We start from the raw sequence: 258,686 nt of genomic DNA on the forward strand, positions 1-258,686 counted from the left end.
GTGCCCGCCCCCACCCCCCCTTCCCACTCCCTCCTCGTCAGCTTCAGCGCTTGCTTGTTCCAATAGGCCACGGGAAACAAAGTGAAAGCAGGTTTCTTCAAATGCCCTCTGTATAAACGAGATGCACATATTCTGCCACTTATACACTGCATCTTTTTCTGCACTGTGCCACATAGGAAGGAGTTCCTCTTCCTGTCTACCGCATCCCTGAGTTCATTCTATTCTGCCACACATCAATTCTTGTGTCCTGATCTTCCACACCTGGATGGTTTACTCTAATTGTATCACGTCACAGTTTCAGCACGTGCCACATATTATTGAGTTTCTGCTCTTGCTAGCGCGCGCCATGTTTGTCTTATTATTCTCCATATAAATAAAGTCCATACTTTAGGCCAAATGTCAGTGAGTTAGCCTATTGTGCCATGCGTCATTTGTGGCACAATGACGCAGAACATAGTAATGCACTACGCATTACCGAAAACCTCTGGTCACATACTTTTTCCTTTCTGTTACTGTTGAACAATACGATCGAGTTTCTTTTTAATTAGACACGCCTCGAATCATTAAGTTTCTATTCTTCCGCTGTACGTTGCAAAGCCCCCTCTGCTTCACAATGAGTTTGCTGCGGTTCGACATGTCTATGAGACGCAAGGTCCGCGTGTCAATAATTAACTTACGGCTCCACGTGCCAATGATTTTCTTTCATTGTGCTTCCTGTAAATAGGTTTCTCTCGTTGTTCCACATACCAATTAGTTTTCCTCATTATTCTAGGCCTCAATATGTTCCTCGTATTGTTTTACGCATTAATTAGTCCGTCTTATTATCCTGTACATCAATGAGTTCTGCTTCGAAGTTTTCCACTGATTGAGCATACGTACGCAGCTGAATTTCTATTATTTGCCCACACAGGTCGATGGGATGTTGTGCGGAGAAGGGGGGCCTCTGTTGCAAAAATTCGCCTTTTTTCCATCTCTCGCTCATCAGCAAACAAAACAAAGAAACAAGTAAAAAAGGAATTAAATTAGAAAGCTGCTCCCTATTGCAACAAGCCACATGCCAGTGGGTCTTTTGAGAGCTATTGGCTTTGCCAGAATGTATAGTATTGGCAAGATGCTGTGCAGCATGGCTAAAAGTTAATAAAAGAAAAAAAAAAGGAGCAATGCCACAGATGTGGCGTTTTGTAGGCCTGTACATGCTCTATTACGCATGCGCGCCTGCAAAATGATGTGGGTTACGTTCTGAGATAGATCGGTGGATAAATAAAAAAGAAATAGAAGTAGCACACATGTTTTTTTAAGGTGGACGGGCCAGCACTAATTGATGCCTGGTTCTTCAGGAAAAAATACATTCATTTAACAACAATAACAAGCATTGGCATAGACAATAGGTCTCGCTTTTGGGACTCTATAAGTATTTAGTTATGGACCACAATATCCTTGGTGCAACATTATCAACAGTTGCATGGCTAAACACTTAGAAGGTCCCAAAGGCGAGACCTATTGGCTATGCCAATGCTTTTTATATCCTTGGCCCTGAATGCTGTGAGGCCATACCCAGGAACAACACCATTACTACCAGAAAAACTGGTCAAGACCAGAAGTAGGGGTTAGGGCCTGGTGAACAAGGGACTTTCAAAAGAAGATTGAAGCTTGGACTTCTATCTTGTAATCAGTGAGCCCAGTCTTCCAAAAGAGATACATCATGGCCCCTTTAGCCGGTAGGCGGAGATAATTATTGGCAGTTGAAGCAGGGCCTCTGGAGTCTGTGACATTGTAGTAGCTAGGTCCGTCAGAGCCCTGTGTGGGGAGGTTGGGCTGACCTTCAGTGGAAGCGGGGGAATTTAATTTAACAGGGGTAAGCGTTGGTTCTAACCTCGCTGTACGGGCATGTGTGTAACTAGGACTCTGCATGGCTTGTAAAGGTATCAGTCATTTACATCTATGCTGTGTCTGAATCTGTTGCAGAATATTCAGGAGTATATTTACAAACCTCTATTTACATTTACATATTTACAAGGATGGTGTAAATATGGGGCAGCGCCAAAATTAAGACCTGGTTTTAACATCGAAACGAGGAGAAATGCTTTATTTCTCCTCATTTTTGCTGTTTCTATGTGTGATGCATTGTGCAGCACAGATAGAAATAGCAAATCGCCATCAATGATTATTTACAGGAAAGTGTCTATTCCTGCACATGAACAATCATTAAAAGTATGACAATTTGCAACCTCTATGTGTGCTGCACAAAGCAGCACACATAGGAGTTACAAATCGCCATTTGTGATTGTTTATGTGCAGAAGGGGACACCTTCTTGCACATGAACAATCTTCCCCCCAACGAAGACACCCTTGCACTATGGTGCCACCGCTAGGCGAAACACAGGGTGCGCCGATCTGCTTGAGGACCTCTGGGAGCGCTGCTGTTAAAGGGACACTGTGTGCAGTAGAGTATAAGGCAGAACATGTGGTCCTTTCTCCTTTCTTTCATTAGGGTCCTGGGTACTCATGTATTCTATGGAGACAGATTCTTCCACTCCTACCCTAGAGCAAAACTCATGTTAATATTGGGAATGTTATCAATATGACAGGCCTATCAGATTGCTACCAGGTTACAATAGAGGAGCATTGCCTTGGGCTTCCCTGGACAGCACACACACTTCTGTATTATTGAATAATTAGTGTTTATTCTGTGCTATTCTAATGTGAATCATATGTATTAGAATTATCATCATAATAAAAGGAAACTCAGCAATAAAACACATGGAGAGAATGAACTGAATAAAAACTCCAAATATCCCAGATGTATTTGGCTCATCTCCCACTTTATCCGTGAATATTTGGTTATTATGTTACCTATCTGCAGAGGAATGTCAGGCTTCCTGTCAGACCCTTTTCAGAGAGCAACAGGGGAAGCAGGAGCTCCTGTGCCCAACCGTGTGGGTTGAGGCCTTTTACTCCTGATGTCCCGGGGTCCAACCTCCCATGGATCCTGAGCAACGGGGGCAAGTACCCCTTCCGCGCTTGACTCTCAGTGGTGGAACAGGGTCAAGCAGTCCAAGGCTTTCCTGGGAGGAGTTAGATATAGGGCAGTAAACACAGGCTCACAATTCAAAATTCATGCAATAGCAGCATTAAATGATTGTCCAGGGAAAAAATTATTTTATGACAAAAGGAGTATTTATATACGAACACAAAGTGAAATACGGCATACACCAACAATACAAACAGCTCCCTGAGGTAAGGGATCTAGTGGCCAATAGGCAGGCCCCTGAACCCCACTTTCTTCTCACTAGTGGTAGTGGTTATTCCTCATTCACCATAAGCAACATTCAAATTAGGCCCCACTAGCAGTCCAAGTCTTAGGAGTCCTATTCCGACTGTTTTAAAAGAGTCAAAAGTGTCCCAGCACTGAAGAGCTACCTGGCAGACAGCTTCCCCCAGGACCTTCCAGCCCTTTGAGCAGTCTTACCCGCACCAGCAGGGATTGCACGACCGGAGTTTCAGACAGCGTGCCACTTGCGGGTACGGAATCTGCCTTTAGCAACACTCGCAGCTCTTCAGAGGCAGTGGATGGGTGCCTTGGGCGCTCCTCCAGTACGACAATAAGCTTCCTTTGATCCTTCTCACAGGATGGGGGTGGGGGATTCAACGGCTTCTGGTCCTGATCCTCAGCTTGCATGGTTCACCACAGTGGCGCTCCTATCGATGGCATCATTAACCAGGCTATGAGCCTTGTCCATTCTGGTGACTCCTCTGGCATTCAGGGTCACCACTCTTACTCTTCCCTCGGGCAACAGTCCGATTGGCACTGCACCAAGTTCCTCTTCATGGCAGCCTCCTCTGGCATACTGGGTCATCGACTCTCCAACCGCACACCGGCAAGGGCCCTATTGTCCAGGCTAACTTCATGGCGGCCCCCTCTGGCATATGGGGTTTCCGACTTTCACACCGCACATGGGCAAGCGCAATGAGCATGGTTACCTTCATAGCGGCGCTCTCTGGCATACAGGGTCACCAGCGTTTACACTGCACATAGGCAACATCCAAGTCAGTACAGTTAACTTCACAGTTGACATTTGGGGTTGCTGATTTTCTCAATGTACACGGGCAGTGGCCTGATTGGCAAGAAGATCTTCTGCTTACGCCTAGCTACAGGGATCCACCCAGCAGGATCCCTCACCGGACCTTGATCCGTCCAGAGATCTCCTCTTCTTCATGGGGCATGAGATCTCCTCTTCTTCATGGGGCACACTATTCTCAGCAAGCAGGCAGACACTGTGCTCCTGGATACAGGGGATGGTGGTCTTGGGTTTTCCCTGGGTGATGTCCTTTCACCAAGTTGAAAGACTGGCAGGCCTTAACCCCTAGTCTTGGTCACAGGCAGACGTCTTTCAGAGCTTCTCCTCCCTGCACAGCCTGACTGGCTGCTTGGCATTTGACAATTGTGGGGTCCTCAAGGTCCCTTTCTTCTAGTCCATTTCCAGACACCAAATGTGATTTAGGGTAATACTGTCTTTGAGATGTGTGTAGGAGTCTGCTTCCTTTTAAAGTGCCCAGTCCTCTGCCCTGCCCTTCCCCCACAAAACAGTCACAGCACGAGTGACTCAAAATCTGCACGCCATGGGAGTGACTATAGGTTCACACCTGGATTTCACTCACGGTGATATGTGCATCAAAAGGTTAACCCAGGTCCTAACACTACTATTTATGATTCTCCTATGAGCCCCATTTCCTTCCTGAGATCAGTGGCGGCTCCTCCGCTATGGCGAAGAAGCATCGCCCCACTGCTTTCAAGCAGGGCGAGAAGTAGAAATATAACATTTGAATTTTCAGTTATTATAATTTTATGCTTGTGCTGCTTTGCGGACGGTGTGGCTGCTCTTCTCTCGGAGCAGGGCAGGGGAGGAGTGGTTTACCCACTCCTAAGTGCACAATGACTGTATGGGCAGCCCTCTTGGGCCGCCCAAACCAGTCATGTGCACATTCCCGTTCTCCATGCAGGCTGCATTACAGCCTGCGTGGATAACGTGCCTAGGCCCCCATTCCCTGGTTGAGCAGGGAACCAGGACGCTTAAAACCAATCACAACGCTGCATTGCAACATTGTGATTGGTCAGAGAAGCATCACAACGTTGCATTGCAGCGTTGTAATTGGTGAGTGGAGCCTGCTGGGCTTCCTGTTCCTCGAGTTCCACGAGGAGAGCAGGAGTAGAGACGCGTGACCCGGCGGCAATGTAAGTTCATTTTTCAAATGTTTTTTTTATATTCGCCACCCCCGCTCAACCCCCGTTATCCCCCACGCCCACTCTGCAACCCGTGAGCCATGCCAGCTGCCACTACCCGAGATGTGCCCAGGCCCCTTTCCACTGACCTCTCTCTGAATCAAAGAGCCCTCTTTAAAGTATACTGAAGAGCCTGGCTCTTCTTCCAGTGTGTGCCTCACCCAGCTCACCGGAATGCACCAATCCACAAATCTACCTGGGGGATAACTCTACCTCCTCATGCTCCTCCAGTCAGCCCTGGGTATCCCAAAATGGAACCTAGAATCATCCATGTATTGTACCATTCGCAGACACATACACCCAGCGCATGCATAAAACACACATGCACTGCACAGCACTACATACTAACTTGATGTATACAAAGGGTGAGTTAAGCACACAGCAGCTGAACTTTACATGAGTGAGCCTGTAGGCCTCACTCCTTTCACACAGACAGTTAGGCCTGTTCACTTCTACTGATCACTACCCGGTATGCTGCCACCACCGCGCCCATGGTACTTAACTCTTGGTGAAGGCAGAAGCAATGTACCACTGAGGGTAGCGCTGTGGGCACTCTCCCGGTCTGACAAGACTGCAATCCATGAGACAGGCCTATGTCATGGCGCCCACGACAACAAAAATCAGCACCATGTACCTGACATTATTGTAGCTGGGGTACTCAGGACAGGGGTACACGTCTGTTACCATACAATCAATCAATCAATCAGAGTACTTGTAAAGCGCGCTACTTACCCGTGAGGGTCTCAAGGCGCTGAGGGAGGGAGGGGGGTGCCGCTACTGCTCGAAGAGCCAGGTCTTGAGGAGTCCTCTGAAGGCGAGTAGGTCTTGGGTCTGCCGTAGGTGGGTAGGGAGGGTGTTCCAGGTCTTGGCGGCGATGTAGGAAAAGGATCTGCCGCTGGAGGTCGTTCGTTGGATACGGGGGACATAGGCGAGAGCGAGGCTGGCGGAGCGGAGCCGGCGGGGGGGGGGGGGTGTAGAAGCTGAGTCCGCTGTTCAGGTAGGCTGGCCCGGTGTTGTGGAGTGCTTTGTGTGCGTGGGTGAGGAACTTGAAGGTGATCCTCTTGTCGACGGGGAGCCAGTGTAGGTCTCTCAGGTGGGGGTGATGTGGCTGCGGCGGGGGACGTTGACGATCAGTCGGGTGGAGGCGTTTTGGATGCGCTGTAGTCGTCGTAGGTGTTTGGCTGGGATTCCTGCATAGAGTGCGTTGCCGTAGTTCAGTCTGCTGCTGACGAGGGCCGGTGTCACCGTTCTTCTAGTTTTGGTCGTACAAGGGACTTTTCCATCCCAACACTCCCTCCCCCAAACCTGTTGCAGACATGATGGTCTTCAGTGTAGTGTCCCTTCAGACTGCGTTTACCCTTCGGCAACACAACTTGCTCCTCCTCAATAATTAAGGATAACTCATACACCCCACACAACAGAGCATCCCTATGCAGGGCGGCGGTGGCCGTGGCGAGCACCGGGCGTTTCCCCGGTGGATCACCATAGTGGGGGCCAGGGTTGGACCCCTGGGAGTCCATTTTGCCACCGGGGGTGGTTTTGCAGCATAGCTGCAATATCGGCCCACTGTAACAAAAGCTGCAGCGGTGAGACGGGAGTGGTGCATCCAACTAACGCCTCCAGCCCCCGGACCAGCCGAGCTGTTTGCTAGGGCCGGTTTCGGTTCCCAGTCCGGTTGTGTCCCTATGCTGCTGGGAAGACAATGTCTACTCTGAAACCCCTGCAGTCAATAAGTAGCAACATGCAGAACACAGTGCTTTCATTTCAGGCATTGGATATGTTATGAGGCAAGGACATTTGCAAGAAGGGGAGGTTTACCTTCTTTCAGTAACAACTAGTGCAGAAGTGCAAAGTTCTCCTTTTGAGCTACTTTTAATAAATGTAATGTTAAACCTGCAGGCATGAGCATACAAACACAAAATAAAAGAATATTTAGCAGTATGCTGGTTTTGCAGAGCAAACTTGAGAAGTAAAATTGCATTAAGTGACATTTTGAGATAGTGGATATTGAGGGCAAATCACAGCGCTGTGGGCCATCATCCCGCTCCATGGGTAGAAGCTGTGGCTCCCCTGTGATCCTGGGCAGGCTTGGGCTGAATGAGCCTCCAGTGGAGCTCCAGTATGAACAGTAGAGGTGGCCAATCCACTGAGAGCTTGATTCAGATGCCTTGCTCTGTCTCAGCTAACTACATGCCAAAACAAGTCTTTTCACGCGAGGCGATGTTACCTAGTGGTTACAACTGCAGACCGTGCAGCATGGGAAGCCAGGTTTGATTCCAGACCTGTGATCCTGTGAGCCCAGGGAAATGTACCTGGAGAAAAAAATGTATAACATAGTCTGTGTTTGCGGTGAGCTGCTCTTATGCCCTTAGATAAAGTTTGTGAAACTATCAAAAATAGAATGTGAGTTCTGCCTAACCCCATCCTCTAATCTCATCCTCCAAGAATTAAGGAAAAGCATTAACCTTGCAGGTGCATAGCAAGGAGGGGAGGGGGGGAGGTGGGGGTCCGCCCCAGGCGGCATGAGTTTTCGGGGCAATGGCCTCACCCCCCTCCCGCTCTTACCTGTGGCCGCGCAGGCGGTGAAAGCAGGAATTGATCGACACCCCCCACCCCTACTCTTACGGCCGCCGCGGGACGGCAACGGCTCAGAGCACCACGGATGGCAAAAGACCTACCGACGCAACTGTAACTTTGATGTCAGAAAGTGATACCTATACACTGGCCCCAATCCCAGGTTCTCGGTATGACCAAATTGCGTAATCCTACGCAAATACTTTATTTCACTGAGCATCCTTTTTAGGTCTCACCTGACCCAGCGCATGCGCAGGTCTAGTGAGACATTTAGTAGGTGGGTTTTGAAAGTGCTACCCACATTTTTGTGCTGGCTACAAGCTACAGTGCACGATGGCGTGCACGCGCACAGCTGCTGCCTGCATTCCCCCCTCCCTTCTCGCCCAGCCATCTGCCTTTCCTGCGCCAGTCTTCAGCACCATGCCCCTCCCCCCGCTGCTTTAGCGCGTCATCGCAATCACTTTCGCTTTCAGAGTGATCACGATCGCGATGACTTACGCTTTTACGGGACCCTGCTCTGCCTGTTTTTCCCTTGTCCGCTGTCCCTGCTTACACGCTCTGTCCCAGATTTCTTACCCTTTCTCTGAGCTTCCTTTTTGCTTGCTTCTCCAGTTGATGCTTTCTTTCCCTGCCTGCTTGCTTTCTCTGATGATCCTCTGTCCCTGCTTGCTTTCTGTGCTTTCCCCCGATTCCTTGACCTGTTCCCGATTCCTTGCTATGTCTGTGCTTGCTTTCGACGACCCTTCTCTGTCCCTTCTTGATTTCTCTGCCACCTCTGTCCTGCTTGCTTCACTGTCGCCGCGTGCATGTCCCTGCTTTCTACCCCGCTGCTGTCCTTTTTTGCTCTCCCTCTCCTTACTTGAAAAACCTGCCCTTACAGTTCCCTGGTTTGTCTTCTTCGACTTACTCTCCCGCCTCCGCACGTCCTCCCGTCTTTGCTTGCTCTTTCTTGTCCTTACTTGCTCTCTTGGCCTCCGGACGCCCCCTATCCCTTTCTAATCCCCTTTTCTAGCTCTCCCCTGTCCCTGCTTGCTCATCCCTGCTCTGCCTGTCCTCCCATGTGCAGCGCTCCTGCTCTTTCCTTCTCAGTCCCTCTGTTCCTTCTCTCACTCTCCCTGCTGCCCCTGTTGCTATACCTCCTCCTGCCTGCGGCTGACTGCTTTCCGTAATCCGGCCTCTGTCTCCAACCCAACTCGTCTCCCCCTGGAGAGATCTGATGCCAGCCAATCGTTCTAATGGTACTCCTTTCATCCCCTTCCCTCTGTGCCTGGCCAGTAACAGGCATACGCTGATTAACAAGGAGGGCTGGGTGTAGTTGTGCCTACTTTGCTGACCTACCTGTGACCTTGCATGCCTGCGACAGCCCCACATGGACTGGCATACACAGATGCCTAGTCTTGATTCCACCTTATCCCGCTTTCTTCCACCAACCTTCACTTCCTGTCTTTCAGTCTAATTTTTTAGGTCTCGCAAGAGTGATGAAACATCCACTTTGACTTGCGTATTCACAGAACACCCAAGGGGGTCTATGAGAAGTCACTAGAAGAGCTTGCTGAGAAATTATACCCCTGATACACCAACCACGTAGCCTAAAAAGTCTTATAAATACTTATATGGTCCCAAAAGCGAGACCTATTGTATATGCCAATGCTTGTTGTTCATTATCACGAGTGCACTTTCAAACATGTGAATTCAGGATGTGCGCTGTTCAAAACCTCTAGTGTTTGATTTAATAGCCTTGTTGCTCCACGTATAATAGAATGTACGCCGCATGTAGGGAGCACATGACCAGGGCCGGCCTTAGGGCAGTGCGACCGGTGCGGCAGCACTGGGCGCTGTCCTGGAGGGGGTGGGGCACTGACCTCAGGGTCAGCTCAGCTGGGTTTAGCAATAACTTAAGATTTAAGAGTACCTGCGGCAGAGTTCCTTGCGCTGTCCAGCTTTTAGGCAGCAATAAAAATGTCAAGATAACTCTTGAGATTAATGTTCCTGCTAGAGAGAGAGATTCCAGCTTCATCTAGTGGCAATTTTGACTCGCCATAAAGTAGCGCAGAGGGTTAATGTGCCTGCTGCAAAGAACAGATCTGCATTTAAAGTGGATAGCTGAGTGGATTAGTAAAGCCAGCCTTTAGCAGCACTTTGAAACAGATTTAAATCGTTTCAAGGCTCGGCTTGAACACAGGCTTTTAGAGCCAGAGGCGACCCTTGGCTCGGCTCGCCCTGTTCATTTGGAGGCTCGCCCACCTCTAAATGGACGGGTGTATTTATATCTCCACAACTTCCTTGGGTTTCTTGGAGCACTAAGACCCCGCAGAATCCCCAGCTCATCCTCCCTCCCACCTTTTACCAAATTTGGGAACTGGAAAAAAAAGTTCCAGATGTGCTCTAAAACCTTTTTTTCCCCAACTTTCAATGAACGGAATTTTCGAGCCGGGTGCTACGTGCAGGGTAGCGTGTGCTGGAGACAGGACGCAAGAGAAAGAAGACAGGGGCATGAGAGGGCGGCAGAAGGGGGTCGGGAGCAGCACGAGAAGTGACAGCAGGGCCAGGGCAGTTCAGCTGCACCGAGGCAGAAGCAGCAGAGAGGGGGGCAAGGGCACCCAGGGAATAATGAGTGACACCAAGCTGGTGCCTCAAAAGTGACAGAAGGCACCAGGGCCGGAGCATAGGAAGTGCCTGGTGGCAAGAGGTGCCCCAGGGGGCAGCCAGCAGTGGGTGGACCCTACGGGTGGGCTGCAGGGGCACCCTAGCTTCAATAAGGTGTTACCCCACAGCCAGCTGCCATGCACCCCCAGACTCTCCTACATTCCTACCGAAGCGCCCGTCTAGCCCTACTCTGGGCTCTGCTGCTCTCACTGGCGCCCCTCTGCCCCCGGGCTCAGTACGAGAAGTACAGCTTTCGGGGCTTCTCCCGGGCGGACCTGGCGCCCCTGACGGCCACCTACAGCCTGGCGCTGGAGCACTACGAGGGCGAGAGCTGGAGGGAGGCGGTGCGGCTCCTGGAGCACAGCCTGCGTCTGCACCGCCTCCTTCGGGACAGCGAGGCCGCCTGTGGCCGGGTGTGCGGCCCGCGGGGGGCGACCCGCACCTCCGAGCCCCTGGAGAGCTGGCACCGGGAGCTGCTGGCCACCGCCGTCTGCTGGAGGGAGTGCAAGCAGGGCCTGCCCGCCTTCCAGGTGCCCTACCCCGGCCGGGACACGCTGCGGGACTTCCAGCGGAGGGAGCCCTACCAGTACCTGCACTATGCGCTCTTCAAGGTGAGTGCAAGGATTCTAGGCGCTATTGGAGGAGCACACAATGGATGCAGCTCTAAGTCACAATGGACTTTCGAAGTTCTGTATAGACACCTTGACGTCTGTGTATTATTTACTGGTGCTGTGTAGAGTTTCCAAGAGTTGGGAGCTTTGTGTGTTCTTTTATGTGCTGCATAAGCTCGAAGTGAACTTCCCTTAAATACTTTAGAATCGAATATTCGCTATTTGGAGTGGCACACATTTCTGTATACTTTAGTGGGCACTCCTTCTGCCATGTAAATGTATTAAAGTCCCAGTATATGAGTCTTAAGGTAACATGTGATTTGTAAGCATTATAAAGCTATCTGATTAATATATGACAAGCGCTTCATAGGTGCTTTGCTTTTAAGGCCTTGCTAAAGACAGCTTTAGTTGTCTACAACAGCTGTTGTTCAGAATCCATCAATGTATACATAGAATGGCTTTGGCTACGCCCTAAATTAGTAAAGCTCTAACGCCTCATACTATTCTGGGCGGAGCCTCCTTTACATTGTTGTGCATGAGGAACTACTTCACATCTTCAAGGTACACAAAGTCGTCATACATGCATCTCTTTATCCAGTATGTACAAGTTATGCAGAATTGTATTTCTTATTTCTACTGCAACACATTATTAATTGCCTTTGTCAGTGCCTCAGTGTTAGCCTGACCCGAAGATGGCACCATTGTTCTCTTACTTTAGGGTGCCTGACACCAAGATGGCAGCACATAATGCCAGACTTCTATCTGCTAAAACGCATCCTAGCGGCTCCCTCTCGCCATGCTACTGGGATGATGTCTGGCTGCGCCTTTTCATCCTGCTGCGAGGCTGCTGATTTATCTCTTCTCTCCAAGATGCTTCCAGCTCTGGATCTCTCAGACCTGAGATGCCCATCTATCTTTAGATGTACCTGTTGCATTGTTAGAAAGGATAGACGGACCGGGAGGGTCGGCCGGGGTCAGGAGGAGAGGTCTCCGGGGAGAGCCGTCTCCAGCGATCGTACAGATAAGTAACTTCCCCCCCACAGACAGATACCACACAAGGATAAGGTTCAGTGTTCTTTATAAGCACTTCTTAAGGTACGGTTGAATGGTACAAGGAGGTCTGGACTCAGGGGTCCCCTCGATTCAAGTCTCTCAAAGCAGGGTAAGGGGTAGCGGGACAGTCTGTCTACCAGTCAGGTAGTTTGGATGAGAAGATGATTAGCTCACAATCCTCGAGCTTAGTTGGTGCGGGCCGCGGCAGCGCCAGCAGGTCCCGGAACGATGGTCGATGTACGGTCCGCGGCAGCGCCAGCAGGTCCCGGTGAGGGTGGTTGTTACAACGGGCCGCGGCAGCGCCAGCAGGTCCCGACGAGGATGGTCGTTACAACGGGCCGCGGCAGCGCCAGCAGGTCCCGACGAGGATGGATGTTGTAGAAGGCCGCGGCAGCGCCAGCAGGCAGGACGATGGTTCACAAGAGCGGGCTACGGCAGCGCCAGTAGTCCGTCAAGGCTGAGTTCTCTCGGTGTCTCTCGACTCCAGGATACAACTGCCTTCCTGCTCCGGAGTTGCCCCAGTTATAGGGCAGGCGCTCTTTGATGTCCGGACCCTCGCACTTGGAGGTCGGAGGGCCCGGGATGAAGGTGTCCAGACACCCAGCAGGGGGTGGAGCCAGCGCCTGGGGGAGCTGGGGGCGATCGGCACCTGGCGGGGGAAGAGCTCTTGACACTTCGTCCTCCCATTGACCTGCCAAGTGGTCCGCTCACCTCCTGGGTGGATGGTGGTGCCGGGATGTCGGGGCCGGTCAGGCCCGGGGTTAGGGTCGGGGCGAGGCCACGCGGCCTCGTGGTGCAGGGCCCAAGATGGCGGCTTGAACCGGCCGGGGAAGCCGGTGGGGCTGGGCCCCGTGATGAGTAGAGGTCCGAGGGTAGAAGATCCGTCGGGAGACGGGGTACGGGTGCTTTTCGTGGGTTATACCTGGTGGGCCGGAGCTCGGGCCCTGTCGTGCGGGGAGGGAGCAAGCCCTTCGTGTGGCCTGTCCAACATGCATCCCCCCCAGCTGAAGACGGGGAGAGTCACCCATCTCCTTGGGGACTCTCTTCGTCGAGGCGGAAAAAGCGGGACAGGCCATCCGCGTTGGCGTGGTCTTGGCCTGGTCGGTGCTCCACAGTGAAGTCCATTCCCTGCAGGGAAATGGACCAGCGCAAGAGTTTTGGGTTCTCCCCCCGCATCTGCATCAGCCACTGCAGGGGTCGATGGTCGGTTTGTACCCGGAAGTGGGTACCGAAGAGATAGGGCCGGAGCTTTTTGAGGGCCCACACCACTGCGAAGGCCTCCCTCTCGATGGTGCTCCAGCGCTGTTCTCGGGCCAGGAGACGTCGACTGATGAAGGCCACCGGCTGGTCATGACCTTCGGGGTTTAACTGAGAAAGGACGGCTCCGATGCCGTGGTCGGAGGCGTCGGTCTGTACCATGAATTCCCGACTGTAATCGGGGGCCTGGAGCACAGGGGCGGTGCATAGAGCGGCCTTCAGCTTCTCGAAGGCCGCTTGACAATCGGGGGTCCAGTTAATCCGCTTCGGCTGGTTCTTGGACGTGAGACCCGTGAGGGGCCCCACGATGCTGCCGTAGTCTTTCACGAACCGCCGGTAGTAGCCGGTGATCCCCAAGAAGGCTCGGACCTCGGTCTGGGTGACGGGGGGCTGCCAGGACTGGATGGCAGCAATCTTAAGTTGTAGCGGGGCCACCAGCCCGCTTCCCACTTGGTGCCCAAGGTAGGTCACAGACCCTTGGCCAATTTGGCACTTGCCGGCCTTAATTGTGAGGCCGGCCCGCTGGAGGGCCTGTAGGACCTCTTGGAGGTGACGGAGGTGGTCGGGCCAGTGGTGGCTGTACACAGCGATATCGTCCAGGTAGGCAGCGCTGAACTCTTCAAGCCCCGCCAAGACCTGGTTCACGAGGCGTTGAAACGTGGCGGGGGCATTCTTCATGCCGAAGGGCATGACCTTGAATTGGTAGTGGCCATCGGGGGTAGAGAAGGCTGACCGTTCCTGAGCCCTGGGTGTGAGGCCGATCTGCCAGTAGCCCGCTGTTAGGTCGAAGATACTGAGGTAGCGGGCGGCCCCCAGCCGGTCGATCAGCTCGTCTGCTCGGGGGATCGGATGAGCGTCGGTCCGGGTGACAGCGTTCAAGCCCCGGTAGTCGACGCAGAATCTCAGTTCAGGTGCGGTGCCGGGGGCAGCGGCTTTGGGGACCAATACAACCGGACTGGCCCAGGGACTGTCCGAGGGCTCGATGACCCCGATTGTGAGCATCTTGGCCACCTCCTCCTGTATGCAGGCCCGTACCCGATCTGGTACGCGGTAGGCCCGGTGTCGGACAGGGGGACTGTCCCCGGTGTCCACGTCGTGCAAACACCAAGGGGTGACCCCGGGGGTGAGGGAGAACAGGGTAGCGAACTGCAGCAGGAGGTTCCGGCAGCCCTGGCGTTGCTCCGAAGTGAGGGTGTCAGAGAGCCGGACCCCGTCCACGGAGCCGTCATTCTCCTGAGTCTTCAGAAGATCCGGGAGGGGTTCGGAGTCTTCCTCTGCCCCACTGTCCGTAGCCATCAGGAGGCTGAGTTCTGAGCGCACAAAGTGTGGTTTGAGTCGGTTGGTGTGGAGGACCCGAAGGGGGTTCCGGGAGGTCCCCAGGTCGATGAGGTAAGTGACGGGGCTTTTGCGCTCGACCACTTTGAAGGGCCCCGTCCACTTATCTTGCAAGGCACATGGTTCGGTGGGGGACATCACCCATACTTGTTGTCCAGGCTCGAACTCAACGGAGGAGGCATTGTGATCATACCACCTCTTCATGTCCTCCTGGCTGGCCTCGAGGTTCGCCTTGGCCATCTCTCTGAAGCGCCGGGTCTGATTGCGTAGGGCCAGGAGGTATTTGAAGACGTCTGGAGGGGTCTTTAGGGGGGCCATCTCCCAACCTTCTTTTACTAGGCTGAGGGGCCCTCGCACAGGGTGCCCGTACAGGAGTTCGAAAGGGCTAAAACCGAGGGACTTCTGGGGAACTTCGCGGTAGGCGAAGAGGAGGCACGGGAGTAGTACATCCCACTGGCGACGGAGGGGCTCTTCCAATCCCCCAATCATCCCCTTGAGGGTGCGGTTAAAACGCTCCACTAGTCCGTTCCCTTGGGGGTGATAGGGGGTCGTGAATCTGTAGGTGACCCCGCATTGTTGCCAGAGGGACTTCATGTATTTGGATATAAAGTTCGTGCCTCGGTCGCTGACGACTTCTCGGGGGAAGCCTACCCGGGAGAAGATCCCCATTAGGGCCCGGCCAACCACCGGAGCGGTCACGGTCCGTAGGGGCACCGCCTCGGGGTAGCGGGTGGCATGGTCCACCAGTACTAAGATGAACCTGTGTCCTTGTGCCGTGCGGGGGTCCAGAGGCCCCACGATGTCTATCCCCACCCTCTCGAACGGGGTGGTGACCACAGGGAAGGGTTGCAGAGGGGCTTTCAGCTTCCGACCACTCTTCCCGCTGGCTTGGCATGTGGGGCAAGATCGGCAGTGGTTCAGGACGTCATTCCTCATCTTCGGCCAGAAAAAGTGGGTCACTAGGCGGCTGTACGTTTTATCTTGGCCCAGGTGTCCAGCCAGGGGGACATCGTGGGCCAGGTTGAGCAGAAAGTCTCTGAAGCGGAGAGGTACCACCAGTACTCGACCGGCCCCCAGCTCGGCGATTCTTTGCTCGCTGTATAGCAGGTCGTTATCCCAGTAGACCCAGTGAGTTCCGGTGGAGTCCCCTGCGTTCTGGGCGCTGGCTTGTTGGCGGAGTCCCTCAAGGGAGGGACAGGTCTGTTGTTCCTGGCGGAACTGTGCTTGGGTGGGCCCCCCCTCTTGTCGTCACTGAGCCAGGTCAGGAAGGTCCTGGGGTTGCGCGTCCCCTTCGGCCGTCGGGTCTGGGAGGCTGGCCTCGTCGGTGTCTTCTACTGGGGCGACTGGGGGCGGAGGTGCTGGCCATTCTGGTTCTTCTAATCGAGGGACGGCACGGGCGGCCATGGACCGGGTGGTTATGCAGGCCCAGTCCGGGAGGCCCAGCATCCCCAGGTGCTCTCTTCTCTCAACGGTGGCCCACGGGGAACTCTCGAGGTCATTTCCCAGGAGGCAGTCCACGGGGGCATCGTCCCGGACCGTCACCTTCAACAGGCCGGAGACCCCTCCCCATTCGAATGGGACGCAGGCCATTTGACACAGACTTTCAGAGTTGTCTGCCGAGCGGACGGGGCAGAGAATGTTCGGCAGGATCTGCTCGGGCTTCACCAGGTGACAGCGGACGGCCGTCACACTGGCGCCTGTGTCACGCAAGGCCTCGGCTCGCTGTCCATTAATGGTCACCCACTGACCATATTTCCTGGTGTTAGCGGGTAGGGGAGCCCGCGGGACCATGTCTCTTCCCCCTAAGCACGCCAGGACCATGGCGGCCGGTTCCCACTCTTGCTGGGCCGGCTCATACTCCTCTGGTTCCTCCAATGATCGCTCTTTCCCCAGGGCGGTGGCAGCTACCTGGCGGGGCTTGGGTGTTTGGTTCTGCGGGCAGCTCGGGTCATTGGCGTAGTGGCCGACTCGCTGGCATCGGTGGCACGTGACGTTGGCTCGGACCCCAGGACGCCACGGGGGGTTGCCCCGACCGGCCGGAGCCGGGGTGCTGGCCACGGGTGTTGCGGGCAAGGCGTCTCTCCCTCGCCCCTGGCCCCCTCCTCCTCCCCGAGGACGGTGCTGGCCTTGGTTGTTTCTGTTCTGTTCGTGTGGCCCCCTCCGGCCCACTCGGGTGCTTTCCCATCGGTCTGCTTCGGCGGCGAGCTGCCGGGGGTCAGTCAGCTTACTGTCGAGGAGGTGCTGCCTGAGCTCGACGAAGCAGTTGTTTGACAGGTGCTCCCATACCATCAGGTTAAAGAGTTGTTCGTAGGTGGTGACCTGGCTCCCCTTTATCCAGCCCTCGAAGGCACGGCTGAAATAGTTCACGTATTCTACCCAAGTTGTACCTGGGATCCGGGTGCAATCTCTGAACCTCTGGCAGTACATCTCGGGTGTGAGGCCGTAGCGGGTGAGGAGGGCAGCCTTCATGTGGTCGTAGGACGACATTTGGTGATCTGGGAGCTGCAGTAGGGCATCGCGCCCCTCGTTGATAAACCTCCCCCAGAGTCCGGCTCCCCAATCGCTCCGGTCGATCCGGTGGGAGGTCATGGCGATCTCGTAGGCTTTAAACCACTGTTGTATGTCGTCTTCTCGGACATACTCGCGGACAACATCCTTGGGGATGTGGACTTTTTTCTCGATTGGCCCCGGGGTGTGTGGTCGCTCAGGCACCCCCAGTTCTTTATTCTGTTTCCGAAGTTCTATTTCCGCCAGTTTGCGCTCGTGCTCGAGCGTTATTTTTTTCTCCTCCAGCTCTCTCTGTCTCTGCTTCTCTTCTCGTTCATCTCGGAGCCGCATGTGCTCGAGGTTGAGTTTCTGTTCAGCTAACTTGAGTTCCCCATCCATCTTGAGTCGTGCCATTTCCAACTCGTGCAATCTGGTTCTTTCTCTTTCTCGGATCTCCTCCTGCGAGAGGCCCGTTCCCCGCTCCTCGGGAGCCGTGGCGTTCCCCTCTGGTGTGATGCTGCTTTGGTCGGAGGGTCCGGCGACCCCAGTTTCTGCCCACGACTCTAGGGCGTGCTTTAGATCCTCTTTGGTACTCAGGCCGGTGGTAGCAATGCCAAGTTCTATGCAGAATTATCTCAGTTCGCGGTGGTTGTATTCTTCTAATTTCTCCATTTGGAATTTCTCGGTGGAGTTGCTATCTTTGGCTGACATCGTGCTGTTGTCGTGGGGTGAGCTACTCTCTGTACGATTACGCGTTGATTCGGATCGCGCCGCTGGCCACCAATGTTAAAAAGGATAGACGGACCGGGAGGGTCGGCCGGGGTCAGGAGGAGAGGTCTCCGGGGAGAGCCGTCTCCAGCGATCGTACAGATAAGTAACTTCCCCCCCACAGACAGATACCACACAAGGATAAGGTTCAGTGTTCTTTATAAGCACTTCTTAAGGTACGGTTGAATGGTACAAGGAGGTCTGGACTCAGGGGTCCCCTCGATTCAAGTCTCTCAAAGCAGGGTAAGGGGTAGCGGGACAGTCTGTCTACCAGTCAGGTAGTTTGGATGAGAAGATGATTAGCTCACAATCCTCGAGCTTAGTTGGTGCGGGCCGCGGCAGCGCCAGCAGGTCCCGGAACGATGGTCGATGTACGGTCCGCGGCAGCGCCAGCAGGTCCCGGTGAGGGTGGTTGTTACAACGGGCCGCGGCAGCGCCAGCAGGTCCCGACGAGGATGGTCGTTACAACGGGCCGCGGCAGCGCCAGCAGGTCCCGACGAGGATGGATGTTGTAGAAGGCCGCGGCAGCGCCAGCAGGCAGGACGATGGTTCACAAGAGCGGGCTACGGCAGCGCCAGTAGTCCGTCAAGGCTGAGTTCTCTCGGTGTCTCTCGACTCCAGGATACAACTGCCTTCCTGCTCCGGAGTTGCCCCAGTTATAGGGCAGGCGCTCTTTGATGTCCGGACCCTCGCACTTGGAGGTCGGAGGGCCCGGGATGAAGGTGTCCAGACACCCAGCAGGGGGTGGAGCCAGCGCCTGGGGGAGCTGGGGGCGATCGGCACCTGGCGGGGGAAGAGCTCTTGACACTTCGTCCTCCCATTGACCTGCCAAGTGGTCCGCTCACCTCCTGGGTGGATGGTGGTGCCGGGATGTCGGGGCCGGTCAGGCCCGGGGTTAGGGTCGGGGCGAGGCCACGCGGCCTCGTGGTGCAGGGCCCAAGATGGCGGCTTGAACCGGCCGGGGAAGCCGGTGGGGCTGGGCCCCGTGATGAGTAGAGGTCCGAGGGCAGAAGATCCGTCGGGAGACGGGGTACGGGTGCTTTTCGTGGGTTATACCTGGTGGGCCGGAGCTCGGGCCCTGTCGTGCGGGGAGGGAGCAAGCCCTTCGTGTGGCCTGTCCAACATGCATCCATGCCATCTCGCTGCCAGGGCCGTGCTGCTTTTCAGTGCAACCAGTGCCTATGAAGCTCTCCGCCGTGCTACTTCTCATATTAAGAGCATCCCTAGGCCCTTGTCATACTGATGCTGGGCCTCTCACATCTCACAGTGACAAAGCCAACTGGGCTGGCTTGTGACGCAAGTTTGCCAGCCAGATCTATTGGCTTTGATAATGCTTGCCATTTTGTAAGGCGTTTTAGCACTGAAACTGCAGTTTACTTTTAATCATTTGAAGGAACAACACATGGGGCCTTATTTAGAGTTTGGATGACTGGATACACTGGCACAATTGTGGAGGATGTCCCATCCGCCCATTGCTTAATTTGTGAATAATGAAGTGCCGGGGCCCTCGTCAGGAGGCCACTGCAGCCTACACCACCCATTGCCCCTGCGAGCCCTACCAATGACAGTACCAAACCAGCTACTAACCAGCACACTCCTACAAGTGTGACACCTCAGACTATTCAAGGCCCCAAAGCTGTAAGATTAGTATGGGTGGAAGGTGATTGTCATTTTCAACATATACTGAATTAGTAAACAATGTTGTTGTGCTCACTCTAAATCGGGCAAACAGCCCACCATGTGGCAGACTGTCATAAGTGCTGGCGCTGCATATTAAGTGCCAGTGCCAAGCACAGTGCCCACCGTGTTACAAGTACATTATAGCCTAGAATCTTATAGTAAATGAAGATGGGATAGCTGCCTCTTATGAAGGCCCATAGTCTCTGTGAGCATCTGGAAACATCTCTGCTGTGAGCAACTGAAAACCAAAGATACCCTGATTCTATATGCGTATCTTATATTTGTACAGCGCAAGTCCAGCTGGCAGGAAGCAGAACTTTCTGTAGGGTCAAAGGTAAAGTGAGCAGGTGATTTGGAGTGGTTGGCTTCCTCTTCTGAGGTAGTGTTTCAAAGCCTGGAGCAGCGGTGGGGCTGTCTTGGTTGATATGTAGACGTCGATTCAGATTTTGGGCACAAGGATGGTGAAATCCTGTCACTTTATCATTATTATATGTTTACTTTTTTGCACTCTGTGTCCTGGCCACACTGGCGTTGGTGAGCTCGTCCATCAGGAGGTGCGGTGCCTGTTTGATGACTGCTTGGTCAAGATGGTGCTTGGTGGGGGCGAGGTGTACATATGTGTCCAAGTCTGACATATCCTCGACGCCCTGTTCAGACGGATTCAAGCACTTTCTCTTCTGGATTGTTTACGTGAACAGGCGTCAACGCACGAGAACAGATGCACATTGGGAACAAAGGAAGCACATATAACCGATATGCAAACTATTTAACTCTCATCTTGGGTTCTGGAGGAGTACGGTATTTGCTGCAAAGTGCTTCATCACCTCCTCAATTGTAGTAAGCGCTATACAATTACAATTTCCGGGTCCAATACTTTAAAAAAAAAAGTTAAAATAGCGTCTCTTCAACAATTAATGTCTATTAGTGACACCCATGCACTTTATTTTATTTCACCTTTGTACCAAAAGAGAACACATTGCGTTATTACTTCCTGAGTTATGATTATTATTTGACACAAATACCACATTTTTTTACATTCCTACAATGTCCAGTTGAGTTTAATTGATTGCGTTTTGTATCCCCCAAAGGCTGTCTTCCGACAGCAAATAAGCCCTGCGGCTCGCACCTGCGGTAAGTGTGTGGGCTGAGCTCAGAGTATAGGGTTTCACAGGGAGAATACAAGGGGGCTTTTGTAAGCCTCAGCTGCGTGTCTCGGTGCCACGCCCACTGTGTCCACGTGTACTTTCTTTCACACACTTCACATTCTGTGGGACACCAGATTCATTCAGGCGCCTCGATGCCCTCATTGAGAGCGGTGCTAGGCGCGTGAGGGGAAGGAGGTGACAGAATCATAAAGGCGCATTCATTTTGTAACACAAGTTGTTAAAATATGTTGATTCTTTCATGATACTGGAGCCGATGTGTGAGACTTTAGGTGAGCTAAAAAACACTTAAAGCTGTGAAATAAATTTCCTATAACAAACCCCCCTGCGAATTTTGACCTTAACTGGCGCTTATCACACTAAGCTCTACCAGCCCATTTAGTCACACTTATAACCGCACCGCACCCCCACCCCCTCCAACTCTCTTGTCTTTTAACACTTAGGTGGCTGTACAGTGAGCAGTGTTCTTGTAGCGTCTGTTTCTCCCCCCCCCCCCACCCCACACACACACACACTTTCTGCAATGCCCCCTTCTCTGGAATCCGGAGGTCAAAGGGCAGCAGCACAGACCTAAGGGGCGCATGGCAGTGTCTGGGGATGTGCGGTGCACACCTACCCCCCCCCCCCTCCCTCCCCTGCAGACAGGAGCCGACGAGCAGAGCTGGCCTCTTCTCTGCTGTTCACCCCCTCCCCCGCCAGGCCAGAGCTGTAGAGGGGGAGAGGGGGGGGGGGGCTGGGGGGGATGCCACGTCCCACATCGAAGGACCTCACGGCTTTAAACTAGGGGTGGGCGGAATTTGCGGAATTAACCTTCGCAAATTATCGCGAGAATGTTTAAAATTATCGCAAACAAGCAGAAATATCGCGAAGATGCGGAAGTTTTTTTCCGGCATGTTCGCGCGATTTTCTGCATGGTTGCGGGTCGCCAACTTACCCATGTGGCTGCTTGCGGGCGCGGCCATCTTGTTTTGAGTTGTTCTCGCGGTGCATGATCGCGAGAAGAAAGACGTGATCGCGCGACGCATGACGTCACTGCGGGCGCGAACTGTCGCGAGACAGCGCAAATGGCTAAAAACAATACAACATCTCATGGAGAACGCGACCGGATCAAGAAAACTTGTCGGCGAACGCAGGGATTCAGGTAAGGCGATCGCGCGCGCGCGAGAATGTATCATTTTACAGCGCGAGCAAGAAACAAATTATCGCCAAGCTGCGGAAACCGGAATTTTTGACATTTTCGCGCTCTCCGCGGAACGCAAAAATGTCAAATTATCGCAATTTCCGCGAACGGAACGAAATTTTTGCCCAGGCCTACTTTAAACACCGAGAGAACAGAAAGAGACGGCAACCTACCTGCCCATGTTTGTCAGTCAAACCTGTACAGACGGAGAAAAGTAATCCGATGTCTCTGCCACATGCGCCTCGCTCCACTGAAGCCTCCATTTTGGCCCTTAACGGGCCAAGCTTTCATGCGGCTTGTGTCTATCTGCCTCCCCCTATCTAGGATTTATTTATTTATTTTTATTTATTTAAGCTTGTACCGCGCACAGCTACCCACAATGGGTTTCCCGGCGCCAGGGATAGACTGTAGAAGAAAAGAGAATGTCACCTTGACTTAAGGCCTCTGCCGACTATTGGTCACGCTTAGTAAAGAGCAGGGTCTTCAAAGCCTTACGGAAGCGGAGTAAGTTGGTCTCAGATTTTAATGCCAATGGGAGGGAGTTCCAGTATTTAGGACCAAGAGTGGAAAAGGAGCGGCCTCCCATTTTTGCCAGCTTCCATCTTGGTACTGTGAAATTGCCAATGTCCGATGACCTTAATGAGCGCAGGGGTCTATAGGGTTTTACCAGCCCCTGAACATATACTGGGGCGCTACCCTGCTTAGCCTTGAACATATAGCAGAGTGCCTTGAATTTAACGCGTTCTGGGATGCTCAACCAATGGAGGTCACGCAAAGCGGCAGTGGCTGAGGTGCGTCTGGGGACATTCTTTAGCAGGCGCGCGGCCGCATTTTGCACCACCTGCAGCACATGTATAGTAGCTTTATCTGCGCCCAAATAGAGAATGTTGCCATAGTCCAGGCGTGATGTTACAAGTGCCTGGACTACAGTTCTGCGAGAGGAGAGGGGGAGCATCCACAAAATCTTGTGAAGCCATCGCAAGGTTGAAAAGCAGATGGCTGAGACCTTAGTAGCCTGTTGTCTCATAGTTAGCCTGTCGTCAGTAATGACGCCCAGGTTGCGAACTGCCGTAGATGGTGTAGGCGCATTTCCCAGTTCGATGGGCCAATGGCGAGGACCCCAAAGATGTTTGTTCTGTCCCAGAATGACCACCTCGGTCTTCTCCCCATTCAGCTTGAGACAATTTCTCCGCATCCAGTCGGCCACAAGAGTGAGGCCCGACTTGAGTGCGGAGATGTTGTTTACGTCTCTCCCTGACAAGGAGAAGACAATCTGGGTGTCATCTGCGTAGGAAAACAGGGTTAGCCCAGCTTGTTCGACTATGGTTGCCAAGGGTTTAACATAAATATTAAATAATAAAGGGCTAAGAATTGAGCCCTGAGGGACGCCACGGGTGGAAGGACAAATGGCGGAGGCAGCTTTAGAAGAAAACACTTGGAAGCTTCGGTCACTAAGGAAAGACGCCAGCCAGGCCAAGGCCTGGCCTGCCACACCTAGAGATTTCAGAGAGTCAATGAGGATGGAATGTGACACGGTGTCGAAAGCTGCGCTCAAATCCAGCAGGATGAGCGCCATGGTGTTTCCCTGATCGACACCGTGCCTAAGACTCTCTGTCACCCCCAGGAGGGCTGTCTCGGTTGAGTGCCTAGGCCGAAAGCCCGACTGAGAAGGATGGAGAAATCCAGTGTTTTCAACCAGTTTGGAGAGCTGAGAATTTATATGTCTCTCCAATATCTTTGAGAAAATTGGCAACAAAGATATAGGGCGAAAGTTAGCAGGATTTGAAGGATCTGCACCCTGTTTTTTTAATAACGGTACAACCATGGCGTGTTTCCAAGGTTGTGGGACATGGGCCTCGCTCAGAGAAGCGTTGAGTAATTTAATGATGGGGGGATGAGTGAGAGGGTCTAATTGTTTTAATATTTTGGCCGGGAGAGCGTCCTGTGGGGAGCCCGATCTCACACTATTTAAACAGGAGAGGAAAGAAATGGCGTCTAAGGGCTGCCAAGTAGTGACTACTGCATCAGTGTCATTGTTTTCCAATTTTTGGACTATGTCAAGGGCAGTGTACATAGTACCTGGAGGTGTAGTGAAATTTTCATAGATAAGATCAACTTTATCTATGAAGTAATCCGCTAAGGACTGACACTGAATGCCATCAAGTGCCGGGGGAGGAGGGATCGAGTTAGCACCAGTCAATTTTTTGACAACAGAGAATAGCACCTTTGGGCAGTTTTGTGCATCAGTCACAGTTTTCCTTGTGTAGTCTGCTTTAGCAGTTTTACAACTGTAGTGGTATTTTTTTAAGGCTTCTTTATATGTGGCTTTACGTGAAGGAGAATAGCCTTGTCTCCATTTACGCTCCAAGGTCTTACAATGTGAGCGGAGGCTTTTAAGTTGTTCCGAATACCATGGAGCAGGAGGGTGGTGTGAAAATGCGGGCTTTGATGTCATTGGAAGCGCTGTATTGACTGCAGTGGTTAGCCAGAGTTCAGTGGCGCAATTGAGAGCGGCAGTTGGTAGTTCAACACATGGAAGTGTTTTGATCAGTAGTTTATTGAGTTCTGGCAAGTTAATCTTCCCCCAATTCCGAACTGGCCGCGTAGTTTCCACCTCAGGTCTTATTACTGTATCAGCCATGTCATAAGAGAAGGGGACAGCTAAGTGGTCGGACCAGGTGATTTGTAGGGCTTCACAAGAACAATCTAGGGACAGGTTAGATAGGATCGGGTCCAGTAAGTGACCGGCACAATGAGTGGGACCTGTGTTTAGAAGTTGAAGGTTAAAAGCTTCCAGAATAGGGAGAAGCTGATTCCTATTAGGGCACTCATGGTCGTCAAAATGTATGTTTAGGTCCCCTAAGATTGTGAAATTAGGCGCTTTAAGCAGTACTGGGGCTAGGAAGTCCGGTAACGATGTTATCCAAGGGCTCGCTGTCCCAGGGGGACGGTATACCAGTAGCCCTGACAGCGTAAATTGGGGGGTAATGGATAATTTAAAAAGGGCTGATTCACAATCTTTTTGAGTGGTGTCTACCAATTTACAAGTGTATACATTTTTGTAAATAATTGCAATTCCTCCGCCCCTACCGGAGACTCTATCCTGACGAAGAATGGCGTAGTTAGAGGGAATGGCGTCTGCCACATCCGGGCCCGAGCAGTCTCTGAGCCACGTCTCGGTCAGGAAGATAGCATCAGGTTGATTTTGATCTAGAAAATCGTGGATATTGTATCTATGTTGTGGTAAGGATCGGCAATTTATGCTCCAAAATCTTAAGAGGGGGCGAGTGGAAGTTGTCCTAGAGCATACCTGTCTCTTTCGTCTGCCTTGATGTTGGAGGGATCTGCATGTGGTAGGGGTTTTTAGTGAAAAGTTGCAGCGAGGACAGCTGAACTTGTGAGGCGGGAAAGGGTAGGTGGAGCAGTTATTATTGGGAGCACCACGTAGCGCAAATAACTCTTCGGAGGAGTATGTAAGAGTCATGATGGATATAGTGGCTTTACTCACCAATAAAGGGTATGCCAGAGCCCAGAGCCCAGCCTAGCGCGGACGAGCGCAGACGGGCAGGACTCTGGCTGGACTCCGGCGCGACTATGGCGCGCCCGCTGTGCGCGTTCGCTGCGCGAAGCAATGGACGTCTGTTTTTATACTGTCCCTATCCAAAATGGCCGCCGCCGTCTGCTCGAGCGTGGCCCTCCTGAGTCAGCCCTGAATCGGCTGTACACCCAGGGAAGGAGGCAGGTGAGCGAAAGTGCAGCGCTCCCTCCAGAGAGTAGCTCAGTATTTTAAATCGCCTGAGCGGTAAATAGATCGAGCAGCGCGAAATTCCGTGACTGCTTGCAGGGGGGGGTAGGACACAAAGGATAATCACAGTAACAAGTTAAAATCTGAATCAGAGCGTTTTTAAAAGCTAGCAGCCCGGCTCAAGCCTCAGGCAATAGTGAAGGTAATCTCCTCGCGAAGCAAGTCCTTCTACTGTTTTTATACTGTCCCTATCCAAAATGGCCGCCGCCGTCTGCTCGAGCGTGGCCCTCCTGAGTCAGCCCTGAATCGGCTGTACACCCAGGGAAGGAGGCAGGTGAGCGAAAGTGCAGCGCTCCCTCCAGAGAGTAGCTCAGTATTTTAAATCGCCTGAGCGGTAAATAGATCGAGCAGCGCGAAATTCCGTGACTGCTTGCAGGGGGGGGTAGGACACAAAGGATAATCACAGTAACAAGTTAAAATCTGAATCAGAGCGTTTTTAAAAGCTAGCAGCCCGGCTCAAGCCTCAGGCAATAGTGAAGGTAATCTCCTCGCGAAGCAAGTCCTTCTACTGTTTTTATACTGTCCCTATCCAAAATGGCCGCCGCCGTCTGCTCGAGCGTGGCCCTCCTGAGTCAGCCCTGAATCGGCTGTACACCCAGGGAAGGAGGCAGGTGAGCGAAAGTGCAGCGCTCCCTCCAGAGAGTAGCTCAGTATTTTAAATCGCCTGAGCGGTAAATAGATCGAGCAGCGCGAAATTCCGTGACTGCTTGCAGGGGGGGGTAGGACACAAAGGATAATCACAGTAACAAGTTAAAATCTGAATCAGAGCGTTTTTAAAAGCTAGCAGCCCGGCTCAAGCCTCAGGCAATAGTGAAGGATGTGGCGTTTCTGCCAGAACTGCCGAGCAGGTCCGAGTCTCTGCTTCGGCTCAACATCCTGTGTTTCTGGACAAAACACTTCATCTCCCCTGCCTATTAACAATTTAGTGACTAAGTGTATTTTAATTAACGTTCATGTAAAGCGCCCCAATACCTTCAGATTAAGTTCACACTACATACAAATTGCAGAAAATGCTCAAAGGTAAAAAAACAAAAAAAAGCCTTGACACATGGAAACAGAAAGGCCTGGTCGATTTAATTAAGGGTGTGGCTTAAAACATTTAAGTGAAAAAAATCTGTGCTTAGCATAGTGTGCTTCCCGACTTGTATTTTGTCTCTTTTTTTAATTGTATCTAAATATATAATACAACATGTAACTTACACCTACAACAAGCCATGACTATTGGCTTTGTCAATGGTTGTTAGTTGCATAAGATAAATAAGGAACAACTATGGCTTCGTTGTATATAATGTTGAAAATGCTTCAGTTCTGAAAGCATGAGGCTGTGGAAGAACTATAACAAGTCTCTTTGATGTTACATCACAGACAGTGAAGGATGTTCCTGCTGCAGAGTTATGATTTTGTTTCACCCTGATGGCGAGGGCAAACATGGAGAGCCCGATAGCCTCGCCTCAGCATCTACTTTTTAAAACTACTGGTGCCGACCACCGGCAGGACCTGGCCCACTTAAAGCCCTGCGCTTAGTACAGTTATTGGCAGCAGAACACATAGGCCAATCTGTATACTTAAAGCTGAAGAGGTGACCTGCTCAGGGTGTGATCTTTGCGGTGCAGGCTCAATGTAATTGTTAAAAGAGTGTAGCAGGCTGCATTTACTGAAACGCACCATTTGAGAGAGATTAAGCTATTGACCTTGTAAATAACAATGCCGTTGCTTTAAATGTTTTAAAAACAACAACATAAACAAAAATAATGTCATGAGCAATGCCAATAGCTCTAACTTTAACAATGCCGAGACCATTGCATTGTAAATGCTTGTTCATCTGGAATAGATTATAATCGGAGGTTCCTTTGCTGCTCTTCTTCTTGGGGGCTGAGGCCCACAGATCCGTGTAATGGCACTTTATCTCTTCTGTCCTTTCCTGTGGTGTTCACCGGTGGCATTTTTCCTCCATGCTGTTCACTTTGAGTTGGAATAAATTAGTGTCATATCCGTATTTATGGCCCCGGGTGATGGGGGCCGCAGTGCATGCACACTTCAGGGTTTAAGGGGACAGAAGCTTCTGCTGCAGAGAAACTGAGGTGTGCTGAAGTAGAGACACTCTCGAAGAGAGGGGGTGCAGGTGCATGGATGGGCCACAAACAGGGACCCTCTCCCAAACCAGGGGGCCACAAACAGGGACCCTCTCCCAAACCAGGGGGCCGCAAACAGGGACCCTCTCCCAAACCAGGGGGCCACAAACAGGGACTCTCTCCCCTCTCTCCCAAACCAGGGGGCGACAAACAGGGACTCTCTCCCAAACCAGGGGGCCACAAACAGAGACTCTCTTCCAAACCAGGGGGCCACAAACAGGGCCTCTCTCCCAAACCAGGGGGCCACAAACAGGGACCCTCTCCCAAACCAGGGGGCCACAAACAGGGACCCTCTCCCAAACCAGGGGGCCACAAACAGGGACTCTCTCCCCTCTCTCCCAAACCAGGGGGCGACAAACAGGGACTCTCTCCCAAACCAGGGGGCCACAAACAGAGACTCTCTTCCAAACCAGGGGGCCACAAACAGGGACCCTCTCCCAAACCAGGGGGCCACAAACAGGGACTCTCTCCCAAACCAGGGGGCCACAAACAGGGACTCTCTCCCAAACCAGGGGGCCACAAACAGAGACTCTCTTCCAAACCAGGGGGCCACAAACAGGGCCTCTCTCCCAAACCAGGGGGCCACAACAGGGACCCTCTCCCAAACCAGGGGGCCACAAACAGGGACTCTCTCCCCTCTCTCCCAAACCAGGGGGCGACAAACAGGGACTCTCTCCCAAACCAGGGGGCCACAAACAGAGACTCTCTTCCAAACCAGGGGGGCACAAACAGGGCCTCTCTCCCAAACCAGGGGGCCACAAACAGGGACCCTCTCCCAAACCAGGGGGCCACAAACAGGGACCCTCTCCCAAACCAGGGGGCCACAAACAGGGCCTCTCTCCCAAACCAGGGGGTCGCAAACAGGGACTCTCTCCCAAACCAGGGGGCCACAAACAGGGACTCTCTCCCAAACCAGGGGGCCACAAACAGGGACTCTCTCCCAAACCAGGGGGCCACAAACAGAGACTCTCTCCCAAACCAGGGGGCCACAAACAGGGCCTCTCTCCCAAACCAGGGGGCCACAAACAGGGACTATCTCCCAAACCAGGGGGCCACAAACAGAGACTATCTCCCAAACCAGGGGGCCGCAAACAGGGCCTCTCTCCAAAACCAGGGGCCCGCAAACAGGGACCCTCTCCCAAACCAGGTGTTTATAGTGCGAAGGGGCTCCCCTCACAGCTGGAGATCTACTCCCACAAGATGACCCCACATTTCTTGATATACAGTTCTTTAGGCATTCACAACAAATCAATTGGAAATGTGTCTTTTTAATTTCAACTTCCCAAACCCTACTCTTCTCGAAATAGCGGATGCTGGTTGTTAGAAAAGGTAGACGGACCGGGAGGGTCGGCCGGGGTCAGGAGGAGAGGTCTCCGGGGAGAGCCGTCTCCAGCGATCGTACAGACAAGTAACTTCCCCCCCACAGACAGATATCACACACGGATAAGGTTCAGCGTTCTTTATAAGCACTTATTTAAGGTACGGTTGAATGGTACAAGGAGGTCTGGACTCAGGGGTCCCCTCGATTAGAGTCTCGCAAGGTAGGGAAGGGGGTAGCGGGGCAGTCTATTTACCAATCAGGTAGTTCTGATGAGATGATGATGAGCTCACAATCCTCGAGCTTGGTGGTTAGGTGGTACGGGCCGCGGCAGCGCCAGCAGGTCCCGGTGTGGATGGTCGATACAACGGGCCGCGGCAGCGCCAGCAGGTCCCCGGAAGATATACGGTCCGCGGCAGCGCCAGCAGGTCCCGGTGAGGATGGTCGTTACAACGGGCCGCGGCAGCGCCAGCAGGTCCCGGTGAGGATGGTCGTTACAACGGGCCGCGGCAGCGCCAGCAGGTCCCAGGAAGATGACTGTTGCAGAAGGCCGCGGCAGCGCCAGCAGGCAGGACGATGGTTCACAAGAGCGGGCTACGGCAGCGCCAGTAGACCGTCAAGGTTGAGTTCACTCGGTGTCTCTCGACTCCAGGATACAACTGCCTTCCTGCTCCGGAGCTGCCTCAGTTATAGGGCTGGTGCCCTTTGATGTCCGGACCCTCGCACTTGGAGGTCGGAGGGTCCGGGGTGAAGGTGTCCAGACACCCAGCAGGGGGTGGAGCCAGTGCCTGGGGGAGCTGGGGGCGATCGGCACCTGGCGGGGGAGAGCCCTTGACAGTTCGTTCTCCCATTGACTTGCCAAGTGGTCCGCTCACCTCCTGGGTGGATGGTGGTGCCGGGATGTCGGGGCCGGCCAGGCCCGGGGTTAGGGTCGAGGGGAGGCCATGCGGCCGCGTGGTGCAGGGCCCCAGATGGCGGCTTGACCCGGCCGGGGAAGCCGGTGGGGCTGGACCCCGTGATGAGTAGGGGTCCGAGGGCAGAGGGTCCGTCGGGAGACGGAGTACAGGTGCTTGTCGTGGGGATATGCCAGGTGGGCCGGAGTTCGGGCCCTGTCGAGCGGGGAGGGAGCAAGCCGTCTGTGAGGCCTGTCCAACATGCGTCCCCCCCAGCTGAAGGCGGGGAGAGTCACCCATCTCCTTGGGGACGCTCTTCGTCGAGGCGGAAAAAGCGGGACAGGCCATCCGCGTTGGCGTGGTCTTGGCTTGTCGGTGCTCCACGGTGAAGTCCATTCCCTGCAGGGAAATGGACCAGCGCAAGAGTTTTGGGTTTTCCCCCCGCATCTGCATCAGCCATTGCAGGGGTCGATGGTCGGTTTGTACCCGGAAGTGGGTACCGAAGAGATAGGGTCGGAGCTTTTTGAGGGCCCACACTACTGCAAATGCCTCCCTCTCGATGGTGCTCCAACGCTGTTCTCGGGCCAGGAGACGTCGACTGATGAAGGCCACCGGCTGGTCATGACCTTCGGGGTTCAACTGAGAGAGGACGGCTCCGATGCCGTGGTCGGAGGCGTCGGTCTGCACCACAAATTCCCGACTGTAATCGGGGGCCTGGAGCACCGGGGCGGTGCACAGGGCGGCCTTCAGCTCCTCGAAGGCCGCTTGACAATCAGGAGTCCAGTTGACCCGCTTCGGTTGGTTCTTGGATGTGAGACCCGTGAGGGGCCCCACGATGCTGCCGTAGTCCTTCACGAACCGCCGGTAGTAGCCGGTGAGCCCCAGGAAGGCTCGGACTTCGGTCTGGGTGACGGGGGGCTGCCAGGACTGGATGGCAGCAATCTTAAGTTGTAGTGGGGCCACCAGCCCGCTCCCCACTTGGTGCCCAAGGTAGGTCACAGACCCTTGGCCAATCTGGCACTTGCCGGCCTTAATGGTGAGGCCGGCCCGCTGGAGGGCGTGTAGGACCTCCTGGAGGTGACGGAGGTGGTCGGACCAGTGGCGGCTGTATACAGCGATATCGTCCAGGTAGGCAGCGCTGAATTCTTCAAGTCCCGCCAAGACCTGGTTCACAAGGCGTTGGAACGTGGCGGGGGCATTCTTCATGCCAAAGGGCATGACCTTAAATTGATAGTGGCCATCGGGGGTAGAGAAGGCTGACCGTTCCTGAGCCCTGGGTGTGAGGCCGATCTGCCAGTAGCCCGCCGTTAGGTCGAAGATACTAAGGTAGCGGGCGGCACCCAGCCGGTCGATCAGCTCGTCTGCTCGGGGGATGGGATGAGCGTCGGTCCGGGTGACAGCGTTCAAGCCCCGGTAGTCGACGCAGAATCTCAGTTCAGGGGCGGAGCCGGGGGCAGCGGCCTTGGGAACTAATACGACCGGACTGGCCCAGGGACTGTCCGAGGGCTCGATGACCCCGATCGTGAGCATCTTGGCCACTTCCTCCTGTATGCAGGCCCGTACCCGATCTGGTACGCGGTAGGCCCGGTGCCGGACAGGGGGACTGTCCCCGGTGTCTACGTCGTGCAGACACCAGGGGGTGACCCCGGGGGTGAGGGAGAACAGGGCAGCGAACTGCAGCAGGAGGTCCCGGCAGTCCTGGCGTTGCTCCGAAGTGAGGGCGTCAGAGAGCCGGACCCCGTCCACGGAGCCGTCCTTCTCCTGAGTCTTCAGGAGATCCGGGAGGGGCTCGGAGTCTTCTTCCGTGCCACTGTCTGTAGCCATCAAGAGGCTTAGTTCGGATCGCACAAAGTGTGGTTTGAGCCGGTTGGTGTGGAGGACCCGAAGGGGGTTCCGGGAAGACCCCATGTCGATGAGGTAAGTGACGGGGCTTTTGCGCTCGACCACTTTGAAGGGCCCCGTCCACTTATCCTGCAAGGCACATGGTTCGGTGGGGGACGTCACCCATACTTGCTGCCCAGGCTCGAATTCCACGGAGGAGGCATTGTGATCATACCACCTCTTCATGTCCTCCTGGCTGGCCTCGAGGTTCGCCTTGGCCATCTCCCTGAAGCGCCGGGTCTGGTTTCGTAAGGCCAGGATGTATTTGAAGACGTCTGGAGGGGTCGTGAGGGGGGCCATCTCCCAACCTTCCTTGACTAGGCTGAGGGGCCCTCGCACAGGGTGCCCGTAGAGGAGTTCAAAGGGGCTAAAACCGAGGGACTTCTGGGGAACTTCTCGGTAGGCGAAGAGGAGGCACGGGAGCAGTACATCCCACTGGCGACGGAGAGGCTCTTCCAATCCCCCAATCATCCCTTTGAGAGTGCGGTTAAAACGCTCCACTAGTCCGTTCCCTTGGGGGTGATAGGGGGTCGTGAATCTGTAGGTGACCCCGCATTGTTGCCAGAGGGACTTCATGTATTTGGATATGAAATTCGTACCTCGGTCGCTGACGACTTCTCGGGGGAAGCCTACCCGGGAGAAGATCCCCATCAGGGCCCGGCCAACCACCGGAGCGGTCACTGTCCGTAGGGGCACCGCCTCGGGGTAGCGGGTGGCATGGTCCACTAGTACCAAGATGAACCTGTGTCCTTGCGCCGTGCGGGGGTCCAGAGGTCCCACAATGTCTATCCCCACCCTCTCGAACGGGGTGGTGACCACAGGGAAGGGTTGCAGAGGGGCTTTCAGCTTCCGACCACTCTTCCCGCTGGCTTGGCACGTGGGGCAAGATCGGCAGTGGTTCAGGACGTCATTCCTCATTTTCGGCCAGAAAAAGTGGGTCACCAGGCGACTGTACGTTTTGTCCTGGCCCAGGTGTCCAGCCAGGGGGACGTCGTGGGCCAGGTTGAGCAGAAAGTCTCGGAAGCGGAGCGGTACCACCAGAACTCGACCGGCCCCCAGCTCGGCGATTATTTGCTCGCTGTAGAGCAGGTCGTTATCCCAGTAGACCCAGTGGGTTCCGGTGGTGTCCCCGGCGTTTTGGGTGCTGGCTTGTTGGCGGAGTCCCTCGAGGGAGGGACAGGTCTTTTGTTCCTGGCGGAACTGTTCTTGGGTGGGCCCCCCTTCTTGCCGCCACTGAGCCAGATCCGGAAGGTCCTGGTGTTGCGCGTCTTCTTCGGTAGTCGGGTCCGGGAGGTCGGACTCGCCGTTGTCCTCTACGGGGGCAACCGGGGGCGGAGGTGCTGGCCATTCGGTTTCTTCTGATCGGGGGGCGGCACGGGCGGCCATGGATCGGGTGGTTACGCAGGCCCAGTCCGGGAGGCCCAGCATCCCCAAGTGCTCTCTTCTCTCGACGGTGGCCCACGGGGAACTCTCGAGGTCATTCCCCAGGAGGCAGTCCACGGGGGCATCGTCCCGGACCGTCACCTTCAGTAGGCCGGAGACCCCTCCCCATTCAAACGGGACGCAGGCCATCTTACACATGCTCTCAGAGTTATCCGCCGAGCGGACGGGGCAGAGAATGTTCGGCAGGATCTGCTCGGGCTTTACCAGGTGACAGCGGACGGCCGTCACGCTGGCGCCGGTGTCACGCAAGGCCTCGGCTCTCTGTCCATTAATGGTCACCCACTGACCGTATTTTCTGGTGTTGGCGGGTAGGGGAGCCCGCGGAACCATGTCTCTTCCCCCTAAGCATGCCAGGACCATGGCGGCCGGTTCCCACCCTTGCTGGGCCGGCTCATACTCTTCGGGTCCCTCCGATGATTGCTCTTCCCCGAGGGCAGCGGCAGCTACCTGGCGGGGCTTGGGTGTTTGGTTCTGCGGGCAGCTCGGGTCATTGGCGTAGTGGCCGACTCGCTGGCATCGGTGGCACGTGACGTTGGCCCGGAACCCAGGACGCAACGGGGGGTTGCTCCGGCCGGCCGGAGGCGGGGTGCTGGCCACGGGGGTTGCCGGCAAGGCGTCTCTCCCTCGCCCCTGGCCTCCTCCTCCATCCCGAGGACGGTGCTGGCTTTGGTTGCTTCGATTCTGCTCGTGTGGCCCTCTCCGGCCCACTCGGGTGCTTTCCCATCGGTCAGCTTCGGCGGCGAGCTGCCGGGGGTCAGTCAGCTTACTGTCGAGTAGGTGCTGCCTGAGCTCGACGAAACAGTTGTTTGACAGGTGCTCCCATACCATAAGGTTGAAGAGTTGTTCGTAGGTGGTGACCTGACTTCCCTTGATCCAACCCTCGAAGGCCCGGCTGAAATAGTTCACGTATTCTACCCAAGTTGTACCTGGGATCCGGGTGCAGTCTCGGAACCTCTGGCGGTACATCTCGGGCGTGAGGCCGTAGCGGGCGAGGAGGGCAGCCTTCATGTGGTCGTAGGACGACATTTGGTGATCGGGGAGCTGTAGTAGGGCATCGCGACCCTCGTTGATAAATCTCCCCCAAAGTCCGGCTCCCCAATCACTCCGGTCGATCCGGTGGGAGGTCATTGCGATCTCATAGGCTTTAAACCACTGTTGTATGTCGTCTTCTCGGACATACTCGCGGACCACATCCTTGGGGATGTGAACTTTTTTCTCAATTGGCCCCGGGGTGTGTGGTCGCTCAGGCACCCCCAGTTCCTTATTCTGTTTGCGCAGTTCTATTTCCGCCAGTCGGCGCTCGTGCTCGAGCGTTATTTTTTTCTCTTCCAGCTCTCTCTGTCTCTGCTTTTCTTCTCGTTCCTCTCGAAGCCGCATATGCTCGAGGTTGAGTTTCTGTTCAGCTAACTTGAGTTCCCCATCCATCTTGAGTCGTGCCATCTCTAATTCGTGTAATCTGACTCTGTCTCTTTCTCGTATCTCCTCCTGCGAGAGGCCCGTTCCCCGTTCCTCGGGAGCCGTGGCGTTCCCCTCTGGTGTGATGCTGTTTTGGTCTGGTGTGACGTTGCTTTGGTCGGAGGGTCCTGCGACCCCAGTTTCTGTCCATGACTCAAGAGCGCGCTTTAGATCATCCTTGGTACTCAGGCCGGTGGTAGCAATGCCAAGTTCTATGCAAAATTGTCTCAGTTCGCGGTGGTTGTATTCTTCTAATTTCTCCATTTGGAACTTCTCGGTGGAGCTGCTATCTTTGGTCGACATCGTGTTTTGTCGTGGGGTGAGCTACTCTCTGTACGATTACGCGTTGATTCGGATCGCGCCGCTGGCCACCAATGTTAGAAAAGGTAGACGGACCGGGAGGGTCGGCCGGGGTTAGGAGGAGAGGTCTCCGGGGAGAGCCGTCTCCAGCGATCGTACAGACAAGTAACTTCCCCCCCACAGACAGATATCACACACGGATAAGGTTCAGCGTTCTTTATAAGCACTTATTTAAGGTACGGTTGAATGGTACAAGGAGGTCTGGACTCAGGGGTCCCCTCGATTAGAGTCTCGCAAGGTAGGGAAGGGGGTAGCGGGGCAGTCTATTTACCAATCAGGTAGTTCTGATGAGATGATGATGAGCTCACAATCCTCGAGCTTGGTGGTTAGGTGGTACGGGCCGCGGCAGCGCCAGCAGGTCCCGGTGTGGATGGTCGATACAACGGGCCGCGGCAGCGCCAGCAGGTCCCCGGAAGATATACGGTCCGCGGCAGCGCCAGCAGGTCCCGGTGAGGATGGTCGTTACAACGGGCCGCGGCAGCGCCAGCAGGTCCCGGTGAGGATGGTCGTTACAACGGGCCGCGGCAGCGCCAGCAGGTCCCAGGAAGATGACTGTTGCAGAAGGCCGCGGCAGCGCCAGCAGGCAGGACGATGGTTCACAAGAGCGGGCTACGGCAGCGCCAGTAGACCGTCAAGGTTGAGTTCACTCGGTGTCTCTCGACTCCAGGATACAACTGCCTTCCTGCTCCGGAGCTGCCTCAGTTATACGGCTGGTGCCCTTTGATGTCCGGACCCTCGCACTTGGAGGTCGGAGGGTCCGGGGTGAAGGTGTCCAGACACCCAGCAGGGGGTGGAGCCAGTGCCTGGGGGAGCTGGGGGCGATCGGCACCTGGCGGGGGAGAGCCCTTGACAGTTCGTTCTCCCATTGACTTGCCAAGTGGTCCGCTCACCTCCTGGGTGGATGGTGGTGCCGGGATGTCGGGGCCGGCCAGGCCCGGGGTTAGGGTCGAGGGGAGGCCATGCGGCCGCGTGGTGCAGGGCCCCAGATGGCGGCTTGACCCGGCCGGGGAAGCCGGTGGGGCTGGACCCCGTGATGAGTAGGGGTCCGAGGGCAGAGGGTCCGTCGGGAGACGGAGTACAGGTGCTTGTCGTGGGGATATGCCAGGTGGGCCGGAGTTCGGGCCCTGTCGAGCGGGGAGGGAGCAAGCCGTCTGTGAGGCCTGTCCAACACTGGTAAAAGAACAGAACAGGACACTCCTGCCTTTAGGAAGAACAGTTCTGCGTACCTTTCCAGGGCAATACATACCACAAGCGTTCGTGACTGCCACAGGCGTACCCGTTTGAGGGGGCTGTTGCGTTTTCAGGGTCACCCTCCATTACCTACCAAGACCATTGGAGAGACAAACATGATACCAATAGACTTGTCATTGTCGTAAATGCTCTCCATGCTCCAAAAATGCATTAATGTTGAATGCATTGAACCACATGGCACATGTTCTTTCTCTGTGCGTCTTAGGTAAGCGTAGCTGCCCCCAAACCTCACTTTTATCTGGCAGAGACTTCTTTTCAGGAGCAAGCGGGGTGTCCGAATTGGACAACACAATGCAAGCCACTGACCAGTCCAATAAATCCAGGACATTAAAATGCAATGAGGACAAATCACGAAACATGTAAAAGCCGGGTAAATAATAAAAATACTTGTTCCTACAATAAACAAAGCCGGACCTTGAGTTATGAAATGAAAAAGATGTTCAGGGTCTCCACACTTGGAGCACCTGGAAATATTGACTCTCAATGGAAATCATTTGCGTAGTTGGGGGTTAGCCCCAAGCAGTGTCTTATAAAGCACGACTACTCACCCGGGAGGGTGGCAAGGTGCTGGGGTGGAGGACGGGTCCTTCCTGAGTGCAGCAGTGATGGTGATCGCTTGAGGTGCAGAGGCAGGGTGTGCCAGGTCTTGAGGTCCTTCCTGAGTGCGGCAGTGATGGTGATCGCCTGAGGTGCAGAGGCAGGGTGTGCCAGGGCTTGAGGTCCGTCCTGAAGTGCGACAGTGATGGTGATCGCCTGAGGTGCGGAGGCAGGGTGTGCCAGGGCTTGAGGTCCGTCCTGAAGTGCGACAGTGATGGTGATCGCCTGAGGTGCGGAGGCAGGGTGTGCCAGGGCTTGAGGTCTGTCCTGAAGTGCGACAGTGATGGTGATTGCCTGAGGTGCAGAGGCAGGGTGTGCCAGGTCTTGAGGTCCTTCCTGAGTGCAGCAGTGATGGTCATTGCCTGAGGTGCAGAGGCAGGGTGTGCCAGGTCTTGAGGTCCTTCCTGAGTGCGGCAGTGATGGTGATCGCCTGAGGTGCAGAGGCAGGGTGTGCCAGGTCTTGAGGTCCGTCCTGCATTGCAGCAGTGATGGTGATTGCCTGAGGTGCAGGGGCAGGGTGTGCCAGGTCTTGAGGTCCTTCCTGAGTGCGGCAGTGATGGTGATCGCCTGAGGTGCAGAGGCAGGGTGTGCCAGATCTTGAGGTCCTTCCTGAGTGCGGCAGTGATGGTGATCGCTTGAGGTGCAGAGGCAGGGGGTGCCAGGTCTTAAGGTCCTTCCTGAGTGCAGCAGTGATGGTGATTGCCTGAGGTGCAGGGGCAGGGTGTGCCAGGTCTTGAGGTCCTTCCTGAGTGCGGCAGTGATGGTGATCGCCGGAGGTGCAGAGGCAGGGTGTGCCAGATCTTGAGGTCCTTCCTGAGTGCGGCAGTGATGGTGATCGCTTGAGGTGCAGAGGCAGGGTGTGCCAGGTCTTGAGGTCCTTCCTGAGTGCGGCAGTGATGGTGATCGCTTGAAGTGCAGAGGCAGGGTGTGCCAGGTCTTGAGGTCCTTCCTGAGTGCGGCAGTGATGGTGATCGCCTGAGGTGCAGAGGCAGGGTGTGCCAGATCTTGAGGTCCTTCCTGAGTGCGGCAGTGATGGTGATCGCTTGAGGTGCAGAGGCAGGGTGTGCCAGGTCTTGAGGTCCTTCCTGAGTGCAGCAGTGATGGTGATTGCCTGAGGTGCAGGGGCAGGGTGTGCCAGGTATCGAGGTCCTTCCTGAATGCGGCAGCGATGGTGATCGCCTGAGGTGCGGAGGCAGGGTGTGCCAGGTCTCGAGGTCCTTCCTGAGTGCAGCAGTGATGGTGATCGCCTGAGGTGCAGAGGCAGCGTGTGCCAGGGCTTGAGGTCCGTCCTGAAGTGCGGAAGTGATGGTGATCGCCTGAGGTGCAGAGGCAGGGTGTGCCAGGTCTCGAGGTCCTTCCTGAATTGTGGCAGCGATGGTGATTGCCAGAGGTGCAGAGGCAGGGTGTGCCAGGTCTTGAGGTCCTTCCTGAGTGCGGCAGTGATGGTGATCGCCTGAGGTGCAGAGGCAGGGTGTGCCAGGTCTTGAGGTCCTTCCTGCTTTGCAGCAGTGATGGTGATTGCCTGAGGTGCAGAGGCAGGGTGTGCCAGGTCTTGAGGTCCTTCCTGAGTGCGGCAGTGATGGTGATCGCCTGAGGTGCAGAGGCAGGGTGTGCCAGGTCTTGAGGTCCTTCCTGAGTGCGGCAGTGATGATGATTGCCTGAGGTGCGGAGGCAGGGTGTGCCAGGTCTTGAGGTCCGTCCTGCATTGCAGCAGTGATGGTGATCGCCTGAGGTGCAGAGGCAGGGTGTGCCAGGTCTTGAGGTCCTTCCTGAGTGCAGCAGTGATGGTGATCGCCTGAGGTGCGGAGGCAGGGTGTGCCAGGTCTTGAGGTCCTTCCTGAGTGCGGCAGTGATGGTGATCGCCTGAGGTGCAGAGGCAGGGTGTGCCAGGTCTTGAGGTCCTTCCTGAGTGCAGCAGTGATGGTGATCGCCTGAGGTGCAGAGGCAGGGTGTGCCACGTTTTGATGTCCTTCCTGAGTGCGGCAGTGATGGTGATCGCCTGAGGTGCGGAGGCAGGGTGTGCCAGGGCTTGAGGTCCGTCCTGAAGTGCGGCAGTGATGGTGATCGCCTGAGGTGCAGAGGCAGGGTGTGCCAGGTCTTGAGGTCCGTCCTGCATTGCAGCAGTGATGGTGATCGCCTGAGGTGCAGAGGCAGGGTGTGCCAGGTCTCGAGGTCCGTCCTGCATTGCAGCAGTGATGGTGATTGCCTGAGGTGCAGAGGCAGGGTGTGCCAGGGCTTGAGGTCCGTCCTGAAGTGCGGCAGTGATGGTGATCGCCTGAGGTGCAGAGGCAGGGTGTGCCAGGTCTTGAGGTCCGTCCTGCATTGCAGCAGTGATGGTGATTGCCTGAGGTGCAGAGGCCGGGTGTGCCAGGTCTTGAGGTCCATCCTGAAGTGTGGCAGTGATGGTGATCGCCTGAGGTGCAGAGGCAGGGTGTGCCAGGTCTTGAGGTCCTTCCTGAGTGCAGCAGTGATGGTGATCGCCCGAGGTGCAGAGGCAGGGTGTGCCAGGTCTTGAGGTCCTTCCTGAGTGTGGCAGTGATGGTGATCGCCTGAGGTGCAGAGGCAGGGTGTGCCAGGTCTAGAGGTCCGTCCTGCATTGCAGCAGTGATGGTGATTGCCTGAGGTGCAGAAGCAGGGTGTGCCAGGGCTTGAGGTCCTTCCTGAAGTGCGGCAGTGATGGTGATCGCCTGAGGTGCAGAGGCAGGGTGTGCCAGATCTTGAGGTCCTTCCTGAGTGCAGCAGCAATGGTGATTGCCTGAGGTTCGGAGGCAGGGTGTGCCAGGTCTTGAGGTCCGTCCTGCATTGCAGCAGTGATGGTGATTGCCTGAGGTGCAGAGGCAGGGTGTGCCAGGTCTTGAGGTCCTTCCTGAGTGCAGCAGCGATGGTGATTGCCTGAGGTGCGGAGGCAGGGTGTGCCAGGTCTTGAGGTCCTTCCTGAGTGCGGCAGTGATGGTGATTGCCTGAGGTGCAGAGGCAGGGTGTGCCAGGGCTTGAGGTCCGTCCTGAAGTGCGACAGTGATGGTGATCGCCTGAGGTGCAGAGGTAGGGTGTGCCAGGTCTTGAGGTCCTTCCTGAGTGCAGCAGTGATGGTGATCGCCTGAGGTGCAGAGGCAGGGTGTGCCAGGTCTTGAGGTCCTTCCTGAGTGCGGCAGCGATGGTGATTGCCTGAGGTGCGGAGGCAGGGTGTGCCAGGTCTCGAAGTCCGTCCTGCATTGCAGCAGTGATGGTGATTGCCTGAGGTGCAGAGGCAGGGTGTGCCAGGTCTTGAGGTCCTTCCTGAGTGCAGCAGCGATGGTGATCGCCTGAGGTGCGGAGGCAGGGTGTGCCAGGTCTTGAGGTCCTTCCTGCATTGCAGCAGTGATGGTGATTGCCTGAGGAGCAGAGGCAGGGTGTGCCAGGTCTTGAGGTCCTTCCTGAGTGCGGCAGTGATGGTGATCGCCTGAGGTGCAGAGGCAGGGTGTGCCAGGTCTTGAGGTCCTTCCTGAGTGCGGAAGTGATGGTGATTGCCTGAGGTGCGGAGGCAGGGTGTGCCTGGTCTCAAGGTCCGTCCTGCATTGCAGGAGTGATGGTGATTGCCTGAGGTGCAGAGGCAGGGTGTGCCAGGGCTTGAGGTCTGTCCTGAAGTGCGGCAGTGATGGTGATCGCCTGAGGTGCAGAGGCAGGGTGTGCCAGGTCTTGAGGTCCTTCCTGAGTGCAGCAGTGATGGTGATCGCCTGAGGTGCAGAGGCAGGGTGTGCCAGGTCTTGAGGTCCTTCCTGAGTGCGGCAGTGATGGTGATCGCCTGAGGTGCAGAGGCAGGGTGTGCCAGGTCTCGAAGTCCGTTGTTAGACGGACCGGGAGGGTCGGCCGAGGACAAGGGGAGAGGTCTCCGGGGAGAGCCGTCTCCAGCGATCGTACAGACGAGTAACTTCCCCCCCACAGATGTACACCACACGAAGATAAGGTTTAACGTTCTTTATAAGCACTCTTTAGGTACGATAGAATGGTACAAGGAGGTCAGGACTCAGGGGTCCCCTCGATTCTAGTCTCTTGGTTGGGAAAGGGGGTAGCGGGACAGTCTTGTTACCAATCTGGTGGATGCGATGATATGATGGATAGCTCACAATCCTCGAGCTCGGCGTTCTAGATGGACGGGCCGCGGCGGCGCCAGCAGGTCCCGGTGAAGGTGGTAGTTACAAAGGTCCGCGGCAGCGCCAGCAGGTCCCGGTGAAGGTGGTAGTTACAACGGTCCGCAGCAGCGCCAGCAGGTCCCGACGAGGATGAAGGATGCAGAAGGTTGCGGCAGCGCCAGCAGGCAGGACGATAGTTCGCAAGGCAGGGCTACGGCAGCGCCAGTAGTCCGTCAAGGATGAGTTCTTCACGGTGTCTCTCGACTCCAAGATACAACTGACTTCCTGCTCTGGAGCTGCCCCAGTTATAGGTCTGGCGCCCTTTGATGTCCGGACCCTCGCACTTGGAGGTTGGGAGGTCCGGGATGAGGGAGTCCAGACACCCAGCAGGGGGTGGAGCCAGCGCCCGGGGGAGCTGGGGGGCGATCGGCACCTGGCGGGGGAGAGCCATCGACACTTCTTTCTCCGATTGACCTGCCAAGTGGTCCGTTCACCTCCTGGGTGGATGGTGGTGCCGGGATGTCGGGGCCTGGCCGGGCCCAGGGTTAGGGTTGAGCTGAGGCCACGCGGCCTCGTGGTGCAGTGTCCAAGATGGCGGCCGGGTCGGGCGAGGGAGCCGGTAGTGGTTCGGCCCCATGATACCGAGATGTCCGGGGGCAGGAGTCCCGTATGAGACGGGGTGCGGGTGGCTTCTGTGGGTAACACCTGGAGAGCCGGGGCTCGGGCCCTGTCATGCGGGGAGGGAGCAAGCCCTTTAGGTGGCCTGTCCAACATGCGTCCCCCCCAGCTGAAGGCGGGGAGAGTCACCCATCCTCTTGGGGACTCTCCTCGTCGAGGCGGAAAAAGCGTGACAGGCCATCCGCGTTGGCGTGGTCTTGGCCAGGTCGATGTTCCACAGTGAAGTCCATCCCCTGCAGGGAGATGGACCAACGCAATAGTTTGGGGTTTTCCCCCCGCATCTGCATTAGCCACTGCAGGGGCCGATGATCTGTTTGCACCCTGAAGTGGGTACCGAAGAGATAGGGCCGGAGCTTTTTGAGGGCCCACACCACTGAGAAGGCCTCCCTCTCGATGGTGCTCCAGCGCTGTTCTCGGGCCAGGAGGCGTCTGCTGATGAAGGCCACGGGTTGGTCAAGTCCCTCGGAGTTCAACTGGGAGAGGACCGCCCCGATGCCATGGTCGGAGGCATCTGTTTGTACGATGAATTCCCGACTGTAGTCAGGGGCCTGGAGCACAGGAGCAGTGCACATGGCGGCCTTCAGCTTCTCGAAGGCCGCTTGACAGTCTGGGGTCCAGTTGACCTTCTTCGGGTGGTTTTTGGATGTGAGTTCCGTGAGGGGCCCCACAATGCTGCCATAGTCCCTCACGAACCGCCGGTAGTAGCCGGTGAGCCCCAAGAAGGCTCGGACCTCGGTCTGCGTGACTGGAGGCTGCCAGGACTGGATGGCAGCGATCTTGAGTTGTAGAGGGGCCACCAGACCGCTTCCCACCTGGTGCCCGAGATAAGTCACGGACCCCTGACCAATTTGGCACTTGCCGGCCTTGATTGTGAGGCCTGCCCGTTGGAGGGCCTGCAGGACCTCTCGGAGGTGGTGGAGGTGGTCGGACCAGTGGCGGCTGTACACAGCGATATCGTCCAGGTAGGCGGCGCTGAACTCCTCGAGTCTCGCCAAGACCTGGTTCACCAGTCGCTGAAAAGTAGCGGGGGCATTCTTCATGCCGAATGGCATGACTGTGAAGTGGTAGTGGCCATCGGGGGTGGAAAAGGCGGATCGTTCTTGAGCCCGGGGTGTGAGACCGATCTGCCAGTAGCCCGCTGTCAGGTCGAAGATGCTGAGGTAGCGGGCAGCCCCCATGCGGTCGATCAGTTCATCCGCTCGGGGGATGGGATGAGCGTCGGTTCTGGTGACAGCATTCAAGCCCCGATAGTCGACGCAGAATCGGAGCTCAGGAGTGGTACCGGGGGCAGCAGCTTTGGGGACCAGCACAACCGGGCTGGCCCAGGGGCTGTCCGAGGGCTCGATGACCCCGAGGGTGAGCATCTTTGACACCTCCTCTTGGATGCAGGCCCGTACCCGATCTGGTACGCGGTACGCCCGATGTCTGATAGGGGGACTGTCCCCAGTGTCCACGTCGTGCAAGCACCAGGGGGTGACCCCTGGGGTGAGGGAAAACAGGGTCGCAAACTGCAGCAGGAGGTCCCGGCAGCCTTGGCGCTGTTCCGGGGTGAGGGCATCTGAGAGTCGGACCCCGTCCACGGAACCATCTTTCTCACGAGTCTTTAGGAGATCAGGGAGAGGCTCGGAGTCTTCTTCCGCTCCACTGTCTGTAGCCATCAGGAGGCTGAGCTCCGAGCGCACAAAGTGGGGTTTCAGTCTGTTGGCGTGGAGGACCCGGAGGGGGTTCCGTGGAGATTCCATATCGATGAGATAGGTGACGGGGCTGTTGCGCTCGACCATTTTGAAGGGCCCCGTCCACTTGTCCTGCAAGGCACATGGTTCGGTGGGGGACATCACCCACACTTGTTGGCCAGGTTCGAATTCAATGGAGGAGGCATTTTGATCGTACCATCTTTTCATGTCCTCCTGACTGGCCTCGAGGTTCGCTTTCGCCATTTCTCTGAATCGCCTGGTCTGATTGCGTAGGGTCAGGAGGTACTTGAAGACGTCTGGAGGGGTCTTTAGCGGGCCATCTCCCAACCTTCTTTGACTAGGCTGAGGGGCCCTCGCACCGGGTGCCCGTACAAGAGTTCGAAAGGGCTGAAGTCGAGGGACTTCTGGGGGACTTCTCGATATGCGAAGAGGAGGCACGGAAGTAGTACATCCCACTGGCGACGGAGGGGCTCTTCCAACCCCCCAATCATTCCCTTGAGTGTGCGGTTGAACCGCTCGACTAGCCCGTTTCCTTGAGGGTGATAGGGGGTCGTGAATCGGTAGGTGACCCCGCACTGTTGCCAGAGGGACTTCATATATTTTGAAATAAAGTTTGTGCCTCTGTCGCTGACGACTTCTCGGGGGAAGCCCACCCGGGAGAAGATCCCCATTAAGGCCCGGCCGACCACCGGGGCTGTTACAGTTCGCAGGGGAACAGCCTCGGGGTAGCGGGTGGCGTGGTCCACCAGTACCAGGATGAACCGATGTCCTTGTGCTGTACGGGGGTCCAGGGGCCCCACAATGTCTATTCCCACCCTCTCGAACGGGGTGGTGACAACTGGGAAGGGTTGCAGAGGTGCTTTAAGTTTGCGGCCGCTCTTCCCGCTGGCCTGGCACGTGGGGCAGGACCGGCAGTGGTTGAGGACGTCGTTTCTCATCTTTGGCCAGAAAAAGTGGGTCACCAGGCGACTGTAGGTTTTGTCCTGGCCCAGGTGTCCAGCCAGAGGGACATCGTGGGCCAAATTTAACAAGAAGTCTCTAAAACGGAGGGGCACCACCAGCACTCGACTGGCCCCTAACTCCGCGATTCTCTGTTCACTGTACAACAGGTCGTTGTCCCAATAGATCCAATGGGCTCCGGTGGTGTCCCCTGCGCTCTGGGCGAGGGCTTGCTGGCGGAGTCCCTCGAGGGAGGGACAGGTCTTCTGCTCTTGACGGAACTGTTCCTGGGTGGGCCCCCCTTCTTGACGCCACTGAGCCAGGTCGGGAAGGTCCTGGGGCTGAGCGAGCCCGTCGGAGGTTTGCTCTGGGGGGTCGGTATGGTCGGTGTCCTCTACTGGAGCGATCGGGGGAGGAGGTGCTGGCCATTCTGGTTCTTCGCGTCGGGGGATGGCACGGGCGGCCATGGACCGGGTGGTTACGCACGCCCAGTCCGGGAGGCCCAACATCCCCAGGTGCTCTCTTCTTTCTACGGCGGCCCACGGGGAACTCTGAAGATCATTCCCCAGGAGACAGTCCACGGGGGCATCATCTCGGACCGTCACCTTCAACATGCCGGAGACTCCTCCCCATTCGAAGGGGACGCAGGCCATCCGACATAGACTCTCCGAATTGTCGGCTGAACGGACGGGGCAGAGAATGTTCGGCAGGAGCTGTTCTGGGGTCACCAGGTGACAGCGGACGGCCGTCACACTGGCCCCCGTGTCACGTAGTGCTTCGGCCCTGCGTCCATTAATGTTCACCCACTGACTATATTTTCTGGTGTTGGCGGGTAGGGGAGCCCGCGGGACCATGTCTCTTCCCCCTAGGCACGCTAGAATCATGGCGGCCGGTTCCCACTCTTGTTGTTCTTGTTCGCATTCTTCCTGTTCTTCGGAGATTTGTTCTCCCCCCAGGGCGGCGGCAGCTACCTGGCGGGGTCTCGGAGTTTGGTTCTGTGGACAGTTCGGGTCATTGGCGTAGTGGCCGACTCGCTGGCATCGGTGACACGTGATATTGGCTCGGAACCCCGGGCGCATCGGGGGGTTGCCCCGGCTGGCCGGGGGCGTGGTGCTGGCAGCGGGGGCGGCCGGGACGGTGTCTCTTCCTCGTCCCTGGCCTCCTCCTCCTCCTCGGGGACGGTGCTGACCTTGGTTGTTCCGGTTCTGTTCGTGCGGCCCCCTCCGGCCTACTCGGGTGCTTTCCCACCGGTCAGCTTCGGCGGCGAGCTGCCGTGGCTCATTCAATTTACTGTCGAGGAGGTGCTGCCGGAGCTCGACGAAGCAGTTGTTAGAGAGGTGCTCCCACACCATGAGATTAAAAAGTTGCTCGTAGGTCGTTACGTGGCTTCCCTTGATCCAACCCTCGAAGGCTCGGCTGAAATAGTTGACATATTCCACCCAAGTTGTACCCGGGATCCGGGTGCAGTCTCGGAACCTCTGGCGGTACATTTCGGGTGTGAGCCCATATCGGGTGAGGAGGGCAGCCTTCATGTGGTCGTAGGATGTCATCAGATGGTCTGGGAGCTGTAACAGGGCATCGCGGCCTTCATTGACGAACCTCCCCCATAGACCGGCTCCCCAGTCACTTCGATCGATCCGGTGGGAGGTCATGGCGATCTCGTAGGCCTTGAACCACTGTTGTATGTCGTCGTCTCGGACATACTCTCGAACGACATCCTTGGGGATGTGTACTTTCTTTTCTGTCACTCCTGGGGTGCGCGGTTGCTCGGGCACCCCCAGTTCTTTGTTCTGCTTCCGTAGGTCTATTTCTGCCAGTTTGCGCTCGTGTTCGTACGCTAATCTCTTTTCTTCGAGCTCTCTCTGCCTCTGTTTTTCTTCCCGTTCTTCTCGGAGCCGCAGATGTTCTAGGTGCAGTTTTTGTTCGGCTAATTTTAGTTCACCGTCCATTTTGAGCCGTGCCATTTCTAACTCATGTAGTCTGTTTTTTTCTCTCTCTTGGATCTCTTCCTGCGAGAGACCCGTTCTTCGCTCCTCGGGAGCCGTGGTGTTCCTCTCTGATGCTGCAATGTTTAGGTCCAGGGGTCTGGCGGCCCCGGTTTCTGCCCACGACTCAATGGAGTGCTTGAAATCGTCTTTGGTACTCAGACCGGTGGTAGCAATGCCTAGTTCAATGCAGAATTGTTTCAACTCACGATGGCTGTACTCTTCCAATTTCTCCATCTGGAATTTCTCGGTGGATCCGCTCTCTTTGGTTGTCATTGTGGTTTCGTCGTGGGGTGAGCTACTCTCCCTACGATTACGCGTTGATTCGGATCGCGCCGCTGGCCACCAATGTTAGACGGACCGGGAGGGTCGGCCGAGGACAAGGGGAGAGGTCTCCGGGGAGAGCCGTCTCCAGCGATCGTACAGACGAGTAACTTCCCCCCCACAGATGTACACCACACGAAGATAAGGTTTAACGTTCTTTATAAGCACTCTTTAGGTAAGATAGAATGGTACAAGGAGGTCAGGACTCAGGGGTCCCCTCGATTCTAGTCTCTTGGTTGGGAAAGGGGGTAGCGGGACAGTCTTGTTACCAATCTGGTGGATGCGATGATATGATGGATAGCTCACAATCCTCGAGCTCGGCGTTCTAGATGGACGGGCCGCGGCGGCGCCAGCAGGTCCCGGTGAAGGTGGTAGTTACAAAGGTCCGCGGCAGCGCCAGCAGGTCCCGGTGAAGGTGGTAGTTACAACGGTCCGCGGCAGCGCCAGCAGGTCCCGACGAGGATGAAGGATGCAGAAGGTTGCGGCAGCGCCAGCAGGCAGGACGATAGTTCGCAAGGCAGGGCTACGGCAGCGCCAGTAGTCCGTCAAGGATGAGTTCTTCACGGTGTCTCTCGACTCCAAGATACAACTGACTTCCTGCTCTGGAGCTGCCCCAGTTATAGGTCTGGCGCCCTTTGATGTCCGGACCCTCGCACTTGGAGGTTGGGAGGTCCGGGATGAGGGAGTCCAGACACCCAGCAGGGGGTGGAGCCAGCACCCGGGGGAGCTGGGGGGCGATCGGCACCTGGCAGGGGAGAGCCATCGACACTTCTTTCTCCCATTGACCTGCCAAGTGGTCCGTTCACCTCCTGGGTGGATGGTGGTGCCGGGATGTCGGGGCCTGGCCGGGCCCAGGGTTAGGGTTGAGCTGAGGCCACGCGGCCTCGTGGTGCAGTGTCCAAGATGGCGGCCGGGTCGGGCGAGGGAGCCGGTAGTGGTTCGGCCCCATGATACCGAGATGTCCGGGGGCAGGAGTCCCGTATGAGACGGGGTGCGGGTGGCTTCTGTGGGTAACACCTGGAGAGCCGGGGCTCGGGCCCTGTCATGCGGGGAGGGAGCAAGCCCTTTAGGTGGCCTGTCCAACATCCGTCCTGCATTGCAGCAGTGATGGTGATTGCCTGAGGTGCAGAGGCAGGGTGTGCCAGGTCTTGAGGTGCTTCCTGAGTGCAGCAGTGATGGTGATCGCCTGAGGTGCAGAGGCAGGGTGTGCCAGGTCTTGAGGTCCGTCCTGCATTGCAGCAGTGATGGTGATTGCCTGAGGTGCAGAGGCAGGGTGTGCCAGGTCTTGAGGTCCTTCCTGAGTGCGGCAGCGATGGTGATTGCCTGAGGTGCAGAGGCAGGGTGTGCCAGGTCTTGAGGTCCTTCCTGAGTGCGGCAGTGATGGTGATCGCCTGAGGTGCAGAGGCAGGGTGTGCCAGGTCTCGAGGTCCGTCCTGCATTGCAGCAGTGATGGTGATTGCCTGAGGTGCAGAGGCAGGGTGTGCCAGGGCTTGAGGTCCGTCCTGAAGTGCGGCAGTGATGGTGATCGCCTGAGGTGCAGAGGCAGGGTGTGCCAGGTCTTGAGGTCCTTCCTGCATTGCAGCAGTGATGGTGATTGCCTGAGGTGCAGGGGCAGGGTGTGCCAGGTCTTGAGGTCCTTCCTGAGTGCGGCAGTGATGGTGATCGCCTGAGGTGCAGAGGCAGGGTGTGCCAGGTCTTGAGATCCTTCCTGAGTGCGGCAGTGATGGTGATCGCCTGAGGTGCAGAGGCAGGGTGTGCCAGGTCTCGAGGTCCGTCCTGCATTGCAGCAGTGATGGTGATTGCCTGAGGTGCAGAGGCAGGGTGTGCCAGGTCTTGAGGTCCTTCCTGAGTGCAGCAGTGATGGTGATCGCCTGAGGTGCAGAGGCAGGGTGTGCCAGGTCTTGAGGTCCTTCCTGAGTGCGGCAGTGATGGTGATCGCCTGAGGTGCAGAGGCAGGGTGTGCCAGGTCTTGAGGTCCTTCCTGAAGTGCGGCAGTGATGGTGATCGCCTGAGGTGCAGAGGCAGGGTGTGCCAGGTCTTGAGGTCCGTCCTGCATTGCAGCAGTGATGGTGATCGCCTGAGGTGCAGAGGCAGGGTGTGTCAGGTTTTGATGTCCTTCCTGAGTGCAGCAGTGATGGTGATCGCCTGAGGTGCAGAGGCAGGGTGTGCCAGGTCTTGAGGTCCTTCCTGAGTGCAGCAGTGATGGTGATCGCCTGAGGTGCAGAGGCAGGGTGTGCCAGGTCTTGAGGTCCTTCCTGAAGTGTGGCAGTGATGGTGATTGCCTAGGGTGCAGAGGCAGGGTGTGCCAGGTCTTGAGGTCCTTCCTGAAGTGCGGTAGTGATGGTGATCGCTTGAGGTGCAGAGGCAGGGTGTGCCAGGTCTTGAGGTCCTTCCTGAAGTGCGGCAGTGATGGTGATCGCCTGAGGTGCAGAGGCAGGGTGTGCCAGGTCTTGAGGTCCGTCCTGCATTGCAGCAGTGATGGTGATCGCCTGAGGTGCAGAGGCAGGGTGTGCCAGGTTTTGATGTCCTTCCTGAGTGCAGCAGTGATGGTGATCGCCTGAGGTGCAGAGGCAGGGTGTGCCAGGTCTTGAGGTCCTTCCTGCATTGCAGCAGTGATGGTGATTGCCTGAGGTGCAGAGGCAGGGTGTGCCAGGTCTTGAGGTCCTTCCTGAGTGCGGCAGCGATGGTGATTGCCTGAGGTGCAGAGGCAGGGTGTGCCAGGTCTTGAGGTCCTTCCTGAGTGTGGCAGTGATGGTGATCACCTGAGGTGCAGAGGCAGGGTGTGCCAGGTCTCGAGGTCCGTCCTGCATTGCAGCAGTGATGGTGATTGCCTGAGGTGCAGAGGCAGGGTGTGCCAGGTCTTGAGGTCCTTCCTGAGTGCAGCAGTGATGGTGATCGCCTGAGGTGCGGAGGCAGGGTGTGCCAGGGCTTGAGGTCCGTCCTGAATGGTGGCAGTGATGGTGATAGCCTGAGGTGTGGAGGCAGGGTGTGTCAGGTCTCGAGGTCCTTCCTGAATTGCAGCAGTGATGGTGATTGCCTGAGGTGCGGAGGCAGGGTGTGCCAGGTCTTGAGGTGCTTCCTGAGTGCAGCAGTGATGGTGATCGCCCGAGGTGCAGAGGCAGGGTGTGCCAGGTCTTGAGGTCCTTCCTGAATGCAGCAGTGATGGTGATTGCCTGAGGTGCAGAGGCAGGGTGTGTCAGGTCTTGAGGTACTTCCTGAATTGCAGCAGTGATGGTGATTGCCTGAGGTGCGGAGGTAGGGTGTGCCAGGTCTTGAGGTCCTTCCTGATTGCAGCAGTGATGGTGATTGCCTGAGGTGCAGAGGCAGGGTGTGCCAGGTCTTGAGGTCCTTCCTGAGTGCGGCAGTGATGGTGATCGCCTGAGGTGCGGAGGCAGGGTGTGCCAGGGCTTGAGGTCCGTCCTGAATGGTGGCAGTGATGGTGATAGCCTGAGGTGCGGAGGCAGGGTGTGCCAGGTCTCGAGGTCCTTCCTGAATTGTGGCAGCGATGGTGATTGCCTGAGGTGCAGAGGCAGGGTGTGCCAGGTCTTGAGGTCCTTCCTGAGTGCAGCAGCGATGGTGATTGCCTGAGGTGCAGAGGCAGGGTGTGCCAGGTCTCGAGGTCCTTCCTGAATTGTGGCAGCGATGGTGATTGCCTGAGGTGCAGATGCAGGGTGTGCCAGGTCTTGAGGTCCTTCCTGAGTGCAGCAGCGATGGTGATTGCCTGAGGTGCAGAGGCAGGGTGTGCCAGGTCTTGAGGTCCTTCCTGAGTGCAGCAGTGATGGTGATTGCCTGAGGTGCAGAGGCAGGGTGTGCCAGGTCTTGAGGTCCTTCCTGAATGGTGGCAGTGATGGTGATTGCCTGAGGTGCAGAGGCAGGGTGTGCCAGGTCTTGAGGTCCTTCCTGAGTGCGGCAGTGATGGTGATCGCCTGAGGTGCAGAGGCAGGGTGTGCCAGGTTTTGATGTCCTTCCTGAGTGCAGCAGTGATGGTGATCGCCTGAGGTGCAGAGGCAGGGTGTGCCAGGTCTTGAGGTCCTTCCTGCATTGCAGCAGTGATGGTGATTGCCTGAGGTGCAGAGGCAGGTTGTGCCAGGGCTTGAGGTCCGTCCTGAAGTGCGGCAGTGATGGTGATCGCCTGAGGTGCGGAGGCAGGGTGTGCCAGGTCTTGAGGTCCTTCCTGCATTGCAGCAGTGATGGTTATTGCCTGAGGTGCAGAGGCAGGGTGTGCCAGGTCTTGAGGTCCTTCCTGAGTGCAGCAGTGATGGTGATCGCCTGAGGTGCAGAGGCAGGGTGTGCCAGGTCTTGAGGTCCTTCCTGCATTGCAGCAGTGATGGTGATTGCCTGAGGTGCAGAGGCAGGGTGTGCCAGGTCTTGAGGTCCTTCCTGAGTGCAGCAGCGATGGTGATTGCCTGAGGTGCGGAGGCAGGGTGTGCCAGGTCTTAAGGTCCTTCCTGAGTGCAGCAGCGATGGTGATTGCCTGAGGTGCAGAGGCAGGGTGTGCCAGGTCTTGAGGTCCTTCCTGCATGGCAGCAGTGATGGTTATTGCCTGAGGTGCGGAGGCAGGGTGTGCCAGGTCTTGAGGTCTGTTAGACGGACCGGGAGGGTCGGCCGAGGACAAGGGGAGAGGTCTCCGGGGAGAGCCGTCTCCAGCGATCGTACAGACGAGTAACTTCCCCCCCACAGATGTACACCACACAAAGATAGGTTTTAACGTTATTTATAAGCAATCTTTAGGTACGATCGAATGGTACAAGGAGGTCAGGACTCAGGGGTCCCCTCGATTCTAGTCTCTTGGTTGGGAAAGGGGGTAGCGGGACAGTCTTCTTACCAATCTGGTAGATGCGATGAAATGATGGATAGCTCACAATCCTCGAGCTCGGTGTTCTAGTTGGACGGGCCGCGGCAGCGCCAGCAGGTCCCGGTGAAGGTGGTCGTTACACGGTCCACGGCAGCGCCAGCAGGTCCCGATGAAGGTGGTGGTTACAACGGGCCGCGGCAGCGCCAGCAGGTCCCAACGAAGGTGGTAGTTACAACGGTCCGCGGCAGCGCCAGCAGGTCCCAATGAAGGTGGTAGGTACAACGGTCCGCGGCAGCGCCAGCAGGTCCCGACGAGGATGGAGAATGCAGAAGGCCGCGGCAGCGCCAGCAGGCAGAGTGATAGTTCACAAGGCAGGGCTACGGCAGCGCCGGTAGTCCGTCAAGGATGAGTTCTTCTCGGTGTCTCTCGACTCCAGGATGCCACTGCCTTCCTGCTCTGGAGCTGCCCCAGTTATAGGTCTGGCGCCCTTTGATGTTCGGCCCCTCGCACTTGGAGTTCGGGAGGTCCGGGGTGAGGGAGTCCAGACACCCAGCAGGGGGGTGGAGCCAGCGCCCGGGGGAGCTGGGGGGCGATCGGCACCTGGCGGGGGAGAGCCATCGACACTTCTTTCTCCCATCGACCTGCCAAGTGGTCCGTTCACCCCCTGGGTGGATGGTGGTGCCGGGATGTCGGGGCCTGGCCAGGCCCAGGGTTAGGGTCGAGCTGAGGCCACGCGGCCTCGTGGTGCAGTGTCCAAGATGGCGGCCGGGCCGGGCGAGGAAGCCGGTAGTGGTTCGGCCCCATGATACAGAGCTGTCCGGGGGCAGGAGTCCCGTCTGGAGACGGGGTGCGGGTTGTTTCTGTGGGTAACACCTGGAGGGCCGGGGCTCGGGCCCTGTCATGCGGGGAGGGAGCAAGCCCTTCATGTGGCCTGTCCAACATGCGTCCCCCCCAGCTGAAGGCGGGGAGAGTCACCCATCCTCTTGGGGACTCTCCTCGTCGAGGCGGAAAAAGCGTGACAGGCCATCTGCGTTGGCGTGGTCTTGGCCCGGGCGATGTTCCACAGTGAAGTCCATCCCCTGCAGGGAGATGGACCAACGCAATAGTTTGGGGTTTTCCCCCCGCATCTGCATTAGCCACTGCAGGGGTCGATGATCTGTTTGCACCCGGAAGTGGGTACCGAAGAGATAGGGCCGGAGCTTTTTGAGGGCCCACACCACTGCGAAGGCCTCCCTCTCGATGGTGCTCCATCGCTGTTCTCGGGCCAGGAGGCGTCTGCTGATGAAGGCCACCGGTTGGTCAAGTCCCTCGGAGTTCAGCTGGGAGAGGACCGCCCCGATGCCATGGTCGGAGGCATCTGTCTGTACGATGAATTCCCGACTGTAGTCGGGGGCCTGGAGCACAGGGGCAGTGCACATGGCGGCTTTCAGCTTCTCGAAGGCCGCTTGGCAGTCTGGGGTCCAGTTGATCTTCTTCGGGTGGTTTTTGGATGTGAGTCCCGTGAGGGGCCCCACAATGCTGCCATAGTCCCTCACGAACCGCCGGTAGTAGCCGGTGAGCCCCAAGAAGGCTCGGACCTCGGTCTGCGTGACTGGGGGCTGCCAGGACTGGATGGCAGCGATTTTGAGTTGCAGAGGGGCCACCAGACCGCTTCCCACCTGGTGTCCGAGATAGGTCACGGACCCCTGACCAATTTGGCACTTGCTGGCCTTGATTGTGAGGCCGGCCCGTTGGTGGGCCTGCAGGACCTCTCGGAGGTGGTGGAGGTGGTCGGACCAGTGGCGGCTGTACACAGCGATATCGTCCAGGTAGGCGGCGCTGAACTCCTCGAGCCCCGCTCTTGGACAGGCCACATGAAGGGCTTGCTCCCTCCCCGCATGACAGGGCTCAAGCCCCGGCCCTCCAGGTGTTACCCACAGAAACAACCCGCACCCCGTCTCCAGACGGAACTCCTGCCCCCGGACATCTCTGTATCATGGGGCCGAACCACTACCGGCTCCCTCGGCCGGACCGGCCGCCACCTTGGACACTGCACCACGAGGCCGCGTGGCCTCAGCTCGACCCTAACCCTGGGCCTGGCCAGGCCCCGACATCCCGGCACCACCATCCACCCAGGAGGTGAACGGACCACTTGGCAGGTCGATGGGAGAAAGAAGTGTCGATGGCTCTCCCCCGCCAGGTGCCGATCGCCCTCCAGCTCCCCCGGGCACTGGCTCCACCCCCCTGCTGGGTGTCTGGACTCCCTCATCCCGGACCTCCCGACCTCCAAGTGCGAGGGTCCGGACATCAAAGGGCGCCAGACCTATAACTAGGACAGCTCCAGAGCAGGAAGGCAGTTGTATCCTGGAGTCGAGAGACACCGAGAAGAACTCATCCTTGACGGACTACCGGCGCTGCCGTAGCCCTGCCTTGTGAACTATCGTCCTGCCTGCTGGCGCTGCCGCGGCCTTCTACATCCTCCATCCTTGTCGGGACCTGCTGGCGCTGCCGCGGACCGTTGTAACCACCACCTTCATCGGGACCTGCTGGCGCTGCCGCGGACCGTGTAACAACCACCTTCATCGGGACCTGCTGGCGCTGCCGCGGACCGTGTAACAACCACCTTCATCGGGACCTGCTGGCACTGCCGCGGACCGTGTAACAACCACCTTCATCGGGACCTGCTGGCGCCGCCGCGGACCGTGTAACGACCACCTTCACCGGGACCTGCTGGCGCTGCCGTGGCCCGTCCAGCTAGAACACCGAGCTCGAGGATTGTGAGCTATCTACCAGATTGGTAACCAGACTGTCCCGCTACCCCCTTTCCCAACCAAGAGACTAGAATCGAGGGGACCCCTGAGTCCAGACCTCCTTGTACCATCCTATCGTACCTAAGAGATCGCTTATAAAGAACGTTAAACCTTAGTCTTGTGTGGTGTACATCTGTGGGGGGGAAGTTATTCGTCTGTACGATCGCTGGAGACGGCTCTCCCCGGAGACCTCTCCCCTTGTCCTCGGCCGACTCTCCCGGTCCGTCTAACATTGGTGGCCAGCGGCGCGATCCGAATCAACTCGTAATCGTACAGAGAGTAGCTCACCCCACGACAAAACCACAATGTCAACCAAAGAGAGCGGATCCACCGAGAAATTCCAGATGGAGAAATTGGAAGAGTACAGCCATCGTGAATTGAAACAATTCTGCATGGAACTAGGCATTGCTACCACCGGCCTGAGTACCAAAGACGATTTCAAGCACGCCATTGAGTCGTGGGCAGAAACCGGGACCGCCAGATCCCCGGACCAAAACATTGCAGCATCAGAGAGGAACGCCACGGCTCCCGAGGAGCGAGGAACGGGCCTCTCGCAGGAAGAGATCCAAGAGAGAGAAAAAAACAGACTACATGAGTTAGAAATGGCACGGCTCAAAATGGACGGTGAACTAAAATTAGCCGAGCAAAAACTAAACCTAGAACATCTGCGGCTCCGAGAAGAACGGGAAGAAAAACAGAGGCAGAGAGAGCTCGAAGAAAAGAAATTAGCATACGAACACGAGCGCAAACTGGCAGAAATAGACCTACGGAAGCAGAACAAAGAACCGGAGGTGCCCGAGCGACCGCGCACCCCGGGAGCGACAGAAAAGAAAGTCCACATCCCCAAGGATGTCGTTCGAGAGTATGTCAGAGAGGACGACATACAACAGTGGTTTAAGGCCTACGAGATCGCCATGACCTCCCACCGGATCGATCGAAGTGACTGGGGAGCCGGTCTATGGGGGAGGTTCATCAACGAAGGACGCGATGCCCTGCTACAGCTCCCAGACCATCAGATGTCATCCTATGACCACATGAAGGCTGCCCTCCTCACCCGTTATGGGCTCACACCCGAAATGTACCGCCAGAGGTTTCGAGACTGCACCCGGATCCCGGGTACAACTTGGGTGGAATATGTCAACTATTTCAGCCGAGCCTTCGAGGGTTGGATCAAGGGAAGCCACGTAACGACCTACGAGCAACTTTTTAATCTCATGGTGTGGGAGCACCTCTCTAACAACTGCTTCGTCGAGCTCAGGCAGCACCTCCTCGAAAGTAAATTGACTGACCCACGGCAACTCGCCGCCGAAGCTGACCGGTGGGAAAGCACCAGAGTGGGCCGGAGAGGGCCACACGAACAGAACCGGAACAACCAAGGTCAGCACCGCCCCCGAGGAGGTGGAGGAGGCCAGGGACGAGGAAGAGACACCGTGCCGGCCGCTCCCACTGCCAGCACCCTGCCCCCGGCCAGCCGGGGCAACCCCCCGATGCGCCCGGGGTTCCGAGCCAACGTCACGTGTCACCGATGCCAGCGAGTCGGCCACTACGCCAATGACCCGAACTGTCCACAGAACCAAACTCCGAGAACCCGCCAGGTAGCTGCCGCCGCCCTGGGGGGAGAACAAATCTCCGAGGAACAGGAAGAATACGAACAGGCACAACAAGAGTGGGAACCGGCCGCCATAGTTCTAGCGTGCCTAGGGGGAAGAGACATGGTCCCGCGGGCTCCCCTACCCGCCAACACCAGAAAATATAGCCAGTGGGTGAACATTAATGGGCGCCGGGCCGAAGCACTACGTGACACGGGGGCCAGTGTGACGGCCGTCCGCTGTCACCTGGTAAAACCAGAGCAGATCCTGCCGAACATTCTCTGCCCCGTCCGCACCCCGCCCCCGGCCAGCCGGGGCAACCCCCCGATGCGCCCGGGGTTCCGAGCCAACGTCACGTGTCACCGATGCCAGCGAGTCGGCCACTACGCCAATGACCCGAACTGTCCACAGAACCAAACTCCGAGAACCCGCCAGGTAGCTGCCGCCGCCCTGGGGGGAGAACAAATCTCCGAGGAACAGGAAGAATACGAACAGGCACAACAAGAGTGGGAACCGGCCGCCATAGTTCTAGCGTGCCTAGGGGGAAGAGACATGGTCCCGCGGGCTCCCCTACCCGCCAACACCAGAAAATATAGCCAGTGGGTGAACATTAATGGGCGCCGGGCCGAAGCACTACGTGACACGGGGGCCAGTGTGACGGCCGTCCGCTGTCACCTGGTAAAACCAGAGCAGATCCTGCCGAACATTCTCTGCCCCGTCCGCTCAGCCGACAATTCAGAGAGTCTACGTCGGATGGCCTGCGTCCCCTTCGAATGGGGAGGAGTCTCCGGCATGTTGAAGGTGACGGTCCGGGATGATGCCCCCGTGGATTGTCTCCTGGGGAATGATCTTGAGAGTTCCCCATGGGCCGCCGTAGAAAGAAGAGAACACCTGGGGATGTTGGGCCTCCCGGACTGGGCGTGCGTAACCACCCGGTCCATGGCCGCCCGTGCCATCCCCCGACCAGAAGAACCAGAATGGCCTGCACCTCCTCCCCCGTTCACTCCAGTAGAGGACACCGACTATACCGACCCCCCAGAGCAAACCCCCGAAGGGGTCGCTCAGCCCCAGGACCTTCCCGACCTGGCTCAGTGGCGTCAAGAAGGGGGGCCCACCCAGGAACAGTTCCGTCGAGAACAGAAGACCTGTCCCTCCCTCGAGGGACTCCGCCAGCAAGCCCTCGCCCAAAGCGCAGGGGACACCACCGGAGCCCATTGGATCTATTGGGACAACGACCTATTGTACAGCGAACAGAGAATCGCGGAGTTAGGGGCCAGTCGAGTGCTGGTGGTGCCCCTCCGTTTTAGAGACTTCCTGTTAAATTTGGCCCACGATGTCCCTCTGGCTGGACACCTGGGCCAGGACAAAACCTACAGCCTCCTGATGGCTACAGACAGTGGAGCGGAAGAAGACTCCGAGCCTCTCCCTGATCTCCTGAAGACTCGGGAGAAAGATGGTTCCGTGGACGGGGTCCGGCTCTCCGATGCCCTCACCCCGGAACAGCGCCAAGGCTGCCGGGACCTCCTGCTGCAGTTTGCTACCTTGTTTTCCCTCACCCCAGGGGTCACTCCCTGGTGCTTGCACGACGTGGACACTGGGGACAGTCCCCCTATCAGACACCGGGCATACCGCGTACCAGATCGGGTGCGGGCCTGCATCCAAGAGGAAGTATCCAAGATGCTCACGCTTGGGGTCATCGAGCCCTCGGACAGCCCCTGGGCCAGCCCGGTCGTGCTGGTCCCCAAAGCTGCTACCCCCGGCACTACTCCTGAGCTCCGATTCTGCGTCGACTATCGGGGCTTGAATGCTGTCACCAGAACCGACGCTCATCCCATCCCCCGAGCGGATGAATTGATCGACCGCATGGGGGCTGCCCGCTACCTCAGCATCTTCGACCTGACAGCGGGCTACTGGCAGATCGGTCTCACACCCCGGGCCCAAGAACGGTCCGCCTTTTCTACCCCCGATGGCCACTACCACTTCAAAGTCATGCCCTTCGGCATGAAGAATGCCCCAGCTACTTTTCAGCGTCTAGTGAACCAGGTCTTGGCGGGGCTCGAGGAGTTGAGCGCCGCCTACCTGGACGATATCGCTGTGTACAGCCGCCACTGGTCCGACCACCTCCACCACCTCCGAGAGGTCCTGCAGGCCCTCCAGCGGGCCGGCCTCACAATCAAGGCCGGCAAGTGCCAAATTGGTCAGGGATCCGTGACCTACCTCGGACACCAGGTGGGAAGCGGTCTGGTGGCCCCTCTGCAACTCAAAATCGCTGCCATCCAGTCCTGGCAGCCCCCAGTCACGCAGACCGAGGTCCGAGCCTTCTTGGGGCTCACCGGCTACTACCGGCGGTTCGTGAGGGACTATGGCAGCATTGTGGGGCCCCTCACAGGACTCACCTCCAAGAACCACCCGAAGAAGATCAACTGGACCCCAGACTGTCAAGCGGCCTTCGAGAAGCTGAAAGCCGCCATGTGCACTGCCCCTGTGCTCCAGGCCCCCGACTACAGTCGGGAATTCATTGTGCAAACAGATGCCTCCGACCATGGCATCGGGGCGGTCCTCTCCCAGCTGAACTCCGAGGGACTTGACCAACCGGTGGCCTTTATCAGCAGACGCCTCCTGGCCCGAGAACGGCGCTGGAGCACCATCGAGAGGGAGGCCTTCGCAGTGGTGTGGGCCCTCAAAAAGCTCCGGCCCTATCTCTTCGGTACCCACTTCCGGGTGCAAACAGATCATCGACCCCTGCAATGGCTAATGCAGATGCGGGAGGAAAACCCCAAACTATTGCGCTGGTCCATCTCCCTGCAGGGGATGGACTTCACTGTGGAACATCGACCGGGCCAAGACCACGCCAACGCAGATGGCCTGTCACGCTTTTTCCGCCTCGACGAGGAGAGTCCCCAAGAGGATGGGTGACTCTCCCCGCCTTCAGCTGGGGGGGACGCATGTTGGACAGGCCACATGAAGGGCTTGCTCCCTCCTCGCATGACAGGGCCCAAGCCCCGGCCCTCCAGGTGTTACCCACAGAAACAACCCGCACCCCGTCTCCAGACGGAACTCCTGCCCCCGGACATCTCTGTATCATGGGGCCGAACCACTACCGGCTCCCTCGGCCGGACCGGCCGCCATCTTGGACACTGCACCACGAGGCCGCGTGGCCTCAGCTCGACCCTAACCCTGGGCCTGGCCAGGCCCCGACATCCCGGCACCACCATCCACCCAGGAGGTGAACGGACCACTTGGCAGGTCGATGGGAGAAAGAAGTGTCGATGGCTCTCCCCCGCCAGGTGCCGATCGCCCTCCAGCTCCCCCGGGCACTGGCTCCACCCCCCTGCTGGGTGTCTGGACTCCCTCATCCCGGACCTCCCGACCTCCAAGTGCGAGGGTCCAGACATCAAAGGGCGCCAGACCTATAACTAGGACAGCTCCAGAGCAGGAAGGCAGTTGTATCCTGGAGTCGAGAGACACCGAGAAGAAGTCATCCTTGACGGACTACCGGCGCTGCCGTAGCCCTGCCTTGTGAACTATCGTCCTGCCTGCTGGCGCTGCCGCGGCCTTCTACATCCTCCATCCTTGTCGGGACCTGCTGGCGCTGCCGCGGACCGTTGTAACCACCACCTTCATCGGGACCTGCTGGCGCTGCCGCGGACCGTGTAACAACCACCTTCATCGGGACCTGCTGGCGCTGCCGCGGACCGTGTAACAACCACCTTCATCGGGACCTGCTGGCGCTGCCGCGGACCGTGTAACAACCACCTTCATCGGGACCTGCTGGCGCCGCCGCGGACCGTGTAACGACCACCTTCACCGGGACCTGCTGGCGCTGCCGCGGCCCGTCCAGCTAGAACACCGAGCTCGAGGATTGTGAGCTATCTACCAGATTGGTAACCAGACTGTCCCGCTACCCCCTTTCCCAACCAAGAGACTAGAATCGAGGGGACCCCTGAGTCCAGACCTCCTTGTACCATCCTATCGTACCTAAGAGATCGCTTATAAAGAACGTTAAACCTTATCCTTGTGTGGTGTACATCTGTGGGGGGGAAGTTATTCATCTGTACGATCGCTGGAGACGGCTCTCCCCGGAGACCTCTCCCCTTGTCCTCGGCCGACCCTCCTGGTCCGTCTAACACCCGCCAAGACCTGGTTCACCAGTCGCTGAAAAGTAGCTGGGGCATTCTTCATGCCGAAGGGCATAACTTTGAAGTGGTAGTGGCCATCGGGGGTAGAAAATGCGGATCGTTCTTGGGCCCGGGGTGTGAGACCGATCTGCCAGTAGCCCGCTGTCAGGTCGAAGATGCTGAGGTAGCGGGCAGCCCCCATGCGGTCGATCAGTTCATCCGCTCGGGGGATGGGATGAGCGTCGGTTCTGGTAACAGCATTCAAGCCCCGATAGTCGACGCAGAATCGGAGCTCAGGAGTGGTGCCGGGGGCAGCAGCTTTGGGGACCAGCACGACCGGGCTGGCCCAGGGGCTGTCCGAGGGCTCGATGACCCCGAGCGTGAGCATCTTTGATACCTCCTCTTGGATGCAGGCCCGTACCCGATCTGGTACGCGGTACGCCCGGTGTCTGATAGGGGGACTGTCCCCAGTGTCCACGTCGTGCAAGCACCAGGGGGTGACCCCTGGGGTGAGGGAAAACAAGGTAGCAAACTGCAGCAGGAGGTCCCGGCAGCCTTGGCGCTGTTCCGGGGTGAGGGCATCGGAGAGCCGGACCCCGTCCACGGAACCATCTTTCTCACGAGTCTTCAGGAGATCAGGGAGAGGCTCGGAGTCTTCTTCCGTTCCACTGTCTGTAGCCATCAGGAGGCTGAGCTCCGAGCGCACAAAGTGGGGTTTGAGTCTGTTGGTGTGGAGGACCCGGAGGGGGTTCCGTGGAGATTCCATATCGATGAGATAGGTGACGGGGCTCTTGCGTTCGACCACTTTGAAGGGCCCCGTCCACTTGTCCTGCAAGGCACATGGTTCGGTGGGGGACATCACCCACACTTGTTGGCCAGGTTCGAATTCGATGGAGGAGGCATTTTGATCGTACCATTTTTTCATGTCCTCCTGACTGGCCTCAAGGTTCGCTTTTGCCATTTCTCGGAATCGCCTGGTCTGATTGCGTAGGGTCAGGAGGTACTTGAAGACGTCTGGAGGGGTCTTTAGGGGGGCCATCTCCCAACCTTCTTTGACTAGGCTGAGGGGCCCTCGCACAGGGTACCCGTACAAGAGTTCGAAAGGGCTAAAGCCGAGGGACTTCTGGGGAACTTCTCGATAGGCGAAGAGGAGGCACGGAAGTAGTACATCCCACTGGCGACGGAGGGGTTCTTCCAACCCCCCAATCATTCCCTTGAGCGTGCGGTTGAACCACTCGACTAGTCCGTTTCCTTGAGGGTGATAGGGGGTCGTGAATCGGTAGGTGACCCCGCACTGTTGCCAGAGGGACTTCATGTACTTCGAAATAAAGTTTGTGCCTCTGTCGCTGACGACTTCTCGGGGGAAGCCCACCCGGGAGAAGATCCCCATTAAGGCCCGGCCGACCACCGGGGCTGTTACAGTTCGCAGGGGTACAGCCTCGGGGTAGCGGGTGGCGTGGCCCACCAGTACCAGGATGAACCGATGTCCTTGTGCTGTACGGGGGTCCAGGGGCCCCACAATGTCTATTCCCACCCTCTCGAACGGGGTGGTGACAACTGGGAAGGGCTGCAGAGGTGCTTTGAGTTTGCGGCCGCTCTTCCCGCTGGCCTGGCACGTGGGGCAGGACCGGCAGTGGTTGAGGACGTCGTTTCTCATCTTTGGCCAGAAAAAGTGGGTCACCAGGCGACTGTAGGTTTTGTCCTGGCCCAGGTGTCCAGCCAGAGGGACATCGTGGGCCAAATTTAACAGGAAGTCTCTAAAACGGAGGGGCACCACCAGCACTCGACTGGCCCCTAACTCCGCGATTCTCTGTTCACTGTACAATAGTTCGTTGTCCCAATAGATCCAATGGGCTCCGGTGGTGTCCCCTGCGCTCTGGGCGAGGGCTTGCTGGCGGAGTCCCTCGAGGGAGGGACAGGTCTTCTGTTCTTGACGGAACTGTTCCTGGGTGGGCCCCCCTTCTTGACGCCACTGAGCCAGGTTGGGAAGGTCCTGGGGCTGAGTGAGCCTTTCGGGGGTTTGCTCTGGGGGTTCGGTATGGTCGGTGTCCTCTACTGGAGCGATCGGGGGAGGAGGTGCTGGCCATTCTGGTTCTTCTGGTCGGGGGATGGCACGGGCGGCCATGGACCGGGTGGTTACGCACGCCCAGTCCGGGAGGCCCAACATCCCCAGGTGCTCTCTTCTTTCTACGGCGGCCCACGGGGAACTCTGAAGATCATTCCCCAGGAGACAGTCCACGGGGGCATCATCTCGGACCGTCACCTTCAACATGCCGGCGACCCCTATCCATTCGAAGGGGACGCAGGCCATCCGACATAGACTCTCCGAATTGTCGGCTGAACGGACGGGGCAGAGAATGTTCGGCAGGATCTGCTCTGGTTTTACCAGGTGACAGCGGACGGCCGTCACACTGGCCCCCGTGTCACGTAGTGCTTCGGCCCGGCGTCCATTAATGTTCACCCACTGACTATATTTCCTGGTGTTGGGGGGTAGGGGAGCCCGGGGGACCATGTCTCTTCCCCCTAGGCACGCTAGAACCATGGCGGCCGGTTCCCACTCTTGTTGTCCCTGCTCGTATTCTTCCTGTTCTTCGGAGATTTGTTCTCCCCCCAGGGCGGCGGCAGCTACCTGGCGGGGTCTCGGGGTTTGGTTCTGTGGACAGTTTGGGTCATTGGCGTAGTGGCCGACTCGCTGACATCGGTGGCACATGACATTGGCTCGGAGCCCCTGTGCGCATCGGGGGGTTGCCCCAGCTGGCCGGGGGCGGGGTGCTGGCAGCGGGAGCGGCCGGGACGGTGTCTCTTCCTCGTCCCTGGCCTCCTCCTCCTCCTCGGGGACGGTGCTGACCTTGGTTGTTCCGGTTCTGTTCGTGCGGCCCTCTCCGGCCCACTCGGGTGCTTTCCCAACGGTCAGCTTCGGCGGCGAGTTGCCGTGGGTCAGTCAATTTACTGTCGAGGAGGTGCTGCCTGAGCTCGACGAAGCAGTTGTTAGAGAGGTGCTCCCACAGCATGAGATTAAAAAGTTGCTCGTAGGTCGTTACGTGGCTTCCCTTGATCCAACCCTCGAAGGCTCGGCTGAAATAGTTGACATATTCCACCCAAGTTGTACCCGGGATCCGGGTGCAGTCTCGGAACCTCTGGCGGTACATTTCGGGTGTGAGCCCATATCGGGTGAGGAGGGCAGCCTTCATGTGGTCATAGGATGACATCAGGTGGTCTGGGAGCTGTAACAGGGCATCGCGGCCTTCATTGACGAACCTCCCCCATAGACCGGCTCCCCAGTCACTTCGATCGATCCGGTGGGAGGTCATGGCGATCTCGTAGGCCTTGAACCACTGTTGTATGTCGTCTTCTCGGACATACTCTCGAACGACATCCTTGGGGATGTGGACTTTCTTTTCTGTCGCTCCCGGGGTGCGCGGTCGCTTGGGCACCTCCAGTTCTTTGTTCTGCTTCCGTAGGTCTATCTCTGCCAGTTTGCGCTCGTGTTCATATGCTAATCTCTTTTCTTCGAGCTCTCTCTGCCTCTGTTTTTCTTCCCGTTCTTCTCGGAGCCGCAGATGCTCTAGGTTCAGTTTTTGTTCGGCTAATTTTAGTTCACCGTCCATTTTGAGCCGTGCCATTTCTAACTCATGTAGTCTGTTTTTTTCTCTCTCTTGGATCTCTTCCTGCGAGAGGCCCGTTCTTCGCTCTTCGGGAGCCGTGGTGTTCCTCTCTGATGCTGCAATGTTTTGGTCCGGGGATCTGGCGGCCCCGGTTTCTGCCCACGACTCAATGGCGTGCTTGAAATCGTCTTTGGTACTCAGGCCGGTGGTAGCAATGCCTAGTTCAATGCAGAATTGTTTCAATTCACGATGGCTGTACTCTTCCAATTTCTCCATCTGGAATTTCTCGGTGGATCCGCTCTCTTTGGTTGACATTGTGGTTTTGTTGTGGGGTGAGCTACTCTCTGTACGATTACGCGTTGATTCGGATCGCGCCGCTGGCCACCAATGTTAGACGGACCGGGAGGGTCGGCCGAGGACAAGGGGAGAGGTCTCCGGGGAGAGCCGTCTCCAGCGATCGTACAGACGAGTAACTTCCCCCCCACAGATGTACACCACACAAAGATAGGTTTTAACGTTATTTATAAGCAATCTTTAGGTACGATCGAATGGTACAAGGAGGTCAGGACTCAGGGGTCCCCTCGATTCTAGTCTCTTGGTTGGGAAAGGGGGTAGCGGGACAGTCTTGTTACCAATCTGGTGGATGCGATGATATGATGGATAGCTCACAATCCTCGAGCTCGGCGTTCTAGATGGACGGGCCGCGGCGGCGCCAGCAGGTCCCGGTGAAGGTGGTAGTTACAAAGGTCCGCGGCAGCGCCAGCAGGTCCCGGTGAAGGTGGTAGTTACAACGGTCCGCAGCAGCGCCAGCAGGTCCCGACGAGGATGAAGGATGCAGAAGGTTGCGGCAGCGCCAGCAGGCAGGACGATAGTTCGCAAGGCAGGGCTACGGCAGCGCCAGTAGTCCGTCAAGGATGAGTTCTTCTCGGTGTCTCTCGACTCCAAGATACAACTGACTTCCTGCTCTGGACCTGCCCCAGTTATAGGTCTGGCGCCCTTTGATGTTCGGCCCCTCGCACTTGGAGGTCGGGAGGTCCGGGATGAGGGAGTCCAGACACCCAGCAGGGGGTGGAGCCAGTGCCCGGGGGAGCTGGGGGGCGATCGGCACCTGGCGGGGGAGAGCCATCGACACTTCTTTCTCCCATTGACCTGCCAAGTGGTCCGTTCACCTCCTGGGTGGATGGTGGTGCCGGGATGTCGGGGCCTGGCCAGGCCCAGGGTTAGGGTCGAGCTGAGGCCACGCGGCCTCGTGGTGCAGTGTCCAAGATGGCGGCCGGGCGAGGAAGCCGGTAGTGGTTCGGCCCCATGATACAGAGATGTCCGGGGGCAGGAGTCCCGTCTGGAGACGGGGTGCGGGTTGTTTCTCTGGGTAACACCTGGAGGGCCGGGGCTCGGGCCCTGTCATGCGGGGAGGGAGCAAGCCCTTCATGTGGCCTGTCCAACAAGGTCCTTCCTGATTGCGGAAGTGATGGTGATTGCCTGAGGTGCGGAGGCAGGGTGTGCCAGGTCTTGAGGTCCTTCCTGAGTGCAGCAGTGATGGTGATCGCCTGAGGTGCAGAGGCAGGGTGTGCCAGGTCTTGAGGTCCTTCCTGAGTGCAGCAGCGATGGTGATCGCCTCAGGTGCAGAGGCAGGGTGTGCCAGGTCTTGAGATCCTTCCTGCATTGCAGCAGTGATGGTGATTGCCTGAGGTGCAGAGGCAGGGTGTGCCAGGTCTTGAGGTCCTTCCTGAGTGCAGCAGCGATGGTGATTGCCTGAGGTAAGGAGGCAGGGTGTGCCAGGTCTTAAGGTCCTTCCTGAGTGCAGCAGCGATGGTGATTGCCTGAGGTGCAGAGGCAGGGTGTGCCAGGTCTTGAGGTCCTTCCTGCATGGCAGCAGTGATGGTTATTGCCTGAGGTGCGGAGGCAGGGTGTGCCAGGTCTTGAGGTCCTTCCTGAGTGCGGAAGTGATGGTGATTGCCTGAGGTGCGGAGGCAGGGTGTGCCAGGTCTTGAGGTCCTTCCTGAGTGCAGCAGTGATGGTGATCGCCTGAGGTGCAGAGGCAGGGTGTGCCAGGTCTTGAGGTCCTTCCTGAGTGCGGCAGCGATGGTGATTGCCTGAGGTGCAGAAGCAGGGTGTGCCAGGTCTCGAGGTCCTTCCTGAATTGTGGCAGCGATGGTGATGGCCTGAGGTGCAGAGGCAGGGTGTGCCAGGTCTTGAGGTCCTTCCTGAGTGCGGCAGTGATGGTGATCACCTGAGGTGCAGAGGCAGGGTGTGCCAGGTCTCGAAGTCCGTCCTGCATTGCAGCAGTGATGGTGATTGCCTGAGGTGCAGAGGCAGGGTGTGCCAGGTCTTGAGGTGCTTCCTGAGTGCAGCAGTGATGGTGATCGCCTGAGGTGCAGAGGCAGGGTGTGCCAGGTCTTGAGGTCCGTCCTGCATTGCAGCAGTGATCGTGATTGCCTGAGGTGCAGAGGCAGGGTGTGCCAGGTCTTGAGGTCCTTCCTGAGTGCGGCAGTGATGGTGATCGCCTGAGGTGCAGAGGCAGGGTGTGCCAGGTCTCGAGGTCCGTCCTGCATTGCAGCAGTGATGGTGATTGCCTGAGGTGCAGAGGCAGGGTGTGCAAGGGCTTGAGGTCCGTCCTGAAGTGCGGCAGTGATGGTGATCGCCTGAGGTGCAGAGGCAGGGTGTGCCAGGTCTTGAGGTCCTTTCTGCATTGCAGCAGTGATGGTGATTGCCTGAGGTGCAGGGGCAGGGTGTGCCAGGTCTTGAGGTCCTTCCTGAGTGCGGCAGTGATGGTGATCGCCTGAGGTGCAGAGGCAGGGTGTGCCAGGTCTTGAGGTCCTTCCTGAGTGCGGCAGTGATGGTGATCGTCTGAGGTGCAGAGGCAGGGTGTGCCAGGTCTCGAGGTCCGTCCTGCATTGCAGCAGTGATGGTGATTGCCTGAGGTGCAGAGGCAGGGTGTGCCAGGTCTTGAGGTCCTTCCTGAGTGCAGCAGTGATGGTGATCGCCTGAGGTGCAGAGGCAGGGTGTGCCAGGTCTTGAGGTCCTTCCTGAGTGCGGCAGTGATGGTGATCGCCTGAGGTGCAGAGGCAGGGTGTGCCAGGTCTTGAGGTCCTTCCTGAAGTGCGGCAGTGATGGTGATCGCCTGAGGTGCAGAGGCAGGGTGTGCCAGGTCTTGAGGTCCGTCCTGCATTGCAGCAGTGATGGTGATCGCCTGAGGTGCAGAGGCAGGGTGTGCCAGGTTTTGATGTCCTTCCTGAGTGCAGCAGTGATGGTGATCGCCTGAGGTGCAGAGGCAAGGTGTGCCAGGTCTTGAGGTCCTTCCTGAGTGCAGCAGTGATGGTGATCGCCTGAGGTGCAGAGGCAGGGTGTGCCAGGTCTTGAGGTCCTTCCTGAAGTGTGGCAGTGATGGTGATTGCCTAGGGTGCAGAGGCAGGGTGTGCCAGGTCTTGAGGTCCTTCCTGAAGTGCGGCAGTGATGGTGATCGCTTGAGGTGCAGAGGCAGGGTGTGCCAGGTCTTGAGGTCCTTCCTGAAGTGCGGCAGTGATGGTGATCGCCTGAGGTGCAGAGGCAGGGTGTGCCAGGTCTTGAGGTCCGTCCTGCATTGCAGCAGTGATGGTGATTGCCTGAGTTGCAGAGGCAGGGTGTGCCAGGTCTTGAGGCCCTTCCTGAGTGCGGCAGTGATGGTGATCACCTGAGGTGCAGAGGCAGGGTGTGCCAGGTCTCGAGGTCCGTCCTGCATTGCAGCAGTGATGGTGATTGCCTGAGGTGCAGAGGCAGGGTGTGCCAGGTCTTGAGGTCCTTCCTGAGTGCAGCAGTGATGGTGATCGCCTGAGGTGCGGAGGCAGGGTGTGCCAGGGCTTGAGGTCCGTCCTGAATGGTGGCAGTGATGGTGATAGCCTGAGGTGTGGAGGCAGGGTGTGTCAGGTCTCGAGGTCCTTCCTGAATTGTGTCAGCGATGGTGATTGCCTGAGGTGCGGAGGCAGGGTGTGCCAGGTCTTGAGGTGCTTCCTGAGTGCAGCAGTGATGGTGATCGCCTGAGGTGCAGAGGCAGGGTGTGCCAGGTCTTGAGGTCCTTCCTGAGTGCAGCAGCGATGGTGATTGCCTGAGGTGCAGAGGCAGGGTGTGCCAGGGCTTGAGGTCCGTCCTGAATGGTGGCAGTGATGGTGATTGCCTGAGGTGCAGAGGCAGGGTGTGCCAGGTCTTGAGGTCCTTCCTGAGTGCGGCAGTGATGGTGATCGCCTGAGGTGCAGAGGCAGGGTGTGCCAGGTCTTGAGGTCCTTCCTGAGTGCAGCAGTGATGGTGATTGCCTGAGGTGCAGAGGCAGGGTGTGCCAGGTCTTGAGGTCCTTCCTGCATTGCAGCAGTGATGGTGATTGCCTGAGGTGCAGAGGCAGGGTGTGCCAGGGCTTGAGGTCCGTCCTGAAGTGCAGCAGTGATGGTGATCGCCTGAGGTGCGGAGGCAGGGTGTGCCAGGTCTTGAGGTCCTTCCTGCATTGCAGCAGTGATGGTTATTGCCTGAGGTGCAGAGGCAGGGTGTGCCAGGTCTTGAGGTCCTTCCTGAGTGCAGCAGCGATGGTGATCGCCTGAGGTGCAGAGGCAGGGTGTGCCAGGTCTTGAGGTCCATCCTGCATTGCAGCAGTGATGGTGATTGCCTGAGGTGCAGAGGCAGGATGTGCCAGGTCTTGAGGTCCTTCCTGAGTGCAGCAGCGATGGTGATTGCCTGAGGTGCGGAGGCAGGGTGTGCCAGGTCTTGAGGTCCTTCCTGAGTGCAGCAGCGATGGTGATTGCCTGAGGTGCAGAGGCAGGGTGTGCCAGGTCTTTAGGTCTTTCCTGAGTGCGGCAGTGATGGTGATCGCCTGAGGTGCGGAGGCAGGGTGTGCCAGGTCTTGAGGTCCTTCCTGCATGGCAGCAGTGATGGTTATTGCCTGAGGTGCGGAGGCAGGGTGTGCCAGGTCTTGAGGTCCTTCCTGAGTGCAGCAGTGATGGTGATTGCCTGAGGTGCGGAGGCAGGGTGTGCCAGGTCTTGAGGTCCTTCCTGAGTGCAGCAGTGATGGTGATCGCCTGAGGTGCAGAGGCAGGGTGTGCCAGGTCTTGAGGTCCTTCCTGAGTGCGGCAGCGATGGTGATTGCCTGAGGTGCAGAGGCAGGATGTGCCAGGTCTCGAGGTCCTTCCTGAATTGTGGCAGCGATGGTGATTGCCTGAGGTGCAGAGGCAGGGTGTGCCAGGTCTTGAGGTCCTTCCTGAGTGCAGCAGCGATGGTGATTGCCTGAGGTGCGGAGGCAGGGTGTGCCAGGTCTTGATGTCCGTCCTGCATTGCAGCAGTGATGGTGATTGCCTGAGGTGTAGAGGCAGGGTGTGCCAGGTCTTGAGGTCCTTCCTGAGTGCGGCAGTGATGGTGATCGCCTGAGGTGCGGAGGCAGGGTGTGCCAGGTCTTGAGGTCCTTCCTGCATTGCAGCAGTGATGGTGATTGCCTGAGGTGCGGAGGCAGGGTGTGCCAGGTCTTGAGGTGCTTCCTGAGTGCAGCAGTGATGGTGATCGCCTGAGGTGCAGAGGCAGCGTGTGCCAGGTCTTGAGGTCCTTCCTGAGTGCAGCAGCGATGGTGATTGCCTGAGGTGCGGAGGGAGGGTGTGCCAGGTCTCGAGGTCCTTCCTGAATGGTGGCAGTGATGGTGATCGCCTGAGTTGCGGAGGCAGGGTGTGCCAGGTCTCGAGGTCCTTCCTGAAGTGCGGCAGTGATGGTGATCGCCTGAGGTGCAGAGGCAGGGAGTTCCAGGTGTTCACAGCGAGGTAAAAGAAGGATCTTCCTCCAGACGTGGTCTTGCGGATTCGTGTGACAGTGGCCAAGGCCATATGGGCAGAGGCGGTGGTTGTGGTATGCAGATCCGGCATAGTGGAGGGCTTTGTAGGTGTATGTGAGAAGCTTGAAGGTGATTCTCTTGTTGAAAGGTAGCCAGTGAAGGTGTCTCAGGTGGCTGGTGATTTGGCTGCGGTGTGGGATGTTCAGGATGAGTCTGGCGGTGGCATTCTGCATGGTCTGCAGTTTTTTGGGTAGTTTCTGGGTGGTGCCGGCGTTCACTGCGTTGCCGTAGTGGAGTCCGCAGCTGACGAGTGCATGGGTGACCGTTTTCCTGGACTCAGTGGGGATCCACTTGAAGAGCTTACGAACGAGTCGGAGGGTGTGGAAGCAGGAGGACGAGACAACATTGATTTGTCGGTTCATTGAGAGCGAGGAGTCCAGGATGTTGCTGAGGTTTTGTGTGTGGGGGGGATTCCGTGCAATGAATACAAAACGGTACCAAAGCACACATATAAGTCCCAATACTACTGATTAGACCATGATACGTCAGTAGTAAAGGTCAACAAAAGTTAGCCGACACGTGTTTCGTCTTCAAGAAATTTCTCAAGGCTTTTTGATGACAACGCAACTGCGGTATGAGTCTCCTGCCTGCTCTTTTCTTTCTACTCTTTTTTTGGTTTTGTCTATTCTCTTTGAATTGGATACGGGGCAATAATTTATCTCGTTTTCATCATCTGTTCATCCTTTTTCTACACGGGTGATTTCTCCAGTTGAATTATATGTAACCTATAGGTCAATCCCAAATGGATTGCCCTCTATTTTGTCATTGAAATACACACTTTTCGCAGCCTTGAAAAGGTCTTGGAGACGAAACACTTGTTGGCTTCCCTTTGAAGATGTATTGTAATGGTTCATGAAGATTTGAAGAAGAATAAAAGTCAAGACTATTCATAAACATTTTTCGATCTTTACCTCTGACATATCATGGTCCAATCAGTACAGTTGGAACTTTTATGTCTGCTTTAGTACCGTTTTGTTCGTAAATTTACTTAGCTGGGATCTTGCTTCAGAATGGATTTTTCGCCCTTGGTTGTAGGGGGTTGGTAATAGGAGAGCACCACCATTGGGATATTTTCTTTTCTTTTGGACCTCATTTCTTCGGATGCTGGCCATGCATTTGTGGAAAAGTATGTCTATTATCTTGCCATTCGCTTTGCCATTTCTTGCGCTTCACCCTTAATTACGGACTCTCTCCCAGTACCACAAACGCTCTGGGGCTTCATGTCTTGATTTGCCTCATTCCTGCACGGACGCCCACACCCTGTTCGTGCCTTGGTCAGAGAGAAACTGACCAACTCATGCTCAAACCAGTCGAACAGGGAGTTTCCCAGATGCTTATCGTCTTCACCCTGCGCGCTACACCCTGCAGGGGCCCATCAGCTACCACCTGTTGATTTACCAGATTGACCACTGCTTGTTGTGTAATCACTATGCCCTGCGGGGGCCCAACAGCTACCATCTGCTAATCTGATCCATGTGAGACTGGTTCAGTAGGGAGTTCCCCGTGTGGTTTAGTGCCTCCATCCTGCATGCTGCACCCTGCGGGGTCTTAACGGCTGCCCTCTACTGATATTATCAGAATACCCTCTGCTCGTATAATTATGGTATTTCTCCTGCTGATTTTATCAATGTCACCACTGTTTTTATAATCATGGTTCCTTTGTTCTCTTTGCTCGCCTGAGGTAAGGGTGAGGGGTATAAGAGATACTGAACTGAGGATTCCGGCAGACTGCCTCCTCAGACAGCTATGGGTGTCTGTTGCTCTCTCTCTCATGAGATCAGAATAAATATCTTTTCTCTCCGTACTCCAGTGTTGGTCTCAGTTTGTATTCCGGACCCGTGGACGAAGGGTGACCCTGCACCTTTGGGTGGTCTTCTTTTGCGACCCCCAAATCCACACATTAGATGTGCAAACAATATTGCATAACCACCAGTTTGTTATTGACCAAAGATAACAATGAGACTGAGCAGTCTCGCTCTTATTCCCTTTGTAAAGCAAATTGAGATTAAACTTTCAGGGGGAATAGGCAATGGCCCCAGAGCCACTGATTAATCTCACTGACACTTTGGAAAAAATTCAACTTAAAAAAAAAGCTTTAAGGAAATTGGGCTGGTTTAAAAAATGGTTTCTTTATTTAAAAAGCTGTCACAGGCATGTTGGCCTCCTACCCTTGGAAGCCACCCTATGATTGTGGCGGACTGCAGTGCGTCCCAATTTGTCCCCTGGTGTTTGTATGGTCCAGTTCAATTTGCTTCGGATATGGAGAAAACACTGTTCTCCACTCTTTATATAATCGTATAGGCCCAATAGGCTTAGAGGGAGAGACTGTGTGGCTGCCCTCTTGCGGTGAACCACATCCGTGTAAATGTAGACCCACCTGTCCTGAATGTCAGAACAGTGTTTTCTCCATATCCAGAGCAAATTGAACCGGACCATACAAAAACCAGGGGACATTGTTCTGCCTGTCTTGGAAAACAAAGGGATTCTCCTACTCTATTGGTCCTGATGAAAGCCACCGACCCGTTGGGGCGTATGTAGGCTGAAACATGTAGATCTGTTTTTACTGATTGATGTGGGGGACACATTATATATCCCAAATACACACACCCCCTCACTTTTAACCTTACCCCTATCTAGGTTCTTAATAAATCATTTTCTTCTTGATAAGAGGTAATTTTAAATCTCCTATTCTGATGCGGATCCCAAATAATTTCTTCGATCAGAGATATTACCTCCTGGTGGAGGAACAGACCTGATGATGACACTATCAGTTACCAGTACTCCAGTGGCAAAGCATATATCACTGACCAAAAATAGCTGTGGAGGGTCCCTCAGATTTTTCTAAAAGGGATCCCTGACTGAATTATTTATTAAGCGCACTTTTGCCGAGGCGTCTTGGCGCTGTATGAGGGTGAAGATTAGCTACAGCCAGTCTAGGATTTAGTGAATAGCCAGGTTTTTAAGGCCTTTCTAAACAGAGTCTTATTTGTTCCTAATCGTAGCTCTGTAGGTAGAGAATTCCACAATTTTGCTGCTTGAAATGAAAAAGCCTTGCCACCCCATCGGGCCCTCTTGATCTTAGGTAGGCAAACCAGACCTAGACAGCCAGATCTTAATGTACGAGGCGGTACATAACGAGGAAAACAAGATTTCATGTCCTCTGCACCTCATCCGTTTACAGCTTTATGACCCCGGGTGTGCGGCCAACTATCGGCCATTTTCTTTATTGCCATATCCTGTTAAAATTCTGGAACGCATCGTCAGTAAGTCTCTTTCCCAGTATCTTGAGGAGTATTCGCTCCTTGACGAGATGCAATTTGGCTTTCGGCCCAAGCATGGTACTGAAACAGCACTTGTTACCGTGCTTGATGATATGAGGATGCGGGCGGACAGTGGCCAGTCAGTGATCTTGGTGCTGTTGGACATGTCAGCGGCTTTTGACACTGTAAACCACGGTATACTGTTGGAGAGACTTAAAGACCAGGGTGTGACCGGTCGCGCCCTTGACTGGCTTTGTTCTTATCTAACAGACATGACTCAGACAGTGTGCCTTCAACCGTTCTCCGCTAACAAGTCTTCCTTACGACAGGGGGTCCCGCAGGGCTCAGGGATTAGTCCTGTGCTCTTTAACATCTATTTGCAGCCTCTCATTCTGCTTATTAGATCTTTTGAAGTGGAGGTGGTGAATTACGCGGATGATACCCAGCTTGTGTTTTCCTTGGAAGGGAATGATTCCATTTCCTTGGAAAGATTTCACGAGTGTATGACTAGCACCACGAAGTGGCTTAAGAAGAACTGCTTACAATTTAACAGCTCTAAAACAGAAGTGGTCCTGTGTTCTTCCAGAAGATCTGATCAGCCTGTTTTACCCATCTTTCAGCTGTCCTCTACTGGCGCACCTTTTACCCCTTCTAGCACAGTACGCAATCTGGGGGTGATGGTGGATCAGGATCTCCAACTGAATTCTCAAGTTAACAAAACGGTTGGCACTTGCTTCTCGCTAATCCGAGTGCTGAGAAAGATCCTCCCTTTCTTGCCTAACTCTGCTAGAACGCAGGTTGTGAGATGCGTAATTCTCAGCAGACTTGATTATTGCAACTTTCTATATCTGGGTGCGCCTAACAGCCTTATCGGGAAGCTGTACAGAATACAGGCCATTGCAGCGAAACTCGCTTTAAATAGGCAGCGAGGGACCTCAACCACATTAGCCTTGCGAGATTTGCACCACCAGCGAATTCAATTCAAAGCTCTATGCACTGTCTTTAGGGCAGCTCATGGAATGGGCCCTAAGAACTTGCAAAGAAAATTCAGCTGGTATTCTCCAACTAGAAACCTTTGTTCTGCTTCTGCATTTCTGATGAATGTAGTCCGGTTCAGGCGGTCCAGAACAGGTGGCAGATCCTTCTCTGCCGTTGCTTCTCGGCTATGGAACACTCTCCCTTTGTATCTACGTCAGGTCCAAAGTCTTATGGATTTCAGGAAAAAGTTGAAAACGTTTTTATTCCCTAGGCTGGAGTAATTTTTCCTTCTGATATTATCTCTCTTTTCCTCCCTTCCTGTGTCACACCTCGGCTGCCCCTATTAACTTCTGGTGGGGACTCTCCTTTTTAAGCGCCAGGATACCCGTCGGGTGATAGAGCGCTATATAAGCAACTCATTACATTACATTACATTATGTACTAGGCATAGAGGCTTGAACTGCACCCTTCGACGTACAGGGAGCCAGTGAAGAAACCTTATGCCAGTTGACGTTGGATGGTGTTTCGGAAGATCTGGCAGTACTCGCACAGCAGCATTCTGCAACGACTGGAGTTTGGAGAGCTGTCTTTCTCCAATTCCGGCGTACAATGCGTTGCAATAATCGATACGAGATAAAACTAAGGCTCCTACTACTGTTTTCCTTAATGAAAAAGGTATGAAAGGCAATATTTTTCAGAGAACCTTGATCGTAAAGAAACAAGCCGAGGTGACCTGATTGACTTGAGAAGTGAGTGTTAAATCTTTGTCAACCAGGAAACCTAGATTTTTTACTTTTTGTGCCGGAACTGGACAGGTGCCTGCTTCTGGAGGCCACCATGTGTGATTCCAGATAGAGGATTTTTGGCCAAATTCAATCACCTCAGTTTTCTCTGTATTGAGCTTTAGAAAATTCGTGTTCATCCAGCTCATAACACTAGAGAGGCAATTTCTGAATCTCTCCCTCTAGAACACATGATCCCACTTCCTTTTTCATATTTTGTGAAACAATCCATCCTCATATATAAATAAACATATTCTTCTTAGGTTTTTCTCTGCATATCCAGTGATTTTTCCAATTAACTTTTCACACGAAACACACACCGTAGGCCATTCTGTGGGAGTCTGTGGTAATAATGAGGACACTCCGTTGCAAGGTAAGAAAGCTCTTCAACTTTTGTTCAGAGCAACCTGCCCATCTCGGTCAGGCACAAACCGCCCCCAACTTCTGACATGGAATTCTATACTAAAGTGTGTTGTGAGGAGGGTCACTTCCCCACTGAACAAGTGCGCACTGAATTCAATGAAACTCTCAGGTTTCTTCTCAATTTTCCATTTATTCATAGAAACAAAAATTTACTCCATAGGTTCATCAGTTCATGAATTATTGGAATATAGTATCCGTAAATCACTTCTGACAAAGTAAATTCTGACAAAATAAATCATCCTTTGTGTTTACAGCGTTAAACGTCCACCCAATGCATTTCGGGTCAATCTGACCCTTCTTCAGGGGTTGGGGACTCGAAGGTCTCCGTTGCTGTAAGACGCTGTGATCGGCATACGATTTTCCCGCCAAGAATACTGGCGGTATACCCTCCTCACAACACACTTTACTTTGTAAGACACGGTAGGACTCCGTGTGACACAAGGAGCGCCGACACAAACTTGTTGAACTATTAATCATATCTTGAGTGCAAGGGGATAACATAGTTTTGTATGGAATTCTATACTGTCATCGCTCCAGGCAGCATGACATCAACGCAGTTCCATGCGATCGTCAGGAACAAGATACACTAAAGAACACTGCACAGGTACCACAAATACAAAATGTGAAAGAAAGGAAACCGACAACTGGGGAAAAGGAGGGCAAGATAAACTAAGACACCACGCACACAAGACACAATACAGCAAACACACAGCACATAATTATCCCACCAGGGTGGACTAAACACTAGAGGGAAAAACTAACCGAGAACATAATCATCCAACCAGGCCGGGACGTCTGCTCACCCGCACACCACACGTGCTATAATCGTCACCACTCACTCCTGCATTCACAGCCCTCCTGGTGTCTTTGTCTTGAGGCCCCACAAACTCATTGTCATCTATGAGGGACCAGTCAGGACTACCACCTTGCTCCTGAGACATGGAAACAACAAAACCTTGCTCTTTCTTTCTAAACAAAGCTACTCTTCTAAGATTCCAAGTTTGTCCATTTTCCAGTTTTACCCAATTGCCACCCTCGTCCTCCACTCTCTATGGGCCATGAAATTTGGATAAACCTCCACTGACTCCACCCGGTATGACATTTACCCAATCGTGAACACTAATCAAACCTGGATCTTTGTAAGAGGTTTTGAGATTTTTGTTGGCCTTGGCATCACACTCACGCATCCGCGATGGGACTAACTGAGACATGGGAACAACGAAACCTTGCTCTTTCTTTCTAAACAAAGCTACTCTTCTAAGATTCCAAGTTTGTCCATTTTCCAGTTTTACCCAATTGCCACCCTCCTCCTCCACTCTTTATGGGCCATGAAATTTGGATAAACCTCCACTGACTCCACCCGGTAAGACATTTACCCAATCGTCAACACTAATCAAACCTGGATCTTTGTAAGAGGTTTTGAGATTTTTGTTGGCCGTGGCATCACACTCACGCATCCGTGATGGGACTAATTTGGTACCAGGTTTCCTGCCCCTCATAAGTTCAAAGGGTGTCTTTCCCGTCCCAGAATTCACTGTGGTACGGTGTGCCCACAGCATGTCCTTGATTGCTTTCTACATATCAATGCCAGCTCTAACCGCCAGTTCCGTCGTTCCTTTGACTAATCGACTTGACCATTGCTCTATTGTCCGGAACCTCGCACTTGGAAGTCGCGAGGTCCGGGATGAGGGAGTCCAGACACCCAGCAGGGGGGTGGAGCCAGCGCCCGGGGGAGCTGGGGGGCGATCGGCACCTGGCGGGGGAGAGCCATCGACACTTCTTCCTCCCATTGACCTGCCAAGTGGTCCGTTCACCTCCTGGGTGGATGGTGGTGCCGGGATGTCGGGGCCTGGCCAGGCCCAGGGTTAGGGTCGAGCTGAGGCCACGCGGCCTCGTGGTGCAGTGTCCAAGATGGCGGCCGGGCCGGGCAAGGGAGCCGGTAGTGGTTCGGCCCCATGATACCGAGATGTCTGGGGGCAGGAGTCCCTTATGAGACGGGGTGCGGGTTGCTTCTGTGGGTAACACCTGGAGAGCCGGGGCTCGGGCCCTGTCATGCGGGGAGGGAGCAAGCCCTTTAGGTGGCCTGTCCAACATGCATCCCCCCCAGCTGAAGGCTGGGAGAGTCACCCATCCTCTTGGGGACTCTCCTCGTCAAGGCGGAAAAAGCGTGACAGGCCATCCGCGTTGGCGTGGTCTTGGCCAGGTCGATGTTCCACAGTGAAGTCCATCCCCTGCAGGGAGATGGACCAACGCAATAGTTTGGGGTTTTCCCCCCGCATCTGCATTAGCCACTGCAGGGGCCGATGATCTGTTTGCACCCTGAAGTGGGTACCGAAGAGATAGGGCCGGAGCTTTTTGAGGGCCCACACCACTGCGAAGGCCTCCCTCTCGATGGTGCTCCAGCGCCGTTCTCGGGCCAGGAGGCGTCTGTTGATGAAGGCCACGGGTTGGTCAAGTCCCTCGGAGTTCAACTGGGAGAGGACCGCCCCGATGCCATGGTCGGAGGCATCTGTTTGTACGATGAATTCCCGACTGTAGTCGGGGGCCTGGAGCACAGGAGCAGTGCACATGGCGGCCTTCAGCTTCTCGAAGGCCGCTTGACAGTCTGGGGTCCAGTTGACCTTCTTCGGATGGTTTTTGGATGTGAGTTCCGTGAGGGGCCCCACAATGCTGCCATAGTCCCTCACGAACCGCCGGTAGTAGCCGGTGAGCCCCAAGAAGGCTCGGACCTCGGTCTGCGTGACTGGAGGCTGCCAGGACTGGATGGCAGCGATCTTGAGTTGTAGAGGGGCCACCAGACCGCTTCCCACCTGGTGTCCGAGATAAGTCACGGACCCCTGACCAATTTGGCACTTGCTGGCCTTGATTGTGAGGCCGGCCCGTTGGAGGGCCTGCAGGACCTCTCGGAGGTGGTGGAGGTGGTCGGACCAGTGGCGGCTGTACACAGCGATATCGTCCAGGTAGGCGGCGCTGAACCCCTCGAGTCCCGCCAAGACCTGGTTCACCAGTCGCTGAAAAGTAGCTGGGGCATTCTTCATGCCGAATGGCATGACTTTGAAGTGGTAGTGGCCATCGGGGGTGGAAAAGGCGGATCGTTCTTGAGCCCGGGGTGTGAGGCCGATCTGCCAGTAGCCCGCTGTCAGGTCGAAGATGCTGAGGTAGCGGGCAGCCCCCATGCGGTCGATCAGCTCATCCGCTCGGGGGATGGGATGAGCGTCGGTTCTGGTGACAGCATTCAAGCCCCGATAGTCGACGCAGAATCGGAGCTCAGGAGTGATGCCGGGGGCAGCAGCTTTGGGGACCAGCACGACCGGGCTGGCCCAGGGGCTGTCCGAGGGCTCGATGACCCCGAGCGTGAGCATCTTTGCCACCTCCTCTTGGATGCAGGCCCGTACCCGATCTGGTACGCGGTACGCCCGATGTCTGATAGGGGGACTGTCCCCAGTGTCCACGTCGTGCAAGCACCAGGGGGTGACCCCTGGGGTGAGGGAAAACAGGGTCGCAAACTGCAGCAGGAGGTCCCGGCAGCCTTGGCGCTGTTCCGGGGTGAGGGCATCTGAGAGTCGGACCCCGTCCACGGAACCATCTTTCTCACGAGTCTTTAGGAGATCAGGGAGAGGCTCGGAGTCTTCTTCTGCTCCACTGTCTGTAGCCATCAGGAGGCTGAGCTCCGAGCGCACAAAGTGGGGTTTGAGTCTGTTGGCGTGGAGGACCCGGAGGGGGTTCCGTGGAGATTCCATATCGATGAGATAGGTGACGGGGCTCTTGCGCTCGACCACTTTGAAGGGCCCCGTCCACTTGTCCTGCAAGGCACATGGTTCGGTGGGGGACATCACCCACACTTGTTGGCCAGGTTCGAATTCGATGGAGGAGGCATTTTGATCGTACCATCTTTTCATGTCCTCCTGACTGGCCTCGAGGTTCGCTTTCGCCATTTCTCTGAATCACCTGGTCTGATTGCGTAGGGTCAGGAGGTACTTGAAGACGTCTGGAGGGGTCTTTAGCGGGGCCATCTCCCAACCTTCTTTGACTAGGCTGAGGGGCCCTCGCACCGGGTGCCCGTACAAGAGTTCGAAAGGGCTGAAGCCGAGGGACTTCTGGGGGACTTCTCGATATGCGAAGAGGAGGCACGGAAGTAGTACATCCCACTGGCGACGGAGGGGCTCTTCCAACCCCCCAATCATTCCCTTGAGGGTGCGGTTGAACCGCTCGACTAGCCCGTTTCCTTGAGGGTGATAGGGGGTCGTGAATCGGTAGGTGACCCCGCACTGTTGCCAGAGGGACTTCATATATTTCAAAATAAAGTTTGTGCCTCTGTCGCTGACGACTTCTCGGGGGAAGCCCACCCGGGAGAAGATCCCCATTAAGGCCCGGCCGACCTCCGGGGCTGTCACAGTTCGCAAGGGAACAGCCTCGGGGTAGCGGGTGGCGTGGTCCACCAGTACCAGGATGAACCGATGTCCTTGTGCTGTACGGGGGTCCAGGGGCCCCACAATGTCTATTCCCACCCTCTCGAACGGGGTGGTGACAACTGGGAAGGGTTGCAGAGGTGCTTTAAGTTTGCGGCCGCTCTTCCCGCTGGCCTGGCACGTGGGGCAGGACCGGCAGTGGTTGAGGACGTCGTTCCTCATCTTGGGCCAGAAAAAGTGGGTCACCAGGCGACTGTAGGTTTTGTCCTGGCCCAGGTGTCCAGCCAGAGGGACATCGTGGGCCAAATTTAACAAGAAGTCTCTAAAACGGAGGGGCACCACCAGCACTCGACTGGCCCCCAACTCCGCGATTCTCTGTTCACTGTACAACAGGTCGTTGTCCCAATAGATCCAATGGGCTCCGGTGGTGTCCCCTGCGCTCTGGGCGAGGGCTTGCTGGCGGAGTCCCTCGAGGGAGGGACAGGTCTTCTGCTCTTGACGGAACTGTTCCTGGGTGGGCCCCCCTTCTTGACGCCACTGAGCCAGGTCGGGAAGGTCCTGGGGCTGAGCGAGCCCTTCGGGGGTTTGCTCTGGGGGGTCGGTATGGTCGGTGTCCTCTACTGGAGCGATCGGGGGAGGAGGTGCTGGCCATTCTGGTTCTTCTGGTCGGGGGATGGCACGGGCGGCCATGGACCGGGTGGTTACGCACGCCCAGTCCGGGAGGCCCAACATCCCCAGGTGCTCTCTTCTTTCTACGGCGGCCCACGGGGAACTCTCAAGATCATTCCCCAGGAGACAGTCCACGGGGGCATCATCTCGGACCGTCACCTTTAACATGCCGGAGACTCCTCCCCATTCGAAGGGGACGCAGGCCATCCGACATAGACTCTCTGAATTGTCGGCGGAACGGACGGGGCAGAGAATGTTCGGCAGGATCTGTTCCGGGGTCACCAGGTGACAGCGGACGGCCGTCACACTGGCCCCCGTATCACGTAGTGCTTCGGCCCTGCGTCCATTAATGTTCACCCACTGACTATATTTTCTGGTGTTGGCGGGTAGGGGAGCCCGCGGGACCATGTCTCTTCCCCCTAGGCACGCTAGAATCATGGCGGCCGGTTCCCACTCTTGTTGTTCTTGTTCGCGTTCTTCCTGCTCTTCGGAGATTTGTTCTCCCCCCAGGGCGGCGGCAGCTACCTGGCGGGGTCTCGGAGTTTGGTTCTGTGGACAGCTCGGGTCATTGGCGTAGTGGCCGACTCGCTGGCATCGGTGACACGTGATATTGGCTCGGAACCCCGGGCGCAACGGGGGGGTTGCCCCGGCTGGCCGGGGGCGTGGTGCTGGCAGCGGGGGCGGCCGGGACGGTGTCTCTTCCTCGTCCCTGGCCTCCTCCTCCTCCTCGGGGACGGTGCTGACCTTGGTTGTTCCGGTTCTGTTCGTGCGGCCCCCTCCGGCCTACTCGGGTGCTTTCCCACCGGTCAGCTTCGGCGGCGAGCTGCCGTGGGTCAGTCAATTTACTGTCGAGGAGGTGCTGCCGGAGCTCGACGAAGCAGTTGTTAGAGAGGTGCTCCCACACCATGAGATTAAAAAGTTGCTCGTAGGTCGTTACGTGGCTTCCCTTGATCCAACCCTCGAAGGCTCGGCTGAAATAGTTCACATATTCCACCCAAGTTGTACCCGGGATCCGGGTGCAGTCTCGGAACCTCTGGCGGTACATTTCGGGTGTGAGCCCATATCGGGTGAGGAGGGCAGCCTTCATGTGGTCGTAGGATGTCATCAGATGGTCTGGGAGCTGTAACAGGGCATCGCGGCCTTCATTGACGAACCTCCCCCATAGACCGGCTCCCCAGTCACTTCGATCGATCCGGTGGGAGGTCATGGCGATCTCGTAGGCCTTGAACCACTGTTGTATGTCGTCGTCTCGGACATACTCTCGAACGACATCCTTGGGGATGTGTACTTTCTTTTCTGTCGCTCCTGGGGTGTGCGGTTGCTCGGGCACCCCCAGTTCCTTGTTCTGCTTCCGTAGGTCTATTTCTGCCAGTTTGCGCTCGTGTTCGTACGCTAATCTCTTTTCTTCGAGCTCTCTCTGCCTCTGTTTTTCTTCCCGTTCTTCTCGGAGCCGCAGATGTTCTAGGTTCAGTTTTTGTTCGGCTAATTTTAGTTCACCGTCCATTTTGAGCCGTGCCATTTCTAACTCATGTAGTCTGCTTTTTTCTCTCTCTTGGATCTCTTCCTGCGAGAGACCCGTTCTTCGCTCCTCGGGAGCCGTGGTGTTCCTCTCTGATGCTGCAATGTTTTGGTCCAGGGGTCTGGCGGCCCCGGTTTCTGCCCACGACTCAATGGCGTGCTTGAAATCGTCTTTGGTACTCAGACCGGTGGTAGCAATGCCTAGTTCAATGCAGAATTGTTTCAACTCACGATGGCTGTACTCTTCCAATTTCTCCATTTTTCGGTGGATCCGCTCTCTTTGGTTGTCATTGTGGTTTTGTCGTGGGGTGAGCTACTCTCTGTACGATTACGCGTTGATTCGGATCGCGCCGCTGGCCACCAATGTTAGACGGACCGGGAGGGTCGGCCGAGGACGAGGGGAGAGGTCTCCGGGGAGAGCCGTCTCTAGCGATCGTACAGACGAGTAACTTCCCCCCCACAGATGTACACCACACGAAGATAAGGTTTAACGTTCTTTATTAGCAATCTTAGGTACGATAAAATGGTACAAGGAGGTCAGGACTCAGGGGTCCCCTCGATTCTAGTCTCTTGGTTGGGAAAGGGGGTAGCGGGACAGTCTTGTTACCAATCTGGTAGATACGATGATATGATGGGTAGCTCACAATCCTCGAGCTCGGTGTTCTAGATGGACGGGCCGCGGCAGCGCCAGCAGGTCCCGGTGAAGGTGGTAGTTACAACGGTCCGCGGCAGCGCCAGCAGGTCCCGGTGAAGGTGGTAGTTACAACGGTCCGCGGCAGCGCCAGCAGGTCCCGGTGAAGGTGGTAGTTACAACGGTCCGTGGCAGCGCCAGCAGGTCCCGGTGAAGGTGGTAGTTACAACGGTCCGCGGCAGCGCCAGCAGGTCCCGACGAGGATGAAGGATGCAGAAGGTTGCGGCAGCGCCAGCAGGCAGGACGGTAGTTCGCAAGGCAGGGCTACGGCAGCGCCAATAGTCCGTCATGGATGAGTTCTTCACGGTGTCTCTCGACTCCAGGATACAACTGCCTTCCTGCTCTGGAGCTGCCCCAGTTATAGGTCTGGCGCCCTTTGATGTCCGGACCCTCGCACTTGGAAGTCGCGAGGTCCGGGATGAGTGAGTCCAGACACCCAGCAGGGGGGTGGAGCCAGCGCCCGGGGGAGCTGGGGGGCGATCGGCACCTGGCGGGGGAGAGCCATCGACACTTCTTCCTCCCATTGACCTGCCAAGTGGTCCGTTCACCTCCTGGGTGGATGGTGGTGCCGGGATGTCGGGGCCTGGCCAGGCCCAGGGTTAGGGTCGAGCTGAGGCCACGCGGCCTCGTGGTGCAGTGTCCAAGATGGCGGCCGGGCGAGGGAGCCGGTAGTGGTTCGGCCCCATGATACCGAGATGTCCGGGGGCAGGAGTCCCGTATGAGACGGGGTGCGGCTTGCTTCTGTGGGTAACACCTGGAGAGCCGGGGCTCGGGCCCTGTCATGCGGGGAGGGAGCAAGCCCTTTAGGTGGCCTGTCCAACAGTTATACAGTGAGGTACGTATATGTTTAATGCCCAAAACATTAAAAAAAACTTTGCATCTCTGTGGAGGTCAACTGTGTACCATTATCCATGATTAAGGTCGAGGGTATGCCTTCCCTTCTGAGTATTTCCCCCCAACACAGAAAAGGTCACCGTAGTGTTGATAGACCTCATGAAAACAACCTTTGGCCACCACGATCTAACATCTACTAAAACTGCTGCTACCTTTCATGCTCCGGATGGGAGACAAATGGGCCAATGAAATCCAAGCACAGTTTTTCTCACACGCACTCAGCCGCATTTACATGCTGATTGTGCTCAGTCACCCCCAAGCCAACTTTGAGCCTTTTTTCTGAGTTCATGCATGTCTCACATCTCTCCACCCATGCCTTGGTCTGAGCATCCATCCCAGGCCCCCACAATTGTTCCTTGAGTCTTTAATGGTAAGAGTTTGGCCCAAATGACCTTCGTGAGCTAACCGCACAAGTTTTTCTCTCACAGCTGTAGGCGGCACAAATCTTTCGTTATGCATGATAAGATCATTCTTCACTAGGGATAGTTCTTTCAGTACGTTATGAAACGCTCTAACTGCCTGCGGTAACATGCTTTCTCTTCTCGAATCACCTTTGAGTAACTCTCTCACCACCCCAAGGACCTCATCAGATTCCAAGGCTGCCTTCCACTCACTCATGGGAACACACCGGTGTAGACTCTCAATCACATACTCCACATCAGCTACTACTTCTTCTGTTTTAAAAGTGCACTCATCGGCTGACGTATTGGGCAAACGAGATTAACAGTCTGCTACACTTTTCTTCCAACCTGGTAGGTATTCAATTATGTAATCGTACTCATGTAACTTTGCAGCCAACCTATCTAAACAACCTGAACACCTGGTAGATCCATTGGGTCCTAACACTTGTGATAGTGGTTCATGGCCAGTTCTCAGAACAACTTTCCCACCCCACAAAAACACACTGAATAGTTGGTAGCCCATGCTGCTGCTAGCGCTTCGCACTAAATAATTCAATAATTTCCCCCCGCTTCAGTTAAGAACTGCAACACAAAAGCCACAATTTTCTCAGAACGTCCATGCACCTGAGACAAAACGGCCCCTATACCATGCACACTGGCATCAACGGTTAGAAACGTTCTTAAACCACATTGAAAAGGACCAACAAATTAGCGTTTACAATGTCCATTTTGAATTGCTCACACCCCATCTGTTAGATTTTACCCACTAAAACTTCTTTCCTTTTTAAGTATGCCCTTCAATGGAATGGACTTTTCAGCAAAGTCCCTCACAAACTTAATATGTCTTTGTCACTGGGAACTTGAGCATTAACAATTGCGATGATCAAATTCAACTTAGGCTTTATACTTTCCCCAGTACTCAAATGGCCTAGATACTCCACCTCCCAGACTTGTTGATATTAGGCAGTGGAAAACAGCCCATCACTACTCTTTGTTCAGGCTACGCAATTCTACACAAAACCTAAGAGAAGAATCCGTCTTCTTGGTGATCACAACCGGCGATATCCATTGGGATGCTTCTATTGGTTTGATGATTTTGTCTCTGAGCATTTGATTGATGATGGACTTGACTCCAGGGCGAGTAGCTAGCAGAACTTTCCTAAGACAGTGCCTTACGGGAAGGGCATCCTCCTTTAAAACTATCTTATGTTGGTTGTCTTTGATTTTGCTGATATGATCCTCAAACAAACCCCTTGAATAGCTCTTCCCACTCTTCTTCTTCAACTACCAACACTTGTTCTCTGACTCTATGATTTACGGTGATGTACAGATCATACTGGTGGGACCACCCTAATATTGGAGGTCCAGATACCGCCACATAAACTTTACCCTTCGTCGTGCAACCTTTTAATACTATCTCTGCAGTGAAGGACCCCATGACACCAATGTCAGCTCCCTGATACCCTTTCGGGACTACATCTGAAATTTCCAATTTTTATTTCGACCACAAGTCATCAAAGGGAAGAGGAGTTGGCCTATCGGCTAGGGTGGTCGACATTGAGTCTGGGTTCGAGTCTCGGCAATGACGCTGAACATCCTGTGATTCTGGGCAAATCACTTATTCTCCCCGTGCCTAACAAAAAAAAAAAAATGATGTGTCTTCTTGTAATGCAACTGGTGCTATGTAAAGAGCTCTGATACCCGATTCGGGTCAAGTTCGTGCTATATAAAAGTCTGTAAAATAAAATAAAAAAATAAATAAAAATCAAATATGTGCCTGGGAACAATGGTGTATAAGGAGCCTGAATCTACCATCAACTCGGACACTTTGTCATTAATCTTAAAGTCAGCCTTAGCTCGTACTTTCCTTTTCTCAGCTTGGTTCTCATCATATTCCACCATCAAAACCCTGTGTTCAGTATCGTCACTCCCTTCCTCCAGAAAAGCAACTCTTTTGCTCGAGGCTTTGAAAACTGGTGAGAAATTACCTTTTCCTCCAGATTTATAACAGTCTGTTCCAAAGGCATAGCAGTTCTTGGAATCCGCCAAGTGTGAGAAACTGCCACATCTATGACAGGACCGGGTGACTTGACTTTTCTGTGAGTTCAGAGTGGGCCAAGATTTCTCCCAAAGTACCTTTCCCTGTGGATTTGGATGCACTTACGGTTTTAAATAGAGTTTTTTCCTACATCATTAACTAGATCACCTTCATCATCTAACCTAGCTACAGCACCATCAGATTTAAAATCTGTTTTTTACATTTCTTTCATGCATCTCTCCGAATCCTCCACAGTCTTGGATATTTTTATTGCATCTTTAAGGTTTGGGTAGTACATGGCCCACAATCTTGCCTGTATCTTTGTTGCAAATAACGATTCAAAACCAATATAGTTCAAGTGTAGGAGTTTAATCCAACAGATCCTTCAGCCTCTCCAACTCACTCTCCAACATTCTAACCTGAGCTTCAGCCCCCAACGTTCTACAGCTGGGCCATCCCATATGGTGAGGAAAGAGGGGGGGGGAGGGGAAAAAGGGAACGGGACAGGTTACAACACATCTCCCTACTAGAAGGAGAATTTCCCAAAACATACAAAAGTGAGTTTGTATACACAATCCCAAATACCTAAGGATAAAACAAAAAATACAGGAGAAATGCAAAACCATACCTCTATAACATTTCATATCACAGAGCAACCCTCAGAAGATAGAACTTGAGCAATAAAGGAAAAAGAATATTCTAGGGTTACATCTTGTAGTCAGCTTGCCAACTTGGAGGTCTCCTTACCCTTGCAGTTTCGTGCTCATCACTAAGGGACGTTGCAATGCTTTGTTCGTCTCCAATGGTGGGCTTGGAACCAGTGATGCTTGGACAACCAGCTATGTTGTCCATGCTCCACGTGCTTCCATCTTCTAGCAATACTGAATTGTTGTGAACGCGAGTTATCCTCAGAGGTTTGGAAAATGAGGAGATCTTGGATTTAGACAAGGAGGGTTTCTTAACGACCACCCATTGGCCTTCCTTCCACCTTTTTTTTTAAACTCCCCAATGTTTGTCGTACCTGTGCTTGTAGTCTTGTTGATGTTTATGAGTTTTCCCCAGCACTGCCTCTCTGTCCACCCAAACAGTAGATCCCCCATTTAGCCGGTTGGGAGTGAGTTTAGAACCCGGGTTCCTCCCTTTGAGTGACACAAACGGGGAAACACCTGCTACAGCATTGGGAGTCGTATGATACGACCACAGCATTTTCCTAATGGCCTCCTCCACCGGTACCTGTGAGCTCAGTGCAAGTTGAATAGTGTCTTTTAACATCCTGTTTGCCCTCTCTACCAGTCCATTAGCTTTGGGGCAGTAGAGCGGGGACCTAAGATGTGTGATGGATAGTGTGGACATAAACTGCTTCATTTCTTCTGAGGCAAATTGGACCCCATTGTCAGTTATTATAACGCCTGGTATACCTTCTTTAGAAAAGGTATCACTCAAAAAATTTATCAACGAAGCAGTAGTGATGGAAGATACCATTTTCGTTATAATCCAATGGGAATGGTAGTCAATGAGAACAAACATGAATCTTTGAGAATGGTTCAGGAGATTCAAAGGACCAATTATATCTAAACCCAGTTTGTCCCAAGGTATGGTGGGGACTTCTACTGGGAAAAGTGGTGATTTGCGGACAACCTTGGTTTTGTCACTGGAACCACAAGCCACGCAACTCTTTTCTTGATCCTCCACTAGAGAATCCATACCTGGGAACCAGTAGTTTTGCCTGATCTTGCTTTTCGTCATGCTTCTACCCGGGTGGCCCTCATGTGCGATCTGAATTATACGTTCATACATATTCTTTGGAGGAATGATTTTACTTCCTCTACAAATTAGGTCTTTTACAATGGACAGTTCATCTCTCACAGACCAGAATTGACAGATAGATTCCGGCACCTCAGACTTGTTTGCAGGCCATCCTGTGCAAATCATATTCTTCAAAGCATCAAGGTCACTGTCTTCTCTTAAGGATTCCTCCCATTCCTTACGATTGATGGCCGGAATTTCAACCAAAAGGATGGTCTCCTCCGGTGGGTTTTGCATAGGATCACCTCTGGTCACAGGTAGTCTTGAGAGACAATCCGCTACCCTATTGTCGTTTCCTGGAACATATATCATGGAATAGTTGTAACCTTGTAGACTCAGTACCCATTTAGATATGCGGGGAGTGGCATTTTCCAGGCGTTTGGTGGAGAATAACGGAAGTAAAGGTTTGTGGTCCGTTCTCAATGAAAATGGGATACCCCATAAGTAATACTTAAAGTGGTTTATGGCCCAATAGCAAGCCAAAGCTTCTTTTTCTATTGTACAGTAGTTTAGTTTGGCATCTCTCAATGTTCTAGAAGCGAAAGCAATCACTGTCTCTTGTCCATTTGTCCTCTGCGTAAGTGAAGCTCCTAACCCCTTCATGCTGGCATCTGTGGTCAGAGTGGTTTTGGCATTGGGGTCAAAAGCACTCAGAATAGGTGACTCAACAATGGCCTCCTTGATGAGTTGGAAAGCTGATTGACACTGTTGATTCCACTCAAAATTAGATCCTTTCTTCAGCAGCTCTCTGAGAGGACGCACTTGATCTGCAAAGTTTTTGACGAACTTGGACATATATTCTGCTAAACCCAGAAACGATTTAAGTTCATCCTTGTTGTTGGACGCTGGGGCTAGCTTAACAGAATCCACCAAATTGGATTTGGGCTTGATTCCCTCGCTTGAGATAGAGTGACCGAGATAGACCACAGATTCCACCCCGATTTTGCATTTGTCTTTCTGAGTGGTGAAACCAGCTTTACTGAGTCTGGACAACACTGATTCCAGAGTTTTATTATGCTCTTCTGCTGATGAACCATGAATCAGGATGTCGTCTTGGAAGCAGAGTACTTTCCCAAGACCTTGCAGTATGTGCTGCATGACGCGTTGGAATACTGCCGCAGCAGATGCCAGACCAAAAGGTAACCTGGAAAACTGATAAGCCCCGTGCGGGGTTATGAAAGAAGTGAGAGGTTTAGATTCCGGATGGAGGGCGACCTGGTGATATGCTGAGGATAGGTCTAGAACTGTAAAGACTTTTGCTCCATGGATGGCAGACAGCATTTCGTTGATGTTGGGTAGAGGGTGTCGGTCCACCCAAATATTAGAGTTCAAATCCCTAAGGTCCACACATAGACGGATACCCTTGCTACCACCCTTTGCGGCTACCACGATGGGCACCAACCATTCTGAACTCTCAATTCTTTCTATGATATTGCACTCTTCCAATCTGTCCAGCTCCTTCTTGAGTGGTTCTCTTATCAAAAGTGGGATGGACCTTGGTTTGTGGACGATAGGTTTAGCATTAGCTTTCAGTTTGATTTTGTGAAGGAAACCTTTTAGGAGTCCCAGTTTGTCTGTAAATACCTCTGGAAATGTATTGCAAATTTCCATCCCAACGTTGGACCTGTCAATCAGGTATACGGGTTCAGGTGCATTAGGGTCTAGTTTGATTCCTAAATCCTTTTGATGTTTCCATCCTAGTAGATTAGACCCATTTTTTGTGATGTAAACCTTCCCCACGGTCGATCTGTCTTTAAAGTCAATGTTCATCAGTAGCATCCCCACAGGTGGTATGGGATCTTGGTTATACCCCCCTGGTTTGATGTCTGGAGGCAAAAGACTGTACATACGTGCCCCTGAATTCGCTTGAAACATAGCTTCATTTACGAGTGTATATGGGGAACAAGAGTCAGCGTAGACCTCATACTTAATATTGTCCAACAATATCTCGCACTTAGGGTAGGAAGAGCTACTGCATTCAGAAAAATTGGAAACTTGGAAAACTATATCTTCGCTAAGGAGCTGTGGATCCGGATCACTCATAATCATGTGGGTGACACTTTTTTTTGCATCATGACACACTTTTGAGAAATGGCCTCTTTTCTTACATTTGCTACATATAACGCCTCTTGCAGGACAATTAACACAGTTGGCAAGGTGATTGGGATTACCGCACCTGTAGCATCTTGGGGGCATATCAACAAGGGCTTTATCTCTGCTTTTTTGGCTTTAAAAGCCAAAAAAGCAGAGATAAAACTAGCGCCCTATCAACAACAGGGTGCTATCACGCAAATTTGCATGTTAGCACCCTTTTACTCTAAGCTTCCCCTTGCATCTCTAATGAGATGCAAAGGGGGCGTTCCAGAGTAAAATAATAGGAGAAATGTCGCTAAGCGACATTTCTCCTATTATCAAGAATGACGCTAACCCTGTTAGAGACAAAAAAAGCAGCGCTAACCGCGGTTAACGCTGCTTTTTTACGTCTGCTAATTTTCAGACTTAGCCATGATATCCTATGGAAGGAGGATATCATGGCTAAGTTTGCCTGTCCCTATCAACAAGGTAACGTGAGATTAACGCTGGGTTTCCAGCGATAATCTCACGTTAGCCTGTTAGCGTGTAGATTTTTATCGCTATTGAGATAAGCGTTGCTAATAGCACGCTATCTCAGCGATAAAAATTCACGCTAGCCGGCGATAATTATCCTCACGCTAAGAGCGCTGAGCGATAATTATCGCCGGTTGTTGTTGATATGCCCCTAGGTTTGTTACCTGTTGCATGGTGTAATTCAGGATCAGAGAGTGGGGGCTTGTGTTTGGTGACTTTACCAGAAATTTTGTGTACAGAGCTTTCCGCTACTTGCTTAACCTCTACTGCTTCCTTCATCTCGTTCATGCAATAAGCTGTATGCTCTATACTTTTAGCAATATCAATAGCGTGTTTCAAATCTGGGGCTTCAGCTAGAAGTCTTTCTTGTATTTTTTTGTTACTAGTACATCTCACCAACTGGTCCCTAATTAGAGACTCAGTTAAAATACCAAACACGCAAGTAGAGGCTAAACCCCTCAAAACAGCAATATAATTTATCACTTTTTCATTTTTCCCTTGAACACGCAAGAAAAACTTGTGGCGTTCTAAGACAATATTAATTTTGTCCCCAAATTGCGCTTCCAATTTCAATAATGTTAACTGATAAACATCATGCTGGACATCCCCCTCGCTTTCCGTCCCCACATTTGCATTTTCAACAATAGAATCAGGTAGGTCGTCAAAATTTCCCTCCCCTGTTTCCCCAGATTGTGCAGAAGGACATGTTGTTTGCGCACAGCAGAAAATCTGTCACCACCTATGGCAATAATGTAGTATTCAAATAAGTTTACCCATTTTTTCCATGGAATCAGGGGATCCCCACTATCATCAAGGAACGCAGGAGGTTGAGACATTGCAAATGCAGACATTATATCTCAAAATGGGAAAAGAAGAAAAAATAAAAAAAATAAAGATGAAAAAGGAATAGAAACAAGAAAAGAAAGAAAAGGATAAAAGAGCCAAGGAGAAAGCGTAAACCAAAAGAGGAGAAGAGGAGAAACAGTCCAACACCGTTGATAACTCCACAATATGTGGTAATAGGCAAATGAAAACCAATCAGGAACAATGCCAAAATTAATTCTGACCAAGTATCACCACATGAGCTGAGCCTGTCAGCAAAAAAGAATCGTGGCAGGCTGAAATCACTGAGTATGAGGAGAATCATAAGCAGGGGCGTCGAAGGTGAATAATAAAGTTTCCCCAGCAGGCGGAGCACAGCCAGTGATGATGAGGAAAGGAGCAGTGTCTCGGTTGCGAGCGTCCTCCGTTGAGTAAGTCACATGTGAGGGGCGGAACGATGAATCTTGAACTCCCCTTCAGGAAACGGAAAACAGACAAGCGTCGCCCCACAGACACCTCACTGCGTCTCAAAGCAAGCAACGGTAGCCAAAAAGTCCACGAAAGGAGCCGACCAGCAGGACGCACAGAAACAGGTGTTAATCCTTAGGTGAAAATAACGCCGAACATGAGGAGCAACTGCGCTGGAGAAGACGGACTCACCAGTGAGGGGGTCATGGAAACCTCGGGCCACTCGCAGACATGGGAAACCACATCCGTAGTTCACAACAGCGCTGGGACCACAGGCCACGGAGGCAATCTCTCGTAGAGCTTCAGGAGTGGGGAGCAAGTAACGTTCGCCGCTTCCAGTAATCACAGGCAACGGAGGCAATGTACCAGCAGAACGGGTGCAGCGTAAGTGGGCACACCACAGCAGGAAACCGCGCAACTCGAAGAAGACTCACCCCTCACAGCATCGGCAGGCAAACGATAGCACAGCAGACACCGGTGACATAGGGCAGAGCAGACCCACGGCTAAAGCAGAGGAAGCACAGCAGCAATGGCGGACCAGCCAGTGACCAAGAGAGGCAGAATACACTGGGGAAAGGATCCAACCGTCCCAGCACGGTAAGTTGAACTCGTCACCAAAAAAAGATGTTGCAAATAACGATTCAAAACCAATATAGTTCAAGTGTAGGAGTTTAATCCAACAGATCCTTCAGCCTCTCCAACTCACTCTCCAACATTCTAACCTGAGCTTCAACCCCAACGTTCTACAGCTGGGCCATCCCATATGGTGAGGAAGGAGGGTGGGGGGAAAGGGGAAAGAGGGAAAGAGGGAACGGGACAAGTTACAACAATCTTCTTGCTACTACATTGATCGATGAGTTGATCCCTGATCATTTCCTCAGTCATGGGGACAAGCTTACATTTAGCTGCCAATTCACACAACCGAGCTACAAACTTATTGATAGTTTCCCCAGGTTTCTGCGTTGTGTATAGAATTTGTGACGTCTCATTACAGTATTAACAGTTTTAACAAAGCAAATTTTTGACCTCAATTTAGCTTCCTTAAAAACATCTTCTATAATGTCACCATTTTGTTCATGAGCTTCAGGTAAGTATTTGAAAATGTGTTGTCCTTCAGTGCCCAAACAACCCATCAAGATTGCCTTCTTTCGTGCAGGTGAGAAGTTGGTACCTCCCAGTGCCAAATTATAATTGTTGAAAATTTCAGACCAATCTTCCCATTCGATGGGAGGTTCTCCTTGTTGCGACAGAAATGATAGTGGAACAGTGATCGACTGGCTGATATTCATGTTGATAAAGAAAACTCTTGCTTCCAAAATGAACTGGATGGCGTTGTGAGAGAATAAAACAAGGATATGAGTGGGAATGTAGGATGTCAGTATGTTATACACCAGGAGAATTGAGCAGATCAAGGGGTGCATATAGTTCACTTTTCTTTTGAGTAGATAAGGTTTGGCAGAGTCACAATTAAGCTCACACTGTCTCTGGCATTCATGAATAAACCCAGGGAACAGAGGTACAAATGTCCCAGATGTCACACCCCTGTTAAGTGAGTAAGTCAGAAAAACGTGGCTGGGTATTCACCAAGGCAGGGCAAGCATCTCGAAATTTCAAAAGAACACCGATGAAACTAAATAAAGAATCCACGCCTGCTCTCGCCCAATTTACTTGTGCAGGAATATTGAAAGCTTCACCACACAGTGGCAGGCAAGCGCGGGGCATTGTGAAGCTGGCACCACTCCACTGGAAGCAAAGAGGAAGTGGCGTGATAGTTGACGATTCCCTTTTCCAAATAATCATACGCCACTCCACTGGATGCCACTCCACTGGACGCCACATCACTGGACGCCACTCCACTGGACACCACTCCACTGGACGCCACTCCACTGGACGCCACTCCACTGGACACCGCTCCACTGGACACCGCTCCACTGGACGCCGCCCTGTTGAACACAGGGAACAGACTTTCCACCATATACTCAGGCCACAGGTACATCGGAGCAGCTCTCCAGGCCTCGGTCGAAGCTTGGCTGTGGCCGCTCTCCTCAGATGATGCAGGACGTGAAATCAGTGCCCGACCACGGAAATCTCACCTGTCGCCAAATAATGCGGTAATAATGAGGACACTCTGCTGCAAGGTAAGAAAGCTCTTCAAGTCTTATTCATAGCAACCTCCCATTTCAGTCAGGCACAAACCGCCCCCAACGTCCGACATGGGATCCTATGATGTCATCGCTCCAGGCAGCGTGACATCAATGGAGTTCCATGCGATCGACAGGAACAAGATTCAACAGAGTCATAGCCCCAGGAGCACATACCCACTGCTCCCCAGGTCCAATGGCCACATTACCTTTAATGCTTTCAACAAGGAAATGCTGTTTTTTCTCTTAAAACGTTAACATTTGGTCCAAACCCTTGAGATATCAGACCCAACAAAATCCATAACTTTTCCTATTTCCAACAGGTATGTGAAAGAACGGTGCAAGTAAAAATTTGTTAGACTAAAAACTGGGCAAGAAGTTTGAGCTGCAATTGCCCTGCTTTACATCTGTTTACATTGGTTGAGCCTTTTATACCTGGCGCACCAGTGCATCTTCTCTTCTGGGGAGGGGTGCTGCTTATTAATTGATCAGTCAATTTTTGTTAACAAATTTGAAAAAAGCCTGGGTTAATTAGAAGAAAACGCTGTACTTTCTAGATGTTAAAATGCAAGAAATTATCAAAGAAAATATAATTATTTAGTGGGCAGATGACAAATTAACATCCGTGACTCTTAAATTTGTCCAAAAACAGAATTGTTTCAGCAACAAAATAAAAATGAAATCCAATGATGTTTTCCCGTGAATCATGCTTTTGTCAAGTTCCCAAAGACTGTAAATGCTGCAGTTCATGGAGATCTGTGTGTATCCTTCTTCTAGGCCAACAAGATCGAAAAAGCTGTCTCAGCAGCTCACACCTACCTGCAGAAGAACCCCAAGCACGAGATGACCTTGAGGTACATGAACTACTACAAGTCTTTGCTGGACGTCGACGAGTTTCTGGTAGATATAGAGGCTCACGCCTACGAAGTAAGTTGAGATTCAATGAGCTCATGGATATGCTAGAAGGAATTGTAGCCCCTGTGTGTTTTCTTATTCCAAATAGAGCCAGTAGGTGGTACCAATGGGTACCAGACCTTCTTCTGAGGTCTTGGTGTGACCATAAAAGCCCTGGGCATGTGTTTGTTAGTGGCGACTCAGTCAGTTGGAGTTATTTAGTTTATTTATTGAATTAGTTGTAATGCCGACATTTATAATTAAAACCAAAGGCAGTGCAGTGGTGTATAATAATTAGGGCCACTGGAATTATGTGACAGGAGTGGGCCAAATTATGCGGCAGGGTTGACTAAATTATGCGGCAAGAAGAGGCAAATTATGTGGCATAATGCGGCACATTTCTGAAACTAGCACTTTAATATTCTGTCATTTTTACACTTGTTAACCCTGTCTGGGCATAGCTTGCACCGTATTAGTACCAGTTTGATGCTCAAACATATCAACAAGCAAGAGATAGGTGACCAGTCACCTTTGCAAAGGGCCTTCCACTGTGTTGCGGCATCTTTAGTAAGTTTTAAACCGTTTTTAGCTAGAAACACATTTTTGGGGGGGTAAAACCTGCAGATTATGCAGCAGATGATGGATTATGTGGATAATGCGGGAGATCCATAATCATGGGTAAAACACAGCAGCCGCACAATCACATAATTCCAATGGACTGATAATAATGTACCAAAGCTTTGGGGAAGCCAATCTTTATTTTCTCAATTATTTTTTTTGTAAGCATGAAAACTATATTTGAAAACGAAATTCTACTTTTTGATGCAAACATTCTAGATGGCTAATATCGGACTTAAGAAGGCACAGTGCTCTTTCCCACACAATATATGCAGATTGACCACTGCTCAGTTAATGTTAACATGTTTTTGCACTTGACCGGTATTACTTACCGAGATGAATCTCACATGAAAATGATCATGTACTATATATATTTGTGTACATTTATTGTAGAGTCCATACCTGAGAATCTGTACTAAGTAAATGAGCAAATGCTGACACGTGATGTGAGACGAGCCATGTGTGTAATGTATGATTGTGCGCTTTTCTTTAGGGATACTGTAAGAAATGGGATCATTATTTGGGGTGGATGACCACCCACATCAAAGAATAAAACCACAACCCATGTCAGGGTATGCCTGCAAAGTTACTAAATTAACCTGAGTTCAAACCTCTGGTAGCTGTGGCATAAAGCACACAGAGTTAACTTAGGCCAGTGTGCTCAGTAATTATGCATTTCCAAAACAGTAATAAAGTTGAAATTAGTAAAAATGACAAACTGATTCAGAAAAAAAGAGTAAAATCTAATAAACAAAATGATTCCAAAATGATAAACATCCAATAAGGCGAATTGGAGATATGAGTTTCTAAAGTTTCAAGTAGGAATAGTGCCAAGAAGCACAAAGTGCCAGTGACAGTCAATGGTCACAGTTGACCGGAACCTAGGCGCAACATGGCACTGATAGCGATGGAGCACAGGTTGGATACACCAACCAGGTTTTTCCTGGTCAAAGATTTTACCTTGTGACTTTTATACTTTAAGTCTCAGTCCGCCATAGCAGTACACTTCCAAAAGCCCCAGTGGAGCCACTTAGAGACTCACAGGGTGTCGGGCAGAGGCCAAACAGCAGGGTGCAGTCCAGGTCCATTTGTCACTAGTCAGCCTGGCAGTGGCATGAAAAGGCCTCTAGAAGCTTTCTGTGTCCCTGTAGCTTTAACAGGAGGTCCGCCTTACGACCATTGGAATCCACATCTTTGTCCTAGGTGCAAGAGAGAGCAGGTCCAGTCTTCTAGGCTTTTCTCAGGTGGCAGACATTCGGCTAAGTTCTCTTCCGATCACCCTCAGGCCCAGACGTGTTCTGAAGTAGGTTCCTGAAAATGCTACATTTATGAATGGCATGGGCTGGTGGGTGGGAATAACTCCTGGGCATGCCCTAACCAATGGGGTTTAAGGTCCTTTGGTCAACCCTACCCATTATGGGCATTTTAAAGATGGTGAAAGTCTTTGGCCTGGCCAAACTTGGACTCAGAGGATTGGAGGTGTATGTGGGGTGTATAGTATGGCAAACCTAGTGTCCTGGTAAAAGAGAAAGGGTATGCTGTTCCAATAGAGGACAGGGTGAGGAATGTGACAGGTCACATTAGTATTCTCAGTTACAGACAGGTGCTAGATAGGACAAGGCAAGGCGTGCTTCGCCAGGGATAGCTCCAACAAGGAGCAAGGGCCCTCACACTCCCCGAGGGGTGTCATGCTTCATCATAGGGCAGCTCCTCGTTGGGCCAGCGCTGCAATGCCCAACGGGCCCCACAGGGGAGGTCTTTGCCGGAGGTCTTCTCAGTTTGCCGTCGTGAAGCTACAGGATGTTTTTGGAAGATGTCAATGTATGGTGAGTAGAAGTGGAATTGTGTGCGTGTGGTTAAAAATGACTCCTGGATTCTCCAAAGACAATTTATTCGAGGAGTACCTGGGCCATGGATAAAAAATTTTAAAAAATAAAAAACAGACTAAGAGGTCGTAGACCGAGGAAGAAGGATTAAACCCGTCTCAGTTCTTGGATTAGCGAGTTGTGCAGGGGGTCGACATGCCTTATTCAGTCCGTATGGATCTATGCATTACATCAGGAACTTTTTATCCTCATCTACTCAGAGTGGGAGGCGTGTAAAGACTTTGCCAAAAATTTGTAAAAAGTCACATCCCCTCAAGTCGGGATTCAACAGTAGTCCTAATTTGCAGTGAAAACTAAAGGTACAATTATACCTTCTGGAAAGATCATGTACCTAAATAGGGGGGGTGATTCTGCCCCAACAGAGACAAGCAGGGCAGCTCGCTGGTGTTGCAAGAAAGACCAATTTTAGTCTGGATGGCTCCTAGTATGGGACCTACCCTACTATTGGAGCTATCCCTTGACGAGCACGCACTGCCTTGTCCTATCTAGCACCTGTCTGTAACTGACAATACTAACGTGGCCTGTCACATTCCTCATCCCGTCCTCTATAGGAACAGCATACCAGTATCCTTGGGGCCTGTATACCTGGCCTACTAAGCCCCTTGTCCCTCCCTGTGAGACTCAAACCTAGTGTCCTCCCATATCTGACATTAAAATTCAGTTTGGGGGAATCAGTGTACCCACACTAAACCCAACAACAAAAGTCTGGAACAACAAAACTAGAGTTTTCCAGCAACCTGACCGTGGATACACAAGAGTTGTTTATGCATTCAGGTTCCCTTCCTTTCAAGTGCAACCCAAAGTGTTATTTGTAACCCCAACAGACCTGTCAAGCAGGAACTGACATTCCAGAATGATTTGGTACTGTAATATAAAAAAGGATGCTCAGAGCTCCACCCTCATATTTTGGGAGGCTCTGAGGAGTTTATTGTTTACTCCTGGGATGCAGTTCACAGCTATTCAGAAACCAATTACTGGCTGGCAGAAGTGGAAGAGCAAATGCAAATTTAGCCTCCAGAATCTTCAGGCAGACAGGGAAAAGGTAACTTTCTACCGTTCCTTGATATTTATTAAAAAATTTGACTTCACTTTTGGATTGGAGCTTTAATAACTATTAGAACATTGGAATGTTGGAAGCTCCATTGAAAACAATGAAGTGCTCTGGGCTTCTAATGGCCGGTAGACGCCCAGAGCATCAACATTCCAATGTTATGTTCACAGCTGTTGCTGTGAACAAAGGCCTCACGGAGCCCGAGGGGATTTGAATCCCCTCTGGTTCCGTGAGGCCTTTGTTTTATCTGCCCTCTAGTGGCGGAATGTTCTAATAGCCTTACAGCCCTCCATAGCTGGGATATACCGGCATTAAAGTCCTGCTCCCTTGTTAAAGACCTGAGCCGAATTATACGTTGGAGGGGGCCTTTAATGGCCAGTATATCCAAATACGCCAGCTATAAGGCTATATTAACAAGCATTGGCATAGCCAATAGGTCTCGCCTTTGGGACCTTATAAGTGTTTAGCCATGCAACAGTTGCATAACTAAACACTTATAAGGTCCCAAAAGCGAGACCTATTGGCGAAAGTGAAAGTGATCGCGATCAAACATCAAAGCGGCCGCTTTGAAAGTGAAAGTAATCGCGGTAAAAGCGGCGCGCGCGCCCGCGCACATGCACTGTAGCTCTAGGCTGGCCTGGTAGCACTTTTTGGAGCCCTCTCAATAAGTCTCGCCAGACCAGCGCATGCGCTGGGTCAGGCGAGACCTAAAAATAGAAGTTACATTATTTTTCTAGTTAGTTCCATTGCCAAGATACAGTATTAGGATTTGTAATGTACTGTAGCTTTGTGCATAGAGCAGCTAGGCTTGCCATAGTGAAAAACAGCTTTTGGGTACTAGTCACTATAAGAACATGTTAACATTGAATTTCTACATGTCCTACTTTTAAATACCATACCCTGCTTTGTAGGCAACAAGACTTACACATGGTTGACTTATTATTATTTAAAAGGTGGCTCCTCTGTTAAGGGGGAGGGGCGTCACCCACTGCCTGACAGCCAGCAAATTCGATTACCTGAACAATGGGGTAACCCTGTGTCCCTCAGAACCTGGGTATGAATATTCTAGAAAACAATGGTTCTGTCGGGTATGATCAAACAATTACTTTGTTCTACGGATTGATCGAAAAACACTGAATTTATCAATCAGAAAATGAAGAAATCAATCATAGAGAAGAGTATTCCCTTTTTGAAAGGACCACATAAATTATAAGGTACACATCGCATAAACAAATGACAAAATACAAATCACGGTGAAATCAAATTTGGTGGGTGACATGCTGTTCTTTATATATAAATTGCATCATTTATATTGACACCCATATCATTTATAGCAAAGCACGGTTACCAAAGTTGTAAACCATAAAGTGAATTCGTGAATCAGTCAAATAGTGACATAAGTGACAAAGTTGTGCATAATATGTACAAAAATTGAATACAAAAGATTTTTTATGTACACGATATAAAAAGGGGGGCCAGTTATGAAGAAAGGTACAATGACACAGTTTCCACGAATAAATCAAGATATGTGTGAAACCGGGTCTTGAACTGGTCCTAGCTATTGTCGTCGACGTTTCAACCCAGTATAAGCGATATTAAATCATCATGCGGGTCTTCATCAGGACTTTAAAATAAACGATGGCAACCTGCAGAAGCAAGTAAAGTGCGTATCAATGTGTAGCAAATTCGAGCATGTAAAATGAAATGATAATAAAACAATGTTATTATCATTGTATTTTTCATCCAGCCAAGCTGATTGAGCGTCTGAGCCAGTCTTAGGACGGGGTGAGGCCATCCTGATGGACAGCAGCTGCAGCAGGGTAGAGGAGTGGTGGGAACTGCAAGTGCGCATGTCGGTTTGGCCAGCTGTCTTAGGATAGCCAAACCGACATGCGCACTTAAATTTCTCCAACCGAAGCAGGGTTACACAGCCGGGTGGGACTCCTAGTCCCTGTGTGATCTCAAAATCAGCCCACACATACCAATCTTGGCACTTCTCTCATGCTGGGTAATGAGTTTATTCTAGGATTGGGCTTTACTATACCCTACTGTTATGAAATGGTTAATAGAGTTCACACAACTTTTTTTAATTCTTCTAGATAATTACTTTGCCAATGGACTATAGATTATATAGGTCTTTACAATGAACAATTGCGAAGATATCCATTGCTCCGCAGTTTAGCATTGGAGAATGGCCTACAGTGGCTCCTCCAGCTGCAAATATTACAGTCCATAATCTGTCAACCTGGCTTGACTGTAGAGACTACAGAAAGTAAAACTTAAAGATATGTGCCAAAATTGAGAGACTTGAGAGCCTTCATAAATATTAATCAACATAACCTAGTCTTCCAGCTTTGGAAGAATATTGCTTCTTTCCAAACTGTCGATATTTCGCCATATTTAAATTCCCTAAGTGAGTTGCTTTGTGGCATTACAGACATCCTTTTTAACAAACACAGCTTCCATCTTATGCCTGAGGCAATGAATTACCCTGTTCCAAGCCTTCCGTCTAAAGGATTTTCCTGTGCTGTATTCTATAACCATGGACAGCTCTGCAGTTGAGTTATCCATTGGCTAGACCAGGCTGCAGGGTGTTTTCAGACAAAGATTCATAGAAAAACAAGCACTGGCAAAGCCAATTGGTCTCACCTATGAGAGCTATTGGCTTGGACAATGTTTTGTAGGTAGCCACTCTGTACAGCAGCATGGGTACTTTGCAATGTGGCTAAATCTAATTTATAAAAAGCTATATGATGCAGACAGGGCTAATGCACTTTTTGTTTATAAAAGGTGCAACAGTGCTGGATGCATCAGAGTCCTTATTAATTATTATTTTTGGCCATGCAATACAGCAGCCACGTTGTTATACAGCATGGCTACAAATAATTGCCACAGTCGGCAATGCCCATGATGTACAGCATGAACAAAAGGTAATAGCAGAGCCAATAGTCTGAAAGGTGAGACATGTTGGCTTTGCCGGTGCGTGTTAGGTCTTGGCACAACACCCCTAGGATTCTGAGCAAACCAGTTAATCTCCGAATGTGTGAAAAGAAAAAAATTACATTTGACAAAAAATACTATCACATAAAAAAAGCGATTGCGCCCATGTCTTATGAAAAAATAAGTTTGGAAACAGATAACCTATGTTGTCACACTAAAAGCAGATAACATCTGTTGTCACAATAAACAGCCATTTCAAAGGAGGAAAGGGCTTCTTTAAAGTGTATGTGGCATAATAAAACATTGCTGCAAATTGCTGCAAGAACAACTGGGAAGAAAAAAGAATAAAAGTAGTACCTCAATTACAGAATGACCAGCGGAAGGACAGCAATCAAGCTGAAGCAATCAGTACTTGGTCCATGCTCCTGCCGAAAGAAGACGAAGAGAAGCCAGCATGCTCTGGGCAATTAGAAGACAGCAAATAACAGTGACCATGAAGCCAACAAATGTTAATCAACAGGCGGGCTGCAAGCCCCTGTTGTATACAATATCTCTTCCAAGCGAGAGCGCACGCAGCGCATTTGCTGTCGCAGGTGAAACCTAATGGTTGTATAGGCAAGTTTACCCCTAGTACACTTTGAAAATCGCTGCATCAGCTACTTTATCTAGGCCAACATAGAGCCTGCTAACCTTTTGAGTCTTACTGTTACTTTAAGAACATTTTTGATTTCTAATATCAAAGTGCGAATACACTAGGGCCAGTATCCAGCATATGTTATGACACCAGTCAGTGCTGGATAAAAGGCTCTAAGAGTATCCTCGCCAACCATTCTTCATCTACCACACAACACTCCTACTCTAAAACCGCCCGGTGCATTTAATTAATGTATAGATACACTTCCCGGGTTTGGAATAACATTTGGCTTTCAGGCCACTCTCAAAAATGTTATTTTCTGCAATCTGCAAGTTATAAATCTATTGTCATTGGTCTGCCCATCTTGTTATTTCCCTAGAGAAAAAGCAGGCCTTTTCAAAATCAATGGTCATAGGTTTCTCAAGGTCTAGTGTGATTTTGATGTATTCAGTATATCATAGCAGAATGAATTGTGCAACTGCTTGGAACTATATATGTCAGGTAGATATTTAAAAATATTTTGACACTACTCATGTTACCTTAATCCGGGACAACACCAACTTCATAAAGCTACTGAGAGAAAAGGCACCTCTTAAGGTGGCGGCAGAAGGAAATGTGTTGATTAGTGTAGGAAATACACCTTTTCTGTGTGGTCACTCTGTATTTTTCACCTTTTGCTAGATCCTAGATTTTTGCTTTAGAACTTTGTGCATTATACACCCTGCTAACCAGACGTAAAGGGCCTGAGCTCCCCTTTAAACATGGTAGAATTTTTTTACTCTGAACTGATATATTTACCTTGCCTATAAGTCCTTAGTATAGGGTACAAAATGTTCCCAAGGACCTGGAAGTTACATGCTATTAGTGGACTACAGAACCTATACTGGCAGGGCAAACATTACGTAATGCCAACCATTGTATCCTGACTGTAACAGTGCAAAACATGCAATGCAACCTGTCAAAATAAACCCCCTTTGACAGATAGTAATATGAACCGGTCACCCCTATATAGGTCTTGTTGCTCAAAAGGCAGGGAGCCTAGTATTTAGAAGTAGTACATGTAGAAATTTAAAGTTAGCATTTCCTTACAGTGACTAGCCCTCAACAGCTAATTTTTTTGTAGGAAAGTTGTTTGGCCTGTAGAGAAACACTGGGAATCAATAGTAAATGCTAATACTGTATCTCGGGAAAGGTACCGTCTAGAAAAATAACTAAATTGCCATTTTATGACACACACCCCAGATATCAGAGCCCAAGTCTGCTGTGGCTGAAGACGATCGCCATCTTGAAAATGTCCTGACACTTGGCCCTGGGAACTTTTACTTTTGGGGTAAAACCATGAGAGAATCCTTGAAGGACTGGACCTGCTTGCTCTTATACACAGGACAAAAAAGTGGATTTTAAGGATCAGTTGCCTTTCTTCCACTGTGGCTACAGGAAGACAAGCTGCAAGAGGCCTTTTCCTGGAAATACCCAGCTGGCCAGTGGCAACTGGACCTGGACTGGACCCTGCTGGTAGCCTCTACCTGACACCCTGTGAGTCTATAAGTGGTTCCCCTGAGGTCTTGGAGGGGCTCTAAAAGTGTACTTCTGTGGTGGATCTGGACTTAAAAGACTGGGTCAGAAGGTTAAACCTTTGACTGGGATAAACCTGGTTGGTCTATCCGACCCGTGGATCTCATGAAATTGGGCCTCGGTCCTCGACTATAATTGGCTTTTGGTTTGATTTTTGGTGCCCTTTTCTCCTGCACCTTTAAAAATGCATATCTCTGGTTCCCCTTATTGGATTTTTGTGTCATTTTGTTTATTAAATTGGACTCTGTTTCTAATTCGGTGTGGAACTTTTATTGTTCTGCATCTAAGTTGAGGCAGTCTGCTAAGTGCCGACGCTACCAGGGTGTTGAACTCAGGTTAATTTAGTGACTTTGAGGGTTCACCCTCACAAGGGTTGTGATTATTTCTTGAAGTGGGTAGTCTCCCACCCCAAATTATATTGCAATTTCTTACAATTGCTTTTGGAAAGAAATGCTCTTCATTTAGACTCTGATATTTAAAATGTAGATTCAACCACACGTCCAATAGGAGAAGTTCTTAGCAAGAATGCTGGCTAATATTCGCAATAGGATCTGGTTTATAGTGTGTTTTAGGTGTCACACATATGCTTTAAATTTGCTCCTTATAGCAACTGTGAGGTTGTGGGGTGCTGACCCTACGGGTTAGATAGGTTTGTAATGACTGCTACCGTTTACCAGTGTCTCTTCTGCAACTCTTAATGTTCCGGGTTGGTAATCCAAGGTAATCTCTTAAAATAGTCCAAGCTGGTTAAATAAAACAAATATCAAATAAAAACAACACACATCATGTAAAACAGTGGCATTAGGGACTAATTCCAAGCTTCAGCTTGAATCGCTGTCTCTGCTTTTCACTACATGTCAAAAACCCACATGGCATTAACTGGATGAAGTAGAACCCATTTGTAAATTGTCACTTGAAATTTAAAACTAGGCATTACAGCAGCTCTCACCCCACTATTGCCTTGTGTCTATTTTACTAAGCCTCGGAGATGTATAAATAGCGCTTGAAAAATTGTTGCTCTCACAATTGAGCCAACCATTTTATGTGCTTTTTAAGGTCTCACTTAGCGTTGCAGCGCATGTTCCGTTTGCTCGGCGAGATTTATTGTGAAGGAGGACTTTGAGAAGAGGGCTGAAGCCCCGCCCCTCATTTTCATTGGAAGGCGTCATCGTTTATGGTAAACGGTGGCCTTCCATTGAAAATGTGGCTTTTTTGTTGCCACCCTTCGCCTTTTAGGACGGCCCATCCTGACTGGCTCGTTTGCTTTGCTGCTGTTGCAAAGCAATTTCTTATCTTTAGGAGGCGTGTTAGATAAACAAGCCGTGAGATCCAGTCTGGATGGGCCGTTCCAAATGGAGACAGGGCGGTAACAAACAAGCAATGTTTGGAGAGCTTGTTAAACCTAGGGGATGTTGGGCTAAGGCGCGTCCTCACAGGAGCTTATGTCTTTCATCCATGTGTACACAGTAATCCCGGATGCGTGCATGCGGCCATCTTATTACACAATCGGAGCAGAAAGCGTTTCCACCTATAAGCTATCTGTGGGCGGCAGTTGTGTCTGCAGTCACCGCAGAGAGGCGAAAGACTGAATGGGCATAGAACACGATTAGGAAACCTTCCTGTGGGATTCAGTGAGGTGACAACGTATCTCTACTGTTCCAGGGCAAGGTGGAGGTATTTTGGCATCGTTGTACTTGGGCTCGCTTTCTTCTGAGAAGTGACGGTACTCTGCAAGTGAAAGTATTGTATCTCTGCTGACAAGTGCAGGTTCTCGCCATCTCAAAATGAAGACGTGCAGGTACAGTACCGGTCCGGTCCATTTAAAACACTCTGGCTCTAGGGCTGTACCATCTGAGGGCTCCGTAGGTCAGATCGTACCAATGACACTGGTGTGTGTTCTGGGGTCCAAGTCCTGAAACAGGAAGTACTTCTTGAGGTCAGACTAGAGGCAGGCGGTTTAGGTAGATGCTAAACGGCGATCAGTCTGAGTCCTGAAACCCATCTAACATATGATATTTACATGTGGACGGACGGGAGCGAGGGCAGTCTTGTTCTCTCCTGACACAGACCCCTTCACACATAAACCGTGCTGAGCGTGTCGCGCGGGGGCTCATGAACCACCGTGGGTGGTCCTGGGAGTGAGCGCTCCAGGCACCAGCCCCCTCCTCTCTGCTCTGCACATGGTAGCAACCGAGCCATCTCCAGTGACCCGTGAGTGTCTGGAGAAAGGACGAAGTGGCTTTGGAAGAGAATTGCACAGCCCTTCCCGCGGGGACCGTCCAGTGAGTGGTGAGAGGAGGAGGTCGCATTGAGAGGGAAGGGGGAGAGGTGCCAAGAGGGAGTAGAGTATATTTCTCCCTGCTCTTTAGAACCCCTCTCCCTTTCTTTCCTTCCCTCTCTGTTAATCTCCTCTCGATTGCCCTCTCGCGCTCTTCGTCCCTCTTTCGCCACTCCCTTCTTCCCCATCTTAGTTCACTCCCTATCCTAGTTCTCTCTCCGCTCTTGCCTCTCCCTAGTCTCGCGCTCTCACCTGCTCTTGCTCCGAACCCCTTTCGATACCCAACCTTCTTCCTTTCTTATTTTCTTTCCTTATGCTTTCCCCATTTGTTTTCTGCACTCTCACTCACTCATGTTCTTTTGCACACTCCTTCATTCTTATCTTCTTTTCTCTTGGGCCCCCCTCTTCTTGTTTTACCTCGCATGCTCACTCTCTCTTGTCCATATTCTCACAAATACTATATCTCAGTCTTTTCAGGACACCTTTCATTTTTCAGTATGATAAGTTATCTCACTCCCTCGCATACTCTCACACCTTCACTATCTAGCTTTCACCGGCTATGTCTCTTATGCTAAATAAGAGACATAGCCGGTGAAAGCTAGATAGTGAAGGTGAGACAGGAAGTACTTCCCGAGGTCATACTGGAGGTAGGTGGTTTAGGTAGACGCCTCAAAGGCCTGAAACCCATTTAACATGTGATGTTACATGTGGATGGACGGCGGGGGGGAAGAGGGGGCAGTCCTGCTCTCTCCCTGATGCATAAGTTATGCACTGTATCCACTACTACCTTTTCTCTTTTACCCTTCTTCACATGTTCGCTGCTAATATTCTCTCCCTCTTGCCTTCAACCCCCTCCCCTCACACTGATGTTCTTTCTCTTATACCCTGTCTCTGACTATCGGAATGTCTAGTACTTATGTGCGCTCACTCTTCTGCACCGCCTCATGGTCTTTCAAACACTCCCTTACACTCTAGTTCTTATTCTCTTTTGTACTTCTCACTGTTTTCCTCTGTTGCCATCACGCGCTCTCCTTTTCTTTCTCACACCTTCAGTTCCGCCATCTACTTGGAGCTTTTTTTTTATTCTCTTGACTTGATTCTCTCACACTCTTTCTCTCGCTCTAGCTTAGAAATCCCCCTCTTGTGTTTTCTTCATGCCACTCTCTTGTTTTCTTTCTTTCCTTCTTTCTTTCTTCCCTGTTCCATCTTTCTTTCTTTCTTTTTTTCCAGTTTTTAGTTTCTTCCCTCTCTTATCTTTCCTTCTTTGGTCTCATCTTCTTTCTTTCTTTCTTTCTTTCTTTCTTTCTTTCTTTCTTTCTTTCTTTCTTTCTTTCTTTCTTTCTTTCTTTCTTTCTTCCTTCTTGTTCGTTCTTTCTTTCTTTCCTGTCCCTTCTTTCTCTCTCTCTGCTTCACTATTTCCCTCTCTCCCTTTCTCTCTCTCACACTTTCCCTCTTTCTCTCTCACTCCCTTCCTCTTTCTCTTTTTCTCTCTCTCTCCCCCTCCCTCTCAAGCATTTGCAATGCAATAGGTCTCGCATTTACGTTACGTTACGGAGTTTAAGCTATTGGCATTGTAAATGACAATGCCTTCTATTTATGTTTTTAAAACGAAAACAAAAATAAAAGGCATTGTTATTTGCAATGTCAATAGCTCAGACTCGCGTGAAAGCGAGACCTATCGATTTTAGAATCCAAGGGGTTTAGTGGATGTGGACTCATTTGAGTCTGTCTACAACAGGTCAGCGTTGTAATTAGAAGTTAATTCTTAAAGATTATTTTATCAAGCTCTTTGTTTCTAGTGGTTTTATGTAGGGGGATGTTGTAACTTTGCTTCCAGCATTGGATTGGGTGTGTCCCAGAACCCGGTGCTGATATGCCCCCATGCAGCTTGGATTTCATGGGTCAGACTGAGGTACTGTTGCTTGGTCAGAATGCTTTGATCAAAACAGTTTGAAGGAGCAGCTTCTTTAGGTCACCAGGTCCCTTGATCTTGAATACTGGGTGTGTGGAGCCAGAAATCTATAAATGTATCCTGCAATGCACATGGTACTGTCTTTATGTTCACACTCTATTCACTGAGTGTTTGGTTCTGGCCACTGTTACTTGTTGAGCAATGTAAATTATGCATGACTCCTTATCTATTTGTTCCTGGTCATTCATTATGCAATGCCTCTGACCAGCACATTTGCTTCCAGAACAAATGTCATATCAAGGTCCACGATTAGGCCCAGATTGTTACCTTTTTGCACTACAGTCAAACAGCCCCAGCGCATCGGGCGTTGAATTGATACATTTCATATCCTCTCCCCCTCAAAGTATCAGTAACTTTGTTTGGACCATCAAGACAAGCCTTGTTTTCCTGGGCAATGTGTGACGCCACCTGTTCTCCGAATCCTTATCTAAACAACGGTTTTGTTTTGTTTGTTACCCTTTGGTCCACTCATCTTTGCAGGCAAAACAAGAGAGGGAAATAATTTTTAGATGATTATTGGAGAACATTAGACTTATTAGAATAGACGTAAAGTAGAACCACTCTTGAAAAATAATATTGAGATACAATCAGCAATCACAAAAGAAAGGTTGATAAAAGCAGCATAAATGATGTATAGAAGTGCTGATGTATGTATGGAGATTTGTCAATACTCCTACACAACACGTATTAATATGTAGTGTGGGCCTCTGGTAGGTTTTCCCACAATTTTCAGTGTACGTTTGGTGTGTGAGCTAGCATCTTCCTTTTCAAGAAGCACATCTCAAGAAGATGACCACTCTTACTTCAGGGACCATGTTTCCCTGTAGTTATGTATGTCTCTTCTCCCGGATCTAGGAGCAGGCCTCTCAAGGCGTGAGGATGCTATCTGCACAAGTATCGAGTATGGGACTAGTCGTCTGTAGATCTTTCATTGCATTGCCATCTTTTCAAGGCTGGAATCCCAGCCTGTTTCCCTGTAGTTACGTTTGTCTCTTCTCCCGTATCTAGGAGCAGGCCTCTCAAGGCGTGAGGATGCTATCTGCACAAGTTTGGAGTATGGGACTAATCGTCTGTAGATCTTCCATTGCATTGCCATGTTTCCCTGTAGTTACGTATGTCTCTCCTCCCGTATCCAGGAGCAGACCTCTCAAGACCTGAGGATGCTATCTGCACAAGTATGGAGTATGCGACTAGTCGTCTGTAGATCTTCCATTGCATTGCCATGTTTCCCTGTAGTTACGTATGTCTCTCCTCCCGTATCCAGGAGCAGACCTCTCAAGACGTGAGGATGCTATCTGCACAAGTATGGAGTATGCTACTAGTCGTCTATAGATCTTTCATTGCATTGCCATTTTTTCAAGGCTGGAATCCCAGCCTCTTGGTTTGTTGCCATCCAGCCATTTGGCTCTGGCCAGGATGAAGACTTGTCTTTCCTTTGGGCTTTTAAGAGTGCAAGTGAATGGCTCTCTCTGGCTCGTCCGGGTCAAGACTTCTTGGCGTAGAATGTGCTTTTACTTCTCGATTTGTTTCATCCCAGGTTGATTTCTTCACTGTTTATTTTGATTTTCAGGATTGATGGTGCTTTCTGGCGGTTGTGGTTGTTTTTCTTTTGAAAGAAGGCTATATTGTGCGTGTCTCTTTTAATGTCTGATTGTTTGGGCTTTTCACATTAATTCTTTGCAAAATGTGTCCTTCATATGCCTGTTTGCTGCTCAATGGCGCTTGACTGCATAGCTACTATCCTCTTTTTTCATTCACTCCCTCAAGGGCCGGCTCTAGAGCTGTTGGCACCCAGTGCGATAATCATTTTTGCACCCCCCCCACCTCTTTTGATTCCCTCACGACCACCAGGCAAAAAAGCCCATCATCTCTCCATAGCCCCTCTCTCACATACATTTCATTTGTTTTAAAGCACTGGTAAAGGCTGACTTCATTAATAAGAATGTATATCTATCCAAACAATCACTTTTCAGCAACATTAGAAATAGATAATGAATGACTGAGGAGAAGCAGAATGTCCTCACTTATTTTCGCAGTTTGCTTGCCGCTCCTTGAAGGCAGTTTGTAATAGTCACTGTTGTATATTAGGGTTGTATCTCATGAACTGCGGTAACAAATGGATCTCTGTGACAAAAGCAGTAATCCATTCAGCTGTCCACCTGAAATACAGATCTGTGATCTGCTCTTTGCAGCAGGCGTATTAACCATCTGCGCTACTTTATGGCGAGTCAAAACTGCCCCTAGACAAAACTCTGATCTCTTTCTCTAGCAGGAGCATTATTCACAAGAGTTATCTTGGCATATTTAAAGCTGCCTGAAAACTGGACGCACAAGGTCAGCACACTCTCCCAATGTCAGCGCCAAGTGCAGCCGTACCAGTCGCACTGCCCTAAAGCTGGCCCGACTACCTCTAAATTGGATGCGGCAGTCTGCTTCGATAATACTGCTTGAGGTTGCTTGAATAATTCATAGAACTCTTCTAACAAATTCTCTATTTTATTCAGACATCCTTTCAATATTTTTGCAGCCCCCAGATGTCCACTACGTACAGCAAGGTGCTTACCATTTTTGAGACGTTGGCTGCGTACTGTTTTGTACACAGCCAACTGACGTGCTCACGCTTCCTCTGAGGAACATGCTGTTTCCAACACACAGGAGAGTGAAAGTCAGTTATACAAAGTTGCTGATTTGTTTGATTGGTTCTCTATTAAGGAGGATCATCTTCTTTTTCGCAGTCGGACCCATTCTATTTCCCTAGCTTTAGGGCGGTTAATGCTTTAGGACTCTCCGTGCAGTTTATTTGTCTTTTCCTTTATGTACTGCAGAGAGCTGGCTGTCTGGATTTGGAGGACAAAGTGACCTGCATATATTTAGACTGCCAGACGTTGATTCTTGATCCTTGGAACATGAGGCTACTTGGCTAGTGGCATGTGGATAGTTTGCCCACCGTGATGTGTTTTTAGGTCTCGCCTAATCAGCGCGCAAGTGCTGCTTAGGAGTGACCTCTTGGAATCGGTCTGCACTTTTTGGAAAACTCGTGCATGTACTGCACTGTTTCCAATGAGCGCTTGTGCATGTACGGCATACACCTTGCAGGAGCGAGCAGCGGCGCCATCTGTTTGCAATTATTGCACACGCGCTTTGGAAACAGATGGCGCCTCTGCTCGCTCCCGCAAGGTAAACGCTGTACTTGGACTGAGACTTAAAGCCGCGCCCCCGTTCCCTGCCGTGAGCTTCAATACGTAGAAGGCGCCAGCGACACGTCTGTCCACTCTGCCGATTTATTGCCCTCTTATCTCGCGTTAGCCTACTATGCCTTTATTTTCACAATAATTTGGATTGGAGAAAAAATCTTAAGGTTCAGCAGAGGACAAATATATATGTTACACTACAAAATCTTATTTATAAGTGTAAGGAACTTCGACCTCTTAATTCGTAAGTAGTGCAGATGAAAGAATTCTAATTTTAGTCTGGTGCAGATGCATAATTGTCTCCTGTGTTCCTCCACCTAAAACGCGTTGCACGTGCTTCCTTAGTCATCCTTGTACTCGAATGCGAGGGATGTGCGGGGGATGGGGTGTGCGTGTATTTTTAACTTAGCTTGAAAAACCTAAATTCTAAGGGTACTGTTGTTCCTTGTAGTCAAATTTTTAAAAAGCTACATACATTACGCCCTTCTGATTTTTCTCCTGTCGAGTTGGGATTGGCAGTCCCCTACCACGGTAAGATGTCTGTTCTCTTCACATATTGAAGTTATTGCATTCTCTGGTTCTTATTGAGCACATGCACATGTCCTAGTGTTAACACGCACCTCCGTGTCTGAGCGGATCGATATTCTGCAGGTAATAAAAGTGGTGTGCCGTTAGTGAATTCTGCACTAGTTTACGGAGGCATACATGTGCAAGGGCTTGAACTCTACTTTTGGTTGCATAAAGCCGATGTAGCAAACGTGTGAGGATACCACGACGTTTGTTCACATGCATCGTCTTGGGTTGCTACCAGAATGTCCAATAATGCGAGGATCTGGCTGATTTGTAATCCTTTTTGTGCGTGTGCAGGTCTGCGATGCAATATGACGAAGTTCCGCATTCCATGGAATGCACTGCAGTGAGTTGAATGACCAAACATTCAGTCTGATCCTGCCACGTCCTATTGCTATTGTCTTCTTTAAGTGCCACAATAAAAATGGGCATCGGTAAAGCCAAGAGGTTTAACCGTGGCATGTGGTGCAATTTATATTAAAACATATATATGTTTTTTTGCAGGTAAAGTCCCCAAAAATAAACAAGCATTGGCATAGCCAATAGGTCTCGCCTTTGGGACCTTATAAGTATTTAGTTATGCAGTACAATATCCTTGGTGCAACAACATCAACTGTTGCATGGCTGAACACTTATAAGGTCCCAAAGGCGAGACCTATTGGCTATGCCAATGCTTGTTGAACAGTTGCAATAGTCATTTTGCTGGAGCAGGTGTATTTGGGTGAAGTTTATGTACATTCAGAACTGCAGTTAACTGGGTCAGCGTACAACTAGGAGCTTGGCAGAAATATCAACTGTCTCCAGACCCATTTTAATGAGGGCGGTTGCTCATTCTCAGGTCGGTTTTTGCATCTAGAAGTATAGATGGGGACAAAGAGCCGCGCCGAACAATGAAAGGAGTGAGTCCAACAAACGTAGAAGCCCTGCCTGTGCTCTTGGCATCATCATCATCAAAGTCGTCCATCTGGCCCAAGGAGTATAGAATAAGGAATGGGTGGAGAGCTGTTTTTGACTAATTCTCTTGAGAAAATAACCTGTATTTTGGGGTCAGAAGGCTGGGTGAGGTAAGGGCCGGAAGTGGCACTAGGTGGTGTATGTATTTGAATAAGCTCCTGTTCTAAATAAACACGCCAGGTAAGAGGGCTTTCTATTGAATTAGGTCACAGTGGGGCCAAAATTCAACCAAGCATCCTGGAATCCCTGTTGCAGATGATACGAAAATCAGCAAAAGGATCTGGATTTTTTTTTAATTCACACAAGCGGCGCCTTCTGTTATTCATATTAAACTGCCCAACACGTGCCCTTTGACCCAACTGATTATTGGCTTATTTACTTGCGTTGGAACTTTACGCCATCACTGTTGTGAAAGCTGCAGATGCGCACATGAATAACCTTTGAACCTACTTTTAGGCGCTCTTCGTGAAAGCGGTGAAGTCCTACAACAGCGGTGACTTCAGCAGCAGCACCTCCGGCATGGAGCAGGCTCTGTCCGAATATTACAAGGCCTACGAGGACTGCTTAGCGTGCTGCGAGGGCTCCTACGAGGTGCAGGAGAGGAAGGACTTCTACCCAGCCATTGCCGGTGCGTGCCTGTGCAAGGCCCCTCCATCCTCCAAATGTGGTTCATATGCATTGTCTCTTCAGCACAACTTTATGTCTAAATCCTTACGCACTGATTATATATTTTCTATTGATGCATCACATTGTAAATGGGCTGCAACTTTTACGCTGCCGCTGCATCACAAAAGTGACGCAACAACGGTGCAAAAGTGACGCAAGGGGCTTGTAACTCTGCCCCAAGACTATGTGATGTCATGATGTCCAGTAAAGCCTGTATAGTTTCAAAGAAAAAACAATATACCACACCTCTAAAGCCCCCCCATAAAAAAAGCATCACCACAAATGAAACACATTCACCTTCCTTATAGAAGCAAAGTGGCCCATGTCCTGTGTAACATTGTCCACCGGCCAGGACCTTTTAGCCAACAGCACATTGCTCGTTATAATTCCCTTCCAGTATGCAATCTGCTATTTGCTAAGAAAGCATGGAATGTTTGAATATGGCACACAAGGCATGGCCACATGGCACCAGTGATGTTGCATGAACTGATAAAGCAAACCGAATATGTTGTAAAAAAAAAAAGTAATTTTACTAATAAAGTGTGTATTTGTAAAGGGCGCGTTCACCCGTAGGTATCTTGGTGCTGAATAACAGATGCTTCTTGTTACCCAACAGTACTCATTTTATCAACCTCAGATAGATGAAAGGCTGAGTGGACTCGCCGGGATTTGAACCTGTGACCATGAGGTCGAACACAGGCCCCCGGAGGTAGGCATGAGTCCATGGAGTCATCAGACCCTACATATCCCTGACTATATTTCAGTACATTTGATATTTTTCACTTCCGGCCTTGGATCGGTGGCTACTCCTTCCTATCCCTGATGGCAGATAACATATGTGGCTCAGATAGGATGGCGACATTCCTTCACATTGTATGCGGTTCCGACATGCCAGATGTACCTGTTCCTGGTGGTGAGATCCCATCTCTACAATTGCAATGACTTTTATTATGTAAGGGGTGAGAACCCTCAGGTGCTTTACCACCAGAATGAAACATCTGCACAAGAGGTGCCACCTTGACAAAGGTGAAGAGACAAGAGGTGCCACCTCGACAAAGGTGAAGAGACAAGAGGTGCCACCTCGACAAAGGTGAAGAGACAAGAGGTGCCACCTCGACAAAGGTGAAGGGATCCGCCCCTCTGAGGAGAGGTGAAGTCTGAAACTGACATCACAAGTGACTGCCAGTCCAGCACTTGCTCCCACAGAGGGGCAAACACAGCCTTATTAGAGCTTCAGTTGAAGACATTAGAGGATTTGGACAATGTTAATGTTGCTTGACTTGTCTACTGCCTTTGAGACCCTTGCTCTCTGTTGTATATTGTCCAGGGTTAGGCAGAATGGAGGGGTATCGGGCAGCACCGCTGCTTTGGGTTCGGCAAGCGGTCAAGGATTAGAGTGGGTGACTTTTCGTTCCCCACCTTTTTGTCAACTACAGCATTGATGCCCAACCTCTCCAACAGCTGCTCCTGGACCGGATTGGTGCTTTTCACAATGACGCTGATGATACCCAAACAGTGTTCAGTCTACCATGAGCCTGGACAGTGATGCTGCCATTGGCTAGATTAGCCCGTCCGAGTTTATCTGGCACAGGAAAGTCAGACTGGCATTGTGCATCCGCTCTACCATTTGACCCCACATACGCCTTATTATTGGTTTTCCCACACCAGTTACTCAGTTTATCACAGAGGAAAGTGAGTGAGCTCAGTTCTTCTTCGATGATAATTTTAACCTTTCCTAAAATATCCCTTATGAGACTGGCTCCCCATTAAGTTTGAGCAACATCTCCAGTGTCGTTATGTACATTTGCTGGAATCGTATCGCCAGAAGAGCATTGAATATCGCCGCTCTGTTCATCAGAGCTTTAAGTGGACTTTAGAGTGTGACGCACAGAGGTCCCTTTTTGGCAGCCGCAGTGGGTTTAGCAGTAGGTTTAGCAGGCCTTTCTTCGGATTGGGGACAGCCAGTAATTGAGTTCCTTCTCAGGCCTTCTTGTCCTTCTTGGTTATTCCGTGCCATCTGACTCCCACAAACGGACTGTTTAGGGCTTCTTAGTAGAACATGCTGCGGGCCTGTCGAAGCACCTTGTGGATCCAAGGACTGGGACAGTCGTCTCAGTTAATTCTATCTCCATGGCCTCTACACCTATGGCTCTTTGCAACATTCTGTCAATAGAGGTGGGGTTTGGGGACAGCAAGGGCGACTGGGACCTCCCTTGGTGGTTCCTTTTCCCTATGGTGTGAATCACAGAATTTGATGGATGACTACAGGGAGAACACCCTGCCAAAAGAATAGAATCACTCACACTGCAGAGTATGTGTATCCGGGAAGGTACAATAGATGAAAGATAAAAGGGAGGTGGCCCAGCCTCGTCCGGCCACAGAAGGGCCCGCTCTTTGACCGGGTACGCGCCTGGTTGCGTCCTATGCAGCAGGCGTCCAGCCAGAGTTTGAGGGTGCCTTCTGCTGCAACGAAACAGGTTAGGCGGCTTCCTGCTGCAGGGAAGTCTGGGGCTTGTAGTCTGGTCTGGCGCCCCACCACCACCGTCAGCACAACCGCAACACTGATGTAATCCGGATCACTGGTTGAATGAGTATAAGTCTGAGCTTTCACGTGTGGGCTCAAATCCAGCTCAGCGGAAACTAAAACCCCATGTGGGGATTATTCAGGAGACACACACACACCTCAAGTGCTTAAACATGACCACTGTGCACTGTTGCCATGGGCCAGTGCTACCAATTCAACATAGAACACCACTTCATGCAACTTGAATGCACGTATTATAAACAGGTCTTCATTAGCATATAATGAAGCACTTTCAAAGCAAGAATTTTTACAAAAAGCAAGAATTCTAACAAAAAGAAAAACGTCAACATGATTTATTTATTTTTTAACACAGAAAATAAATTTCTTCTGGGAAATCTATCAAGTTTCTCTGTTCAACATCCAAGCCCAATGCATTTCGGGCCAGACGGCCCTTCTTCAGGGGATAAAATCTACAAATAAGAGAAAAAATAACATGAAAACTATGTGCAGCGAGTGTCAGTCTCATTTCAATCAATTTCTACTGCCTAGTACAGTAAACACGGTCTAAAGACATCTTATTATAAGTAATAATATGGGTGTGTCCGTATCCTACTGTGTCTGTCATTGTTGTCGCACATGCGCAATTTGTGTGCTCTGTTAGAAACAGTCCTTGTGATCTAGTGTGAACTATGAATGATGTTGCCATTATATAGTGATAGATGTTGCTCTTATAAAGTGAAACCTCCACTTTCAAAACCCACAGAACCCTATATCCACATTGGTGATGCCAATACATTCACACGTGAATAAAAAAACAGCAAAAAACAACAATACTAGTGCTCCAAGTAAACAATGTCCCGAATTACAAACTTACCGATGAACTCTCCTATATCAATCTGTAACAGATAAATCAACAGGTCGTTAAAACCTACCGGTGCCTTTAATATCACCTACCTAGGTGCACGAGAACAACATAAACGTGCTAACCTGAATAATGGGGAACGCACCTCTCTTATTCATTTATTTAGAGTCTTGTAAAGTGCCCGAATCACCCACTAAAGGGTATCTCTGCGCTGCGGGAGTGCTAGAAGTGGCAGGGAATGAAATCAAAAGAGCGTAGTTTTCAAGAGCTTACGGAATCAAAGATAGTCAGCACAATTCCAGAGGTGGCTGGGAAGTGAATTCCACAGGGAGGGGGCAAGATGGTAAAAAGATTTCCCTCCGATGCGGGATTTCTTAATACGAGGCACCAAGAAGAGTGATTTAGAACTAGAACGTAGAGTTCTGGAAGGTAGATAGCCAATGGGTTTATCTGCTAGATAGCTAGGGCCATTACCATGGATTGCCTTATGCACTATGCAGCAGATCTTGTATTGAATTCGCTTGCAAATGGGTAGCCAGTGCAGACCTTGGAGAAGTGGCAAAGAGGCGGTCCTAGCAGGAGAGTTGGAGACTAAACGGGCTGCAGTGTTTTGGACCACTTGAAGTCTGTTAAGAGAAGACTCATTGGCTGAAATCAGGAGGGCATTACAATAGTCTAATCGACAGATTACCAGTGCCTGAAGGAGAGTTTTTCGGACAGTCACGGGGAGAAGAAGGAAATCCCTTCTCAGGAGGCTCAAGGCATGGTAGCAAGAGTCAAACTCAAACTTACTGAACAATGTTCTAAAAAACGACCCCAAGTCGATATGAAGCTGGCACGCGAGCCTGGAAGGCGATAAACCAAAAGACCAGAGAAGGTAAGAAAACTCATAGCTCTTTATTTTAAATAGTGCCGCTTCACAGTCACCATGAGGTGATTGGGAAGCAGGGGCGTTACAAGGATTTTGACAGTACAGATCTTATATACCCACTTTTTTTCAGAGGGGATAATTTCTGTAAACAAAGTTAGGCCCTTGTATGTAATCAGTCCAGTAGCAAGTAGCTTAGGTTTTGTATGTTTATTCAGTTTCAGGTAAGATGGTGCAGCCCCACCGGGAACTGCAAGCATCCTGCTGCTCGGCTCCCCTCATTCCAACCGACCACTCATACAAACCGTGCACTCATGAACATTCTATTACACTCACACAGGCTGAGCAACAAGGAAGTAGAAGAACACAGGATATAACATATCTGCTTCCTTCAGATGACAAAAGAAAGGACATTAAGCTAAGTGAAAGAAAATACACATTCTACAGCTCCTGTAAATATAAGTGAGCAATACTCAAACACAAAGAAAGATGAATCCTTGTCACCATTGCAATAATGTATAAAACGTCCATGGTAGCTGTAGAGCAGATTGTACAAGATGGTTTATTATTAATTAGTTACAAGTCAAGATGGTAAGTTTCAGGTAAGTAAATAAGTATATGGAAGATAAGAAGTTTAGTAGATTACCCCCCCCCCCCCACTCTGGATGAGCAGTAGGGCAGTTGAGCTATGGAAAAGGTATGACAACACTTAAGTCACAACAATAACGAACGCCAACATCTGTGCCTAGTATGGTAATCTGCAAGATCCCTCGTAACAAAACACCTTCCTGTAGGAATTAATACAGAGCAGTAACAATCCACCCGTAAACGCCTATCAACTTTAACATTCCTTCTCACAGGGAATATGTCAGGCCTGCTGCCTTTGTCATAACGTTTCATTATAGACAGTCAGGCCTATTAGCTTCTATCATTGGCTAGTCACCATAACCAACTCAGACCTGCTGTGTTGGGCATAAGCATTCCCACAAGGCAGCCGTCAGGTATACCACAATAACATTACGCAGATTTACCAAATTACAGGTGTCAAAAAATATAAAGTCCCTCCTATTAATACCCTTTGGGCTGATCATAGAGCAAATCTTCTATCCTGAAGGGTTGTTTGGGCGGGCCATCAACATCAAAACACTTGCCTTCTAGGGTCATGTGAGAGAGTTTGTGTAACACATATCGTTCCACAGGCCATAGCAAGTGTAATATTAATCCACCCTTGAGAGCCTATTGCCTTTGTGAAAAGCGTCACAATACGCAAGTCAGTTCTACTTGCTTTGTCATAACTTTTCATTATAAACTGATCACGCCTCAGGAATTTGACATACCTATAGTTATATCCATTGGCATTACACTATAGCCAACACTGGCCTACTAAAGTGCACATAAACGGGTAACCATCAGGCACACAGTTATAACATTACAAGTATGTACAAAATAACAGCTGGCAAAGCAATATGCACCCCCTGTCAATAGGATCTAACGTGCATTATCACAGTGAAAACCCCCAGTGTTTGTTAGAGTGGGTGGCCAACACCAAAACCCTTACCTACTACATTCATCTGTGAGAATACCTGAAACAAAATACCTACCTACGGCCTGTAACTTAGTGTGATAGCAAGCAACTGTTCAAGTCCTATTGGCTTTAACAAGTGCTTTTCACAATAAATAAGCCAGTTCTAATGCCTTTGTCATAAATCATATTAAATAGACCAGACCTATTGCATCTGGCAAAAGGTTTCCCAGCACACGAATCAGGCCTGAAGCTGTTATTGCTAACTTGTCACCATAAACACTTCAGACCTTTTATACTCAGTGTAAACCTTCCCACAAGGAACTATCAAGCAGCCGGTCATGTTACAAATGCATAAAGATTGTCAAATACTAGATCTCGTAAGAAGGCATCACAAGGATTTTGAGAGTACACATCTTCTATAGCCATGTTTGTCAGAGGGGATGACCAACCCCAAAATCCGTGCCTCCTGTGGTGATCTGTGAGACCCCATGGAACGAAACACCTATCCGTGGGCTTTAAGATAGAGTCATACATATCCACTAAATGTTTATTGAACTTAACATATGCTTTTCAAAACAAATGTCAGGCCTGCTGCCTTTAGCACCCTTTGTTTAATTATAAACATGCAGACACATGACCATAACCAATCCAGACACGCCTCCCACAAGGCACCAACAGAAGTGACCATAGTGGGGATTGGCTAACGCTGGTGTTTTCGTTATATGAAGAAATGTGACTGTTCTAAGCTTATAGGGAAAAAATAAATACACATTTTCAGTCATAAAATGTACTTAAGATTAATAAACGTGCAGATATTGTGTTATCAGGAGACAACGCCAAACACATCAATCAAACTCTTTACAATGAAAGTGAATTGTATGATGACCAGAGTACAATTAATCAGGAATTATATTATTTAGAGGAAACAATGAATATGTAGCTTTATTGTTATTGAGTTCACATTCTTGATATATTTATTTCTTTGGGGGATTTATAAAGTCCTGCGTTCAGCCGACCACTGGTGACAAATCTAGCTTTCCATTTGGTAATAAAATGTTAATTCACTTTGAAATTATTCAAATTGACCTCAGTCATTTTTAAGTTATAAAAAGAACAATATGGACATTTAGATACATGAACAAATGACATCGAATCCTCAGCATAAATATTGCTCATTGTACACACAGTTACTAAAAGGCCTGCTGCTGAGGAGTACTTTATGGCAGGGCACTATATGACTGCACCAGCACCTGGGAGCCATTGTGCATGACATGCTTTACTTAAAGTGCTTGTGACCAGAGCTTTCCAGGAGGCAGGGGACACATGCTCAGAGATTCAGATCATGGACAAGAGCATGGCTTGAGTTCCTTCATATTTGGTTTTTATTTTCTTCGGGGAGATGTTGGCTTTGACTGTGCCACTGAATGCCTTTCCATGGGAGATTATTCGTCAGTGTTCCCTTTGCGTGGAGGGTTTACCCCTCATCAGGGGGTCTTTGGTGGGTGTCAGAGTGAGAGACCTTGTCAGCTGGTCCCAGCAGTGTCCCACTTTTATAGGGTAGAACTGGGGTGGTTGCACTCTACCACCATGACGTGTGTTGCTAGTCATTTATTTAGTTTTTTTGTTAATTGCTACAAACCACCCAGTAGGTGGCCTGAGAGGGCTCACTGGGTGAGACGTATAGGAAAGCAGGAAATAGGCTGCTGTGTTAGTGCATTCCATGTAGGCCCACAGCTACTAGGTGACGTCTTCTGGCAGAGTCCTTACTGGGCCACTATTATGTAGCAGATGACTTTCATGTCTTTGCTGGCACCTGTTAGCCCAATGAGACAAAGAGTAGGTGTCAAAAGTGGTTCTCACACAGCACATGACACCAACCATAGGATCCGGGGACAGGACTGATAAAGCAATTTTCTCAAATTTCCTTTTTTTATGACTTTCTTTTGGGTCAATTTCAGATCTTTTTGTGGATGTCCTGAGGTGTAAAGTGGACTGTGAAAGCAACCTGACCCCGAATGTGGGCGGCTTTTTTGTGGAGAAGTTTGTAGCCACTATGTACCACTATCTGCAGTTCGCCTATTACAAGCGTAAGTATCTTTTACCCTCTTTCTTTCTTTGTGGTTATGTAACTGTGTTCAATCACTCTTTCAGGCTTATCTTTTGATAGAGATGGTTTGGAAGCAGAGAGTTGCTGGATCGTATTCTGAGGAGCACAGACCACAGTTCCAAATAGATACAGATTTTCACATTTGCTCTTGTTTCCAAAAAGCAGGGTTTTTATACTCATAACTGACGTCATTCCATTTCCCTTAAGTACACTGAATCCAGCAATAGTTGTGACCTTGTTAATTGCATTTTCAATATTACTAAGTTCATGATGACTCTGCATTCACTGAGCAGCCATTTTAGAATTAAGCCAAAGACTAATAATTGACAAAGTGTTCGGCCATACCAGGAAATGAATCACTGTTTTATCATAACTAGATTTAACCAACTTCGCAGCTCCTTTATGTGCAGTTATGTTATTATGATTGTTATATTTATCATACCTTTATGAGCACATTTTTAGGTTTCACCTGAACAGCGCACATCTATTGGCAAAATCTATTGTTAACAAAAAAAAGCTTACATCGGACTTAGAGCCTGCCCATTACTTACCACTGCTTACCATTGGTGGGTTTCCATGCTACTCTCATTTCCTGCTTCTGATTGGATAGTGCCACCTGCTTCTTTCTGCTTCCAGTATGTGTCCCTACCAAGGAGCATGTGGCTAGTACACCTTCCTGTATTCCGCCAGTATCCTTCCGTTGGGCACGCTCTCCTATAGGTACTTTTAAAAAAACTTTTTGACATGCACTCTTGAAGAGTGCATTTGTCTGCAGTTTTTCTCCCTGCGCTGCCCCTCCTTTGTGTTGCTTGTCCATTTGCCCTGCTCTTGCTGTCTGTTGTGTTACTGCTCCCTCTCTCGTCCCCCACACCTCCTTTGTGTTGCTTGTCCCCACGCCCTGCTCTTGCTGTCTGTTGTGTTACTGCTCCCTCTCTCGTCCCCCACACCTCCTTTGTGTTGCTTGTCCCCACGCCCTGCTCTTGCTGTCTGTTGTGTTACTGCTCCCTCTCGTCCCCCACACCTCCTTTGTGTTGCTTGTCCCCACGCCCTGCTCTTGCTGTCTGTTGTGTTACTGCTCCCTCTCTCGTCCCCCACACCTCCTTTGTGTTGCTTGTCCACACGCCCTGCTCTAGCTGTTTGTTGTGTTGCTGCTCCCGCCCTTCTCCTCGCACCTCCTTTGTGTTGCTTGTCCCCACACCCTGCTCTTGCTGTCTGTTGTGTTACTGCTCCCTCTCTCGTCCCCCACAACTCCTTTGTGTTGCTTGTTTCCACGCCCTGCTCTTGCTGTCTGTTGTGTTACTGCTCCCTCTCGCCCTCCACACCTCCTTTGTGTTGCTTGTCCCCACTCCCTGCTCTTGCTGTCTGTTGTGTTGCTGCTCCCGCCCTTCTCCTCACACCTCCTTTGTGTTGCTTGTCCCCACGCCCTGCTCTTGCTGTCTGTTGTGTTACTGCTCCCTCTCTCGTCCCCCACACCTCCTTTGTGTTGCTTGTCCCCATGCCCTGCTCTTGCTGTCTGTTGTGTTGCTGCTCCCGCCCTTCTCCTCGCACCTACTTTGTGTTGCTTGTCCCCACGCCCTGCTCTTGCTGTCTGTTGTGTTACTGCTCCCTCTCTCGTCCCCCACACCTCCTTTGTGTTGCTTGTCCCCACGCCCTGCTCTTGCTGTCTGTTGTGTTACTGCTCCCGCCCTTCTCCTCGCACCTTCTTTGTGTTGCTTGTCCCCACGCCCTGCTCTTGCTGTCTGTTGTGTTACTGCTCCCTCTCTCGTCCCCCACACCTCCTTTGTGTTGCTTGTCCCCACGCCCTGCTCTAGCTGTTTGTTGTGTTGCTGCTCCCGCCCTTCTCCTCGCACTTCCTTTGTGTTGCTTGTTCCCACGCCCTGCTCTTGCTGTCTGTTGTGTTACTGCTCCCTCTCGTCCCACACACCTCCTTTGTGTTGCTTGTTCCCACGCCCTGCTCTTGCTGTCTGTTGTGTTACTGCTCCCTCTTGTCCCCCACACCTCCTTTGTGTTGCTTGTCCCCACGCCCTGCTCTTGCTGTCTGTTGTGTTGCTGCTCCCGCCCTTCTCCTCGCACCTTCTTTGTGTTACTTGTCCCCACGCCCTGCTCTTGCTGTCTGTTGTGTTACTGCTCCCTCTCTTGTCCCCCACACCTCCTTTGTGTTGCTTTTTTCCACGCCCTGCTCTTGCTGTCTGTTGTGTTACTGCTCCCTCTCGCCCCCCACACCTCCTTTGTGTTGCTTGTCTCCACGCCCTGCTCTTGCTGACTGTTGTGTTGCTGCTCCCGCCCTTCTCCACGCACCTCCTTTGTGTTGCTTGTCCCCACGCCCTGCTCTTGCTGTCTGTTGTGTTACTGCTCCCTCTCTCGTCCCCCACACCTTCTTTGTGTTGCTTGTCCCCATGCCCTGCTCTTGCTGTCTGTTGTGTTGCTGCTCCCGCCCTTCTCCTCGCACCTCCTTTGTGTTGCTTGTTCCCACGTCCTGCTCTTGCTGTCTGTTGTGTTACTGCTCCCTCTCGTCCCCCACACCTCCTTTGTGTTGCTTGTTCCCACGCCCTGCTCTTGCTGTCTGTTGTGTTACTGCTCCCTCTTGTCCCCCACACCTCCTTTGTGTTGCTTGTCCCCACGCCATGCTCTTGCTGTCTGTTGTGTTACTGCTCCCTCTCTCGGTCCCCACACCTCCTTTGTGTTGCTTGTCCCCACGCCCTGCTCTTGCTGTCTGTTGTGTTGCTGCTCCCGCCCTTCTCCTCGCACCTCCTTTGTGTTGCTTGTCCCCACGCCCTGCTCTTGCTGTCTGTTGTGTTACTGCTCCCTCTCTCGTCCCCCACACCTCCTTTGTGTTGCTTGTCCCCACGCCCTGCTGTTGCTGTCTGTTGTGTTACTGCTCCCTCTCTGGTCCCCCACACCTCCTTTCTGTTGCTTGTCCCCACGCCCTGCTCTTGCTGTCTGTTGTGTTACTGCTCCCGCCCTTCTCCTCGCACCTTCTTTGTGTTGCTTGTCCCCACGCCCTGCTCTTGCTGTCTGTTGTGTTACTGCTCCCTCTCTCGTCCCCCACACCTCCTTTGTGTTGCTTGTCCCCACGCCCTGCTCTTGCTGTCTGTTGTGTTACTGCTCCCTCTCTCGTCCCCCACACCTCCTTTGTGTTGCTTGTCCCCATGCCCTGCTCTAGCTGTTTGTTGTGTTGCTGCTCCCGCCCTACTCCTCGCACCTCCTTTGTGTTGCTTGTTCCCACGCCCTGCTCTTGCTGTCTGTTGTGTTACTGCTCCCTCTCGTCCCCCACACCTCCTTTGTGTTGCTTGTTTCCACGCCCTGCTCTTGCTGTCTGTTGTGTTACTGCTCCCTCTCGCCCCCCCACACCTCCTTTGTGTTGCTTGTCCCCACTCCCTGCTCTTGCTGTCTGTTGTGTTGCTGCTCCCGCCCTTCTCCTCGCACCTCCTTTGTGTTGCTTGTCCCCACGCCCTGCTCTTGCTGTCTGTTGTGTTACTGCTCCCTCTCTCGTCCCCCACATCTCCTTTGTGTTGCTTGTCCCCATGCCCTGCTCTTGCTGTCTGTTGTGTTGCTGTTCCCGCCCTTCTCCTCGCACCTCCTTTGTGTTGCTTGTCCCCACGCCCTGCTCTTGCTGTCTGTTGTGTTACTGCTCCCTCTCTCGTCCCCCACACCTCCTTTGTGTTGCTTGTCCCCACGCCCTGCTCTTGCTGTCTGTTGTGTTACTGCTCCCGCCCTTCTCCTCGCACCTCCTTTGTGTTGCTTGTCCCCAAGCCCTGCTCTTGCTGTCTGTTGTGTTACTGCTCCCTCTCTCGTCCCCCACACCTCCTTTGTGTTGCTTGTCCCCACGCCCTGCTGTTGCTTTCTGTTGTGTTGCTGCTCCCGCCCTTCTCCTCGCACCTCCTTTGTGTTGCTTGTCCCCAAGCCCTGCTCTTGCTGTCTGTTGTGTTACTGCTCCCTCTCTCGTCCCCCACACCTCCTTTGTGTTGCTTGTCCCCACGCCCTGCTGTTGCTTTCTGTTGTGTTACTGCTCCCTCTCTCGTCCCCCACACCTCCTTTGTGTTGCTTGTCCCCACGCCCTGCTCTTGCTGTCTGTTGTGTTACTGCTCCCGCCCTTCTCCTCGCACCTTCTTTGTGTTGATTGTCCCCACACCCTGCTCTTGCTGTCTGTTGTGTTACTGCTCCCTCTCTCGTCCCCCACACCTCCTTTGTGTTGCTTGTTTCCATGCCCTGCTCTTGCTGTCTGTTGTGTTACTGCTCCCTCTCTCGTCCCCCACACCTCCTTTGTGTTGCTTGTTTCCATGCCCTGCTCTTGCTGTCTGTTGTGTTACTGCTCCCGCCCTTCTCCTCGCACCTCCTTTGTGTTGCTTGTCCCCACGCCCTGCTCTTGCTGTCTGTTGTGTTACTGCTCCCTCTCTCGTCCCCCACACCTCCTTTGTGTTGCTTGTCCCCATGCCCTGCTCTTGCTGTCTGTTGTGTTGCTGCTCCTGCCCTTCTCCTCGCACCTCCTTTGTGTTGCTTGTTCCCACGCCCTGCTCTTGCTGTCTGTTGTGTTACTGCTCCCTCTCGTCCCCCACACCTCCTTTGTGTTGCTTGTTCCCACGCCCTGCTCTTGCTGTCTGTTGTGTTACTGCTCCCTCTTGCCCCCCACACCTCCTTTGTGTTGCTTGTTCCCACGCCCTGCTCTTGCTGTCTGTTGTGTTATTGCTCCCTCTTGCCCCCCACACCTCCTTTGTGTTGCTTGTTCCCACGCCCTGCTCTTGCTGTCTGTTGTGTTATTGCTCCCTCTTGCCCCCCACACCTCCTTTGTGTTGCTTGTCCCCACGCCCTGCTCTTGCTGTCTGTTGTGTTGCTGCTCGCTTTCTCATCCCCCACACCTCCTTTGTGTTGCTTGTCCGCACGCCCTGCTCTTGCTGTCTGTTGTGTTACTGCTCCCTCTCTCGTCCCCCACACCTCCTTTGTGTTGCTTGTCCCCAAGCCCTGCACTTGCTGTCTGTTGTGTTGCTGCTTCCGCCCTTCTCGTCGCACCTTCTTTGTGTTGCTTGTCCCCACGCCCTGCTCTTGCTGTCTGTTGTGTTACTGCTCCCTCTCTCGTCCCCCACACCTCCTTTGTGTTGCTTGTTCCCACGCCCTGCTCTTGCTGTCTGTTGTGTTACTGCTCCCTCTCGTCCCCCACACCTCCTTTGTGTTGCTTGTTCCCACGCCCTGCTCTTGCTGTCTGTTGTGTTACTGCTCCCTCTCTCGTCCCCCACACCTCCTTTGTGTTGCTTGTCCCCACGCCCTGCTCTTGCTGTCTGTTGTGTTACTGCTCGCTCTCTCATCCCCACACCTCCTTTGTGTTGCTTGTCCCCACGCCCTGCTCTTGCTGTCTGTTGTGTTACTGCTCCCTCTCTCGTCCCCCACACCTCCTTTGTGTTGCTTGTCCCCAAGCCCTGCACTTGCTGTCTGTTGTGTTGCTGCTCCCGCCCTTCTCGTCGCACCTTCTTTGTGTTGCTTGTTCCACGCCCTGCTCTTGCTGTCTGTTGTGTTACTGCTCCCTCTCTCGTCCCCCACACCTCCTTTGTGTTGCTTGTTCCCACGCCCTGCTCTTGCTGTCTGTTGTGTTGCTGCTCCCTCTCGTCCCCCACACCTCCTTTGTGTTGCTTGTCCCCACTCCCTGCTCTTGCTGTCTGTTGTGTTGCTGCTCCCGCCCTTCTCCTCGCACCTCCTTTGTGTTGCTTGTCCCCCGCTTTCCTCCCGCTGTCTGTTTTTGATTCATCTCTTCTTATCCGCACCTCCCTTGTTTTGTTTTCCCATACCCCACCCTCCTCTTGCTGTCCGTTTTTGCTGTGTCCTTCCTCTACTCCGCTGCTTCCTCATGTTGCTTCTCCCCCCTCTCTATCCATTTTGTGCTGCTCCCGCCCTCCTCCCCTGCATCTCCCTCATGTGGCTTGCCCCTTATGTTCTTTTTTAAACATATTGCAAAACAGCGCGGGCTGCTGTGCAATATGGCTTAATAAAAAAACGTGCTATGATGCGGTCAACGCTGGCACTTTTTTCTTGACTCCAAGCCATGTTGCACAGCATCATGTGCTGCTGAGCAACATGTCTAAAAAAAATTGATAAAGCCAATATATCTTGCATAGGCAAGACATATTGGCATTGCCAATGCTTGTTTAATTAAGGTGTCCAAGTCAGAAAGCAGCAAGTTATTAGCAAGCAAAGTTAGGGTTCAATTTGCAAACTACCAATTTCTTAACCAAAGCAGTATTTTAATATGAATGTTCATAAATGCCTGACTCGACTCCTTGGCTAGGTAATTGCATAAGTATTTTACTAAAGAAGGAGATTTGGGTTTTAAACTCATTTTTGCCGAATGCCTCTTAAAACCTGCTTTCAACACATCACAGACTTCTGCATCTCACACTGGGTCCTGTCCCATTTCTTTGAGAAACCCACCAACAAGATGTTTTTGGTGCCTCGTGTCATAAGTGTGAATATATAAATGTCAATCAAGTCTGGCTGCAGATTTTTAAGGAATTGGTTTTTTCTGTGGTAGAATGAGTGGTTTGTGTCTCATGGTGCAGGTGACGGCTTCGCTTCTAGGAAGGTAAGGAAGCGTTATTAGCTTTATTGTTTGACACAGGAATGGTTATAATTGTAAACTCAGGCAGTAAAAGAGCTACAAGAATAATTTACATTTATTGTTGTGCCCCTGTGGTAGCTCAGGTAAAATGTATATTTGGGACCTGGAAGCTCACCTTAGAAGGCCACCTGGTCACCTGGTCTGCTAGGTTAAGCTTCTGGCGGAGGATAGTATTAATATCTCCTTCTGGCACCAAACCTTCCAAGAGAGGCCTTCATGATGGCACATTTGCAGAAATAGCAGCCATTCATTTCTCCACATGCATAGACTCAGGAATGTTCCTGCAGCTGGTAAGAATGCCTGGAAGACCCTGCCTGTACCACTCAGGAAAAACTTGAATATTGTTCTCTCTCTGGGCCCAGTTTGGTTATAGGGTGTTCAAAGGCGGTCTTGGAACTGTGAGATGAGAGCTTCTTTGCGTTTTTGTAGTGAACGACATCAAGAATGCGGTGCAGTGTGTCTCCAGCTACATTCTCTTCGACTCCAAGGACGACGTCATGCAGCGGAACCTGGTGTACTACCGCTTCTACAAGGAGCAGTGGAACCTGCAGGAGGAGGACTTCCATCCTCGAGAGGTAAGAGCAGGGGCTAGAGGCGTTTCAGGAGCGAGTTTCTTGCTCTAAGGTTCTTGCTCCTTAGTAGCCTTACACATTGCCTACATTTGCTATACCTACAGTTCGTGGCCTCCTGCCTCTCATTGGGTCCCGTCACATCTTGTTAAGCTTCTGGTTTTGCTGTTTGCTTTACTGTTTCTTCCTTCCTGGCAGCTGATAAAGTGCTCTGATACCCTCTTGGACCATGTTCACGCTATATAAAACTTTCTAAATAAATATATATTCACTTGTCTGTCAGTGAAGACATCAGAGCCTGGCTACCATGAACACAACAGGCAGGCCATCCATGTCTAGCCTGTTACTGAACTCTCTCTCTCTCCGAAATACCTTTACTAGGGGCAATCTATTCTTTACAAGTTAAGTATTCAGTCTGTTGTGCAGTTTAAAAGATAGAACCACGCTAAAAGTAGAAGGAACCTTAACTATCCTGGTACTGTGACAAAATTAGGGGATGTTTGCTGAGCAGTTGGCCATCTGTGTAGTGCCAGTGTGACACCACTTGCTTACAGTAAGAAATCTGCCCTGATTCAGAGTTTAAAGGATCCTGGAACTTCCTTCAAAAATTGGCCTATATATTTGTTTACACTTTACATAGAGAGGATGATACATCTGCCAGTGTTTGGCAGGTGTCCCACATCCACAAAACTCTCAGGGCCATAGAAGTTTGGTAGTGGTCTGATCTGTGAGGAAAGGTAGGGTGGGAACATTATTTCTCAGTGATTGCTTTTGGTCAACCCCAATTAAAAATGAGTAATTATGCCTTTGAAACTCTGTTATAGTGCTCCATTCCATCAGTACTCAACCATGGCAGTGGTTCACTTGGACTTCCTTAGTATCCCTCAGTCACTGAAGAGCTTGCCAGCATCTCATGAGCAGTTGACAGCACTAGTCAAAACTCCAAATCTATTTTTAACATTATGGTCCCAGAGCTTATTCTTTTACCATTTACACATATAGAGGACGCTGCCATCTCCGTGTTCTTTTGATGAAGACCCCTGCTATTCATCGATTTTTGGAGTCAAAAAGTTGACAAATAAAACTTATTGGTTGGACATTAATTGTGTAACCCAAAAGCTTGAACAACATTGTTGTCCGCCTTTACAAAAGGAACTGTTTATGTAGCCAATTCGTTTTGCTTATTGTTCCCCATTCAGCAGCTACCCTGTTTTGTTTTTGTTTTAATGAATTGAAAAATATCAATACAAGCTTATTTGTGATTCAAAACTTGTCTTACATGTATGTGCGTTTATTCCAGGGGTCTTAGCATGACCAAGCTTCCCCTTAAGTGATTGAGTTTTACTAAATATATCAGAGGGAACCGTTGTCATTGTTTACTCCCATTTTCTCCGGGCTACCAGGAATACCTGGTTCCCCCTTGACCTTTTAGAGGGTTCTTGAAATAAAGCAACAAAAGTGGGGCCGGTCAGAGATAAATGCAATACATACATGGAGGTTTGACAGTTGTATTTTTAACTGCTTTTTGAAGGATGCTTATACTAAAACCTTGTGCTGTGGAACAGATCCTGGAGGCTCTGAATGTCATTCACAATTGTAACTTAATATAAAAAATCACATTCTGGCCTGTTTTTTCCTCTCACAGGAAGCTGTTCGATACCATAACCGGACCACCATTCAAAGGAGCATGCTGGAGTTTGCCGAGCACCATCTTCAGCCAGATGATGAAGTGAGTGAACATGTTGCCCCCTCCACGACCACATTCAAAGGGCTTTTTATTAGCTCCTGGCTTGGCAATAGGGCCTCTTCCTATCCTAGTAACCTAGACAGAGCCACGGTTATTGGTACAGAAACCATGCTCGGGCTTTCCACACTAAATGGGACCCCTCAAATCTAGACTGTTGATGCCCCCTGCAGAAGGTACAGCCACGAGTAAAGACCCAGTCCCAGTTACAAGGGACCTTCCTGCAAGCCATGCGCTGGTTTTTGATGCCTGATGTTTAACCCAGATAGGAGTCTTTTGTAGATTTCTAACAGGAAAAATGAAAAAAGGTTGTTGAGGAAAGGGAGGGGCCACGTGTAGGTGGGTAAGTTTGGACTAAAAGAAAAGAGGGCAGAGAAAATGTTAAATACATAGATAGAAATAACTGTGGGACCTGAGAGATGAACAGACAGTGAAAACAAGAGGTTAATTATGGGGAAGCTTATAGAAGAGACTCTGACCCCATGTGAATGCCACACACACATGAACTGTAGTATGAGATCCCATGTGTTTACGTCAGATCCATTAATCCATTTGACATCAATCTTGGGTGATTAACAGATTGAATAATTTCGAGATCCATTTTTTAGGTCTGGTGCTACAGATAGCATTTAGATGTCAAGGTGCCGATTACGATCCGGTAAAAAAATTCCCCGTACGACTCGTATCCGGTCTTTTTACCGTACGAATCGTACAAGTGCAGTACAAACTGCCAATTACGATTCGCATGGCAAAAAGACCATACGAATCGCATTGGGAAGAATTCCCCACACGTCCTCGGGTCGGAAAATGTGTCCGACACGTCCACGGACGATTTACCGTACAAACGTGAAAAGTGAAGTCCGACCGCGGAATCACGATTCATCCCGTGCGTCCGATGTTACAACCGTATGGAAAAAACACCGTCCGCACCGAACACCCATAGCAAACATGGAGACATGTGCCCGCATACGCGCCGAACACCCCCCCAGCCCCCGTACGTTCGAGTCGTACCCCCACCCGTGTATGTACACCCCTGTATGTGTCGTACTCCCCCGTGTATGTACACCCCTGTACGTGTCGTACTCCCCCGTGTATGTCCACCCCTGTACGTGTCGTACCCCCACCCGTGTATGTACACCCCTGTACGTGTCGTACCCCCACCCGTGTATGTACACCCCTGTACTTTCGAGTCGTACCCCCACCCGTGTATGTACGGTGCGTACCCCCAGCGCTACGCGCTGGGGGTACGCACCGTACATACACGGGTGGGGGTAGGACTCGAACGTACAGGGGTGTACATACACGGGTGGAGGTACGACTCGAACGTACGGGGGCTGGGGGGGGTCGGCGCATACATACGGGGGCTGGGGGGGTCGGCGCATACATACGGGGGCTGGGGGGGGGTACGGCGCGTACCGGGCCACCTACTCTGGTCGTTTCGCGCCGTACTTCGCTTTTCCGGCACTTTTTGGGGGCCGTGAAAATCTTGCCGTCCGGACTGCTGTCGGTTCGAATCGTACTTCCTGGGTCGTGAAACGCTGCCTGAAAACGTCCTGACGTCACGTCGCAGCATTCCCGGATAACATTCGTATGTATATTTTCGTCGGTCGGTGTTTTTTCCGATTCGTACGGAAATGGTGTTTCCGTGTGAATCGTAATTCCATGTTTGTAAAGTTTTACGACCGGGTACGAGTCGGACGGAGAAAACGCTCCGACCGACGGTTCGTACCCGGTTTTTACCGGATCGTAATCGGCACCCAAGTGTTGAAGGCCTATTGTTTACAATACCAATGCTTTGGGTCAGCCCCGTGTCATTTGTGGCTTTTTTGTCAGTCATTTGTCTGCTTCTTACTTGATGGATTCCCTCCATCTTCTTGTGTTTGTCTTTCCTCTGGAGCATAGCTTCTTTACCATCCTTTTTAAGGGGTGACTTTGCTTTGAGCACTGCAAAGGAGTGCAAGTGTTTTCTTGCTCTCGTCTTCACAAGCAGCTTCTCCTGACCATCCTCTGCCTTCCACATGTTGCATGAAACACCAGACCTTGGCACACAAAGGCAGCATGATCTGTGACGGTGGGGCAGCATAGCAGCAAATGACTAGCACATTTATTCAAGGTCTGAGTTCTTTGGAAATTAAATGGACGGCATTTTCATTTCAATTCTGATACCTCCCCAGATAACTTTATGTTCTTTTAAGTATGCGTAATGAACCATTGGTGTTATTTTTAATCAAAATCATGTGCAACAGGCTTTTTACATTATGTCCACTATCTTATGTGAAAGTCGAAAAATAAAACGTGCTGTTTATAAAGATTGAAAATATTTAATCCAATGTGAAGTTTCATGATACCTTAAGATGTGTGTTTGATTTCCCTCCAGTATTTTGTAATGTTTTTTCCCAGCATGCTGTGTAATCAAGCATTGGCAAAACCAATAGCTTAGCCCTTAACTTGCACAATTAAAGTGCGACCTGTTGGCTTAGCTAATGCTTGTTATTGTTGTGTTGTCATAAATACAATATTTAATTTTTCTATCCTACATACGCCCATGTTGCATCATGTACAAAGCGTTCTTTTCTCTTATTGATCTTTTTTATTTTTAAGGACAGACTCTTGTACCCTGACACTTAACCATACTCTGATACGCTAGGGGTAGAATTTTGCTAGCAGCACTTTGAACTCCGATATCATTTCATTTCGGCACTTTAGCGCAACAGAAGTGCATGACAAGCAGGGATAGTCGACATCTGGGGTCTTGGCTGCCATACATACCTTTCTCTCCTTGTTGATGGTATGCATGAAGAGAATGGTGCTTTTCTAACTTCACTTGAATTGTACAGGCTGTCCCTTCATTCCCCTTCAATCGCCCACCCATTAGTCAGCAGTGGTGCCACTGGCAAGCAAGGAAGTAGTGAAAAACACTATAGTTAGGGTGCACTTGGCCCTCCACTCCCAGTGCCCTGGTAACATTGCAACTACTGCACCACTGATAGCTAAACCAGCGAACCCTTCCTGAGTTTCCATAGGGAGCACTTTGCTTTTCTTCTTGGGGTCCTAATAGCCCTTATGGGCCTCCTGCCCTGCCATTCTTCCTCTCTGGAGTACCTTGCTAGGGTTTTCTGTTAGGGTACCTTAGCATCCGAGCACCTCCTCTGTAAGATAAACTGACATCAGAATGGGATCAGACATATAGTACATGTCTACGGCTCCCAAGCCTGGGCCCGAGACCTGTCAGAGTTGTACAAGTCTCACCTATTAACATGATGGCACCCGCCACTTTAGTTATAATGTTACAATACACACAAGGCTTTGAAAAGCCCTTGAGTGCAAACACATTATTGTTTTATAGGAAGTTATTTTTCTACTTACTTTTAGAGACATGACTGTGTTTTTTTTACCCTTCTCATCCAAGATGGAAGTAGGAGCAGAAGAAGATATGGCAGATGAAGAGACACCCTCAGACAGTGAGTTCGAAGGTGAAGGTGATTATGAAGAAGGAATCTACGCTGAAGGGTGGAGGGACCACAAGGTAAAAGGAGACAAAGCTGATAAAAGCAACTGATGGTGGAACATGGGAGAAGATGCTACCTCAACATTCCAGTGATGAACAAGTTATATCCTGGGCAAGATGGGCTCTGATAGCTCCCTGAATCATAAGGTTAGGTCCAGTCCCCTGCCTGAATGCCCAGCTCTAGCTGATATATGTGGGCTGATCGCAGAAGATACAAGAACATCTTGGAAACCCCTGGACCTGTGAAGCCTCTTTAAATTCCAGTACAGAGACACTGACTGCCTGGCATTGAGCTACAACTTCTATGAAGGTCAAATAAAGGCGTGTAAATAAAGGTGTATAGACTCTCATCAGCCAGCATTTGTAATTGAATCCGTTCAAAGGGGTCTGGGTGGATGGAAAGGGTGGTCTAGAAGACTACGGGACCAGGATTCCATGGCTCTCATATTGTTTTTAACTCTCTTTGATCTCATCAAAATGTCAGAAAATATTTGGAGTCCTGGGTTTGACTCCCGCTTAGGAATTCTTGTCTTTCACCACCAACTGTACATTGTCAGGTGTTATAGGGTCCCTTTCTCGGTGTCTGGTAGCAGCACATCTCCTATTGTCTGTGTTCTACTCAACATGTTCCTCACTTTTTGTGACCCAAGTTTCTGCCACTTTTTAGCGCTATTGGTACCAAGTCCTTAAGTAGTCCTTGTGCTTCCAAGTAAAGTAGATATCTCCATCAATTGAAGCCGGTGTACAGTGAAAAAGTACCCTGTTTAGTGGAGGTCACAGAGCTTGGGTCAAAGAGAGGTTCTTAGCAGGTTGAGCTTTGTGCCCCAGTGATGTCTGCTCCCACCTTATGACATTGACATATGCGTCTGCCGAAATGAAGCTTTTCAATACAAAGACTGTCCATGTATCCACCAATATCTGTCCAGAATAAGAGTCTTCCTGCTCAGGTTCTCCACTGGTGTACCGAAACCAGCTGGTGCTCTTCATAGAACTATCTGCAAAGGAAGTAACTGCGTGCAGACCTCTGCCTCTGAGATCAGCCTGACTGCGCGTGCCAAGCTACCAAGGGGGTGAGCAGGGGTTAACTTAGCTGTGTAATATCCTTACCCTGACTAGAGTGATTGTCCCTACTTGGACAGGGTGCACGCCAGTGCCAACTAGAGACCCCCATTTCTAACTTACCCCATACAAGAAGCTTCGTGTCTACGCTTGCCTTGGAGTTAGTTTCTGCAGCAAGTGTTCTTGAGACTATTATCTGCCCAGCAAAATTGTTTGCTCGGGATTGAAGAATATATATCTTTAATGCATATAAATGTGAAATTAAGAAAGTAAAACTATACTTGCTTATAAATACTTAACTTGATGATATTGTGCAATTGGCAGGGTGATATTTAAACTCAATACTGTCATAGAATCCACAACATCGGATCGCACCTTTGGTGGTTTACAGCCAATCATCTGTACATTAAGAGGTCTGCTGCTCAAGATTTCCGCAGGGTCAGTTCATGCAGCTGGAGTCCTAGAGGCTAATATTTACCCATTGGTAGAAACTCACATTTCAGGGTATTCTTGGGTCTACTGCATGCTGATAGTATCTTGCGGAGCATTATGTGCCCAGGTTAATGTTGTTACTGCCCTGTCTCTTCCTGGCTTCAGTGCATGCACTCAGTGCATAATAATAACTCCTCAGGTTTAGTCTCTGCCAGGCAGAACCTTACTTGTAGGGTATCTGCCCACTGACCATGCTCTCTATGGAGCCAAGTGGTGTCGTCTATAGATCTGTATCTGCTCAGGCTATAAGTCATTGCTGAGGATTTGCAAAGAAGCAATTTCATTCTCTAGTGTAAAATTGGGATTTCATAAGCATTTAGTATTCAAGTGTAATCTGATGCACCTTTTCTAATGAATCTTGACTTACTGGTGAGGAAATACTAAGCAACGTATGCACCTGCGAGTCATTGGTGTGCCACTGTTTCACAGTACTTACAAAAAAGGTATTCATTAACATACAAATACTTGGGAGATACTGGTGTGACCCAGTTTCAATAAACACCACGACATGAGGAGTGTAATGCTTGCAAAAGTTACAACCACTGGCAATAGCTTGGCTCACATTCCACTCCATTATTTCTGTGCCCACTGTACCACTCCTGATGGGGAGTGACCATATATCAATAAAGATTGGTCTTGCTCTAGTAGGAATAGTCAAGTGAGAATACAAACAACCCCGCTCCCAGGCTTCAGCTTTACTGGGCATCAGTAAAGTGCAGCTTTGATCCTATTGCCCATTGCATACCCTTCACACTTAGACTGTCACGCTGAAACAAACAAGGTGATGGGTGGGATGCTTAAAAAAGTATTAGTGACTGGCAATCGCTTGTACTGCATTCAAGGGCATTTTGTTTTAGATCACTGCAGCACATACTGTGCGCTAGCTCTCAATCTGCAATTCACTGATGAGACCCAACAAGACCAAAATAGATCTGGGGCTGCTTGTCTTTATACTTTGAGAGGACCTGGCCTAGCAGTTAAAGCTGGAACTGATTATACTGGAGCAGGATCAAGTCTCATTTGCATATGGCTAGCCTCTGTCTTGAGTGGCATAGTGGACAAAAGATTGATGGAATTGTAAGCTCTCTGAGCAATTACCAGTGGCTGAGATGGATTCACACATTCCATCCATTACTGGTTTTTAGGCATCGTGGTTACAAAGTAATTTTGAGACAAGCCAAGAAAGATACAACATGCTTATGAGTTATTGTGCCAATTAACACTTGGGGAGACTTACGCTTGGGAATAGGGGAAGAGCAGTCTGTAAACTGCAAAATCTGTGAAGGCCAAACTTTGGGAACGCCACAAAACCTTGCTTATGTACTAAAGGTTTAGCACTCTTGCAGTCATTGCCCATGTTCTTTTCAGATGCCTAATCACTTTCAGTGCCTTGGAGATCCCTATCAGCCCAGGTTGAGTCATTGTTAAGGCTCTACATAGTTTCAGAGAGTGGGCACTGATTGGTTAATAAGGTACCTTATGGAGCCACTGCATGCGGCCAGTGATGCCAAGGCCAGTGATGCCATCCTGACAGGTGAGTAAGTCACTTTCTGAGATATTTATATTATGCATGCCACCATTGCCATACAGACCAGTATCACCCCATTAGAAGACTGGATCTACTGCATGACAACCATGTTTACATTTCTAACTAGATTAGGGGTCTGGTTTCAAGTTTGGCTGATGGAAGAGTGTCCGTCGGGATAACAATACCGCCATCAACCGGAGGCTGCTCTGCCTGCTATTTCTGAACATTGAAAAGAACCGCTGGTACGGTGGCTCCTTTTAATGTACTAAATGTTTGGCATTCGGCCACCGTTGGTATTGAATGTCGTACACAAACTCCCAAAATACGAATAACCCCCACACTCTGGGAGTTTTCTCTGAAGGTGTGGGGGTCAATATTGTTTTACCCTGTCCCTCACCGCCAGGTTTTTCTTGGCAATGATGGACAGAAAAAAAGGCATTATACCATCCACCGTAAATAGGGCAGATGGTGTAATGTCCTTCCTCTGATGGCATCCTACTCCGTTGGGCTGTCGAAGGAAGTATTCAGTCAATGGAACCAGCAGGGGCTCTGTTAATGGTAAACTTAAAGTCTGACCGTCTCTAAATGAGGTAGGCAGACCAAGGGTTTGGTGAGCAGGGTACTCTGTTGCATTTGTGACTCACTACACTGTCTGCAAAATTGTAAATCTAGCCTAGGTCACTGTCCAAACTTTGCAGTGTGAAACTCTCATGAGCACTTCTGTCAGTAAGCCCAAGCTCATCTCTTGGCCTTGCAGTGTGTAACTCTCAAAAGCACTTCTGTCAGTAAGCCCAAGCTCATCTCTTGGCCTTGTAGTGTGAAACTCTCAGAAGCACTTCTATCAGTAAGCCCAAGCTCATCGCTAGGCCTTGCAGTGTGAAACTCTCAGAAGCACTTCTATCAGTAAGCCCAAGCTCATCTCTTGGCCTTGCAGTGTGAAACTCTCAGAAGCACATCTGTCAGTAAGCCCATGCTCATCCCTTGGCCTTGCAGTGTGAAACTCTCATGAGCACTTCTGTTAGTAAGCCCAAGCTCATCACTTGGCCTTGCAGTGTGAAACTCTCATGAGCACTTCTATCAGTAAGCCCAAGCTCATCGCTAGGCCTTGCAGTGTGAAACTCTTAGAAGCACTTCTATCAGTAAGCCCAAGCTCATCTCTTGGCCTTGCAGTGTGAAACTATCAGAAGCACTTATATCAGTAAGCCCAAGCTCATCGCTTGGCCTTGCAGTGTGAAACTCTCATGAGCACTTTTGTCAGTATGCCCAAGCTCATCTCTTGGCCTTGCAGTGTGAAACTCTCAGAAGCACTTCTATCAGTAAGCCCAAGCTCATCCCTTGGCCTTGCAGTGTGAAACTCTCAGAAGCACTTCTATTAGTAAGCCCAAGCTCATCGCTTGGCCTTGCAGTGTGAAACTCTCAGAAGCACTTCTATCAGTAAGCCCAAGCTCATCTCTTGGACTTGCAGTGTGAAACTCTCAGAAGCACTTCTATCAGTAAGCCCAAGCTCATCTCTTGGCCTTGTAGTGTGAAACTCTCAGAAGCACTTCTATCAGTAAGCCCAAGCTCATCGCTAGGCCTTGCAGTGTGAAACTCCCAGAAGCACTTCTATCAGTAAGCCCAAGCTAATCGCTAGGCCTTCAAATACAGTTGGTCACACTCTGCTCGTCACACTAGCAAGTTGCCCCAAGGAACTGTGGTCAATGTAGTGGCGACGGCGAGTACGCCTATGCCACGGTGTGTATAGAAAAGTATGTGTCGCATTAGCCATCCCTGGACACGTGTTTCGAGGTAGTTGCCTCTCTTCAGCAGGGAGCAGGTAAGTGTATAGGGGTGCCGCGTGGACTGCCAAAAAGTAATTAAAACAGGTAGAGTACCTCTCATGGCGCGCAGGTGCAGGTCCAAGGCTCGTCAGCCCGTTGGCTCAAGGGAGCCGTAAATAAATCAAATACAGTTGGTCGCACTCTGCTCGTCACACCAGCAAGTTGCCCCAAGGAACTGTGGTCAATGTAGTGGCGACGGCGAGTACGCCTATGCCACGGTGTGTATAGAAAAGTATGTATCGCATTAGCCATCCCTGGACACGTGTTTCGAGGTAGTTGCCTCTCGTCAGCAGGGAGCAGGTAAGTGTATAGGGGTGCCGCGTGGACTGCCAAAAAGTAATTAAAACAGGTAGAGTACCTCTCATGGCGCGCAGGTGCAGGTCCAAGGCTCGTCAGCCCGTTGGCTCAAGGGAGCCGTAAATAAATCAAATACAGTTGGTCGCACTCTGCTCGTCACACCAGCAAGTTGCCCCAAGGAACTGTGGTCAATGTAGTGGCGACGGCGAGTACGCCTATGCCACGGTGTGTATAGAAAAGTATGTGTCACATTAGCCATCCCTGGACACGTGTTTCGAGGTAGTTGCCTCTCGTCAGCAGGGAGCAGGTAAGTGTATAGGGGTGCCGCGTGGACTGCCAAAAAGTAATTAAAACAGGTAGAGTACCTCTCATGGCGCGCAGGTGCAGGTCCAAGGCTCGTCAGCCCGTTGGCTCAAGGGAGCCGTAAATAAATCAAATACAGTTTGTCGCACTCTGTTCGTCACACCAGCAAGTTGCCCCAAGGAACTGTGGTCAATGTAGTGGCGACGGCGAGTACGCCTATGCCACGGTGTGTATAGAAAAGTATGTGTCGCATTAGCCATCCCTGGACACGTGTTTCGAGGTAGTTGCCTCTCGTCAGCAGGGAGCAGGTAAGTGTATAGGGGTGCCGCGTGGACTGCCAAAAAGTAATTAAAACAGGTAGAGTACCTCTCATGGCGCGCAGGTGCAGGTCCAAGGCTCGTCAGCCCGTTGGCTCAAGGGAGCCGTAAATAAATCAAATACAGTTGGTCGCACTCTGCTCGTCACACCAGCAAGTTGCCCCAAGGAACTGTGGTCAATGTAGTGGCGACGGCGAGTACGCCTATGCCACGGTGTGTATAGAAAAGTATGTGTCGCATTAGCCATCCCTGGACACGTGTTTCGAGGTAGTTGCCTCTCGTCAGCAGGGAGCAGGTAAGTGTATAGGGGTGCCGCGTGGACTGCCAAAAAGTAATTAAAACAGGTAGAGTACCTCTCATGGCGCGCAGGTGCAGGTCCAAGGCTCGTCAGCCCGTTGGCTCAAGGGAGCCGTAAATAAATCAAATACAGTTGGTTGCACTCTGCTCGTCACACCAGCAAGTTGCCCCAAGGAACTGTGGTCAATGTAGTGGCGACGGCGAGTACGCCTATGCCACGGTGTGTATAGAAAAGTATGTGTCGTATTACGTGTTTCGAGGTAGTTGCCTCTCGTCAGCAGGGAGCAGGTAAGTGTATAGGGGTGCCGCGTGGACTGCCAAAAAGTAATTAAAACAGGTAGAGTACCTCTCATGGCGCGCAGGTGCAGGTCCAAGGCTCGTCAGCCCGTTGGCTCAAGGGAGCCGTAAATAAATCAAATACAGTTGGTCGCACTCTGCTCGTCACACCAGCAAGTTGCCCCAAGGAACTGTGGTCAATGTAGTGGCGACGGCGAGTACGCCTATGCCACAGTGTGTATAAAAAAGTATGTGTCGCATTAGCCATCCCTGGACACGTGTTTCGAGGTAGTTGCCTCTCGTCAGCAGGGAGCAGGTAAGTGTAAAGGGGTGCCGAGTGGACTGCCAAAAATTAAAAACAGGTAGAGTACCTCTCATGGCGCGCAGGTGCTGATCAAGGACTCGTCAGCCCGGTGGCTCAAGGGAGCCGTAATATATCAAGTTCAATTGGCCGCACACTGCTCGTCACACCAGCAAGTTGCCCCAAGGAACTCTGGTCAATGTAGTGGCGACGGCAAGTACGCCTATGCCACAGTGTGTATAAAAAAGTATGTGTCGCATTAGCCAACCCTGGACACGTGTTGCGAGGTAGTTGCCTCTCGTCAGCAGGGAGCAGGTAAGTGTAAAGGGGTGCCGAGTGGACTGCCAAAAATTAAAAACAGGTAGAGTACCTCTCATGGCGCGCAGGTGCTGATCAAGGACTCGTCAGCCCGGTGGCTCAAGGGAGCCGTAATATATCAAGTTCAATTGGCCGCACACTGCTCGTCACACCAGCAAGTTGCCCCAAGGAACTCTGGTCAATGTAGTGGCGACGGCGAGTACGCCTATGCCACAGTGTGTATAAAAAAGTATGTGTCGCATTAGCCATCCCTGGACATGTGTTTCGAGGTAGTTGCCTCTCGTCAGCAGGGAGCAGGTAAGTGTAAAGGGGTGCCGAGTGGACTGCCAAAAATTAAAAACAGGTAGAGTACCTCTCATGGCGCGCAGGTGCTGATCCAGGACTCGTCAGCCCGGTGGCTCAAGGGAGCCGTAATATATCAAGTTCAATTGGCCGCACACTGCTCGTCACAGGAGTTGACCAAGAGACCGAACTTCATGTCAACATCCTTATTCACTACAGGGCCTCAAAAAAGGTCCCTCGAATTCTAAGTATTTTACTCCTCACTTTTTTTTCTTAACCTTGGTGCCCAAACTCTTACATTTGAAGGAGCAACAGGTCTCAACCAAACCTCCATTCTTAACAAGAGGAGAATACGGAGCTGCTAATCTCAGCCAAATTAGGTCTCGCACAAAAATTTTAATGATTTCTTCTTTCTTTAAGCCCAGATTCCTTGTTAAACCTGACTGGGGTGGAGAAAGCCGAAAAGGGGCTGAGGTATAGGTCTATTGGAATAACAGATTTCCTCTTAAGATACAGAATGAAGAGTCTGATGTAAGAGTAAAGTATCTATTGAAAGTAAAGATGGATCAAGTGAGTATTCCAGGCCACCTTTTGTGGGCCTAGAGTTCTAGGGAAACAACACAAAATAGGTAACCCTTGTCTTTTCATGTTCTGAAGGACAGTTTGAGTTTAAGGGTCCACTGTACTGTGGAATTATTCTAGTGTGCTGACTGCGAAGAATACTTAATCATACAGTGGTGTGCCTAATGGGGAAAAACATCTTAAAAGCTTTCTTAAAACACCTTTGTAAAAAGAAACTCAGATGATGGTGTGGGTGACTAGTCCCACCGACCCAGCCACATACCAATTAGATGGGTGAGTTAACACTGATCAATAGCCTTGTTCCAAGACAGTAAACGTGGGCTGGGACCAATACTCTTTCTTAATGGATTCTATGACCTTGAGAGGGATCTGTTCACCGTTAGGGGAGGAGGAACCTTCATTGTCTTCCTCCAGAGTTGTATCTTTAATAATTTGTTTATTTAGAATTAGATTGTGTAAACTTGAGTTTGAGTGTTGACCACATGTATCCGTCATTCGGCTTTTAAGCTCCTGAAGAGTATTTTGGGGTCACTGGATATGACTTTAAGGATGAGTGCCCTTGAGAAACTAAACTAAGTACTTTTTGACTGGGGATGGGGGGTGTTTTGGAATGCATTGCAAATTTGCTCCTGCCGCGCGTCCAGAGCCTGGAACGACCTTCCGCTCCACCTCAGACAGATAACATTGCTCCCCATTTTAGCAAGAAACCTCAAAACCTTGCTCTTCGACAGACCCCCTCCTTGATGGACTGGAACCTGGGAGCCCCCCTCCCCAACACCCCACAGCACCTTGAGACCCTTACGGGTGAGTAGTCGCGCTTAACAAACACCTGATTTGATTTGATTTTGATTTGATGTGTTCCTTTAGCTGGACGACTAGCTCATAAAAGCCAAGTCACACAGCAGCTCTGTACAACACACACACACAAAACAATCAGCTGCTTCACAACATGGGATTCACGGTGAATCTCTCCAAATCCCACCTCCAACCGTCCAACACACAACAATACCTAGGTGCTACAATAGACACTTCAAAAGCTTTAGCATACCACAACCCTCTCAAGATAAGGTGTATGCAAGCTCTAATATCCAAATTTCAGCCTCACACTCATTACCAGCTCGAGTGTTCATGTAGTTGATCGGGATGATGGCCTCTTGCATTCTCATCATCCTTTATGCAAGACTCCAAATGCGTCCCTTACAGGAATGTTTGGCACGTCAGTGGAACCCGGCTCAAGGTCAGTTAACAGATCTGGTGTTGGTGGACAGCCGCACACATCACTCTCTGCAGTGGTGGAACACACAAAACCTTTCCAAAGGGTGGTCGTTCCTCGACCCAGTTCTACAGATAGTGCTAACAGCAGACACATCACTCACCGGCTGGGGAGCTCATCTTCAGAACCACACCATCCAGCGTATATGGACCCCTCGGCAAAAACAGTACCACATAAATTACCTGGAACTACTGGCAATTTTGTTAGCACTAAAATTAAAATCCTTTCAACTCCATCTACTAGGCAAAGCTGTCCTAGTCCGTACAGACAATATGACAGCAGTGTACTACATTCAAAATCAATGGGGAATAGATCACTTGTACCTGCAACCAGGTTCCGGTGTGTTCTATCCTTCACAACTTAAAAAATCCTCATTCACATAGACCAGTCGTTTGGCAGTTTATCTTGATTCTCCGCCTGTATCAGATATGTGACAGCATCATCATTGGGTCTCTTTTTGTATGCTTCCTCCACCTGGAGGGAACCTGTAGTATCTTCATATAAGGTTAACTGTTCTTCTGTATCTTGTAACTAGCTGCTCAGCCAGTGTGAGTGTTCCATGTGGAATGATGACGTGACTGGAATGTTGGTGTGGTGTGAGACAGTTAGGAGAGGATGGGCTGAGCAGCTAGCAGGCTGCTCCTGGTGGGGCTATTCTATGGACTTTACTAACTTAATAAATACGCTTAAGATCTATCCTGGCTACGTCTGCTGTGTCACATCAACCTATGGAACCAGGTCACTTCAATTGGCGACGAGTTGGACTAAAGAAACCGTGCGTGTAACCTAAAAAGTCTGGTGTGTAACTAAACTGGTGTGTCTTGAAGAAATTTGGACTGAAGAAAAGAAACTCCTCATTTGGCGAAACTACCTGGCAACGTGAGCCCCACCAGTGGCCACAACACCGGTCGCCCAAACCTCCGTGTGCCAGTTTCTGCTGTTCCTGCTCTTGTTTGAACTAGAGCTGTTGTGAGGAGTGGAGCTACGAGCTGTTCCCCAGTGCAGCAGAGAGGAGTGCTTATGACCAGCTGCCACTTTGATGTGTCGAGTCCCAGAGCCTCTGTGTGGAAGTCTTCACGACCAAGCTTGGTTTTCTTCAAGGCGTGCTGTACTCACAAACTTAACATCAGTTGGTCCTTAAAGAAATTAGATTGGTGTGCATCCTCATGCTCAATTATTTACTGTCTGGCACCTTAAAGGAAGTGGAATCGTGTGCTGCATCTTCTGCTACAGTTTACAGATTTACATCCTATCACAGTGTTGTGAGTTTCTGAAAAGACTTCAAGTGTGATGTGTTGTGTGCCCTACAGTCGACATTGCGACATCGTTCTTGTCTTCGTGGGATTAAGGAAATCTTTGCTTATGCCAAGTCCGTTTGGTTAGTTTATTACAGATTGAATGCGTCCTCTTTTTGTGAGATGTCATGTCAGTGTTTACTGCCGGAGTGGATCAAGTATGGTGAGGCTATTTTCGTCTTTTATTTTGTTTGAGTAATTGAAGCCCTTTTCCGTTAGTCAGTTAAGATGCTTCAATTTGGTTTAAATCTTGTCTCGAGTCTCAGGTAGCGCGCGCACACCTACCTGCATATTTCAGTCGCGCAGAACCATTCCCTCGAAGTCAATGTTCCGAAGTCTTAGTTGCCTGGCAACATGCAACTCTGTTTCTAGACGCTTTGGAGCATATCTACGCCGGGAGCCATCCGGCACGGCGTCCTCTACGTACCGCCATCTTCAGTTTCCTGATTCTTTCACTGTGTGCTCACACTGAGGTGATGTTGGGTTTTCCTTCAGCACGCAGTGTTCTCAGTGAAGACTCCAACTTACATCGTGTTGAGGTTTCATCGTACAAGTGTGTGGGTAAAGATCCTCCTCGAGGTGAGCCATGGTGACTTTTGGCATCTCTGTGACGACTTTAGCTACTCAATAGCATAGTGTCGAATTATTTGGAGCAAAGATTGTTTCTGCTGGCAAGCGTCAGACCAAACGTGCTCTACAGGCTTCTTTGGTTCATTCTTGGAGTGTATATTTTATTTTTCGGACACAAGTAATGTCTCTTCTGGTTCTTTAAAAGGCACACATGATCATTTTTTAGGTCTCGGCTGCGAAGGCTGCGCTTGCGCAGTCTCGCTCCGAGATTTAATGACTTTGAGAAGAGGGGCTTGCACCCGCCCCTCTTCTCTCCTGTTCTCCATTGGCTGGCCTCTTAAATGCTGGCCAGCCACTGGAGAAGAGGTCCAGTCACTCCGTTGAAGCCCCGTCCTTTTCGGATCAGGGGGCGTGTTTTTTGCGAGAAGTCTCAGGGAGGAGACAACAGCAAAACACGCCCCCAAATCCGAAAAGGACGTGGCGTTTCTCCGAGGCATTTTCTGCTTCGCCTCGGAGAAAGGCGGCGGGGTTAGGCTGCTGCTCTGGTCTGCTCTGCTGCTCTGGATAATTGATAATTATCTTTTAACGATATGGTGCCACGGATAAGATCGACTGCCTGTTCATACTGTATTTCTATGCTTAAAAAAACAATAAATGTAAAAATTGACCAAAAAAGAAATCATAACTATATTTTTTAGAAACATGGCACGCGTTTCGCTTGGTTGGGCGTTTCGCTTGGTTGGATATACCGATGCATGGATGGAAGTGGGAGAAAGTCCTTTCAAGATGGCCGGTGCCGTTGACTAGGGGAGCCTGGGTCCCGGAGGTGAGAGACGTGCGCACGGCGACAGCTCAGTCGGGGTTCATGTTGGTTGTTGACACAGCGGCTCAGTCACACTCCTCCTTCCGGAGGTTCGTGTCAACAGAGCCCGGCCATGGAGAGGCCGCGGGATAAGCTGTCACGTTCGCCTCATGGTCATCGTGGCTCCCGGCACGGCCCCCGCTCAGTTAACGGCTCACGGCCCCGTTCCTTGTCCTCCGATAGGCCCCGTAGTTCCCGGCCCAGCTCCCCTTTTGCTACTCGCCGCTCACGGCCCCGCTCCCCTTATGGTTCCCGGCCTCGATCCCCTCATAGGCACTATAGTTCCCGGCCTCGCTCCCCACATAATTTCCGTCGCTCGCCGCCTCGTTCCCGTGGCTCCCGGCCCCGCTCCCCCGGTAGTCTACCTGGCTCCCGGCCTCGCTACTCCCACCGGTCACGACCCACTTACGGCCCCCATGACCACAGGCCCAGGTCTCGTAGCCCCAGGTCCCGCTCCTCCCGTGCCCTCAGGTCCCGCTCACCGCTAGGTTACCGTGGCTTGCGCTCAAGCTCCCCTCTGCCCCCGCTTCCGCTGCGCCCTTACGTGCCCCACGGTTCCCGGGACCTCTCGCCCCTTAGTCTACGGCTGCGCTCTCCCTTTGGTGACCGACCCCGTTCTCCAAGTAGCCCGTATGACTATCCCCTGCACAGCCCAGGGAACCTGTCCCCTCTTCGTTCCCGCTCCCCTTATCGCTATCACCCAGGGAGTCCCCGTCGCCGCTCCTTCTCCCCCGGGCACCGTCCCCCTCATGACTACCCGTCTTCACCCTCGAGGGGGCTGCCCGAACTGGACTCCTCACAGCGGCCACGTGACCCGGAGGACCTGCGGTACCGCCTAACCCGGCCCAGTCAGAGCGGCGACGGACAGGTAGGGCTCATGTCAACAGGTGAAATTGTTTTCGGAAGCATAGTGGTCATAACTAGCATCCTAAGTTCACTTTTATATAGTCAACCTCAAGACATGGGTGTTTAACCAATAGGTACAGGCAGCATGATCGATCCCACAGTGCCTGGAGACTATCACCAGTAAAACAGTTTCGCTTTACAAATCCTGATTAATTGTATATAGGCGATGCTGCCTTGTTCACGCAAGTATGTTTTGCAGAGGCAACGTTTGATGTGCATATGTGCACAGCCAACTGAAAAGGAGTCCACTTCAGTGACAGGGCTGCTGTGACTAGCTTTTGGTTCATTCCTTTATTTTTTTTAATATTCTGTTATATTGATGCAATTTTTTTCCGAATTCCATATGGGGAGGGGGCGGCCGAGCACTTTGACAGGGCCGGTTTTGGTACCCAGTCCGGCCCTGGTCACAGCAGTCTATTAGCAGCACAGGACGAGCACGCGCACCTTCCCTATGCCGGGGTCAGTGACGCGCCTCTGCTGCTTGAGAGATGACCCAGTTGTGACGGAGGAGCGCGCGCTGAGCACCGGCGGTTATCGGTGCAATCTTTATGACTGTTGTCTCTTGCTCTCTGCCTTGCACAGAGTTCATTCACACCGGGCCCAGAGCTCCTCATGCCTCACACCTGTTAATCTGGGTTAAGGGGTGCAACCTTCACCTACAGGCCAGCAAGGGGGTGGGGCAATGGTGCGGTGCGAGGGGTTCGGCACACAGATCGACAGAGACACACGGGTAAACAGGAGCACACATTCAAACACACAGTTACACACAAACACACGTGCAACTGCAGGGATAAACTGACGCATTTATACACAAATGCTAGACAAACATTTCCAGACACACATCTCAACGTATAGTTACACAGAGATATGCACGTGAACACTTGTGTTAAGTACCCAGGTATGCTACAAAATGCCAGGCATACAGGCACAATCTGTGACGTAGGCATTCAGGCCGAGATAAACCATCCTGTGCATATTCGATGATCAGTTACACAAAAACATAGGGGTAATCTGGCACACGTATCTTCAGCCACCTAGATGAGCATTCGGTAGAAGGCACACATACACAAGTTTGCAAGCACACCAACGTGATCAGGCCTATAGTTAAGCCACACTCACCATCTAGAGCACCACACAGCTCTAAGCCATCGGGGTGGCAACACATGAGCCTCCTCAATGGTACAGCCAGGTCATACCCTACAGTGATGGTACATATAAGACACAGCTGCTGTCATCATCACACACACAACATGCCTCCAGTCACATACTTGGTTAAGCGTTAGTTGCCGAAGTGTTCGCCTCCTGAGAGGTATATCCATTTCATGTTTTTCTGCCTCATCTACATCACCCGCAAACACATAATACGGCATCAAAGCCACACATACTGCTCCACCCTAATTCATAACACCATCTAGATGGCCACTATCCAATAAAATCAATCACAGAGGAATACATTAGTCTACTCCAACCCTGCCAGTTACTATCCACTGACTTACAATATGACAAACCACCAAATACAATATCAACAGAATTGTAAAGTGTGCCCAGATTGTGAAAGCACTGTGGGATGCGATTTGCTGCTGAAGTGGGTGTATTAAGCAGACTGCGTTTCCTTCCTTGGTACTTCTACTAAAAATGAATGAGGAATTTATAAAGCGCTGGAATCACCCCGGCAGGGGTATCTCCGCGCTAGCAGCGGATAGAAGCGAGGAAGTCGTGAGGGCGCTCAATCGTTAATAAGCTCCGTTTTTAATAGTTTTCTGATTTTAAGCAAGTTAGGTCACTTACGTAAGGCACAGGGGAGCGAGTTCCAGAGACGTGGGGCAACATAGAAACGAGCATTTACAATGCAACGGTCTCGGCATTGTTAAAGTTGGAGCTATTGGCATTGCTCATGACATTATTTTTGTTTGTTTTTGTTTTTAAAACATGTAGAGAAGCAGCATTGTTATTTACAATGTCAATAGCTTAATCAGTGTGTGTGTAGGTGGCTGTGTGTGGGTGCAAATGCAATAGGTCTCGCATTTGAGAGTGATTAAGCTATTGACATTGTAAATAACAATGCCGTTTCTTTAAATGTTTTAAAAACATAAACAAAAATAATGTCATGAGCAATGCCAATAGCTCTAACTTTACCAATGCCGAGACCATTGCATTGTAAATGCTTGTTAGCATTATTACTATGTTTTTTTCCGCTCACATGTGGACATGCTCCTGAAAATAAGTTGTTACATGCATTTTTATTATCTGGTGGGTTTGTTAACTGGAAATCTGGGCGCATCATACTACATTTTCCTAAGGTTGTGCAACTTGGGTGAGAGGTCGCTCACCGGTGAGTGTCTTGTTGGCACAATGTTCACCAGTTTTAGGAAAATCAGTCTGCCTCCACATATTCTTAGAATTCAAGAGACATCAGTTGTTTAAACTTCACGCTAAGATTATTGAGGTGTTTGCAAGAAGTCACTTCACTGTTCTAGTGCTTGTAAGGGTTAGAACCTGTCAAATTCAATTCTGTGTACTTCCATTAACAGAGTTTTGTCTTGGTCAGCGGGATTAGTCATGTGAGGCGCGTGACGTTTTTAAAGGATATTTCTAACTTGTCATGACTGAGGGGTTATAGTTGTATGTCTGTTTCTGTTTTACATCATGCCTCTCTTGTTTGACTAGTATGGCATCCTTTACTATTATTGGCTGGATTTTTAGCCCCTTTTGTGTTTGGTGTTCTGATTTAGTTCCACTTTCATTTTGTGTTGGTCGTGTAGCGTGTATCTGTTACTGTGTGCTGCACGTTGTCTTCTATTCTGAGTGTTAGTCATGTTGTGACACATTTGTCGGTCTATAGGGGTGTTAGTCCCACCTATTAAATTAGTAATGGGTGGCAGTCCCATTTAGTGTTAGTCATGTTATGTCTCATGTGTCGGTCTATAGGGGGTGTTAGTCCCACCTATTAAATTAGTAATGGGTGTTAATTCCAAATACTTAGTGTTTAGGGGGTGTTAGTCCCACCTAGGTCATTGTTTATGGGTTTTAGTCCCATATACTTAGGGGCAGATTTATGACGACTGGCGCATCCCTGCATATCAGCAGGGATGCACCAGTTATTATGCGCCACAGCTGCGCCACCATGGATGCGCCGCATTTATAATGCGGCGCACCATGGGGCAAAAACGGCACAGATGCGTGACGCATCTGTGCCGAAAAGTGGCGCATTGCTGGAGTTGCGTCGCAAGCGCGACGCAGCTCCAGCAATGATCTGGGGGGCCCTATCTGTACAATGCTGCGTCAATCCTTACGCCTGCTTCAAGCAGGCGCAGGGTTTTGACGCAGCATGGGCCTAAAAGTGACTGAGTGAAATCTTGTAGATTTCACTCAGCCACTTTTAGGAGGCGTTCCTGCGCCGGAACGCCCCCACCTGCCCTGGAACGCCTACATGTGGCGCAGGGCTTTACAACGTGACGCATCTGGGAGATGCGTCACGTTTGTAAATGCCCCGCACCATGGCGCAGGATTTGCGCCACTGCTGCGTCACAGAAGTGACGCAACGGCGGCGTAAATGAGGCGCAAGTGCAACATAAATCTGCCCCTTAGTGTTTAGGGGGTGTTAGTCCCACCTACGTTATTGGTAATGGGTGTTAGTCCCATCTACTCTGTGTATAGGGGGTGTTAGTCCCTTATACTCAGAGTTTAGGGGGTGTTAGTCCCACCTACGTTTTAGTGATGGGTGACGTCCACCCATTGTTTATTTGTTCTGTGAGTGATTCTTCCTGTATGTTTCTACAATTTCTAGAGTATTTTTTTGTCGAACTCTATTGTGATTCTCTGTGTTTTCTTTCACATGTATTTTATGTGGTGTCTTTGCAATCTCCGTTTGGCCGTTTGGTAGTTTATTGTTTTTTGTGTGTCATTGAAGAAGGAGGTTGGTGATAGTGTGTGAGTTTAATGTTCTCTTTTGTGTCTTAATATAAGAGGAGGATGGTGATAGTTCATTCTTATTTTTCATCCTTTTCTTATCCTTTTCTTCCGTTTTATAGTCTGGTTCCCTTTCGTGGTATATTTTATTCATTTTACCCTTGGGATTTGGACTATTTATCTCTTGTTTATATTTTGTGTCTAGTTGCTATGTATTTTTAGTATTCCTTGTTTTATTGTCAATTGGAAAGAAGGGAGATATTGTAGTATCTTCATATAAGGTTAACTGTTCTTCTGTATCTTGTAACTAGCTGCTCAGCCAGTGTGAGTGTTCCATGTGGAATGATGACGTGACTGGAATGTTGGTGAGGTGTGAGACAGTTAGGAGAGGATGGGCTGAGCAGCTAGCAGGCTGCTCCTGGTGGGGCTATTCTATGGACTTTACTAACTTAATAAATACGTTTAAGATCTATCCTGGCTACGTCTGCTGTGTCACATCAACCTATGGAACCAGGTCACTTCAGAACCACTGGTTATTACAGTGGTGATCAGTAATGGGTGGTGAGTGAAAGTGCTCAAGTGAAGTGAGTAAGTTGAAAAGTGATCCTCTTACTTCCTAAACTGCCTAAACTGCAACTTTATTCAGTTCGGTGTATGGGGAGAAATTTAAAAAGGGTGTTGTGCAGGGGGGACCTATTTATGAGTCCACTGCACTTGGTAGTCCAATTTGATGGACCATCGAATTGGACTACCAAGTGCAGTGGACTCATAAATAGGTCCCCCCTGCACAACACCCTTTTTAAAATTCTTCCCATACACCAAACTGACTAAAGTTGCAGTTTAGGCAGTATGAGGATCACTTTTTAACCAACTCACTTCACTTGAGCACTTTCACTCACCACCCATTACTGATCACTTGTCAAGAACCCCCTTGTATGTGCCAGTGCTTATGGGGACAGGACAAGAAAAATGCGAGGCATGAGAAAATATCCCCACTGGGGCTGGTTGGGTCCCGTTTGGAAGGCTGCATTGCGATCCATTCTGCGCAAGATGCTTGCAGTCGAGATTATCTGAACCTGCAGTTTACTTCCTGCTTGGGTTCTCGGTCTAGCCATTGAGGCCCGAGACCACCAAGCGGGAACAATGCGCATGCGCGAGCTACGCACTGCACAGTTCAACTGGAATCCTGTCAAGAACAGCTGTGTTTTTCAAGTGCTGAAGAATTTCCTCACAGAAATTCTTTCGTCAAGCCCTTAAAAGCCAGAGAGTTTCAGCGCCTGTATCTGCATGCCTCAGCGTCGTTATCGTTTGCGTGCCAAAGGTCAAGTTTATCAATTGAATTTTTAGAAATGTATTCAGCTTCGTGCCACAGCTTTTGAAGCACTTACCTAGGGCTAATTATTCAAGGTGTCAAGAGACTTCAGCGCTAGTCTTAGTGTAAACATCTTCAAGTGCACCTCAGCATTTTGCGAACTGTATGAAGACTCATTATTTTTCTTCAGTAAAGGACTGCAAAAAAAGACAGAATAAGAGGCAGCGCTAAGTTTTAAAAGGAAAATTGCCTCTTGAAAAAAAAAAAAAACTAATATTATTTGCATACAATTTTATAAAAGGCAATCCAACAGTTTTCCAATGTGTTAAAAGCGCAAGCCACCTATATTGATTTAACTCTTGCGCATAGTGTGTGTTGGCCAGCAGTTCTTCCAACCACCAACTCATACAACACACATAAGGAGAGGGGCTCATCCTCAGGGTTATACAGGTATATTGAGAAGCCTAGAAAATAATAAGGTATAATTAAGGTTAGTTAGGGACAGCAGTAATTGTTTGTGCTTAATTGCAGGTCCAGCTAAAATCCGCTGAATGAGGGCCAAAAACCTGAGGCAGTCTCTCTATCTTCCCATTCCCCTTTCCCCTGGGCTGGAACTTCTAACAGTGTAACTGTAGCCTGTTGCTAGCGACAGTTTGGGGGATTTGAGGACTAGTCATCTGCTTCCGAGGAGATCTCAAACCAGAATCTAATAGATTGAAGTGCCTTCCTCTTCATTGAGGAATACAGATCTCCTCCTGAGCAAGATGGCTGAGGTAATAGATTTAAAAGCTGTGGCAACAACTTTAGATGGAATGCAAAAACAATTGAATGATTCAGTAGAAGGAAATAAGGCTTTGAGAGAGGAAGTCAGAAGAACTAGCCAAGAGTAAATTCCAGTTAATACTGGGCCTACCCTGGCTCACAGAACACAACCCTAGTATTGACTGGAATAAAAACTGTGCAAATGAATTTATCTTATTGTAAAGAAAATTGTTTCTGTGAACAAGTCCATGTGAGTAAGGGATCACATGCCGAGAAATTAGCTAGTCATCCAGTCATCATTTGTTCTTTGGAGACTAAAGAAATTACTTCTGAATATAAAGACTTGACCTCAGTGTCTGACAAAAAGGAAGCAGAAAAACTTCCCCCTCACCGTCCCTATGACTGCAAGATCGAGATCGAACCTGGAGCCATTTTACCTTGCAGTAGAATTTATGCACTAACTGAAACGGAAAATCAATATCTCAAGACCTATTTGGATCAGTATCTAGCAAATGGATTTATCCGCCCCTGCCAGTGCCCGGTCTCCTCCCCTTTATTTTTCATCCCGAAGAAGGATGGGGAGCTTCGAATGTGCATTGACTATAGGGCCCTAAGTCACGTAACCATAAAGAATTGCTATCCCTTACCCCTGATTTCAGTCCTATTAGATCAAGTCAAAAATGCTAAGATCTATACCAAATTGGATTTACGTGGGACCTCTCATTTAATCCGCATTGCCCCAGGAGACGAGTGGAAAACGGCTTTTCGCACCCGAAATGGCTTGTTTGAATATCAGGTAATGCCGTACGAGTTGTGCAATGCCACAGCGGCGTTTCAACATTTTGTCAATGATGTGCTCAGAGAATACCTGGATAGAGTTGCAGTGGTTTTACATTGACGATATATTGATTTTTTCATATAGTGTTGAAGAACATGTTTCTCAGGTAAGGTCCATCCTGACCAAACTCCTTGAAAATCATCTCTATGTGAAGCTTGAGAAATGCACCTTTCATGTACAGAAGGTTGAATTCTTGGGTTTCGTTCTGTCTCCAGAAGGAGTGAGTATGGATACCGCCAAGATCAAGGCAGTGCAGGATTGGCCATCCCCTAAGAATGTTAAGGAGATCCAGAGTTTCATAGGATTTTCTAACTTCTATCGAAGATTTATCCCTGATTTCTCGCTCAAGGTGAGTCCCATTACTCGTCTGCTGAAGAAAGGAGTCAGATTTGCTTGGTCTGAAGAAGCTGAGGAGGCCTTTCAATTTTTGAAAAAATCTTTCACCTAGGCACCGATTTTACTGCACCCCAGAATCGAAGAGCCATTTTTTGTTGAAGCGGACGCTTCCGACATTTCCATTGGAGGAATATTATCCCAACGACATTGGGATACAGGTCAATTGCATCCAGTGGCCTATTATTCCAGGAAGTTGACACCTCCAGAATGCAATTACTCGATTGCTGACAAGGAGTTGCTGGCGTCAAGTGTGCATTTTTGGAGTGGAGACACTACCTACTTGGAGCCAAACACAAAGTCACGGTTTATACTGACCACCGGAATTTACAATTCTTGAAGTCTGCTCGTTCTTTAACAGCCCGGCAAATACATTGGTCATTGTTTTTCCCAGATTTCGACTTCATAATCACCTTCAGACCAGGGGTCAGTAATGCTAAAGCGGACGCATTATCAAGAATAGATCAAAATTTCTCCGAAACGCAAAAATTGAAACAGACCATAATTCCTTCAGAGAAGATAATCGTAACAATTTCCAGTACCAATCTTAAAAAAGGAATCAAGGAGGCTATGTCAGAGGAGGAGATGAGTAAATGGTTTAGAGGTCAACCCGAAAGAGAAATCCAAGAGGGCCTTCCATATCAGAACAATAGACTGTATCTTCCCACCAAAAGTCTACAAGAAAAGGCTCTTGAGTCCTGTCATGATGGTTTGCTTGCAGGTCATAAAGGAATTCTGAAGACCTCGGAATTGGTAGAACGACATTTTTGGTGGCCAGAGATGAAATCTCAGATAAGACAGTATGTTTCCATCTGTGAGCGATATTTAGAAGGGAAGTCAGATCGCTTAGCTCCTCAAGGTCTTTTGATGCCCATGCCAACACCCCCTTATCCTTGGCACACAGTTTCAATGGACTTAATCGTAGATCTTCCTATGAGTCAAGGATTTAACACTATCTTGGTCATGGTAGACACCTTTTCCAAAATGGCGTATTTTGTCCCGCTGAAAGGTATACGTCAAGCCTCTCAGCTAGCACAGTTATTCTCTAAACACATTATAAGGCTACATGGGATTCCCACGGTCCTGGTGTCAGATCAAGGTTCACAATTTGTTTCACTCTTTGGAGGGCGTTTACCAAGAGATTAGGAATTACCACCCGTTACTCCATCAGCTTCCAGCCAGAGACTGATGGACAGACGGAAAGGGTAAACCAAGAGTTGGAACAGTATTTAAGACTACTTGCTGGACCAAAAATTAGAATGGTCAGAGTTGTTCTGGGCAGCAGGGTTTGCCTACAATAATGCCAAACACTCCTAAACAGGGTTTACCCCTTTTTACTTGAACTATGGTAGACACCCCAGTTTAATCTTAGAAAAGGAAGAAAAGTCAGTCCCAGCAGTAGTGGAGTTTGTGAAAGAAATACAAGATACCGTATTAAAAGCAAATGAAAATTTAGTCAAGGCTAAGAATTCTTATAAAACGCAGGCAGACGAGAAGAAGGGAGGCCCCCATTTTTAAGGCTACAGACAAGGTTTGGTTGTCAACCAAAAATGTAAGACTAAAAGAAAACCGAAAGTTTCAACCCAGATGTATGGGTCCTTTTGCAGTGGATCGCATAAAAAATCCAGTAACAGTTAAACTGCACCTTCCCCCCATCTAAAAGTACACCCAGTATTCCATGTATCCTTGCTAAAAAGAAGCCTACCAGATTTATGCACTTCAGCTACACCTAAACCAGTGTTAGTAGATTCAGTAGAGGAATATGAAGTAAACAAGATTTTAGACTCTAAAATTAGCAAGGGCAAATTGTATTATTTGGTTGATTGGAAGAATTTTGGTCCAGAAGAAAGGTCGTGGGAACCTTACTGTAATGTTCATGCTCCAAGACTGACACAAGCCTTCCATAAAGCCAACCCAACGATACCCATTTTGAAGGAATGCCTCTTGGAGGGAGGTACTGTCAAGATCCCCCTTGTATGCGCCAGTGGTTATGTGGACAGGACAAGAGAAATGCGAGGCATGAGCAAATATCCCCACTGGGGCTGGTTGGGTCCCGTTTGGAAGGCTGCATTACGATCCATTCTGCGTAAAATGCGAGTTCCTTGCAGTCGAGATTATCTAAACCTGCTCGGGTTATCGGTCTAGCCATTGAGGATCGAGACCCCCAAGCGGGAACAAAGCGCATGCGCGAGCTACGCACTGCGCACTTCAACTGGAATCCTGTCAAGAACAGCTGCGTTTTTCAACTGCTGAAGGATTTCCTCACAGAAATTCTTTCGTCAAGCCCTTAGAAGCCAGAGAGTTTCAGCGCCTGTATCTGCATGCCTCAGCGACGTTATCGTTTGCGTGCCAAAGGTCAAGTTCATTAATTGAATTTTCCCTTCAGTAGCTGTATCGTGTTTCCTGACGTTTGGAAGAAGTCAGCCAAGGGAAAAGGTCATCGCTTCTTGGGACCCGTGTTTGGTGAGAGATAAGGTTCAGTAGAGAGAGAGACTTATCTCACATTTCCCAAGTAAGGCAAAATAAAATGTTAAAAGCGCGATATTGCCAGCATATTATCGGGTCTTTCAAGTTTTTGGAGAATATTACAGAAATGTATTCAGCTTTGTTCCACAGCTTTTGGAACACTGACCTAGGGCTAATTATTCAAGGTGTCAAGAGACTTCAGCGCTAGTCTTAGTGTAAATATCTTCAAGTGCACCTCAGCATTTTACGAACTGTATAAAGACACATTATTTTTCTTCAGGAAAGGACTGAAATAAAAGACAGAATAAGAGGCAGCGCTAGTTTTTAAAAGGAAAATTGCCTCTTGCAGAAAAAAAACCCTAATATTTGCAGACAATTTTATAAAAGGCAATCCCACAGATTACCAATGTGTTAAAAGCGCAAGCCACCTATATTGATTTAACTCTTGCGCATAGTGTGTGTTGACCAGCAGTTCTTCCAACCACCAACTCATATAACACACATAAGGAGAGGGGCTCATCCTCAAGGTTATACAGGTTTATTGAGAAGCCTAAAAAATACTAAGGTATCATTAAGGTAAGTTAGGGACGGCAGTAATTGTTTGTGCTTAATTGTAGGTCCAGTGAAGAATCGCTGAAGGAGGGACGAAAACCTGAGGCAGTCTCTCTATCTTCCCATTCCCCTTTCCCCTGGGCTGAAGCTTCTCACAGTGTAACTATAGCCTGTTGCTAGCGACAGTTGGGGGGATTTGAGGACTAGTCATCTGCTTCCGAGGAGATCGCAAACCAGAATCTGACATCACTACTGTAATAACCAGTGGTTCCCTCCAGGTGGAGGAGGCATACAAAAAAGGACCCAATGATGATGCTGTCACGTATCTGATACATGCGGAGAATCAAGATAAACCTCCAAACGACCTGTATCGTAAATGAGGGTTTTTTAAGTAGTGACGGATAGAACACAACGGACCCTGGTTGCAGGTACAAGTGATCCATTCCCCATTGATTTTGATTGACTATAAGGAAGCTGAATGGATCATAGCTCCTACTACCTCCCTCTACCCTTGATTTGAAAGCAATGTACTACATACAGAAACAAGGGGGGTACATACTCTACAGCTTTCACACCTAGCTCAAAGCATATGGAGGTGGGCCATTCCGCAAAACATATCTTTTTGAAGAACATCTCCCAGGAGTACACCATCAGATTGCAGATCTGCTCAGTCGTTAACAGCAGATCTACGAATGGGAACTTCATCATCAAGTTCTTCTTCCATTATTTCGCATGTGGGGCCAACCAGAAATAGATCTGTTCGCCACACATCAAAACACAAAACGCCCAAGCTTCGCGTCCAGGTATCCACACCCATTGTACAAAGGCAATGCGCAATCGATGAACTGGTCAAGCAAATTTGCATCGCTTTTCCAACTCTCCCACTAATTCCGTTAGTGGTTCAGAAACTCAAACAACATTTCCTCACAAAGATCATGGTTGCTCCAACATGGGACCGACAACCATGGTTTACAACCCTCTTGAAACTATCAGTAGTTCCTCATCAAAAACTGTGCCTCTCACCCAAGCTTCTCACTCAGAACCATGGAGAGATAAGGCACCCAGATCCCAATCCACTCAATCTTGCGATCTGGCTCCTGAAGTCTCAGAGTTCGGTTACCTCAGTCTCCCACCAGACTGCATGAACATCATTAAAGAAGCTAGACGTCCTACCACCAGAGCATGTTACGCCGCAAAGTGGAAACTATTTGTAATTTACTGTACAAATAAAAAAAATCAATACACTAGATGCTTCTTGTGAGAAGTTGGCCTGATATATGATGTCACTAGTTCTAGTGTACACCTTGTATCAGTCCAAACAACCCTTATGGTGATTGGTTGTAAAGTCAACCTTATAGACCAGCTATCCTAGTGGTAGCATGGACAAGAGCAGTCTTAGGCTAAACTCTGAATGGCATGTGAAGCCAGCTGTTATACCATATATAATCCCTTGAATACCAAATGAAAGGACACCACAACAGATATATATATAAAATAAAGTATTTATTCTAGTCAAACCCTCAGCACTCTTTATGAGATTCGAGGTAAGTACAACACAGTCTTATTCAAGCATACATTAAGTCACACAGGTAAGTAATACAGTTAGGCCCTAGGGGCCACGCAAACCATATACTAAATAAGTGGTATAAGGACCACTAGGCCTAGGGAATCGCTGGGGCTACACTACACTACCCAAGGTTAGGAAGTGGGAGGCCCATGGGATTAAGGTGCAGAATGGAAACACTCACGCGTAATGCGTATAATCGATAGAAATAGTACCGTTCAGAAATAAGCAGTTTTAGGACACTTCTGGTATAGCTAGAAAGTCAAGACTCGGAAACTAGACCCTAGGATAGTCAATACCCTTGTGAGCACCGGAGTACCCAAGTTACCTAGCCCACGGGCTGCGGGTGCATAGGTGTGAACTTGCGTCGGGTTTCGTCGTGGACTTCTATGGATGCCTGAAGGAAAGTTGCTGACAGGCAGTCAGTGAAGAGTGTCCGGTGGATCCCAAGGCCGGGATCAAGAAGGAAGGATACCTGCAAGCAGAAGGGACAGAGTCTGGGTCACTAGCCAGTGACCACGTGGAACCAGGAAGGAACCAGGCGATGTCGGGAGATTGCAGGTGAAGAGGTGAAGCTTGTTGCAGCAGCCACGGGTACAAGGAGACGTCGAGGACGACCAGGACCAGGAGGCGAGCTGTCCCACAAAGGCTCGTGCTGTCGGCGGCGTCGAAGTCGAACTAGGACTCACCAAGCCTTGGCAAGCGGAACCCACGAAGAATGGAGGACTTGCTTCTGGTGCAGACCAGGAAGGTCTGGGGTGCCACTCTTTTGCAGAGGAACAGGAGCCAGTCTGGAGGAGCCACACCAGCAGTGGAAAATCGAAGGTGTATCGTCGCAAAGGTTACTAGCCAACGGGCAAGCAACCGGACAGATGTGGCAAGCAGGAAAATGCAGAAGGGCCCCACGCAGGACTCGTGGAGTGTGGGGGGCTGATCTTCGGTGCAGATGGTGCTTGGGGTTGGGGCTTCTCAATCCCCGGTGCACAACTTCGAGGGTGCCTCAGCAGCTGCGCTGGAAGATACTCGCCACTTTTCCTTTCCCAGGTAGCCGGTCCCACGTCTCTCGTTGCCTCCACGGATCACAGCTCGGCTGTGGATGTGGATCAGGGTCGGAGAAGTCTGGAAGTCAAGGCTCTGCAGTCGGTCCCGCGTAGAACTTCAGCAAAGCAAAGGGTTAGTCTCTTGATGGTGCCTGTTCGCACAGGGTGACCACTCCTTGGCCACAAGGGAGATTCTTCAGTCTTCTTCTTTCGTCGAATGTCGAAGGTCCAGAGTTTCTGTTCAAGTTGCAGGTTCAGGATAATCTAATTTCCTGGGGCCCAGCTACCACACTTATACTAATCTGGGGGGCTGGGTTGCCTGTTAGGTCACGCCTTATGGGTGGGACCTGGGAGGGGAGTGGCTACACCCCCTTTCCTTTGTCTAGTTTCGCGCCAGAGCTGGGGCTGGAGTGCCCCAGCACCGGTTTGAACTGGACTATGCATGGAGCACCAGGCGCGTCTCATTCCTTTCAGCCCTCCCTGCCCCAATACACTAAAGTCTGTCTGGGGAGGTGCTAGCACCTCCCCAAGCAGGAAACCTATTGTCCAGGCCTCCCTGGCTGGGAGGGCTCCCAGCAGCAGGAGGTCAGACTCGTGTCTGTGGCAGCAGCATCCATTTTGTGATGCTTAGGCTTTGGTGAGAGTTAAACAGCAAAGTAGGATTTTAACATGTCTCTCCCTCTAGAAGGGAGGAATAATATCCTCATTACCAGAAATGGTATGGGGGTATTATTCCAAAGTGTTAGACACCTTACACAACATGTTTTGATAAAGCCAAACCATAGTTACCATAACCGTTTAAGATTATAAGGTACTTTAAGAGTATATGGTAGGCTATATCATAGAACAGCTATAAGGACATGGTTCCGAAAGCTGCAGACAGGCTCAGCTCATGCTAGAGCACCATCTCACATGTTACCAAGCACTCTGCCTCCAGGACTGTTAAGGCCTGCCATAGGAGTGGCTGATAGGTACACATGTGTCTATATATAAGGGTAGATATAGGTATATTATATCTAAGCAAGGGGTGATTACACTACCTTGCCCCAGCTGAGTGATCAGCCAGTTGTGTCTGATTGGAAGGCCAGACCAGGGGTGGCATAATACATGCTGCAGCCCCTGGGAGGCCTAGGGTACACCTATGCCCTGGGTACCTAGGGTACACTGTACAGGGTCCAATAAGGTGATCCTTACCAATTGGGTATGTACCTAGGGTACATGGAGTCCATTTTAAAGAGAGAGCAGACAGCCTGAGACCCTGAATGGCAGGATCTCAGGCCAACTAAGTCGAAAAACCAGCTAGACACTAGGCAAAAAGTTGGGGGTAACCATAGTCAGATATCCACCTTCCTACACAACCCCCCCCCCCCCAAACGAAAGGAGATAAGGCTGTCCTTGACAAGGTAAGCCTCTATTGCCTAAGTGGCCATATAAGGAAGAACCAGCACTGGCATGGCTACCCCCTGTCTCATGGTCCACTAAGCAATCCCTCACCCTAAAGGTATCATAGGGTCTCCACCATAGGGAATCTCTACCTTTGGCGTGTCTTTGCAAAGTAAAAGGCTGGTGTTGAGATGGAGTACTGAAGTGAGTGTCCTCAAAGTGAGGCCTCAGCTTCCTCCAATCATCCTCCACCATGGATGCCTTTCTTTCTTTAACTGAGTTGCACTGTGCTCTCAGGGTCAGCCTCTGGCTACCTAAAGCTGGAGGCTGGGTCCCTTTTGTGGGCTTACTGGAGGGACAGGTCAGGTTTGGGGCCCTAAGGTCCCATGTTTGCCTGTGCCCAACAGAATCCCTCTGGGGGAGGTCCCCAACTACCTGTAAAGGGGATCCCTCAGGAATGTTTTTAACCATCACCTGGCTAGGGCTACTAGCCAGGCAATCCTCATTCTTTTGATGGGGGGTTCTTGTGGACAGGGGCCCTCTTGGGGTCCACTGGCCTCCCTGACCTCTACAGCCCTGGGCTGACTGAGGCAGGCTACCTGCACCAGACTGGGTCCCACCTTGGAAGGGGCCACTGACATCAGAGGCTCTGCCAGGCCAGGCCTGGCTACCTCTGGGGCAGTTCCTTCACAAGGGGTGAGGTCAGATCCCTGAGGAGGCTGACCTTTTCCTAATGTCTAGGGAGAAGAAGACTTTTCTTCCTCTCCACTACTCTCTGTTTGTGTGGAGTGATCCATAGTTTCAGGCTTCACTACACCTATGTCAGTCTGAGTATGGACTGAGACCATTACAGTCCTGCCAACCTTTTCAGGGAGGCACTCAGTTTGGGTTTGAGCTGTGACTGTCACAGCTCTGACAGTCTCTACAGGGAAGTCTGTCTTTGCCTGGGCTGTGGCTACCACTGCCCTTCCAACCTTTTCAGGGAGGAAATCTACTTGGACAGGGGTTGTGGCTGGCACAACCCCACTACCCTTTTTTGAAAGGCCTACCATTTTGGAATGGGTGTCTTGTTCAACTCCAGCCCAAGCTGAGAGTTCTAAGTCATTCCCCAGTAAGCAGTCCACAGGCAAGGTTGGAGACACTGCCACCCTTTTAGGGCCAGTGACACCTCCCCAGCTGAGACATACCTCTGCCATGGGTTGCCTGTTCTGTTTGCCATCAATGTTAGTTACCTGGTATGAGAAACCAGGCAAAAGCTGCTCAGAGGGAACTAGCCTATGGGCCACCATAGTGATGCTAGCTCCAGTGTCTCTGTAGGCCTCAGCTTTTCTACCATTGATGTAGGGCTCCTGTCTGTACCTACCCAAAGCGTTGGGACAGGCAGTGAAGTTGGCAAACCCCATGCCACCATCACAGACAAGAGTAGCTGCTGTAGGGGAATTGGCTAAGCCAGGGTCCCCCTGTGTTCCCCAAGAAAACCCAACCAAATGTTTGGGGGCACTCCCAACACCTGGGGGATTACTGCTGACAGTAATAGGTGGTGTGACAGGAGTAGTTGGAGGAACAGTTTTGTTTTTAGCCTTTGGGCAACTGCTGTCAGTTTTCCAATGCCCAGGAATTTTGCATTCATGGCAGTAAGGCTTTTTAACTGTGGTAGAGGAGGGAGCTTGGGACCCACCACCCTGTGTGGAGTTTTGGGGCCCTGAGGAAGATTTCTCTTTTGTTTTATCCCCACCCTTCTCTTGAGGCTTGGTGGTATCTTTCTTTTGGTCACCACCCTGATTTTCAGGCCTAATCCTGGTCCTGACCCATTTATCTGCCCTCTTTCCGAATTCTTGGGGAGAGGTCAAATCTGAGTCTACCAGGTGTTGATGGAGAAGCTGGTTCTGACAATTACTAAGGATCTGCTCCCTCATAGTCAAGTTGTACAATCCTGTATAGTCCTGCACCTTGCTGCCAGTTAACCAACCCTCCAAAGCCTTAGTGGCACAATCCACAAAATCAGACCAGTCCTGTGTCTGTGTCTTCTGGGTGTCTCTGAACAACAACCTATATTGTTCAGTGGTTAAGCCAAACCCATCTATCAGAGCACTCTTCAGGACTTTGTAATTGTTAGCATCCTCATCACGGACTGTGAGGAGCTTGTCTCTACCTTTGTCAGAAAAGGAGAGCCACAAGATAGCTGCCCACTGACTCTGGGGTACCTGCTGTACTTTGCAGGCCCTCTCCAAAGCAGTCATCCACTTGTGGATGTCATCCCCATTCTGATATGGGGGGACTATCTTGCTTAGGTTTCTATGGTCATAAGATCTATCCCTATCTCTAGGAATGTTGCTGCCACCAGTGGGTTCTGACCCACACAATTTTTGCTCTCTGGCCAGAGCAAGCTTCTCTTTGGCAAGGGCAAGTTCTTCCCTTTCAATCCTCAGTTTTGCTTCCTTCATTCTGGCCTCATGCTCTCTCCTCTGGGGGGGAAGTCATTCTCCCTGTGGGATGAAGCATTGGAGCTTCTTGAGTGATAGGAGTGGAGAGAGTCCCCTGAGGGAGATCTACCCCTTCTATCTCTCTTTTTAGGATTACTTGGGGGCCTGTAAGGGAAGCTCCCATGCAAGCTTAAGTTAGCCTGACTAAGTCTTCTGACTGGGGTCTTGCTACCTCCCTCTTCCTCTGAGATCTCTTCTAACTCATCTGTATCAGTTAAGTCAGGGGTCTCTTCTGTGGAGGGGAGGCCCTTATCTACAGCTATGGCACCATACTTGGCAGCTCTTTCAGCATCATAGGCCTCCCAAAGCTCCACTAGCTGTCTAAGGGTAGGGTTGGAACCCTGTTTTAATCTCCTGGAGGTACACAGTTGTCTCATCTCCTGGAAAGTGAATGCATCATATCTAGAGGGAATCTGTCTAGGATTCTCCTCTCCTGAGGGAGTATCAGTGCGATCTCCATTCAGGGACATGATTCTAGTGAGGGTGTGGTGTGTGCACCTACCTACACTAGTTGTATCTACTGAACCTCTCTAGTAGTTGTAGTCAGGGTGTGCTAGGCCCTTCAACCTACAACAACTAAGTCCAGTAGGACTTAAGTATTTATAATCTATGTTATATGTACCTAAACAATATCTGTGTGATCTTTCAATTTAGTATCTCAAGATTACAATGGTATTACAACAGCAAGCTCAGATCCCAACCGCTGCTCACCAATGTGAGAAGTTGGCCTGATATATGATGTCACTAGTTCTAGTGTACACCTTGTATCAGTCCAAACAACCCTTATGGTGATTGGTTGTAAGGTCATTCTTATAGACCAACTATCCTAGTGGTAGCATGGACAAGAGCAGTCTTAGGCTAAACTCTGAATGGCATGTGAAGCCAGCTGTTATACCATATATAATCCCTTGAATACCAAATGAAAGGACACCACAACAGATATATATATCAAATAAAGTGTATTTATTCTAGTCAAACCCTCAGCACTCTTTATGAGATTCGAGGTAAGTACAACACAGTCTTATTCAAGCATACATTAAGTCACACAGGTAAGTAATACAGTTAGGCCCTAGGGGCCACGCAAACCATATACTAAATAAGTGGTATAAGGACCACTGTCATGGAAATAGGATAGGCCTAGGCCTAGGGAATCGCTGGGGCTACACTATACTACCCAAGGTTAGGAAGTGGGAGGCCCACGAGATTCAGGTGCAGAGTGGAAACACTCACGCGTAATGCGTATAATCGATAGAAATAGTACAGTTCAGAAATAAGCAGTTTTAGGACACTTCTGGTATAGCTAGAAAGTCGAGACTCGGAAACTAGACCCTAGGATAGTCAATACCCTTGTGAGCACCGGAGTACCCAAGTTACCTAGCCCACGGGCTGCGGGTGCATAGGTGTGAACTTGCGTCGGGTTTCGTCGTGGACTTCTATGGATGCCTGAAGGAAAGTTGCTGACAGGCAGTCAGTGAAGAGTGTCCGGTGGATCCCAAGGCCGGGATCAAGAAGGAAGGATACCTGCAAGCAGAAGGGACAGAGTCTGGGTCACTAGCCAGTGACCACGTGGAACCAGGAAGGAACCAGGCGATGTCGGGAGATTGCAGGTGAAGAGGTGAAGCTTGTCGCAGCAGCCACGGGTACCAGGAGACGTCGAGGACGACCAGGACCAGGAGGCGAGCTGTCCCATGAAGGCTCGTGCTGTCGTCGAAGTCGAACTAGGACTCACCAAGCCTTGGCAAGCGGAACCCACGAAGAATGGAGGACTTGCTTCTGGTGCAGACCAGGAAGGTCTGGGGTGCCTCTCTTTTGCAGAGGAGCAGGAGCCAGTCTGGAGGAGCCAAACCAGCAGTGGAAAATCGAAGGTGTGTCGTCGCAAAGGTTACTAGCCAACGGGCAAGCAACCGGACAGACGCGGCAAGCAGGAAAATGCAGAAGGGCCCCATACAGGACTCGTGGAGTATGGGGGGCTGATCTTCGGTGCAGATGGTGCTTGGGGTTGGGGCTGCTCAATCCCTGGTGCACAACTTCGAGGGTGCCTCAGAAGCTGCGCTGGAAGATACTCGCCACTTTTCCCAGGTAGCCGGTCCCACGTCTCTCGTCACCTCCACGGATCTCAGCTCGGCTGTGGATGTGGATCAGGGTCAGAGAAGTCTGGAAGTCAAGGCTCTGGTCAGGCTCTGCAGTCGGTCCCGCGTAGAACTTCAGCAAAGCAAAGGGTTAGTCTCTTGATGGTGCCTGTTCGCACAGGGTGACCACTCCTTGGCCACAAGGGAGATTCTTCAGTCTTCTTCTTTCGTCGAATGTCGAAGGTCCAGAGTTTCTGTTCAAGTTGCAGGTTCAGGATAATCTAATTTCCTGGGGCCCAGCTACCACACTTATACTAATCTGGGGGGCTGGGTTGCCTGCTAGGTCACGCCTTATGGGTGGGACCTGGGAGGGGAGTGGCTACACCCCCTTTCCTTTGTCCAGTTTCGCGCCAGAGCTGGGGCTGGAGTGCCCCAGCACCGGTTTGAACTGGACTATGCATGGAGCACCTTGTGTGCCCCAGGCGTGTCTCATTCGTTTCAGCCCTCCCTGCCCCAATACACTAAAGTCTGTCTGGGGAGGTGCTAGCACCTCCCCAAGCAGGAAACCTATTGTCCAGGCCTCCCTGGCTGGGAGGGCTCCCAGCAGCAGGAGGTCAGACTCGTGTCTGTGGCAGCAGCATCCATTTTGTGATGCTGAGGCTTTGGTGAGAGTTAAACAGCAAAGTAGGATTTTAACATGTCTCTCCCTCTAGAAGGGAGGAATAATATCCTCATTACCAGAAATGGTATGGGGGTATTATTCCAAAGTGTTAGACACCTTACACAACTTGTTTTGATAAAGCCAAACCATAGTTACCATAACCGTTTAAGATTATAAGGTACTTTAAGAGTATATGGTAGGCTATATCATAGAACAGCTATAAGGACATGGTTCCGAAAGCTGCAGACAGGCTCAGCTCATGCTAGAGCACCATCTCACATGTTACCAAGCACTCTGCCTCCAGGATTGTTAAGGCCTGCCATAGGAGTGGCTGATAGGTACACATGTGTCTATATATAAGGGTAGATATAGGTATACTATATTTAAGCAAGGGGTGATTACACTACCTTGCCCCAGCTGAGTGATCAGCCAGTTGTGTCTGATTGGAAGGCCAGACCAGGGGTGGCATAATACATGCTGCAGCCCCTGGGAGGCCTAGGGTACACCTATGCCCTGGGTACCTAGGGTACACTGTACAGGGTCCAATAAGGTGATCCTTACCAATTGGTTATGTACCTAGGGTACATGGAGTCCATTTTAAAGAGAGAGCAGACAGCCTGAGACCCTGAATGGCAGGATCTCAGGCCAACTAAGTCGAAAAACCAGCTAGACACTAGGCAAAAAGTTGGGGGTAACCATAGTCAGATATCCACCTTCCTACACTTCTATTCAAAACATCATATGTTATCTCCTGCAACAATGTAACCTAGCATATACATCCATAAGAATACATCTTGCTGCAATAGCAGCTTATCTCCAAAACAGGCAACACGTGACTTTGTTTAGAGTACCCGCTATTAAAGCATTTATGGAAGGCCTTAAAAGAATAATTCCACCTAGAGCTCCACCTTCTTCAGTATAGAATTTAAATATTATTCTTACTAGACTAATGGTTCCCCCTTTCAAATGCGAACTACAGTACCTTACTTGGAAAGTAGCCTTCCTAGTTGCTATCACATCTCTTAGAAGAGTTAGTGAACTCCAGGCATTAATCATACAAGAACCATTTTTGCAAATCCATCATAACAAAGTGGTTGTTAGGCCAAACCCAAAATTGTTACCTAAAGTTGTTTCTGCCTTCCATCTTAATCAGTCTGTTGAACTCCCAGTTTTTTTCCCACAACCAGACTCCGTGGCAGAACAGGCTCTTCACAAGTTAGACGTTAAAAGAGCAATACTTTACTACATTGAAAGGACAAAATCCTTTAGGAAAACCAAACAACTCTTTGTGGCTTTCTCCCCACCTCATAAGGGCAATACCATTTCCAAAGTGGGTATTGCAAGGTGAATTGTTAAATGCATCCAAATATGCTATCTTAAAGCCAAACGCAGACTAACCATTCCCCCTAGAGCTCATTCTACACTCAAACTAGGGGCATCTATGGCATTCTTAGGTAACATTCCCCTAGATGATATCTGCAAAGCAGCAACTTGGTCTACACCACACACTTTCACATGACACTATTGTGTAGATGTGCAAGCAAAACAACAAACTAGTGTGGGCCAGACTGTATTAAGAACACTTTTTCAAACCACTCCAACAGATACAGGTAGGTCTCCGTAGAAACTGTTTCCACAAAGAGGATTACATGAGAGAAGCACAAATCCTGAGTACAAAATTGGTTGCTAGAGGGTATCCCAACAAGATAGTTAAGAACTCCTTAAAACGTTATGTTATGTTATGTTATGTTATTTATATTTTTATAGCGCACAGCTGCCCCAGCAAAGGGGCGTCCTGGCGCTGTGACAGATGCTACAACATAACACACAATAAAAGAAAAGGAAATTAACCAGACACGGGAAACAGTAAAGTTTTAATCGCCTGCCTGAAGGCGAGCAGGTCTTCAAGAGCTCGGATGTGTACCGGGAGCGAGTTCCACAAACCTGCCGCGAGCACCCTAAAGGAGCGGCCACCCATTCTACTCCATTTAAAGCGCGGACAGACCGCCAGGTGAAGCCTCTCCGATCTCAAGGATCTCAAAGGAACATAGGGCGTGAGTAGGTTAGCAAGTGCCGGGGGCGAAGAAGATTTCAAAATTTTAAAGGTCAGGCATAGCGCTTTGAACTGAATTCGCTGTCTGACCGGGAGCCAATGTAAGGCCGCGATGGTACCAGACACTGAGCAATGCCTAGGGAGGCCCACAATGGCCCGAGCCGCGGCATTTTGCACCCTTTGGAGCCTAGAGGCCTCCTCTTGATTCACCCCTAACAGCAGTGAACTGCCGTAGTCCAGCCGAGATAGTATAGAGGCCTGGACCACAAGCTGTCTGGTGGGGGGATCAAAATACTTTAAGACCGGCCTTATTCCCCGCAGAATGCCATAGCACGTGGCAGCCACCTTCTTAGTGTGGTCCTTGAAGGTGAGCGCAGAGTCCAACCAGATGCCTAAATTTCTCACTCCAGAAGCTGGAATGGGAGTGACCCCCAACTCTGATGGCCACCACTGGTTACCCCATAGCTCAGCATGCTTCCCTAATACCAACACCTCTGTTTTGGTGGCATTTAACTGAAGGCAGTTGGTGCGAAGCCAGCTTGCTACTGCCAACAAACCCGCTCGAAATTTGGGGGCCTCCACCTCAGGGTCTCCACTAAGTGTCACCGCTAGCTGTGTGTCGTCCGCATATGAGGCCATCGTAAGACCCCACTGTTTAACGACACCAGCCAACGGTTTCACATAGAGGTTGAACATAGTAGGGCTCAACGAGGATCCCTGTGGTACCCCCAGCTCCAGGGGATAAGTGGCAGATTGGCCAGGTGGTATGGCCACTTTAAAAGAACGATCTGATAGAAAAGACCGAAACCACTGGAGAGCGAGATCAGTCACTCCCGCCTCCTGTAAGCGTTGGATCAGTATATGGTGGGACACAGTATCGAAGGCAGCGCTTAGATCTAATAGTAAAAGCGCTGCAGTGCGACCTGAATCCAGAACCTGGCGTAGATGTTCCGTGATGTAAAGTAATGCCGTCTCGGTACTGTGTCCCGACCGGAAGCCGTTCTGACTGGAATCCAATATCTGGTTGCGAGCCAGATGCTCAGACAGAACAGAGTTGACATGGGCTTCTGTTACTTTGGCAATCCAAGGCAGCAGGGATATGGGTCGATAATTCTCTGGCAGCCGGGGGTCAGAGTTGGCTTTTTTTAGTATAGGAGTAACCACTGCCTGTTTCCAAGCCGTGGGTACCATTCCGCTGGACAATGACATATTGATAAGATTCAATATGGGGTCACGGCAGAGTGGGGAAAGTGTGTTAATTAAGGCTGGCTTTAACGGGTCCGAGGGAGAACCTGACTTGACCCTGAGGCTAAGCCTATCAAAGGTCTCAGTAGTCAGTTCAGGTAGCATTGCAAGAGTCTCATATCCCAACGTATCGGGGACAGTAACCTCTCGGTTCTGGTGGAGTGTGTCAAAGCTTTGGTAGATTGTTTCCACTTTCTCCACAAAAAAGGAGGCCAGCTTATCACAGTGGGAATCTGTGCAAATCACCTCTGAGGTGGATCTGTTTTTCATAAGATCCTTCAGTATCTTAAAAATCAGTTTTGAAGGGTTAGGGCTGGTGGCAAATTCTTGAGCGTAAAATGCGGCTCGTGTTCTGCAAATAGCTCTATGATAGAGCTTCAGCTCAGTAAAATACCGAGTTTTCAGAGCAGGGCTGTAGGATCTTCTCCATTCCCTCTCTGTTTTTCGGCAGGCTTTTTTTAGTTCTGCGAGTGAGTCATTATACCAAGGACTAGGTGTTTTTGTCCGGCCTTTCGACCACCGTAAAGGTATGAGAGAGTCCAAGGCATCGGTGATCCAGGCGCAGAACTGTTGGTAACCTTGTTCCACATTAAAAAAGATGCTCAGAGGTTTCTGTTCCAGTATGCTATAAAACTCCTCAAGCCTAAGCTTATGCCAAGGCCTTTTTAGAATAGGTCTGTCAACAGCTTTAAAAGGCTTATCGTGAACCGGACAAAAGGCTTCTATAAGCAGATGATCAGTCCACCCCATCAGCTTCGGATCTGACAACCTTACCCCATCAAGTGTGGAAAAAAAGGGGTCCAAAATATGGCCCCCTGAGTGGGTTGGAAGGGTGACGAGCTGAGTGAGTTGAAGAGCTTCGAGGTTCGCCAGCAGAGTGCTCCCCGTAGTGGATGACCCATTATCAAAATGGATGTTAAGGTCCCCCACGATGTTGAAATTGGCACAATCAAGTGCTATAGGACCGATCATATCGGCCAGTGCGGACCTGAAGACAGAATCATTGCCCGGAGGACGATAAATAAGCATACCACTGAAAGTGAATTGGTGGGAAAAAGCAACTTTAAAAATAGCACTTTCACATGCAGGTAGCCCCGACGGTTTCGAATCAGCTGGAAAACAGGATTTGACTGCCATGGCAATACCACCTCCTCTTGTGGTTCTATTGGAAGTGAAGACGGTATAGTTCTGAGGGAATGCAAGATTCAATATGGCAGAATCCGAATCCTGCAGCCAGGTTTCTGTCATTAGAAAGACATCGGGGTCCTCTTTCTCTAGCAGATCAAAAATGGACAGGTGATGTTTTACCAGCGACCTAATGTTTAAGCACCAAATACGAAGATCTCGAGATGCAACACACGGTCGCGTGACAGGAAAAGCATCTTCCAGGGAACGGATTTTAGTAGGGCTCTTAAGAGACCAGCCTTTGCAGGCACAGCTATAAGGGCCGACTAGAGGGTCCACAGGCTTGCAGGCACTTCCTCTGGACAATCGCCTTATGGACAGCAGCTCGGACCGTGTGTAAAACACCATACCTACCGGAATCGGCGATACAACACCACGACGAGAAACCGAGCCTGCCCAGCCTTGCGCTGCCTCGACGCGGACGAGCGCAGACGAGCGCAGACGGGCAGGACTCTGGCACGACTCCGGCTAAGCGACGGCGTCCACACCTGCGCGTCCCGCTGCGCGGGAGAGGGGAGCTTTAAGTAGGCTCACCAATCCCAGCGCGAGCGTGAGGACGCTCCAAGATGGCGCCCAAAGTTGCAATTACAGCCCTACCCAAAATGGCACCCACAGTGAACCACCCCCGAGATCCAGGCCCGCCGAAACGGCAGTGAGGGAGCCAATTATGTGTGGAATGAGGAGGGGGCAAGACCCAGCTAAAAACAAGGGAGAAGTGCAGCAAGGTAAATTAAAACAAATAGACAAAAAACGGGATTTTTAAAAAGCAAAGCGCCAGCAGCAGCGCTAGCAACAGCAAGTGCGCAGTAGAGTAAGCATCTGTCAAGGCTGGCTCAGAACTGAGTCCGCCTTAAGTAGGCTCATCAATCCCAGCGCGAGCGCGAGGACGCTCCAAGATGGCGCCCAAAGTTGCAATTACAGCCCTACCCAAAATGGCACCCACAGTGAACCACCCCCGAGATCCAGGCCCGCCAAAACGGCAGTGAGGGAGCCAATTATGTGCGGAATGAGGAGGGGGCAAGACCCAGCTAAAAACAAGGGAGAAGTGCAGCAAGGTAAATTAAAACAAATAGACAAAAAACGGGATTTTTAAAAAGCAAAGCGCCAGCAGCAGCGCTAGCAACAGCAAGTGCGCAGTAGAGTAAGCATCTGTCAAGGCCGGCTCAGAACTGAGTCCGCCTTAAGTAGGCTCACCAATCCCAGCGCGAGCGCGAGGACGCTCCAAGATGGCGCCCAAAGTTGCAATTACAGCCCTACCCAAAATGGCACCCACAGTGAACCACCCCCGAGATCCAGGCCCGCCAAAACGGCAGTGAGGGAGCCAATTATGTGCGGAATGAGGAGGGGGCAAGACCCAGCTAAAAACAAGGGAGAAGTGCAGCAAGGTAAATTAAAACAAATAGACAAAAAACGGGATTTTTAAAAAGCAAAGCGCCAGCAGCAGCGCTAGCAACAGCAAGTGCGCAGTAGAGTAAGCATCTGTCAAGGCCGGCTCAGAACTGAGTCCGCCTTAAGTAGGCTCACCAATCCCAGCGCGAGCGCGAGGACGCTCCAAGATGGCGCCCAAAGTTGCAATTACAGCCCTACCCAAAATGGCACCCACAGTGAACCACCCCCGAGATCCAGGCCCGCCAAAACGGCAGTGAGGGAGCCAATTATGTGCGGAATGAGGAGGGGGCAAGACCCAGCTAAAAACAAGGGAGAAGTGCAGCAAGGTAAATTAAAACAAATAGACAAAAAACGGGATTTTTAAAAAGCAAAGCGCCAGCAGCAGCGCTAGCAACAGCAAGTGCGCAGTAGAGTAAGCATCTGTCTGGCTTTGACCAAAAGAAGAACTTCTTATTACAAAAAACCAACCCCCTCTTGAGAAACTGATTTGTTTCACCACATTTGGTACCTACACCAATAAGATTCGCAATCTCATTAGAAAAAAATGGCATCTGATCAAAAAAATTTATCCCACCATGGAGACCCCTATATTTGCCTTTAAACGAGGTAAAAACATAAAAGATCACTTTGTACACTCCTCCACACAATGCAACATAAGTCAAAAATACAAGACCATAGAAGCAGCATGGGGATTCCCACAAATAAAAGGCCACTTCGATGTGGGAATTGTATTGCATGCACCTTTTCATTTGACATTAAAGTTTTTGAACATGGTACGATTCTACAATGTTTGAACTTTTTCTCAAATTGTAACTCACGTAATGTGGTGTAGTGCATTTGGTGTCCATGTGAACTACTTTACATTGAGCAAACATCTCAACCAATCAAGACACGCATCTGTCAAAATCGAAGCAGAATAAGATGCACAGTACAAAAAGCACCCTTGGTCACGCACTTTGAAGAAAAACACCACACATGTGATGAACTCAAATGGCAGGTAATCGGCATGGTCATAACTCCAGCAACAGGAGGTGATATCTCACAGATCCACCAAAGATTGGAATGCCGTTGGATTGAAAGGGCCAATTCGATCACTCATGGACTTAACACAGCCGAAGAATGGCGTAGTTTTGTTGCCACTCTATCAAACTGAAAACTTTTTTAACTGAACAGCCAAGAAAGAATGAAATTGAACATTAGCAGTATGAATATAATACAGTTTAATGGCAAAGAGAATGGGGTCAACGCCTGCCTTTCCCCGACAAATATGTATGTGATTACAGATAATTTTGTTGGTCCCAATATACTTATAAATGCACATGTAATTATTTTTAATCCGCTCTCTTTTTGCAACTATGTTACCTTTGCAAATAACTCCATTGTTCCAGTAATAACAGACGCTACCTCATACTGCATAACGCGTGCCTCTAAAAATACATTAAAGTATAGTATAGCGCCATTTCCTTCTTTCAACATCCCTTCGATCCACTGAGGACTACATCACATAAGGAGAGCAGAGAGCGAGATGAGGCCCGCTCATTCCCCGCGGTCCACAGTAATGTCTGCCTCGCTGACTCATCGTAAGCTGCTCAGGCTTCACTCTTAAATACCTCGGAAGCCACGCGCTGCACTTGATCATCTCACCGTAGGAGGCAGACCACAGCAGTTCTCCCCTGTTCACATCCGCATCTGCCTCAGCACACTTTATCGTAAGCGTTCACATATGCGGAATAAAATTCCTTTTCACCCCGAAAACTCGCGCAAGTGCTACATACCTTTTTTCCCTGGCGGGAAACGGTACAATATTTTTTTTTCCCTAGGTGCATATTGTAATCATTTTCATTCTAGTTTTTACTTTCCTCACAGATGGTCATTTTCATCACAGACCACTGTGTGTGAACTATTGTTATGCCTTACAGACGTTTTAATCCACAACTAACCTTTAGAACTGTCAAACTCCCTTCACAGGGGTGAGTGTAAATAGAAGCATGCCTGTTTACTATATCTTTATATAATTTTGGAGTTTAAAACACTATTATTCTCCATAGTGCCCGGCTGGGCCCCCTGTGAGTCCCCCGCTTTTTTTGCACTGCCTAGAGCAACCACTTTGGACTGGTGTACACCACTTCACTTTAACAGTGTATTGTTGATTCTTCAGGTACATCCCTCAGCCATTACACACCAACGTTTTAAACACCACTCCTTCTCCTTTTAGCTCACTCAGTTTATTACTTTTTCACTTACAGATGTCCCTTATTAATAGGTCCTGATGGGACCCCCAATTGATTGTGGGGTTGAAACGCTGTTGACACGTTTAACACAACAAACCATCTTACAGCCTCCCTATTACGGTGTTAGAAGGCTGTTAATAACTATTGTACATTGTTTCATGGTCGTGTGGGTATATATTTTGAAACCTAATTTTTATGTCACAAATTGTCACTCCTTTAGTCTAGGTTCTATGTTCACTTGGGACACCGAGCACTTCTTTTTACCTACTTTTTCCATTGCATCCTAATCCTTATATGAAGTCAGAATGTGTATTTATGACTCCCTCTGTGATTTATCCTTACCTATGAATATTACGATTGTGTACAAATACTACTATATATGATATACATTGTCCACAGGAACCGTTGTTTCCTTGTTACTGATTAGATACCCTGGTTCCGTGTAAGTAGGGTTGCCCTTGTTTTTCTGAACACATCACCTTTTCTATGGGCAACAATGGACACACAAAGAGAAAAAGTGTTTCCTTTGTAGGAGAGAGTATTATCAATCAAAATGAAGTGTGGGCAGCTTCTGCAGCCGATCAAGCAAATTGTTAGTCAGGTAGCAATTCTTCTGAAATCAATGGCATCCTGTATTTTCATAGTCCCAAATGCACTTTTTTACATAAGACCTCTTCAAATGAGCCGAGAGGATCAATGGTCACAAAGGACGAGACACTGAGAAGATCGAATCTGCCTAATGGAAAATGCACGTCACTCCCTTTCCTGATGGACCAAGTTCCAGAATCTGCTAACAGGAGTTCCTCTTCAGAAAGAAACACCATCTCAAACAATAATCACAGATGCCTCACTGACAGGATGGTACACTTGTATGAACCACCGTACCACTCAAGGTCTTCGGTCTTAAAAGGAGAATTCTTCTAACATAAATTTTAGAACTGAAAGCTGTACATCTAGCTCTCAAGGCTTTTCTACTATCTCGCACCCCAAAAGACCTAATGATGCAAACAGACAACACCACTACAGTGTATTATATCAACAAACAAGGCCAAGAAAGTTGTCAATCCAAGCTCAAGCTATGTGGCATTGGGTTCGAGCAAGAGAGCTTTCGATCACACCTTTAACATTCCGGGAGTCCAAACTGCAGAGGCAGATTTTCTCTGCCATTTTCACAAGGAAAATCACAAGTCTGTTCTCATCAATTAAGTGGTGTACATTATCTTCGAAGAATAGGGCACTCCAATGTTAGATTTGTTAGCCACCGCCCAAAACAACTAATGTTAAGACCGCGGTCAGGGTTCTAGAACCGCAGTCTCTGGGCAATGCCCGTTTAATAGACTAGTTGACTCCATTTCTATATGCTTTTCCACCTATTTCTACTCATAACACAAGTAAGTCAGAAGTTGATGAAGTCACATATCACAATGATACTGATTGCTCCAGATTGGCTGGCACAGTAATGATACACAAATCTCCTCCAGTTGTCCATCACAAGCACCTTCCACTCTGAACGGATCTTCTCTCCAGACTTCAGGGCAAGATTTTACACTCAACGATCCAATCGTTGAATTTGGCAGCGTGGCTCCTGAGATCACCCAATATGGCCATTTAAATCTTCCAGATGAGTGTATGAACATTTTAAAGAAAGCAAAACGCCTGTCCACAAGAACATGCTATGCCTTTAAGTGTAAAAGTTTCTGCATATCATGTCATACTGAGAACCATGATCCTATTAAAGTACCGAAAAATGTCATCCTTCTGCACTTACTTTACTTGGCCAAATCAGGCCTTCAATTATCATCCATTAAAGTACAATTATCAGCTATTATTGCATATAGAAAATCACCAAACGCAACAATCTTTCTTCAAGAGACCGTTAGTCAAAGATTTTCTGGAAGGTCTGAAGAAAGTTTTTCCTCCAGTCAGAAAACCTTCCCTTCCTTGGGCGTTGAACTTAGTATTGTCAAAATTGATGGGACCTCCTTTTGAAACCATTCGTAAGTCAACGCTGTGATGGAAAACAGCTTTTTTGATAGCCATTACCTCGGCTCAGTTATTGATTTGCAGGCACTGTCTTCAGCAAACCTTTCATAGTTTTCAATCATAATAGGGTTGTTCTGCATATTCACCCTTCCTTTTTACATAAAGTAGTAACATTTTTCCATATTAACCAATCTGTCACTATACCTACCTTTTTTCAAACCCCATACAACTGCAGCAGAGAGAATTTTGCATTCTCTTGGTGTTAAAAGGGTGCTGCGTTTCTATTTAGGTAAGTCCAAAACTATACGAAAATCAACCCACCCATTTAAAATTATGGTTCCTTAAAACAGGGATTAGCGGCCTCTAAACAATCCATAGCTGAATGGATAATCTCATGCATTTCCCTATGCTACCAGATTGCATAAAACCTTTACCAGGCAAGCCTAAAGTTCATTCTACAAGAGAAAAGGCGGCAACCACAGCTTGGGTCAGACAGGTCACAATCTTAGACATTTGTAAAGCAGCTACCTGCAGGTCTTTACACTCGTTTACAAGACATTACTCTCTAAACACCGATACTCAGGCTGAATCAAAATTTGGGCAAGAAACCTAGAGAAATCTATTTCAATAGTTAGCTTGTCCTGATGGGCCTGGTCTCCTTCCTTATTATAGTATATCTCAAATTATGCACGTTTACTGATTCACAGTGTATTGGTACCTGACAGCCGCAGTGTGGGAGTTTTTTTCTCAGCCCGCTTCTCTGTTCAAGATTTATGACGACCAATGAAGATCCTACAATGCAGGAGGAAAGGTTACATACCAGTAGACATAGTTCTGCATCATAGAAATTTTCATTGAAGTCATAAACACCCTCACTCCTCCATGGCTGTCAGGGATTATTTGTATACTGCGTATCGTGTAAAAAACAACTGACGCTCTCAGGCAAACTGCCACTGCAGTGCATTGTGGGATGGGGTACCTATGGGGTCCTTCAGCTGAATGTCCCTTTTTTAAGCTTCTCAGTTATAGCCTATCAGACTTTTGTTTCCTTCCCATGCTGTCTATTGTTTATGGTGAGCCTTTTTTCTATGACAAAGAGTTGCACGTTTAAAAGCTTTAATGGGCAGTATTTTCTCAGTTTTCTCCCTGCCAACGTTCACCAGAAAAATACATTTCTAACAGTCTAAACTGTGAGTATAAGGAAAATGACTTAGAGTGATGAACACTCATCAATGTTTTTTTCATGGATTCTGATTATATATATTAAAGATGGTGTTCTGGGGTCAGCTCAAATAGCACAGAATTATTCAAGGTTTATGACTTCAATGAAGATTCCTACCATGTAGAAGAATGTCTACAGGTAATGTAACTTTTCCTTAATGAGGTGAAGACCAGGAGGGATGGCTTCATGGCACACAAGCAATGTTTTTTTTTATGGTTCTTTTGTGGAATAGCAGGCGTGTTATTTGTTGTGTTTCTTTCGTCTTCATGTCCTGTAGTAAGGATGATGGTGGTCGTGGATAGGGTATTTTGATGTGGCTGATTTGGGGTTGAATTGTGCTTGTGGTGGAGCTGGAAAGCTTGTTTAGATAAATATGGACTTTGAGATGTGTGAATGTGTGGGCTGTTTTGTGGTGGATTATAATGTAGTTTCTTTTTAGTTTACGTCTGGCAACGGACATTGAGCCATAGCAAATCTGAGTGTACTGTTATAGCATTGGTTTAGCGTGTCTATTAATAAAGTCTCTAGAGATTTCTCACAAACGTGAACTCTCCCAAACGGATGCCGTTCCTGTAAAAGAAAATGTTCCAAAACAATAACAAAAGAAAGGTACGTCCTAACAGATATTAACCCCTTCAGTGCCCCGCCCTTTCCCCGCCCTGTGCCGGCCCTTTCATTAGCGGGCGGGGTTCATGACGAGATAGTCTCGTCATGGGCACAGCGCAACCGCGCTCCATGACGAGACCATCTCGTCATGGGCACTGAAGGAGTTAAACAGCCTTCATTATTTGCTTGACGTCCCAGGCCTCTTTAAATCTCACCTGTCACAGAAGAAACAATAGCACAGGAAATAAGGAACCATACCGCTGAACCATGCCATACAGAAAGAAATCTTACTCTTGCGATGTGAACGGTTTTCCCAAAAGATGGCTGATCAGCGCAATCTAGGATTCTAACACCACCATATGAGAACATATTTGCCAACTTGTTTGACATGAGCTAAGTGGTAGCAAGAAGGGTTACATTGACTGACATACCTGCATATTGCGTGTAAATAAAGTCAACAAATTTAAGCATGTGGCAGAGAAATGTTGGGAAAAAGCAGACAAATCTGTTCTGGAAGAAAAAGCGGTGAAGAAAACCCTGCTTGGAGGATAAGGTAAAAAAGAAAATCCAAAATTAAGAAGTTGACTGTATTCCTAAAAAAGAGGACATTTATATTCCGGTATATTAAAGTCTAGATCATGGGTACTCACAAACTTTCTCTCGGGGGCCAAATTTACAGTGTGGTTTGTGGCCGAGGGCCGCACCGTGGGGGCGGGGTCATTGGTGGAGGGGACGGGGCTAGAGCAACAAAAAAAACCTGTGACCATGAGGTGGAACACAGGCCTGTTGGACCTGGCCTCGTGGCGTGGTCCTGACTTCCCGGGGGTTGGGCCCGTTCCCCGCCCTAGCCCCCACGAGCTACCCGTTCGGGCCGCACGAGGTCACCTACACCTCGGGGCTCTGCCATTTTGCCGCCTACCACGTGACCCTGCACACCAGTCCTCATGACTCTGCTCAACCCGGCCTTGGCCCCAGCAAGGCCCAGACATTGAGGCACCAAGAACTGGCCAGGGGGTATCACGTGAACACCCCATCGCCCTGGCAGAGGGCGGTATCGATGGGACCCCCAACCACTCCCACACACCGAGGTGCGATCGGCCTCCATCTCTCCTGGGCCGGGCGCCTCTCCTGCTGGGCGTCTGGTCACTCCCAACCCGGCCTCTCCGCCCCCCGGGCGCAAGGGTCCGGACATCAAAGGGTCCCAGACCTATATCTGGGGCGACCCCGCCACAGACCGGCAGTTGTATCCCGGAGTCGAGAGCCCTGCTGATTGAATCGCGGCCGACCCTACGGAGAAGAAACCCTTGCTTGAAACCACCACGAGCCCTGCAGACTGCGTCGCGGCTCCTTCTTGCGGAAACCTTGGAGTCCCCCGGAACATCGGGGCCCTGCTGACGCTGTCGCGGCCCAATCTCGCTGAAACCTCCCTCGGAGCCCTGCTGACGACATCGCGGCTCGAGCTGAGCAGAAACCATCTTGAGAGTCCCGCTGACCTGGTCGCGGCTCCCCACGAACTGAACGCCAGAGCCCTGCTGACGCCGTCGCGGCTCGACCCCTCCGAGACCCGGAGGTCCTCCAGCTTGAGGATAAGAACTAGGCCCCAGGTACCCTCGTACCAAACCCCTACCAAAGACTGTCCCGCTACCTCTTCCCTCCTAAAACGAGACACTGAGACTTTTTGCGGATCCCTTGATCCCCCTTTTCTGTACATATTGATCCCGTAACCTTTTAAGTGCTGATAAAGAATTGCTCATCTTGAGACAACCTCCTTGAGTCCGGTGTGGTGGTGTTACTGTGCTAGTACATTCTAGGAGAAGGATCTCCCAGGAGGCTTCTCTGCAGCGCTCGGCTACTTCGTACAGTGTGGAGGCCCCCCCCCCCCGAGTGGTCTCGCCGACTCCTCGGGGTCCGCCTTCCAACATTTGGTGGCCAGCGACGGGATCCGAGCCGAACGCAGTACGTACCAGCCAGTAACCCACTAGCTAACCATCCAGACAAACAGAAGTCATGAGCAACCAAGAAAACAACGCGACCACGGAGTTCCAGCCCGAACGGTTGGAGGAATACACGCACAAAGAATTGAAACAGTTCTGCAAGGACAAGGGCATTGCAACCACCAGCCTAGGTACCAAAGAGGAGATGCAGAAAGCCTTGAGGACCTGGCTGGAGGCTGAGGCAGGCCCCTCCCAGGAAGAAGGTCCACTGCCCCTGACTGTGGCCACATCCACCGCACCGACTCCGGCAACCGGAAGAAGAAATAGCCTAGAAACCGGCCTCTCCGAAGAGGAGATACGAGAGCGGGAGAAGGTCCGGAACCACGAACTAGAGCTCGCACGACTGCGGCTGGACGGCGAACTCCAGCTGGCGGAAAAGAAACTGGCCCTAGAGCAGCTACGGCTACAAGAGGAGATAGAAAAGAAGAGACGGCACCGAGAGTTGGAGGAAAAAAGACTGACCCTTGAGCACGAGCGAAGTCTCAAAGAGCTCGAGATCAAGGCAAAGCAAGGGGGGACCGACACCCCCAGTAATAGAGACACCCTACCGCCTGCCGAGGCCAAGGTACATATCCCGAAAGATGTCGTCAAGGAGTACTATAAGAATGACGACATCCAACAATGGTTCAAGGCATACGAGGTGGTCATGACCTCCCATCGGGTGCCCCGAAAGGACTGGGGCGCCGGCCTGTGGGGTCGGTTCCTTAGTGAAGGTCGAGACACACTGCTCCAGCTGCCAGAGGAGGTGATGACCTCCTACGACCACATGAAGGAGGCCCTGCTCACCCGCTACGGGCTAACCGCGGAAATGTACCGCCAGCGGTTCAGAGACTGCAAGAAGATCCCAGGTACTACCTGGGTGGAATATGTGGACTTTTTTAGCCGGGCCCTAGAAGGATGGATCAAGGGTAGTAAAGTCACCACCTACGGGCAGCTGGTCGACCTCATTGTTTGGGAACATCTCTCCAACAATTGCTTCGTGGAGCTGAGGCAACACCTCCTCGACAGCAAGCTGACCGACCCACGAAAACTCGCCGTCGAGGCCGATCGATGGGTCAACACCCGAGTCCCCCGGAACTCGATGGGGGAGTACCAGAGGAGCCCCACCGGACCTCCCCGCCAACGCGGTGGAGGGGGAGGGCCGAACAGGAACCGGGACCCCCCCGCCGGGGCCCCCAGGAGCCCACCTCGAGGGCCGCCACAGCAACACCTCTCCCCGAGCCCAGCCCGAAGAGGGGCGACCCCAGCCAGAACCGGACCACGGCCCCCAGTAACATGCTACGGCTGCCAACAAACCGGACACTATGCCAGCGATCCGGTCTGCCCCCTGAACCGAAGAAGCGGGGCCGGCGGGCCCCCGCCCCGACAGCTGGCGGCCGCCGCCCTGGGGGAAGGAGAAGAAGAAGAAGAAACCCTCGACCGAGGAACCACCGAATGGGAGCCGGCGGCCATGGCCCTGGTCTGCCTGGGCCGCCGAGAAATGGTGCCCCGCACCCCCATCCCAAACAACACCCAGAAGTACCGGCAGCAGGTCACCGTCAATGGACAACGGGCCGAAGCCCTTCGTGACACCGGCGCCAGTGTCACCGCTGTCCGCTGCCACCTGGTGACCCCCGAACAGATCCTACCAAATGTGCTGTGCCCCGTCCGGACGGCCGACAACAGCGAAAGCCTGTGCCAGATGGCCCTGGTCCCCTTCGAGTGGGGAGGGGTGACAGGCCTACTAAAAGTGACTGTCCGCGACGACGCACCAGTAGACTGCCTCCTGGGGAACGACCTGGAGAGTTCCCCCTGGGCTCAAGTGGAGCGACGAGAGCACCTCCGAATGCTGGGACTGTCCGAATGGGCCTGCGCCATCACCCGGTCCATGACCGCCCAGGCCCCCCGCTCGTCCCTGGCCCCCGGTGCCGCCCAGCCCGAGGGGCTTGCACCACCCCCCGCCTGCAGCGAGGGGGAGGCGGACACCGACACTGGACCTACTGAACCCTCCCCCGAAGAGATTGCTTCCCTAGGCGCCCTACCAGAACTTGCACAATGGCGCCACGAAGGGGGCCCCACCCGAGAGCAGTTCCAGCACGAGCAACAGTCCTGTCCCTCTCTCGAAGGGGTCCGACAACAAGCGTCCGCACAAGCCAACGGGGACCAGACCGGCACCCACTGGGTCTACTGGGCCGAGGGCCTATTGTACAGTGAACAGAAAATGGCAGAACTTGGGGCCAGCCGCGTGTTGGTGGTACCCCTCCGCTTCCGGGAGTTCCTTCTCAACCTGGCACATGACGTGCCCCTCGCCGGACACCTAGGGCAAGACAAAACTTACAGCCGTCTGGTGACCCCCTTCTACTGGCCCCGGATGCGGAGAGACGTGGACCACCACTGCCGGTCCTGCCAGACCTGCCAAGCCAGCGGGAAGACGGGGGGGTCGGGTCAAGGCCCCCCTCCAGCCCTTTCCAGCCGTCAGCACCCCGTTCGAACGGGTCGGGATCGACATCGTGGGGCCCCTGGACCCCCGGACCGCCCTGGGCCACCGCTTCATCCTGGTCCTCGTGGACCACGCCACCCGGTACCCGGAGGCGGTCCCGCTAAGAACTGTAACGGCCCCCGTGGTGGGCCGGGCCTTAATGGGGATCTTCTCCCGAGTGGGATTTCCCCGCGAAGTGGTGAGCGACCGGGGCACAAACTTCATCTCCAAGTACATGCGGTCCCTGTGGCAACAGTGCGGGGTCACGTACAAATTCACAACCCCCTATCACCCTCAGGGGAACGGGCTGGTCGAGCGCTTTAACAGAACCCTGAAGGGAATGATTCAGGGCTTGGAAGAGCCCCTCCGGCGGAGATGGGATGTCCTACTACCATGCCTCCTGTTCGCCTATCGGGAGGTCCCGCAGAAGTCCCTGGGGTTCAGCCCGTTTGAACTATTGTACGGACATCCGGTCCGCGGACCGCTCAGCCTGGTCAAGGAGGGCTGGGAGACGAAGCTCCAAGGCGCCCCTCCTGACGTCTACCGATACCTCCTGACCCTACGAAACCAGACCCGCAAGTTCCGAGCCATGGCCGAAGCCAACCTCGAGGCCAGCCAGGAGGACATGAAGCGGTGGTACGATCGGAACACCTCTACCATTGAGTTCGAGCCAGGCCAGCAAGTCTGGGTCATGGCCCCTGTTGAGCCCTGCGCCCTCCAGGACAAGTGGACCGGGCCCTTCAAGGTGGTGGAGAAGAAAAGCCCCGTCACCTACCTAGTCGACCTGGAGTCCCCCCGGAACCCCCTCCGGGTTCTACATGCTAACAGGCTCAAACCCCACTTTGCCCGGACCGAACTGAGCCTGCTGCTGGCGGCCGACGAGGGGGGCGAGGACGACTCAGAGCCCCTACCCGACCTCTTACAGAACGACGTCCACGACGGATCCATCAAAGGTGTCCAACTCGCCTCCTCCCTGACCCCGGAGCAGCGTATCGACTGTCAACAACTGCTGCAGAACTACGCAGCCCTCTTCTCCCTCACCCCGGGGGTGACCCACTGGTGCGTCCACGACGTCGACACCGGGGACAGCCCCCCCGTGCGACACCGAGCCTACAGGGTACCCGACCGAGTACGGGCATGCATCCAGGCCGAAGCGGCGAAGATGCTGGCCCTGGGGGTCATCGAGCCCTCCGACAGCCCGTGGGCCAGCCCTGTCGTCCTGGTACCAAAGGCCGCAGCCCCCGGCCATCCCCCGGGGTTACGATTTTGTGTAGACTACCGAGCCCTGAATGCTGTGACCAAGACGGTCGCCCATCCTATACCCCGGGCCGACGAACTCATCGACCGCTTGGGGTCCGCCCGCTACCTGAGCACGCTGGACCTCACCGCCGGGTACTGGCAGATCCAGCTCACCCCCGGCGCCCGAGAAAGATCCGCCTTTTCTACCCCTGATGGGCATTACCACTTTCGGGTGATGTCCTTCGGCATGAAGAACGCCCCGGCCACTTTTCAGAGACTTGTAAACAAGGTTCTGGCCGGGCTCGAGGCCTTCAGCGCGGCCTATTTGGATGACATTGCCGTGTACAGCAACCACTGGGCTGAGCACCTAACTCACCTCCAAGCCACCCTGGCCGCCCTCCAAAGGGCCGGGCTCACGATCAAGGCCAGCAAATGCCAGATCGGCCAAGGATCGGTGACCTACCTGGGCCATCAGGTGGGAAGCGGTCAAGTGGCCCCTCTCCAGCCAAAAATCAATGCCATCCAGGCATGGGAACCCCCCAATACCCTGACCGCTGTGCGGGCCTTCCTGGGCCTCACTGGGTACTACCGGCGGTTCATCCGGGACTATGGGAGCATTGTTGGGCCTCTCACAGAGCTCACCTCGAAGAAACAGCCCAAGAAGGTGCACTGGACTCCCCGCTGCCAATCAGCTTTCGAGACTCTCAAGGCAGCAATGTGCAATGCCCCTGTGCTCCAGGCCCCTGACTACAGTAAGGAGTTCATCGTGCAAACAGACGCCTCCGAATATGGGATCGGGGCCGTCCTGTCTCAGGTTGATGAGAAGGGACTCGACCGCCCAGTGGCCTTCATCAGCCGACGGCTGCTGCCCCGAGAGCAACGATGGAGCACCATCGAGCGCGAGGCCTTCGCCGTAGTGTGGGCCCTTAAGAAGCTCCGGCCCTATCTCTTCGGTACCCACTTTCGGGTCCAGACCGACCACCGGCCCTTGCGGTGGTTAATGCAAATGAGAGGTGGGAATCCCAAACTGCTGCGGTGGTCCATTGCCCTGCAAGGGATGGACTTTTCGGTTGAGCACTGACCCGGCAATGACCACGCCAACGCGGACGGCCTGTCCCGCTTCTTCCGCCTTGACGAGGAGAATCCCCAAGAAGATGGGTGACTCTCCCTGCCTTCGGCTGGGGGGGACGCCTGTTGGACCCGGCCTCGTGGCGTGGTCCTGACTTCCCGGGGGTTGGGCCCGTTCCCCGCCCTAGCCCCCACGAGCTACCCGTTCGGGCCGCACGAGGTCACCTACACCTCGGGGCTCCGCCATTTTGCCGCCTACCACGTGACCCTGCACACCAGTCCTCATGACTCCGCTCAACCCGGCCTCGGCCCCAGCAAGGCCCAGACATTGAGGCACCAAGAACTGGCCAGGGGGTATCACGTGAACACCCCATCTCCCTGGCAGAGGGCGGTATCGATGGGACCCCCAACCACTCCCACACACCGAGGTGCGAACGGCCTCCATCTCTCCTGGGCCGGGCGCCTCTCCTGCTGGGCGTCTGGTCACTCCCAACCCGGCCTCTCCGCCCCCCGGGCGCAAGGGTCCGGACATCAAAGGGTCCCAGACCTATATCTGGGGCGACCCCGCCACAGACTGGCAGTTGTATCCCGGAGTCGAGAGCCCTGCTGATTGAATCGCGGCCGACCCTACGGAGAAGAAACCCTTGCTTGAAACCACCACGAGCCCTGCAGACTGCGTCGCGGCTCCTTCTTGCGGAAACCTTGGAGTCCCCCGGAACATCGGGGCCCTGCTGACGCTGTCACGGCCCAACCTCGCTGAAACCTCCCTCGGAGCCCTGCTGACGACATCGCGGCTCGAGCTGAGCAGAAACCATCTTGAGAGTCCCGCTGACCTGGTCGCGGCTCCCCACGAACTGAACGCCAGAGCCCTGCTGACGCCGTCGCGGCTCGACCCCTCCGAGACCCGGAGGTCCTCCAGCTTGAGGATAAGAACTAGGCCCCAGGTACCCTCGTACCAAACCCCTACCAAAGACTGTCCCGCTACCTCTTCCCTCCTAAAACGAGACACTGAGACTTTTTGCGGATCCCTTGATCCCCCTTTTCTGTACATATTGATCCCGTAACCTTTTAAGTACTGATAAAGAATTGCTCATCTTGAGACAACCTCCTTGAGTCCGGTGTGGTGGTGTTACTGTGCTAGTACATTCTAGGAGAAGGATCTCCCAGGAGGCTTCTCTGCAGCGCTCGGCTACTTCGTACAGTGTGGGGGCCCCCCCCCCTGAGTGGTCTCGCTGACTCCTCGGGGTCCGCCTTCCAACAAGGCCCCTGCAGCGGACGCCTTCGTCCACTGAGCCACTGGACCCGGCATACACGTCTCTCTCTCTCTCCCTCTCCTTCTCTCTGTCTCCTTCCCTCCCTCTCTCAGTCTCCCTCCCTCTGTCTGTCTCCATCCCTCTCTATCTATCTCTCCCTCCCTCTGTCTCCCTCCCTCTCTCTGTCACTCTCTCCCTCCCTCTGTTTCTCTCTCCCTCCCTCTGTCTCCCTCCCTCTCTCTGTCACTCTCTCCCTCCCTCCCTCTGTTTCTCTCTCCCTCCCTCTGTCTCCCTCTACCTCCCTCCCTCTGTCTCCCTCTCACTCCGTCTCCATCTCTCTCTGTCTCCATCTCTCTCCCTCCGTCTCCCTTTCTCTGTCCCCCTCTCTCTCTGTCTCCATCTCTCTCTGTCTCCCTCTCTGTCCCCCTCTCTCTCTGTCTTCCTCTCTGTCCCCCTCTCTCTCTGTCTCCCTCTCTGTCTGTCCCTGCCTCTGTCTGTCCCTGTCTCTGTTTGTCCCTGTCTCTATCTGTCTGCCCCGTCCCTGCCTCTGTTTGTCTCTATCTCTGCCTGTTTCTGCTTCTATCGGTCTCTCTGTCCCTGTCTCTGCCTCTATCTAGCTCTGTCTGCCCCTGTCTCTATATGCCTCCCTCCCTCTGCCTCCCTCCCTCTGTCTCTCTGTCTCCCTTTCCGTCTCTGTTTGTCTCTGCCTCGATCTGTCTACCCCGTCCCTGTCTCTGTCTGTCTCTATCTCTGTCTTTTTCTGCCTCTATCTGTCTCTGCCTCTAACTGTCTCTGCCTTTATCTGTCCCTGCCTCTATATGTCCCTGCCTCTATCTTGGTCTCTCTCTGTGTCTCTATCGCTGTCTCTATCTGTCTCTACCTCTATCCGTCTCTGCCTCTATCTGTCTCTGTCAGTCTGTCCCTCTCTCTGCCTGTATCTAGCTCTGTCTGCCCCTGTCTCTATCTGTCTCTGCCTCTATCTGTCGCTGCCTCTATCTGTCTTTGTCTCTGCCTCTATCTGTTTCTGTCTCTATCGGTCAGTCTGTTTCTATCTCTATCTGTCTGTTTCTGTCTCTTCCTACTGCCCTCTGTCACCCTCTGTAACCTCACCCGACTCTCACACCCTGCTGTCCTCTGTCATTCTTTGTCACCTCACCCCCGCTTGTGTGGCAGCTTCCCTTCCAGGGCACACGCACAGCCCCACCTGAGTACTTCACATGTCTTTAAGAGACCATTTGCATGATAACGAGGCTTTGTTGTATTTCACCTCTTCTTAGCGCCCCTGCAGCTCCACTCCGACTATCACTTGAATCGCCCAGCCCCCACAGAGCAGAGTCTGTATGCTGAAACTGTAAAAAAACAGAAAACAAACACCGGTGTGATGTCTGCAAGGTCCACGGGCCGCCAAGAAAGGCTTGCCGGGCTGCTGGCGGCCCGCGGGCCGTACTATGAGTACCCGTGGTCTTGATGCAGGTCAACAAACCAAAAGTACCTCGGCCAGAACACTGTCTATCTCCAATACCCTTTATGGCAATAATTATTAGGCCAATGGAGAGGCTGCTACAGAGCTGCTAATCTTCAGCTTTAGAAGGCACCAAAGAGGTTGCTTTTGCCCTATGAGGAAATCACGGGAAATAAAAAACTCTGTTTTTAATCATTTTTTTGCCCAGTTAACCTATTTTGTGAATGTGCTCAAACCAGGTAAACATGACATATGATACACTTCTAACTTGAGATTCCTCAACTTATGAATATTTTCCCAGGGGTCAGCATGGATATAGAACATTTTCAGCAGTACTCCTGCGCTCCAGCAGGCGTTGTCAATGGCTCCACATCTATGTTGTTCCACGCCAGATGTGACATGCGCACCTATGTGAGCACTTTGACATCAGTTAATTTCTTTCTGCACCAATAAACGCTGATCCTGAACTTCACTTCGAGACTCAAATTGTTCTACTCTTCAGCGTGCAATGTAATTATCTCATCTGCCAAGTCTACAGGCTTAAAATCCTGTGGGGAATGAGGCAACAAATGTCTGTGACTAACCGTTATGTAATCAGCCTGTGGTGCCTATGGTCAGATCACTAGTCTGAGGCCTATTGTGATTGCACCTTGATGCACTCCAAGACCATTCAAGATCGGGAAGCTAAGCTCTTCTTGGTGAAACACCACAAGACCCCTCGCTGGGAACAGTGGAGGTTAACAATATATCCCAGTGTCGCTCCCCAGGTCTCTCCTGTGACAGGGCTTCTTCACACTTCAAGTCCCCTGGAGAATCCAAAAAGAAGCGCAAGAAGTCCAAGGTGACTCATCCCTGTCTGCCACTTTTGGGCCCTGATAAGGCACGACGGTGTCCTCAAGCTACCAGGTCACGCTCCCAAAGTTGCTCCACTTTGGAGTATATCCCGCCCATGGTCTTGTGCCAACTGGAATTTCTGGGCCCATCAGCGACACTGCAGCAAATTGAGGAATTCCGTAATGCCATGCTGGCACATTATTGTCTCCCTGTGGTGTGTCTATGGGTCCCAACAAGCTGACAGGCAACCCATCTGGGCTTTTGGGAGCATCTCGACCCTCAGCACCAGTTGGGTCCTCTGTATCTGTTCAGGGCTCCGGACTGACTTCAGTACCGGTTTCCTACCCGGCACCACAACCAATGCCAGAACCTCGAACTGCCGATTCCAGACAATGACAGAAAATCCATAGTGCTGCCTGACTCCGAGATGGTGCCTCCTTGACTGAGTCTGCATACTCCTCTGAAGTGCAACTCCTTTACCACCCTTTTGATTCGGACACTGTGCCTAACCTTCCGGTGAACTATTCAGCACGGACTAACAATGCGGGCTATGAGGCTGTACATCAGATTTCCCAACCGTACTTAGGGGAAACTGGTATGAGGATCTCCAGGATGCCAGCAGTCTGGATACCTCCACAGACAGTGATCTGGTTTCACCCCAAGACCTGCTGTGGAAGAAAGTGTCTAATTCACTATGGTTGTGCAAAGGGCAGCAGAGCTCCTTGATCTTCATGTTCCCACACATGAGGTTAAAACCAGTGTTCTGACGCAAATGCAGCTGTTTGGAAGCACACACTTTCTGTCATATAGGTATACACAGATAGGTACCACACACTTAGAGAGGAACCTTCCCTGGGAAAAGATTGTGACAGCGTCTGGGATGTAGAGCTTTAATCTGTGTATACTGAGGTATGGGGTCTGCTGCTAACACCTAGAGATCTTCTGATCTATATATACATATTCATTTTGCTTCTGTAGAAGTGGAGAGAGGTTAGGCTACACTGTCGTATATAATGACAGGTCCATTTATGATTTACGAACTACTATGCTAACCGTATTTGTGTTAGGCATTATCCTACTTGTTGTGGCACTAATAGTGCATACGAGAGCACAAACGTTAAAATAAATATTTTAAACTTTCCTCGTGTCTGTCAGAATTTATTGTGAACTAGTACGAGTGGGTGAGCAAAAAGGGGTGTCCTGCAACCATGATTCCTGAGAGGGTCAGGAGTGTTGTGTTCTGGGGTGTCTAATCACTTGTTCCTCTGTGAGTGAGGATTAGGACAAGTGAGACACTATAGCTAGTCGGTTCCGGGGTCATAGGTACTAAAGTCCCATAATCCCAAGCATAGTTTTGTGACTCCGCAGAATCCCAGTAACATGGTGCTGCCAAAGTTTGGTCTGGTACTTATTCACGGGACCCCTGAGTAGCGCTCATGCGTGTCCACAATACCCTCGCACCGTCTCTCGGAGACGTCCGTGGTGGGATGGTTTTGCCACCTCAGCTATTATGGTACCCCTATTGCTGTAGGTTTTCAAGCTTGAAGTTTAAAAGGTTTTCAACCCGTTTTGTGCTACGGTTTGTTTCCATTCTCTTTCAGTAATGGCGCAGCCAATTCCAATTCCGACTCATTTCCACGCTGTCCTCACTCAGCATTTGTTGCAGCATGGAGTCTCCAATACGGGGTCTCCAGTTGTCTTTGTAGTCGAGACAGATCCTGCATACCGTTTTGAAGTATTTTACTTATGGGTTACGTTTCCTGCTGTAGATGCAAATGATAATTCTTTCCATGCTTATACTCCTGCCGCTGATCCGGCTGCTTACCGTCCATATGCGGTTGTTGAGGTTCCTCTTACAGCCTGAGAGCATCAGATTTGGTTTAATGGTGCCACACCCCATTCTCTTTCCTTTGTTCGTGTGGGCCCCTTGAGTATTGATGGGGCTACTTGGCCTGTATTGGCCCGTTTTACTCCTCAACATCCTAATTATCTTAATGCAAATCTAGCGGAGGTTTGTTTGTTTTATTGTCGGGTTGTTGTGCTTTATGGACGCTGGATCCAATTTGCTGCCCGTTCTTTTCTAGTAGCTCCTCCTGGGGTTGCACCTCTGGTGCAGGGTGCACAGGGTGGAGGTCTTGTGATTAACCCTGTTATACTTAATTCGGTGATGGGCAAATGTCCTCAGTCATGAGGACTGCTCAGAAAATTGAACCGCTTGATGCTGTTTTTCCCCTTACAGGTCCTGTTGAGAAGCATAGGATCCTTACTATGTGCTTGCCCAGTGGTCTAATCCATCCTTTAGCTGACTGCAACACTTCGGGGATGGCGTTTGCCTCATTGTATACACTTTGCAATGGCACCTCCTCCATGAGCGTTCTTCCGAGCGTTCTTAACCCCTTCAGTGCCCATGACGAGCTGGACTCGTCATGGGCTGCGGTGGCGCTGTGCCCATGACGAGTCCAGCTCGTCATGAACTCCGCCCGCTAATGAAAGGCGCGGCACTGGGCGGGGAAAGGGGCGGGCATGCAAGGGGTTAAACAGGTACAGGATAAACACGGGGCAGGTCCTCCCCTAGATCTGGGGATGATATTGTTTGGCATTTTTCCTATTGTCTCCAGTATTATTCTTTCTAATGTTAAAGGTGAGGCAGCGGCTTTGATGGTTCGTCAACACCTGTCGGGGGTACCTGACCTGGATCGGGAACGCGAGTTCCCGATTATTATTGCTGACGTTTATACAACCTTAGGACGCAATAATTTGGGGGTTAGACCTTCTCCATTGTCTCGGGGCAAGCCCCCTGCTGTAAAGGAGGGAGGTCTGGGGTTTCCTAAAAAGACTTGAGACAAACAAAGTAGCAACAGAAGCCTAAGTGTCGAGGTGGTTCGCCACCACCTGACACTTCTGAACGTAGATATGATTTCTGCGATCGCTCTAAGATTAAAACTCATCAGAAGTTCCAGGTTGCTGAACCTCATACTCCCAAGACATCTACTCACAAAAAAAAGGAAAGGAAGAAAAAAATCCTCTTCTTCCTCAAAGAGATGACCCCACTCCAAAGACCATTTAGAGTCTTCAAGTTGGTCTCTTATTTTTCTTTGGAGTGTTTGTGACATTGAAAAAGTCGAGGCCTGAAATTTCAACTCCCCATCAGCTGACCCGGTGCAGGTCAAGATCTTCTTGCAAGCCATTCTAGATAACTTCGTGATGGCCCTTTATGGGCCATTCCCCAAAATAAGCCCACTCATGAGTTCAAAGATTTTGGCTGCTCTGACGTCCTGCCCCCTCTGGCCTTGGTGTGCTTTTCGTTGAAGCTAGTTCCCTCCAAGGTGCTCACCCTTGTGAACTCTTCACTGCCTTTGACCTGGCCACCAACGCCAACCTCGTAGCCACCTTCAAAACCTTTGAAGTCTGTTGACACGATCCAAGTGATAAAGAAAAATGTTCTGGCCTGTAAACATGACAAATTCTTAGCACAACTCTTTCCTAGTGATTTGCCTGAATGCAAAGCGTTTTTGATCAGACTCTGATGGTCTTACCATGGCCTATAATGACTCCTGGCCATACAGAGGTTGATAATTTGGAGTATCTCCTCCCTCTTACAATTCCCATGTTGATCTGTGCCTAAGCTTACAAAACGCTTGCTGTCTGGATACCTCTCTAGAAGAGGACGTTACTCACCAAGCTAGACCTAACGAGGAAATGTTCATTCACTATGCTGGTACAAAATTAGCAGGAGATGTGTAATTCACTATGCCCATCACTAAGGCCAAATGCTACATTTTGACACATTTTACAACCTTCCTCTGTGGTTTCAGATCTTTTATTATAAAGAGGTACTATTTGAACCCATACTGGGGATTTGATAGAAACCCTTCTGGAGCCTGGCAGTTCACAGACATATTTACATGATGACACAGACCTGCACTTTGTGACCCAAAATATGTTGTTTCTCCTGAGAACCTGGTGGTTACAACTTTCTCTGCTACTCTGAATCCAAATTGCCTTCCTTACGGCCCCTAGAGCCCAAGAGTATGAGAGGTTGTAATCTGGGGGCTGAAAAGTCTTTGTCCGGCAGTCTCGCTATTTGCACTGCAACAGCTACGTGCCTTTTGGGCTGATAAAAATTAGCATTGTCAGTCTGCTTAACTACATTGAAAGGCCTTACTTTCGGACTGGTCAACAATAGTTTAGAGACTTCCAAGCATTTCCTGAATGGCGCTCTTGCTTCTCCAGACATGGCTACATCCATGGGCAGGGCTGTCATAGAACACAGATACGCCTGGATGTGTTCCACTGGATCTGGAAAAAACATGTTAGTTATCGATTCCTTACCTTAGAATTACCCCCAGGCGTGAGACTGGATCCGGAAAGTTTTTTCGTCAGAAGTACCTGCGCGTCGGAAGTTGGAGTCGGTCCGCTACGCCTACGTCGTGGTCGCTGGGATGACGTCATGGCAGCTACTTAGACGTCCGTTCTTTCTTTTTCCGCGCTAGCCAGCGCAGATCCGGGAAGAGCAGTACCTCAGTCATTTGTTGACTAACTTTTTCTCGACGTCTTTCTGGAGTCTTCGACTCCGTAAGGTGCACGTGGGATGCCCGGTTTCAAGGACTGCGGTTCCTGCCATCACATGATGTCGGTGGCGGATCCACACCACGTGTCTTCTTTGCCTGGAGCATGACCAGGACCCCGAGTCGTGCTCCGACTGCCAATTGTTGACGCCGAAGGCTTTGCTGGAGCGGTCCCGAAAGCTGCTTGAACACCGGCAGTCGGCTCCGCGCCGTTCGAGGGAGGTCCAGGGACCGGTCGCAGAGCCATCGCCATTCTGGCTTGAAGTCATCGAAGTCTTCGCACATGGGGTCGGGTAATTCGAAGCATAAGAAGAAGTCGAAGAAGCATCGTCGCTCTTCAAATTTTCCTAGTCGGTCGGCTGACTGGGAGGGGTCAGGTGACCCTTTAACTGACCAGCTAGGGTCTGAACATGACTTTAGAGAGGAACTGGGGGATGCCAGTGGTCTAAACACTTCTCCCGACCTTGGCATGTTGTCTCCTCCTACCATGGCTACGGAGGAGAGAGCATCATACGCTGTGGTGTTGCGTAGTGTGGCCAAGGCTCTTAACTTCGAGCTTCCTTCGGTGGCGGTCAGGACTAACCTCTTGACTGAGGTGCTTCAACTGTCAGCAAGTTCTTCAGAAACCCTGCTACCGTTTAATGAGGCCCTCACTGATGTCCTTTTGGGCATGTGGTCCAGGCTCAACACGGGGGCTCCCGTGGACAGGATGATCGCCCGACGCCACCGCCCGGCTCCAGGTGACCCCACTTTCCTCTCCCAACACGGAAAGATTGGTGGTCCAAGCCTACACCTCTAAAAGCGCCTTCCCTACTGCTTCGCCGGAAAGGGAATCCAAGAAGCTTGACCATCTTGGGAAGAAAAGGTTCTCTTCCGCCAGCTTAGGTCTGCGGTCCGTAAACACCACATGTCTATTGGGCCTTTATTCGCACTCAGTGTGGGATACGGTGGCGCAAGTACTGCCTCAGTGTCCGGAGGAGGCCTGGGCAGTACTCTCCCAGGCTGTCGCCGCCGGGAGAGATGCAGCTAAGTGTACAATTCGTTGTGGGCTGGACACCGCCGCCCTCTGGGCAGGACTATTTCAACATCGGTAGCGCTTCATCACTAGTGCTGTAAAGATGGCGGCTCCGGGGGAGTATTTTAGCGTCGGCAGCCAGGTGTCCTGTCGGACCTGCCAGGAGCAGCGGTTTCAGGGCGAGGTGGTGGCCTTTGACTACCAATCCAAGATGTTGGCGCTCAGTATCCTTTGAAAACGTGTAGGGAGCCGGTGGGAGAATAGAAGTAGGTATCTTGCCTCGGCCTGGCTGCCAGGAAACGCCGGGGCTTCGAACAGGCCTACTTATATTGGGGTTATGGTTATTTTGTCTTATGCAGCAGATGATAGTTCTGCCGATTATGTCTAGGAATAGAAAGAAAATGGTATACCTGGGCTGAGCATGGGTGCGAACTTTGAGCGACATTCTTCTTTTGGAGTGGCAGGTTTGTTCTGTTTCCAGCAGCAGGTCTTGCTGGTTTGTTAGCCTTCTTGTTGCCACATGTCTTTCAGGCTACCCCACAATGTAGCTATGCTCTGAACACCTTCTGTTTGAAAGGTGCCACGGGAAAGCTGATGCTCTCCGCAATGTAAGGTAGTTATACACTTATGTACTATTGTAGGTTTCTTCTTGTTCCCTGCAGCGGGGGTGACCCGCATTCTAGCAGTGGGTTCTAGTAGATTACAGCCATGTTGATGCTGCTATTAAGGAGTTCCGTCACACTGATGCTGCTGTTGGATATGTTGTCTGCCTCGTAGGCGTGTATGGCAACCGGTTACATGTGAGCTGCATAGCAGTGCACATCAAATAACTTAAACGGTGCTGCTTCTGGGTAAGCTTTATATACTGTAGCAGTGCACCATAGCTTGTTAAAGTGATTACTGTCATTTTTTTCGTCTGATTTGTCTGTGCTTGAACGTAGTGCCACTGCAGGACCCTATCACGGCTTGTGCCAGCTGATTCATTTCTGACTTGCTAAATCTGATATTTGACCACTGAATGACAAGGTGCAGTGTTTCACTGAAAACAGATCTCATTCCATAGTAGTGCATGCAACCTGGCTACGCTGACAGAGGTGCATGATATGCTTAGTGGTTAGAGTGTGAAAGCGTTCATCCTGTTCAAGCTGAGAAGGCTGTCGCTTGGTTATAATGGTGGTTTTGTTATAAAGCATGGACTGTTCTGGCATTAAGTGGGAGGGCATCTGCCGCATAATCGTTCATGGCTCCACAGGTGCTGATAAAGGGCGATAATTGATGCTGCTGAACAGGGTCCTTTTTCAATTGGTACCTCTGTAGCGCATACTCGCGACCATGCTATTCTATTGTGCAACTGATATGTTGGCTTTCTGTGGAATGTCCAATGTCACTATACTGCAGGTAGCATTTGTACCGCACCAGGTCTTTTCCACGCTGCTGTGCACATAAGATATTAAATTGGTACTCTTCCAGTGCAGGCTAGAAGTGTAGTATCTAGTTTACAGTGATGTTTGGAGGTGCTTTGCCAGTGGCATTTAATGGGTTGCTATACACTATTGGGATGCCACCACACACTAGTAGTCCTTAAGCACATGACAGTTTGTTTGATTGGTGTTATTGTAACTTGTCTTCAGCTGCGTTATATCATACAGCTGTTTCTAGTTGTTTTACCACCATATCTGAAACGCGCTAACCACTTCATCGATCCACTCCCTGCCAATTACTTAAAAGAGTTCATACCGCTGATTCTGTCTCTATGGACCAAGATTAACACTTCCCTGCTTCAACGAGTCATTTCTGAAAGCCTTAAATCTGGGCAGATATCACCCATTCTAATGAAACCAACGGCAGACCACACTGACCTGAATAACAACCGCCCGATCTCTAACATTCCAACTCTGACCAAACTCCCCTTCCCAACCCGACCACACTGTGGTGACGGATGCCTCCCTTCTGGAATGAGGCGGCCACATGGGAGAGGCGGAGATCAGAGGCCTCTGGTCTCAGGCGGAGTCCGGGCTTCACATCAACCTCCTGGAGCTCCGGGCGATTCATCTTGCACTGAAGGCATTCCTTCCCTCTGTCTGGGGAAGAGTAGTGCAGGTGTTCACAGACAACGCCACCGCCATGTGGGATTGCAACAAACAGGGTGGCATGGGGTCGTGGACCCTATGTCAGGAGGCCCTTCGCCTCTGGACATGGCTGGAACATCAAGGCATTTCCTTAGTGGTTCAACACCTGGCAGGTTCTCTGAACGCCAGGGCGGACGAACTCAGCTGCAGGTGCATGATGGATCATGAATGGCGTCTTCACTCGGAGGTGGTGCAAGGTCTCTTTCAACAGTGGGGAGAGCCTTGGTTAGATCTATTCGCCACCGAAGAGAACTTGCAATGTCAGCAATTCTACGTGTTGGAATTTCCAAAGCGGCACTTGCTCGTCAATGCGTTTCACCGCGAGTGGAGTTGCGGTCTGTTGTACGCCTTTCGGCCTATACCACTTCTGCCCAGAGTGCTGAAGAGGATCAGGCGCGACCGGGCCGAAGTAATTCTTGTGGCTCCGGTTTGGGCCTGAAGAGTCTGGTATCCCGAGCTGCTTAGCTTGGCCATTGATCCACTGATCAGACTGCCTCTTCGGGAGGATCTTCTGTCGCAGCACCAGGGGACGGTCCTCCACCCAAACCTGTCCAGTCTCCACCTCCTTGCGTGGAGATTGAGCGGCGGCAGTTGACGTCTTTCGACCTGCCTCCCGAAGTTTGTGACTTAATCTTGGCAGCCAGGCGTCCCTTCACTGAGACGGTATATGCCTGCAGGTGGAACAATTTTGTGGCATGGTGCACAGCAAAGGCTGTGGATCCCCTTTCTGCCCCTCTCTCTGAAGTACTCTTGTTTCTTCTCTCTTTAGCACAGCAGGGCTCTGCTCTGGGCACTATAAAGGGCTACCTTTCAGCCATCTCTGCATTCCTTCGGCTGTCAGATCAGCCTTCTCTTTTCAAGTCCCCGGTAGTGAACCGTTTCTTGAAAGGCTTAACGCATCTGTTTCCTTCCATTCCTTTTGTTATGTCTTAGCGGGACTTGAATCTTGTACTGACTTACTTAATGTGCGCTCCCTTTAAGCCGCTTAATAACAGTCCTTTACGTCGCTTAACTCTTAAGACTGCTTTCCTGGTAGCCATCACTTCTGCTAGAAGGGTGAGTGAGCTCCAGGCTCTTTCCTCAAAACCTCCTTTCTTGTCTGTTCATCCGGACAAGGTGGTTCTCTGGACCCGTCCATCCTTTCTTCCTAAGGTTGTCACTGCCTTCCATATCAGGCAGACCATAACTTTGCCCACCGTCTTTCCGCCTCCACATCCTCCAAAGGAAGAAGAGAGGCTCCACCTTCTGGACCCAAAACATGCGCTCTCCTTCTATCTGGATCGCACAAAACAGTTAGGGGTGGATGATTAACTTTTTGTTGGCTACGTGGGTGCAAAGAAGGGTTGGGCCGTACACAAACGCACCATTTCTTGATGGGTCGTGTTGTGTATTAAGGCTTGTTACTCTCTAGCTAAAAAGGAGCCTTTCACAGGGGCTACGCGCTCACTCCACCACCACGACGGCAGCCACTACTGCCTTGGGAAGAGGAGTGCCTCTGAATGACATCTGTCAGGCGGCCACGTGGGCATCGCTGCACACGTTCACCAAACATTACTGCCTGGACAGCCAAGTCCAGAGAGACAGCTTCTTTGGCCGTTTTGTTCTCCAGGACTTTCTGGTGTGATCTTGGTTCGCAGACGCACCACCAGGGTTGGTATTGCTGGGGTATCTATTCTAAGGTAAGGAATTTATAACTAACATGTTTCTTTCAGATGCACAAGTAACTTACCTTCGGTGACGATATATCTGTAAGAAACATTAGTTGGTTATAGATTCCTTACCGCCCCACTCATCCTCCCTGTTCTGCGAACTGATTTCTAGGGTTAAGGACATCGTTTCATGGCCCTAGTTTTGTGCATCAATTGTCCGTGTCTTGCATGGCTCTGCTTTTCTGGCGCGGAAAGTTGTGTACAGAACTGACGTCAGTGCACGAGGGCGGCGTCTAAGTAGCTGCCACGACATCATCCCGGCAACCACGAGGCCGACGACGGACACGGAGCCGACCGACGCCACCTTCCGACCCGCAGAGGTACTGCTGATGAAAAAACTTTCCGGATCCAGTCTGACGCCTGGGGGTAATTCTCTCAAGTCTTCAACAAGGTGATGGCAGTGGTGGCTGCCCATCTCAGGAGGTCGGGGATTCCGGTTTTCCCCTACCTGGACAACTGGCTTCTGAAGGCCAGAGATGGTGCTTCATCATCTGCAGGTAACAACTCAGCTGTTCAGATTGGGTTTTTCAATAAATGTGCCCAAGTCTTACCTGGTGCCCTCTCAGCGCAACCTGTTCATAGGGGCAGTACTGGATACCACTGTGTGTCGAGCTTTTCCTCCTCCTCAAAGGATTCTCGACTTTCAGGAAATGATTCCCTTGTTTTACAATGGAGCGATTGTTCCGTTTCTGAAGGTCCTTCGCCTGCTCGGTCTGTTTGCTTCCTGCATTCTGTTGGTCAACCATGCACGCTGGCACATGAGGGCACTCCAGTGGTGCCTTTGCAGGCAGTGGTATCAGCACAATGGAGATCTCGAGGAGTCAGTCAGGATCTCCAGAGAAGCTGCAGCAGATATGTCTTAGTGGAGCGTAAGGGGGCAATCTGTCTCAAGGAAAGCCCTCCCATCGGTGGCCACAGTGATAACGGATGCCTCTACCCTAGGGTGGAGTGCTCATCTGTAGGATCTGGAGATCAAGGGTCTTTGGTCTCCAGAGGAAAGATTGCTCCATATCAATCTTCTGGAATTGCGGGCGATACGTTTGGCGCTCAAGGCCTTTCTCCCTTCCCTTCGCGGTCAGTCAGTTCAAGTCCTGACGGACAACACTACCTCGATGTGGTACGTCAACAAGCAGGGAGGAGTAGGGTCGTACTGCCTCTGAAGAGAAGCGTTGCGGCTCTGGTCCTGGGCTCAGGACCATCGGATTTGTTTGATGGCAAATCATCTGGCCGGGGTGCTGAACGTACGTGCGGACAGTCTCAGTCGGCAGTTCTCCGGAGGTAGTTCGACACATCTTCCGGACGTCGGGAACTCCTCAGATGGACCTGTTTGCCACTCTCGAGAACGCTCACTGCCCGTCATTCTGCAGTCTCCAGTTTCCGAGGCAGGGAGCGTTGGGGGGGCACGTTTCATTTGAGTTGGAGCTCACAACTCCTTTACGCGTTTTCTCCCATTCCCTTGATTCCTCGGGTTCTGAGGAAGATTCGCCAAGACCGTGCCCAAGTCATATTTATCACCCCGGATTGGCCAAGAAGGGTGTGGTACACAGACCTTCTTAACCTCTCGTCGCACCCTCCGCTCCGTCTCCCTCTCAGGGTGGCCAGGCGACACTCTACCAAGTCTATCTACTCCTACAGGTGGTCAAAATGTGTTAAATGGTGTGGGGAGAAGTCTATTGATCCCTTGAAAGCTCATCTTTCTGATGTTCTTTGTTTTCACTTCATTTGGCCCAGCAAGGTTGTGCTGTAGCCACTGTTAAAGGATATTTGTCTGCCTCATCGGCATTTCTTGGTTTGCCTTATCAGCCGTCTCTTTTTAAGTCTCTAATAGTTTTAAGGTTCATTAAGGGGCTTACTAACATGTTCCCACCCACTCCTTTTATTATGCCCCAGTGGGATTTGAATTTAGTGTTAACTTTTTTAATGGGTTCCACGTTTGAACCTATGCATAGCTGTCCTTTGAGACTGCTGACTTTCAGAACGGTCTTTCTTGTGGCTATCACTTCGGCTAGGAGGGCGAGTGAGCTTCAGGCTTTGAGTTCAAAGCCTCAGTTTTTGACCATTCATGCTGAAAGGATGGTACTCAGTACCAGGGCTGCTTTTCTGCCTAAGGTGGTTACTCCCTTCCATCTAGGACAGTCCTACTTTCTATCGTCCCCCTCACCATTCCAAAGAGGAGGAACGGCTGCCCTGTTTGGACCCTAAGAGGGCGATTAGTTTCTACCTTGATAGAACAAAGGACTTCCGTCAGGATGATCAGCTCTTTGTGGGCTATGTTGGTTGTATGAAGGGCAAGGCATTGCACAAGCGCACTTTATCCAGGTGGATCCTCTTGTGCATCAAGATCTGCTACGCTCTGGCTGGTAAGGAGCCTCCTGTAGGCATTAGAGCTCACTCTACCAGGGCTAAATCGTCTACTTCTGCTTTGTCCAGGGGTGTAACTGTGTTGGACATCTGTAAGGCTGCAACGTGGGCTTCCCTCCACACTTTCGCGAAACATTACTGCTTGGATTCCGAAGTGAGGAAGGACGGCCATTTTGTGTGCTCTGTTTTGCAGGACTTTTTGGTATAGAAGGGGGGACACCCTCCTCCGGGAGAGGGACTGCTGTGAGATTTTATTCATAAGGTGAGGAATCCACATACCGATGTATCCATCAGAAGAACAAGTTACTTACCTTCGGTAACGCTTTTTCTGGTGGCTACTGTAGATGCCTGTGGATTCCTCACTGACCTACCCGCCTCCCCATTGTCCACCCTTTTATACTTTAAAAGAGGTATTGGTTAATATGGTTTTTTCATGTTGTCATTTTGTGTTGCCTCTATTTGCTCTTGTGTAGGTTTATAGGAAATGTTTGATTCTCTTTTTCACTTTACACTGGGTGTATTGGTTTGAATTCTGTGTACTATGTATACATTGTCTCTATGGTGGATCCGCCTGTTTGCCTCGGTGGCACGGAAAAAATGGGTGGAACTGACGTCATCACGCCAACGTGGTCCTCTTATGGCTCCAGTGACCTCATGCAGAGCCGCGTGTGGAGCCATAGCATTGTTTTGACCTTGTCGGCATGGAGAGCTAGGAAAAATTTCTGTGGAATGCTGGTGCAGGGGGATATTCATAAGGTGAGGAATCCACAGGCAGATAGTGTATCCACCAGAAAAAGCGTTACCCAAGGTAAGTAACTTGGGGCCATATGTATGAACACATTTTCCCATAGAAACAGAATGGATAAAACCCTTTGATACATCTGGCCCTTATTCTTCTGTGCACATACGGGTTCGTATCCCATCCTCGTCACCAATGTTAAAAAGACGTAACACCGTGTAGATGAAGAGTAGAGTTTATTGCGTCTTGCACCACCATCAGGTTCCAGTCAGCTGGAGTCAGCTGTAGAACCTTCGTCCACAAAGTACAGGAACTTTCTAAAGTGAAGGGGAAGGAAGGGGGGAGGCAGGGGAATGAACAAAGGTAGATTTCAACACATTACCCTACTTGTTTTCTCCCAATGTATTGTTCCTCAGTGAGATTTGAATCTTGTATTAACATTCTTCATAGCATCCTCATTTAAACTGATGCTGAATTGCCTGCTTTGACTTCTGACTTTTTAGAGGCCATAACTTTAGTCCATAGGGCCAGTGGACTTCAGGCCTTCTCCATAAGACCAGTCTTCATCGAATTCTACCTGAATAAACTGGGTCTTTGTGACGGTAATTGATTTCTACAATAAGTGGTATCTTTTTGTGGTTCGGGCCGCTTCATCAATTTTCCATCTTTCTTCCCTCTACTAAAAAATGAGGAGCAGGTGCAAAGATCAGACCCCAAGCATGCAATATCTTATATTGATGGTACCTGCAGGACAGGGTGGATGATCATCTCTTTGTGGACTTTGCTGGATTTACTCCTCTCTCCAAAGGAGTTCCAATGGCTGACACAAAATCTGTTGGGTGACCATTTGGTTGCCCTGGTACACATTTGCTAGACACTACTGTCTGTACCAGGGCTGTGTTGTATGGCATTACTCAGTTCCACCTCCTGGAGGGTATTGACTTGGGACTCATTCATAAAATGATGTCTCTGCAGGAAAATATATCCATCAGAATTAAGAGTAATTACTGTTTGTAATAATATTTCTGGCACATAGTTTTCTTTCTGCCACTCTCCCTCTTCCGGATGTGTTAATGCTATGTTCAGTATGGTCCCATGGTATGCAAGCATTTCATGTGGTGAAATGTTTAATTGAGGCTTTCTTCCTTCCGCTCTGCATGCCTCAATGGGGGCTGGAAAATGTTTGAGGGACTAATGCTAGTTGGTACCTTACATGTCCAGATGTTATTACAAACTGGATGGGTGGAGTTTTGGCTGGAACATCATGATGCGACCAGTTAATATGGGAAAGCTATTATTGGGGGAAGAAAAGAGTCCAGGTCCCATCTGGCTCTGATTCTGTGGGAGGATACAGTAGTCACTAGAAATATTGTTTAACCATGGAAAGTAATATTTACATTGCATTTGGTCATATCAGTTTACCAACTTGGAGACAAGTGGTGTCCCATAAATCTCTCCTAGACTTGCCTACAAGGAATCCATGTGAGGAATGAACATCACCTGCCAGAGACTTAAGGATTTTTGTAGATTCTCCTCACCTCTTCCCCCAAAGTAAGCACACATAAGAGATCTGCATTAGTAATTGATAGGCCCTTATTAGAAGTCAGTTAGCCAAGAGTATATTCAATAAGTAGTAGCAAGTATCACAAGAATAAAAAAGAAGAAAAATAGAAAGTAAATAATATAAAAATAGGCAAAATGTAATTCTACAGAATCCGCTTTCCTAATAAGTTATCTTCATATTTTTTATATTCTAGGTATCCTTTTGAATGATAAATGTTCATTTATTTAGGTGTATGTCTCAAGTATAAATGCATGTATATCAATGTTGGTATTCATTGCAACTTGATCATTCTTCTCGCTTGAATATATATCCTGCACAGTTTTTAAATTAGTTTCCAGCTATTGTTTTCAAATAACGAACAAGTCTTAATAGAAGTATACAATTTGTTTTCTTAGTTATTGTTTTTATACAATATGCGGTGCTTCTCAGACGATGAATCAGCGAATGGCTTTACTACTAATTGTTTATTTTGAAAATGTTCGACGATGTTCATACAGAGTATATAAACTGGAACAGAGTGTTATGATATAGAGAGAAATTTTGCTTAAGGGAAATGAAACTGAGGGTCACCATGCTGAAGTCTGCGAGGATGTCACTGAGCCCTTCACTCGGCTTATCTGCCAACTCCAGGACATATCCGCTTTCATGCGGAGACAGGAATAGCAGCTGCTGTTTCTTTAATAAACATTATTTCCGTAGTTCATAAAAGGTATATGTGTGAATCCTCTTTGAAACATATGTGTGTCACTTTTGGAGCTAAATTTTGCTTGGCCAGCCTAGGCAAGGAGGGTTTGAGAGTACGGACATAAAGAAACATTACAATAATGTCATAATGTTACAATAGTTTCTATTGTTCTTCCTCCTGACAAGTATCATTGCCAACATCTTGTTTATTTTTATAATAGTTACTATTCCTACTGTGTGCACTAGGACAGGATTTTGAGTTTAATAAATCTTTAAAATATATTAATAGCTTCTTGGTGTTCTTGAGTGGGCCTATTCATGATGTAAAGGGTTTGGGTTCCACAAGGTGTCCCTGTGAAATCTCACAGGACTGACTGTTACCTAAAAGGGACCTCCCCTAAGTAATGCTCAGTGGGTTGCGGGTGGTTCAAGTCCACTGGATTCGCTGTCATAGACTGGCATATTGAATAAGTCCTTTGTGCCACAGGATCTAAAAAAAAAAAAAACTTACTTCTGAGCTGTGACCTGGAGAGAAATCCAGAAAACATATTAAAGTCTTTTCGAATGAGAACTAGCATAAAGATGGGTGAAATCCTTTTTATAGGCAAGCAGCCCGATGCCAGCAAGGTCACGCTCTATTTGCAAGAGCCCAGCTTGTTATCAGACACAGCTCATGACTGAGAAGACGAGTTGGAGGCTGTAAATGCGGCTCTCTGAGAGAGCTGAATACACTATTTTTACTCTCACAGGCCATTGCAAGAAAGTGAATGGACTCAAGGTACCTTTGTGTTACTGCTGCACCGAATTGGAAAATGGTGAGCTACTGAGGACTTTACTGGTGCTCTACACAAACAAAAAACAAACAGGACCAAGCAGTGAACCCATTACTTCATCAACAGGTCTCAGTGTTCATTAAATGCCACGTAGGGTCAGGTGCCCTCTGCAGGACAGGAAGTCTTGGCACCTCACACTAAATATATGTAGTGTCTTTGGACATCCTAGAAGGATAGAGGGGAATGCTCAGTCTTTTTACATTTCTTCTGCAGCTGTAGCTTGCATCCCCAGATGGCCGTGCCTACAGAGGTGGCTAAAAACACTGAAAAATGTATACATTAATGGCAACAATTATGTATATACGCAGGCTGCTGCACTCTTTGTGCCTATAAGTGCGTAACAGACCTAGTGGTGAACAGTATTTGTTTATTCTGGGATCTCTGACATATGTGCCTGCGATGTTATCACATCAGGAACCAGATGAAAACTTTTCTTCACGCCCTCATTTTGGTCTTGTATGCGCAGGTACAAAAGCATCCACGTATTAACCTCAGAAGTTATGGCACTATGCAATTAACCCATAAGTGCCCATCGTGCTTTGCTCAGATCAATGTGTGCTTGTTGTGTATCCTCAACAACAGGTCCGCGTCTGCTTTTGGACTGCTCAAGTTTGCAGATATGATGGAAACCACAGTCATCCTCCAGCAACTCAGAATTAGAAGACACTATGGTGGTGTACACGTGCAATAAATGACCGACACCCTCGCGTCTTGGGAAATAAGTCTGGGCACGAAGCACAATTTAATACTGATACAGCAGCATAAGAGGAGAACACATACCAACAAACTGCATAGAACCTCCCGTGTTTGCGACAATGGGTGCCTTGGTCCATGTCTTACGGTGTACTTAGACTGGGTGCCCAGGACAGTTCGCTGCAGACTCTGCATGTTCTTGTGGGAGAATGTTAGCCAGAGATACCAAGACTGAGCCCAATGCCAGAGTCTGCAGACAGTCTACACGCATAAGAACATAGATCTACCCAAAGAGGCTGGTATGGTGGAGGTTGTGCTGGTAAAGGGCCACAGGCGGCTGCTGTGGGGAGGGGGGTGGAGGAGCGGATTGTTGCCTCAGATATGGCAGAAGATGAGATTGATTTGTACAGGAGGTGAATGTGGCAAAGAGATGGGGGAATATTATTCTTCAGCTAAACCATCAAAAGAATTTCAAAGGATTCTGAAAATGATGTTCTCAAGCTTGTGCAATGGGCTGTGCTACTAATTCTTTTGCCGACACATTCCCTTTAGAGACAAGAGGGAGGCAGATTGGTTTCCAATACTGGATGCCTCGTAGACACTACATGAACACCAGTTATTCTATTTTGGGAGTGATTTCTCTTCGATTGATAGATTTCACTAAACCAGGGACAACTGTCATTAGGATGAGAGGGCAGATGGCATTTCTTAGGAAGTTTAAACTGTAGAACAGCAGGCTTAAATCTGTGGGCAGAGGGATGGTGTCTAAGGCATGAAGTATGCCTAAAGCCAGCACCACACCACAAAGACGCTCTCTGCCGTTGAAGGTCTGCTGGTTTATGTTGCTGTAGATGGGTGAATGCACAGTGAGCCCCAGCCCTAAGGCATTCCCAGCGCAGCGGGTCACTGAGGCGAAGGGCCGGGTATCCAAGCGGACCCACTTGGGATCTGAACACCACTTACTTGCAAGCTGTATGGACCTAGAAATGTAAACAGAAGACATATTAACTGAATATGGTGTCAATCATATGGAAACGTTTTTTTCAAAGCTTCAATATTTAGTAATGGTTCGATGTAGAACACTATAAGAATCTAACTTGTCCCTAATTTCGCCAAAAGTAGCACCAAATAAATATCTAACCTGGAATTATCGCAAAAGTAAGCAGAATAGTTTATCGAAATCATTATAAATTATTTATTTTGATACTCATGCGTTTTTTTTTTTTTACTTACTACTATACAGCTGTCAAGGTTTCAGATTGCTTTATGTGTGACCTTTTCATAATTTCTGTGTAATTATGTGTAGGGCTCCCAGTTTTATGATATTTATTTTTTTAACAATTACTTCTGTATTTATCCATATTTATTTTCCCCCCCATCTTATTGGTATTTAGCCATATATTTATTTGGTGTTTTGCGTATATATTGAGTCATAAAATGGTATATTTTCACATTTATTTAATTGACAAACATGCACTCATACTTTGCTGCCCGTGGCGTTTTAGCAAATTAAGCAGCCAAGCATAGCAAAACACTACACCTTCAGGTAAATATGAGCATTATAATACAAATATATGTTAACATACACCTGCTTTTTGGAAAATCTCAACCTATTTTTAGGTCTCACTGAGTCAGCGCGCATGCGCTGCTCGGAGAGACTTTAGTATGGGGTTTAAAAAATGCTACCGCCGACTACAGCTTGCAGTGCAGGTACGCGGGCGCGCACTTCAGCAGAGGCGCCATATGGCGTGATTACTGCTTCGCGTGCACCACTTGCGCACATGCACTGCAAGCTGTGGCCAGCTGTAGCATTTTTAGCTTGCTAATCACGGCACTGGTGCTTTCCTTTTAACATTAAAAGTAAAGCGCCGGTGCCGCTATTATAGCAAAAGTAAAGAAATAGAAACAAACATCTATTTCTTTACTTTTGCTATAGTCGCGGCACCCGCGCTTTACTTTTAATGTTAAAAGTAAAGCACGGGTGCCGCGCCTATAAAGAAAACAAGCATTAGCAAAGCCAATAGGTCTCGCCTTTGGGACCTTATAAAGTGTTTAGCCATGCAACAGTTGCATAACTAAATACTTATAAGGTTCCAAAAGCGAGACCTATTGGCTATGTCAATGCTTGTTTTTAGTTTCCCATGCTGCCTATCTGCTCAGCTTTTGTGCTAGAAATCATGAAAAACAGCATAGAGAGTCACCCACAAGAAGCACACTTTTCTGCATTTTTCTGCTTTTAAAAATAACTACAGACTGGAAACCCTTTGTTTTCCGTCTGTAATTATCTGTAAAAACGGAAAACTGGGAGCTTTAATTAAGAGTGACATTCAAGGACTATTTGTGACACTTTCTCGTGAGCAAAATCAAGCAATGAAGAAAAGGGAAACATCATTTTTCAGAAATTACACCTATCTGAGCAACAAGAAACTCTAAGAAGATCTTAAAACTGATGAAAAGCACCAGAAGTCGTAGGGCACCGTGGGACACGATGTTCCAGACAGGATGTGAGAGGCGGCAGTGTGGATCATCTCAACTGCTTGCTCATAAATGATCATAATTCATAGCTGCCAAGACCGTGCAATAAAAGAGAGAGAAGAGCTGGCACAGATCAAAGTGGGAAAAGATACATGTAGAGCGCTCATAAAGGCGAAAAAGGATATTGGACAAGAGCAGGGTGTGCATGAAGAAAAGGGGCAGAAAGCATAGGATGGTGATAGGACAGTGCCAGAGAGGAAAGGTTTATATACGATGAGGGCGCACAGCTCTGAGGCACATGAGACCAGCAGAGACTGCCAGTGGCTGAAATGATTGAGGAGCGCATGGAGCAGACAGATCTCATCTAGTCTTGGGCTGGAGACATCACGTGTCATTACTGTAGTTCTTCCCTGTCACTAAAATGTCACTACTGACTATAGTACAGCAAGCAACAGAGATGTGACTGTTGCCATGCTGACAGTCTATGGATTGAAGAGGACATCTTTTTTAAACAAGGGGTTCTGTGATGGAGGTGGGGTGGACCTGCTGAGTTGAGTTCCAAGATCTTTTTTTTTTTACCAGGAGTTGCGAGTGAGGAAAAGGCGGTTCTGTAAATGGAACTGTTGAAATAATTGCAGTGGGAATCAGGACGCAATTTGGGGAATGGCTTTGTAATTCAGTGCCTTATTGGCATGAGGTTATCGTTGTAATTTGTTCAAAATGTAATTAACAATTATTTTTGTTAAATGATACTTTCTTTTTTGAAGCCGAATGACTGCAGCTTTAGAACCAAAGCTCTAAGAAAGAGTATGTAAATATCCAATGTGGTTTTTAAAAAGGGCTTTGCATGGGTGATCAATGTGTGAATTTGAGTTTATTAATTGGAAAATACACAGTGGTAAAAAGGGTGTCATTTTTCTCTCATTTATGGACCTCTCTGCACCGTTCGATTGCGTTTTGCATTCAAAACTGTGGTCAATCATGGAGGAGTTGGGCATAGAGGATGGTATTATTACTTTCATTAGACAGCTTTATAGCAACTACAATGCCTGTGTCCGATTTGGCAGAGATGGTGAATGCATAGATAGTTTTAAGATGAAAAGAGAGGTTATGCAGGGCTGCGTTTTAGCCCCCTTGTTATTTTACCTCTACACTACTCATGTGTGGTTTGTGCCCTCTTCCCATTGTTTTTTATATTGATGATGCAGTCTTGATCGCTAGAACGGGGAAGAGGGGTGCAAGGACTCACTGACAATTATATTACATTTATGTCTGATTTGGCTTTGAAAGTCAATGAGACTAAGACATACACCATGGGCTTTGGGGCCCGAAAGAGGAGAAAACCTGCTTTTTTAATTAATAGGTCCAAACTAGCAGTATCTCCTTCATATCTGGAGCTCCTATTCGATAGTTACTATACATGGAAAATGTATATGCAAAACATTTCGCATGATTTGTGGTTGCACGTACAACTGCAGTCATTTTCCAATGCTGTGAAATAGAGAAGTGTTGATTTGATGGAGAAGTCGATTAATGGCGTACTTCGTTTGGATGGTAAACCAGTGAGGGACTTGTTAACAAGTTATACTAATTAATGTGTGGCAGTGGTAACCTATGGTGCAGGGAGCGGTCTGAGGCATGACTGACACACAAAACATTAAACGGGTGGAAAACGCATGCATGAAGAATTTATTAGAGGTTCCCCCAGGCTTTTCTAACTAGATTTGTCATACTGAGTTGTGCCCCATACATCACGGATAAGATTAAGTGGGCCCCGATTTTAATATGGCACTCCATTCGGTCACAAGATGAAACAGTTTTAAATAAACCGATACGAAGATTGTTTGATCTTAGACTATGCCAAGAGAATACTTGGTTGGGCTATGTAAAATCCTGTTCTGAAGTGATCGGCCTCCCGGACCTCTCTAATTTACCAGAAATCTGCCTTATGATCAACAAGGGGAAACTTAAACATATTTGCCTGTTGAAGGCACAGAGAAATAGATAGGAGCAGGACAGAGTTAGGCCATCTGTTGCGGCTTACACAATGGTTACTACCCCAGAGGGCCGCAATTTTATTTATCCCTAGTTCAGAGTATACAGCACTGGTTTGTGTTAACCAGATTTCAGGTTCATTGTTACCATTAATGTTGGGCTATCCGGACAACTGCTATTCATTGACGGGTCTGTCCCTGTGATGTTGTCTCCCCTCAATCGAACTTACACATTGTATTGTCTTTTTATGATATACCCAGAAGAAACTTTGTTCTTCCCCTTTTTAAAATGTTCAGTTTTAGCCAATGTAAACCGGCCCTATTGTTTTTGCAACAACTGAATATCCCCTTGGTTTGCTGTGCAATGGCTTCCTTTATCTAGCAGATTTTAAAAATACGGAAAGGAGCTAGATTAGGTTAACACTGTGTCCAATAGATTTCCAACCAATAGTTTTATTGATTAGTGCTTTCAAATTCTGTAAGAGTATTGTTCTAATGTAATGTTTTAATATTTATATCTGTTTTATCATGTGCTTTTATATTACTGAAGAGTAACAAATTAAGTTTTGATTGATTATGAAAATATAATTTTTAATTTTCAGAAGTGTTTAATTTTTTTCTCATTTTGACTAGCTGCAGTGTCAATACGTAGTAACAACGCAGTTGGGGAGGGGAGGTAAGACATCAAGTGAGGTTTCCCTTAAAGGTAAGAAAGAGATCAAGAGCCTTAATATGCGATACTGGGATTAGACGCAAACAGTGTGCAGTCCAATTCCCATATTCAGGGTTATGGAGAATTTCTGTGCATACAAGAATGTTCTCTGTGCAGGAATCTGCAGGTTATTCTAGCCTCATTAACTCAGAATGAGGTGCTAATTTTGTCCTGGAATAAAAGCACAAGATGCTGTACAGGGTGTAAGTAATGGCCAGTACAACCAGACAGCTAACTAGTAATGAGGGTCTAACTGTCCAATTATAATAGGAAGAAGTTCATATGAGAGTTATAGCAGTTCATGGCACAAGCAAAGCTGCATCAAAATAATATGGCGCTCTGGGTAAAGAAATGTGGCTTTATCTTACGGAAGAACCTGATAATGAGAAGCAGGAAACTGAGAGGGCATCTGCGCCATCTTATACTAAAATCCACATAAACCATCTAAAACTTTGCTAATTCTAAGAAGCTGGAAGGATTGGAAAATGAATGCAGTGGTACGTGCAACCACAAATCATGCACAAAGTTTTGCATATACATTTTCCACTGGAGGGCGGCTGGGTCCGCTGTAGACAACAGAGAAAGGTATAGGAAGACTCTAGCAGCAGGCTTGTTGCTGGAACTCCCTAACTTTTATCTTCTTGGACAATTGATAATCAGTGAGGACGTAGGGAGAAAGATCCCTAATTGAATTGAGCCATGTGTAGTGTGAAATCTGATTGGGGAGAGAGGTTAAAGACACTAAGTTTTGAGTAGGAATTCTCACCAGGAGGGGTCTATTCCTAAGCCAATCATGCTCCAGTACAAAAGGGCGGCCCCAAGAAGCAGGGCAAGAGAGGTGATCACGTAAAATCGAAACTCCTTTTCATCTGGGACGTTTTTTCTCAACAGATGGCCTAGAACGCCACCTAGAATACAATGGAAGAAAAAAAGAATCAGATAACCTCTTTAGGCACAAAGCAACATTTAACGAGTAACTATACCAGACATGGGGAAATGCTTTGATATACTCACCAGCCACAATCCCAGCCAGCACCTGATGTGGAAAATGAGCCAAGATGTAGATACGAGAGACACCCACAGCTAACATTAGGCTGCAATAAACCGCATACGGAAGAAATCTCACCAGGCGGCTGCAGAGCGAAAAAAAGGTGGGCATCTTCGATACAACGGAAGATAGGAACAAAAGTGTGGTGCTATTTGGTGTCATTGATGGTCAAAGTCCTGGGAGACAGATGAATAATACATCATTCCTCAAAATTTTAATAATCAAGAAACGATATAATTTCAGGAAGGGTACTGTCCTTTGTGGTTTGGGCACTGCACATATATTTAGCACTGTAAACATCTATCAACCTGTGGTATTAGAAAGGTTTGCGTTTTGTTTTCACCACTAAAACTACATCATCTTACTCAATATATATATATAAAACAAATGACAACATTATCAGTGTAAAAATCTTTAACCACTTTTCAGCTTCAAGGCAAATAAATACATTTAGAGAGAGTAACAGAAAAAACAGGTCCCTCTCTAACTGTGAATCGCTACTTAATAACATCTCTAATTTGTCAAGCAGTTCTTATAGCAATATCTTCTCTAACAATACTTGAACTTTTCCAGCTCACCAGCATCTATGTTCATCCTCGTGGCACCCACTGTATACATTCACCCTAACTGAATTTAAAAAAATCAAAACAGTCCTTTTGGGACCTCTGCAACCAGGTGCTCATTTATCATAGATGCTTTTCTCAAGTCCTGCTATGCAATTTTCTACAATTTTTGAGAATAATTATGTTTACTTCTTGTGTAGATTCTAACTTTTGAAAATCACTGTTAATCAGTTTTATACATCCACCTGTTGCAGGGCCTAGTTTCACACTATAGTGCCCCGGGCCCACTCTGTCCAGATACGAAGAGTCTTGATTGTCCCTGCCAGCCTACAGGCAGGGTTGTGTTAAAATTGTCTACACTGCCTTGATCGTCTACAGAGGCAGTAGACCCCATGCCCTCCTGTATAATCAGATATATCTCGCCTATGACCTCTTCGTGTACATCTTTCTGAACATCAAGATGTAGCAATGACAGGATGCGTCTGTCACTTAGAAGAACAAAATCGGCCAAGAGTAGGAGTGGGCGCCGACTGGGACTTTCCACAGCTTTAAAAAGTTACAAGTAACCTCTAACCTTAATCTTCTGCTTTCTTATAAAAGTTTCCGAGAAGTGACGCAAATCATTTTCAATAAAGGTTTAATTTCATAATGATCTACGGTCAAACATCGGTTGACCTTTTGATAAACTTTTGTAACTTACTGTCACATCTGCCTCCTTAAAATTTCCAAGAAGTGACCCAACTGCGTCATGTTCTGCGGTCAAAGCACCTGCTAATATTTTGATTCTGTGGTCAATAGTTCTCCATTAAAAGATCTGCTCTTCAGTCCATTCGTTGACCACCTTCGGCAGTGTCTTCTACGCCGTTGGTGCTCCTGATTAACCGTTTTATTTAGCATTTCCTATTGGGGTTTTAATGCTCATTGTACTTTGAAGTTCAATTCTCTCTCTCACTTTCCTGTGCATTGCCATGAATTCAGAACTTACTAGAGCGCTTAGAGTTATTTGTGACTAGAGATGTGTCTCTTTTTATTGCTTACATTGTTTTTGAATAAACTGTGCCACTGACTCAGTTCCTGCATCTCTCACGTGTGTTTCCTTATTTTAGATAGCGCACCCCTGCTCAAAGTAAGGTGGTATAGCACCACCCTAAAATCACCCTCCAACACACCTCACTAAAAACCACATGCAAATTGTGATTTTCCCCAATTTAGGAAACATGCATTTTATTGAAGTGCCTGCACAATATAAAATGAATAGGAGAAACAAAAAATTAAGAGTTTAATGACATTTCTAAACATCAAAATGCAAGCAGGCTAATCTTAGACAATTCCTTGCTGCTGTGTTCTATAACAGCCATATTTTATTGGTGCCTTTATTAAAAAAATGAAAAAAAACTCATTCGGTCTCATTTCAATTTCTGTAGCATTCTAGTTTGTGGGAATCCTTTTATCAGTGTTGATATTTTAACACAATGATGAGGTTAATTCCACTTTTACTGGAGTTTTAGCAGTGAGGTTCTATATCAGGGTTTTCCAAAGTGGGTCCTGGAGGGCGGTATCGATGCCAGATTTTTAGCATATCCCCTTTTCGATAATTGTAGTTATCTTACAAACCTGGCATGGATCTGGCCCTCCAGAATCGACTGATAAAAAAGGTCCAGTATAAGAGGCACACACATAACACTCATTTAATCTGGTCCGCATATCCCACCCCATGCAGCTCAGTACATTATACACACAAGGAAAGGGCGGACATATCCAAAAAGTCATATTGCTGCCCAACTCCAGACTCTGGCGAGCCAAGCCCCTACAATAGCCACACAAAATGCTTCTCACGGCACTCATGCTCTGAGCGGACAAAATGTCAGGTTTGCACTCAGATTTTCGTCCTGATCTGAATATGTCCAAATTCATATGCTGCTCACTTATGTAAAAAGCCAAGTAGATGCATTCAGATAACAAATGAAGGGGGGAGGGGCAGCATCACCTTTTAATGCATACATAACCATGATCACTGTAACTACATGAGAACTGGAATGATTTTGCGTTTCTGGGTACCTACATGGTTTGAGTATTTAGGAATGACCGTAAAGCAGAATGTTTACATCAAAATAAACATCAAATAAAATTGAAAGCATCAGCACAGCGGCGAGTCTAACGCCTGGTGTCACCCGCAGGAGAAAATGCTGTTTACATATAGAAATAAATCACAAAAATGTCTAGGTTAGTGGAAGTGACACCACTTACCCTGACCTATGCTGACATTACAGCTTTCACCCGTTGAACCATTTTAATCCTTCAGCAGTCTGCTATTTGTGACTGAGTAAAAAGGAGGAGTGGAAGCCTCATAAAATAACAAGCATTGCCAAGGACAATCAGTCTCACCTGTGGGATTGATTGGCTTTGCCAATGGTTTTTAGCAATGCTGTCCAGCTTCACCGATGCTGAGCAGCATGGCTTAAAAGATTTTTTTCTTAAAAAGCATAGGATACGACCGTTGGCATAATTTTGTAGGAATATATATCATGCACATGCACACTTAAAAATGACTTGTTTTTTTCTGTTCATTTACCAATCTTAGTTGGATCAGTAAATAAAAAGGAAAAAAAAAAGGGTGAAAATTTTTTTTTTTTCCAAGTGGGTGGAGGGAAGCAACCCGTAGGGTGTTGGTAGGGTTATGCACTACAGTGGGCACGGTTGGGGGGAAGCAAGCAGCACAGAGAGATACTTGCAGCACAGGGAGGGGGGAATTCCAATGTGCAAGATGCAGCAACATGGAGTTGGAGGAAGAAGCACATAGCCTAGAAAGAGGAACGTGGAGCTGGGGAAAACCACACTGGGAGGAAGTCACGGGGGAAGCAAAGGGGAGCAACACTGAACGCAGCACATAGAAGGAGAGAAGTACACAAAGAATACAGCAGGAAAACAAATGCACTCGGATAGACTGTTCAACCAAAAAGGAAACAAGCATTGGCATAGTCAATAGATCTCGCCTTTAAGTGTTTAGCCATGCACCATTTCTGTTCTCCACTTCAAATGAAGATTTGTTCAGATTCACCAGTTTGGTTGAATTAAATGTGGTTTAAAACTGACACACAAACACAATAACGTTTTTAAAATCAGAGCTATTGATCCCACAAGAGTATTAGCCTTTAACAATATTACAGAGCTAAAGACTCTCCTGATACTAATTGTCCCCAATGGTGGATAATTAGTATCAGGAGAGTCTTTGCTATCATGGGAAGAGTTGTCTTCGCTTACAGAAAATAGACTCTCAAAGTTTAAGTATTGGCAATTAAGAAGCTGGTATCAGAACTGTGGGTTTGAGGTGGGCAGAGTAAATGAATTAGAAAAAGTACTCTGGAAAAAACAAAATTGGGAAAAAGAAGGAGATATCAACTTATTATTGGTTAATGCTGGACCTGGAGGATGGAGAATTAAATCTACCAACGGAGTTGTGGGGAGAGAGCTTGCCCGGTGTTTATCTGGACGATATATGGCAAGTATCTCACAACATTTTGTATACCACTGTGCAGCCTGCATATCTGAGGAGGAATCATATTTTTTGTGTCCACAGAGTGTACTGGTCTCCTCATAAACTAGCGACGTTTTCGAAAGGTCCAACACCAAAATCTGCTGAAGCAGATGACGTCCATATGTTTATGAATTGCCCTAAGTTACATTGTTTCTGGGAGGAGGTAAATAAGGGTATTGGAGATATACTGGGTTTGAATCCTCAGGTAAGCCCCCTTTTAGTATTTTTTGGTATGTTACCAGAATATAAGCTTCTTTCCAGGTGCGAAAATGTTATGTTTAATTTTGTTGGCAAGAAGAGAAATCTGTAAAAAGTGGATAAAGGCGGTATCTCCAACCCTTTTAGATTGGACCATTTCGATAAAATATACAATCAAAGTAGGTAGAGTTAAATTAGGAAAAAAAAATCATGAATAACAATAGGGACTATAGTTTAGACTTTTGGGGACCGTGTGAGGCTTGGTTGGCAAATTTTGATCAATGAAGATACTGGTCCAATGATTAAGCCTTTACACTATAGATACTTTACCTCCCTGGTTCTGTAGGGTGCCCAGGATACAGAACTGTTATAAAGTGAGGTTTTGTGTAAAGCATCTCCAATTGATTTCAGAGCGCTCCAATTGGTGCTATCTGGGAGGGAGGCCATAGGAGTGATTTAAGTAGCTCTGATTCATCTATTGGCGAATGAGGACTTAAAATAAAAATAAAAAATATTACAGAGCCAAAAGGTAAGTTGTGGAGGCTCGGAGGCAGCAAGACACAGATGTATGCAAATAGTAAGCACGATGGAAAGGAAAGATGGCCGCCCCTGAGCTCTGCAGATAGTCAGATGTGAGCTTCGAATAGATAGGATTCCGCATATGCTCCCTAATTTTCTATTCTGCAAAAAATGCGGTTTTAGAGCTTTGAGAGGCTTTGTTATTAACGTGCGAAAATCTTCCCACTCATGAGAAAGGGCCACACATTAAATCCCTAAAACTCGAGTTGTGTACAAAGAAAACCTCTCTGGTGGGTATTACACGCACTTTAATCGCGCTGGCTTTGCCCTGAAACTGAATTTCAAGTTGTGTACAGCACAAAATGAGACATTAAATCAAAAATCGGAAACAGAGGCAGGGATGAACAATCCCTGGGGAGTTGCATGTGCTGGACTTCTCTGGGAAGGGTTTGCAGGAAGAAAGAGCCGTTCTGGACCTGCTGCCAAAAAAAGCTTTTAATTAGGCATTACGAAGTGCGAATAGAGGAGGGTGGTGTCTGGCTGCCTGGACGGAGGAGCCGACGCCTATTAATGGACAGAAGCCACGACAAGCGCCGCGCGACTCTCCCGTCAGCTGTGCATTTTGCACAGATTGTGAGAACATGAAGACGCATGTGTGGGTCCAGATGGGAAACTCTGGGCACTGCTGATGCTGGAAGCAGGCTGGGAGAATGATCAACTTTAAAGGTGTTGGTGCTGAGGTCTCACGGGGCCTGTATGAAAGCATGATCGGTATGTCACGTGTCTACATTTATAAAAATTAAAAAAAATCATCACTTGATAACCACCCTTTCTTAAATTGACCTGGAGCCAGGTTGTACTTCCACTGAGCCAGCTCATTACAAAGCAGACATGCTTAACTCCAGTGCACCCTTTGAACTGGTGGGGGGACACGAGGGAGGGTGCGTGGGTAAAACAATTGACAGTATGAGGTAAAAGTTAAAGTCGTGCACGAGGATGGGCACCGCACTGTTGTATAATGGTGCACGGAGATGTGCACAGTGATATCCTGCTATATCCCATATCTGTGCTGAATCTGTCCCTGCTGCTGCTGAGTGTGCCCCGTTCAGAGTGTGTGTGTGTGTGTGTGTGTGTGTGTGTTGTTCGTTCCCAGGAGGGTTGTGTTTAACGGAGTGAATCCGAACACTCGAAGCCATGATCCGGGGGTGGGGGCGCCCCCACCGCAGAAAGGAGGCCGTGGGGGCGAGAGCACAAAGCGTTGGGGAAAAGAGGGGTCGGATGAGGGGGGGGAAAGGTCCTGGTGAGGGGTGAGAGCCAGTAACAGCTGGGAAGTGATACAGCGCTATATGAACAAGCCCGCGAGTGGTGCAAAAAGGCACAACTGATGAACGGGGAGGAGTAGGTGAAGAGCACAATACGGGAGGGGAGGCTGGCAAGAATAAGCCCGTGAGCGGTGCGCGCGAGCACCAGGCAATCTGTTTTCAATGATCGCGCCCGCATCTGGGCGTGATAATTTAAAACAGATGGTGCCCATGCGCGTAACCACAAGCCTTAGAACAATGATGGATTCAACCCAGATCTGTGACTGGGGGTGAGTGTCTGAAAAATGTCAGCGCTTCATCCATCATCTCCTTGTGTTTGCTTTGTTCGCCCTAAGTTGGCAGGGTATGTTGTGGGTCCCTTGCTCACTTTGCCACTGGATTGAAGCTAGCCTGGCTGATGAGGGGTGTTACCCCGAAACCGGTCCCAGGATGCTTGTTTCCAGTCCTGTGAAGACCTGGCTTGGCAGTTCGGGCTGGACTGTTCCCGTGAGGCACAGGGTCAAGACTGATTTGCATATGGCTGGGTCTGAACTGGGGTGACAAAGTGAGCTAAAGAATGATGATGGATTCAAACCAGATCTGGGACTGGGGGTTGAGTGTCTGGAAAGTTTCAGCGCTCCGCCCATCATCTCCTTGTGTTTGCTTTATTGCATTGGTCAGTTTTTTTCCCTAACATAGGCTGCCACAGAAGTTGTCACACCACAACCCACAAGCGCCACTGAACACCCTACGCCAGTTCACCTGAATGAATTTCCATTATTAGATCTGGAATCACTCAAATCTCTTGCTCTTCAGGTAAAATCTGGCTCTCCCCTCGACCCTGCACCCCCTAAAATGATGAATATGGCCAACCCAATCATCCTTCCTATTCTCCTGGATTTACTCAACAGCTCCATTTCATCAGGGATGGTACCCCCCGCCTGGAAACAAGCAATGGTGAAAGCATTGTTAAAAAAACCGAATCTCAATCCATCAGACCCTAATAATTACCGTCCAATTTCCTTGCTACCATGGGCAAGTAAAATTTTTGAGAAGTTCATCAACCGCCATCTCACCAACTATCTTGAGGAGAACCTCCTACTGGACGCCACCCAAACTGGGTTTCGCCCTAGACACGGCACAGAATCAGCGCTGTTAGCCGTTATGGAAGAAGCTAGGAGGATTTTGGATCGAGGAGGGATAGTGGCAGTGGTCCTCCTCGATCTAAGTGCAGCATTCGACACAGTATGCCACAAAACCCTGTTATCCCGACTCTTCGACCTTGGCATCTCAGGAAACGCCCTCGACTGGCTGAGCTCATTTCTCTGTAACAGAACCTTTCAGGTCTTTGATGGCGATTCTTACTCTACAAGCAGACTCCTAAACTGCGGCGTGCCCCAGGGCTCTTCATTGAGTCCCACGCTGTTTAATGTGTACATGAGGCCACTGGCGGGGGTCGTCCAAAAATACGGTATCAAAATCATATCGTATGCGGACGACACACAGCTGGTGGTCTCCCTGACACAGAAAGACATTGTGCTTTCTCAATCCAATCTGGCAGCATGCATGGAGAAAGTCAAAAGTTGGATGACAAAGTCATCCTTAAAACTCAACGGTGATAAGACCGAGATAATGATACTCGGCCCCTCTCCCCCTACCACCTACAACCTACAACCAGCTCTGGCCCGCAAGTTTAGGACCAATACCAACTCCGAAGGAAGATATAAAAAGCCTAGGAGTATGGCTAGATAACTAACTCACACTAAATACTCAGGCAACGAAAACAGCTGCAACCTGCTTCGGGATTATCCGAATGTTAAAAAAAATCTTGGCAATATTACCCTTTGAAGCCAAGCAGGTCGTCATTCAGGGCCTTGTACAATCTAGGTTGGATTTTAACAATGCTCTATACTTAGGAGCCCCAGAGTATGTGTTGGAAAAACTGCAGAGAACACAGAACTGTGCTGCCCGCACCCTTCTCCAGATCCCTCGCAGACAGTCAGTCAAGGCAGGAATCAGATCTCTCCACTGGCTTCCAGTCAGAGAGAGAATAAAGTTCAAAGCCCTCTGCATATCGCATCAAGCATTTCATAGAGTGAGCCCGGAGATCAATCACTCACTTCTCTCACCTTACTGTCCCGGTAAAACCCTTCGTTCCACCAATGCATTTTTCGCCGTAGTCCCAAGAATTAAAAAAGCGAGAGCAGGTGGTAGGTCCTTTTCTTTGAATGCTGCCAAACTCTGGAACTCTCTGCCTTTTTCACTTAGATCCAACCCCACCCTTCTTCATTTCCGCAAAGAACTGAAAACATTTTTATTCAGAAACTAATCCTCTCCTGCCCCCTTTCACTAATCCCCCCTGCTCCCCCCTGGCCCCTCCTCAGAGTCTCCTTTCCACTACTAGCGCTTGGACGCCCGCGGGCAGCAGACGCGCTCTACAAAAACCCTTCACTTCACTTCACATACCTTTTTAGTAGCCTTGAACCTCTCAATCTGTCTATATAAAAATCGAAATGATTGTTGTAAAATAACGGACTAAGTTTTTAGTGTAAAAGTACCTTTGGTCACAGGATTACAGACTGGATTTGCAGAAACGTTTTGTTTCTCCATTGCTGGCTGTCAGATCTTGAAAATGAACCTGTGTGCTCCGAAACGTTGTGCGACTTTCTGCATTGTACTTATTTTGTTGATCTGATGGAATGTGTCAGTACCTAATTAATATATATAATATTCTTGTACGGACACAGTGTTAAAATATTCCATAAGTGGTAGTGGTGGCACATAAATACCAAACCTCCAGTTGTCTGTCTAACCTATGTTAAAACCGTGATCTCTTAGAGATGTGTTTGATATTACACTGAAGATACTCAGCTAATGAAAATCTAGGATGTCTAAACCACAGTGGACCCCCTAGGTTCGGTGCTGTCTCTAGAGCATAAAAACGATGGATTTAGGCCCAGATCTCTGTGCTGGGGTGAATGTATGACATTTTTCTGCATTCTGTTCATCAACTGTTGTTTTTGCATTTGTCGCCCCGAATGGGAAGGGTATGCCCAGACGTGGGTCCAGTGCTCACATGCCACTGGAATCAAGCTATTCTGGCTGAAGAGGGGTGAAACCCCGAAACCGGTCCTAGGATGCTTGTTTACAGTCCAGGGAGGACCTGGCTTGGCAGTTCGGGCTGGACTGTTCCCATGAGGCACAGGGTCAAGACTGATTTGCATATGGCTGGGTTCAAACTGAAATGGCATGGTGAGCAAAAAAAAACGATGGATTTAGGCCCAGATCTCTGTACTGGAGTGAATGTATGACATTGTCCTGCATTCTGTCCATCAACTGTTGTTTTTGCATTTGTCGCCCCGAGTGGGAAGGGTATGACCAGACGTGGGTCCCGTGCTCTCCATGCCACTGGAATCAAGCTATCCTGGCTGACGAGGGGTGAAACCCCAAAACCGGTCCTAGGATGCTTGTTTCCAATCCAGGGAAGACCTGTTTTGTATTTGTCTCTAGAGCCAAGCAACAATATAATCGAAAGTATAATTTAATGAATTAAAATCCCTAGGAGAGACTGCTATTTTGCCTTCAAAAACAGAGGTTGTGATTTGATGCTGCTGATCCATGTATACACCATTTCAGTTGTCCAGCTAAGAACCACTAGCGCCACATTTTGTTAGAAAACGAGCAATGGTGTGACTTGGCTTGGTGTATGAAACTGGAGGCGTTCTAACATTGAGCAGACGATTGATTTAATCTCACTTTAGCAGTTGATGTGTAATTGAAGCTCAGTGGGAAGGTTGTAGGTTTGGGTTTGACCTCTGAGCAACTAGCACTTCTGGTTTAGATCCATTGAGGCAAAATGGTCTCTCGTCTATTCTTAAAGATTGCTGAATTAAGCTGAAATGTTATAATAGATACCCCAATTACCACCCATACGCAGGTGCAGGCGGTTTGGGAATAGAAAGATACCAATTACTTTTCTCATAGATGCTAATTTTTGAATGAACAAAGAAAACTGTGTTATGCTTTGTCATTCTAACTAGAGGCTCACCTTCTCTGCATTAATTCTGTCAAGTCATAGGTTTTGCAACAGAAAACAAATGAGAAATGTCCACAACCAATCTCCTCTTTAGCTATCTGGTAGCTCAACCGGGCATCGGCCAATTCGCTTGGTCTCTACAGTCTGGGGTAAGTTCCGCAGGTTCCAAGTCCTGATGTGTAAGCAGTTTAGGGAATAGGTTCAAGGTCTGGTCAATATCCAATTATTGTCCCAGGGAAGTAAAACAATGTGGAGGGGACCACTTATGGCAGACATCTTGGGGTCAGGCAGGGGACTATTGACCTTAGTGTTACATTCAGCCATCCCCAATTATATCTGTCATTCGAGTGGAGGTGATTGAAGAACAAGGAGCAGCTAGAGGCCAGAGTCAGTGTCCGCTAGTCTCTCATGGAGGAGAGTACCCAATGTGAAAACAACAACAGATTTTGGAAACGTTCTGATGGAGAAGCGGGTCCAGATATCTAGAAATAACCTCAAAGCATGCAGACAAATATTTCCTGTAAGTGGAAGCTTGCGTGAGGCGTGTAGAGCAGCCAGTGGGTGCCAGGGAGGATCACGTTCAAGGCTTCAGCTGTCGAGCATTGGACCATATGACTATATCCTGACCTCACCAACAGACGCAGCTCGTTATGGGTAAATGGCATCAGGGCACAGATTGGAGTACAGAGCTCACGGTGGGAGTGTATGTTTACTTATGCTCAAACATTTCAATGTCCTCGGATCTTACCACCGTTCCTGTCCTCTTGAGCAGGCAATTGTAATGTAAGAGTTTCCTCATGAAGTACAGTAGAGCACTGAGTTGTTTGTCATTTTTGGTGTTTGCCCGAGTAGGTGTGCAACCCTAAGTGGATAGCACTGGCCCTAAAAACAGTCGGAGGTTCATTTTCCGGATATTTTTGCCAGGCTTTCTATATGTGTAACATTAACTTTTAGATTATTCTAGGGTGTTGCCTGATGAACCTGGGAAAAGTAGTCTGGAGAACTTGTTTAAAGAGTTCTACCTTCCATATAAATGATGGAATAGCTTCTGCATAGCGGATTTTAAGTGCGCCGACCTGCTTAATGCTTTGTCTCCTTGATAACATAAGACCTTTGGAACCACTGCAATGTGCCTTCACGAGTGCTGGCGAGTCACTTTATTTAGTCATAAATTGGATATCTTGTGCCTGCATATTACACTTCGAACATAAAACCTGAGCTGGAATTATCTGCTTTCCTTTGTAAAGGAAATCGTTGCTGCACCCTTTTGAATAACAAGCGCGCGCGCCTCGTGCTGAAAGAGGAGGAGGCAGGGGGAGGGGAGAGAGAGGAGGGGGCCTGCGCCTGTTTCCCTTGCAGGAGCGAGCCTTGAAACCATTTGTTAATTACAAACAGATGGTTTCAAAGCTCGCTCCCACAAGGGAATCGCCAAACGTGCACTCTTTGCCATTCAAAGCAATGCAATGCGTGCACGTTTTTGGCCTCAAAATTGAATCGATTCCTAAAGGTCTCCTCCCATACATTTCTAAAGACAGTTGAAAACATGACTACACTACCCATATCCCGGCAACAAAGCCTTAGGAGAAATCCTCGGCTTACAACCCAGGAATTGAAAACACCTCAACCAGCAAACTGCTTTCAATAGACAGGTCATCTAAGAACGGTGGACCTATGGTTCTCCATGTCATTGTGTAATTATGTACTTGCATATATAACAGTTATGGCCCATAATAATACTAAGACCGTAATATGCAGCGGGCAGCAGCAAAGTGTTACTTATATCACTAAATTCACATAAAAATGACCGCCTATGAGAGTTGTCCCTCACTGGCACTGTACAGCCAAAAAGATGCAATCACCACCAAATTAACAAGCATGGAACAACTTAAGGGATCTGCCACACATTGCTGGCAATTCAGAGGACTTTAATATAGTCCACCACAGCAGGTCGCAAATATCTATACAATCTGATCCCTTCTTAACATCTCACAAAGACACTCCCGATATGAAAGTATTATAAAAATGCCCATACCAACAGTTCGCTCCATTTCTTTCTGCTTCAAACCATGCCAGCTCAGGACCACAAATATACACAAAATCTCAAATTGCACAACCCAGTATGAGTAATCAACTAAGCAGACTATAACAGAAGAAATACCATAAAGAAACCCAAGCTGTTCAAAGCTAGCAGCATACTTGAAACCATAAAACTGTGCATCTGTCTATCACACTTCATCATTCACTACACTGCTACACGCTGCGTCCCATAACATGATATCCATACATCGGTGGTCATCACGCAAAACAAGGAAACACTTCCAACATAGGATGCAAACAAAGACCCCATACTTCCAAACACACACCCTGCATGGTGTAGCGTGCTCCTCCTGTAGGCAAGCGCTTCAGCACTTCATTTAGGGGTAGTGAGACCGATTAAATGCTGCAACACAATACAACACAACATGAAAGAAGCTGGGACAGTGGTAATGGAAGGTTGTGTGAACTTTGAATCTCTCCACATTGCTGATTAAAATGTGTCAGGAACCACAGGCTTAGAAGAGTTCTTATATGAGTGAGAGTGCCTTGACAGTTCCTGAGAGGCACTTCAAGGCTCAGCAATGTGGACACCTGATTTTGACAGTGCAGCCAGCACTTTGCTTGGTCCATGCTGGGAGCAGCCACCGTGCTGCAAAACAATTTCCAAAACTAGCAAGTTCGGGGACAAGCGCTTATTGTTTTTCATAAGACTCTGACCCAGATCAAGAGACTGAAAGGCCGAAGAGGTGGAAAGAAGGAGAAGGTAAAAGACAGGAAAACATATGTGTAGGGTGCTGAAACCTAGAAGCATTGTGAAGGATCAGCCATCTTGTTATTCAGCAATCCTGAAAGTGGGCTACTGAGAATATATCTTTGAGCCCTTGCACTTATTTTATTTATTTAATTTACAAATTAAGCACCACACTGACTCCAGAGCCCCCACACCAGCAAGCCCCTTTGGCAATATTAATGAATTCACTCTACTGTCTTTGAAACATATCAAGTGTTCGGGAACCATGATTGGGCTCCAGTTTCTTGTAACTGGGCCCATGCAAGTGTTCCTGAATATTTCTGCGACATCCTGCAGGACATTCAAAAACGCGACTGCAGGGGTAGACCAGGCATTTGGACGAACTAATGCTCTCCGAGACCCCTCATAATGTAGACACACACCTTTAATGTCAGGCTACACGATTATTGGAGAACACCAGTGTGATCCTGGGGCATTTTAAACTTCAGTGTAGACAATTTCAAAGCTCCAGAGCAGTTCCAGGGTCCTCTCTTCTTTGCAACGTGGACCCAAGATGACAGGTTCTTAACTCATGTATTTTTCAAGAATTGCACAACTACTGATGTAGAACGAGCTACACAGAGTTAGCACCAGTTACAGACCTCAGAGATACACAATGGACTCGCAGCCGATATGAATACCAGCTGCTCGCAGACTCGCAGGGCTAACTCAGAATTTCGTCAAGGCGAGGTTGATAAAAGGTGATACACTAGGTTGGTAGATGGTATTTTTTGTGCTTGTACAGATTGCAATATAAACTGTAAATATTATTAATATTAGTTATTCTTTGTAATATTTTCAGGAGTAAAAATTGCAGGAAGGAGCAGGACAGTGATGGTGCTAATATTACCAATCTCAGTTGGGCGAGTGTTAGTAGAAGTATATGCACACTTGTCTAACATGTGCAAGATTTCTCTGATTGTGAGCAGTTTATAGAGAGGAAATAGATATTTTCCATTCATGTGTGTTGTTGACCGTGTAGATTGGAGGGGCGGCGAGACATTGGTTTGGGGGGTATTGCTCAATGCGAACATCGCAAAGGAAGTGGTCTCATATCCTACCTGGTCATTCAGAAATAACAACTTTTGCAAAATAGTTTATTGGTGGATAGCGTGCACAAAATAACTGCACAGCAGAAGAGGAATGAGGCGCCTCGTCTAGAACACCACAGTTTGCGCCGCTAGAGGGCAGTTTTGTTCAGCCACTTGAACGTGGCACTTTCAGGAAACACAAAGATTACAGGAATTGCATTTTCAGTTTTGGTGTTAAAGACAACAGTGTTTAATGAGACACCCATATACATGTGCGCTTTCAAAAGGACACTTTTTATTTACCGACAGAAAAAACAGCTCAAATGCGTTATTTTAAATAGGAGCGCAAAGGCACTTAAAAAAAATATAATAGACTAGTTCAGGGGCGGCTCCTCCACTAGGGCGGAGGAGCATTGCCCTACTGCTTTCTCAAGTGTGAGAAGCAGAAGCATAAAATGGTAATAACTTTCCGTTATTACCATTTTATGTTTGGTTGAGGGTGGGCAGTGCTGCTCTACGAGGAGTCAGGCAGGGGAGGAGTGGTGTGCACACTCCCGAGGGCACAATGACTGTTTGGCCGAACCTCTGGGGCCGCCCAAACCAGGCATGCGCACTCTGCCCTTTCTTCATGCAGGCTGCAGTGCAGCCTGCATGGAGAACATGGCCTCCCCGTAAGCCCTGGCTGGGCGGCGGCCCCCCCAAACACAACGCTGCCATTGCAGCATTGTAATTGGCAATGGGGAGGCAGGAGAGCAGCAGCCGGAGCCAAGAAGACGCGGGACCCAGCCGGCAAAAAAGTAAGTTAGATTTTTTTTTTTAAACATTAAATGAACCACACTCCAAGCCCCTCCTCTGCGCAAGCCCCCGCGACTGACTAGTGTGGGGGCTGGGGGGCGGAAGCAACAAGAGTGAGAGAACATGGAAAGAGAGAAAAGGGTGGTGTGGTCCAGGAGCAAACGGGCGACAGAGTGACATGAGGAAGGGTGGGAGGAGGAAGCACACGAGGAAGACCGCTCCAAAACACATGCACGCTCATGGAGAGTGCAAACAAGAAGAAACAAACATTTGAAATGCAATAGGTCTCGCATATGTGAGAGTTAGAGCTACTGGCGTTCTAAATGACAATGTCTTTTACCCACTGGGGGCTGCTATTTAACGGGGTTGGTGGGTGGTAGTAAATGGAGGGGGAAAACGTACCTTCGGGCCAGCCTCCCGGCCGGCTGCCACATCTCGGATCTCTTTCGCTCCTTCAACTGTGCAAGACTATTTGAGTCGAGAGAGCATGAGAAATAAGGGCAAGCGTCACAGAATGGGTGGATGGGAGGGGGCGGGGTACAAGAGGGGCCCCAAGGGGCGGGGAAGCTAAATAGAGAGCAAGGGACTGTGCTAAGAGCAAAGGGTCTGTGAATGATCTAACAAACCCTCAGAGAGAAGGGGCTGACACATATTAGAGGGAAGTGCATGTCAGAGGCAGGAGAGGTCCAAACACTGGGCAAAGAAGGGAGAGCATTTGGATGCCGGTGGCGACCCCATCAGAGAGCTGATACAAGTAGCTCCACATTGCGCGAGAAGTTGGGTATTTACCTAAAAACAGCACAATATCATACAGAATCTCCACTTTCACAAATGAATATTCCCAGCAGCGATTTCTATAAAATAATCTGCTGCTTCCCTGGATCACATTTTGAACAAGGAGGAAGCAACAACTGGGGAAATAAGAAATATCTAGCAACAACGAGGAGGAATTGATGACTGGGGGAGAAGAAACAAGAAAATCAAGAATAACAAACATTTAACACGCCATTCCTGTAGAACCATACTTCTGGTAAATATTGTTCTAGGGATTGTTTAAGTAATGCCATTTATTGCTGTACAGCATTTGGCCCATACACATAAAATATATATTTCAACAGATTGTCAACTGCTATAGGACTGGTGCAGACATGTCAACCTATTACACAGCAAAGTGGATTTTATGGGCAAACAGAAGTCAGGCTTTACAAGACGCCACAAAAGGAGGAATACCGGGGTCTTGTTTACTGCTGTAAAATAGATTTCCTAGCAGATAAAGCAGTGCGCTCATATCTGAGGGCCATTTGGCTGGATTGGGATGGGGCAGGTGGGAGGGTGAATGAGGCAAAGAGGCTACAGGAGACGCAGCGAGTGAAGAGCCATATATTTTGAACATTTGCCTAAGTTATATATAATTAAGCTGCCCCCCTGAGTATGAAGAACAAAGAAAATTAATAACAAGAAACATGTTGCCACGCTGGGGGGAAAACATGGCGGCCGCAGAGTCAGCTATTGACCTCCCTGAGCCCCCGTGGAAGTGTGCAGTTACCGGCCCCATGGCGTTTTTCGATGCGGAGGTCTTTTCTGCTGAAAGGACGCCTGTGAGAGACGATCTTCTTTTCTCCTACCGCATATCTTTCAGTTCGAGTACTCGATTACGGCTCAAGAATTCGGAACGTCGGACGGGCGTTAATGTGTGTCGGCTCGAGTCTGACGCCTCCCCCCGCCTCTCCCCTGCGGTGGAAGCAGGCAGCCGTGGAGCTTAGGCGCGGGCGTAGGCTCAGGGGCTCCCGAGGGAGAGTTCTCGAGGTCTGCGAGGCGAGGGTCATCTAAAGGAGCCCACAGAACCAGAAGAAAACACGGAGGACAGAGCAGTGAAGGCGGGAGAAACTGCGGGTGTAGCGGGCGACCTCCAACCATTTTCAGACAACAAAGGATTGAGCAGTAAGGAGGGGGTACAGGCGGGGGGGGTTTGGGTCACCAAAGGCCAAAAAACCTACCAGTGGTACATTTCCAGGGGGGGGAGGCAAGAGTAGAAGGCGGGGGAAGGGCCCTAAGAACAGTGCCCCGGCGGAGAAGCTAAGTGTGGGTCTCAAGATGCCTCAACAACTTACCTTAGAGACTTTAAAGGCTTCAGAGGTACCGGAGATAAAGAGAGGTAAACGACTCACACTCCTTAAAGCCAGTGCTAGTGCCAGCTCTCAGTTAGCTGAAAGGGGTAGTAAAAAAGAGATATGTAGGGTGCAATCCGCATAACTCCCTCACTGCTTTCATACTTCAGGGTGCGGCCCCAAATTTTAGACATCCAGCTAGGCTTAGAGGCAGTTGGTGATCCAAGTGAAACCCCGGTGGGAGCTATGAGCAGCAATAACAACGCCGAGAGCGATGAGATAACTAGTTTGGCCGACCCCCCTGGATTAGGAACCACAACGGATGTTTCAGCAGTAGGTTCGGGGGCCATATTGGACCCCGGGGGCCTAGATCACGCCGTGGATAACTCTGTGGAAGTTGGGGGGGGCGCCACCGCTACTAAGGGTGATCCTATTGGTGAGGAGAAAGAAGGTGGTTGTGCATTGGAGGTACTTTTGAACGCTATGCGGCAGGAGATAAGGTGCGGCTTTGCAGAATCAAAAACTAATCAGAGTGAGATCAGGGCTGTATGTGAGACTCTCGAGAAGAAGGTTGACGGACTCTGAGAGAACAGAGTATCTGGAAAATTCGGTAGGGCGACTAAAATCTAGTCTGGAGTCGGCAGAGAGCAAGATCCAATACTTGCGTAAGGAAGGCGATGTCATGAAGGAGAGAGTTGAGTCCTTGGAGAACTACTCTAGAAGAAACAATCTCCGTCTTCTGAAAATACCAGAGGGGAGGGAAGGCGGTGATATCAAGGCATTTGTGGTGTCTTTATTAAAAGACTCATTTAATCTCGATGAAATGACGGAAGCTCTCGAGAGGGATATACAGAGGATACACAGAGATCCTTTCCGCTTCAACCCCAGGAGAGTAAACCAAGAAAGATCTTGGTGAACTTTCTCACCTATACCCTCAAGGAAAAAAAACTGAACCTAGCATTAAAAGCGAAATCAGTAAAGGCTACAGATTTCTCTTTTGAAATCCGGTCAGATCTGTCTAAAACCACATTAGACAGACAGTGGGAGTTAGGTCAAAAAATAGACAAGTTTAGAGCAGTAGGGGCAACAGTACAGATGAGGTTCCCTGCCTTCCTGAGGGTGATGTACAACAACAAAATGCATAATATCCGTACCCCTCAGGAGGCAGATGAGCTAATAGCTTCCATTAGTTAGTACTCATGAGAGGGGGAAAAAAAAAAAAGGAAAGGAAAGAATGAGAATGAGGAGGGGGCAAGGAAAGGAAAAAGAAAAAAATTCTAAGAAATTTCATTTAAAAAAAAAAAGGGAAGAAAAGAGACAAGGGAAAAAAAAAAAAAAGTGCGTGAAAGAAAGGAAAAAAAAAATAATAAAAAAAAATAAAAAAAATAACACAAAAAGGTGATAAACACGACGTTAAGTCAATTTGGGCTCTATCACCATGGAGGTCACCCCCCCCCCCCCCCCCCCCCGCATCGATCCCACCCAGTCATTCTGACATTCTTCATGCTCTTTTTGCCATCTCTTTGGTTTCAGTTGTTAACTTGATATAGAGGTGGCGGCAAGCCGGTTACTTCTTTAATAGGCTTTGTGGGGGTTCAGGGGGTGGTCTGTTTCTGACGCAAACTGGCAATACACCTGGCCAGTACTAGTAAGGGAGGGTTTTCCAGAGGGGGGGGGGGGGGGGCGGGTGGGAGGAAGAGTTAAAAAGTCCTCATAAGTTTGTCCCAGTTATCTATATATTATGCAAAAAAAGCTTCTGATCATGTTCAGGTTAAGAGATGTCGATCGGTTCACTTTAGAGAGACTGGTTCCGTAGGCAGAAGGACAGGGAGGGACAATGCGTTATGATAGGGTTGCAGTTTTTATCCTGGAATGTCAATGGCCAGCGTGTGAGGGCCAGGAGATATAGAATCTTACAATTCTTGAAAGACTCCCCAGCGCAGGTCATTGTCATCCAGGAGACACATCTACTCAAACATGAGGTGAGGGACATGCTTAAGAACCTGAAGTGGGTGGATAAATGTATGTGTACGGACCACAACGCTAACATACGTGGGATCCTTATCATTTTTAAAAGGCAGATCCAGGCCCAGATTCTGGAAGAGAAGGAAGTGAAGGAAGATCTCAGCGGAAGATGGCTAATTGCGAAAGTTCAGTTAGAAGGGCAAGTGTAGATTCTAGTGGGTTATTATGGCCCGAATCAAGACGATCCGTCATTCCTGAATAAAATTCAGAACCATCTGATCTCATGCCAAGATCCCGTAGTTTGGGTGGGAGACTTTAATATAGTCTTAAACCCCAAGCTCGATAAATCTTACAATTCAAGAGCATTGACGCCCTCTAAATCTAGGCAAACACTTATAGCTATAATGTCGAATCTGGGGTTGGTAGATGTATGGAGGCAGAGATCGGGTAACATACTAGGGGTTTCCTTTCACAACTCTAAGTATAAACACAAGTCAAGAATTGACTTTGCTTTTTTTAGCCATAAGCTGAAAGATGATCTGAAGGAGATAGCATATGTCCCTTCTCATCTGTCCGATCACTCGGCCATCTCTTTTACCATATTACATTACCAGCAGATTAGGCACACCTCTTGGTCTTTTGACTGGACGATCCTGCTTGAAGGGGCAGAAATGTGCTTCCTCGTTTGAGGTAAACACTTTTCTGAAAATTAACCTAAACTCGGCTTCGATAGTTTATGGTATAGGAAGCATTTAAAGCCTTCCTAAGAGGCAGTATAACAAATGGAGCCTCATACAGATGTAAGGCTTATAGGACAGCAATTACTAACAGAGCAGGAGCTTAGGCAGGCAGAGCAGAATGGCCCAGGTTCGGTAGAGGATCAGGAGAAGCGGGCAGCGTTGAAGATAAAGCTTGAAAATTTACTTCAGGAAAGGGTGGCCAAGAGATGGGAGGCAAGTAAATTGTCAAACTTTGAGTATGGAGAGGCGGCAGAAAAAATTTTGGCTTGGAAAATAAAAGCAGATCAGGCCAAAAAACATACTAAGGAAATAAAATTGGAAAGGGAAGCTAAGGCCAGAACCTCAACCTCTGAAATAGGGATCGCCTGTCAGGAGTTTTTCCAAAACATCTATAAGGAAGACATTGTAGATGACTCAACGGCCAGGGAGGCTTGGTTAGACAAGGTTCATCTGCCCACCCTTCTGTCAGAACAGCGCGACCACCTGGAGACTAAAATATCAGAGGAGGAAGTCAGTAACGCTATCAAACAACTGAAGCGAGGGAAGGCGGCTGGCCCGGATGGCCTACAAGGGGAAGTGTATGATGTATTAGGTTCAGCTATAGCTCCAACTTTGACTGCCCTCTTTAATGCCATATTTCTGGAAGGCATGGCCCCGCCAGAATCGTGGAATGAGGCAACGATAGTGCTGATCCCCAAACCTGGTAAGGACCCGGCTGTTTGCGGGTCCTATAGACCAATCTCGCTCCTAAACGTTGACTATAAGATCTTTGCAGCTATTCTTTCGAGAAGGTTGGGGAACGAGACTGGCTCAATAATCCACCAGGATTAGAAGGGATTCATAAGGGGGCGACAGTTGGCAGATCTCACCCACGACCTGGTTGGAGCCATAGACATTGCTTCTACTTTCTCTCTTCCTTTGGCCATTTTTACCCTGGATGCTACCAAAGCATTTGATAGGGTCAACTGGCCCGATCTGGCCGAGGTATTGAAAAGGTTCAATTTAGGGGATAAGTTTTGTCGAGTTATCACGCTTCTTTATAAGGATCCAAGGGCTAGACTACTGGTCAATGAGGCTCTCACTGAGCCTTTTAAGATTACGAGGGGTACCAGGCAGGGTTGCCCGCTTTCTCCCCTCCTATTCAATATGTACATTGAACCTTTTGCTCAAATCTTGAGAGAGGAGTATAACATCACCTCTTTTGAGTTTGGAGGATGGGTTAAGCGGATAGGACTCTATGCGGATGATATCCTTATTTACACAACCGACCCTGTGCAGGCCTACCCCATTATCATCAAATGGGCTAAAGAATTCGGGCAGATTTCGGGGTATGAAATCAACGAAGGAAAGACCGAGATAATGACATGGAATATTCAAAACCCGAAGTTGGTAGTCACTCCATATATGCGCTATCTGGGAATTAGGATCACACAGGAGATCGGTAATATAGCACATACCAACTTGGATCAGGTTTTTCGAGAATGTCGGGCGTTATTAAAAGCTTGGGCCTTTCTCCCATTGACAATACTTGGGAAAGTTACTTTAGTAAAAATGTCCATCCTTCCCAAGTATACATTTATTTTTAATACCATCCCTCTAGATTTTGATTAAGCAAATTCAAAAATGTCAGCAAGATATAAATTCATTTGTTTGGAGTTATAAATCAACCAGACTGGCCTGGAAAAAACTGAGAAGGATTCGGGAGAAGCTCACATTACCAGACATACAATATTACGCCTGGGCCTTTCAGCTGTCATACTCCAGGATGTTGCTGAAATCTCCATCAAGTTCATCAATCGGTAGAATGTTCAAGGCTATGTTGAATGGGGCGGATCTGCCCCCTTATGGTTTTTTATTTAAATTCGGGGACCGGAAGTTCTTTAAGAAGGTGAGGTTAAAGACCCTACAATCATTGGCAAAAGCTTGGAAGTGGATTAGAGATAGAATAGAGTTGCCCTATTTTTCAAGTTTCGCCCCAATTTGGGATTCCCCGGGTCTCCCTCCCTGTCTGAAGGATAGTCTCGCAACTCCCATAAAGGAGGCAGGGATAGTAAGATGGGGACAGCTGCTAGTGGGAGGGGCACTGGTAGGTTGGGAGGAGTTATATGAGAAGGTTGGCCCAACACTATCGAGATTTAAATATATGCAGCTTGTTAGCTGGTCCCGGGAATCGACTAGGAAAAGGATGCATTTGGGGAGGAGTAGCTTCCTGGAAGAACAGTTGGTAGAGAGACAAGAGGGGGGGAAAGAGGTAGCTCTCTGGTATTGGGTTATTCAGGAGGAGGTGGACGGGGAATTCACTTTACCCGATGAGCAGTGGGGAGGGGTCACGGGTATGCAGTGTGAGGACCTATGGATAAGATCGTTCACTCTCCTGTATAAAGCGGTTAAGCCGGCTTGGCTGAGGCGGAATCATTTGTTTACTGTTCATCGAGCCTATTTATCCCCCCAAAGGCTATCCAAGTTTCAGACTGGAAAATGTTGTAATAAGTGTAATCTCCCCGCAGCCTCCGACGTCCACATGTTTATAGACTGTCCATTTATCAACACCTTTTGGGAGGAAGTAAAGACCACTTTGAACTCTATACTTAAGACTTCCATTTCTGTCACATTGCCGTTAATAATATTTGGCATGGACGATAATATCACGGGGCAAGAAAGGTGCTTTTTATTCTATGCAATTTTGCTAGCCAGACGGCAGATCTGCAAATTTTGGGTCGACCAGAAGGCACCATCGCACGCAGGCTGGCCAATGTCCTTATATGATACATCTAAAGTGGACTTGGCCAGATCATATCGTGAACGTAACCTCACCTTTTGGAACGTGCTGGCTCAGTGGAAGTAGAATTGCTCGGCAGGTTTTCCGGGGTCCCCCCCACCCCCCGGGTCCGATGGTTATGCCAGTACACTCCAAGGTTCCTTGGTGGTTCCGCCCGAAAGACTGTTGAAGTCTAGATGGAGTAGCGAGATTTCTCCCCTTATAACATTCCAGAGAACGTCTTTCGCCAGTTCGTATTTTCTGGTGTATTTCTAGTTTCTAGGAGATATTCCTATCTAGTTCCCGACGACATCTAAGGTGAATGGCGTTTTTTTCTTTTTGGGAATGTGGGGCAGGAATGTGGGGCAGGCAAATGAACAAAAAAAAAAAAAAAAAAAAGATGCATGTTGCCATGTGGCATTTTATAAAGCACTAGAAATAAAATAGTGCCCCTGAGGAAAGAAGACGGAAGACAGGCAGATGGAGTGCAGGCCGGTTTACAAACATGGAGCGGAGAGAGAGCGTTCAGCAAATGAAAAGGGACGTTTCACCAATGTGCTCCAAAATGAACAGATAAGCATCAATGTGGAAAGATACCGGTAGTTAGGCACTGCTCAGTGGAAGGAAACAAATGACAAAGAGGAAAGATTAACCACTATTAAGCAAGCCTTTTTAAAGGACAATAAAAGTAACAAATAAAAAGGCAATGGGCTGGCTGTAAGCCCACAAAGTGGGTACAACATGTCTCGCAGAGATAGTGCAAGCGTTGCCTAGGCTAAACCTAAAACGAAAAATATAGCGCCTAAAAAGGGAGCAGTGGAAAGACATTATAATGTGCCCACGCTCCAGGGGTGGTGTTATACGGTTCCTGTGCATCTAGTAGGACTGTGTATTTGGAACAACAAAACTTCATAATATAGAGACAGAGTCTTCTTATATAGCCAGTAAATGTTGGTCTTTTGGCTAGCTCACAGTATCACATCTGCCCCCCTAACCTTATATAACCCAGAGTTATAGATGTTACTGATAACCTTGAACATGACCACTCTGATCTCCAAGGAAATCGTGGCAACAGATATAACCCTTTTGTTCTGTCACTTTTGCAACCCAAGGTGTCACAAAGAAAAGACACAATGATGCATTTGCAAACATTTACTAAAAAGCTGTAATCTTTGTAAATAAAACATGGACTGCAATTATTAGAAAGGAGACTTCATTCTTATAAGCAGTATTAGAATGGTGAAAACGAAAAACAATTCAACCATGTTAATTGTTCACAATGTTACTAAGGTTACTCCTATCTATCACTACTTTCCCTATGCTAAAGGGAGCATGTTGGGAGTACCTATCTGCCAGGCCTATTGGCATGACCTAATCCCATAACTTGGTGCTGTATGTCTGGAAGCTGGTCTCACTGCATTAACTCATGCACCCGTCTAGGTGTGCAGGCCGCACACTTCTTCTGCATGGCTATCTCCTTGTCAGCATGAAGGTCGGGGACAGCGGAACTGCATCTCAGAAAATTTGTCTTCAACGAACAAAAAATAAAGAAAATAAAATGAGGCATCATGTTCTCAGTTGTGCAACCCTGGAACCAAATGTGCAGTCAACAGGGAGACAATGCCTATCAGAAATAAATGCATGCATTGCACATTCTCGCAATAAGAAAAACATGTGCAAACCACAATTAGAAAAAGATGCTGAGTTAAAACGAGAAGCTAAAATGGAGACTTAATGCAAGCTACATAACAGTGGGACAAACTCAAGAATAGGAAGGAAAGCCTACACAGCTAACAAAGAAGAAGCAAGCAAATGAGTGGGAAAATAAGCCAAACAATAGGCAGGCGCTAAGCCGTCCACTGTAACATAACACTATATCTCGCAACAGACAGTGCATGGGCTGTCTTAGGCGAGACCCAAAAATGCGAAAATGGTTTTCAGAGATCAATAACATCCACGTGTAACGCCTTGATGTAGTGACTGAAAAGAAGATGGAGGGATTTGACTGAAAGCATTTGCCTCATTGGCCAAAGCAATATTTTCCAAGGAGTCTAGTGATTTTTAAACAGAAAGAGCAAGTTTATCAAATATGTGTGCCACACGGAAGACTTGGGACGTACGTACCTCTGCGACAGCTGTGAAACATATTTTGATAAAGCAATGAGAAGGGGCCACAGGGCTGCTCCTGTGATCATGCAATGTCCAGAGGGGCTGCCTGCAAGAGGACACAAAGCATTGACAAATCACAGGTGACAGTTGACATCTGACGAAATAACACATCTAAAACTGGATGCATATGCAGTCTAATACTCCCCTCTTTCATATGGGTCCTTTTAGACATAAAAAGGCAAAAACATGTGAGAATGCGTATTCACAGCATTGAGGATGTGCTTCTTGTGCACAAGGCCTCACAACACTGTAGGACGCTCCCATTAGATCATACAAGTTCTGGACATGTGTATGGCTCCCTCTCCTGCGGATGCTGTGGCCCTCTAAGATTGTGCGGAAGAAGGACAGAGGGCAGCTGGAGCCATCAGGCCACTGAAGGCTGAAACTGAGAGGACGGGCTTTCAACAGCACATATTCCCAATTTCACATAGGTTCCTAAAATGATTATTACACCTTTGGAAAATGTAAAAATACATTTTATGAATCTAGGCTAATAAAGAATGTAAGCCAGTCCACATCAAGGTAAAACAGCATGCAAGAGTCCTGATTACCCCTGTGGTGTGCACATATATTGTGTGTAAATACAAGACCTGATAGTGTAAAATTGTGGCCCACTTTATATCCTAGCCCTATTTTGGTGAAATGTGTAAACTAGGCCAGCTAATAGTAGTGATTGCGCTTCTGAGGATGAACTAGCACACAGTTCAAGTGAATCAGCATGGATTTGTACACATACAAGCATTGTTTACACATTTTCAAATGTGCTTACAATCTGCGCGAAGATCAACATAGATACTTATTTAAGTATTACGTGACTCACTAACCTGGTCCCGACTCACATGTGGAAGGAAACTGGCGGAGAGTGAAGTCATATGTACTCAATGTGTCATTCTCACGCACCCACCAGTAGGGTCGATCTCCAAACAAAAACCTACGGAAAGAGAAAATATTTCAAACTTGGAACCATTCAGTAATTCTCTTCCTGGCAAGAGAGAAGTCCTTCTGAGATGAATTTCCATGCACCTCTGACAAGCTTCTCACTTCTCTATCCCCACCTAATGTGACCACAGGGAAAGGGAGGAAACAGTGCAGCTTCAAGGGTCAGTCATCCCACCCATAACCAATGTCAACTAGTCCCTCGGAGGAAGACACATCCCCACCAATCAGCCAGCCTTCTCGGAAGCGCAGTGATTGAGAAAATGGGGGACTCTAAATCCCTGTCCCATCCCTAAGGAAAGAATTCAAAACACAAGCATCAGATAGCGTAACTCAGAACAGGTGAGGAAAAGTGCCAAACACAACCCCAACACCAACAATTCCATCCCTTACCCAGAGCGAAAGTAGGCTTCATGAAAAGGACTTATCTGTGTCACCACTAACCATGCAATCTCCTGCCCCATCACTAACATCAGTCCCAGCCTGCTAAGCAGTAAGCAAAGCTGCACACCAGCAAAAGGAAGTGGACCACTTTCACTCCAACTTCACCTCAAGCTATTCGCTGTAATGCCCTCACCGCAGTTCCAGCAGTTGGTACCAAAAAAAGGTTTTACACACTTGGCAAACCCCAGTTCTGCAGCCTGATGGGAACCATACTCTTGAGCTTAACTATGCGTTTCTTATTGCACCTTTCTCTTAGGCCCTACGCGCACATATATCAACATATTTTTACAATCCGGTGGGCCCTATGATGAGTGTGATCCAGGGACGTCCACATCTTACCATTTAAACACCAAATTCAACCATTCTGAAATTAACGCTATCCATAACACTTCAACTCCGACCTTCCGGTCCAAAAAGTACGCGATGGGGAAGAAGACAATGAAGACTGATTTTGGATCACCTAGATATGTAGCCCACAGCCAGAACTTCTCCAGTATGAAGAGCCTCTCCTGGAGCACCTGCGCCATTGCAATGCCGTTCTCATGCAACGCCTCCATCTAAATGCAAACAGAGATGTGAGGGAGATGTTAGAATCCAGAGAAAGCCAACGCCTCCTCCTTTCGGCTCTAGCTGTGCTTTTCTAAGGTGTCACCCAAAACATTTAACCGAGTGGAAGAAGAAGAGCCAACTCCAGAGGGAAGAGTTGATGGATCTATCTGGCTTGGGTACGATATCCCTCCATCTGTGCAATGTTGGATGACAACCGAAACAGCACTAAATACAGCTTGGACAGCACTCTTTTGTTTTGTAGTTAGGTTTATTCTTTTTAAATAGTACATATGCGGATGCTCAGCGAGCAATATGATATTTATTTCCATTGTCGACTGTGGTGGCGGCCATGACTTATGAGTGACAAAGCCTTGATTGGGTCATGCCACCTCTTCCTTCCCTCAACAATGGTAACATATAGCACATCACACTATGCACATTAGCATATGTGCTTTATGAGATACTGTTCTACCATGTGCATTAGTTATAAACTCAGGTATTTAAGAGAACCAGTGCTCAATTTCATAACATGAGCCCAGAGTGTGATGCAGTGAAGATCACAAATAGAGTCAGTGGCATTGAGAAGTCGCCATCTTGCCTCAGTTTTGGGCAGTGGCGCGGACAGTTTCTATCGATACAGTTCAGAGATAAGCATCCTAACCAGCATTACTTGATGTCCTGTATACGTCATCCACTGCCATTTAAACTTTAAATGTTTGGTACTGCAGCACACGTGATACATCTGCATACAGGGCAAATGGAAAAAAAAAACTATTTTAAAAAAAGAGAAGCCATCTTGCCTCTACTATGGAAATAACGTGATTTGTAGGAGTAGATGTTTGAATCTGTGTTATTGGGCCAAAAATGACAAAAATACCAACACATACACAACATATCAGATAGAAGCAAAGAAAATTATTTCCAGGATACTAGCTCATTAATGGTGGGGAGGTGGGCGCACATGTACTAAAGATAGGTTTTCTTCCTCCCTGGTCACTGGTTTCATATATGGCCTAGACACTCCATTATATGTGCTACCAATGTGTATTATTCATATTTCTTTCTTTTTTTTTTTTATTTATAAAGTTTTTATTTAATGCAAGCCAGTTACAATACAAACAAAAATACATATAAACCAGAAAGACAAGTGCAAGCAGCAGACAGAAAATAAATACCAAACATAAAAAAAATAATAATAATAATAATAAAAAATAAATAAATAAGTAAATAAATAGATACAGCTTGTTTTTTTTGGTGACCAACAGACGACAGACCAGATAAAAACATATTGGGGCGTAAAAAGAAAGAGAGGAAAAGAGAGACTAGCCAAGAATTATCCTGCTTCACCCTCAATCCATTGCAAAATTGGCGCCCAAATTTTAATTCCCATAGACTTTTTTTTAGTCCCTTTTGTTCTATATATAGCATATTCCAGATTATATATTGCTAATAAACGTGCCCTCCAGGTACAAAACGATGGTGCTTCACGACTAATCCACTCTTGGGTAATACACCCTCGAAGAATTGCCATAAGGATAAATACCAGGTTTCTATTATACTCATTCGATATCTTGGAAGAAACTCCTAACAGAACTAATTCAGGTGTTATTGTTATTACAGATCCAAGTACTACAGTGAGGAAGGATTGAATTTCATGTAGCAAAGATGTTAAACGTGGGCAGCTACAAAACATGTGAACTGCGTCAGCAGCAAATAACCCACATCTACTACATGTATTACCAGTGGTTGAGCCCCATTTAGAAATTTTTGCAGGAGTATAATACAGGTCAAAGATGGCCATAAAATGCTGAGCACGCATTCTGCCCGTCAACAAAACAGAGTTAGCAAGCAAAATAGATGTCTGAATCGAGTTGCTATCACAGTTCGTCTTCTCCGCCCACCGCTGTTGAATATCCAACATATCATCAGAGCAGGAAGATAATAATAATTTGTAATATACACCTATCCTTTTTTTAGTGTATAAAGCGTCAATGATAGGAATTTCGACCAACCCAGAGTGATCCAGAGAGGTCATCTTCTTAAGAAAGCTATGCACCTGGAGGTACTTGAAATAATCCAGATTTGTAAGATTAAACTTAGATTTAAGTTCCAAAAATGTTATAATACGGTTATTATGCCATAAATCACCTAATACATTAATGCCACTGTTCCCCCATCTCGTCATTGTATAATCTCTAAAGATAGGAGGAAATATATGTATAGACGTCAGAGGGGTGTACTTAGATATGTTTTGGAGTCCTACGTAACGTCGGATTAGCTTCCAAACAAAAAAAGCAGCTTTCAATATCTTAAATTTTGTTTTTTTATAATAGCTGGGTTCTATATTAGTTAGCAAGCACCCACGCGCCTCAACTCCCAAAGCAAATTCATAGATTGAAGGAGCATGTGACTCTTGTAATTGTACATTTGCGCCAATTATCAAAGGAGAAATAAACTGTAAAGCAGATGCTAGATAATAAAACAAGAAATAAGGTGTATTCCATCCTCCCCTATCCTTAGGAAGGATCATCTTCTTATGCGCTCTACGTTGGCGTTTATAGCCCCACAGAAATCTAGTCGTCATTCTCTCAAGTTCTTTAAAAAAAATAAGAGGAAATTCTAAAGGGACAGAACGAAATAGGTATAAAAATTTGGGAAGAATTAACATTTTCAACACGTTATTTCTCCCATATATAGACAAATGCAAATAATTAATACGCTCCAGCATAGAATTGGCTTTTTTTAGAATTAATTTATAATTGAGTTCCGGGATAGAAGATACTGGTGTAGTAATCTGAATGCCCAGATATGTCGCCACCGTAACAATATTGAGGTGGACCAACGGACGAACTGAAGGAGTCTGGCCCACTAAGAGAATTTGCGTTTTAGCCATATTAAGTTTGTACCCCGAAAATAAACCAAACTTACATGCCAACGCTTCTACCTTTGGGATAGCCTTAACAATATTTGTTGTAATCACGACCACGTCATCGGCATAGGCCAACGCTCTGTAATTCACTCCCGCCACCGGAACTGGGGAAATATCTTCAGTTTGATTAAGCTCTTTAATAAACAGATCAATATAGATAGCAAAGAGTAATGGTGAAGCTGGACAGCCCTGTCTGGTCCCCCGATTGATAGAGAACAGGGCAGATGACTTTGTCCCAAGTCTTACAGAGGACAGAGGGGATTTATACAGAGCTTTCAAGGCCGAGATCATAGTAGGTCCAAACCCCTTCAGGGAGAGCATATCCCAAAGATAGGGCCAGGCCACCCTGTCGAATGCTTTTTCAGCATCCAACAGGGTGATTGCTATAGATGTTTTAGTACCCTGAGCCCAGTCCATAAGGGCAATGATCCTACGGACATGATCCGTAGTATCCCGCCCGGGTAGAAACCCATGTTGCCATCTAGAGACTATGGTGGCAATTATCCCTGATATCCTTGAGGCTAATATTTTAGAGAAAACTTTGCTATCTGCATTAATTAGCGAGATTGGCCTATATGAAGCCGGGCTGGTAGCGGGTTTATCTTTTCTCAAAAATGCCATTATTATTGATTGTCTCCAAGAAGCAGGCGCTATTCCTTTCTGTGCTTCTAAAAAAGTGGCCAGCATGTCTTGTTTCAATAAGTTCCTGAATAGCCTAAAAAACTCCAGAGGGATGCCATCAGGCCCCATTGCTTTACCCGAAGCGAGAGAGGATAACGCCGACTCAATTTCATTCCATGTAATGTCAGCATCTAAAGCCTGAGCTTGAGCAGTGGTTAATTTTGTGATGTTATGCAATGAGGAAAAGTTCAAGAAGAGCTCGTTAGAATAGAATTGAGCATCTTGCTCGTAAAGCTTTGAATAGAACTGTCGGAATACCTCAAGGATTTCATCGGGATTATTATGGATTAGCCCAGTAGCATCCTCAACTGCAGTGACAACATTAGTGGTCTCTTTTAATCTTATTGTTTTTGCCAAAATCCTGCCAGAATTTTCCCCCATTTCATAAATCTGTGATCTAAATATTGCGGTCTGCTCGGCCACTTTAGTAGCTAACACCTCATACAGTCTAGCTTTATGTATATCTAAAATGGTTTTAATATGGTCTGTGTCTTGTGCTAGGCTGATAGAAATGATTAATTTAGTCTCCCATTCCTGAATCGCTTTATAATAACGATCTAGCTTATTCCGGATGTTCTTTTGTTTTCTAATCGAATACGACAGGGTCTCCCCACGTACTCCTGCTTTAAATGCATCCCAAACATTTTGGGTCGATGCACTCCCCCTGTTAAACTCAAAAAACTCTGATCCACTTTCCCATATGTTCTATATATGCCGGGTCCGCCAGTAACTTTCGCTCAAAGGACCAAGTACTCATCAGAGGTGTATCTGGTCAGTCAATTTTAAGCACTAATAAAACCGGATTATGATCAGAAATTATTCGTGGAAGAATTTGAAAGTCAATATTATGATTAAACCCTAGAGTAACAAAAAAATAATCCAGTCGACAAAGTTTTTGATGTGGTGAGGAAAAAAAAAGTATACCCCGGTGATAAAGGATTTTTGTCAAAGCCCACATCAGACAGACCAAAGTCCAAAACTAAAGCTCTTAATGCCTTAAATGTCTTTTTTTTCAGTCCAGGATATATTGAAGTGCCCCGTATGTCTAGACCACCTTCCATATGAATATTTACATCTCCGCAAAAAATTAGAGGAGATGACCAAGTGGCTAATTCTAGGTTTAAAAAATTTAATATGTCCGGATCATCTGTATTGGGGGCATATACTGAACATATAGTCCATAATTTATTATCAATACAGATTTCAATAATCATCCATCTACCGTACTCGTCTGCTTTAGATCGTTTCAGACTGGCCAATCCTTTTCTCATAAGGATAGCAACGCCTCTAGTGGTGGTACCTTGACGAGTACAGCCCAATAACTGCATACCCAATTCGTTAAATAAATGTCTATCATTCCAGACCAGATGAGTTTCCTGAAGACACAATAAATCAAGATTCATATTCTGTATTAATTGGGCGCAGACCCCCCTCTTTTCCCTATTGTTTAGACCACAAATGTTCCAAGAACAAATTCTCAAAATACCCATCTTATTGAAATTAATCCAAACAACCTACTGCCACTGCATGAATCTAAGTTAAGACATACCTCCCGTATGAAAAAGAATAATTACCCAAAAAGAATCCCTTTTATTTTAGAACTCCAATCAGTTAAAGCACCAGACTGTCTGTAAATCTCCAAGACGAAATAGCAATTCCAAAACGAAAACATCTTATAGCACATATCTTTCTTTACACATTCATTTGTAACCAAGCTTGCCCCCTCCACACCCCAGACCAAAGCCCAAACCCACCACCCCGCAAAAGAAAAAAAACTACCCACCCCCTCCCCTATCCCTACCCAGACCCCTACCCATAATGGGCCGAGGGACTGAAAAGTCCCTACCATGTGATGTTGTGAGAAGTAGCCTGTGCCTCGCGGCTCGCTCTACAACGTATAATATGTCCAACATATGTCAAACATAATAAGTAAAAAAAAAAAAAAAAACAGCTCAGTAAACTTCGCTACAAATCAGCTTAAGTAAAATTAAGTAGGGTCAAATAAACCAAGCAAAAAGTGAAAGTTGATGCCTCATCAACAGAGAGAAAAATATTCTGGGATCATACTCATAGTATGGCTAGCAACTCCTTAGCTGCCCCTTCGGATGTAAGAAAATAAGATTTTGCTTTATGAATTACTTTCAATTTAGAGGGATTGAGAAGAAATACTTGGGCCCCCTTAGCCTGAAAAGACGGTATTAGCTGGCGAAACTGCCAGCGTTGTTGGACAGTGGCATGACAATAATCAGGCCCGAACAAAGAATTCCAAGCTCTTCCCCCTGCGCTTTCGATCTGGTCTGGCTAAGTCATATAGAGCCTCTCTAGCCAAAAAGTTATTCAGGGTGATCAATATGGCTCTTGGTCTAGGAATGCTACCAGATCTAGTGTTCATTTGAAATGGAAATCTGTGGGCCCTTTGGAGTTCCACATCCCACTTCCAATGTGATAATTCCGGAAAGGCTTCAGCGAAAAGTTCACTAACAAATTGCCTAACATTCCCCCCCTCGCTCCCCTCAGGAATGCCCAAGATACGTAAATTATTGCGCCGTGATCTATTTTCAATGTCAACCAGCTTCCAGTTAATCTCTTCCTTTAAACTCTCCAAGGAAGATATCTGTGTTTTTTGAATATTCATCCTATCTTCAATTTCAGAGATCCTCTCTTCGGCTTCAACCACCCTTGCGGTAATTTCGGAGCATGATCTAGCCACTCGTCTTAGGTTATTTTGCAGCTTCCGTACAGCCCCTTGTGTTCGTAAATTCTCAGTTCTCGTCTCTTCACGATGTTGTAGCATGAGCTGATATAATGTACCCAACGTGACCACAGGAGCCTTAGAATCGTCTACCTTGTTTGAACTCTTGATAGTGGGGGAACCAGCACTAGTTCCTTGTATCGATAAAACTGTATTTTCATCTGTTTCCCATTCTGGACTAGCTGGGAGCCCCTCCACCTCCACCTCGTTCTCCACCTCCTTCTCCTCATCATCTTCATCAGAAGAACTCCTGTGGTCCTGTATTAAACTGCTCGAGCTATTATCGCTGGCTGCGTCACCTGTCTCCCCATAATGGTCTATGTCCCCTTCAAGACTCTCAGACTCCAGAGATTTAGACAAGTCTGACATGGAGTAGAAATTCCCTGCAGAGTCAAGTGTATCAGAGTCAGTATCACCTACTGGGACCGCCACCTCTTGTATATTTTCCCCAACCGGAATCACAGCTGCAGGGGAGTCAGTCTGGCTTACATTGTCATTGGGCTTAACTTGACGATCCACAGTGTCTATCAGGTTAACATTACTTTGGCTCTTTCTTCTTTTTTTTAAACATTCCTGGTATTTTTAATGACATACTGGGACTACATGTCCCAGAATCCCCCTGAGCAGCCAGTAAGTCATTAGATGGAATAGAAACGGGAGATACGTTAGACAATACTTCTGCCCCCATATCGGTTACCAAAGACTGAGTACCTTGACTAGTTTCGCTGCCAGCAACCGGATCGTTGGCGGGAGTGCTCTGTATAGAAACTGAAGCGGCAGCCGTAACTGCTCTAGTTTTAGGCTTTTGAGTCTTGGAATTAATGGCCAGGGTCGGATTTTTAGGTGCCATGCTGAAAAAACGGCTATTCCCCTGATAATGCACCAGGAAAGGCAAAGTTCGTCTCCAAACCAGGAAGCAGGGAGCCGAGTCGATTTCAGCACTCCGGCATTTACGCACACCAACCGCTGAGGAATGCCAAGCCCGCTGAAGTGAGCGGCGAAAGCAGCAACATAGATCCAGCCGCATCAAACAGCCAATGCAAAGCAGTCAACGGCAACCCCTCGCGTACACACGGAGTCTGCTTCGCCAGTCCAGACAGTTTACCTTGTGAAGCTGGGCTGCTGCATGGAAAACTCAAGCACCTTCGATGCGAGCGAGCGAGCACAGCAGAAGCACTTTCTCAACTCCTCACTCGAACGTTGACGCGTCCGCCATCTTGGCCCTCCGCCAACCCCAACACCAACAATTCCATCCCTTACCCAGAGCGAAAGTAGGCTTCATGAAAAGGACTTATCTGTGTCACCACTAACCATGCAATCTCCTGCCCCATCACTAACATCAGTCCCAGCCTGCTAAGCAGTAAGCAAAGCTGCACACCAGCAAAAGGAAGTGGACCACTCTCACTCCAACTTCACCTCAAGCTATTCGCTGTAATGCCCTCACCGCAGTTCCAGCAGTTGGTACCAAAAAAAGGTTTTACACACTTGGCAAACCCCAGTTCTGCAGCCTGATGGGAACCATACTCTTGAGCTTAACTATGCGTTTCTTATTGCACCTTTCTCTTAGGCCCTACGCGCACATATATCAACATATTTTTACAAGCCGGTGGGCCCTATGATGAGTGTGATCCAGGAACGTCCACATCTTACCATTTAAACACCAAATTCAACCAGTCTGAAATTAACGCTATCCATAACACTTCAACTCCGACCTTCCGGTCCAAAAAGTACGCGATGGGGAAGAAGACAATGAAGACTGATTTTGGATCACCTAGATATGTAGCCCACAGCCAGAACTTCTCCAGTATGAAGAGCCTCTCCTGGAGCACCTGCGCCATTGCAATGCCGTTCTCATGCAACGCCTCCATCTAAATGCAAACAGAGATGTGAGGGAGATGTTAGAATCCAGAGAAAGCCAACGCCTCCTCCTTTCGGCTCTAGCTGTGCTTTTCTAAGGTGTCACCCAAAACATTTAACCGAGTGGAAGAAGAAGAGCCAACTCCAGAGGGAAGAGTTGATGGATCTATCTGGCTTGGGTACGATATCCCTCCATCTGTGCAATGTTGGATGACAACCGAAACAGCACTAAATACAGCTTGGACAGCACTCTTTTGTTTTGTAGTTAGGTTTATTCTTTTTAAATAGTACATATGCGGATGCTCAGCGAGCAATATGATATTTATTTCCATTGTCGACTGTGGTGGCAGCCATGACTTATGAGTGACAAAGCCTTGATTGGGTCATGCCACCTCTTCCTTCCCTCAACAATGGTAACATATAGCACATCACACTATGCACATTAGCATATGTGCTTTATGAGATACTGTTCTACCATGTGCATTAGTTATAAACTCAGGTGTTTAAGAGAACCAGTGCTCAATTTCATAACATGAGCCTAGAGTGTGATGCAGTGAAGATCACAAATAGAGTCAGTGGCATTGAGAAGTCGCCATCTTGCCTCAGTTTTGGGCAGTGGCGCGGACAGTTTCTATCGATACAGTTCAGAGATAAGCATCCTAACCAGCATTACTTGATGTCCTGTATACGTCATCCACTGCCATTTAAACTTTAAATGTTTGGTACTGCAGCACACGTGATACATCTGCATACAGGGCAAATGGAAAAAAAAAACTATTTTAAAAAAAGAGAAGCCATCTTGCCTCTACTATGGAAATAACGTGATTTGTAGGAGTAGATGTTTGAATCTGTGTTATTGGGCCAAACATGACAAAAATACCAACACATACACAACATATCAGATAGAAGCAAAGAAAATTATTTCCAGAATATTAGCTCATTAATGGTGGGGAGGTGGGCGCACATGTACTAAAGATAGGTTTTCTTCCTCCCTGGTCACTGGTTTCATATATGGCCTAGACACTCCATTATATGTGCTACCAATGTGTATTATTCATATTTCTGATTGATACCTACCCTAAGTAAGCAAGATCTTTAACTTGCAACATGGCAATAAGGAGAGAACCGAAAATGCAAAACACATAGACCAAAATTGCCCAAAGTGCCTGAAATATTTCTTTTAAAGTTGTTATCTTGGTTACTCCTTTGAGCCTGGCTACCATAATCAACTTTTATTCCCTCTTTTTGGAGAGATTGATGGGTCAGACTACATGTTTGGTGAGCCAATCAACCGATTACTTCAATAAGATGAACATGTAATATTTCTTTTTCAGATGTCCCTTGAATCAAGCAAAATTTCAGATCAAAAGTACTCCTCCTTGAAGATCACAGAATATTTCACTGGCACAGAACTCTACTAACTTGTGGACGACTGCAGATGTGGTGTCCGCTGGGTCCCTTGCTCCTGCAGTGAACACCGCATCTGGCCTCTTCCCCATCGCGGTCTCGGTTTCACCAGCCGCCAGCGCAGTGCCAATCGCGCTTCTTGCTTGCCTCATGAGAGCCATGAGGCTACCTTCATGGAATACTTCATTAGGGTCCAGAACAGTTATCAGCTTCCCCTCATTTCAGACATTACACCGATACAAGGAGCTATGGAATAACGACATCGATCTATGAGGGGCTGATCATTTACTCAGATATAGGGTTCAAGATGGTTTCTTTTGATTAATCAAGGTACCTGCTTTTCTTCTACCCTAACAGGAAAACCCTCTTCTAATCTAACGCTAAATATTGTTCTTGTCTAATGTACAGAAACTGCCCCATTTTTGTCGTGGCCCCCTAATTTTAGCATGCCTGGATTTGGTATCTTCAAAGCACTCTGCACTCTACTAAACTGCAAAGTCCTTGTGCTTCTTTTTTCTAAAACATGTGCTCCACACTGGAACCCCCTATTTGGCCTACTTAACTTACCTTTAAGTCCATTGCAAATTGTATCTTAAATGCTCCTAAATGCCCTGTGTGGGCTACAGTGTGTTTACACCGCCCACATGTATGACAAAAATATGCTTCTCTCAGGAGCATTACAGTGCTCTGGCTGGGCTACAGTTTAAATGCACTGCAGTGACACGCGGCAGGGAAAAATGTATTTTCTATGTAGAAAAAGCCTATGTTTACATATTCATAAGTCACCCAAATGTTTGCCTTGTAAAATAGAGAACACTACATATTGTTTGTTGTAAGAGGTTAGTACAAGCTGTCCAGAGGTATTCCAAGTGGAGTATTTGTGCATTTTACACAAACTAATTTACTTTGAGAGACACAAAGGGTTGGCTGAGGACAATATTAAAAGAAGGACATTTCCTTTTTGAAATGCAGGACACAATTATCAATTGTTGGTGAATGATACATGGTTTAACCTTAATGTTGGTCTTGACTAGTCCAAAGGGCAAGGACAACAAAATCTCCCACAACTCCATTTCTGACTGTACTAGGCTAACAACGTAGATTTTAAAAAATGTAGAGCCCACCTAGACCATTCATGAAACATAGATACTTATCTTTCTTTTGTCCGCTTAGAGTGCCTTCTCCCCTGATATCTCCCATGTTACCGGTCAGCTAGGCAACGCAAAGATCATGTGGAATTTCATGCAGGCCACCCAGCTATATCCTGTAGATCTACCTTGATGACTCTCTCGCCCACAGTGACTGCCTCCTCCCATGAAGCTGTGAAAGATGTAAAAGGCTGTCCAATGAATGGATCTGCCGCTGGGCAAATCTGTTGTCAACAAGCACGTGTTTTATCTTCATGATGCAGATTATTTCGAAATATATTTTTTCATTAAAAAAATAATTAAAAAACAGCTTTAGAACGCAATAGTCTCCATATGATGCACGCTACAAATGCAATGGCATGATAACAGATGTTAGCTTTACTTCGCATGGACATTTTTCATCCCTGAAAGCATCAACAACTATGTTGGACTATGGGTATTTTCAGCCCGTGAAACCGGCTTGGTTCCATGCAGATATCTGTAGTAAGCACAGCAATACTGACATAGGCTAGCAAAACATGTTTTAAAGAGTGTGGCCGTTGGGATAGGAAAGCTTCTGCATGGCTCTGTGGAGCTTGAATCCCTGCCCTATATTGATCTCCAGGCCACTCATAGGAAATTTGCTGTAGGTTTTCTTTAGCTCTACCTCACTGAACAAGACAACCAACTTGTTCCACTGAGGGTCTCCCAGCTTACGTGGATTGGGGCCCTAGAGCTTGGCTGAAGTTGTAGAGCATGCATAGTATACCCCTCTTTTACATAGAGCTGATACTACCCTCTCTACCCAGACTGTGGTAGACTGACAGTGGTTGCAGCATTAATCTATACTCAGGATAGACCATACCCCTTAGGAGATCTTGCCTACCAGCTCCCTTACTTGGGATCTTTTCACCTCTCTCATGTCAGGGATGTGTGTTTTGAGAGCCAGTGAGTTTACAAGGTGAGCCATTGGGTTGAATATAAACTAAACTGGTATCTGTTCTGCTGGACATTGTAGCTCCGTCATGCCATTCCCTATTTTTCGTAGAAGCTTGGTGGATTCGGGTAGGCACTAGCTAGTATATGTGTTTAGCTAAGACTCCCACTGCTGGCACAACCACCACCCTTTCTGCTAAGTGATGGTCAGGGCCTCCTGGTCTAGAGTTTATTAAAATTCTAATCTGGGGCATTGCTCAAACAAGTACCAAGAGATGGGAAAGGAGGGTCAGCTTCCCTCCTCACACAGTAACCATGCAGGAAACATGCCCCAGGATTGGAGGAGCATCTCGTATTCAAAAGTAGCGGACCCCCTTCCGATTGGATCGGCCTGTCCTTTGGAGAATGATAAAGTCTAGCCTCATCAATAAAAACTGACAGAACAATATTCTCCTTTTCTAGCAAGACTGGAATAGGGTATCGAAGTCAGCCGAGATTCAGGAGTGGAATCCAGAAGTTAGATGGCTATTCCCCATGAGACTAGGAAACAGGTTGTGTACATAAGAAAGTGTCTTTGTGACGGATTACTCATGAAAGGAATGTGCCAGTCCGACAGAGCGAGTTGGGTTTCAGCTAGCAGAGAACGAGAGGTCTGTGATGCTTGTGGAGGCGATTGGCGCTTTGAAGCACAAGGAGACTGCAGACAGCTGTTCATGATAAGGAAACTTGTGGCACATCAACATTAAGGGAGACAGGGGAAGCTCCATACTGTTATTGAAGGTGAAATGTCTTTGCCCCAGACGCCTCCTCTGTGCTGTGGGTGCTTCCAGTTAACCTCTGTAGCTGGGAAAGAGTTCCTTATTTAAGAGCTTACTATTTGAACTCTTGGTCCCTGCCCCAGGACCTGCAGTTTCCAGCTTTGTCCTTGCTTGCCCTGCACTAGTGGTGAGCAGCATTGCCTCAGCGGGTGCCCTGCAATTAGATACCCCAGATGGCAAGTGCTTTCTTTGGTGCAGGCCACCCCACTTTCTTGTGTCACCTGACTAGATCAGGGTGGACTAGCACCCTGGCCAGCCGTTACCCTCCTACAGCAAACCCACTGGCTAGTGGGATGACAGTAATTGTGCCAAGACACCGGCCACCCTTAAGTAGACCCCTGACACCACCTCATTGGTGACCTCGTCAACAAATGGTGGGCACGTCTGTTGCTTTGGGTGGTAGGACATTGGGCAGACCAGGAACATTTGACTTCATATCAACTGCTGGAACCACTTCACTACAAAACAAGAACTGCTACCATTGCTCTAGCTTTGGCCAGTTACCAAGTGCCACAGTCTATATAATGCAATGTTATCTTTTTTTTATATGGCTTAGCATCTAAGCGCTACAATCCTGTTTGGGGTCAGAACTCTGGCCCAGAGGGTCATAGAGACTTCTGCGTATCTCAGTTTCGATGAGAATTATATTTTTGTGCATATTACAGTACTTTTTTATAAAATAAAATCCTGATTGACATGGATCGTATTAGTTGGTATTATGGTGTGAACTGTATGCTGACTGTCTAACCCGCCTCATCTTCTCCAGTAAGCCGTGGACTGATTTGTCCTGCGACCCTGAGACAGTACTGGACAGGAGTCATTGGTTTTGCAATTTTGGGTCCAATGGAACCACGGCCCTCAGAACACTAGCGGTGAACATCTCAGTTTGATGCAACTGGAGCCCATTAACCCATGACTGCCCCATTGCCCCCGAGAAACTGGTTGTCGCAGTGACACTATCCACTGCCGAGTGGGTGCCCGCTGGAAAGAGGAGAGGAAACTGGGGTTAGAAATCCAAGACAAAAGGGACAAATGGAAAAAAAGGGGATGGGTAATGAGTAAAACAGGACAGGAGGGCTGTGAGAAAGTACTCTCGGTGTAAGTAAAATGAAGTCTTTCTGAGCAGGCTCTCTTGTGTATTCATTTCTCGCTGCACTGATCATTCACGACGCAATTCACAGCAGCCAATGGGTGTCCAGGATAGATCACGAGCCAGTGCTTCTATAATGAAACTGCGCTCTAGTAATGCATTTTGTAGTATCACTTGAACGTATATCATTTTCTTACCCCAAAGGAAATCTAGATTGTCTAAGACACAAGGATCTCTTCTGGATCAAATTAAAAAGTAAAAGTTCAATAACAGGGTCACACAGTGTGCCGTGAACGTTAGCTCTATTAACAAGTATTCTTCTGTCTTATATTTCAGTCAAACCTGAGAAGAATTTGGTCCCAACTTGCTTCATAATATAAGTTACACTACATGATATGAATGAATGTCGATTTAGTGCAACAAAAATGTTGGACACTGATTGTAGATCGTATTTTTACATCAAAGGAGGGAGGAGGGGTAACATTTTGAGGTACAAATGAAGGCCAACTGATGATTACCTTAATTGTCTTTTGAGGTACGGGGTAATTCTGGGTTATAATACATGGAATTCTTTAATCCCTGTATGAACTTCAGTCTCTAATTTCTTTATACTACATAAGATTCTGTAATCCCTGTATAAATGTCAGTCTCTAACTTCTTTACAATCGGTGACTTGTGATGCACCCAGTCGCCGACTGTAAAGAAAAGATGTCAGAACTTGACTATTATAAGTTATTACAGTCGAGTTCTGACATCACAATGCCTGCTGCCTGAGAAAAGTAGATCAGGTCATGGAGCATAATCGAAGCAGTAGTCAAAAGCAACATAAACAGAACATTGCTTTTTTTCCCTTCTGTTCTATTTTGATAGCTTACAATGAACAGCAGAGAATGTTTATTTTTTGCATTCCTTAGATAGACAAAAGCTAGAATCTTTCTGCATGTTTCTACACATTCCGAGCTACTGCAGCAGTCTTTTTAAAAAAAAAAAAATTAACAACTGACTTGTAAGGAACTCTTTCTAATATCTGTTTGCAACAAAAATCTAACAGGCTTTTGTTGTGGTAAGATTTTTCATATGAAAGAGCTACGCCAAAGGTTTTAAGTGGTTTATGGGAAAGGTGATTCTGTGATCACGTATTATATGAGATAAAGTATCTCCGGGCATACATAAGGACATTGCAAGCCACCTTGAGGTTCCATAACTTTAGAAAGGAACTTGGCTTATATGGGTATGGAACTCCTTGGCGACTTGCAAAACCCTTATTTTGTACAGCAGGGGGTATTTTATCACTTACAAAAATTGCGTTTTGTGGTGCATGATGAAGGATAACAGTGTGGGAAAAAAGAAGGCTGCTTTTAGTATGAATTATGGTGATTTTGATATACAAATAAAGGCACTATGGGGAGCATTCTGGAGCAGAAACTACATGTTGCGTTTTAAATCAACTGTATTCGGTATATGTTACTAGAAGTTGTAGAAAAGAGTGCACAAGAATGCCATTTGGAGGTATAAATGAAATACATTTTTAGGTAGAATGGGCATTTGGGTATATATAGCATTTATGTACTTCGTAGTATACAAGTAAAAGGCATTTGTGAATGGGTTATACATTAAGGGTATGTTCGCTTTACACAAAGAGCTTGTGCATGAATTAGAAGTGTGAATGAAAAGTATAACCGAAGCATACCTTGTGATATGGGCTTAAGAGCATTTTAAGGGATGGATTTTGTATTGTGCTATTTTGTGGGAGTGACAAAATCTCTTTTGTGATGTCTGAGGTGCATTAGAGCTCTTGTATATATATAGGTCATTTTGTATTATAAACTAAGGGAATTTTGTAGATATTAAACTGAGATATTGGGGGTATGAAAGAATAACATTTCGTGATCTGAACAGGAAGCTGTATATCGGTATGAAAGAAAGGTGGTTGTAGTGTAATGAAAACATTTTGGAATCCGTAGCTGAATAGCTACAAAAGAACTTGTGTTAAATCGGCCTAAACCAAAAATTCTTATTAATGTATCATAAGACTAGGCCGTTAAATAAAAAGTAGGACATTGTGATATAAATAAATAGCAGATGTTATAAATGAAGATATTTTGTGGTATTAACAGCATGTTGAGTTGTAAATAAAGGTCAGTCAATATGTGGTCAAAAAGAATGGCATTATGTGAAACAAATAAAAATGTCATCATGTATGATAACAAAGGGCATTTGATTGTCCTTAAAAAGGCTCTGTTATGACAAAAATGTCAGATATGTTGTAGTATGACTGAAGACCATTAGGAGTATATTTTGTTATTCAAATAAAGACCATTCTGCCATATAGATAAAGAGTACTTGGCAATAGAAACTGCAATTCTGTGGTATAAATGTTGCAGTTGAGATAAAGGCTTTGTAGTGATGATACTGGATTCAGGGTGAAGTAAATCACTCCTTTTATTGCCAGAACAGCCCCGGTCAAAGGCAGCTTCCCCGCAAACCTTCGTACATCTTCCAACTGTCCCCTCATCCCCATGAAATTCCAAGAATCTCCGGTAAGTAATGCAAACAACTTCAACCCCAGTAAAATTCTGAAGACATAGAAAACAGAGTTAAAGCTCACCACACACTCGCCTTGCTTGAATATAAAAATGGAATATTAAGGCAAAATCCTACATTGAATCACACACAAAGGTTCTTAGGTGCCCTACTCTTTCTAACAAACGTACTCACTGTCACTTCCATCAGCGTACACACGCTGTTTACTCGCTCTATCAACAGCCTCAGTACCAGACTGCCAATTCCCTTATGCAACTACCCAATCTCACTTCCATGTCACCAGAGGAAGGGCAATCTAAGATACAGGACAGCCGTACACAGGTACAGATTGGATACAATCATCTACATCCTGCAACACCACTGCACCCTTCACCTGAAGAGTCACATCCTGTTCAACTTACCACCAATAATTTCTCCTCAAATTATGTTGGTCCATGATATCCATATCACCACCTCTCACTTTTGCTATGCGACTCTTTTGCCATACACTGCCATTTTCCAGCATGACAATGTTTCTCACAACCTTGGTAACCTTTCCTACACAATTGTACACACTCGCACCCTTCACACTTTTTCCTTCACTCTTCACTCACACCCATTGCCAAATATATAGTTTCAGATCTTTTACCCCAAGCTTAGCGTCATAATACAATTTGTTCATTATCTGTGTCCCCTAGACCGGATTCCATCCTTCTTCTGGATTTCAATGTACGATTTTACTTTTACCCATTCAAACAGGATTACTTCTGGTTAGGCACACGTACCATCATGATGACATAAGGACTTGTACCAGTGGATTCATGGGCATTGATACTATAAAGCCAAAGTGTCCTTTCAACTTCAGTCTCCGATCCTTGTTGCCACTAGTAGCAAGCTGCAAAGTCCATTTGATGACCTGGTCCAGCATCTCAACAATCCCATTACCACTGGGGTGTTACAATGCGGTACACCTATACCTAATACCCGAAAACTTCAAATAATCTGACATCTCAGCAGATTTAAACTGTCCTCCATTACACATCAAAATAGAAGCTGGCAATCACTCTTTACCTTTCTGACCAGCTTCACCTCAATGTACTTTGAAAACATGTCAACAATAACATGACCCATCCTCCCATACAGTAGGTCCCAGAATATCTAAAGCAACATCTTCCCAAGGTAGTCTATAAAACACTCTCATAATCCTCTCTTAACTCTATATGGAAGGATTACCTGACCAACACTCATGAGAAATTGCCCATCATCACTCCGTTCATCTCTTATCTTCCAAAATTCTCTCAAACTACTAGCAACACACTGCTTGCGCCAGCCCTCCACAATCATGTATCCTGACACTTTTAAATACCTTCATCTTTTCATATGCAATGACCCATTCCTCCTTGTTAAAGACTGTATTGCCTTTACCCTCCTCAGGTATATAAGCCACACTGTATTCATACCAAGGATCCTAATCAATCTCCTTCATGGGTAGGACCAATCTACTGAGGAAGTCTGACATTCTTGGCACCAGGATCATCATACAAGGATCCTCCCTGGAAGCCTGACAATCCTCGCAAATGTATCGCAATAAGAAACCGGGATTGAAAAATCATATAAAATGTTCCTAGACTTGCAGGTCTAGTAACTTTAATAATCTACTCGACCTAACTATAGTGTACTTAACCCGTAAACTGGTCTCAAATTGTGTGATCCTAGGCAAATATTTTGTCTTATGGAGCCACTTTTTTCTTTATTATCACATAAGAGAGCACCTTCAAATATGCAAATTCACTATTTATGCTCTTCAAAAAAACTTTATTTACTAGACTAAATGTTTGTTCCATGTATAACAAGAATCAAGCCCATATATAGGGTACACAAGATTCATGGCTTGCCTCTTAGTTCACTAATAGCATTGTCATCTGGGCAGGAGCAGTAATAATTCCCTGTTCACGTTTAAAAACTCTTAATAAATATATTACCAAAGCAAGTTGTGGTAGTGCATGGTCATTTACAGGTAGGATATTTTCAAGTGCAATGTCCACAAAACTTTCCCACTAACATGTAGGTTTACTGATAAAAGCGCTTAAACAATTTTTGAAATTTGGGTCTCAGCAAAAATATTTTATAATGTTCACATCACCAAGTAAAGTGTTCTAATATGATTTGATCCTATAAAAATTTTTTTTTCAACAGAGAATTACAAAAATGGGTCTTCATAACTAGTGAAATATATTTGAAATGGTTGAACAGTTCACTTAGCTATTGCAGTCTTGTTATAAAAAACAAAATCTGACTTCTTACAGCCTCTCATTTAACATGCTTTGCACAGTTCAATTCTCACATTTCACTTTACAAAATCCTCTAACTTAAGTCACAGAAAGAAAAATAAATGTAAAAAGATAAGCTGACTTTTGACCTGTGCCTCTGAAAGCTAGCAAATGTGACAAGATAACAAGATTAAATGGCATTTGTATTGCTCTTTCAGTTTGTGAGCAATAAAGATGCTTTTAAATCTTGCTATCTAGTCACATTTGCTCTGCTTTAAGAGACAGAGGTCAAAAGTCAGTTTGTCTTCCCTGAAGTTAGAGGATTTTTAACTTTGGCAAGTAGTTCCTAAAAATAGCTCAATAATTGGATTTCGGAGCCCTGAGAAAGAAGGGGGGCTGGGAGCTGATAAATGTCCAGTACCCATGCTACAAATATCATAAATAATTAAAAAATGGGGGTTACTGTTCCTGTTAAGACACTAAGAGTGCCAAAATAATGAAGAAAGGGGCTGCTACGTACTGCACCAATATGTAGGGGACAGTCAACAAGAACGTCTCATGCTGTCCTCCCACATCCCTAGGGATTGTCATGCTTCATCATCGGTCGGGTGCTCCACATCGGGCCAGCGCTGCAATGCCCTACGGGTCCCAGGAGGGTCACTTTAGAGGAGATCTTATTATTCTTTTGCCGTTTGAAGAGTGTGAGAGTGTCTTAGTGGGGTGGTGTAAAGTGAATATGGAAGTGTATCGGTAAAACTGGCTAGGGGAATATCACTGAGTTTAATAAATAGATTCCCCTGTCAGATTTTAAAAAACCATAGTTTAGTGTTATCTATGGGGTAATAATGTCCCCTAGTAGGCAAAAAAGAATTATATATAATACTCGCAAATTCCCTGAGCAAACAGTCAGTGGTTAATAATTTCAGCAAGTTCTTTTGATCACTTCTGGGGTGAAGCTTATATCGACAAAAAGGCTTGAGAGCCTAAGCATATGCTTTTTTAGGTCGAGCCTGTAGCAGCGCGCATACGCTGCTCTGGCGAGACTTTATGTAAATAGTAGTGGTGAGCTTTGGAAAGCTCACTACACGCTTGTGCGTGTGGTTTGTTTTCCTTCAGATGCTATTCGCCTTTGCGTACGTCTTTGAGAAAGACAGCACGCAATTGGGCAAAGGCGGCTGCATGTCCCGCCTTTGCTCCGCCCACAGCCTATTGCTTGCGGTTACCCGCACAGGCCACTTCTGTTTTCAATTTTCGTGCACAGATGCGTGCGCGATAATTGAAAACAGATCGCTCGCTGTGAGGAGCACGCGCAACACTCGCGGGCTTGTTGTAAAAAGAAATCGGAGGAGAGAAGCTCCAGGCCATTTGTGCGATGGGGTGGGGTCCTTTTGTAACTTCCGGTTGGAGGCGCGGAGTATTTTTGCACAGCATTAAACCTGGAGGTGGTTGTAAATAAGGTCGAGCGTATGGTGTGAGGAGAGGGTTAAAAGGCCGGTCCGGAGATGCAGGACACATGCCTTCGGTGAGGGCACGGGGTCAATAAACATGCAGCTTCCTGAGGGACTGTAGTACAGAGCGACACCTTGGCAAACAACATCCAGAAAAGGGACCAGGTGCCAGGAGCCGCCATAAAACAAACATACGAGTGAACGCACTAAGAGACCATCCATTAACCGAGCAATAATCAATAATGCAGAGGGACAGGAGCCCCTCTTCCTTCCACAGGCTAGTAGGGCTAACACTAGCTGCAGCACCAACACTAGCTGCAGCACCACAGCTCCTGTGCGAGCCCCTCCCCCCACAAACAAAGACAGGTTGATACCATTAGCCTGACAGGAATAGCAATATCCCTTGTGGCCGTCATCGTGGGGGCGGGAGCAGCTCTCGGGATTTCATCACCACCCACCTAACGACCGAAGACTTAATAACACAAACGTAATTACGGAGCGACTGCGAATCAAGCCCCAAACCACCTCCACCCGAAGCCCCGAGAGGCTGATGCCAAGACACCGGCAGCAATTAATCTCCCACCAACTACCACCCTAGAACCAACCACTTTAAAAAATATTTCTAAATATTTATTTCCATAGCGGTACTTTATATAGTAGTCCTAGTGGCGTAGTAAATGCGGGCGGCATGTTTTTTTGGGGGGGGGGGGGGGGGGGGGTCACAGGCTGTTCCTACCTACGCCAATGAGTAATCACACCCTTCTCAGCCCCCTCACACGAGCGAGACAATTACTACTCGCACCAGGCACCGGGGGTTAACAGTCAGTGGCATAGCAAGGGCTGCATGGGGCCTAACGCAAGCAAGAACCCCCTCCCCCCATCTCTTGGTTTTTAGCTAAAAGTGGCCTATAATTGGGATGAAATAAACCCCTTATTTCTCTGTGCTATCAATAGCGACCCCCTCTGTTAACCCAGTACACATGAAGTAGTCATGCATGTCACATGTGCATAACTCACCTCAGTCAGCCTAGGAAATTAGGGGTTAAGAGCTTGAACCTGAACAACCACACCTAGCATGAATCCTTCTAGGCCTGCGCCAGACACTGAGGGGTTAATAACACGAGCCTTATGTCACGAGGACTGACATGAGTCCATCAACCCCCATCCCCACCTATGACCTCGCGCACGCAGGCTCATATGAGTTAATGCTTCTTCTCACCGTGTGGTCCTGGAGCAATAGGCTGGGTAGGCCTCGGATAGGTCGGGCACTAGCTGTCTTCGTCTTCCAGCATAACGCACCAAATGCCGTGCTTTTATATAGATATATCATTTAGTCTCTGCCCACAGGGAACGTAAAGAGGCACCACTACCACCCTCATGGACCCAACATGGTACCTCAGACCTAGCGTTGGCAAATCGTAGCCACCTCAGTAGGGCATCCCTCTGCTCGCACAAACTTACATACGAAAACCATTCTGTGAGAGATTACCGTAGTCACCTCTTAGGTAAAGCTAAATAACGACACTCAATTGAAGGTCCCAAAGGCGAGACCATAGGCTATGCCTATGCTTGTCTATAACAGAATACTTCTCCACCAGTGACAACGGACAAGAAGCATATGCAACTACAACTTCCACACCTGTGTTATCGACCTGAGTGAACACAGCCTCCAAGCCCTTACATCTAGTATTTGTAGTTACAAAGGTACTGGCCACAGGGTCACATTCCCGCAGGTTCAGCGTTGCAAATGGCAACTTTAGTCGCATCAAAGGACGCTTGAAAGACCATTCAAATCTTCCAACTCTACAACATTCACATGGGGTTTTTTATTTTTCAATTTCAAAATAGAGGGGTTGGGGTTAAGCAGTTCTGAAGGCTAATTTTCAGCACCACGGCACACTTCACAGAGGGAGAGAGGGCAGAGAGAGGGTATGAACAAGGGGACTCAATACATTGGAGAGAGGGCACGGTCATCTGAGAAAGCCTAGAGGAAGGGAAAGAGGTGGCATAACGCTCAGAGCTACCGACGTTAGAACTGGGGAACCAGGTTTCAGTCTCTACATCAACTCAACATCCTGTGATTCGGAGCCAATCATTTAATCTCCCCCGTGCGTAAAAAAATAAAATGAACATGACCTTGGGTAATGTAACTGGTGCAAATGTAAAGCTTTGCGCTATGTAAAACTGCAAACCCCCCCCACCTTTCCTGTGTAGAAGTGTAGTCTGAGGGGGCTGGCAGAGAGAGAAGCAAAGTATAGGAGAAAGAGACGGTGGGTAGGCAAGTCAGAGGGAGATGCACCGGTGGGAGTGAGATCACAGTGGAAGTGACAAAGCCACAGT

The 258,686-nt window shown here is 49.2% G+C and overlaps 2 protein-coding genes across 6 annotated transcripts in view; one reads left to right on the forward strand and one right to left on the reverse strand.

Moving 5' to 3' along the window:
• The first annotated feature begins 10,269 nt into the window (after positions 1-10,269).
• On the forward strand, positions 10,270-133,428 carry LOC146869676 (endoplasmic reticulum protein SC65-like). Its single transcript, XM_085609966.1, has 7 exons — positions 10,270-11,112; positions 94,316-94,465; positions 112,558-112,729; positions 120,505-120,633; positions 127,687-127,832; positions 129,472-129,555; positions 132,980-133,428. Exons 1-7 carry the CDS (start codon positions 10,639-10,641, stop codon positions 133,127-133,129), a joined length of 1,305 nt encoding a protein of 434 aa, XP_085466092.1. The 5' UTR covers positions 10,270-10,638; the 3' UTR covers positions 133,130-133,428.
• A 70,395-nt stretch (positions 133,429-203,823) lies between these two features.
• The window catches only part of G6PC3 (glucose-6-phosphatase catalytic subunit 3), a 101,995-nt gene continuing 47,132 nt past the window's right edge, over positions 203,824-258,686 (reverse strand). For 2 of the 5 annotated variants that reach the window (XM_085610000.1, XM_085610042.1), the window contains 7 exons: positions 244,521-244,738; positions 236,299-236,516; positions 235,404-235,510; positions 234,535-234,625; positions 210,001-210,119; positions 209,753-209,894; positions 203,824-204,785 (listed from right to left, as the gene is read on the reverse strand). In XM_085610000.1, coding sequence (XP_085466126.1) covers positions 204,422-204,785; positions 209,753-209,894; positions 210,001-210,119; positions 234,535-234,625; positions 235,404-235,510; positions 236,299-236,516; positions 244,521-244,523 — 1,044 coding nt within the window. In that variant the 5' untranslated portion in view covers positions 244,524-244,738 and the 3' untranslated portion in view covers positions 203,824-204,421. Of the gene's footprint in view, positions 204,786-209,752; positions 209,895-210,000; positions 210,120-234,534; positions 234,626-235,403; positions 235,511-236,298; positions 236,517-244,520; positions 244,739-246,149; positions 247,455-258,686 lie in introns of all 5 variants that reach the window. The other 3 variants (XM_085610075.1, XM_085610059.1, XM_085610110.1) reach the window with 3 other exon arrangements.

Source organism: Triturus cristatus, chromosome 1_1 (assembly GCF_964204655.1).
Source record: "Triturus cristatus chromosome 1_1, aTriCri1.1, whole genome shotgun sequence".
NCBI lineage: Eukaryota > Metazoa > Chordata > Amphibia > Caudata > Salamandridae > Triturus > Triturus cristatus.

Excerpts from the sequence above, each read along its gene's own strand:
- LOC146869676 (XM_085609966.1), top strand. The coding sequence starts at position 10,639 with ATGCACCCCCAGACTCTCCTACATTCCTACCGAAGCGCCCGTCTAGCC. Across the intron at positions 112,730-120,504 it reads CTTCTACCCAGCCATTGCCG|ATCTTTTTGTGGATGTCCTG; the intron begins GTGCGTGCCTGT and ends GGTCAATTTCAG. Across the intron at positions 127,833-129,471 it reads AGGACTTCCATCCTCGAGAG|GAAGCTGTTCGATACCATAA; the intron begins GTAAGAGCAGGG and ends TTCCTCTCACAG.